The 274,581-nt window shown below is 39.3% G+C and overlaps 1 protein-coding gene and 1 pseudogene across 1 annotated transcript; one reads left to right on the top strand and one right to left on the bottom strand.

The window, feature by feature from the left end:
• Positions 1-2,764: 2,764 nt before the first annotated feature.
• LOC138386484 (ubiquitin carboxyl-terminal hydrolase 12 pseudogene) lies at positions 2,765-3,808 on the bottom strand (annotated as a pseudogene).
• Positions 3,809-32,920: 29,112 nt separating this feature from the next.
• On the top strand, positions 32,921-157,571 carry MBD5 (methyl-CpG binding domain protein 5). The gene is made up of 12 exons (XM_069472915.1): positions 32,921-33,036; positions 92,660-92,833; positions 103,657-104,329; positions 107,802-107,904; positions 108,957-109,137; positions 113,355-115,490; positions 128,475-129,500; positions 131,094-131,302; positions 135,132-136,340; positions 146,844-146,917; positions 154,607-154,682; positions 157,500-157,571. The coding sequence occupies exons 3-12, from the start codon at positions 104,217-104,219 to the stop codon at positions 157,569-157,571; spliced, it is 5,199 nt and encodes a 1,732-aa protein (XP_069329016.1). The 5' UTR covers positions 32,921-33,036; positions 92,660-92,833; positions 103,657-104,216.
• Positions 157,572-274,581: the final 117,010 nt, after the last annotated feature.

Raw genomic sequence — 274,581 nt, 5'->3', positions numbered from 1 at the left:
TGGTGCTGGCACAAAAATAGAGACATAGACCAACGGAACACAGAACAGGGGACCCAGATACAAAACCATCCACATATTGCCATCTGATCCTTGACAAAGCAGACAGCATTATACACTGGAGAAAGGAATCCCTATTCAATAAATGGTGCTGGGAAAGTTATATAGCCACGTGTAGAAGATTGAAACAGCATCCATATCTGTCACCACTCAAAAAATTAATTCCAGATGACTAAGAAACTTAAATCTAAGACATGAAGCCATAAGAATTCTAGAAGAAAATGTTGGAAAAACTCTTCTAGATATTGGCCTACACAAGGAATTTGTGAAGAAGACCCTAAGGGTAATCACAGCAACAACAAAAATAAATAAATAGGACTTGATTGAATTAAAATGCTTCTGCACAGCCACGGAAACAATCAACAGAGCAAATAGGCAAAGTACCGAATGGGAGAAAATATTCACGTGCTATACATCCAATAAAGAACTAATAACCAGTGTCTACAAAGAATCAAGCAAATCAGCAAGAAAAAAATCAAATAACCGCATTAAAAAGTGGATAAAAGACATGAACTGAAGCTTTTCAAAAGAAGATAGACTAATGACCAATAAACATATGAAAAAATGCTCAGCGTCTCTAATCATTAGGGAAATGCAAATCAAAACCACATTGAGATATCACCTAACCCCAGTAAGAATGGCTTTTATCAAAAAGCCCCAAAACAACAGATGCTGGCGTGGATGTAGAGAGAAAGGAACAGTTATACACACTTGGTGGGATGGCAAACTAGTGCAAATTCTATGGGAAATGGTATGGAGATTCCTCAAAGAACTAAAAGTAGTTCTTTGATCCAGCAGTCCCACTACTGGGTGTTTACCCAAAGGAAAAAAAGTCATTTTATCAAAAAGACACTTACACTAGAATGTTTATTACAGCACAGTTCACAATCGCAAAGATGTGAAATCAACCCAAGTGCCCATCATTTCATCAGTGGATTAATAAAATGTGATATATGTACACCATGTAGTACTACTCAGCCATTAACAAAAAATGAATTAATACATTTTGCAACAATCTGGATGGAACTGGAGACCATCCTTCTATGTGAAGTATCTCAAAAATGCAAAAACAAGCACCACATGTACTCACTATTAAATTAGAGCTAACCAATCAGAACTGATGTGCACAAATGGAAGTAAAACTCAACGGAAATCATGCAGGTGGGAGGGGGCAGGAGGAGGTGGGTGAAATCATACCTAGTGGGTACAGTGTACACCATATGGGTGATGGGCACACTTAGAACCTTGACTCAAGCAGTATAAAAGCAATCCATGTAACCAGAACATTTGTACCCCCATAGTATTCTGAAAGAAAATGAAAGGGTATTGGATTTTGTCACTTGCTTATTCTGTGTTCCTTCATGTTATCACTGTCAAATATGTTTCTGTATGTGATAAGCCTAACAGTTATTTATCCTATAATATTGTTTTGTACACTTTTTTAAAAATCAATTAAAAGAAGAAAGGAGAAGAAATATACATTTATACTGTCTTGTATAATTACCTTTACTGGTTCTCTTTAATTTGATTAAGGTCAAATCAGCTGGGTTCCTGAAGAACTTTCTTTAGTATTTCTTATAATGTAAGTGTGTTAACAATAAATTCTCTCCTTTTTTGTTTATTTGGGAACGTATTTATTTCACCTTGATTTTTGAAAGATAGTTTTGCAGGATGTAAGATTCTTGGTTGATAAGTTTGGGGGAGTCTTTTCTGTCAGCCTTTTGTTTATATCATCCAACTACCTTCTGGTCTTCATTGTTTTTGGTGAGAAGTTAGCTGCTGATCTTAGTGGTGTTGCCTTGTATGTGATGAATCCTTTTCTCTTATTACAGTGAAGATTTTCTTTCTCAGCCAGGCATGGTGGCTCATGCCTGTAATTCTGGCATCTTGGGAGACCGAGATGGGAGGATAGCTTGAGGCCAGGAGTTCAAGACCAGCCTAAGCAACAGCGAGACCCTCTCTCTGCAACAAATTTTTTTAAAAAATTAGCCGGCCGTGGTGGCATGTGCCTGTGGTCCCAGCTACTTAGGAGGCTCAGTCAGAAGGAGTAGTAAAGCCCAAGAGTTTGAGGTTGCAGTGATCCATGACCATGCTACTGCACTCTAGCCCAGGAAACAAAGTAAGAACCTGTCTCAAAAGAAAAAAAAAAAGATTTTCTCTCTCTTGAACATTTTCACTTTGATGTGTGTGGGTGTAAATCTCTGGTTTATCCTACTTGGATTCAGTGAACTTCTTCAATATGTCAATTAATGATTTTCTTCAAATTTGGGAGGTTCCAGCCTTAATATTATTTCTGTTTCTTTTTCTCTTCCGTTTCTGGTACTCCAATTATGTGTATGCTGGTGTGCTTTGGGGTATCCCACATTTCTCTGAGGCTCTATTCAGCTTTGTTTTTTCTTTTTTCTGTATTTTTCCATCACATCATTTCTATCAATCTATCTTCATGTCACTGATTCTTTCTTCTGCCAGCTGAAATCTATAATTGAGCCCCTGTAGTGAATTCTTTATTTCATTGTATTTTTCAGTACGAAATTTCTGTTTGTTTTTTTAAGCCATAGTCTTTGCTTTATTGTTTGCAAAGTGCACTACTGCCCCTTGAACTTCCTGCGTTTCTCTTTTCTTGAAAAATTAGTATTTGATTTTTTTCGAAATAACCAGAGAATACATAAGGCAGAAAGTGTCTCTTCATCAGGGTTCCTCTTCAGTCTCAAGACTGGTAGAAAAAGATGTAACCAGACTCAGTTCTTTGAAATGTCTGATGTCAATATGTAGAATTCTTCAATAGCTTCCACATTTATTTTTTTCTACAATGTCGTTAGGAAACAAGCAAAAGTCATTATTCTTAATTATTGCCTCAACTGGGACCACTTCCACGTGAAAAACACTACAAAAGATTAATACATTCTGTCTGGATTGTTTGCATCACCTAAAGTGTTACATAGGTGAAATTCTAAAGGAAAAACTACCTGGTAAGAAAGTTTTGTATATTGATGAAGTTGATTTCTATATTTAAATCTATACAGGAGTAGAGCTACAATCATGGGCAGTTTTTTAACTTTCAGCCATTTGTGTGCTGCTTGTTTGCTGCAACACTCTTCACAGTAATATTTGTATAAACTGCATAGAGTTTTCTGTATTGCTGAAACCCATTAAGCAGTGAGTAATTGATGTATTTTGTTCCACATCAACAGAAAGGTCTGAAAAATCATCATCTTTACTTACAGTTTCACAAGTAAAACATCTGGTTTCATTAGTTAATGTTTCCTGAAAAATTTCAAGAACCCCACATTGGGGATGCTGTACTGTTGTTATTTTATCAATAACAATAATGGTTATTGTGATTACCATTAGGTAGGTGACCATTTTGTTTTCCCTGCTTTCTCTCATCTTGTAAAATAACAGCAAATTTATTTAGTACATGAATAACTTGTTGTGTGTAGTTGTCAAAAACCTCTTTTCTTTCTGCAGTCTTGTTACGAACTTCTTAGGACTTACTCCAACCTATTTATTCTGAGTGGCTATACTGTGGAAGAGATCGGCTGAGCACACAGGAAGATTTTTCTTCTTCCTAAGTTGAATCTTGTATGAAAGAACTTTTTCCCAATATGGACAACAAAAATAAAGTGCTTGAAGAACTGAATTGCAGTACCAGGTATTCCCAAAATTGACTAATCCAAAATAGCTCATTGACTGGAAACTGTTCTGCACCAATCTCTTTCTCTAATGCTGAAGTATTCATGTCCATGGTACAGATGGAGGTGGGCCAGGAGGGGAGCCAGGCTGCCCACTTGTACTGCAGCCCACAGGCACACAGGGAGACCTGCTGGGCCACTACTCTCCTGGTTGTTTTTATTATAATTTGTATCTCTATTAATATTCTATTTTTTTATTTTAGTGTAGTACGGGGGTACAAATGTTTAGGTTATATATATTGCCTTTGCCCTACCCAAGTCAGAGCTTCAAGCATGTCCATCCCCCAGACAGTGCACACCGCACCCATTACGTGTGAATACACACATCCCCTCATCCCCCCTACCCCCTGCCCAACACCTGAAGGATATTACTACTATATGTGCACAAAAGTATTGATCAGTTAATACAAATGTGATTATGAGTACATGTGGTGCTTGTTTTCTATTCTTGTGATACTTCACTTAGTAGAATGGGCTCCAGCTCATAATAATGCAACAGATGGTTGCAGGATCTTCCAGCCAGGATAATGCAACAGATGCTAGATCACCATTGTTTTTGGTAGCTGAGTAGAACTCCTTGGTATATATATACCACATTTTATTAATCCACTCATGTATTGATGGGCACTTGGGTTGTTTCTACATCTTTGCAATTGTGAAATGTGCTGCAATAAACATTCTACTACAGATGTCTTTTTTATAAAATGTCTTTATTTCCTTTGGCTAGATGCACAGTAATGGGATTGCTGGATCAACTGGTAGTTCTGCTTGTAGCTCTTTGAGGTATCTCCACATTACTTGCCACAGAGGTTGTACTAGTTTGCAGTCCCACCAGCAGTGTATGAGTGTTTCTATCTCTCTGCATCCACGCCAACATTTATTGTTTTGGGAATTTTTGATTAAGGCCATCCTCACTGGAGATAAGTGATATCTCATTGTGGTTTTGAATTGCATTTCCCTGATGATTAGAGACGTTGAGCATTTTTTCATATGTTTGTTGGCCATTAGGCTATCTTTTTTTGAAAAATTTCTGTTCATGTCTTTGCCTACATTTTGATAGGGTTGTATGATTTTTTTCTTGCTAATTTGCCTGAGTTCTGTATAGATTCTAGTTCTTAGCCCTTTAGCAGATGTGTAGCATGTGAATATTTCTCCCATTCTGTAGGTTGTTTGCTCTTGTGATAGTTTCTTTGGCTGTGCAGAACCTTTTTAATTTGATCAGGTCCCATTTATTTATTTTTGTTGTTGCTGTGATTGCCCTTAGAGTCTTCTTCATAAATTCTTTGCCTAGGCCACTGTCTGTAAGAGTTCTTCCAACATTTTCTTCTAGAATTCTTAATAGCTTCGTGCCTTAGGTTTAAGTCTGTTATCCACTATGAGTTTATTTTTGTGAGATGTAAAAGATGCAGATCCTGTTTCAGTCTTCTACGTGGGGCTATCCAATTTTCCCAACACCATTTATTAAATAAGGATTCTTTTCCCCAGTGTATGTTTTTGTCTGCTTTGTCAAAGATCAGATGGTTATATGAGGATGGCTTTATATCTGGGTTCTGTTCCATTGGTCTATGTCTCTGTTCTTGTGCTAATACCATGCTGTTTTAGTTACTATAGCCTTGTAGTATAGCTTGAAGTCTGGTAAATTGATGCCTCCCAGTTTGTTCTTTTTGCTTAAGATTGCTTTTGCTATACGGTGTTTCTCTGGTTCCATACCAAGCGTAGAATTATTTATTCTAGATCTACAAAAAACAATGTTGGTATTTTAATAGTGATTGCATTGAATCTATAGATCACTTTGGGTAGTACAGACGTTTTAACAATCTTGATTCTGCCAACCCATGAGCATGGTATGGATTTCCACTTGTTTACATCCTTTGATATTTCCTTTCTCAGTGTTTCGTAGTTCTCCCTGTAGAATTCTTTTACCTCCTTAGTTAAATATATTCCTAGGTATTTTATTTTCTTTGTTGTTATTGTGAAGGGTATTGAGTCTTTGATTTGGTTCTCAGTTTGACTGTTGTTGACGTATAGGAATGCTACTGATTTCTGTACATTGATTTTGTAACTTGAGACTTTGCTGAATTAAAGAGACATATGCTGGCCAAATGGATAAATATATACAAGCCAAGTATCTACTGTCTTCAGGAAACACATCTAATCCACAGGAATGCATTCAGACTCAAGGTGAAGGGATGGAAAACAATATTTCATGCAAACAGAAGCCAAAAGAAAGCTGATGGAGCAGTTCTGATTTCAAATAGCTTAGTCTTCAAATCAAAAGTAATGAAAGACAAAGATGGTGACCATATATTGGTGAAAGGCACAATTCAACAAGAAGACATAATAATTCTAAATATTTATGCACCTAACTAAGGTGGACCCTGATTCGTAAAGCAGATCCTACTTGATCTAAATAAAAGGATAAACAGCAGCACCATAATAGCCAGGGACTTGAACACCCCTCTGACAGAACAGGACAGATCCTCAAAACAGAAAAGAAACAATGGACTTAAACAGAACTCTAGAACAAATGGGCCTGACTGATATTTACAGAACATTTCCCAAAAACCATTGAATATATATTTTTCTCACCAGCTCATGGGACATCCTCTAAGATTGACCATATCCTAGGCCACAAAGCATGTGTCAGCAAATTTAATAAAATAAAAATTATACTATGCATCTTCTCAGACCACAGTGGAATAAAATTAGAAATCAATTCCAACAGTAACTCTCATCTCTACACAAAGTCATGGAAACTAAACAACCTTCTACTGAATGATTATTGAGTTAAGGAGGAAATTAAGATGGAAATCAAAAGATTCTTTGAACTAAATGATAAAGGAGACACAAGTTATCAAAATCTGTTGGACACAGCTAAAACAGTCCTGAAAGAAAAATGTATATCCATAAACGCCTACATCCAAAAGGCAGAAAGATCACAAATAAACAATCTCATGAATTGTCTCCAAGAACTGGAAAAACATGAGCAAACTGACCCCAAACCCAGCAGAAGAAAAGAAATAACAAAGATCAGAGCAGAACTAAATGAAATTGATGATAAAAAAAAAAACAACTACATGGAAGATTAATAAAACAAAAAGTTGGTTCTTTGAAAAAATAAACAAAATTGACACACCTCTTGCTAGATTAATGAGAAGCAGAATAGATGGAAGTACAAAATATCATCTATCAATACTGTAAAAACCTCTATGCATATAAACTTGAAAATGTGGAGGCAATGGACAAATTCTTAGACATACACAGCCTCCCCAGGCTCAATCAGGAAGAAATAGAATTCCTGAACAGACCAATATCAAGTACCGAAATTGAAGCAGCAATAAAAAACCTTCCTCAAAATAAAAGTCCCTGACCAGATGGTTTCACACCTGAATTTTACCAGACCTACAAAGAAGAACTGGTGCCTATCCTGCGAAATTATTCCATAACATCGAGAACAAAGGAATCCTCCCCAACACATTTTATGAAGCCAACATCACCCTGATACCAAAACCAGGAAAGAAAGCAACAACAACAACAACAAAAAAAAAAAAAAACTACAGACCAATATCCCTTATGAGTATAGATGCAAAAATTCTCGACAAAATCCTACCAAACTGAATTCAGGTGCTTATCAAAATAATAATCCTTCATGACTAAGTGGCTTCATCCCAGAGATGCAGTGATGGTTCAGCATATGAAAATCTATAAATGCAATTCACCACATAAATAGAAGTAGAAACAAAAATCCTCTCAATAGATGCAGAAAAAGCATTCGACAGAAATCATTACCACTTTATGATAAGAACGCTTAACAAAATAGGCATAGATGAGACTTACCAAAAAATGATAAAGGCATATATGACAAACCCACAGCCAACATCACACTGAATGGGGAAAAATTGAACATATTCCCACTTAGAACTGGAACCAGACAAGGTTGCCCTCTATCGCCGCATCTACTCAATGTAATGCTGGAAGTCCTACCCCAAGCAATCAGACAAGAAAAGAAAATCAAGGACATCCAAATGGGGGCAGACAAACTATCACTCTTTGCTGATGATATGATATTATATCTAGAAAACCCCAAAGATTCTTTCTCTATTAATATTCTATATCTGTTGAAAAATTATAATCATACTTTCCTTTAGCTCTTTAAGCATGATTTCCTTTAGTTCTTTGAATATAATATATTTATAGTGGCTTCTTTAAATTCTTTGTCTGTTAAGTCTGACATCTGGGCCCTCTCACAGGCAGTTTGTGTTTACTTCTTTCTTCCTCTGTAGGGTCATACTTTCTTGTTTCTTTGCATGTCTTAAAATGTTTTGTTGAAAACTGGACTTTCTAGATAGCATATTATGGCAATTCTGGATACTGGTCCTCTCCCTCAGCACTTGTTTTTTGCTTGTTTATTTGTTTAGTGACTTGGCTGGACTGTTTTAATGAAGTCTATTTTATCAACTATGTGAAGCTTCCAGTGTTACTCTTCCTGGGGCACAGCCTTTCCCATGCATATAGTCAACCTGGGATGACAATAGTTATGACAGAGCTCTCTTTGACTATTTCTTTCCCTGATATCTGTTATGCTGTTTGCCCCTATCAGTATCATACCCATCTGTTAAGCTCCACTAATTGCTGGTGGAATGTTATATTGTTTTGGATAATGCTCCAAGGCACACATGCTCTATAGTCTGCTCCAATTAAATTCTTGCTCCTTTGTGGAAGTAATTTTTGAGCCCTTCTCTGAAGTTTATTCTGACCCCAAGAGGACTCATCTTAGCTGTCTCTTTTCTTGATCCTCTCTGGTGAATACCTCCATGTTTATGGTAGTTTTTTTCTATTTCATTTAATAGCTATTATCCAGTCATTTCATATTGTTCACTGAAGTGGCATACCACCTAGCTTACTTCTCTCATAGAGATGTTAGCCTCTTCTTCCTTGCTTACCAACAAAATCTCCATTGTTTTAGGAGTACCATTAGATTTGAACTTTCTTACATTCTGTTCTAAATAAAGTCATTTCTTTTGGGGAGAGCTTTGGAGCTCTCTATTTTTAAGGCCTTCTTCGTTCTCTGGGCAAAATCTTTAATCCACTGCCCTGAAGCTAAGGTCAGGAATAGTGGCTCACTTTTCTGGTATTGCCACCCCTGTTTTATGAATAGGGCAATGTGCAAGGCAGTAGCCTCTAATCTTCTTGACTTGCTTCTCCCAGCATGGAACCTCTGCCTCTACGAGTGAGCTGTGGCAAAGATGATTTCAGCTCATGTTCTAAGTCTGCCTTGCCTGGAGTAGAACTTTTGCTCTACAGGTAAGGGCTTGCTGTACGAAGGGAGCCCCTACCCTCTCACCTATACTTGTTTGGAATTTAACTTCAGCAACGTAGGTGGGGTCATGAGAAGTATTGATGGCTTACCTTTCTCTGGAAGATATCATTGCCATTGGCTGGTAACTGGGGAGAGAGGGAGCCGTGTATTCTTCTTGGCCACACCTACCTGGAGTGCAGCCTCTGTCTTGCTGAGCTGGTGAGTGGGGATAAGGGAGGGAGGGAATTTTGACTCAAGTGCCACTGACTCTCACTGTTCTTTCCAAGAGTTAGTAAATTGTCTTACATAAATGTTTCCTCACTTACTATGTGCCTTTAAGGCAACTTCCAGAAATTTTAAATGATTATGTTTTTATAATTTTTTGCCAGTTATGGTTGTTGATTCACTAGGGAGGTCCTCATTCCTCATCCATTGCAGAAGTGGATCTGGGCTATTAACTTTTGAACAGTATCCCATCAACCTCTCTATTCTTCTCAAAAGGAATTTTATTACTGTAAGATTTACAATTTATCAATATATTGGTTATGGCTCTAGAAATCAGCATCATCCTGCCATAAACCACTTTGTATACTACATGATAATGAATTACAGCATCCTCGTATATCAGTAATAAATGTGTAGACTTAGAGCCAGCATTTATGAATAGGCATAACCTAACTGAAGTCCACCTGTTTATATATGTGACATTTTATAGGTCATATGCAAGGAAAAGGAATAAGCAATTCTGGGCCACGGCCAATCTTGGTTGTAGTCATGCTACTGCCTCCAAACCCAATGTGACAAAGCAAGGATGAGGAAACTTTCCCCTTTTCTGAGAGAAGATGTTCCCTGTTAAGCCAGGCTATACCAAGCCAAGCCAGGCCCACATTTCTTCTCTAGCAGACAGTTTCTTCCTAGAACTTCCCTGGCAAAAGGTGATCTTTGCTCTGTCCTCTATTTAAAGAATGTTCTTTAAAGAGCTTGGTCGAAAGTTCTTTAGAACTTTAAAAGTTCTACATTGCTCCTGCAATCCTCACGTCTCCCCACCCAATATCCACTGACTACTAATCCTCCATTCTAATTTACCTAAGAAAAAAGGAGACACAGACCTTACGAATCTATTGCTTGATTAAGCCTTCAGGCACCTGTGTACAAGATATATAAAAGACTCATTTTATTCCATTTACTTGGGGATATTTCCTTTTTGTTTAAAAACTGATATCCAGTCATTTCCTGTTGTGTTTACTGAAGTGTTATATTTTACATTACCTACATGCAGGATTAATAGGCTTCTATGCTATATTATTTCCATTTTCAAAAATGGGGGGGCTGCAGAATAAACTTCAAACTCTTCAAGAAGTCATTCATAACCTTTCCTAGTTACCCACAGTTTGCTCTCTTGCTTCATCTCTGATTTTCTCCCTGTGTTCCACTTACACTGAGCCAACAACTTACTGCTTTCTCCAAACATACCATTTATTTCACATGTCCATGCTTTTGCTTTCACAGATGCTTGACCATGTGATTGTCACAGAATAGCCCCGGGGATGTCAGGGACCCAGTCTATACCTATCGAATCAGTCACCTTACATTTGAGGATATTTTTTAAAAAGCTCTTCAGTTGATTCTAAAGCTACTTAAGAACGATTGCTGTTCTCTTTTCTCTCCCTGCAGTGTCCTTGCTAGCACTTGTTTTCAGTCTGCCTGACAAAATCTTGCTTAACAAAACTGAAAGAAAGAAAGAAAGAAACAAACAAAATTAGACTCAACTAAAGTATTACCCTCTTTGAAAAGTTTTTCTGAAGTCTATTATTCCTAATCTGATGAATAGTTATTGTTATCCTTGGCTAATTAGTAGTAGAGCCCTCTTTCTGTGCTTAGGGAGTAGCCTACCTTCTGAGTCAGAGATATTTCCTACTTTAGAGGCTTAAAATGACAATTACTTACTTTCCCAGCCTCCCTTACACATTGAGCATGAGTCCATAAACAAGATTCTGACAATCAGGCATACCCACTATGCACTTTAAAGCAAAAATTAGAGACATGAAAAAACAGAAAGCATAGACTCCATTTCTGGAGTCTTCATTTCTGAAGTAGCAGCAGCAGCTACCCCCAGTTTCCAAATATAACAGAAAATTATTCTGAGTGGCAGCATCCATCCTGCAGCTTCCAGACAGTAGCATTGCACGCTGGAGGCTCCATCCTGGTCGAGTAGCCCCCAACGCTCATTCTGTAGCCTCCTGGAAAATTCTGTGAGGTGCTTCCTATCCTTTAATAAATTCATTTTCTGCTGAAATTATGAATTGGTTTCTATTGCTGGTAACATAGCCTTTCATTCATAGGCCTATATAGCAATAAATCATACTCTTTCATAGCTCATTGCCAGTATGGGTTAACTGAGTCAAGAGGGAAGGAAAGAGCATTCTAGGCAGAAAGTATAGCAGAAGTTTGTGTAGCTGGAAGGAACATAGAGTACCAGGAACTGAAGGATGACTGTCTCGAAGATAAAGTGAACTGGTGAAGTATGTCAATCGATCTGAAGTTGTTAGAGGAATTAAATAACTGGATAGTACTAGCTCTATAAGACCATGTGAAGACATTTCTATTTTTATTTTAAGTTCAAGTACAATGTAAAGTTTTGAGGCTTTATAACCAGCAGATGTTATGCTCAGATTTGTATTTTGAAAAAAAAAATTCAATAGCGTGAAGAATAAATTGGAGGTGGGGAAATACTAGTGATTTTACTTGGACTTGAGATTTGCTGATAGTGTTAAGAAGTACTGTATTGTTCCAAGTTGATCACTGCATCCAGGCCATACCTTCTACTAATACTAAATTTTGTCTTTTGGCACAGTCCAGAATTAAGACTTTCCCTCCCATATCAGATAGCCTTTTAACCTTTGAAGCTAAGGTACAGTACAGGCCAGGGCAATATTTTCTCTATGTTTCTTGTTTGTAATATCTGTCGCTAATAAAAAGGCTTAAATTTTTATCAAGTCCACTTAATTTCATATTAGATGTATAACTTAGATTGGATTATTTTGCTATCCAGATATTAAATCAATTCTGTTTTATTTTCAAAGCAGGGTTGTTTTCATCTTGTTCTTTTAAAACTAAAAATGAAAAGTAAAAAGGATATACCACACTGAAACATACATGTGTCATTATATCATAGTATCTCATTATATACCTTATATATACTATACATTATTGTATATAATATCTTTACTTGTAGAACTATTCAAAAAATAAAATTTTGAAGATGTTTTCTGTATTCTTAGTTGGTCTTGGAAAGTGCAATAATGATTGCAGGTAGTCAGCAAAATAATTGGAGTTGCTAATGGTTTTTAATAAATGTAACCTTCTAATTTTTAGCAAATCCACCAAATCATTGCAAAAAGCATTCATTCGTAAATCAAACAAGCAATTTGATTTATTCCATCCATTGTTGTAGTCAAAGGTCTTTCAGTTTCTGAAGAATAAGATTACCCTCCCAGAAAATCTTTCCAAGCATACTTTAAAAAGCAATATCCTAAACAAAGGCACAGCTTTTGGTGGCTAATATATGCAGAGTTGGCAGGGAGAAGTCTGTATGACCACCTATCAGCCAACCTGCTCATCACAACAGCACAGCAGGGACAAAGGGAAGAATCAGAGGTTAAAAGCAAAGACAGAGGAATTTTCCAAGTTCCAGGGTTTTATATAAGAGTGATTTTGGGCCGGGCATGGTGGCTCACACCTGTAATCCTAGCACTCTGGGAGGCCAAGGCGGGCAGATCGTTTGAGCTCAGGAGTTCGAGACCAGCCTGAGCAAGAGCCACACCCCATCTCCATTAAAAATAGAAAGAAATTAGCTGGACAACTAAAAATATATAGAAAAAATTAGCCGGGCATGGTGGCACATGCCTGTAGCCCCAGCTACTCGGGAGGCTGAGGCAGTAGGATTGCTTGAGCCCAGGAGTTTGAGGTTGCTGTGAGCTAGGCTGACGCCAGGGCACTCTAGCCTGGGCAACAGAGTGAGACTCTGTCTCAAGAAAAAAAAAAAAAAAATTATTTTGTTTGCTATTGTTGACCTTATTTGTCCACATCATTTCTTGGTCATTTTAACTGATAATAAAATAAAAGTATAGAATTTGATTAAGAAAAATAAAAGTATATATTCTTTATCTAAAGTATATTTCAGGAAATTAAACAATTTGAAACTGTCATTTCTGCAAGTCAATTTCATGTGGTTCAACTTAATAAAAGCTATCAATGCATTGTAATATACCATAATGTACAGCATCTCTTGAACAGAGAGTTTGCTCATTCTAAGTAGATTTGAATACATTTTTCTCCCTATTTTTTGTTATCAACAATTATTTGTAACAGAAAATATTTACTTTTATCAAATAAATTTAAGTTTATTAGGTGCCAGAAATACCTGGTGTAGACAATTTTAAAGAGATTACCAAAAGAAATGTTAGGGGCAACAGAGTATGAATAAACTCAAACCCCGAGATTGATGAATTCACCCAACCTATGTTTTTAATGCCCTCCCTCATCAATCTCTCAGCTGATATTCTAGGATTCAGGGATTTTCCACAGCCTTACACTCGCACTGCAGATCTCCCTGACTCCTAAGAGCATGAAATCTTAGAAAAGGTGAGAGTCAATATAAGTAGTCGTAGTAATAATAATAATGACAGCTAACACTTAAATAGTATTTACTGTACCGGGCACTGTTTTAAGGGCTTTACATATACTAATTTATTTAATCCTCACAACAGTCCAATGAAGTTGGTAAGTATTATCATCATCTCTGTTATATAGATGAGGAAATAGAGGCACTGAACAATTAAGTAATTTACACAAACGTCACACAGTAAGTAAATGCCTGAGCCAAAATCTAAACCCAAGCATTCTGGCAAAAAAGTCAGTACTTACCCAACAGTAAATTGCTTCTCAATATAAAGAAGGCCTAGCATCACTGAATCAAGTCTAATAATGAATTGTGGGATTGCAAAATTATTTGAAATACTAACTTCCTTAATGGAGCTTGTGAAGCTTCTTTAAGTATTTACTTTTATCTAATGTTCTAATAGCTACCATTCTGGATTGCATTAAAGAAAAAATTATTCACAACACTTGTTAAAGACAGTAAGGAAGACTTTATTCAAGGGACAATTGCAATGGGCACTTGCGGCGGTAAAGAGAGTTTGGGCTGAATTCCAACTCTAACAACGACAAGTGGGGATTTACAACCAAGCAATAGGGTGGGGGGTCAGTGGATGGAGAATTACTAAGAAGAAATATCAGGGGTAAGAGGGGTTCTCGCTAATCCAACTTGACAGGATTATTGAAAAAGGCAGACCGGGATGGTAAGATCTTGAGTGTGGGACATAAGGAATTTGGTCATCTATCAAGGATGGGGGATTTTCTCTAACCTGATCCAGCAGGGTACTTGCTGAAACTGAATTAAACAGGCAATCACTAGACTAAGGACAGAGTACAAGGTTGGGGCCTAGTTAGAAAGAAGACTCAGAGGAGTCTGATGAAAAAGAAATGTTTGGTCCAAGGAGAGAGTTTTTGTCAATTCTCCCTCTTGTTCAAAGGAAAGAATCTTCCTTTGAACAATTAACAGTCCGTTTCTCTTTTGGTAGAGGATACTTGCTGGATGATGTGAGCAGTTAGGCATTTAATGAGAGGGATTTCAATGAAAAAAAAAAGAGAGAAACAAAGATTAATGGCTAGAAATGCAGTTTCTGAGGCCAGAGGGCAATCAGTCAAGAAGATTTCTAGATGTTGGGCTCAAAGCATCTTTGGATGGTAGACTGAGGAAAGCAGGGCCAATCCCATGAATTTCCTGGTTTGCAGTTTCAATGTATTTAATAATGGCATCAGGTGAACTTTCTGAGTGGCCCACACAGCAGCAGGCCTCAAGGTTGCTTGTACACCATCCTCTATGGTAATTTCTTTGAGGTTTATATCAAGTTTTCCAGCTTCAGCTTGCAGGGCTTTGGGAAAATGGTAGTTTTAGTTCCTAATGATGCCAAGTCAGGAGGATGGGAAGAAAATTCAAAGTGTTAGTTTGGAGAGTTATAGCCAGATATCAGAGAAAACTAGAATAATTCAGGATCCAATCCATTTTACAGGTATATAACCAAACCTCAGAGACAGTGAACAAGGCTAGAATCTAGTAACAGGTGGACTGTAGTTTTCCTGTAGTAAAATCGTTCTATATTTTTATATGTTTATAGTAAATATATATTTACTATATTTCCTATAGTAAAATCGTTTTCTTATAGTATAGTTTTCCTGTAGTAAAATTGTTTTTTACAGTCACATCCTCCCTTTTTAATTTTTGATTACAAAATAAGTCTGGTCTCGTTAGCTTTGGCTTGATTATTTACATAGGTATAACAAGAATGGTAACTGATCACATAGGCCTTTTTAAATTTGCTTTGTTGGAACTTTTCATAAGGAATCTCAGATTATACTTTTAAAAGCCACTTGAGGCTAGGAAGCCAAACCAAGAGCTCACCACCAGATTTTTCTGGCCGCTCACCACCTGTAATACTTAGAGATTCAAGTGATTTCCTCTGTTCTCTATGTCCTAAAAGAATCCTGAGGTTCCTGGGTCTGCCAGGAGGAGACCTTCTTTAATCAATTCTAAGACTGGGAACCCTGTAAGCCAGGTACCAGCCTGATATCTCAAGAGGGCTTTGTAAGCATTGGCTCATAAAGTTGCCCCTAGTTCCTTAACTCTGGTCATATCTGATTCTGTGCACATCATTCTCAAATATGCCTTTCCAGTCAAAGACTTGGAATATAATCAATGCTTCTAATTTTGTCCTGCCATGAGGAAAACAAATTCTTATTTAATTTATGCAGACAACTATATTGCCATGAAATTAAGAATACTCAGGGTTTAGGTAAAAATGTCAAACTGTTTTTTTTAATCTGTTCTCACACCACAATCATCAACACAGAAGATGACTTCTGTTACCAAATGTGAGTTTTTCCTCCCACATACGAAGCAGCAGATGACAGCTAGGTGTCCTGTAATTCAATTCTGACACTTACCTACCTGCAGATAATGTCAGATCCCACTGAGTGAGGGTTCAGTGCGCAAAACTGTCCCCCACTTCAGACACCAGTTGCAAATCTGGTCCTCCAGAACTTCTGACCAACTGACTTCAAGTTGGGGTTCCCACAACCTCCCTTTGGGTTCAATCAATTTGCTGGAGCAGCTCACAGAACTCAGGGAAACACTTATGTTTACTGGTTTATTATAAAGGATATTGCAAATGATATAGATGAAGAGATGCACAGGGAGAGATATGGGGGAAGGGACCTGGAGCTTCCTTGACTCTTCAGGTGTACCACCCTCCAGGAATTCCACGTTCAGCTATCCAGATACTCCTCAACCCTGGCCTCTCGGGTTTTTATGGAGGTTTCATTATGTGGGCATGATTGATTAAACCATTGGCCATTGGTGATCAGCTAGACCTTCAGCCCCTTTCCCCTCCCTAGAGGTTGAGAGGTAGGGCTGAAAGTCCCAACCCTCTAATCATGCCTTGGTCTTTCCATTGACCAGCCCCAACCTGAAGCAGTCAACACTAACATACAAAAGGACAGCACTCTGGTAGCTCATGCATGTAATCTCTGCACTCTGGAAGGCTGAGACAGGAAGATCCCTTGAGGCCAGGAGTTCCAGACCAGCCTGGGCAACATAGTGAGACCCTGTCTCTACAAAAAAAACAAGAAACTAGCGGGCGTGATAGCATGTGCTACTCAGGAGCCTGACACAGGAGCATCACTTGAGCACGGGAATTGGAGGTTGCAGTGAGCTATGATCTCGCCACTGCACTCCAGCCCTGTCAAAAGAGGGAAATCCTGTCTCAAAAAAAGACAGCACTTTGGAGATTCCAAGAATTTTAGGAGTTGTGTGCAGAGAAGGCAGTGGGGGTGGAGGGGAGCTGTGAAGACTAACTATATATTTCCCAACATCACATTCAGTAATATCCATATATTGGAGGGATTAGGCAGGGAGAAAAAATAAATGTTTCATGTTTTTTACAAATGTATAATCTACCAAATTGCTATAAGTTATAAATAGCTTAAGAGAAAAGAGAAAAAAGGTTTCCTTAAATGTGGAAGATGAAAGAATAAAGAACCAGCAATGTTTCAAACAAAAACTCATAAAAATTAGTTTATTCAATCTCATGTAATTAATTCTTATTCTGCTTGATTTTTGATTAACAGTTTTATGAATCCATCAGCTTCTAAAGATCTCGTAAGAGTTCATTTGACAAGAAAATGTGATTCTTTCTGTGAAACACAACAGTAATAATAACCAGACAATGAGGGTATTGAAAAATTTTTATGAACTTCATATAGTTTCTGGAATACTTATATTAATAACATGTACCCATGCAAATATAAAGTTAAACATCACTTTTCATGTGATAATGCTTCCTATGTTATTTAACATTTCAAATAAGCCTAATTAATGTAACATCTCTCTCTTTTTACAAGGTGAGAACATACAGGGTTTGATTTGGGGAAGTTTGTCAAAAATGTCAAAAGTTTGAACACTTGATTAAATGGGATCACAGGTCATTGTGAAACAATACTTAGCCATTTAACCAGTGACAATAAAAATTTTTAAAGACAAATATAGTTATAAAAAAAAACAAACTTAGATCTCTTAATATTGAGAGCACAAGGGTTTTAAGTAATTAAAAACATGATAAAAGCTGTGCGCTGTGGCTCACGCCTATAATCCTAGCATTCTGGGAGGCCAAGGCGGGCAGATCATTTGAGCTCAGGAGTTTGAGACCAGCCTGAGCAAGAGTGAGACCCCATCTCTACTAAAAATAAAAAGAAATTAGCTGGACAACTAAAAATATATAGAAAAAATTAGCCGGGCATGGTGGCGCATGCCTGTAGTCCCAGCTACTCGGAAGACTGAGGCAAAAGGATTGCTTGACCCCAGGGGTTTGAGGTTGCTGTGAGCTAGGCTGACACCAGGGCACTCTAGCCTGGGCAACAGAGTGAGACTATCTCAATAAATAAATAAATAAATAAAAATAAAAACATGATAAAGCCAATAAAACATCCTTTTAACAAAGAGAAACCGAATTCTAGGTTTGCATCAGTACATTGTTGAGCTCTTTTTTTTTTAACCTTATAAATAAATTCATCCAATCTTAGCAGCTTAAATACTCAAAATTTCTCTTCCACAAACCTTTTACAATTGTTTTACATCGATTCAGTTTTTGTCCTACTCCTTTATCTTCCTCATTCTGGAACAATCAGTCCTCTTACTTTCATATAAAATTACTCCTTTTTTCCCTTAATGAAAACACATTCTTTATGCTTTTGCTTATTAAAAACACATCTTACTTTTTTTGCATACAAAGTTGCTTCCCTTTACTCTTATTATATTTAATAGTTTTAATTACATATAATGGTTATAATTTTTAAACATCAATAACCTTTCTCTTACAGAGAAAACTAGGAAGTAGAAAATTATTAATTGTCTGTCATATACCAGCGTTCTATGAATATACCATCTCACAATTCCTAAAGGAATTGTGGCAAAAGAACATGTTTCTTAACAGACCCAAATTATCTTTAGCCTCTCTATTCTGTATGAAAACAAGGTGCCAAAAGTTTATAAACGTAAACTCATGTTGAGTAATTAATGTTTCAGTAGTTCATCTTACTTAGAAATTACTTAATCAATGAGTCTGGGCATGGTGGCTCATACCTGTAATCAAAGCACTTTGAGAGGCTCAAGTGGAAGGATCACTTGAGGCCAGGACTTTGAGAGTTTGAGACCAGCCTGAGTAATATAGTGAGATGCTGTCTCTGCAAAAAAAAAAAAAGATACTCAATGAATATCTCTTAGTTTATAGCTGTAAGGTTTCACATTACCAAAAAGATTTCGGAACCTGGTTTTAGGCAGACTTATATAAAACATGATCAATATAAAAATTAGCCAGGCATGGTGGCACATGCCTGTAGTCCTAGCTACTCACTCCTGTGAGCACACCATTGCACTCCAGCCAGCCTAGGCAACAGAATGAGACCCTGTCTCTAATTAATAAATAAATAAATAAATAAATAGAATGTTTTAAATTAGGTATCACTTAAATTATTTGACTTAATTCTTCAAATAAAATTGATGAGTCAGGAAGATGCTGCATATTTATTCTGGGCCTTCCAGTGCCCCATAAGGTATACATAATCCTATTTGAAGAGCCCAGTTGTATAGAATAGCTTTTAGGAAACTTTACTTTTTTTTTAAGACCCTCAGTTATATGGCCCCAATTCAACCTTCCCACCTTATAACTTGCTGTTTCGCTGCATTAATCCTCTTATAAATCCATTCATCTACCTATCCACAATTACTTACTACATGCACAACTCTGTACCAGGCGCTGCCTTCTAAAGATGTCTTGCACTATATGCCACCCATGTATCTTTGCTATTATCCTTTCTCTCTACTTAGAGTATCTTCTTTCCTGACTTCTATCTATTAAAGTGCTAATGCTACAAGACTAATTCTAATACTAGCTCTTCCTTACTGCCCCACTCAGGACTCTGAATTCCTATAACACTTACTTGATGCTTATCATATAATAGATTATACTTTTTATATTTGTAGCACTAGGTCTTACACATAAATTTTTTAAGTAAGCGTTCAAGATGCAGGAAAGCGTGTAGAGTACACTTGGGTGTTTAAGATGAAAGTGAAAGTGTGTTGGTAATTTCTTATTCATTATGATGCTATCTCATATCCTCAGTTTGCTACCAAATTAGTGGACATTTAGTAATTGTTGCTAGCAGTGATAAAACATTATAATGCTTGAAATAAACCCACTCAATGACTCAAATTTTAAGTTAAAGCATAGTGATACCTTACATTTTAAGTGTAGAGAAACTATTATTATTTTTCTAAACTGAAATGTTTATAAATTTCATAACAAAAGGATTCCATGGTCAACATAATTTGGGAAAATATACCAGATTGAACTGGATTCTGCAAGCATGCATTGCATTTCTCTAAGGATATATTGTTCCATGAAACAACATTTGGTAAACAGTGTTCTACATTATTCTGAATTATTATAAACATTTGAATTGTGTTCGGTCATGTGGATAGGGCCATGATTGTGGTGCCTGTATTGGTCCCATAGTTGTACAGGTCTGAGAAAGCAGACCCACTCAGATCTCTACTGACTTGTCTAGGAGAAACACCTAGACTACTTCTCATTCTTCTAATACATCTATCAATCAATCACAAAAACTTGGAATTCCAAGGGTATAAATTATGAATATTTTTAAAGCATCCTCATTACTTTTTTTACCTTTATGTTTTTGCAAACCTTTCCTGTTTGATCTGTCCATTCTTCTCTCTTCCTTCTTATATTTCTATATATTAAGATCTCAATTTTATTTCAATGCCACTTTCTTTTTGAAACTTTCCTTAAGCTCTCCAGTGGGAATTAAACTATTCCTTCTTGGGTTTTCTCATCCCAGTTTGCATTTATTTCAATGATAGCACATTTAACATCGTGCCTCATTGATTCATACAGTTGTGAATGAACTCTGCATTATGACCTCTAATCCTTCCTTGCTGTGGAGGAGCTCATAGGCTAGATGGGGCAGCAGATTTATTAATATAAACAAATTTATACAATTTAATGTAATATGTATTTGTAAAGGTACACAATACTGGTGATAATAGGATCAACATGAGAAAATACAGGCTAAAATATTGTAATGTTAACTGGCTAATACAACTGAGCTTTTAGCTTCATTTAGAATGTTCAAATCTCAAGTAGAATGTTATAGTTGTTCTTGTACATACTTAGTCTTCCATTAGCTTGTAAGTGCCTTGAGGACTTGGCCTGTGTATTATTTATTTTTCTATTTTCTATTGTACCTAACTCTACTTTAGGTACCTAGAACAAACTCAGTAAATGTTTGTTAAATTGAATTAATTCCTAGGAGTTGCTCTTGTTATGAAATTTGATCTGATATGCAGTTAATATATTATATCTTCATATTCAAAATCCTATTTTTTTCCTAGTTCAAGATGTAATTGTAAGGAAGGAAACAAGACTCAAAACTTACATATCTGGATTATTATTTGATTCTTTCTCCCCAGCACTTTGAAAACTGTAGACTTATTCCATGAGTACTACCTTTGCACAAAATATGAAATGGTATTTTGAATACACGTTAGTTTCATCAGAATTCTGCAGCCAACTAAATGTTATCTAAAACTAAGTTTAGTGGGTCGAAAGTTATGTATGCCTTTTTGGGTCAAAACCAACAAAACATATTATATGGTACAAAAACTAAGTATAAAGGCAGTTACAAAAGAGAAATTCCAAAAATATTTTTGAACAATTCCAGCATTTCTGGGATTGGTTTATGGCCTCCAAAAATAACCATTTTGAAAGACAAACTGATTAAAAGTATATTTCTTAAAACACAGTCTCTTCATAGTTCTAGTTTGTAACTCTGGTTTATTAAGAAAAGTTGTTGGTTTTATTGGATGCAAATTTAAATATATCATTATGTTTCTTTACTAATTAGTCTAATACTGTTTTGAATTGGCATTAAACTTTTACCAGAGCCCCTGATTTTATAACTTGTTTTTTGTTAAAGAATATAATCTTTGTTTCACTATTTTCTCTCTTAAAAAAATGCCATTATAGCTCAGTTTTTATTAGATTTTTTTATTATTAGAAAATGTATACATTCATGTTCATGATGATTTTCATTCACATTATTATATGCATGTTGTCATCGGGTCATGATAATGGAAGGTGAGACCAAAAATCAGCCTCACTAACTGATTATCTGATCCTTTACCTAAAGGAGCCTAATCTGGAGATAAAACCAAAGACATATCCATGGAGTAAATACTGTAAAACAACATTTATTTCAGCTGCACTTATTTAAGTTCTGAGAAATGAAACAGGAGTTGAGCTGAAGTTTACCTCTGCTTTACCAGAAAGAGACGAATTGCCAGTCAAATTAATTCTGTAGACATGATGAGAAACCTATTTAAGAAAAAAAATGCCTCCTTAAGGCCTGTGAGCTCATTTGGAATATCCATTTGCTTCCAATTTTTATTCTGACTTCAAAGTATTTTATTTTACAAGCTTATAAAATCAGCTTTTATATAGACTAGGTACCTTTTTTCAATTTCCCTTTAATTGGTGTTTTATTTATAAATAATAAAATAATTGTACTACTCCAGACTTTACTTATTAAGCCTGATAAAATTCACTTGTAAGTAATTAGTACAGAATACATATTTTCATACAGGTTCAGGCAGGTTTATGGAGCATAAATATCAAAGGGTAAAACAGATTTGGGAGGTACTAGCTTAACCTTTTATGTTTGATGGATAAGGAAACCAGATGAACTACTGTCAGGTGCATAAACTGGAATGATCTGAGCAGAAATTGCACATTCTTATATTTTATACAAAATTTATATTCACAAATAATGTCCGACATGTCCAGAGTTTTAATAGGGTACTGTGATTTCTGTAAAATTAGTTATAATTGTTACAAAACATTCCTTGTTTTGTGAGGAAGTTGGGCTTATGTTATTAAAAAATATAATAATAACAGTTACTATTTGCATACTGCTTTAAGTGTACCAAATGTTTTTAAATTTATGATCTCAGTTGATCCCAGAAACATTGGAGATAATACCTATAATGTAAAGGGTTAAGTCTCCTTTAGTTGTAGGGAAGAACGCTACCCCCACCCCAACCCCTGCCTTGCCTCTTGCTTTTCTCACAGACACATACATACACACACACACACACACATACACAGGCTTAGGTTCTTAGGATGGAATGGTGTTCAGATAGGCTAATTTGGGTGCCCAGCTCTTTCCCTTTGGATTAGATCCATTGTTGGCTCCACCCTTGATGGCCCTGACAGTTTTGACTGTGACTGGCCCTGATAGGATTAACTATCCATCCCTGGACCCCTCACTGTGGAGAGAGGATGAGGAGGATATGCTGATTGGCTTTGGCATTTAGGCCCACCTCTAGAGCTGGGGTGTGTTGTTCAGAGGAAAATCAATATACGGTTACCAGAAGTAGCAGAAAAGAATGGGGAGAAGACAAACAACAAACATCCACTCCAGCAGGTAATACCATCTCCACTTTACAGATGAGAAAATGGATACTCAGAGACACTAAATGAGCTACTCAAACCTAGGTCTTCTGATTACAAATCCTGCTCTAGGCTGCCTTAAAGGAAAAGGAATGGATAGGAAAAGAGTATGACATTTATTTCTGATCTATGTTTTGAAGTGAATTAAACATGATTGTCTTCAGGGTGATAGTTGAGCCTGATCTCTGTGAGTGGTTGAACAAGACATTTATGGGAAACAAAGTGTCCCAAGGTCTGTGGCGGTGGTGGTTTGCGAAAGACACAGTGTTCATGATCCTTACAATCCAAAGTGGGTATGATCCTTACAATCCAGAGTTAGGAATTTGGGAATACTAAATAAAAACAGCTAACTAAATAAAATAGTTTTACCTCTTACTCTCTCAGGCATTGTGTTGAATAAGCACTGTCCATATATGATTTAACACTCACAACATGCCTATGAAATGAGGAGTTTATAGATAAGGAAGCTTAAGCAAAAAGAGGTCTAATATCTTGTCCAAGATTATATACATAGAAAGTGGTAGAGCCAGGTGAACCTAGGAAGTCTAGAACTCGTGCTTTTACCCACTGTAGTGCCTATTTCTGTTTATCACTGTTACTGATTAAAGTAGTAATGCTTAGATACCTGCCATGTGCTGGCTTCTATGGCAGTTATTTGTCAGGTGCAACACCTGTTTTCTAGAAACTTACCCCATAAAGTTGTATAATACAACAATTCATATGTAGCACACTTAAAAGTGTATAAATGTCTACTAAATTTCCACAGATCATTAAGGTTAATTTTATGATTTTTGTTTTGTTTTGTTTTTATTTATCAAAGTTACACATGCAAATTACTTAAAAAATCAAGTAGTCCTATAAGACTTATAAAAAAACCAGCACCCTCTGCTCTGTACCTCCTTCCACCATTTTCCAACCCCCAGAGGCAATTACTTTCAATTCTTTTTCAGCAATTTCTTTTAGTATTTGTGAAAAAGAATATGTCTAAATCACATGATTATATTTCTATTTCTTGATTTTTTTCAGTTTCACAGATAATCTATTAATTTCTTACTATGGAAACTATAGATTTAAATCTCCTATATCTCCTACCTTATGATCACAAACACACCATCTTTTCTATATAGTTTATAGTTTCTATATAGTTTTCTATATAGTCTATATATAATGATTTTGGTAAGTTTAATATTCAATTACACACATTATATTAACTATTAAACTAGGTTTGTGGCTGGACCATGTCCTGTATCTAACTCTGTGCTTTTCCTAAAATTAATAATTATTTATTTTTCATTTGCTTCATTCCCTATGTGCCTGTTTTTAATTCAGCTACAAACTATGTCCATCAGATCCCTTTTTGCTATCAACTTGAGGCTTCTTTTTTCCCTGTTTTGAGTTGGATCTCCTGTTTTTCATATCTTTTCCTTCTTGATTTGATCTTGCCTATCTGAAAATGTCTTTATTCTTTTTTTTTTTTTTTTTTTTTGAGACAGAGTGTTGCCTTGTTGCCCTGGCTAGAATGAGTGCCATGGCGTCAGCCTAGCTCACAGCAACCTCAAACTCCTGGGCTTAAGCAATCCTACTGCCTCAGCCTCCCGAGTAGCTGGGACTACAGGCATGCACCACCATGCCCGGCTAACTTTTTCTATATATATATATATATATATATACATACATACACATTTTTTTTAGCTGTCCATATAATTTCTTTCTATTTTTAGTAGAGATGGGGTCTCGTTCTTGCTCAGGCTGGTCTCGAACTCCTGAGCTCAAACGATCCGTCCACCTCGGCCTCCCAGAGTGCTAGGATTACAGGCGTGAGCCACCGCGCCCGGCCGAAAATGTCTTTATTCTTTATTGAGATTTGAGTGCTGCTATGGCTGAGTATAGAATTCTGGTTTGGAATTCATTTTTTGTCTCTGAATTTTTATGGCCTCCCTCCATTGTCTTTTAGCTTCCTGTGTTGAAAAGTTGAAAGATGTTCTATTTCTGTTTTATCTATTCTTCTTTTCTGGAAGCTTACAGGGTTTTCTATATATATTAGAGTTCTTAAATTTTATTAGGATATGCCTTGTTGGAAACCTGTTTTCATTCATTTAGCTAGGCACTCAGTGAGGCCTTTTAATCTAAAAATTCATGTTCTTTAGCCCAGGGAAATTTTCATGAATTATTTCTCTGATTATTTTTTTCTCATCATTTCTTCTGTTCTCTATTTCTGTTATTTGGATGATAAACGTCCTGGACTGGTCTTCTAAATTTGTTGTCCTTTCTTTCCTGTATTTGTTCTCATGGTCTCTTTACTTGCTAGGAGATCTTCCAATCTTTCTATTGAGTCTTCATTTCTATCATAATTTTGTTTCCCAACAGCATTTTCTTCTTCCCTGAATATTTTCTTTTTCTTTTCTTTTTAGGCAATCTGTTTTTGTTTCACAGATGCAGTTCTTCTATGTCTTTGAGGATAATTTTTTTTTTTTTGAAATCTTATGTCCCTGAATAGTTTTGTTCCCTGTTTGTTTGTTTTAGCTGCCGTCTTTCCTGTTAGGGGCTTTCCTAAGAAGTCTAGTGGTCCTTGGCTGTCAGCTTATATTTAAGGTAGTAAGGAAAGGGGATGCCTAGATAATGCATAATTAGGGCTTAATGACTCTGAATTTCCTAGATCTGACTATGCTGTTTTGCTCAGGAACCCTCAACACTGTTTTATTGAACATCTTTCTTTCTTAGATAGTTAGATTTACTAAAGAAGAATCCTCCACTTTCCTACCTAGAGGCTATAAGATGGGATGCTACCATTCTGCAAACCAAGTGAAAGAGGCCTTGGGGTTTCAATGTTCGGTGTATAGAATTTCATTCAGTTCTCATGTTTTCAGTGGAGTAACCTGTACTCCAAAATTCTCCAAAATTTCCCAATTCAATAACCTTCTATTTTACTCACTCCAAAGAATAAACATTTAGTCTTCCGCTAGAATGAGAGAGGGAAGAGTACTTGGCCAGCTGTGAATGTTGGCAACTAATTAAAAAGTAACTTATCCTTAAATAAACTTCCACCCCAGCTTGCCCTTATTCCTATCTTTACCTCATTTGCATAAATACTGGGTGCCACAAATTCCTAAATCTTTTGGAAACTATGTAATACAAATAAAATTGCTTCCTGGATTTACCCACTGCCGGTTTAGGATCCAACTTGCTTGGGTGTGCTAAGTCAATTAGCAATAGTCCTTCTGCTTTCAAGCTTCCAAATTTCGGTTACTGTTAGTCCTCTCATTCTCCTTTTCCTGATTGGTTTATGCCTTTATATATAATATTTTTTTAAAAAATTGTATTTCAGTGTGGTCTTGGAAGGGGATAGATTTAAATACATATGTTCAATCTACCATCTTTAATCAGAAATTGATACTGTTGATTTTTATCATCTACTGGGAAGTCTCTTTTTAGCGTTTGTTAGATTTTTTTTAAAAAAGGACAATATCTATTTGAAGAAAATGGGAAATTACCATATCCAACCCCTATACTCAGTCTGAGAATAAGACCTGAGAAATTTCTGTTCATGTATTATTTATTAGGTCATTAAATATGAAACATCCAATTTCGAATCAAAAGTGTAGTTTATTATATCTCAAACAAGAAGCAATACAATTAATCAAAGTATGGGCCCAAACTATCAACACAGTTTGCCATCTTAACAGTAGCTTATTTATGCCAGCAGGGAAGAAGCCTGGAGAGTGAGTGGTGATGAAATCACGAAAGATGTTTTCCACAGCTTGTTGAGAATTGAATATTTTTCCTTGTAAGAAGTGGTCCAAAGCCTGGAAAAAGTGGTAGTCTGGAAAAAGTGGTAGTTAGCTGGTGCAAGGTCTGGTGAATATGGTGGATGACAGAGTTTCCAAGTCCAGCTTCTGTAGTTTGAACAGTGTTGTTTGTGCAACACGTGGTCGAGCATTTTCTTGCAAGAGGATTGGCCTGTCTCTGTTGACCAATCTTGGCTGCTTAATCACAAGTATCCTCATCATTTCATCCAATTGGTTATACTAGACATTTGCTATAATCAATTGACCAGGTTTCTTGAAGCTGTAGTGAATAATATCAGCACTGGACCACCAAACTGACACCATTAGCTATTTTTGATGAATATTCGATTTTGGACTGTGTTTCAGCACTTCATCTTTATCCAACCATTGTGTCAAATGCTTGTGATTGTCAAAAAGATTCCATTTTTCATCACATGTAACAATGCAGTGTAGAAATGGTTCACCTTTATGTCATGAGAGTAAAGAAAGGCTAGCTTTGAGACAATTTCTCTTCTGATGTTCATTTAATTCATGCAGAACCCATCTATCCTTGCTGATTTGTTTCAAATAGTCCAATATTATTGGAATAGTAACATCAAACCTTGCTGCTAATTCATGCGTAGGTTGAGATGGATTTGCTTCCACTATAGCTTTTAGCTCATCATTATCCACCTTGGTCTCAGGTCGCCCACATGGCTCATTTTCAAGATTAAAATCACCAGAATGCAACTTCTCAAACATTCACCTTGTTGTGCGTTCATTAGCCACATCCTTCCCAAACATTTCATTGATATTTTGAGCTGTCTGCACTACATTGGTTCCACAATGGAACTCATATTCAAAAATGACAAGAATTTTTGACTTATCCATGGTTTCACAAAAATTGCTCTAAAAAAATTTGAAAGATAATCACAAGCCAAAATATGCATTTAAAAGAATGAGGGTGTCCCTTCACAATTAACATAAAATAAGAAGTGTCAAAGTGAAATGTCAGAGAGAGTAACTGTCAAGCTTAGCACTTAAGGAAATCGGACATTTCATACTTAATAAACTAATTTTTTTTAATAGTTAAATGCTTACATTATGACCCAGACCGTCTTTCTTCACAGCATGTGGAGAGGTTTATTACTCAGTAGGCCCAGGAACAATATCTAGGACCCATATATTACAGAGGTCAATCTCTTATAGTCATGACATATGATAAGATGATCAAATTTTCCAAATCAAAATCTAGCTAACATAGTTTAAATTCTAGAGAAAGAAAGCAGGTCTACCAACCATGGGCAGACAATGTGCTATGTATATTTTATTGTCTTATATAATACATGTATGAAATAACTTTTGATTTCTATGTTTTATGAATGAAGACCTAGAGACTCAGAGAAATTAAGGTACTTCCCAGATTCATACAGCTAGTGGATGACAAAGGTAGAATTTGAACCCAGGTTTCACTTACTTCAAAGCTAATACTCTTTGGAAGTGAGTCTGTATAAGAAAAGCTAGAAAGTGTGGTTTCTAGATGTAGGACTTCATTAAACGTCCCCAAAACTTGTAGAGAAGTCAAAGAAAGTTTACTACCAGAAATTGTAATCAGAAAAGCACACCATTCTATTGTTTGTACATTTTCACACACCCATGTCATTAGATCCTTGTAACACCCATAAGAGCTGGCTATGTAGACTTAAGTTTTATAGTTATTGTTCTCAAATGTGTAAAACACTGTTGGCCTATATCTAAAATTGATTTACCTCACAAGTCTCTTTTCCTGGCACCCCCACCACCACCATTTCCACAGATTAATTTGAATTTACTAGGCCGGGCGTGGTGGCTCACGCCTGTAATCCTAGCACTCTGGGAGGCTGAGACGGGTGGATCACTCGAGGTCAGGAGTTCGAGACCAGCCTGAGCAAAAGCGAGACCCCGTCTTTACTAAAAATAGAAAGAAATTTTCTGACCAACTAAAAATATATATAGAAAACATTAGTCGGGCATGGTGGTGCATGCCTGTAGTCCCAGCTACTTGGGAGGCTGAGGCAGTAGGATCGCTTAAGCCCAGGAGTTTCAGGTTGCTGTGAGCTAGACTGATGCCATGGCACTCACTCTAGCCAGGGCAACAAAGCGAGACTCTGTCTCAAAATACATAAATAAATAAATAAATAATAAATAAAATAAAATAAAATTTGAATTTACTTGGTCATTTCTGAATTAAAATTGAGTCAATTTAGGCTTTAAACTAAGATTCTACCCCATCCATTCTTTTCTTCCCTTCTACTCTTCCTCAAGTTCCTGGAGGAGACTCACATATCATCAGGTATCATCAGTCTATATAGGTTTGCATACTTTTGTCTGTCCTTGCTGTCCTCTGCTGAGTTACTGCTTGGCCTTCGGCCTTTGACGCCCCATGCCAGCATTCACCTACGTCTAGGTCCCCTTGCCTGGTCTCTGGACTTCATGCACTGGATCCCCTGCCATGGTCCTTGCTATGGTGTCCAGTTGTGAGAATGATGTACTCCTTACCCTTTTTTTTGAAACCCTTGTCTCCTTTATGTTTTCTACCTCAGGCTTAGCCACTTTTGCACCTCTCTTATGCTGGAGACTTCAGTAACTTTTCAGATTTTCTACCACAATACACTGGGATGTTTAGGATCCAAAAGTTATCTTCAGGCAAATCCTCCCATGTACCTTTCTCAGCCATTGTCTTTGGTACTGTATACACGGATACCTCAAACAGAACCCCTCCAAGCTCTTTCCTGCCTGGTAGCCAGTATCTTATTTCCTTTGCATGGGAAACCATCTATTATATTCTCTTGCATGACTGTGTACTCTGTGTTTTTATGGTACAAGCTTGATATAAAAGAATGTAGTTATATCTCCTTGCATTCTTGTCTACTCTATGTTTTTATCATGCAAGCTTTATACAGTGAAGCTCTGAAAATAATAAGGCAGTTCTGTATGTACTGATATGATCACTTGAAAAAAACATTTATTACATGAAGAAATCTAGGTATAAAAGAGCATGTATAGCCTGTTCCATTTGTGTAAATATATGTGTAGACATGGGAATGCGTTGAACATCTCTAGAAGGACACCTGAAACTGGTAACAGGAGTTGCCTCTGGGAAAAGAGGTGGCTGGGAGACAAGACTGGAAGAGAGATTATTCTCTGCCTTTTTATATCTTTCAAATTCTATGTCATGTGAATAACCTATTCAAAAAATAAACACAAGATAATTATAAAGCATTTATAATTTGGCTTCTTCAATCTTGCTAGGCTCCAGATCACTTGGTTCTAGGTGATAGACAGAAAGTTGCTTTTTTGGCAAAGCCATCTTTTTTTCCTTCATTCCTTCCGATTGCTTGCTGACCTTCCACTCTTTCTTGTAGGACTTTACTGAAGGCTGCATAAAGCTGCCAACCTGCTCCAACATTCTGAATTTTTCCCTTCCATTAGAGGGGAAAATACTTCAGTAGGCAGATGGTCCGAGTCCCAAAATGTAACAGATGATAGTTTAGATATTTTGTTAACTTGCCAGACTGAGATAAAGGGGTCCTCACTACCCTTCACCTGATCCCCTTGGCCAAGCCAAGTCTATATTTTAGGGTCTGTTACTTGTAAGAATTTTTATCTATGGCTTATCACATTGACTAGGCATTTAATAAATTATGACTATAAATGCATGAATGAATAATTTTATCTATAGGACTAACCCACCTAAGGGAGTTTTAAATAGGTTACTGATAGAGATTCTTTGTCAATATTTAAAATTTCCCACTAGTCCATTAATTATAATCTTTTTTTACCCTGATCTAAGATCCAGAGTTCATACATTGTATTTAGTTGTCATATCCATTTAATCACCTTTAATCTAAGAAAAAAAAATACCCAGCCTTTTTGTGTCATGTCACTGACATTTTTAATGAGTCTGGACCAATTGTTTGCAAGATGTCCTTTAATTTAGATTTTTCTGAATTTTTTTATTTTTATTTTTTTTCAATTGAATACTGAAGCTGATGATATTGTTAAATTTAGGTTAAACATTCTTGGCAAGAATACTACATTGGTGTCGCTGTGCCTTCTCAAGGTATCCTATCACATAAGAGGAAATTCTTACCACAGTAGACAAGCATACTGCTATGTTGATGGAAGGTCTAATTTGAGTTTTCAATTCTCCTTGTTTTAATTTTATACTAGTGAAGCAATTTCTAATTGCGTTGGTACTTAAGATAGACTTAATATCAGTAAATAGTGTTTTATCCAATCTCTCAGCTATCATTTTGGAACAACAAAAAATTTCCATTTTAAATTAATCAGTTTCTAGCAATTTGGGTACCTGATAAAATCAAGTTTCTGGCTTTCGAAGCCAGGTAATAGTAATATCGACTTCAACCAGGGTTGAGGTGAGGATTACTTGTGATGTTAACAGGTATGAGATATGACTGATAGTAATATGCTCTGTGAAGGGGCTCTATTAATATAATTAACCTTACACAGGTTAAACACACACACATACAGCATTTACTATTGTGCCTGGTACTTACAGTGCTTTATGAATGTTAATCTTTATAACAACCTACCGATTAGGTACTATTGTTATCCTCATTTACAGATAAGGAAACTGTGGCCCAGAGAGGATAAGTATTAATAACTTTCCTCACATCACACAGCAAGTAAATGAGCAAGTATTTCCTCGTGTTTATCTATGAAACCCCACTTGAAAGCAAGCAGCCTGAATAACTGTGATCTGTATTTGAGGATGATTTTCATTCAGCTTCTCCTTCCTAGATAGTTGCCTCCCCCCATCAACCCCCAGACTATTTTACCATACAATGGTGGGTGCATGATTATTTATGACAATACTACAAGCCGTGCAGGTGTGTGACTGTCTGTGTGGGTTGTGTGTCTGTGTGTGTGTGCACATATATCAGACTGCTTAAATGAGTTGTTATTCTTACTACTTTGTTGCATTCTCCATTTTAATATGTAAGATTTTTTTTCTTATTTTCCTTTTGAGATTTTTAAGTCTTAGTATTAGGCAGAACCAGATTTAAGCTGACTATGCCACTAATCTCTCTAAGCCGTAGTGTTCTTGTCTACAAAATGGGAATACTAACACCTATATCATGGGACTGTGTGAGGATTAAATTAGGTGATGTTGCAGATTATAAAGGCTACATATAGATATTTTATGTGCAAGTCATACTACATTTAAATGAGTTACTGTTCTTTGATATTTTCTGCATTTTAACTTAAAACGTTTGGAGTTTTGGAGTTTTGATGGGGGGCAGGGCAGTGGTGATAAGACTTGGAGCTAGGCAAACTCTTTTTAATTGGGCTATAATAGAATAGCTTTGAAGTTAGGCTATGTAGGATCATATCCCAGACCCTCAACTGCCACATTTGAAAGTGGGATGTAAATGGCTACCTTGTATCATGGTTGTGATCACCTTTGTATTTCCAGTGCTTCCCACAGTGCCTGGCACAGGGTAAGCACCTAATAAAAAATGTTGAATAATTTTTGAATGAAAAAGATGTTGGGAGGATTAAATGAGATGTAAAGGATCTAGCACACTGTCTAGCAGATAGTACATAAACAAAAAATTGCATTTCTATTTATATTGATACATTTTAAATTATTAAATATATTTCTTTGGGTTTTATTAATACACCTGATAATAAAATGTATAAAATTTGCTTTAGTTATTCCTGATAGGTAGTTATAGTGTTCTGAAATACGAAGATACTGGTACCATAATCCTCTCTGGTTCTTTGCCAGAGACTTACTGACGTTTAGAATTGGGAAAATACCAAATAATATTATTAAATAATTTTGAAACTCAACCTTTAAATAAACATGGGTACCGATGTTATTTCTGTTACAGAGAGCAGAGATAGTCCCTTACAGGGACTCATAAAGGCATAGCGCATCTGGAGATTTACTGCCTCCGTTACACTGCTGGGTCTCACACAACGTTGGTTATGTTTTCATCACTTCTCTCCAGAAGGTAGGAATTGTGTTTTCTCACCATAGCTTCTTCATACAATTATAGTTTTCTTGTCGGTGGACTTAATTTTTATTAAATATGAAACATATCTGACATCTATAGATTAAAATGCCAGATGTCCCCAACAGTTAAGAGGCTTAAACACATTGCCTCTAAAAAATATCTCTAGTATAAAATTGATACTTGTTCACTGTTAAAAAAGATAATACAAAAAAATATAGTAGTACTACCAACTTGAGGTAACTATGTATTTTGTTGTATGTCTTTCTGAATTTGATATATATATGTGTATTATATATGATATGTACATTTATATAATTATAATTATGACTAGAAGCCATAGGATATGAATGCCCTATGGCTACCCTGCTTTTATTATTTAGCAATTTATTGCAGCATTTTTTATGTCAGTAAATATCATCCACATCACCATTTTTAATGGTTGTATGATATTCTAGTATAAAGACATAGCATAAGTCATGTAACCATTTTACTATTATGAAATATTTAGGATATTTCCAATTTTTCCTTGTGGTAAACATGACTTCAGTGAACATCCTTGTATGTACATGTGTGTACTCATGTCTGATGATTTTTTAAAGGCAATTTCTAAAGTAAACGTTGCAGAACCTTAGTTCCTAAACATGCTCTCTGATGAAAGGGTTCCATGACATAAGGAAAGACTGTTATTCACTATCTTAGAGATGTATGTACCAGTGTATAGTAGTACCATATACCAAGGTCTTAGGAATTAAACTTATTTGGCCATAGATTCCTTTCTTAAAATAACATCTGTCTTCAGGTTGTTGATAATGGTGGAGGCAATGTGGAAACAAGGGGTATATGGGAATCTCTCTACTTTCTACTCAATTTTTCCATGAACCTAACACTACTCTGCAAAATAAACTTTATTTTTTTAAAAAGCAATGGAAAAAATTTAAAAAGAGGAAAAAATTTTTAAATGCCATTGTGTGAACTTACATTTAAAACTACATTTAGATTTACACATACACATGCACAAATAACATCTGGCAGCATCCCACTGAACACTTTTGAAAACGCTAACTTATAGTGTGTGTGTGTGTGTGTGTGTGTGTGTGTATGTGTATGTATATATGTATATATATTTCCCCCTTGTTTCTTTTTTTAAAATTTTTATTTCAGAGCATTGCAGGGGTACAAACACTTTGGTTACATAAATTGACTTTGCACTGCCCAACAAGCATGCCCATCCCCCAAACAGCATGCACCATATCCATTAGGTATGGATTTACCCATCCCCTCCTTCCCCTACCACCTGCCTGACACCGTATGAATGTTACTTTTCATATGTGCATAATAGTGTTGATCAATTAGCAAACTAGTATTTCTTTAATTTTTTAATTTTTAATTATTATGAGTACTTAATAGTTATATATATTTATAGGGTACATGTGATGCTTTGATACAGGCATACAATGTGAATCAAATCAGGGTAATTGGGGTATCCATCACCTCAGGTATTTATCATTTCTTTGTATTAGGAATATTCCAATTTCACTCTTTTAGTTATTTTATGATTATGGTCACATTGTTGTACTATCAAATATTGTTCATTCTATCTAACTACATTTTTGCGCTCATTAACCATCCCCACTTTTTCCCCTCCTCCTTGCTACCCTTCCCAGCCCTTAGTAACCATCATTGTACCCTCTGTTATGGTATATTCTTAAAGATGGAATTGGTAGATCAAAGGATAAATAAATTGAAAGGCTCTACCAATTTACATGCGCACTGACAGTATATGCAAGTTTGAGATTGCCACTTTCTCTATAGTTTTGTCAATATTTGGTATTAACTGTTTTATTTTTAAATAAATCTGATATGAGTATATGGCATTTTAATTTTCATTTACATTAATAGTGAGATGAATTTTTTATATTTTTATTTGAATTTTAAGTTCTTTTATGAATATCCCATTCATGAGCCATGCCAAATTTTTCCTGGGGTCTTTGATTTTTTTTTCTTGACTGATAGGAATCAGGAATCATATTAATAATATTAAATCCGTAAGTCATATACATCAATTATGTTTATTTTTTGTATTTTGTTTTGATGTTTTGTGTGCGTTATTTTTGCCATATAAAGTTAGCATTTTTATGAGATTAAATCTATCATTTTTTTTCATGGCTTCTGGTTTTGGTGTCTCTCTGTGCCTTGGCTTTATTTTTAACTGTTTATTATGGAAAATTTCAAACATAGAGGAGTTGGCAGAATAGTAAAATGAACCCGCAAGTACCTCAGTCTGGCTTTAATAATTAAGAACTCCTGGCTATTCTTGTTTCATGTATACCGCCTGTATTATTCTGAAGCAAATCCCAGATGTTATATCATTTCATCTGTTAATATTTCAGCATGTACGCTGACTTTAGATGTAATTTTACCTAACCCATAGTTTATATCTGCCATAGTTTGTCTGGCTGAATCACTGACTTCCTCTACAACATACTTACAGCATTACATCAAACATTAGCATTAGCTAAGGTTAGTGTTACTTAATTTACAATTTTTAAATGGTCTCTATAAGAATTTAATTATACTAAATACTTGTGACCAAGAAAGAATTGCATATCTCTCATGGATCAAAAGCAGAATGTTTAACATACACAAAAAGCCTCAGTTTGCTTTTTTACTAAAGTTATGTCTTATTAGAAACTATAATTCTTCTTTACACCATTATATACATTTTATCTCTCTATCTTCAGAAGGTACTGCCCTAAATTTTCAATTGTGTTACTATACTACCATAAAACTTTGTATATGCTTTCTCTAGAAACATAATGGTTTTGGTTTTTAAAAAAAAATCCTTGTATTAGATAGAATATAAAATTTCATGTTTTATTATATTTGACTAATATCTGATTGATTTTTAAGGTATCAGTTCAAAAGAAGACAATACCTTTTCAAGGCCTTCCACGGGGTGATAGCGAATCTATTAATAATAGCTCGTCATAGGAAATTAGGAAAATATTTTGTGATAACTAATGCCAGAAAGAGTTCAAAATAGCATGAGTTGTTGTTTTGACACTAAGAGGAAAGATACAAAAACAAAGTTAGTCTCAACTACAGAAAGAATTGGCATTACATATGAAAAATAAGGGGGAAAAATAAGTCTGAACCTTATTCATAGCTATATAAAATCATGTAAGTTTTTATAGTTAAGAGAAACCTTTGGGGTAATATAGTCAAACCATTTCATTTTATGATTGAGAAAACAAAAGAGCAAAGAGTTTAACTCAAGTCTGTCCAAAATCACACAAATGTTTTTTTTCCAATATTCTCAGAAGACATTTGAGAAGTAAAAAAAGTTTGTGCTTACTATGTATGAGACAATCTACTAAATACAGGTATTTTAAATCATTTGTCTCATTTAATCCTCACAATATCTCTTTTAGGTAACAACTATTAATATTCCTGTTAGTATCCCTTTTATACAAGAAAGAAATCTGACTCTAACCCAGGCAGTCTGAGACACATTACCCTCACTTTTAATCACTGTTCTTGAGAGAGGAGACTCTCTTCCCCTCCAGCTTTATTAATGTATAATTGACAAATAAAAATTATATGTATTTATAGTATACAACATGATGTTTTGATATAAGTATACATTGTGAAATGATTAAATCAAGCAAATTACCATATCTATCACCTCACATATACTTTTTTTGTGGTGAGAAATTTAGCAATGTTCAAGTATATAATGCATTGTTTTTAACTGTAGTCACTATGCTGTACAACAGATCTACAGGACTTATTCATATTGTCTAACTGAAACTTTGTACTTTTTAATCAACATCTCCCCATCCACAATCATACCCTCAGCCCCTGACAACTACCACTCTATTTTCTGCTTCTATGATTTAGCTTTTTCATATTCCATGTATAAGTGAGATCGTGCAATATTTGGGGTTTTATTGTGCCGATTATTTCACTTAGCATAATGTCCTCCAGGTTCATCCGTATTGTCACAAATCTTTTTTTAAGCTGAATGATATTCCATTGTATATATACACCACATTTTCTTTTCCATTCATCCTTTGATGGATACTTAGCTTGATTCTATATCTTGCTCTTATGAATAGTGCTGCAATTAACACTAAGGCTTTTTTTGACATGCTTATTTCATCTCCTTTGGATATATACCCAGAAGTGGGATTACTGGATCATATGGTAGTTTTATTTTTAATTTTTTGAGGAACCTCCATACTGTTTTCCATAATAGCTATGCTAATTTACACTCCCACTAACAGTGTACAAGTGTTGTTTTTTTTCCACATCCTTTCCAACACTTTTTATCTTTTGTCTTTCTGATAGTAGCCATCCTAACAAGTATGAGGTGATAGTTCATTGTGGTTTGAGAAAGGAGATTCTTAAATGTGAAAATCAGTAAGAAATTGCATTTCACTGTTAACTGAAGCAGAGAGTTGGTAGAAGAACAGGGAGAAGACTGTAACGGTCAATCCTAGAAATAAACCAAGAATGGAAAATGTCATCAGGACAGAACAAGAAATAATATATTATATAATAACAAGCAATATTATTATATTATAATAATAAGCAAGAAATAATATATTTTACATCATATGTAAGAAAAGTTAAAGGTCTAATTAAAGAAATTTGTGGTATAATTTGACTCGAACTTACCCCCTGGTTTTCAAAGACCATTGCATCTCTAAATTCATTTTAGCATTTATAAAAATTATTTTGGTTTTTCAAATAAAAGCTGGCTTATGAAAACTGTTACAAAATTCTTTTACCGAACTCTTCTCCATTATCATTGCTTCTCATATCCTCATTAAGGACTTTATATATCCAGTTGCATATATTATACAATGTAGTCCTTAGGCATTTTTGTTATTAGAGTATCTTTTTATAAATGGGTAAAGAAAGCCAACTCTTAAAACAGGTTGACTATTGCTCTGGGCTTTAATGCTTACTGCAGCTGGTATGTAAAGGTGCACGTGAATTAAACAAAAAATGAAGCCATGAAAACAGAAGAAAGGAAATTCAAAAATGAATTTGCAAGTTTAGTTCTAAATAGCAATCACAATTTTAGCTTGAGGCTTTTCTGGGGGATTGTGAATAATGATTAGGTGAGATTATAGGCCCCAGGCAAAGCCTCGGGACATTAGTGTGCCTAGCTAGTCATTTATCCTCAAAAAATGATCCTTAGGTTATGGGAAATTGTTTGAAATGCCAGGGGGAATTAAACCTAAGTCTGTCACTTTATCCCAAGGGTCATCTCAGGAGTCTGAAGCTTTAGTGGTAAGAAAAATGTTTACCTAAACAAAAAGCCTTAGTAGACTTTTATTTACTACTACTTTTTGTTATTTTTATTGTTTGGGTATATATTTTTATTTACCTGCAGAAGGAATTATGTATGAAAATGGTAACCCCAAGAAAGTAATCACTATTGAAAATTGTGTTCCACTGTGTTGAGCATCTATTCAAGGGAGGTAAGGTAAGATTTTTTTTAAAAGAGAATAAATTTCATCTCTCATTAGATTTTCATGGGAAATTTCTATTTGAGAGAATTCTGATTTACTATCTCTTGACAAAAACATTCTTCTAGCCATATCTTATCATATAAAATTATGAACTGGTTAGCGGGGATATTTTAAAAGCCCTAAAGTCTGGAAATCATGGTTAATCATGTATTTTTATTTATCAAAACCTGTTTCCTTCTGTCTTTATAGCTATTTCCTTCTGTAAGTCTTTCATGAAAACTTTTTGACTTGAGTTGTATGAATGATCCCCTCCCTTTTTAAAAACATAGTTACATAATAAATAGTGAAAAGGAGGGAATTAACAAACCAAAGCGCTATTTAACCCACCCAATTTATGGAATAATAATGATGATAATAGTAATAAAAATAGCAATGTAGTAGTAATCATCTGATAATATGAAAAAGAATAACTAGGCTTTAAATAGTGTTTGTGTCAGTACTATTCTGATTCATATTCTAGCTCACAACTCCATTATTATCCCCATTTTACAGAGAGGAACCAAGTCCATAGGAGACCATATAAGAGATTAAATAGTAATTGGTAAATCCAGGATCTGAAAACTGTACTCAAAATGTACCCTACTTATAAAAACTTAAAATTTAGGGTAATGCTTTTTATCTGCTAAGACCATTTTTCTTAACCCTTTGAAATCTATTCTCCTATTTTCCTTGACAAAACATAAAATCTCATGATTTCTATTTCTATTCAATTTTTAGAATAAATCAAATATAATGACTAAAACTAAATCAAAGCAATAGTAGAGAGCATTGATGTCTTCTAAACTACCCCTCTTTCCTTCTGTTCCTAGTTGAGGCTCACTAGTTTGAAATGATTTAAGTTCAGTTCATTCAGCAAATAATTACTGAGGGCCTACTGTGTGTCAAACATTATTCTAGGAGCTGTTATTTAAATTGAAAACAAATTAGTTCTGAACTAGGAGCAAGACAGGAAAACTGGACAACTTTCTAGTGACTTATAAAGTCTTCCCAAAACTTGAAATGCAAGTTCAAATGCATGAACAAAGAATCCATTACAGAACTAGGTGGATATTGCTCACAATGTGGGAATGCCTGTACCACTATCCTCTTCTGCTAGCACAAATTAAAATAGTTGAATCTATTCAGATTTAAATTATTAGGATTATTTCTCACCGTCATGTTAACTATTACTTAGTATGGTTAGATTTGCAAGACTGCTCTAAAAAATTTCTTAATTCTTCCAAGGCACCAAGCCTATAATTAAAGTAGCAGCCATTCATTCTATGTAACTTCATTGAATGCCCACCGTGGAAGAAAATTGACCAGAGAATATAAGCATTTATTTGAAAATACTGGGCATGAGAAGCCTTCAAAGGTGTATTCTAATTTGGAGGAGGATCAGAATGTATAGGGCTTTAATAGGAGGGTTCAGCCAAAGTTCAGTTAGTTTTGGAAAGAGTTGACCAGGGACGGTTCTTGCAAGAGAGAGGAACTGTTCTTGCAGATTTGTAGCCACTGTTTGGGCAATCTGGATTTTATCAAGAGAGGAGGAATAGAACAAATAGGGGCTAAAGTTGTGTGCAAGAAGAGATGTGGAGGAACAACCACTGGAGACAGGATATGAGAGAGTCAAAGTGGAAAATTCACAGTCCTTCAGGGTCTCATATCACTCCATACAAAGCACTATGCTTCATGCTAAGGATGTAGCCATGAAGAAGGTAGCCACAGTTCCTGATTTTATTAAACACAAAATTACACAATTACTTATTTCACTTGCATAGTACAAGGTGATGGGAGAAGGACCTACATGATCTGGGAGAATCAGGCAAAGCATCCCCCGAAGAAGGGGCATTTTAACTGAAACCTGAGGGATGAGTAGGGTTTCATTAGGTAAAGTAGCAGTAGAGAGTAGTATAGGCAACGTCTGCATTATGATTTTTATGGGCCCTAGATACTTCTGCCTTCATGGGCCCCTTCCAACATAAAAAAATTAAAAATTATATTTTGTAACTTCTGTGGCATAAAGATGAACATATTAATATTGTATACTAAAAATTTTTCCTTTGACCCAAAAGTTCTTTTTTCCTTCTTATTTTAAAAGAAATTAAAACATTTTCATGGGCCTCTTAAAATATTGTGAACCCTAGGCACTGTGCCTACTGTGCTTAATGGATAAGTTGGCACTGGAGGTGGGAAACACTGGGCCAAGAACATTTTGGATAGAGGGAATAGCATATAGGGAAGCTTCCAGGGCCTAGCTTGCTCGGGGAATTAAAAAGAAACCAACATGGTTAGAGGAGAGAGTGCAGGGGAAGGTGGTATGAGGGAGACTGGTGAGGTAGGCAGGGCCCTGTAGGCCATGCTTAGGATTCTGACCTTTATCCTAAGAGTGATGGAGGGTGTATGTGTGAGTAGGTGTGTGTTTAAATCAAATTAATATATGCACCTGGTTAAAAATCAATGCTTCTTTGACCCAGCTTTTCCCACTTAAGGTTCACTTCTCTTCCCACTTTTTCTTTGCTATTTATCTTCATTTATCCAGGCAAAAGTAATTTGCTTCTACCTCAAAATTTTTATTTATCACTTTTAGACATCATATATTAACACACACACGTTAAGGGAAGTATTATACACTCACCCTACCCCACCTCCACCTTTCTGTCCCTATCAATCTCCCTTTAGTTTTATCTCTGTTTTTAATTTCTCTGTTGTAAATATGAATTATAAACTAATAATTATTTTATTATTTGTCCCATTAACTATCAATGCTGCTTTGTGACTATCCTCTGTCCGATGAGGATATTAGTAAACCCACCTTCTTCTTCAGCTGCTCTCCCTTCATGGCATTGTTATCAGTTCTTTCATTTCTGCATTTCTAAAATTATGCCATTTATATCTACTTTATAGCCATAATTAAGCATTTACATATGAAAAGGGCTTTTCCGTTTGTTATTCCTTCTACCTGAAACATAAATTCACCCAGATGACCACATCACTTGATTCCTCTTTTTCTTAAGTTCTTAACCCAAATGGTAGCTGCTCAGTAGGGCCTTCCCTGGCCATCCTATTCTAAATAGCAACTCCCTTACCTGAGATTCTTGCTCTGCTTTCCATGTTATATTTTTCTTCATGGTCCTTGTTGTTAATATAAATTATATATTTTTATTTTACTTAATTTTTGAAATGATTGTCACTCTCCCTCACTGGACTGTAAGTTTCAAGAAGGTAGGATTATTATCTATTCTAATTAATTTGTTTGATTTTCTTTATTATTTTTCCCATCATTACTATAATCTTAGTAGCTAAAACAGTGCCATATACCCAGCTGACAAGAACTAAGTATTATTTTAATTAATGATTAATTACAATGCCAAGTAGTCTTTTTTGGTTATATTTATTACCTAAGTAATTTTTCAATTTCTTAAAATTTCTAATTGAAATTTTAGCACACATTTAGAAGGTGCTATTTTTGACTACCTGCTCTACATCAGAGACTGTCTAAAAACTGATACATTATAGTAACTTCTTGTTTATGGTATAGTCTTAACAATCATTCTGTTAAAAGTTGTAGTAGAAAAGGCAACACCTGTAAAGATTATGATTTTACTACCATCTAAGTATTTGTCATCTTAAATTCTAGTTTGTCTGGGATTCCAGGTTAAAAATCATCTTCCCTCTGAAATGGGAAGTTAATGCTTCACTGTCTTCTAAAATTCATTGATAGCAGCTTTAGTATTTTGTAGATCACCTGCTTTTTTCAAAAACTCTGGCTTTTAAGGTCTACTCTTGTTTGTTTTTCTTGGTGTTTTGCAATCCCTAATATGTGTCTAGGTGTAGGCTTTTTTCCATTCATGTTTTATTCAGTGGGTATTTTCTTCTGAGGAGTTGTGTCCTTCATCCCTAGAAAATTATCTTTTATTATTTTATTAGTAATTTCCTCCCACCTCTCACCTTTTTCTTGTTCTTTCCTTCTGTAACTTGCATTATTCTATGATGGAGCACATGGACTGACCATCTAAAGTCTCATCTTTTCAATGATACTTTCTGTTCCTTTTTTTTTTTTTGGAAATGTTCTCAACTCCCAAAACAAAAGAAAAAAAGCTTCATAGGGTTGAAATATGAAATTATGTTTTTATTTTTTAAAAGTCTTTGATATTCTCTGTGGTTCCTGTTTGTCACATGTTTGTTTGTTTGTTTGTTTGTTTGTTTGTTTTAAGCAGAAGAGGGTAGTGGTTAAAGTACAGTTCCTGGAGCCAGACTGACTGAGTTTGAATCCCCATCTCCCACGTCTTTGTGATCTTGAGCAGTTTAAAATTCTCTGTTTCTGTCCTCCTCTGAAATGAAGATAATAGTAGTATACCTATCTCAGAATTCTGAGGATTGAGTTAATAAATGTAAAACACTAAGGACGATAACTGGAATGTAGTAGGCCTTGTATGTTTTTGCAATTATCATTACTATCATAATCACCATTGTGGTTTTTTGGTGTTTTGTTTGTTTGGTTGGTTTTTTTGTTTGTTTGTTTGTTTTTTTTGAGACAGAATCTTGCTCTCTTGCCTTGGGTAGAGTGCAGTGACATCATCATAGCTCACTGCAACCTCAAACTCCTGGGCTCAGGGGATCCTGCCTCAGCCACATGAATAGCTGGGACTACAGGTGTGCGCCACCACGCCTGGATAATTTTTTCTATTTTTAGTAGAGATGGGGCCTCACTCTTGCTCAGGATGGTGTCAAACTCCTGGCCTCAAGCAGTCCTCCTGCCTTGGCCTCCCAGAATATTAAGATTATAGGCGTGAGCCATTGCTCCTGGCCCCATCATCATTATTATTTTATGCATATGATATCTTCTCACTGTTCCTGAAGATACTAGCTAGAGTTCTTCTTCTTCTGTTTTTCTATTATGGGTACATAATAGTAGAGTTCTTTTTATTTACTTTTCTTTATTTATTTTTTTACTTTCTATTCCTCTGTCTTTTTACCCAAATCCATGCACACTCAAGTCCCATAGAGTTCTTTTTAAAGTTCACTTTTTTCCCCTAAATAAAACTTTTCTTACGGTTTATCTTCTTTTTCTGTTTATTTATCATTATTTCTCTTTCTTTTATGCAGGAGGCTTTCTTGAACTATCTGGCAACCCTTGGTTACAGGTTCATATTTAACAGTGAGACAGTAAGTGGCTGATTGGAAACTTTGTATACAAAATCAGCTTTTCCTGGTTTCAGGTGCTTTAGGGTGCTTGGGCCAGGGAACTAGCCATTGTAGACATTATAGAGTCCTTTCCAGGCTAGACACCAAGTTATTCTTTACTTTAGAATTGATTTCTTCCAAAAGGAACCCTTTAATTTTTGCTTGGGAAATAAATGCCTTACTCCAATGGATGGAGATGCTGTTCCTTATATTAATACAAATATTCACTTAATCTCCCCATTTTTGGCCCCACTTCTCATTGCTGCCCTCTAACCAAGCATCTGTAAGTCCCTGAACCTCTCTGAGGTTCTACAGATCCACAGGTTCTGTCTACTATAGACCTAGGCTTCCTGTGCCCATTTCAGCAGTTATTCTCTATTTTCCTGCTCACATTAATGTATTGAAATGTCTCATCTGTTGATGGCCTATCCTCCCTCTCTTGTGTTATAATTTGTTTTTTTATTCCTGTACTATCATTTTAATGGGTCTTTAAAAAAGTAAAAACATGTGCAGTCTACCTGTCATCTTTAACTAGAAAGCATTGAAAGTTTGTAAGCAGAAAAATGACCAGATCAAATGGCATTTCACAAAAATCACTCTAAATAGCTTTTAATTATAGCAGCATACACTAACAAACTTGGTTTTCCTGCATGTAATTATGTGATGCTTACAACACCACACAAGACATAGGTAATTAAGCTATTTATTAAAATAATGACATAATTAATATATTCTTAGATATAAACAAGTAAGTGCATTAATATTTAAATAATGCAGTCACCTAGGAACAAGTTAAATACAGTACTTTCTCCTATTGAAAGCAAAATATAATTATTCCCCAGGCCAAAACCAAAGTGACTTTCTTCAGAAATAATCTAATCCCTACCTACTTTACCAGTGCTTTCCATCTATCACTTGATTCCAGCCCATCTATTATCCTTGAATATAAATGTTATGTTGCACTGAATAGCAAAAAATTAGCGTTAAGCCAGCCTTGGGCTTCTAGAAATTTATAGTCTTTTATTTACAGTTAGTTAACAGCAATGAAGATCAAAATTCTATCTCATAGGGTGACAGTGATGACTAAAATGAGATAAAATATATAATGTTCATTTTTGCCCTTTTCTATGTACAATATACCTGTTTTTGTTTTTTGTTGTTGTTGTTTTTCTTTTTTTTTTTTTTTTTTTGAGACAGAGTCTCGCTCTGTTGCCCGGGCTAGAGTGCCGTGGTGTCAGCCTAGCTCACAGCAACCTCAAACTCCTGGGCTCAAGCAATCCTTCTGCCTCAGCCTCCCAAGTAGCTGGGGCTACAGGCATGCGCCACCATGCCCGGTTAATTTTTTTCTATATATTTTTATTTGTCCAGCTAATTTCTTTCTATTTTTACTAGAGACGGGGTTTTGCTCTTGCTCAGGCTGGTCTTGAACTCCTGACATCAGCGATCCTCCCACCTCGGCCTCCCAGAGTGCTAGGATTACAGGCATGAGCCACTGTGCCCGGCCCAATGTACCTGTTTTTAAGCCACCTCTAAAATATCTCCATAACTAGAGTGAATTCTCTAATCAAAATCCCCTAACTTGTATTTATATGAAAATTTTGGTGCTTTAAAAGGGAACCATTGCCAATTAATGGATTTTACATGAAAAAAGTATTTTTCCTGCTTTCTTAAGTCTTAAGACTTTGCAGTCTTAAGGAACTACTTTGTGTACTTGATTAAAAGATACTTGAAAGTTTTCATGCCATTAAAGAAGCAGCCATTGATTATAGCCAGTTGTATAGATCTTTTTGATAATATAGATAATCTCTTTATCAAAGTACTATCTCTGTAAATCCTACTCATTTAAATGTGACTTTTCAGTATTACCCATCATAATTGTTATAGTGACATATGATTGATTGCCCTTTGTTTATTGCCTTTCAAATAGATTAAGAAAAGTGCACTTGGACAAGTTATTTTAACTTCTATCTCCCTTAAAGAGAACTACATGTCCCTAAAAATTATATGTGGTAGCAGTTTTATTATAGATTATTAGGGACTCTCATTTTGCTGAAAAGCATATTTGCTTCCTGTCCTTCACATGAAAATTTAGAGAAAGAGCAAGGAGAAACTTTAAATCTGTAACCTAATAAATTCAGTAAATTTCAAGGAAAATAACAAAATTAGACTAAAGACCAGTCCAGTCTCCAAATATCTGTAACTATGTGATTATGGCTAAAAGAAATTATAAAAGCAATGTGCATTTTTCATAATTAAAATATATTATAAACCTTCTATGTCTCTTTCATATCAATAAAAAAGATTATAATTTCAAATATTATCATATTTATTTGCCTTTAAGTGCAAGCTATAGTTTCTGTTTACTGCTAACTATTGCAGGATTTTCCCCTAAATTGCATATGCTTTTTGATTAACAATACTTTTATTTTTAGGATATGTACTTCTTATCTGCTCCTGACCATTTATTCAGTATACACATACACATCTGAGAGAGCAGTAAAAATAAAAGACATTTCAGTAAGTAAATAACACTCCTCAAATGTTTTATTCAGTTTACATAATAGATGAGAGGTTCATTTTTTTAGGCTACTATCTTCATTTATATGTAAAAATTATTATTTTAAAAATCATGGTATGCTAGTTTTTTTCATAATTTGAATACTATTATGATTTTTGGTGGCTATACAGAAATATTCCTGCTTTTTTTTTCCTATTCACAGTATTCAAAGTAGTTCATGTGACCTAGATATTGAAAATCTAGGTGGAGTGTGCTGCATTGCTGATATTTACTGTGAAACTGCAGAAACATTCTGGTTCCACATGCTAGAATTACAGGGTGCACACTGTTTAATATTGCTGGTATTTTAAAAGGTCTCTGATAGTCTATATAATCTTTTTTAAGCTGGCATTAAAATATTGTTGAAAATATTCAAAAAATAACCAAATAAAAAATGTAATGCTTTCATATTTCAGTTAAAATGCATATGCAATCAATGTTCATTTTTAAGTTTTAAATCATAGATAAGACTTATGGGTTTTCCCCTCATTATTTACTTTGTATTTGAATTATGTTAATCTGCTAAATTTAGAAATTTGACCACAATAGGGCACAATTGATCTGTTGCCATTTCTTAATTTGAGGTGAATTCTGTATTCTGTTAAATTTTTAAAAAATAAAATATTATCCAGAGTCTGCATTGTAAAATTATATTCATCAAGAAAAGCTAATTTTATCATCTCTCAGATTGGTATAGAGCATCTCTTTCACTGTTGTTGTTGTTGAGATAGAGTCTCTCTCTCTCTCTGTCGCCCTAGCTAGAATGCAGTGGTGTCATCATAGCTCACTGCAACCTCAAACTCCTAGGCTCAAGCGATCCTCCTGCCTCAGTTTCCCTACTAGCTGGGACTACAGTCACACACTATCACACCTGACTAATTTTTATATTTTTTTTGTAGAGGTGGGGTCTTGTTCTTGCTCAGGCTGGTCTTGAACTCCTGACCTCAAGTGTCTTTCTTTTTTTTTAATTTTTTTTATTTTTAATTCCTATGGGTACCTAATAGTTGTATATCCTTATAGGGTACATGTGATATTTTGATACAGGCATACAATGTGAATTAATCAAATCAGGGTAATTGAGGTGTACGTCACCTGAGGCATTTATTTATTATTTCTTTGTGTTAGGAACATTCCAATTCCACCCTTTTAGTTATTTTAAAGTATACCCTTATTTATTCTTGATTATAGTCACCTTGTTGTGCTATCAAATATTGTTCATTCTATCTAACTATCTAACTATATTTTTGCACCCATTAACAATCCCCACTTTATCCCCCACTCTCCACTACCCTTCCCAGCCTATGGTAACCATCACTCTACTCTGTCTCCATGAGATCAATTGTTTTTAATATTTAGCTCCCACACATGAGTGACAACATGCGAGATTTGTCTTTCTGCACTTGGCTTATTTCACTTAACATAATGTTCTCTAGTTCCATCTATGTTGTTGCAAATGGCAGGATTTCATTGTTTTGTGGCTTTATAATATTCCATTGTATAGATGTACCACTTTGATGGAAATGTGGAAACATTGATGGAAACATAGGTTGGAAATTCATTGATGGAAACATAGGTTAATTCCAAATACTGGCTATTGTGAATAGTGCTGCAATAAACATGAGAGTGCATTCGATATAGTTATTTCCTCTCCTTTGGATATATACCCAGCAATTGCTGGATCATATAGTAGTTCTATCTTCAGTTTTTTGAGGAACCTCTATACTGTCTTCCACAGTGGTTGCACTGACTTACATTCTCGCCAACAGTGTAGGAGGGTTTTCTTTTTCCACATCCTCACCAGCATTCGTTATTATCTGTCTTTTTTTTTCTTTCTTTTTTTTTTATTTCAGCATATTATGGGGGTATAAATTTTAGGTTATGTATATTGCCCTTGCCCCTGCCCTCCCCGAATCAGAGCTTCAAGTGTTACCTGTCTTTTTGATAAAAGCCGTTTTAACTGGGGTGAGGGGATATCTCATTGTAGTTTTGATTTGCATTTCTCTGACGACTAGTGATGTTGAGCATTTTTTTATATTCCTGTGGCAATTTGTATGTCTTCTTTTAAGAAATGTCTTTGCATTTCTGTACCCATTTTTAATTGGATTATTTTATTTTTTCCTATGGAGTTGTTGGAGTATGTCTCTTTCTAAAAATCAGCTTTTACATCAAGAAGTCATACTCTTCTAGTATGGAAAGCTATTTCATCCTTTAATACTTCTGTATGAAAAATAAAACCCTGAAAGGAAAGCATTGAGTGAGTTAAGGGATATGCACAGGTAATTGACTTTGAGGTAGAGAATCATATATACTGAAAGAATCTATTTTTTTCTCTTTATTCATTGCAAAAAATTATAAAATAGAAATGATAGATTATGTCACAATTCTTAGATGAGAAAATTAAAGCACAGCTGTGCTAAGGATCAACTCTGTAGTTTTGTCTGTACTCTTGATGACAGAAAGAAGATTAGCTTGCCAAATAAATTCATGGGTTTCTTTGTTTAGCCAGGGAGAATTGCAAAGTGAAAAGGCGGATGACCAAAATCAGTATTGAGATGTTTAAGGCCATAGGCTGGAAACTCAGAGCCCAGAATCAAATCTGAATTCAAGGAGAGACAGAAATAAGTAAGGAATGCATCAGTGTGAGGCAGAAGCCGAACTGAATCAGATGCAATCAGCAGATAAACAATAAACAAATGCAAGAGAGTAACCCAAAGTGAAGTCAAAGTATGGGACAGAGCATAGTAATACCTTGTTGGGGAGTGGGCATGGAAGAGTTATTGGGAGTAGAAACTTCCTAGAATTGAATAGTAAATCTAGGTTTGATTTGTCTCCAGCTGCTGATTGAATTTGCTCTTCATTTCTTCCAAATCAGTGTTTCCCGAATCTATTTCAATGTACTGGGTCATATTGTTCCAGATATGTGAGAAAAGAACATTCATATTAGAAGGCCAAACCTTAGAAATTTATCCCTTACCCTTTGTCCAAATCAATAAAATTATAAAGCAAATTATTATGGTGACTAATCTCCCTCCCTCAAGAAAAGGTAATTTATAGTATATTTGTGAGCCATATTAAATTCTTTATGTTCAATATACCGTATGAATTCAGAATATTAATATTTTAAGTGAATGCACTTAGAGGTTACACAATAAATAGCTATTTCAAAAGATACGTAAAACTGCTATATACATTCTCTCCCCAACTCCCATACCTCCTACTACACATTTACTCATTCTTCATCCCCCACTTTACCTGGCTAATTCAAATGTAACAAAAGCTTCATCCAGGAACATTTTTTTTCTTCTACATTTTATACTAAATCATTGTCACCACTTATAAAGTTATAGAGTTATATAATAAAGGTGATAAGTGTATTAAATGTATTAAAAGTGATGGTATGTATTAAATTGAGAAACATGTTTTTTAAGACTTTCTGTGTACCAGAGGTTGCCTAGTTGTTGATACTTGCTTTGTGTCATAAATTGCCATAGTATGTTTTTATTTTTAAAATGGGATAATTATTAATATATCCTCAATTTTAAATATTTTAAGTACATCACAATTTTTAAAAGCCTGGCACAATATATGTATTTACATTATGTTTTACTTCCCTTACCTTTCTCAAAATATAAATTCTGCCTTCTTTGTACTTATGAGCTATCTGGCCTTTATTCCCAGATATGTGGTATTATACTTTGCTGTTTAGAAGTCAAATAGTACTTTTTGGTTATTTTGACAATGAGAGTTGATAAGTCAAAGTAAATTCCAAATGACTAAATTGTACTATAACCTAATTTTAAAAAGACATTTACCATTTAATAGACAATCTGGAGAAAAAATATTATAGATTCATATATCACCTGCTATTATTTTTGAATGAGCCTCTAAAACAAAGCAAAAGTGTATGTAAGAGGGATAAACTAGGAACCAAGTCATTGTGAATATGAGTATATTTGAAGCAGGAGTTTAAAATTGTTTTGGTGGTTCTTTGTAATAAGGAATATTATTATTAACATTGTAAATGTTAAAAGAGATAAAGGATTGTTTCCTCATGGAAAATTTAATAGCTTTCCAACAAAAAGTAAATGTATAAGCATTTCAACAAATATTTTAATATTTTTTATTTTACAATCACAAATGAATATTTTTATTTTCTACTATACCTTTTTTAAATTCCACCAAGAATTTTAAAGTCTGCATTCAAAATATACTGGACAAAACATTTTAATATTCTTTCCCTTTTAATGACCATGTAATTTTTATGAGAAAATGGTCATGTGCCATTATGTAAACTTATTATATAGAGTTAAATCTTGGAGCTCTTATTTACAATAGAAAGAATTCAGCATCAATGTTGACCTACTTTTTTTTTTTCTCAATTAGATTTTTTTTTTTTTTTTTTTTTAGCAAGAGAATGACTCACAGGAGGAGATGAAGCTGGAATTTTTATTATAACATGTTAAGAGGGAGAAACTCTTGCACTTTCTCTGTAATCTAACTATACAGTTACACCATATCAACAACCAGCATATGGAGAAAAAGAACACTCTAGGAAGCTAGGGTATAAATACTAAGGTTAATTCCAGAACTTCCAAAATTTTCAAGATTTTGTTAAAGTTTCCCTAAACTGTATGATCTTTTAGTAAGAAATGTATAACTTAGAGTGGGAAGGAAGGGCACAGAATTTCAAGTTGAGGCCTGTTTATTGTATCAGATGGTTTCATCATCTTCTTTCACTTAATGAGAGAGCTATTTTTGGTTCTCTGGAATCCTGATTTGTGTAAGTCCAAAGAAATAACTCCATCAGGAATAGAAAAATGATTTTTTTTCCCTCTACCCATGGTATGATTCTCTTATACATCTAGTGGCCTTCCTATAAAAACATGAACATATTAAATTTACCCTTGGTGTTGGTGATTGAATGCCCTGTTGAGAAAGCTGCTTTGGCCTGTATTCTTTTATTCATTCAGCTTAAATCATATACATATGTGCCTCCTACTGTGGTTAAAGTTATAGACATGGAAGATACAGTTCCCATTCTCAAGTTGTTTAAGACAAGCAAACTGAACCATGACAATGCGATATAATAAATGTGATAAAAGTAAGCAAAATACACTATGGAGATAGGTAGTAAGAACTCCTAACCCATACTGGGTAGTTGTGGAAGTCAGTGATTTAGATTACCAAAGATAGGATTAGAAAAATATGAAGTGAATTTTGTGATCCAAATCAGCTTATGTCAAAATAAACATTAGTCTTATTAACCTTACCAGTTCATTGAATGTCCAGGATGTCGTAAAATGTTAACAACAAATATAATCTTATCATTTATATTAGATACCTAAAATAATAACAAAGGTTTTTTTCCTAAGAAAATATTTTTTCTATTTCTTCTGATTGTTGGGCTCTTTGTGGGTTAACTGGTATACACCAGTTCAGGCCACACAAACATAGCATTGGCTTTCAGAAGGATGCATGGGAAAAAATATGGGTTTATTAATGAAAATCCATCTTTTACTACTAGAAACACAACTCAGATTCATGGCCTACTAAATGGTTGTTAGATCATTAGCTTCATCCTTGTGTGGCAAGAACAGTACATTCATGCTTATACCATGAGCCTTCACCAGTAGGAAAAGCGTTATGATGCATTGTTTCTGAAAGGTAATAGTGGTGACCTTGGAGAAAAGGCCTTGAACAGAAAGGGAGATTGCCAAATATAAGAAAAAGTGGGAATATAGAATTAAGATGAAATATAAGAGGTTGAGAAAGGTGAGCAGAGAGAATGTGAATTCAAGTAAAATGAGGTAAGTGGAAGATAATATAGTGGGCTCAGGAAGCTTGAATAGTTTCATAGTTAAAGATTATGAAAAAAAGACTTCAGGGAAAGTCACTTGTTCTTGAAGTTGGGATGTTGGACATTGTTATTTTCTATAATTCTTCCTCTGATTTTTCCACTAACTCTGCTAGCAAGGCAACTGAGGAACAGTATTTAGCCTCTGAGCAGTTGTTCTAATTAGCTCTCTGTAATGTAACAAAGACCTGCATCTTTTCTTTTGGTTACATGTTGTAATAAACACATAGTTAGCTGTATATACTCCTTATTTACATTTTTAAAGAATTATATTTTGAATCACTCTTATAACCATAGCACTTTTTTGTACTTCTATCATAACACTTCCATTAATTATAAATTGTTTATGCATTGGTTTTTTATAAATCCTTTGGCAGCAGAGACAGTCTTATGAATCTTTGCAACCTGCTTTGTGGTAGACAGTAAGTGCTTAGTAAATGTTAATTGCATGTATGAATGAATGATTAGTTCAGAGGAAAGGATACAGCCAGGTAGCAAGGAGCTGGCATGGAATTCAAAGGTAAAATAAATAATAGGAAAAACATGTTAAAGTGAAAAGATTCAGTGTGATTAATGATCATATATTTTATTTTAGTGTACAAGACATGTATAGATTTACTATACTGCCAAAATACTGTATCAACTTGCTCTTAATAAAGTTAATTATTTTGTAACATTGATAATTAAAAACCATTTTGCAATATTGAAAAAAAAAAAAAGAATTATATTTTGACATGGCTACAAAATTGAATTTTAACTTTGGTGAAAAAACAGACTTTAGTAAAAAAATGAAAAATCAGTTCTATAATACCACAGGAAACCAAGAAGGACTATTTTTGAATAGGCATCAATATTCAAAGCTTTCAGAGAGCTAACAGAATCAATATCTTTGATAAGATTTTATTGATTTATATTTTATTTCCATTCATGATTTTGGTAGATTTCAGTCAATTTAGGGTATAATAGCTCTTGTTCAGTGATAGCTTTGCATTACAATGAGAAGTATATATTTGATAACGAGATAATGGTATAACACAGTAATAATCTTTGCTGATTTGGATCAGCCGTAGGGAACAATACAAACATATTCTTCTATATTTGTTATTGAAAGGACAAGTTTTACAAATACCATTTTAACTTTCATTTATCATACATTATATATATTATCCTTTCGGTAACAGATAAACCATAAGACTATCTGGACCATAGCATGTTAGAGTCTTAAGATTGTCAAAATTTCAAACTAATAGTACAGATGTGGCATAAATATTGATGATGGTTTAAACCAAAAAAATGGACAGCCTTCTGTCTATATGCACATCTTTTTTAGAGACTCTTAAGATGAGTGACATTTATTAAAAGATCATTAATGAAACCACAAACCAAATAAGCTACTCTCATTAGTGATCAGATGACTATAATCCTTTTTTTATGTTTATAAATTAGAATTATTCATAATACTTCAGTTGACTTTGTGGCCGTCTACCCTCTCTCCTTGTTCAGTGTGTTGCTTTTAAGTAATGAATCTGGGCTTACCTGATTTTAGTAGTAACATAATACAGGTTGAGTGTCCCTAGTCCAAAAATCCAAAATGCTTCAAAATCTGAAACTTTAGAGCACCAGTGTGAGGTTCAAAGGAAATGCTCATTGAAATATTTCAGACTTTGGATTTTCGGATTAGGGATGCGCAACTAGTATGTATAATGCAAATATTCCAAAGTCTGAAATCCAAAACACTTCTGGTCTCATTCATTTCAGATAAGGGATACTCAACCTATATACTGAAATGTTTAATTGGGTTAGAGTGACTTACTCAATAGATGCCAATTTGCCAAACTCAAAATGTTGCACATTGCACACAAGTACAAGTACTAAGTACAGAACTCAATATGTTGCACACAAGGCCCATTTACTTGTTCCAAAGTAAATATGTTTATGTCTGTCTATATGCATACACATGAAAATACATATGCCCATATATCTTTTAATACAAAGTCAGATAGAGGGTAGAACAATTCTGAATGTATAGGTAGATGTTTAACAATCCTCAATCATCTAATTATTTCTTATGATGTGAAAGACCCTTGAGCAATATGAGATTAGGTTCTATTTTTCTTGTTAGGATTCTAAGATGTCCAGTAGTTTTTTTTTTAACTGCCATAAATTATAGTTAGTTAGTAAGTGCTTATTGAACACTTTCTAAGTATAATCTAAAATTTAAAGTGATACTAAAAAGAAGAAAATTAAGGCCTAGCCCCTGCTGACCTTCCATTTCAGTGTTCTCCCACAGTAGGAGAGCATGAAGGTGACCAGTCTGCTCCCTCACCCTGAAGTTAAGGTGGGGAGGACAGAGTACCTCTTCTCAGGACTCTGGGACATTGAGGACAATGATCTTTCAGGCAGATATGCAAATCGATACAATCAATACAAAATAATAATAGTCCAAATTATACTGTCCTCTTGAATTGTCATATCTAGCTTCCTTTCTGCCATGCATATGACTATACTTACATTTTAGATTATTTCTTTTTTTTTTACTTCTATGTGTGCTTCTTTCTTAACATTAGAAAATAATATTATTTTAAATAATTGATCATTCATCCAACTTAGTGATATTATTTTGAATTCATTTAACTTCTTAGCTAACATTATCTAATGCCTGCTATGTATAAATATTATGTTCGATATTGATCCTGAATGCCACAACCCTGGACTTTTCATATTTTAGCATCCTCTTCAGAGTATAATACATGTCATTAGTAAAAATACTGTACTCACCAGCTCTAAAACACCCTCGTTTAATAGCATGTCATAGGCCTACTAGTGAATCTTTAGTAATATACAAAAGAATTTAGGGAAGAAATATTTTTTACATTTTATATTTTTCTACTGATCAACATTCTTTATTATAAACATATTTCTCTCTGTCTAGTTTAACAATAAAAGGGACATATTAAAAGCTATCAGTTAAGTAGCTAACAGACATCAACAGGACCGGAGAGCTGGCCTGAAGTTGCCCAGTCAGTAACATTGTACAAGTGCATTCCAGGAGCTGCTCTAGCAAAAACACTATTTCCACTATACCCAGCACTTACAATGCACGTGTCTGAATACCAGTCATCCCCAAAGAACTCGACAACCCCTGCAACAAATCAAGTCTCCCAAGAAGAGTTGCATCCTCAGGTTGTTTGCTTCTGATTTCAAACCATACTCTTTGGGGTTGATTGCTGGGACCTAGGGTACTTGCCTTGCTGTAAAATAGCGTGGGAATGCTAGTTTTCTGATTTCTACCTTAAGAACATTGGAGTCATTTTGTAAAACATTACCAAAATATAAGAAAAATGATCAAAACTTTAGGGCAGCCACAGGGAACAGATGTCCACAAATACCAATGAACTAGATTAATTTTTTTCATCTTAAATCTTCATTGCAGTATTTAAAATTTCTAGGGGTCATATACAGGTCACTGTGTTTCTCTAGGAACTTTACCCCTATTTTTGCCTTCAGTAATCATTCAAATTATTTTCTCAGTGAATCACTTCCACCAAAGGTTAGCTCCTCTAACTATTATCATTCATGGTTGAACTGAAAGAGAGAAGCACATCTGGGGTTGTATGATACAGGTTCTTACTCTTGGCACTATTGACATCGTGAAACGAATAATTCTTTGTTATTAGGGGCTTTCTTGAGCACTGTAGGATGTTTAGCAACATCCCTGACCTCTACCCACTGGATGCCAGTAGTGTACACGCACACTCATGTAATGATAAAATTATCTTCCTAGGAGGGATTCTAAGGGAAGTTTCCAGGGTACTGGTCCTATTCTGTTATTTGATCTTATACTGGTTACATGGGTATATTTACTTCATAAAAATTCATCATGTTCTACATGTATGATTTGTACACTTTATTTTGTTAATTCAATTAATTTTTTTTTTTTTTTTTTTTTTTGAGATAGGGTCTCGCTAGGTTGCTTGGGGCTAGAGTGCAGTGGTATCAGCAAAACTCACTGCAACCTCAGAGTCCTGGGCTCAAGTGATCCTCCTGCCTCAGCCTCCCAGAGTAGCTGGGACTACAGGTGCGAGTCACCACACCCAGCCAATTTTTCTGTTTTTAGTAGAGACAGTGTCTCACTCTTGCTCAGGCTGGTCTCAAGCTCCTGGCTTGAAGCAATCCTTTCACCTCAACCTCTCAAAGTGCTGGGATTACAGGTGTGAGCCAACGTACCTGGCCTGATTTGTACACTTTTTAAATGTTCATGTTATATCTCAATAAAATATATTTATGAAGAAAAAATTATCTATAGACAAATGTCCCCTAGGGTACCAAATTACTGCTGGTTGAGAACAACCGTGTCCTTGCCTACTGGGCAACTAAGCAAATAAACAGATGCCTCCTTTGACTACTTTCCCTGTGTTTCTTAGTTTGACCACTGATGTTATGATTGTGTTTCTCTCACTGCTTCCCCTAAATTCTTATTATCAAAACGTAAGAAATCATATAAATCTAAAAAGGAGGCTAAAAAATTATCTCTTCTGTGGATGCCTCCAGTAATTCACTCTGCTTCCTCCAACACTTCCCTTCTATTTGTTCTCTACCCCTTATGTACAGTATAAATATTCCACATCCTCTTCCTTCTTCAAGGGTAGTCTTGATGGTAGGGACCCACAGGAAGGAAGGGAGGAGAAGGAAAGTTAGTTCATACTTTGAATGTGAACTTTGTATTTCAGAAATTTGGTGAATTGAGTGAGTACATATTTCTTAAGGTTATCATGGGAACAAATGAAATATAAGTATTCATTTTGTCATTACATTAATTTTTACATGAAAAGGTGTTCCCCTTATAGAGAAACTAGCTATTATGTAGTCAAGACTTTGGATTGAGCCTAGAAACCAATAACCTTCTTGTGTTTCCTTTTGTAATTCAGAGTATACCCACGAAACTGTAGATAAGCTATATGAATCTCCTTCTTTTAATGCATTTTGCAGTATTCATTAATTTATACATATTTTTGCTCCTTAAAAATGATATTGTATGTGAGTAAAATTATTTTATATTTTAATCCTTAACTATTATAAGCAAAGATAAAATAGTAAAAAGTCAGTTTAATGACACTTGGTTTCCTGATAAATTTCAAAGTTGACCTGAATCTTATTGCTACTTTTTTACATTAACCTCCAAAATTGCTAACTTGTTTTAAAAGTTTAGGAGCATGCCTTTCCAAAACTGAAGAGTAACATTTCGTTTCCTTATTTTAGACATTTCTTTTACTGCTAATAAGTTATAGCTTTGCAAGTATGAGGGCATGATTAAGTTTTTTTCCTCTTGCTTTTAAGTAGTATAAATAATTCAGTTTTTTATCAGAGTGGTTTCAGTTTTTATACTGTGTCATAAATAGCTCATCAGCTGTGTTAAAAAGAACTTTTTTTCCCTTACCAGAAATACTCAAGATTTTTACATTATTTAAAAAAAAGATAGAGAAACAAAATGTTTATCTTATTCTGTCTTGAAATAAGTTATTAATTATAATCAGTAATTTTTTTTAAATTCTTCATTTGGCTACCTTTATTTTAATATCTCTACATAGTGCCCATTATTCTAATTCAAATTCACTTAGATTTTGGTACATCTTAGGTATATTTTAATTATGTATATATAGTAAAAATACTTATTTACAAATGTGTGATTAGGTAATTACAAACACAGTTACTGGCTTTCCATTGACCCATTTGGAATGTAACAAAATATTTTATGCCTTCGATCTTACTATTTTTTTAATCTTTATTTTGTTATTATTATTTTTTAGAGATAGGGTCTCACTGCGTTACCCAGGCTGCCTCAAATTCCTGGGCTCAAAGGATCCTCCCATCTCAGCCTCCCGTGTAGCTGGGACTACAGGCACACACTAACGTGCCCAGCTTTACTATTTTTAATTTAGGTGTGATTTAAATTTTGCATTATAGCACCAAATGGAAAGAATGTAGAGAGATTGAGTTACATCATCTGAAAATATTACATTTAAACAAAAGAAATTGGTATTTATACTTTGTTAAAGTTAAAGGAAATATTTAACTGGAAGGAAGATGGCATAATATAATGTTGCTAAAGTTTGTATTATTATATTTTTTAAAAATTAGAAATTTTATTATAAAAATAATACTCACTTTGAAAATATTTGAATAGCACAGAAATAGAATAAGTGGAAAATCACTATCAGGACATTTATCTCCAGCAGTATAACACATTAGTTATTCTGAAGGGCTGTCCTAATTCAAAACTACCAAATCCTGCATAGAACTAATCAAAGACCCCCAAAGACAAAATAGAGGAAATGAAGGACAGATAATATTTAAAGATCTAATGGCTAATAATTTTGCAGAAATGGTAAAGAACAGGGGTCTACTGACAGTGGAAACACAATACGTAACAAACAAGAGAAATAAAATGAAATCCATACCTTGAGATAATGTGATAAAAGTGCAGGTTATAAAAGCAGCTGGGGGTGGGGAGGGGGTGTGGGGGGCGGGGGGGAAGAACAGACAATCTGAAAAGAAACAATGAAATAAGTCACAGACTTCTCAATAGCAACAATGGAAGCTAGAAATTAATGGAATAATATTTTGAAAGTGCTGATAGAAAATACTTGATCAACTAAAATTGGATGCCTAGCAAAACTTGCCTTCAAGCCACGGGTAAAAAAAAGATAGATAAAAGCAGAGAGTTTACCACCAACAGACACAAATTAAAGGAACTTCTAAAAGGTAATGATTAAGAAAACAATTCAGTAAAATGACAGAAAAAAAGGAAGTAATTCCAAAGGAAAGTCTGAGGTGCTAGAAGGAATGGTAAGTGAAAAAATTGGCAACCTCGACTAAATCCAATAAAATCTATATAAAATAACATTATTGTTATTACTACTAATAATAAGTGTTATTATTTTATCTAGTTCAGAGGTTGATAAGAGGGACAAAAATAAAATGTTAGACAACAATAGCAAGAAAGCCAGGGGCAGGGGTCATAAGGATGCCAAGTAAAATTTCCAAGGTAACCTACTAAAAGATTATAAAAGGAATGTATGATGTCCAATCCAAAAGAGAGAGAAAATGAAATGTTTCAAATAAATAAAAATTATATTAGTCAATTTTTAAGACAATAAGGGAAATATTTTTAAGCATAAAAGTGGCACAAATAGAAATCAAAAGGTAAGATACTTGAAACAAATCTAAATACATTAGCATTTGCAGTCAGTAACACTCTGAAAACATAAAGACATGAGAAATTTGAAAATAAAAGGATAGTAAAAAGTTATACCAGGCAAACACCAACCAAACCAAAGGTGGGCATCAATTTTAATGTAACAGGCATGACTAGAGACAAGAAGGATCACTGCATAAGTTCTAGTCACTAAAAAAATACACCAGTAGTAAAACTCTATACCCCCTAATATCATAGCCTCAAAATATATGCAATTCAATCAAATTAAAGGAAGAAAATGACACATTCAATATCATAATAAATTTTAACATACCTTTGTACAGAACTGTGCATCCAACAATTAGAGAATATGCATTCTTCTCAAGTGATTAGCCATTTACAAAAATTGGCCATAGTCTTACCAGAAAAATCAGTTTATTTCAAAGAATTGTCTTACAGACCACATTCCCTAACAAGTAAATGAGAGTCAGTAGCAAAAAGATAAGTTTTTAAATGATTATACATTTGGAAATTTTTTAAAAAGACCTTTGAATAACTCTTGAACCAAAAAAGAAATACTTTCAGCTGAACAAAAACTGAGCATATAAAACTTATAGGATATATAGCCTTAAATTATTTTATTTATTTATTTATTTTTAACTTTTTTTTTATTTCAGAATATTACAGGGGTCCAAACGTTTAGGTTACATGCATTGCCTTTGCACCGCTGGAGTCAGAGCCACAAGCGTGCCCATCCCCCAGACAGTGCACACCGCAACCGTTAGGTGTGAATATATCCATCCCCTCCTCCCCCAACGCACCTGCCCAACACCAGGTGAATGTTACTTCCATATGTGCACATCTGTTGATCAATTAGTACCAATTTGATCGTGACTATATGTGGTGCTTGTTTTTCCATTCTTGTGATACTTTTCACTTAGGAGAATGGGCTCCAGCACTATCCAAGATAATACAAGAGGTGTTAGTTCATCATTGTTTTGTGTGATAGCCTTAAATTCTTACATTAGAAAAAGAGAAAGGCTGAAAATTAATGACTTAAGCTTTCAATTTAATGAGTTATAAAATGAACAACAGGTTTTTTTCCTAAAAAAAATTAAGAATCAGATAATAAAGAGTTGAAATTAATGAAATGAAAACACATTCATCCAATGGGATCAACAAAACCTGAAATTAGTTCTTTTAGAAGACCGATAAAAAAGACAAATCTCTCAAGTTTAATCAGTTAAAAATTAAAGAGAAAAAGCAAAAATAAATGATATTGTAAAGAATAAAAGGGGTACATTTCTACAGGTTAAGTAGAGAATTCAAAGATAAAAGGATACTATGAACAACTCTATGCCAAAAAATTGTGAAATCTTAGATGAAATGTACCCACTTTTAAGAATTGTACCTTACCAGAAGCAACTCAAGAAATATGGAAAGCCAAAATAGTCCTGTAACCATTAGAGAATCAAATATTTACTTAAAATCTTCTCATAAAAAAGCACTAGACCTACATGCTTACAACTGACCTCTGACCTTCCAAATAAAAGTCGTTTCAAACTTACACGCTCTTCCAGAGAATAGAAAAAGAAAGAATACCTCCAAAATCAGCAGTGTACATACGTCTACATCAAACCGTTAATAGTCAAACCCAAATAGTCAAAGACAGCAAGAGAAAATAAAAGTACAATTTGATCTCATTCATGAACATTAATACAAAATCCTAAGTAAAACCTTAGCAAACTGAATACAACAATGTATATTTAAAAAAAAAAGAAAGAAAGAAAATACATCATGATCAAGGAAGACATCTGAAGAAGGCAAGTACCGTTTAACGTTGGGGGGAAATCTGTAAGTGTTATTTAGCATGTTAGCATAAAGGAGAAAAAAACATGATCATCTCAACAGATTTGTTAAAAATTCACTGGACTCATTCAATGGTGCAATAAAAAGAAAAAAAACCTCTTAGCAAAGTTGGAATAGAAGGGAAGTCCTTACCATGATAAAGAGTGTCTATCAACAACGTGCAGCAAATACCATTCTTCCCAGTGATATACTAGAAGCATTTTCTTTAAAATCAGAACAATACAATTTAATATTTTAGTGGATAGAGATCAGAGTATCTACAACAAGAACAAAAAAGAAATACAAAGTATAAGCATTGGAAAGGAAGAAATAAAATTACCTTCACTTGTCTTAATGACATGATTGTCTACACAGAAAATTCAAAATAATTTACAGGTAAATTATTAGAAAAACTAGAGTTTGGGAAAGTGACTATAAAATCAATATACAAAAATAAAGCTGCATTTCTAATACAAAAAAAGTTGGAAAAGGTATTATTTAGCAACGAAGATATAAAGTACATAGAAATAAAAATAATAAAAGTATACAAGATCTCTACGAAAAAACTATTGAGCAACGTTAAAGATTTGAATGGAGTTTATATTAATATATTAGATTCAATATAGTCAAGATATCAGTTCTGTCTAAATTGATTCATAAGTTAATGTGATTCCAGTGAAAAATCCTAGGAATTTTACTAAGGTCTAAATTTTATATGGAGAAGCAAAGAACCTACAATAGCCAAGAGACTCCTAAAGAAGAATAAGGTGGATGAATTTGCTTTGTCAGAAAACAAGATTTGTTACAAAGCTTTAGGGTTTAAGAAAGTGTGACATTGGCAGAGGAATAGTCAGCTTGACCAAAGAATAAAATGTATTGTTTTAAAATACCTAAATATGTGATAAAACTTTTTTTCCAAAGCAAAGGAATGATGAATATAAAATTTAGGATAATGATTCCCTCTGGGGCAGGGAGTTTGAGATTATAGTTAGTATAGGTTCATGAAGCATTTATATTATTATGCTTCATAAGTCACATATGTATTTATACATATTTTATACATAATATATTAGTTCGATGCTAGGGCTGCTATATAGAAAACCACAGACTGGGTGGCTTAAAGAACAGATATTTTCTGTTCTCACAGTTCTGAAGACTGGAGGTCCAGGATGAAGGTGCTGGCAGGTTTGGTTTCTCCTGAGGCCTGTTTCCTTGGCTTGTAGACAGCCACCTTCTCAGTGTGTCCTCACATGGCCTTTTCCCTGTGTGCGGGCACCCACGCTGTCTGCTCCTATTTTATAAGGACACTACTCCTATTGGATTAGGATCAAGCCATCATGACTTCATTTAACCTTAATTACCTCCTTAAAGGCCATGTCTCCAAATATAGTCACTTTGTGGGTAAGGACTTCAACATATGAATTTTGAGGTTACTCAGTTTAGTCTGTAACAATAATTTTTTTTTTTTTTTTTTTTTAGACAGAGTCTCACTCTGTTGCCCGGGCTAGAGTGAGTGCCGTGGCGTCAGCCTAGCTCACAGCAACCTCAAACTCCTGGGCTCAAGCGATCCCACTGCCTCAGCCTCCCGAGTAGCTGGGACTACAGGCATGCGCCACCATGCCCGGCTAATTTTTTGTATATATATATTTTAGTTGTCCATATAATTTCTTTCTATTTTTTAGTAGAGACGGGGTCTCACTCTTGCTCAGGCTGGTCTTGAACTCCTGACCTCGAGCGATCCACCCGCCTCAGCCTCCCAGAGTGCTAGGATTACAGGCGTGAGCCACCGCGCCCGGCCTATAATTTTTAATTAAAATTTTAAATAGAACATGCATTCCCCACACTTATCCTTTTTGGTGTCCTGAATTTGTTAATATTAACTTCTTATAGAATTTCTTTTTTTAAGAAAAGCAATTAAAAGGGCCTTTACAGGATAGGAATGGTAACATCATTTAACAGGCATATTCACAAATCACTCTGCATAAGTCTGAAGTCTACATTTCAAGCCAGTGAATTGAAACACCCAGGACTTTTAAATAAACCTTGTAATGGAAGAGACAAGGAAATGTTCTGAGGTTTCTCAATATTTTATTTAATCTTAGATAGTCTCAAATTATATTTCAAGGTGTTTTTTTTTCTTCTATAAAGGGCTTAGAAAGATGTTGATTATTTTTTAGATGTTTTAGAAAACAATGTTAAAGAACAGTACTTACTAGGGAAAAAATACATACCTAAAAATAGTTTTATCACATGAGTTTATATTTTAGCACACAAACAAAAAAATTTACAGGTTTAATTTACAGCTATATTTTTAACATTTTCTTGCTTTACTCACACTGAATGACTCAATGACTTAATATTTGTCTGCACCAATATTAGGGATTTTAGCAAATACCAGGGTGCTTTCATGTAATTCATACTATTTAAACCTTTTTCTTGCCTGAATGTAATGTTTGACTTTAGAATACTTTTCTTTTGACATCATGTATTTCACAAGTAATGTACTTTGGGAATTACCTAAAACAAGGAACGGGTTTCTTATCAGCAGACAGCATTCCCATCTAATATGTTCATCTTCCTGATTTTAAAAAGCATGTAAGAATTAATGGAAGCTTCCAGATGTTTTTACAATACGCATATTTCAATTCTGTATCTTGTCAGAGCTTAAGAGCCTGAAAGCTAATAGATATGTTGATAAAGTTGTCAGATAAAAGCAAATATTTACAAATTATTGTTCTGGAAACAGATAAGTTAATATTCAGTTGTCTTAGGTTTTACATTTTTGTTCAAGGGATAAAGATATACAACATGTATTCTATAAAAGGACATTTCTGTTGACCTTTATATGTATCCACTTATTTTTCTGTTCTCTCTGACTTGTATTGAATTATTAGAAAACAAATGGAACACTTAATAATTTTTTGTTGTAGCTTACCTCATAGCATGGTATAGTACATTATGTAAATTTCTGTTTTACTCTTTTCTCACAAAATAGAAATTAGTTAATTGTTTTTCTGAATATCAGTAGTGTTATTTATTGCAAATGTCTATTTTTTTAAGTAATATAAACAAAGCTCATATTAGAATAGGGTTTTTGGAAGATATGCTATCACATTTCATTATTTCCATAGTTATTTCTAGAATAACAATGTAGACAATATACAGTGACATAGCATGAATCCAAATTCTAAATCTTTGTTATAGGGTTTTATTGGTTTTTATAACAAAATCAACTGAGGAACTGCCAAATACTTTTTGGTATTATACAGTACATCAGTGTATTTCAATATGTTGTATCTAGTCTTCCACTTCTATCAAAATTACCTAGAAATGCTTGTTAAAATTACAGAAACCTAAATGCTACCGTTGACCTAGTCAATCAGAATATTTTCAGTTTATCCTGGAGGTCTGCATTTTCACAAGCAATGCCGGTGATTTCTTAAGCACTCTACAGTTCAGGAACCACTAATATACACTGTAGCCTGAGTACTGTACAAGCTTTGTTCCTTGCCTCCTTTGGTGTGTTTCCTTTTCCAAATTACTTCTTAAAAATATTACATCTGACAGTTCTTTTATGCCTTGGTTTAAATCAAATAACAACTTAAACCAAGGAGAACCAGCCTCAGCTGTAGCTCTGTGCTAAATGGCCTTCTCTGCTCTAGTTTACCTGAGGAGCTTCTCTCCATGCTTTACAACCTGCTACTACCCTGTGTTTGTCTTCATCAGGCCTAAAGTATAAGCAGCATTCATAAAATCCAACCCATGTTTATTTGTTGCAATGAGCTTTATTATTCTCTGTTGAGAATATTTTATTTTAAGAACTATTTCAGTCCGTTAGTAACTTAGGGGATAATAGTTACAATGAAAGATTCACTTTCATTCCTTTATTCAATGTAATTGCAAATTGGAGATGTTTAAAAAAATTCACTGTGCTTCAGTCTCTTCAATATAGCCTGTAATTCTCTGCTAGGAGTTACAGTTTATTTCTGTTCTGAATTTCTGGAATTTAGTTAGTTCCAGAAACATTATAGGCTACAGGCCTTTTGATATTCCCTTTGTTATGTGGAGCCCAAAGGAGCTAAAGAAAAAGGCCTTCTAACAAATTATTCAGCTCTCATTCTTGTGAGAGTTTCTGGATAAAGGAAAAAAGGAAACTACCAGCATATTTTAGAGAAATTGAAAAGTAGTTTGGCAATCCTATGGGAAAGTATTTCTATGTAATCTTTTAAATTTATGTCCACTTGATCTGTTTTCCATAGATTGCAGAATCTCCTCTGCAACCTCCTATGATATTAATGTGAAGAAATAAATCACTTCCAGTAGTCAACAGTCTGAAACTGAGGAAATTAAATAGTATATTGCTTAGACTTCTCTGTTCCCCTAACTAGTTAGAATAACAAAATATTAAAGTAACATAGTCTGTAATTGACACTTTTTCCAAAGACATTTCTCACTTTATATCTTAACAGATCATCAGGGAATTGATGTTGAAACCACATAGAGAAACAGATTGTGCACCCCCAAAATCAAAAAGAACAAACTACTGATTATATTGGTTCCTATGCACCAATGCTAGAAACCAGTGCTTCTAAATTATCCTAACTCAAATTAACAAGACATACCAGATTTGAGAGGCCAACAGCAGACATCTCCTTGACCATGGCTTTGGTCTCTTCTCACTTTTATCCTGGTTCGGGAAGTCTCATCTTAGCCTCAAGTTCACCAACTCTAATAAAGTACAGACTTTAACCAGATGAACTTCAGATAGAGCAGATGTGTTTGATGTTCATGTTCAACTCTAACACACCTGAGGGGTTAGTAGCAGTGACACAAGGAGACTGGCAAATTGAGAGGAAGAAGAAGACTAGTTGACAATCACTGAGGATACGTTGTAATTTTGAATTGGAAGGAAGAGGTCATGCTTTTAACTAAGGTAGACATTTAGGCAATGTTAACATATTGCTGTCTCATATGTTATTTACACTTTTTATTAGTTTATGTTACATATTTTCTGACTTAAGATTTACAAATAGCCGGTGTGGTGGCTCAAGTCTGTAATCCTAGCGCTGTGGGAGGCCGAGGCAAGAGGATGGCTTGAGGCCAGAAGTTCAAGGCCAGCCTGGGCAACATAGCAAAGACCCTATGTTTACCAAAAAAAAAAGGGAGGGGAGGTTTAAAAATAGCAACTGCATTTTTGCAATCAGTAAGCATACGAGGTCTTCTTCTTGTTTTCTGACATCCTAATTTCACTGTGTGGCTGAATTGTGGTAATATTTTGTGATATTATTTTAATCTTGTGTTGAAATCAAAATTATATTCACCTCATAAATAACTTGGGTAGCTTTTGCTCTTTTTATATTTTCTGGAATAACTTGAAATAGGAATTAACTATACTTGGAAAATTTGGTAGAACCTACTATCAAAGTCATCCTGGGGTTTCTTGAGAGAGGCAGTCTTTGACTATTACTTCAATTTTTTATTATTTATTTAAGTTCTTTATTTCTTCTTATAACAATTTTGATATTTTATACTTTTCTGGGAATTTATCCATTTCATCTCTGTTTTCAAATATTTTAGTATGTAGTTGTTCATAATAACCTTTCTTATGTTCTTTAATCTCTGTAATGTCTACAGTTATTTCCCCTTTTGCATTCCATACTGTATTTGTACATTCTCTCTTTTGTCTTTTTTCAGTCTCAACAGAAATCTGTTTAATTTACTCATCCTTTCAAATAATTAGCTTTTGGGCTGCTGTTGTTTCTTGTTTGTTGTGATTGTCACTGTTAATATTGTTCTCTGTGTCATTCTGTCATTATTATTTGTTTCCTTCTTGAGCTTGCTCTGTGACTTTTTTCCAACTTCTTTATTTGTATGCTTAACTCATAAAATTTTAACTTTTTTTGTTTCTTGATAAGTATATTTGAGCTTTTAACTTTCTTCCAACTCCTACATCAATATTTGTCCTTTCTTTCCTAAGATTACTGGAGATTAGATTTTCTATTCCTGTTTAAGGCCAACTTTTTCCACTCTGACTTTTCCTTTCCTGTCTCCTCTGTGGCCTTGCTTTTAGTCCTAGTCTTAGTGTTGGAGTTGAGGATGTGAAGAGCAGAAAACCCATTCATGCTAAAAGAAAAGAGGAGTTACTGTAAGAAGACCAGTGAACCATAACTGAAAAGCTATCAGATACCGAAGCAGTTCTTTTCCGTCTGTCTCTCCTTAGGGACCCACCTCTCTCTCATGGAGCCTCTGCCTCTCTCCACACATACTTGCCCTGTTCTGCTTTCTCTAAAAGCTAGTTTCCTCATGTTCTGCCTTACTAATGCCTTTTTTAGCCACTCAAAGTTTTTGTTTTGTCTGACTTCATCTTTAACATGGCTCATTACTGCTACACTATCCTTTTTTTCATACCCCACCCTTACATCTCAGTTTCTACCACTAACCAGCTAATTATTTCCATATTTCTTAGTTCATATTCCTGACAAAGAGAATCTAATTGGCTCAACTCATCTTTTCATAATAGATAACAAATCATTAACCAACCTATATACCTACCGTTTGTCACTTACCTGTATTGAGGGGTGAGGAATCACACCTTGTGTGCCATGCTAGCATGGGCCAGGGCTGTGAGCCAGGCATTTCCCCTAGAGACATACTGGTAGAAAAGGCTCCAGCACTCTATAATGGGCCTGTCATTCTTATACAGTTTCACTCTATTAGTTCCTTCACCTCATACTTTAATTTTGTCTTATCACTCTAAACAAAAATCCTCTTTTGATCCTGTTTTTGGCTAGCTATTTAATATTTCAACTCATTCTTCTTTTTACCTCATCCGTTGTTCTCAAAAGAGTAATATTTGCTGTGTTCACATCCTCATCTCTCATTAACTTTTCATCCCATTAAAATTGGGCTTCCTTTTCTATTCCTGGAACTGCTCTTAACCAAGGACATCAGTGATATTCTAATTGTCATATCTGGTGGACATTTTTCAGTCCTTATTTCACTGCCTTTTCTTTTTTAAAAAATAGTTTAATGTATTTTAATAGCAAACTTACAAGAACAGCACAGAAGACTGACAACATTTAAAACATATACTTGTATGTAGGACAACGGAGGTAGGAAAGTACTGTATGATAAAAATGGTACAAATATTATTCAGTTGCTATGAATAAGAAATTTACTTATTTTTTAAAAGTCCCAATGCTGGCATTTTCCAGAAAAACTTAACAGGTTTATTTATGATTGTTACAAAGTTCAACAGCTGAAGCTTGTTCACTGAAACATTTTGACTTGTATTAATGCTTTACGTCCTTGCATTTATATTAAAAATTAGCATACAAATGAAAATGGAAAAACTGACAAAATCTGATTTCTGTCCTCTATGTTTCAATCATATATGTAGGTACCTTTTGACCCCATGGCAAAAAAAAAATATATCTAACGTTCAGAACTACCAATAACAGGAAGAAGAGAAAAAAAACTTTTTTTAGATGAGATGTTTCCCATCACAGCGGATTCTTAAGCGTTTACAGTGTGCTTGTGCAATGTGCTAGCTGGATGTCTTCTAGCATATTGTTACATGTTTGGCATGGATAGCACACACATTGGTGCCTTCAAAAAGGCCAGCCAGATAGGCCGCACTTGCCTCCTGCAAAGTACCAACAGCTGCACTCAGGAAGTGCGGATCTGTTTTGAAGTCCTGAGCAATTTTTCATAGCAGATGCTGAAAAAGAAGTTTGCAAATCAGAAGTTCAAGGGACTTCTGATAACTTCTGATTTAACCAGTACCATAATACCAAGGCCTGTGACTATGAGATTTCTTAACATCTCCAGTAGAGGACCCACTCTTGGGAGCGGCTTTTGTAGCCAGTTGCTTCCTGGGTGCTTTACTTCCAGTGTATTTGTGGGCAGTCGGCTTTCTAGGAACCATGGTCTAGGAACCGTGTTATAGACACCTCTTTATATACGCGGCTTCAGCTGGAGTTCAGCCAGCTATAGGTGGCGCCGGCAACCACGGCACCAATGTGGCTATGAACACAATTGCATTGCCCTTTTCTCAACATCTAACATTCATGAAAACTATTTTCTAGAAATGTTCTACCCCTTAGGTTTCTATGAATCCACAATTCTGCTTATAACCTCTGGCTATTCTTGCTTTTTTTTCCTTTTGTAGGTTTGTTCTATGCTGCTCAAGTAAATGTTGATATTCCTCAGATTACATAATTACCTACTACTCTTTTTACTCGGTGTACTCTCCACTTCTGTAGTTTGAACTATCACAATTATAAGCTGTTGATTACAAAATTTGCATTTCCAGCCTAGACTTCCCCACTGAACTTAAGATTCATATAGCCATGGATGGTCTTTGAGCATCTCAAAGTCAACATGAGTTGACTAAACTGAGTTTATTATTCCCAATTCCAAATTTGTACCTCCTGTATTTTTTGTTTCATTTGTTGGGTTAGGCAAACTAGAAGTATGGGAATCTTCATAGTCCAGGGTTGGAAAACATATGACACACGTGCTACCATTTCTCCATCCTGTGCTCAGAACAGATATAGGACTTCTGAACACCCATGCTGTGGCTACCTCATTCCATTCTCAGAATAGGCACAATGTCGTTCATTACCAGTCCTAAAGAGGTTGGATGATATCATAGAATTTTGTTTTATGTGGTGTTTCAGGCAACCACGGCCAATCAATTAGGTTTGGTGCCCCACTTATTCTCCATTTTCCTCTTTGTGTAGTCACCTTTAGAACTACATCAAAGAGCCTTCTTGCCTACTGGATTCCAGTTGGCTTTGGCCTATTGAGAGGCATTTGGAGAAGATCAGAAAGTGGGAGGAGAGTAAGATTGGGGTAATCTTACAGGATTGCCACTGATTGGCTACATCCCTTTACTTAAGGGCACAACTCCTGTCAACACCCAGAAAGTGTTCTTTTCTGGCTTAGGTCTAATAATAGCAATAACCCCAATATTGCTAGCCCTGGGATCACGCAATATCCTATGTCAGTTTCCCGAAATATTGCCCATATCTTTGTAGATAAACTTTTATGCAAATTGCCCAGTTTAAGTGTACTGTCTTATTTTCTGCCAGGATCCTGGCTCATAGCATATAAGTTAAAACTTATTGGCTATCCCTTTCCTACACTCCTTACATTGTCTTCAAGCCCAACATAGCCATGTAATTACTCAGACTTGCTGATTTCAGATTCCAAATATTACTCAAGTGTATGCCTTCTCTCTAGTCTCACTCTCAAAATCCTAGAGGCTCTCATTATATCTTTATGAAATGAAAAAATGTGTGAAATAGAAAAGGATTGACATTGAGGTAAACTATTTAGCAAAGGTCATCAACCCCTAGCAAACTGATTACATGGTCTACTTGATTATATTTGGCTTTATTATTCTCTGGTAAATCCATGAATGTGCATTTTGTAGCCCCTGTGCTTCTGTCTTATAATCCTTACATTTTAAAAGATCATTTTTTTAGTTTTGTTTTATTTATAAATATAGAATGCTTTTATCTTGTGGAATCTCAGATGAAACCCTAACATATAAAATAAATGAAAGTGGAGCTAGTTCAAGTTAAAGCAGTCTTAGAACCTAAGACACAATAGAAAATTGCTTCTCAGCATCTATTACCAGTGCTTAATAAAAACAAGTATTGGTGTTCTCCCATTTATTTTCTCCAACTCAACTTTATTGCTATCCTGGCCCTGGACCAAATTGGCTTGTATGAAATATTCTCACTCAACCTTAGCCATAATACACTAATAAATAGTCTGCTCCATTTTCCTAACAGAGAGTTTGTCCTACCCATATTCACCAACATAATCAGAAACTGGTTATCGTGAGATCCTGGCTCCTATTCCATCTGGTCAGGTTGATTTTTCAAGAAATGTTCTTATTTCAAAGGCATTTTGAATTTCCATCCAGTATGAAGATTGATTTATTCTCATTTTTCTGTATGAATTAAAGAAATGTAATGAAAGCAATGTGGGCAAACTTCCAGTTTATCAAAAGAATTTCCCGTTCTAATGTAAGCTGAATATCATTCTCTGATAAGTATAATCCTGTTAGCCCTTTTACCAACTATATTGTATGACTAGACTTACTGACCTTGCAGTTAGCCAAAAAAGTCTTTCTTACATCATATACTATAAATGATACCTCTTCTGTCTTCCATTTGCCCTTATTTTTAAGGTGATTCCTTTTTTACTCCTTTAAAGATATTTGGATTCTAATGCTATTCTGCATCCATTCTTCTAACTCAATGTATCTGTGTAGCTGATATTGTCTTCATCCTAGTTAATGGAAAATAATGTTTATTTGAATAACACTGCAGAGAAAGTCTTTTGATCTGCCAGTAGAGGACCCCATCTATTAGGAGGCTGACCATGGACATTGAGTTATAAATCTGTGAATGGTCATTCAGATGTGCTTGAAGCTCTGATTCGGGGGGGGGGCAGGGGGGGAGGGGGCAGAGGGCACAGGGGCAATGTGTGTGGCCTAGACTTTTGTACCACCATGATATGCTGAAATAAAATAATAATAATAATAAATATGTCTGACTTTGGAGATACCATCTAGCTCTTATTTTGACATCTGGCCACAAGGAGATTTTGAATGACTTTGCCAAATGCCTTCTTAAAATCAAATTAACTATTACTAGCACATTTTTCAGATATGCCAACCAAGTAATACTTTCAGAAAATGATTGAAGTCAGTCTGACATGTCTTGTTCTTGGTGAAGCCAAGCTAGCACATAGTTATCACTGCCTTCCTTTCTAAACACAGATAAAACTATTAATGCCCTCTAGAAATCTTGCAAAGTTTAGCAGCACAGTTTAAAGCATAGTTGGTTTATAATTTAAGGTCTCCACATTCTTTTCCTTTTTGAAAATAATAGAAATAGTTTTATTCTCTAGTCTTCCAGCATCACTTCTGTCTCTCTCGTTCTTCAATGATACCATCATCAATCCAGTCATTTATTTCATCTCTACATTCTCTCATTCATTTCTTTCAGGAAATCATATGGGTCAAGATGCTTGGCCTAATTTAAAGCAGGTAAAAGATTTGCTACTGTTTCTTCACCTGAGCTTGTGATTTATTCTTTTTAAAAAAAATTATATTTAAATTGTAACAATTTTAGACTTCAAGAAAAGTTACAAAAATAGTGCAGGACATTTCTGTATATCCTTTCCCTAACCTCCCCTAATGCTAATGCCTTGCATACCCGTAATCTAATTATCAAAACTAAGAAAATAGCATTGGTACAAGATTATTAACTACAGACTCTCTTCTGATTTCACTGGTTTTTCCATAAATGTACTTTTTCTCTTTCAGGATCCAATCTAGAATCCTGTATTACATTTAATTTCCATGTCTCCTTACTCTCCTCCAATCTATTAGAATTCCTTAGTTTTTCCTTATCTTTCATGACCTTGACACTGTCAGTACTATCCAGGAATTTTGTAGACTGTCCCTCAATTTGAGGTCATCTGATGTTTTTTCCTGATTGGATTGAGATTATGCATTCTGGGAACAAATACTGGAAGTGATGTGCCCTTTCAGTGCATTATACCGGGGGCAGATGATGTCCGTGTGTCTTATTACTGGTGATACTAACCTTGAACAATTTGTTTCGGGGGTGTCTGTCAGATTTCTGTACTGTAAAGTTGCTATTTTCCCTTTTGTAATTATTTAGTATTTGGAAGGAGATACTTTATGCAAATATCCCCTTCTTAAACTTTCACCAACTATTTTTAGCATTCATTAACAGATCATGCCTGCTATAATTATTGCTGTGGGGTTCTAATAGTGATTTTCTATTTCCCTCATTCCTTCTCCATTTATTACTTGGAATTCTTCTGTAAGGAAGACTTGTTTCTTCATTTATTTCTCTATCTTTAGCAGCTTTATTAAGATGTAATATGTACATATTTAAAAGTATTTTTTGATCTTTTAACATATGTGAAACCATCACCACGATCAAGATAATGAAAATACAACCACCAAAAGTTTTTTTTATATTTCTTTCTAATCCCTTCCTCTAACTTCTTCCCATCTTCCTTCCTGTCACTAAGTACTGTACTGCTTTCTGTCACTGTAGATTAGTTTGCATTTTCTAGAATTTTATATATATGAAACAATGCAGCCTGTATTCTTTTTTTCAATTGGCCTCTTTAACTCTGGATAATTATTGTGAGATTTATTCTTGCTGTTTCATGGATCAATAGTTATTTTGCTGTCTGAGTTATATTCCATTCTAGGGATATACCACAACTAGTTTATCTATCTATTGACCTGTTGATGGATATTTGGGTGCTTTCTTTTGATTGGAGTTAACAAAATTTACCTTTGTCTATAATTTTACTTTGGGCCTATGGCATCATTATATTTGAAGTGCGATTTTTGTAGGCAGCATATTACTGAGTCTTGCTTTTTAAATATAATCTGACAACCTATACCTTTTATTTGGACTGTTTGGACCATTTATATTTAATATGGTCATTGATATGGTTCAGTTTAGTCTATCATTTTGCTGTTTGTCCCATGTTTCCCATTTTATATTTGTCCCATCTGTTTTGTTCTATTTTTCCTCTCTTTCTACCTTCTTTTGAATTGAGTACTTTATATGATTCAATTTTTATTCCCTTTTTTGGCTATTTACCTATAACTGTTTTGTTATCTTATTGGTTGTTTGGGGTTTATATTATACATCTTTAACTTCTCACCATCTATATTGAAGTGATATGATGTCACTTCACTTGTAGTGGTAGAACCTTATTTGGTGTATTTCCATGTCTCCCCCTCTGACTTTTGTGCTATGAATATGATATAGTTTACTTTTTTATATGTTATATACCCTACACTACATTATTATTTTTTAATTAAGATAGTCAATTCTCTTTGTAAAAATTTTACATATAAGAAAAAGATCATATATGTTTACCCATATGATTACCATCTCTGGTGTTTTATTCCTTTGTCTTAGATCCAGATTTCAATCTGGTGTCATCTTACTTCTGCCTGAAGGACTTTTTTTTACCATTACTTGTAGAGCAGGTCTGCTAGTGATAAAATCTTTCAGTTTTTGTATGTCCAAAAAAGGCTTTATCTCCCCTTCATTTTTGAAAGATATTTTTACTGTATATAGAATTGTAGGTTGACAAAGTTTGGTTTTGTTTTTCAGTCCTTTAAAGATGGGAGGCCACTATCTCCTCATATGCATTGCTTTCATGAGAAATCTGCTATCATTCTTAACTTTGTTCCTCTGTGCATAGTATGTTTTTTTCTCTGGCTGCTTTTTGAGACTTTTACTTTATCACTGGTTTTGAGCAATTTGATTATGATGTGCCTTGGGGTATTTTTTTTTTTTTCATGCTTTTTGTGTCTCTTGGAATATGGATTAATAGTTTTCATCAAGTTCTGAAAAATTTCAGCCATTATTTCTTCAAAACTTGTTTTGTTCCCTGCTCTCTTTGCTCCTTTGGGAATTCCAGTTATATATAGAGTAGGGCACTTGAATTGTTCCATGGATTACTAATGCTCTGTTCATTTTATTTTCCATCTCTTTTCTTTCCCTGTTTTAATTTGGGTTTTTTCTATTGTTATGTCTTCAGGGTCACCAATCTTTTCTTCTGTACTGTCTAATCTGCTGTTAATCCCATCTATTATATAAGTGTTCTTGTCTGCTCATTCTAAAATCTGTGTTAGTTCTAGATCAGTTTTAATTGATTGATTTTTTATGACTGAAATTTTCATTGAGTTAATTGTAGATTCACATGCAATTATAAGAAGTAATGCAATAATACAGAGAAATCCTGTGTACCCTTTATTAAATTTCCTCCAATGATAGCATCTTGTAAAACTTTAGTAAAAGATCACAACCAGTATATATTGATACAATACAATGATCTTGCTCAGATTTCCCCAGTTTTATTTACTTATACTCATTTGTGTGCATGTGTGTGTATTTAGTTCAATACAGTTCTGTCCCATGGTAGATTCATGTATCTACCTTCACAGTCAAGGTATAGATTAGTTCTACTGCCAGAAGAATCTCGCATGTTACCCTTTTATAAGCACACCCACCTCTCCCTTGCCCCCACTACACCCCCATCCCTAATCCCTGCAACAACTAATCCGTTCCCCATTTCTAAAAGTTAATCATTTCAAAAATGTTATATAAATGAAATTGTAGAGTATATAACATTTGGAGAATGGCTTTTTCACTCAACATAATTCCCTGGAGGTTCATCCAAGATTTGGTTGATTTTTCTCCTCACTATGTGTTATATTTTCCTGCTTCTTTGCATGCCTGATTATTTTTATTGGATGCTAGATATTGTGGGGTTTTTTTTTTTCTTTTTGGGTCCTGGGAATTTGTTTATGCCTTTAAATATTCTTCAGCTTTGTTCTAGGATGCAGTTAAATTGCTTAGAAAAAACAATTTGATCCTTTCAAGTTCTGCTTCTAAGACTTATTAGGTGGTATTAGAACAGTGTTTAGTGTAAGTCCACTTACTCCCCACTACCAAGCAAGACATTTCTGAGTATTCTACCCTATACCCATGAGTTATGCAGTATTTTAGTTCCCAGCCCTGTGTGAATACCAAGCACTGTTCCCTCTGTCCTTTCAGGTGATTCTTTCCTCAGATTCAGTTAATCTCCTCGCATGTATGCACTGATTAGTAGCCTGCTGCATACTCAAAGGGAACCTTCTACAGACGCCTACATTTCTCTCTGTGTGGATCTTTCTTCTCCAGTGTCCTGTCCTGCAAGCTCACACTGCCTTGGTCTCCCCGACTCCTCAGATACATTTCCTCTACTTAGAGTGTCTGCTGAACTCCTACTAGGCTCACCCTCTCTGCATGCAGCCTGGGAAATCTCTCAAGACAATAAGCTATGGAAGTTCTAGGGCTCATTTCACTTGTTTCCTGTTTCTGAGGGATTTCTGTTCTTCATTGACTGCTGTCCAGTGTCTTAAAAACCATTGTTTCACGTATTTTGCCTGTTTTGGGGAGTTATCTCAGGCAAGAGGGCAAATCTGACCTGTATTTCTCTATCTTGACTAGAAGCCGAAGTCCTCATTATTTATTTTGAATCAAATTTATTTGATCATTTTGACATGAGGTTTATTCTCTTTCATAAAGAATATGGAACCAAAATTGAAATTTAATTGCCTTTTATTTTCATGTTGCTATTACAGTGTTCATCCAAGTAAAAGTCTTTCCTTTACTTTTCTAATTGTTCCAATCATAATTTTAAAGCCTTCTTTTATATCATTCATTCTGGACTTGATAAACTTTTTAATATTGTCCTCATATACCTTTTCATTTCTCCTCCCTTTTCTTTCTACCTTTCTTCCTTCTTTCTATTCAATAAATATTTTTTGAGGGCATATAATGTTCCACATATTATGCTAAGCACTGAAAATAATGCCAAGAAAAGGACAGACAAAAATCCTTGATCTCTTGCTTATGTCCTAATCATGAGAGAAAGATAAACACATAAACAAAATTATGTTAGTTAAAAATATGTGGTATGAGGAAAATAACATGCATTGTGGGATGATATTTGAGCTGAAATATTAGTAATGAGTCCCAGAACAATGTTTAGTATAAGTCTGCTTTTTCCCCACCACTGAATAAGGCACTTCTGAATATTCTATCCTATACCTCATGAGTTATGAAGTAATAAACAAGAGCAGCCATGAGAAGAGCTGGAGAGCATTCCAGGAAAAGCAAACAGCAACTGCAAAAGCCCAAAGTCAGTAATAAGTTTGACATGTTCAAGGAACAGAAAGAAGGACAGCATGACTAGAAAGTCATCCATGAAGAGAAGAGTGGTAGAAAAATCACATAAGGCCTAAATGGCAGAATCTTAGGTTATGTGCCTTGCCTTTTACTTTTGAAACATGGCTTCTTTATACCTGAGACACTTAGAAATCTCCCTGTGCAACCATTTGAGGCTGTACACATATTCCTCTGGTGTCTTCATCTTTAGGCTTAGACTTGTTGTATATTCAGAGTGTCCTTTTTAAAAAAAATAGCTTCAAAACCTAATTTATCTTCCATATGATAGGTGCTGGCCATGTACTTTTATCTGACTTTGAATACTTTGAAATATGGTTTTCCAATGTGTAAGATAATTGTGTGACCACTCCAGCATGCATTTCCTAGGCTGTTACAAACTCCAAGAAAACATGTCCCATTATTCCAATTATGTATATTATTATTGGTCAGAGTTATACACAAAGAAGCAGTTTGAAGAGACAGCTGTGAACAAGGCATCCAAAGTTTTGTCAGGTTGCCAGCTTTTATCACAAGGACTCCTAGCAGACGGCTTCTCCCAGTCTGTTCTCAACAAAGCAACAAGAGATACCTTTCTAAAGTGCAAATAAAGTTTGTCACTCCTCTGCTTATATTCTTTCGATGGCTTCTCATTGCAATGAAAATAAATATCAAAACATGACTGTGGCTAATAAGGCTCTACATGATTCTCTCCCTGCCTGTTCCTCCCACCTTGTCTCATACCACTCCTGCTTCCCCCTGTTACACTCCGTTACACTGAACTCTTCCTTCAGTTTCTATAACGCACCCAACTTTTGTCCAGCTCTGGGGTTTTTCACGTACTGTTTCCTTTACCTGGAATGCTCTTCCACTGATCTCTTCTCATGGCCAGCTTCTTAATCATCCTTCAGGTCTTGCTCAAATGTCACCTCCTCAGAAAGGACTTCCCATCCACCTAACTAACGGAGGTCTTTCCTATTCCTCACCCGTAGTCTTTCTTAGGCCCTTATTTATTTCTTTCATAACATTTAACATGACCTGCAGTTATTTTACTTATGTATTTGTTTATTGGTTTTGATCTATATCCGTCCCTGCAATGCAGGCTTCGGGAGAGCAGGATCCAGATCTCCGTTGTTCCTGACAGTAGCCCCAGTGCCTAGCACTGTGTCTGATATATATATATATATATATATATATATAGTAGGCCCTAATGAAAGATTTACATAATTTTATTTGAGTTTATACCTGGTTTATATGTTTTTGAATGGATGAATGAATAAGCATATTAGAAATAAAATCATAAAACTTAGAATAAAATTGACTTTTCAGTGAAGATTTTCTTTAATACCGAAGTATTTAAAAGTCCAGTACGGGAAAAAGGACGTATCGGTGCTTTAAAATCCTCATTATCCAAGTTACTGATTCAGTGTGACCCAGTTACTCTTGTGATTCTATTGCTGAACAAGATGGAAAAGATTAACATGAATGTTATTGTCTCGTTTCATGCATTTTACTAAATATAATTTCATTTTTAATTGTTTATAACAAATCTTCCTTTTGTATTTTGTAAGATTAGTGAAGACTTGATAATGTGAAATTTCCCAGGGGCTCTCTGATCCCTGAAGTAGATTGAAGCTGCAAGGAATTTTCTTAGAAAAATAAAATTTATATGATAGTAAGATGTTTGATATTGCCTGATGTATAATAAAACCATGGTTGAAAATATGAAATAGCATGGGATTATTTTCTGTTCATTATTAAGCATTAGTCACATTATACTTGTAAATCACAGCACTTATATTACAATATCCTGGGGTTTTTTTCCAAAAATAATATTGTCTATTGCAGTGTTCATGCTTAAAAGATACAAATTTCCACTGCAGTTGTCTGTTGAAGTGTACGTACTTCAAACGTTAGAATTATCATTGCAGACATATCTTTGGATTTATTTAATTATTTATTGCTAGTAAGAAATAATCCGATAGTCTAAATTTAGTTTATTGAGGGTTTCAGGATTATATTCTTAGAAATTTACTAAATCCCTTTCATTTTCCCTCGTTTTTAGTATAAAAATGTGTAGTTATGTTTTGCAGTTGCCCACTGTGTTTAATAGATGGCTTATACATCAACATCTGTTTTCTGATTCTATTTTGTATATTTTTCTGACAAAAATAATGAATCAATAGCTAGTAATACTGCTTAGCCACGAGCTATATGTATGCTCCCAAACCTTAATGTAACCTATTTCAGAGACTGTGTAGATTATTAGAGACTGGTTTATCAGCTGATTGGTCAGTCTCATTCATCAGTATTCATCTTGAGAACTATAATAATAAAAATTTTAAAACATATCCCCATTGATGTTTAAAAACAAAAAGCTTCAGTAAAGAGCAAACTTTTAAAATGGTACCTATAGTTAGAAATAAAGAAATCTTTATCTTTTCATTCTGCACCTTTCCTTCTGTGTCAGGTTGCCATGGAAATTTCTTCATTAACTTTAGATTGATTTGCCCAGAGATAAAATTGCTTGCATCATTTTATCTTTTAATGTTCCTAAAGCCTCCTAAAGCCAACTTTAGTGTTTTAACCTGTAAGTCATTCCAGATCCCCAGAGTTTCTACCATGCTAAGTATTTTTGAAACTCAAATAAGACACACTGATATGTTCTATGTTAGTATCAAGGTTGCTGTCATGTTTTCATTCTGTACTGGTGCAAAAAATTTTTTTGAGCATTTTTAGTAATCGAAGAAAAACTTTGAATTATAAACTGAAGAATTCTAAGGACATTTACATAATAAAAATAAAGAAACAAAGTCAAATGCTTTTTTAAAAGCCTTTATTTAGTGTTCTAGCCTTTTTTTTGCTATGAAATATCAAAATTTATGCAATGAACATGAAAAAACAGTATTTAATTTGAGTAATTTGACTTCATACACTTCTATGTTACATGTTAAAACTTGTGCTTAAAAAAGTAAATATAGGCCAGGCACAGTAGCTCACGCCTGTAATCCGAGCACTTTGGGAGGCCAAGGCAGGAGGATCGTTTGAGGCCAGGAGTTTGAGACCAGCCTGAGCAACATAGCGATACCTCATCTCTACAAAAAAATTTAAAAATTAGCCAAGCATCATGGCATACACCTGTAGTCCCAGGTACTTTGGGAGGTTAAGGCAGGAGAATAGCTTGAGCCCAGGAGTTCAGGTTACAGTGAGCTATGATAGAGCCACTGCACTCCAGCCTGGCAACAGAGCAAGACCCTGTCTCTAAAAAAATAATAATAAAAAAATTTAAAAATAAAAAAGTAAATATAGTTGACCCTCTGTATCCATGGGTTTCACATCCACAGATTTAAGAAGCTTGGATCAAAAATACTAGGGAAAAAAAATTGCATCTGTACTAAACATATACAGACCTTTTTCTTTATTAACAATGCAGTATAATAACTATTCACATAGCATTTACATTGTATTAGGTATTATAAGTAATCTAGAAGTGATTTAAAGTATACAGGAGGACATACAAATGCCACACCAGTTTATATCAGGGACTTGAGTAGCCACAGATTTTGGTATCCTTGGGAGATCCTGGAACCAAGCCCCCATGGATACCAAGAGATGAGTGTATTCAACTTCTGTATATTGTCTAGAATAAACATAATTTTGTTCTTTCTAAGTACTGTGATTGCTTTGTGCCACCTACATGTAGCCCTGAAGTGGTTTCCAAAAGTTATTACACAGGTTTTGAGGGAACATACCATGTATTATTTCTTTTAGAGCACCTAGACATACAGTAGATGCACGGTATAACTTTTTTGAACTACATGTAATTGTAGTGTCTGAAGATTAAAATACAAAAAAACTTTAAGGCCACCCAAGGAAGAAAAGGTTGGAAATTGATAGTATTTTATGTGAAGAAGAACCCAATTTTACCATATATAGATACTAAAATACTACAGTCTTATGTGTGATATTTAAATGTCACTTAAATGTTTTTACACTCAACATGTTCTTCAACTCACTTTTTTTCCACTTGCCAGTATGTCTTGGAAATTTTTCCATATTACTATAGAACTGTCTCGTATAAGTGTTGTTTTCTCTCTGTAGTATGAATGTTTTATAGTTTATGTATTCATTCCCTAATTAATAGGAATTTAGGTTCTTTTGTATTTTTCTCTCTAATGATCAATGCTACCATGAATATCATTTCACAAAACTCTTTGTACATATATTTGATTATTTCTTCAGACATGGTGAAGAGAGGAATTGTTGTTTCAAAGGATATGCATACTTTAAATTCATATAGTGATAAATTACCTTCCCAAAAGAATATATTTATGACACTAGCTGTTTTCCCACACCTTTGACAAAACTTGATATTAGAAATCTTTTAAAAATGTTTACAAATCTTATGAGTAAAAAGCAATACTTATTACTTTATTTTGCATTTAGGATTGCTACTAAGGATTGAGCGTCATTTCTTATGCTTACTGGTCTTTTTGCATTTTCTATTCTCAGTCTGTCCATATTTACTGTTGATTTTTCTTTGGGGCTTTTGAATCTTTTCCTAATGGTTTGTAGGTATTCTTTATACATTTCAAATATTAATATTTTGACTTTTATAAATTTTGCAAATATCTTCCCCAAGCTATAAATTGAATTTTAAGTGTTTTTTGTGGTTCTTTGGCCAAACAGAAGTTTTACATTTTCATGTTAAATTCACTAAGATTTTCTATTATGGCATTTGCTTTTTGTCTCTTTCAGAAGATCTTCATAAATATGCTACAAATAAACATATTCTTTTATATTTTCTCAATACATTTATATTTTAGTGTGTTTTTTGTTTGTTTTTCAAGTTGTGAATCATCTGGAATGCATTTTTGTGAATTTCATAAGTTATGGAAGTAACTCATTTTTTTTTCAAGTGGATATCCAGTTGCGCCAATATCATTTATTGAATTGGCTATCCATCTTCCACTGATTTAAAATGTCACCTCTATACTGTGGTTTTTCTTCAGATCTTATAAATCTTTCGCCTTTTAAAATGTCGCCTCTATCATGAACTAAATTTGCGTACATATGAGTTTGTGGCCACTCTGTTACACTATTTTCTTATTCCTGAAGCAATACTACAATTTTTAAAATATATTTTACTATTGCATAGGGCAATTTCCCGTTGTTTTTCTATGTTAGTATTATATCCAGCCACCCTCTAGTTACTGTTCTCATTGTTTCTAATAATTTTCCAGTTTGGGTTTTCTAGGTAAATGATCATATTAACTTTAAGTACTGATAATTTTTATCTTTTTATTTCTATTAATTATAACTCATATGAGTTATTTATCTTGCTAAACCTTCAAGACTAATCGAATTCCATATAAACACCTGTGAAGGGACCCATTCCTATCAACTTATTCAAAAAGGTTTATCCTTCCCTATCCATCCCCAACCCAGATTCAGTCCTTCTCCATTTATCCAAGGTGGACTTCATTTTTCCCAATTTCTATAGACACACACACACACACACACACACACATACATATATATAAAGCTTGAGTTATTCCAACCCCCATGTAAGGCTGGAGGAGGTAGGGAAGCCATGGAAAAATAGAACAGCCCATTATGATATTAAACCTTTTAGGACCTAATATAGTATTATTTTTCTTTCCTCTTTATTTATGTGACCATTTAATCAGTTTTTCATTGTGCTTTTCATGGGTCTGTGTTTGTTTCCCCAATATTTTATCTCGTTTATATCAGACTACTTCTCCTGCCTCTTATATACCCAGAGTTCCTTTCCTTCTTCCCCTTGCACTCCTACTGCACATTCTTTAACTTCATGTTTACCTTTATTATAGCTTAGACTGATTCTGTTTTCCATTCTTTAATAACACAGTTGCCATATCTCAAATGTCATTGCCCCTGTCTTTTGCCCACTTAACTCCAAAACTCTGATGTTTTTCTTGTATTTTACAAACTTTATTTACAGAGAAGCTGCAGTAGTGCAAAGAACTGAACACAAACTCGGCAATTGTTGACACTTTGCCACAGTTTCTTTATTATTCTTCCTCTCTGCCCCCTCGGCGTATTGCAAACATTACATGATGTTTTTTTTTTTTTTTTGAGACAGAGTCTCACTCTGTTGCCCAGGCTAGAGTGAGTGCCGTGGCGTCAGCCTAGCTCACAGCAACCTCAAACTCCTGAGCTCAAGCGATCCTCCTGTCTCAGCCTCCCAAGTAGCTGGGACTACAGGCATGCACCACCATGCCCGGCTAATTTTTTTTCTATATATATTTTTTAGCTGTCCATATAATTTCTTTCTATTTTTAGTAGAGATGGGGTCTCGCTCTTGCTCAGGCTGGTCTCGAACTCCTGAGCTCAAATGATCCGCCCACCTCGGCCTCCCAGAGTGCTAGGATTACAGGCGTGAGCCACCGCGCCCGGCCTACATGATGTTTTGTTTTTGCTTTTTCCTTGCCTATACTCAGTAAGCCAGAGGTCCAACTATACCCATATTGCTCTCATGTCTGATAAATTATGTTCCGCTAGATAAGGTCGCACTTTGGATTCTGCCATAAATTCATGATCCCTGACTTCACATTGGCTCTCAATAATGCCTGTATATGAATAACTATTTTTTAAATTTGCAAACATCTTGTTATTTGGAGATTTCATTTTCTTATGGCATTCTATTTTTATGAGAATTTGATCAGATGATATATTCTGTGTGACTTCAGTTATTTAGAATCATTGAGATTTCTTTTATGGCCAACTATTTGTATTTATTTACCAATAATGTATTTAGTGCTTACTATTTGGTGAGCTTACTTGGTACTAGGCACTAAGCACTTCACAAATCTTCATTTATTCAGTTTCTGAACGACACTTTCTGGTAGGTACTATTATTACCTTCATTTTGCAGATAAGGAAACTGAGGGACAGAGAAGTAGCTGGCTCTAAATTCACTCATCAAGTAGGAGCTGGGATTTTAATCCCAGCGGTTTGGATCCACAATTCATGTTCTTAACCAACATACTGCACTAATTCTTCCAGTCTTATATGTTGCTCTTTAAAAATGTGTGTTTATAATTCTTATAGATTTATGTAGTTCCCTGTGTCTTTCTAGTAGATTGAGCATGTTAGTTGTATAGTTCAGATCTTGTATATCTTTATTAATTTATGGCCTATTTGATTTATCAGTTTCTGAGAAATGTTTCTTAACTGTGGGTTGGTCAATTTCTCATTGTAATTCTGTCATTTTAAAATTTTAATTATTTTTAGGATATTGTTATATCTATTTTCATAGTTTTTATGTCTCACTAGTATATTTTCCATTTAATAATTAATAATTTTTATCAATGTTTTTTAAAATAATAAGAGGATAAAATAAAAAATAAGCCCTAGATCCTAAACAGCTTCATCATTTCAACATGGAATTCAGATTCTCAGTCACAAACAGATACAACTTTTGTAACAGCAAGAAGAGTCCGCTTATCCAACACAATCTGAACCTATAGTAGGTTTATTGATTGAAAAGATTTGTTAAAGCAGAGAATCATAAAAATACTTACAAATAAACATTTTCTTTAAACTTATATAAATGTATATTCAATCAATGGTCTTTTTAGATCAAAGCCTTTTATGAGTTTACTGGTTAGTTTGTCTTTACACCAATAATATAACATCAAATATTTTCTTTTTTCTTCTTTTTTTTTTTCTACTTTGGAGATGAACAAGAACTCAAAGACACTTGCACAGTTATCTGAATACAGAATTATTCAAGATTTTTAGGGTTCTTCCCCCCAGGATTCTCTTCTCTGTCATCTCATTCAATCTTATTTTTTAAGAGGTTGGTGTTAAAATTTTGCTTTCAACTTAATTTTCATGGAAATAATCATTCACTTTTTATAATCATATTTCATCAGTTTACAAAATATTTTATTAAATTTCTAAGTTGGACCAACACATATTATTGGCTCAGCTTTGGAAACAACACAACTAATATAGAAAATCATGCAACTGTAAGAGCAGAGGTAAACATTTCATCTTTTCTGAAAAGGAAATGTAGCTTTTATTATTAATTCAGTGATTTATTTAAATGGAGATCCATTAAGAGAATTTTCTCTATTGCTCAAATTAGAGTATGTTCTTCGAGTAAATAAAGGCAAAATCACTGAAAAGTTATTCCACATTTGACAGATGTCATTGTCAGAAAATAACTACATAGGAATGAAATTATGTTTATAAGTTAAGCTATCTGTAGACCAGCCATGCTTATGTTAGAGGTGTCATGGATCTGTGATACTAAAGCTATTTTTAGCTTATGTGCATAGGGAGTTACCCTATACTAGGAAGATTGACATGTTTTTTAAATGCTGTATTTCCTGATATTCCGTAACACAAGTTCTCCACTTCTGTCTGATCAGGCTCTTCCCTGTCTCACGAGTGTCTAATCTCAGTAAACACGTACAAGATTGATTTGAAAAAATTGAAGTCATCTTTATAAATTCTTTCTTGCTTTTCTGGCTTATGTAGAAATGATAGAACTGGAAGGACTGGAAAGAACATCCAGTTCACAGGAGGTTCTTGAAGGTTTTCTGAATGTTGGACGCAACATTTAAACTTTTTAAATATATTAAGTATTTTAAAACTGTAATAAAAATAACGTGCACACTCAACCAAATGTGTTTATACCAAATTGTGACACATTAGAGATCATAAAACAAAAATTCAACTCTGCTAGTTGATATTTTTATGGACTGCTGACTAAAGCTTTCCTGCTAAATTTTATGTAGATATTCAAATTACTTGTGAGTATGTATTTTTATTTTTAAGTTTATAGTTGGCCTTTGTAAAATTTGGGTCTGATGTTATATATATAAATCAAATTGTGCAAACAGAAACTCTGCTGCAGCATACGTATGCCACAGATTTGGGCCATAATCCCAAAAAACAGAATACTGAATATCATAATCCCAAATATGGAAATCCTGAAAGATCAAAACCCCTAAAGTCTAAAATCCTGAAAATCGCAATCCTAAAATATCAAAATCATGAAAATATAATTCTGGAAAAAATATTTTTTTTAATTTTTAAAATTTAGTATTATTTTTTTAGAGACAGGGTCTCACTCTGTTACCCAAACTAGAGTGCAGTGACATGATCATAGCTCACTGCAACCTCGAACTCTTGGGCTCAAGCTATCCTCCCATCTCACCCTCCCAAATAGCTGGGACTACAGTATATAAAACCATGCTCAGTTAATTTTTTTTGTATTTTGTAGAGTGGCATCTCACTATATTGCCCAGGTTGGTCTTGAACTCCTGGCCTCAAGCAATCCTCCTGCCTTGGCCTCCAAAAGTGCTAGGATTACAGGCATGAGCCACTGCACCCAGCCAATTCTGAAAAAAATAATTTTTAAAATTCTTTAAAAAGCATTTATTTACATTTTTAAAGGGGGATTTGTTTGAGAAACACATAAAAACACATCAGAACACTTCATAGGCCACTTTACACAATAAACTAGGCAATAATAATGTACATATTTTTGCAAGTATAACCAACTCAAGTATACTAATGACAGTCGCAAGGGTATAGCAGTTATGAGCAGACAAACTGTATTCCTAAGGAAATAAGTCAAAAAGTTAAATGTATAAACACATATCACTATGGTTGGTAATTGTGTGCACCCTGCTTTATAACTGTGGTCATCTGAAATATCATAACAGACAACCTAAGTCTTTTGATGAGATCAACCAAAAACCTTGATGAGTCACCACTGCATATGCAGTCACCCAATGAGCCAAGATTTCAAGAAATTTTATCTTTCACAAATACAGGTGTACAAAAAGGGCCTCTCTTCATTTATTGAGAAATTTTCAATGTTTTTATGTGCATAAACAAGAATGGAAAAACAAACACCACATGTACTCACCATTAAATTGGTACTAATCAATCAACACCTATGTGCACATATGGAAGTAACATTCATCAGGGATCAGGCAGGTGGGAGGAGGGAAGAGGACACAGGTAAATTCACACCTGATGGGTGCGGTGCACACTGTCTTGGGGATAGATAGGTGTGCTTGTACCTTTGACTCAGGCAGTGCAAAGGCAATTTATGTGACCAAAGCATTTGTACCCCCATAATATTCTGAAATTAAAAAAAAAAAAGAAGAGGGCAAAAAAAAAATTACCTACACACAAAATCAACTTGTGATAATATACTTCCATTGAGTCAAAACTTGCAAAAAATACATAAACAAATCAGAACTATCTAAAAGTCTATACACACTTTATCCCTCCAGTATTGGAAATAATGCAAAAATTAAACACATAACATAGCAAATTAGCGCTATATGTGAAGGGGCAGAAGTCATACATGATTGAATAATTTAGCAGGGAAAATTCTTTGCCTACATTTTCACTTCTGTGATCTTCGAACCACTCGTTGCCCTTGTATTTGGAGAGTGGTTGTAGTCTACAAATTTTGTAAGTGCATGCTATCCATTTGAAAGTCTGGTTATTGCTCGGCCATTGCACTTAAGCAATTTTCTGCTTTTGCAGCACCAATAATAATTAGCTTTTAAACTTTTCTCTTTCACCATTAAGTAGCCTTGTATATTTAACTTACCACAGCCTTTTTGCAAGGGAACAATTTTGCAGATCTCTTCCACTGTGTGATAAGCAACACAGTAAGAAAGAATGATGTTCAGCTTCCCCAGTACCAAATCTGTATTAATCAGGGTTCTTGAGAGACAAAACTAATAGGATATGGATATAGATATGTGAGAGGGGACTTATTAGGGGAATTGGCTCACACAGTTATGGTGGCTGAGAAGTCCTACAGTAGGCCGTCTGCAAGCTGGAGACCCTGGGGTGTAGTGTGGCTCAGTCCAAGTCTGAAGGCTTCGGAAGCAGGAACTCTCATTCTGAAGCCAAAAGCCTCAGAACCCTGAGAGCCATTGGTGTAAATCCTCAAGTCCAAAGGCTACCAAGCCTGGAGTTCTGATATCCAAGGCAACAGAATCAAAGTCTGTCCCAACCCTCAGAGAGAGACCAATTCACATTTGTTCTCTCTGGGCCCCCACCAACATTGAAGGAAGATCTTCCTCAGTTAGTCCACTCAGACTCACACACTAAACTCCTTTGGAAATATCCTCACAGATATACCCAAAATAATGCTTTACCAGGTTTCTAAGTATGCTTTAATCCAGTCAAGGTGACACCTAAAATTAAGTTCACCAGTCCACCCCTTATTAACTCGGCACCTATATGCGTCCCCTTAGACCATACTTAATTTCCAAATAAAGACAAGAACGAGGTAATAGTTCTGCCTAACATGATGCAACTAACATGATGCAACTATTCTGTGTACAACCGAAAATGCACTAAAGCAGAATTCAGTTTTCAAGATTTCAACATTCAGAATTTTAACATTTATGTTTGTAATTTTTGAGATTTTAGACTCTAGAGATTTTGATCTTTCAGGATTTCAGCATTCAGGATTGTAGCATTCAGGATTGTGCCTTTGGGAATTATGAGTGGCACCTGTGTGCCACATTGAGCAAGTACAATCAAGATGTAGGGCCTCTTCCTGCCGTGTATCCTTACCATTCTTCAACAGTTTTGCAGTGGCAAGTTAATGTGATAACATGTATTAAAGAAAATTTCTTGCTTAACTTAGGTTTTGAGTAGTTCTTGCTCATTTTTTGTATTCATGACAAGAAACATTAATAATTATTTAATATAGACATTCAGTTTTGGAAACAAGATTTTCTTTACTCCTTCAAACTTCTAGACTGTTTTAATTGCAGAAATCTTAATATTGCCAAAGTAGCTATTAAAAACACTGTTGCCGTTTTTAATAGCATATCTGTGGTAATCAGAATTGTGTCAAAAATACAGAAATTACTTTATTGATAAAGATGATTTAAAATTGTGATTGTCACGTATTGATTTCATACTTTTTATTAATCAAAATAGCTCATTCTTATTGATGAATTTTAATAAGTAATATTATAATTTGGTCTTATGAAATGAATTTGTACTAACAAATCTTTTTTTGTTTTATATAATGGAGGTTCCATTTAAATTTTATTTGGCAATAAAGACTACTGATAAAATAATTTGAAAACTACTGATCTAGTCCAATCTATTAATTTTAAAAATTAAGAGATTAACACTCAGTTTAAGTGTCTTGGAGATATCAAATTTTCTAATTCTTAGTTCACTGCTTGTCTATGATTTGTTAACTTCATCTCTGAGTTCCTACGATACATCTAGTTCATGCCATGCCATTTAGTATATAATGACATGGTTTGTATGTAGGCATTTGCTTACTTATTCAGCAAGTCATTTCCTGTGTGCCAAGCACTTTTCTAGGCACTGGGGACATCCCCTGAATATGGAACTTGTGCTGAAAATAAAGTAAGAAAAGTAGATTCTATTCAGCCTCCATTCAATTTTGGTTCAATGCACACCTGCAATTAGCCATCGTGTGTGTGTTTGTGTACTACTGGATGATTTTAACTTATTTTTAACAAGAACTGTTCTATCTATGGTTATATTTTAGGCGAGTAAAAAAAATAAATTTTCATAGTATTTGGAAAGGTAAAAAAATGAGTAATTCAACATAAAGCACATGATTTGCATAGCATGTGTCTGATAATATGTTTGTAACCCACAAACACAAAGGTAATAGAACAAGGAGTGTGTGTATGAGCATGGGTAGTGCTGTCACATACATGTAGGATGAGAGGGGAATGAACAAGTAACTCTAGGCAGGAGGAAAAAGGGTTGCTTTAGGAAAGTGGGAGAATCTGTCTATGCCGAGGAAACAGCACACGAATAGGCATAGAGTTGTGAACACATTGTTCAGGCATTTCTAAGAAAGTTTAGTGCAGCAGAATACTCTGGTGTCCTGGGAGGAGTGATAAGGAGGCGTTTTTAGGAATCATTAGATGATTGAGAATGGAAATAATAGAATGTAAGGACTTCTTATTTTACGCCCTAGGTATTCCTCATGTTCTACCTTATTTCTATTCCTAAGTGTTAAGTTCTTTCAGAACAGGGACTATATTTTGTATTTCTCTATCTTATGGTGACTAGCTCAGTGCTAAACATGGCAAAGGGCTCAGTATATGCTTAATGATTGTGTCCATCATTCACTCAACAAACATTGGTGGCTCCAACATATGCAAGGTTCTGTTCTTCGTGCTGTGGGAAATTAAAATACAATGTGATACAAAGCCAGCCTTCGAATAGCTATTGAACCCAAAGCAAAAAATAGCCGGGATTTTTGTCTGTTATGGTAACTACTATATACCATGTGTTCGCAGAGTTTACATTTTTGTAAGAGGAGACAGACCAGACAATAATAGAAAAAATAGTAAAACATATGGTAAATAGTGATAAATACTAAGGAGGAAAAAAGTAGGAAAAGTGGATATAAATTATCAGAGAGAGAAAGAGAATGTAAAATTACTTAATTTCTCTTGTCTCAGTTTCCTCAACTCTAGAACAGAAAAAATAAGGGTACCTGCCTTATAGGGTTGCAAAGAGGATGAAATGAGTTAATATATGTATATAGTAATATAAAGCGTCCAGTGCAGTTCCTAGAAGATGGTAAGATAATGTTAGTTATTATTTATACATTTGGCTAAAATAACGTTAGCACCATCGTCATCTTATTCTCGTCACTTAGGAACTTCTTTTATTAGGAGATACACTTTTCAGTAGTTTTAAACTACTTTATCTAAGGCAAATACTCCCTCACCCATGTCTTGCTCCTTTTGGCTTCTGCTTCTAATGCACTCACATCTAATATTCCTCTCTTATTGAAGTGAATCATTATTATTTGATAATACTTTTTCTAGAAAATGTTTGCTTATCTAGATGTCCAGTCATCATTTCTATTTCAGGCATCAGGCAGGCATCCACATCTTCCTGCAGAAAATATTCATTAATACTTTATCACTTATCACATCTCAAGGTTAAAAGGTCTGACAAAATGAGACCTTTATGTTTGCTTACCAGCTAAAAACGAGTCCAGTATCGGAAATGTTATTAACAGACAGAAATGTAAAATCTTCAATATTAATCTTTTGGAACTGAGATCATTTGCAGGGATTAGGTGAAGTTTCAGGTCTCCTACTAACCTTTCTTTGCCTATCTAGCACTTCTGTGCATCCCTAGATGAATCCTGCCCACCCTAGCCACCAGTCCTTGAAAACTAGAGGAACTCTAACTTTATGTTTACTTAGCACTGCATTCTTGGCCCTATCATAACTGCTATCATTCAACATCATAATCACCTATTTACCTGACTTCCCAACTCTCCAGCCCTCCACTCCCCAGGCAGTCAGCTCCTTGAGATGGGGACTGTGTTCTCGCCATGTTTGGATCCCGGTATTTATCACAGTGCCTCACACATAGTTGGTGCCCAATAAGCACTTAAAACCTTAAGTATAGTGCCTGGAGTACTTTTCGTATATCAGGACTATAGAAATGTCATTTAACCTTGGTTCAGTCCCTAGTTGCTTCTTTGTCTCTCCTGGCTGCTTTCTGAGGACCAGCGCTGCTCAAGTGTGCTGCCACTGTCCTATACATTCCCTCGTCCTCTGGCGCAAAATCATTTTCTAGTTTGTGTAGTAACAATGTAGTCAGGGGAAGGTGGCACCCAAAAAGCAAACAAACAAACAAGGGAACAAACAGCAGCCTGGCTTCAGGAATACCCCGCGCAGTGACTGTGGTCCAGTTTGTGGTCCGTAGCACTGCCATGTCAAAAACTTGATTTTGCTATTTCTTTCAAGAGTGATGGGCTTCTGGGGTCTAACACAGACCATCTGTATTTACAAGAACTTAATTTATATACCAGGTGAGCTATTTATTTATTTGTGTGTGTGTGTGTGTTTATTGATTTTCAGTAACTGAGATACTTGTACCTGTTATCCAAGTCATTAACTTAAGGATATCAGAGCACCTGTGAAATCCGTCAAGTAATCAGAAGGTTGTCCAGTGGCCATGGAAACAGAAAAAAATAAGTTAGACTGTACCAAGGATTATTTTACCCAGGCTGAGGAAGAACCTTGTCACACAACAGAGTACAGCAGTATCTCCCTGATGACTAGGAGAAAATAGAGTAAGGGGTCATAGGTCTCAAGAATACCTTTGAATGACCTTATAAAATGTTTTCCTAATTTGCTAAAAGAAAAAAAGTTTTCAAATCAGTGGCATTTTGTATGTTCTTAATTATGAATAATTGTACAATTTGGTTCCACAATTCTTTGATCCCAGGATGAGCTCCTGAGATAATGACAATGCAATATTGCCAATGATGGTACTAAGAAACAAAGACAGACAGAGGATTGAAATCGGATAGGGGTTCTCTGTACACTTTACCTCCTCTAATTTAGGAATCATCACAATCTCAGGGTCAATTCAATTTCATTAAGAAAGTTACCTGTGTGTTTATGGTTTTAGCCAACTTACTGGTACTTCTACACGTGCCAATAATGCACGATGATCTACTGAAAGTTCATCCTCCACTCTTTTGAAGAAACTATGAAATGTAGAATAAATTGTCATTAAAAAAGTAAGTTGTACCTCTTGTCAATGGCTACAGTGAGTCCTTCGACCTTTATCTCAAGATCCTTTCTGTTCCAGATTTTGGGAACCCAAATGCCTACAGAGGCCAGGCTGGTGGGAAAGAAGCCGGAAGCCACTGCAGTGAGCCGGAGAGCCGAACCCTTTCTGGAGGAGCAGCCACTGCTCCGTTCCAGATAATTGTTGCAAGGCAGGAATGTTGACCTAGTGTTACCACATTGTCCAGTTTCTCAGGTAAAGCAGGAAATCAACATTTTTATGTGCAATCTTTTGATTTAAATATTGTCAGTTAATCTGCTTGTATCATTATTCTTATACCATGTATACGCCAAACACATATGCAGATAAGATTGGGCCCAAAGTCCTGCTGTTTATAATTGGTCTTATATTTTGTTTATCTGTATATTAGAGACTTTATGTTCTACAGTTTTTGCTTTTCTTCAGTACATCTCTAACATACTCTATACCTCATTGTGTGATATTGAAACTCCCTTCCTCTCCAACCTGAGTACGTTGTGTGTGTATTTTCTTTGGCTGCTACATTTTCTCTGCCAACCTCAGCATTCCAGTGAGTAGTTATCGAATGGTAAATGGAGTGTCCTTGAGATACTTTTCCTGTGATGCCACTAAATATCTGTGTGGGTATCATTACTTGTTTCATTCCTAATGTGTGAGCTGGATAAATACAGTACAAGTGCTTTTTGGGCTCCCCTTTCTAAAACCTACACAATCTTCTTCCTCTTGTTTCTTGAGAGACCTTATTAGATACTTTATTAGACTATAGTTACTCTTTTACATTTAATTATGTTTGTTGGAGAAATTGATTGGACTTAAGTGTTCCTAGATATTTATCCATATTCAGAGACAGTGTCTGTGGGTGGGTTTCTTCAATGGCTGAGGAGCTATTCTATTTTTACTTTAAGAGTAACCTTGATTTTCAAGGTAACTGGGGGAACATTATATTATATTATCTCTGTTTGGTACTGATGACTCCAAGTAGGAACTTGCCGTCCACTTCCAAATGAATTGAAGAGTGCTAAACATTCTTATAGTAAAAGAGTATATAAATATTAGCTATTTTGATATATTACATAGCCCCAAATAGATGTAATTTACAATTAATTTAATCTCACAGTATAATTTTTGGAAAAAATTTTGTCTGCTGTGTCCTGAGTAGCCAAAATGCTAGCAATGCAAGGATAAGATGTGAAAATTACCCCCTAAACTTACTTAGCATACTCTAAAATAGATTATGTAGGTGCAGACAAGTATTTCTTAAATCTATAGTCCCTGTGAGAAACTTCATCATCATACTACAGAACAGTAAAAAAATAACAAACTATGCTGAGGGCTAGTATACAGAAATAAATCATAAATAATTTTTCTTTCAGAATTATAGTGAGTTTATCAATTAGTTCATAGATGTTCTGGTGTTACCTATTTCTATTTGTTAAAACAATTCTCTAAATTTTTTTAGGATATGTATTTGAGAGCTGGTGATTTTTCACTTTTTGGCTTTTAAGAAAGGAGATGTTTTATAGTAAGCATTTTCTACATATGCATACAGACCCTCACTTACCACTTCCTTATATTTTTAAAGGCACAAAGGGAGGTTTTAACTTGAAGTTTTCTGTCTCAATTGCTTTTTCTTTGTAATCATGTCGGATGGCAAGGGCAAAAAGAAATCTCAGTTGTGTGTAATAATTTGTATGAAGGAAAAGAACTGGATATTATAAGGTAGAATTACAAAAGAGACCTAATTTAGACTTGAAAAGTCAAATAAAGGTTGGGGAAACTAGGGAAGGCCCCTCTGAGAAAGTGGCATTTAAACTGAGAGAAGTAGGAGCTAGTGTAGTGAAGAACAAGAGATGGGGATGGGAGATGGTATTTCAAGCAGAAAAGTAGGAATGACAGCTGGAGCCATTTTAAAACCAGTCTAAGGGACAGCCTCAATTTTTCTGTCTAGTATTTAGATCATCCAGGTTAATGCAGTGTTCTTTCTGACTCTCCATATCTTTTTCTTCACTTGACTAAAACAGAAAGAAATAATAGCATATTACTGGGCACAATGGTTGTGATTATTTCCAATAAAAAGTTTCCCTAATGCTTTTAAGGATCAGGGAAACATTTATTAGCCTTTCTTTAGGTATAACACTTAATTTTTTGGAAGTAATATTTTTCCTGATTACAGAGCCAATACATGTTTATTTTAGAAAATTTGAAAATACAGAAAAACAATGAAGAAAATGTGTTCCTACTACAAGAGAATATATAGTAGTTACTGGGAGGATGGTGGTGTTCTAGTCCTATGTCTACATAAATAGTAGCATTTTTATAAGTTAAGGGCCAAGTGCAGTGACTTAAGCCTGTGATCCTAGCACTTTGGGAGGCCAAGGCAGGAGGATCACTTGAAACCAAGACAAGAGTTCAAGACCAGCCTGGGCAAGACCCCATCTTTACAAAAAATAAAAAATTAGCAGGTGACAGGAGGCTGAGGTGGGAGAATCGCTTAAGCCCAGGAATTCAAGGCTGCAGGAGCTATGATTACACCACTGCACTCCAGCCTGGGTGACAGAGTGAGATCCTGTCCCTAAAAAAATTTTTTTTAAAGTTTTAAAAAGTTCATAATTGCATATGAATTTTATAGTATGTTTTCCACTTAACAATATCTGAATCCTTTCTCAGTGCTATTAAAATTTCTATAACATAATTTTAATACCTGTGTATAACTAACCACAATTGGATACTTACTATGTGCTAAGCACAGACGCATTAACTTATTTTTTCCCAATCATACAAGGTTATAATCTTCATTTTATAAGAAATTTTAAAACTTTCCCAAGGTCACAAGCTAATAAAGGGTAAAGCCAAGGTTCAGGCCCGGACAGTCTGCCTTTAGAGCTCTCAGTCTTAACCAACAGTGCTATATAGCCTCCAAATACTATAATTAAAGTTAACACCTATTTTAGACTTTCAAATGTTTTTAGTATAGTTTCTGGCTATTTGAAATAATGTTTATGATCCTGTGTGTTGGCAGTTTAGACTGAGCTCAGCTGGGCCAGCTCCTTCCTGTTCCACATGGTGTTGCCGAGGCTTGCTTACATGTTTGGACTGGCTGAACAGCTGGACTTCTGTCTCCACGTGATCTCTCATCCTTCAGAGTGCTAGCTCAGGTTGTTCACTTGTTAATGGCATTAGAAAAAAGAAGACTAGAAGATGCAAGGTCTCTTGAGGTTTAGGCTCAAAACTTGTACAGTTATCATATGCCTTTAATTCCATTTGTCAAAGCAAATTACAAGGCTAGCCAAGATGCAAGGTGTGGAGTAATAAATTCCATCTCTGGATGAAAGGAACCGCCAAGTATTTGTGGCCTTTTTGCAATCTACCACATTTAGCATTTAGTTCTCTGAAGACTTTTATGTGACTAGAATGTATAAGTTGCTAGTCATTTTTTGCTACAAAAGTAGCAAAAAATGGCCTGGTACAAATAATCTTCATGACCATACATAAGCACAGGCCAGGATGCTTGCTACCTTGACTCTGAGCACTGGCCTCACCCTCGGGAGCCTGTCTCTACACCCTCAGAGTGCGTGAAAAATATAACCTTCCTACATGAATGTGATGATCCCTCATTCGCAGACTGTGAACTTTTTCGGTCTTCTGCACTGAAAGGGCAAGGACATCTGGAACTAGATAACTTCAGTTATCAGAGCAGGAAAGATATGCTTAATTAGGGTCTCCAGATATAACTGTATAAAACAAATGTAAATGAGCTGGAGTAGTTTGGGTGAATAAGTGGAGCCTGGCAGAGTGATTGGGTCTCTTACAAAGGTATCTGAGAGGTATGTTTTGGAGGAAGTGACTGCACAGTGAAGATAAGCAAATGGAAATGATAGCAAAAATGAGGCTAGTCTATTGCATGGTTAAAAAAAATGAAAGAAGATATAACTGTAAAATAAATATGCTCATAAATGAAAATACATGGCTTGAATAAATAGGTGAAAGGTGAAACAGATGGGGGAAGGTTGGATGGGCGACTCACTAGGTGCTGTGAAGGAGCTGTTTGAATAGTTAATATGTGGGTGAAGGATAATTGGGAAGGGGAAATGTCATTTAGGGTTACTCTAACAAGCATAATTTAACCAATAATGATGGAAAGATTATGAGCATGTTCATTTATTATCCAATCAAATGATAATTATGTTGTAGCCACTCAGACTTTACTCTCCAAAATGCTAATGCTAATGTTATTTTTAATCCAATCATATCTGTTGTTCTGTGTATGTATTGTTTTGGAATTTAACGATAGAGGCAAGTCTTATGTGGGTCTTGTTCTCAATTGGAGAACATGAGGTATTTACTCTTGCAAATGGAGGAATGGAGTGGACTTCTTTTTTATCTTTGAATAATTTATGAACTAAGTTTATAATCATAATAATAGAAAAAGTATAAATGATGATTTAGACTTATATAACATCAAATATCCATGTTTTACTTAAATTTGCATAGTCTTATCTTGATAAATCAATAATTCATAGTGTGTTAATTTTGTCGCACTGTGTATCCAAGTATCTCCACTGAGCACAAGATCAATGTGTGATGTCTTTATCAACATTTTAATAGCATTAACTCACAATATCACATGACTCAAAGACCAATTCAAGTTTGTTTAACATTATTCAGAAGAATTTAAGACATGTGACATTACTTAGAAAGATTTATGAAGATTGGGTATTATTTTCATGAAGTTGTAGTCTCTGGTATTTAGTCTTCATGGTTGTTTTGAGTGTAACTTTTAAAATACACAATTAACACTGCATAATGTAATGAATTTGTCCTTAGGTTGCTGGGAATGTCAGTAAAGCATATCGAGAAAAATTATCTATTACTTTAATTAGCATTCTGTTGAAGCATAAGTTTAATTTTTATATTGTTGCATTTATTTATGTTAGGGGCTCCTTTATTAATCCAATTAAAATGTGTACATAAACCACTTAATAAATAAAACTCTGATACACTTTACAAATAAAGTTTAAAGTTAGCATACTAGTTTTCTTAGAAAGCCTGTCACACATTTTCTGCACAGAAATTATCACGAAGAGATTGTGAAATCATTAGGGAAAAATCTAGAGCAAAAGGTCCTTTTTCTATTTTATCATCGTGCATACTCAGTAGCTTCTTTTAAAACCCTCTCTTTCATTTTAGATATATGTATTTGTAAAATTTTATAAGCATACATGGTAAAAACTAGAAGGTAAAATTATGTTGACTAACTAGAATATGCACAATCTTTGGGAAATATTTAAGCACCTACTCTATGCCAGGGCCTATCCCAGGAACTGGGAATATTGGAGGGACCTAGAGAGACAAGGTCCCTGCTCTGAGAGTGCACCTTCATGTGGGGTGAGATACTCAGTGAACACACAAATAAATGATAGCAATAGTGATAATAGTCAGATAATGAGAAGTGTCAGTGAATTAACAAAGTATGAGAGAGTACCTAGGTTTTACTTTATAGTCTCTTTGAGGAAGTGATACCCAATTTGAATTCTGAAGAAGCCAATGCAAACAAGAACATCAAGTCACTAAAATTCAATTCACCAAAAGCCAATGTTCAGAGACTAATTTGTGTAGAAAGGAAGCAGGAAAAATGAAAACATTGGTGGAATCGAGGCAGATATCTCCCTCAGAACACACGCACGTGCATGTGCACGCACACACACATTTTTTGGATTTCATTATTATTGCTGCAGAACTGTTTGTGAAATAAATATAAATTAAGTCCTCAGTATAAGATCTGTCCAGATCCTGAGTGTTAGTGAGAGGGAGGGTGCCTTTTATATCACAGTATCTTTTATGTTTTTAACTTATGTTTATTGGGCATAAAAGAAGCCGTATGGACAGAGTGGGTCATTAGGGGAAGTGAGAGGAAGATGTTGTGAAATGTGTATTAATAGATTTTTAAAAGCATAGTAATAGTAAAGTGTTAAATTTCAAAAACAAGAGAAACTGTTCAGTTTTTATAATACAAACTATAAAAAATAATACTTAACTACATCTTGGGTGATGAGTTTATATAGAAGATAAAGTTATCAGAATCATGGAGGCAAGTAGAATAGATTTTAATATTATTTAGCAGAAGAAGGTATGCATGGGTTTCAAAAGTTTGAGAAACATGGTCTGAGATGCTTTCCTAAAACTAGCCTGCTTTAGCACTTTAAGAAATGTATCAAAGGCCCTAAAGTTATGCAATTCTATTTTAGCAAGTCATTCTAAGTGAGTTATCAAGACAGGCATAATTTATGTACAGGACTATTTCTTTCAGATTTATCTGTAATTGTGAAAGTTTGGGAGAAAATTTTATGTCTACCAAAGGAAATAAGCAAATAAATTATATACATCTATCCCAAAAAACTCTATCCATCAATTAAAGGTCATGTTTGGAAAAATATTTAATGTCAGAGTCCAGGAAGGAAAAAAATACAAAGTAGTAATAATTCAGTATGTAAAAGAAAAAAGACACACATTTATACAGAGAAAATATTTGGAATCAGTATACAACTACTTTGAAGGGCAATTTGGTAGTACCTTTAAAGTTGAAAATGTGCAGACTCTACAACCCAAACCCAGCATTAGTAAGACTGATATACCAATAGGTGAATAGTTTCTAATGTGATACAGTACTGTTCAGATGTTAAAAATCACTGAATTGCAATCTCACTATTAGGTTCAATGTACAGTATTCTGGTAACAGGTACACTAAAAGCCCTGACTTCAACATTATACAATTCGTCCATGTAACAAAAAACACTTGTACCCCCTGAATCTATTGAAATATAATAAATAAATAAATATTAATTTTATCTAAAAAATAAATAAAAATTACTGAATTAGACCTATATTTCTGCAACAGAGATAGATCTATATATCTCAACAGAGGTAGCTCCCAAAACATGTTGAATTTTAAAAAGCAAGTTGCAGAATTATATATACTATTTAATAGTATTTATGTAAAATTTCAGAACTCATATAACAGTGCCAAAATTGTTTATGTATACACATACGGGAAATAAACATATAAAAGCATGGCCTGGGTGGATACAGACAGAATCGTGATGGTGAAAGGAAGTGGAGTGGGGCTGAAAGGGAAAATGTGGTGGGGGTGGGGGATAGTATTTATCTTCATCTGTGATATTTTCTAAGTCTTGTATTTTAAAAAATAAGCAAAAACAGCAAAATGTTTACATTGTAAATTTAGAGTGGTGGTACACTGTTTATTATATTAAACTTGTTTTTTATGCGAGCTCTTGAAACTTTCTGAAAACAAATGATTGAAAAATATATCAATGTTTGCAATAGTTATTATTCAGCAGTGAGATTACAGTTCAGTTTTTGTCTTCAAACTTCTCTGTATTTTCCAAATTCACAAAATGAATGTTGAGAAAAACAATGCCACTTACAGATAAATGATAATTATATAGTTATTAGATCTCTGCTATAAGGGGGCCCTAAGGCCCTTACAATTGCACTACCTCTGGAAGACTGAAGTAGCAGCAAGAAAAGGGATGACCCCCTCCCTTGATCCCAGACAAAAGGAAGTAGAGGGCTGGCTGCCTGCAAGATGTAGAAATGTAAAACCAGCCTTGTCCTGGGAAGGAAGGCACCAGCACTAGAGTGTCAGACTTGAGCAGGCATCAAACTTGGTGGGCATCTGAATCACCTAGCAGGCTTATTGAAAAATAAATAGATTGTCCCTGGAGTTTTTGATTCAGTAAGTCTGAGGTTGGGCCTGTGAATTTGCGTTTCTGACAAGTTACTGGCAATAATAATGCTTATCTCAGGACCATGTTTGAGAACTGCTGATTTAAGTGAAACCCAGATATTAGTATTTTTGATTACTGAAATGTGAGGGAGACATTTGGCAGGAATCACTCCAGTGTCATTATCTGGCAGATCCACAAATTACTTGATGGAGCGAGCCAGCCAGTCTCGAGAAAGTTGGAACCACATGCAAGAGCAGGCAGACCAAAAACAAAAACAAAAAAAGGCATCAAATAGTAAGAAAGCTCAAAAGTAGGGAAAATGGGAGTGGATGCAGTCTAATGATTGGAGAATACTGAAGAGATTTCTTTGGAAAAGCAAGATAATAAAACAGGCATGAAAGATTCTGTAAAAAAAAAAAAAAAAAAAAAAAAAAAAAAACAAGGTCAGTCAGCAGGGTCTGTAGCTATTTGACAAAACTCGGAGTCCAGGAAGGCACAAAGTCTATGCCTTTTTCATAAGCACTGGGACTTTCATTAGACCAGGAACTCCTTGAGAACATGGACTGACATCTTCCTCTTTCCCTTCTGTCCTTCCACATCAAGCCGCTCATTAAACATTACACTGGGCTTTGGATAAAGTGGTGTCTTACTGTCTCCGGTCAGTTCGGGCTGCTATAACAAAATACCATAAACTAGTTAGCTTATGAACAAATTTATTTCTCACAATTCTAGAGTCTGGGAAGTCCAAGATCAAGGTACCAGCAGATCTAGTGTTTGTCAAGGGCCCACTTTCTGGTTCATAGATGGTCATCTTTTCACTACAACCTCATGTGGTGGAAGAGGTTTCTCTTGGGCCTCTTTGACAAGTGCCCTAATCCCATTCTTGAGGGTTCTGCCCCCATGACCTAATCACCCCACAAAGACCCTATCTCCTGATACCATCACCTTGGGGGTTAGGATTTCAACCTGTGAATTTGGGGGGGATACAAACATTCAAATCATACTTCTTACCATCTTTGTACTTTCAGTACCAAGCACAGTACCTAGTACATAGTAGTTACTCACTAACTGTTGAGCGAAATGTGAATAAACATATACCTGGCCAGCAGTAGTCATGGTCAGAAGTGCAGTGAGTGAAAGACAGAAATAGGAACTTATGCCTGCAAGTGGGCCATTTCTGAGAGAAGCATAACATGGTGGAGTGGGCCCAGCGATGCAAATTACCAGCTTGATTGGGAGTGTTACCACTTGTCACTTTTCTTTGTACCCTGAATTTTTCCCAATAAATGTTTGCTATTTTTCCTGTTGCCTGCCAGCATTTGCCACACCCATACCCACAGTTTCTGGTTTTCAGTTAAATAAGAATATGCTTCACTATAGCACCCTTAACCTGTCTCAGAGCCAAGGCTGCAAATAAGACATATGCTTGAATACATGATGGCCTTTACTATAAGGTAATCTCCTGTTTCCCTAATGAGAAGATCCAAAAAAAGGTTTTGGGCCAACTTAAATATGTAGTCGTTTAGGAATGCAGATTAAGTAGTTATGTGTCTGTTTACATTATTTAATTTGTTAATTGATTAAGTTCTACATGCATACTTAAAACATATTGTTTAAAATAATACATCAATTTTTTCATCTAAATTTTATGTAAAACCATTTTAATTTAATACTTCCAAATGAATCTTAAGTCATTTAATAGTTTTCCATGGCATATCATCTTCACTTCCATTTTAGTTGTTTGAGATATATTTTTTGAATCTGTGGATAATGCTGTCACTGGAAATATTTATCACAGAACCACAAGTCCCACTCTTTTAACACTAGGGTAATTTTTTTTCATTAATCGTTTAGTGTATTTTCATGAGTCCCACAATGTAACTACATACTAGATATTAAATTGATCATAGGAAGGCTTCTTAACAGCAACAAATAATTCTAGCAACTGTGGCATCACATTCCCCACAGAATTAAGGACTAAATCTTAAAATTTACTTGCCATCTTTTTTTATTTAACAGCTTTATCGGCTGGGCATGGTGGCTCAGGCCTGTAATCCTAGCACTCTGGGAGGCCGAGGCGGGCGGATTGTTTGAGCTCAGGAGTTCCAGATCAGCCTGAGCAAGAGCGAGACCCTGTCTCTACTAAAAATAGAAAGAAATTATATGGACAGCTGAAAATATATATAGAAAAATTAGCCGGGCATGGTGGCGCATGCCTGTAGTCCCAGCTACTCGGGAGGCTGAGGCAGGAGGATCACTTGAGCCCAGGAGTTTGAGGTTGCTGTGAGCTAGGCTGATGCCACGGCACTCTAGCCCAGGCAACAGAGCGAGACTCTGTCTCAAAAAAAAAAAAAAAAAAAACAGCTCTATCAAGGTAGCCTCTATAAGCATTCCACACTGTCATTGATTACTGCCGTTTCAAGCTAGTATGTCTTCCCCAAACAGCACCTTGTGATTTAACAAGAGAATTAAGAGAGCACCCTATAATATAAGAGATTTTGTAAAATCTTTACTATAAAGCAACTCTCATTATTATATTTAGTAATACTGGGGTAAACCTTCTCTTATATTTGGAAATGTACTAGAGGTTTATTTCCTTTTCATTTTTTCCCTTTTTTAAAAAAAAAGAAAACTTTTCTTCTTTAGACCAATGCTACATATGATTATATTCATCAGGTGCTGGGCAGGTGGGGGGGGGCGTGGAGGAGATGGGTAAACTCCTAACTAATGGGTGCTGAGAGCACTGTATGGGGAATGGGCATGCTTGTAGCTCTGGCTTGGGCATTGCAAAGGCATTATATGTAACCAAAATGTTTCAACTCCCATAATATTCTGAAATTTAAAAAAAAAAAGAAAAGAAATAAATGAATTGGAAAAAAAAGAAAACAGAATCAAACGGTCATGTAGTATTAAGGAGTGATCAAAAGGTGACTGGATTAACACACAACTTTCCAGTTTACAAGTCATAAGAGATGATGGATATATTTTTATTTCAGATTAGAAGGAGGCTGTGTGTGTGTGAGTTTGCATGCTTGTGTGTGTGTGTAATGCCATAATTATGGGTCTATCTCTAGTAATTAGAAAGTTGCATGTGGTAAAGAGCAAGTAAATTGGTTTAACTGGCGTAAGTAGATTAAGTTGGAAGAAGAAAACAAGTTGAATTTGATGTGATTTTGATGGCAGACGACATCAGAGTGGTTGGGTACACTTAATAGTTTATTCTGTTTTAAAATTTTTCAGCTTCTTAGTTTTTCAGCATTAAATATACAGTTTACATATTTACATATGTTTCAGGCTACATTATTGGAATTTTGAAGTCATGAAAACATCAGATGAACCAACCTGCAACACTTTGGATTCAGATTGGAAGATAAAGAGAAAGTTTAAAGAATGTGGCCTATAAAGGCGGGTAGTACCTGGAAATATTAACCGACTCACACTGTAAAAATGAGAGGTTTCTAAATAATAGAAGTTGTTTTAGTCCAACATCGAAGTTCAAGACAAAATGTTGAACTAAAAACTTTACACTCCTCCCTCCCCCACTTCAGACAGGTACCAGCATTGGTGAATTATGATTTTCCTTAGTTGGAAGCACTCATTTTTACCCATGTAGACCATCCTTAGGAATTAAATATTGGTTATTTAATGTAGATTATAATGGGAAACTGATTTTTTCCACAATGGCAGATTTCAAGGACTTGGTTCCAAACTGAGCCGAAGCTTCCCCATGCATTTTGTACAGTCTGGGAAAAACTGTGCTGCACTGGCCCATTTTTGAAGGCCATCATGCTCTGTAATATAAGGATATCATCTTATTGCTGATATCTTTGGAGAGTCCCAAGCAGACACAGAAAATGAATGGAGGCAAGGAGTGTGACGGAGGGGACAAGGAAGGAGGCCTTCCAGCTATACAAGTTCCTGTGGGTTGGCAGCGTCGTGTGGATCAAAATGGAGTGCTTTATGTCAGGTGAGCCCTTATTATTACATTTGGTACCTCCGAAGTTGCAGTCCCAAGATTAAGGAGGTAGAGACTGTTCCTCTTTAAGGAAACAAAATATTGTGACTCACAGCATCTCAAATAAATTGGAATAAATGACTTTTGTGCTAGAAAAATATGCATTTTTATTCCGCACTGTTTTGCAATGTAAATTGCCTTAGATTACCAGAGAGAATTTGTATGCATTATTTGTGTTTACATAAGGTGTCATTCTGCTTATCTCTGTAACAAGGATAAAGAAAAATATGAAGATTTCTAAAAGAAACATACAACCATCATTACCACATTCACAATAGAATGTAAAATACTAGAAATAGACCCAATGTCACTTGACAGTATCACTCTGTCCTTCAGGGTACTTCTCCTGGCTTGTTTGATAATAACATTGAGTGTTTCTATCTATAAGAAGTTTCGATTATTAGACTTCTTAATGCCTGATGGTAACTAAAAGTAAATTTCTCATTTTTTTCTGCACAGTTTTTAATCTATTTCCTTGCAGGTAATAGTAAAAATGAAAAAGGCATGATGGAGATGGCTCTTCATCTTAAAAGTAAAAATCACACAAATGAAATGCCTGCTCTTGTAAATTTTGATTGAATATATCTGTTGTACAATAAGTTGAACAGAGTATCAGAATTGTTGACAAGGATTTTTAGTCTTATTTGTTAAATAATTGGCATCTAAGTTCCTTACTTTATAGTTTCTCAATAAGTATCTGAAAGGTTGGGATATCATAAATTTTCCTTGTGATGTAATAAAAAACTATTAGAAATAGACTCAAACTTTTAAAAAAAAATCACATTGCATCATTAAATTGATGTTATTACTTTCAGTGTGACTATTTGTATCCCAGCTTCAACAGAATTCTCCAGTTCTGCAAAGATGTTATTTATAGAAATGAGGTATTTTCGGTTATATAAACACAAACGATTTCATGCCACAACAACTCAGAGAGTGAATTCAGAGTCTATTCTGAGTTTGTTGAGTTTGTTTGTTTTGTGTAAGGCATTTCTTAAGGCAAACTTAATTACCAGTTGAAATTCTTTTGTCACATACATTTCATTTCCGTAATATTAAAGATGTGCTCTATATTAATTGGGGTGAAGGGATAAGAAAGCAGGGAATGTAGACCTCATCCCATGGTAGGTAAGATGGGCAAGGACACATGGGATCACTTTTTCAATGTGTTCCCATTGCCAGTGCCATTAACAAAGTGCCAGAAATACCTTGCTATAAATGTAATATAGTAAAGTATCAGTGGTACATGTTTATATTTATGGTTGTTCTAGTTTGTAAAGAGTGAATATATATTCAGCTTAGAGCTAATGACTCTAAAATCTGAATAATTTTTTTTATTTCATCTCTGTGAAAGATAAATCAGTTTTTCAGATTTCTGAGAACAAAAACCAAATTAATTCTAGGAATCAAAAACAAAGTTAAGGTCATGATTTTCCAAGTCTGACTAGACTTTACTATCTTATAACCCTGTTAGTATGAGTTCTCCAAATCCAAATCTGTACACTGAAAATTATTTTAGAAACTAACTTTCCCAGAGTAGGTAAAATACTTTCAAATTAAATTAAGCCAGCATAGATTTTATTTGTTTGTATATAACTGGTTAAATTACTACTTGAACATTTATAGGACTCTAGCCCTCCTTTTTAGCTCCCTTCTCAATGTGCAGTTTGCTAGTAATTTTTAGGTTAGTCTCTGGCTGCTTCTGCCTCGGGGTGGCATTGAGGCTGCATATTAAATTTTCCACCTACTTCCAGTCTTCTAAGCTTTGTGCCATAAGACTTGTAACTATTTTTTACATTAATTATTACTCCAAAAAGTTAATTAAAGAGTTACAACCGAAGGAAAGAACCCAACTGACTGATTGAGAGGAAGTGTTTTTAAAGTGTCTGGAGTACTATAATAGAATTTAGGAATTCTTACCTTCATATTTAATTTTATAATTAAATTCCTCTAAGATTCAATCCGTACACTTTCTTTAAAGTGAAAATGTTGGGTATTTCCTTTTCCTCAATTTCATGAATTCTTCACATGAAAAATCAGTAAGAAATTTTTTGGTGACTTTGTTTTATTAAAATTATAAGACCTCCAAAAACATCTTGTTGCCGCTCAGTGCTGTGGAATTCCAGTGCGTAATGTGGAAATTATTATTCTTTGCATATCATATGAAAAACGTAGCCAAATAAATGAGTAATTTGACAAAGTTGAGAATTTTCATGTAGATATTCTACATGCATACGTCGCTCATATGATTGTCCATAAACAAAATATGAATTACATTTTAAAGCTGGTTCATTTATAGATAAAAATGATAAAATAGAATACCTGTGTTTTTGTAGAGACAGAATATTCTATGTCCAGTAGTATATTGCTTTGTGTATGAAATGGAGAGTATTATTTCTGGATGAATTTGATCAAAGGGCTTAAGTGAAGGTTTTGCTGACTAGTCATAAATAAAAGATATTCTCAAATGAAAAGTATATAATTTCAAAGCAATAATATGCATTTAAGTTATAAAATTGACATGTTAATAATAAAAGTCCTAAAATGCAAATTGCCCATTTTAAACTAACCCCCATTTTAAATAAAAATCAAAGACTTCACCTGTCATCTGAATTGGCACTTAATCTGTGGACTTCAACTTTATCAGTATTCACGTATCTTACTGACTTTTGTGGTCTGAAGGGTGGTAACAATGACACACCTACGCAGTTACCATACTGAAGACCTGCAAGGCACCTTTCTGCCACCTAAAACCCCATATCCTCAAAATTTCCTATCTTTTGTCAGCTCTGCTTGATTCCTCTGTCCTCTGTGCAGTTTGGCTCTTCAGAATAATTTGAGCTGGGCTGCACTGATCTATCTTCAAAGAAACACACGGGTGAGGGGGAGAAAAGAGAAACCTATTTTTACGTAGGGACAACTTGGTTCTAGATTCCAAGGTAAACCAGGAAGAACTTCTTAGCTCCAACTTTTGTTGACTTGCCAAATGTCTGGTTTGAACCCCAATATGTTCCTAAATTTCAGTTTTTCCTCAAAGAGCTTTAAAAGTAGATCTTCTAGTTTAAAATGATAGTGATTACTTTTATGTAGTTTTCTTGTACCTTGTTCCTTTCTACCTGATTCTATCCTTTCTTAAGAATAGCATTTTTACCCTCTTTAATCTACTCTTGGCTTTCAAAATACTTTTATTTAATTTTCTATGAAGATCTGTATTTTTCTGAGAAATATTTTGGTTCAAAAGAAAGAGCAATATTGTTAAAGGCTATAATTTAGTAGCTAACATAATATTGACAAAGAAAATGCTTTTCCCGAGTAAGAAAATATTATCCTATGAAGGACAGTAAGAATATAAATTATGCCTTTTCTTCATATAATATGTGCAGTCAAAATTATTTCCTGATGTTTTTTAAAACTATTTTTACAGTCCCAGTGGGTCTTTGTTATCTTGCTTGGAGCAGGTTAAAACATACCTGCTTACTGATGGAACATGCAAGTGTGGCTTGGAATGTCCTCTTATTCTTCCCAAGGTAACAATTTCACAATAGATCTACAGCAGTTTTTTATTTTTTAGGTACTTTGTATATTTGCTTTTCTCATTTGGCATTTTATTTTTTATTACTTCTCAGATCATACATTTTAATTCTTTATCTAATTAGACATCTTTTGCATGCATTTTGGAATGCTTAACGATTATGAAAAATAGTGCACATCCAAGAGTCATTTTCAAAGGTGTCAAACCCTATATTCATATTAAATATTTCATTAAAACCACCTTTGCACCATTTTATTAGAGCTATACCAATGCTTAGCATTTAATAGTGCAATATTTTCTTTCACTTCTGTAACTGCTCAAATCTGCAATGTTATTTTTAGCACTGGTGTTAATAAATCTGTCACAAATATTCCTAAAATCACAAAGCTGAACCCTCATAGCCAAAATATGGAGCTGTTTTACTCCTCTGCAAGATAAAAAGTAATATCATTTAAAATGGCAAAATATCATTTGCTGTAGAAACACATCATTATTCTCCAAATGTCTATTATAATGCTAATTTTAAAACAAAAAGGTTAATAGACAACTTTTTCCTTTTTATTTGTATGTCACCACATTCCCAAAAAAGGATTTACATAATAAATAAGATTTTTTTAAAAAGTAAATTAATAGATTTTTTAAATCAGTAAAAAGGTAATGTTAATATAGTAATAAAATGATGCCAAAGAAAAAGCATGTAGAAATGTCATAGCTTTTTATTTTTTTAACTGTACCTCATCTGTTTTTATACTGTTATAACATCAGGAAGTCTCTGAGAACTTTATCAGATACTATATCTTTTCATATATTAATCTTGGCTATCTTAGAGTTAGGATAATAGTCATTATTTACTTTGCCACTAAAAACCGTGAGTTCAGCAGAAGTATTTATTAGTTATATAAAGTTGCTTTCTTAAATTTAAAAACTTGAGAAAGTTTTATTCAGATTTATGGCTTAATCTGTGCACAACTTTTTTTTTAAATAAAGGGATCTTTTTATTAAATGTTTTTACAGACATATTCTAAACAAAGGCTGTGCTTTTTCCAGGTGTTTAATTTTGATCCTGGAGCTGCTGTGAAACAGAGAACTGCAGAAGATGTTAAGGCAGATGAAGATGTCACAAAGCTATGCATACATAAAAGAAAAATCATTGCAGTGGCCACACTTCATAAAAGCATGGAAGCCCCACATCCTTCTCTGGTGCTCACCAGTCCCGGAGGAGGAACAAGTATGTAATATGGTGAAGGGTTTAGGAATTCTCCTCCCTCTAGAGAAGGAGTTGCTAGAAATCACTTTGCCAAGCATTTTCTCATTCTGCTTTTCAAGCATGCAAATGCTTTTAAAATTCTGTATGTCCTATCATGTTATTACAAATAGCAAATTAGTTCTGAAAAATTGCCATGAGATTATTTCCCTCATTTCTTACCCAAATCATCTAACTAAATAATCAGAATAAACACTGATTGGTACATACAAATGCTCTGCAGGTGTGTAGAGCTGAACTAAGGAAAGAAAAAGTGCCCTTGGTTTTTAGGCAACGAATGTAACAGCCTTTTTCCCAGGGCTGGATTGGAATGTGTGGTATCAAGTCCCCAAAAGCAACCTAACAATATTGTTGTATGCTAGCGATATTATTCTTTCAGTTACTTAATATCTGTTAATTGGACATGTCCTAAACAGAAGTCATTTTGCTGAAAAGTTTTTTATATTGCCCCCTCAACACACACACACACACAAACACACACTTTTTAAAAATATTTCAAAGCTGCAGAAAAATTACAAGACTAGTTAATTGAGTACCCTTCACCTAGATTCACGAATTAACATTGTATTGTAGAAGTTGCAAATATTGTGACAATTAACCCCCTAAATATTTCAGCACACAAGGACATTCTCCTACATAACAACAACCTAATTATCACATTCAGGAAATTTAACACTGATACAATGTTATTGTCTAATATCAGTTTATATTGAAATTTGTCCAATTGTCTCAATAATTTCTCATAGCTTTTTTAAAAAAAAAATCAGTCTATTCTTCAAATCCAGAATGCAATCAAATATTGTGCACTGCATTTAGTTGTTAAATTTCTTTAATCTACATCAATTCCCCAGGCTTTTTAAGTCTTTCATGAAATTTTTGAAGAGTCCAGGCCATCTTTGCAAGGTGTTCCTCAATTTGGATATGCCTGATTGTTTCCTCATATTTATGCTCAGGCTAAACACATTTTGGTAGGAATACTGCATGGATGATGATAGGTCCTCACCAGGAGGCACATAATGGCAGGTTATCCCATATTGATGACATTAAGTTTGATTGCTTGGTTAAGATTGTATCCATCAATTTTTCCATTGTTAAGGTACCATTTTCCCTTTATGATTAATGTGTACTCTGTGGAATTATACTTTAAGACTGAGGAACTTCTTTTGTGAGAGCTAGAACATGAATTTCGTCCAAAATATTATAATCTACTTAACATTTAAATAATACCTCAGAAAAAACTATGACTAAATAACAAAGCATCTCTTTATGAAGGATAAGTGATACTGTTCTGCAGAATTCTGAATAGTGATGATGAGTGTAGCCTATAGTGATCAGAGAGGCTTCATGGCAGAACTCAGATTTGGACCAGCCTTGGAAAATATAGGATTTAGACATACGAAGGGAATAGAAAAAATCTCCTGAATAACAGTATAATTAAGGAATGATGTGGAAAGTGACTTGAGTGGAAGATTAGAAATGTATAGGCATATTGGGGCCAAATTATTGAACACCTTGGATGCAAAAAACAGTTGAGCAGTTGCCACATCATACAGGTAATTAAAAGATTTGCACTTAGAACTCATGTGAAGAAGCAGGGAGAGACAAATCTGGTGATTATTAGCATAGAGCTCCTTTCCAATAACCATCTAACCTTTAAACTTTAACAGGAATAATCAGAAAAAATTTCGTCCACTAAGGTATGTAAGAAAAAAAATCTTTTAGGGAACTTTTCTTTTTCTTTTAATAAGCTACATTTTTTAAATTGAAAGGTATTGCAATAATTTAAAGACATATTTAATAGTCACAAATTACTTAAAATTTACCTTTATCCTGCCAGCTTGATGTAACTGTTTTCATTTTTGCATATTACCTTGCACATGTGTTTTTACATACTCTTATTTGTGGCTGTTTTCACATCACATTATTCAAATGGTTTTATCTATTTCTACAGAGTCTACCTTATTGCCTTTCCAAAGACCCCAGCAAAATCTAGATCTAGGTACTTTGTCATACCTATACATACAAGTTTAATTATTGAAATTAAAGGTAAATATTTAACTAGTACATCTCCACCCTCTTTTAAAATGGTACACTTTATTTGATTAATTACTTTTACTAGCTTCAGAAATAGCATTTATTTTAATTTCTTAATTTTAAACTATGTTATCGTAAAATTGAGAGTTAAATAATTAAAAGTTCAGAAGACTCACATAGTAGTTTTCACCTCTCTTTACTTAAATACATGAACATTTATTTTGTCTATGTTTATTCTTTTGAAAGGTCTACTTGAATATACATTAAAGCACTTTTTTTTTTTTTGTAGAGGCAGGGTCTTGCTTTGTTCCCCAGGCTGGCATTGAACTCCTAGCCTCAAGCAATCCTCCTGCCTGGGCCTCCAAAAGCACTGGGATTACAGGCATGAGCCACCATGCCATGCCCATGAAAGCACTTTGATGGGTGCCTAGCATTTACACTTGCCAACTCTTGTATACTTCAGTTCCTATCGAAACTATCTAAACTCCGTTAGTTGAATACAAAAATATCAATGCCTATATTTTTAATCACTGAAATATCTCCTTAACAAGAAAATAAACTTCAGCTGAGTTTATCTGCTGCAATTCTCTTATATCATTGGTCCACAACTTTTGATATATTATATCCAGAAATCACTCTATCAAAGAACCCCCACCATGATAGAATCAAAAAGTCCAAAAAAACATATATTCGCTTTATTCTCTAACTACTTGAATGCACCCTATGTAGACTTCTGTGTACTCCAAGTTGAGAACTATCTTCAAAATTATTATGATATTATTTGACCTGTATACTCTGTAGCAAATAAGAGAAATATATTTATCTTAAATGTGTAATTATCCATTTAAGTAAGTATACCTCTGATTGCAAATGAATATATCTAAACTTGCTTACATTGTAAGTCTCAAAATAGGTATGGCAAATATATAATACAAAAGATGCCACTGTCATCTCCTGTGCATGTGATAGACTCATTGGTAATTTCTCATGGAGCCCAGCTAGAGTTCAGCATCCTTTTCAACACAACCCTCTAAGCAGCCACCACCAATTGATAGGAATTGGCATACGAAATAAATTTTATTTGCCATCTCCGTTTTAGAGGGCACAACTTTATAAAATAGTTAAACACCCTTTGGGGCTAGAAAACTTAAACTAGAATTCTGACATGATAGAATGAAAATTCTGTATGATGAGCCAGCTTTCTTTTGTTGCCTGTATTCTATCTGATCTCCAAAGAAACTGAAGGGATTCCAAAAAGCCAGAGAGAGAGAAATGCACTCATGTAAAAAGAGAATACTCAATTGGAATGCAGTACCAAAGGTTTTAGCACTCCAACAAAATTTTACATGAGAATTCTATTCTAATAAAAGAATTGCAATCTTTTACCTAAGTTGACTAAGGCTTTTTTTTTTTTTTTAACAATAATGACTAACTAAGGGCAAAGAAATGACAGTGTTACAGACATGATGTGAAGCTAAGCATGATTGTAATATCACTGCATTTATTCTTGTTATTATTCCAATTATGAAAGATTTGGAATCTCCTTCATTTAATTCACAGATATTAAGATTCTGACTCTTACAGTGAAAATGTTGAGATACGGAAATATTACTATAACTGTTCTAAGAAGGTTTCAGTAAGGTTACAGAAACATTTATCATGTACAAATTTTCTGGTGGAAATAACAGTTCATTTAAATTACCCAAGATAATACTATGCCACACAGATTACAATTTTCTATTGTAACTGTGTTCCTAAAATTTTCAAATACAACAAGATAGTAACATCACCATTTCTATCTGGGCTGCCAATCTTGATTTTGCATATTCTAAATATTATTAGAATGGCTGATGTCGTTACGTACTGATTTAGATGCCCGTGCTTTCTCAACAGAAGTAAGCAAGCATAACGAGTAGTTACTGAGGACCACTGATCAACTAAAGGAGAATAATGTCCATTTTTTAAATCAAAGTTTAATATAGCATGTAGAACATTTTTTTAATTACATAGAATCACAGCTTTTATTTTCTAATTTGTTTCCAGATGCCCTTCCTCTCTGTCTCTTCCTGATTTCCTCCTTTCCTTTCCTCCCTCCCAACACAAAAGAATTGAAACTAACAGAATTCTCTTTTTCTCTTTCACATCAGATGCAACTCCAGTAGTACCTTCAAGGGCAGCAACTCCAAGATCCATAAGAAATAAGTCTCATGAAGGAATTACAAATTCTGTAATGCCTGAATGTAAGAATCCTTTCAAGTTAATGATTGGATCATCAAATGCCATGGGAAGGCTATGTGTACAAGAACTGCCTGGAAGCCAACAGCAAGAACTCCACCCTGTCTACCCCCGACAGAGATTGGGCAGCAGTGAACACGGACAGAAGTCTCCATTCCGTGGCAGCCATGGAGGCCTGCCCAGCCCGGCGTCATCAGGTTCCCAGATTTATGGAGATGGCTCAATCTCTCCAAGGACTGACCCACTTGGAAGTCCTGATGTTTTCACAAGAAATAATCCTGGTTTTCATGGAGCTCCCAATTCTAGTCCTATTCACCTGAATAGGACTCCTCTTTCGCCACCTTCAGTAATGCTACATGGTTCTCCTGTACAGTCATCCTGTGCAATGGCTGGAAGGACTAATATACCTCTTTCCCCAACCTTGACTACAAAGAGTCCAGTAATGAAAAAACCAATGTGTAATTTTTCAGCTAACATGGAAATACCACGAGCAATGTTCCACCACAAACCACCCCAAGGCCCACCTCCCCCTCCTCCACCTTCTTGTGCTCTTCAGAAAAAGCCATTAACATCTGAGAAAGATCCACTTGGCATTCTTGACCCTATTCCTAGTAAACCAGTGAATCAGAACCCTGTTATCATTAATCCAACCAGTTTCCATTCAAATGTCCACTCTCAGGTACCTGTGATGAATGTAAGCATGCCTCCTGCTGTTGTTCCTTTGCCAAGTAATCTCCCTTTGCCAACTGTAAAACCTGGTCACATGAATCATGGGAGTCATGTACAAAGAGTACAGCATTCAGCTTCAACCTCCCTGTCCCCTTCTCCAGTGACATCCCCAGTGCACATGATGGGGACTGGAATTGGAAGGATTGAGGCATCGCCCCAAAGATCACGCTCATCTTCCACATCATCAGACCATGGAAACTTTATGATGCCACCTGTAGGACCCCAGGCCACTTGTAGTGGTATTAAGGTTCCACCCAGGTCACCAAGGTCAACAATAGGGTCCCCAAGGCCATCAGTGCCATCAAGCCCTTCTACCAAGTCCGATGGACATCATCAATACAAGGATATCCCTAACCCATTAATTGCTGGAATGAGTAATGTACTAAATACCCCAAGCAGTGCAGCTTTTCCTACTGCATCTGCTGGAAGTGGTTCTGTAAAGAGTCAGCCTGGTTTGCTGGGAATGCCTTTAAATCAGATCTTGAACCAGCACAATGCTGCCTCCTTTCCAGCAAGTAGTTTACTCTCAGCAGCAGCCAAAGCACAGCTAGCAAATCAAAACAAACTTGCTGGTAACAACAGTAGCAGCAGTAGCAATTCTGGAGCTGTTGCCGGCAGTGGCAACACTGAAGGACATAGCACTTTAAACACCATGTTCCCTCCTACTGCCAACATGCTTCTCCCATCAGGTGAAGGGCAAAGTGGTCGAGCAGCACTAAGAGATAAGCTGATGTCTCAGCAAAAAGACTCATTGCGGAAAAGAAAACAGCCACCTACCACAGTGCTGAGTTTGCTCAGACAGTCTCAAATGGATAGTTCTGCAGTTCCTAAACCTGGACCCGACTTGCTAAGGAAGCAGGGTCAGGGTTCATTTCCCATCAGTTCAATGTCTCAGTTACTACAATCTATGAGTTGTCAAAGCTCTCACTTGAGTAGCAATAGTACCCCGGGTTGCGGGGGCTCAAATACTGCTTTGCCTTGCTCTGCTAACCAGCTGCATTTTACAGATCCCAATATGAACTCCAGTGTTCTTCAGAATTCACTGACACAGAACATACCTTTAAGAGGGGAAGCCGTGCACTGCCATAATGCAAACACTAACTTTGTTCACAGTAACAGTCCAGTCCCCAACCACCATCTTGCAGGTTTAATAAATCAGATTCAGGCTAGCGGGAACTGTGGGATGCTCAGTCAGTCGGGCATGGCTTTAGGAAATTCATTACATCCCAATCCACCTCAGTCAAGAATTTCAACGTCCTCCACTCCAGTGATACCAAACAGCATTGTTAGCAGCTATAATCAAACAAGTTCTGAAGCAGGTATGGTTTTATTAGAAAAAAGTACCCAAAGGTACTAAACTTTTCTACTTTTTTAAAAATTTGTACCAAAATATTTATTATGATAAGAAATGATCCTTTCCCCATTGTGAAATTCTCTTCATTTCTTTAGTATTTATAATTTTATTTACAGAATGCTAGGGATTTGTCTGTTGGAAAGAATAACAGCTAAGAGGATTCCATGTGTTTCCGTTATTTGTTGTCAATCTGTGTCATTTTGGATATTGTTGATATTCAGTTGGTTGTATAACCATTGGACGCTAAACTGCAAAAGAAGCCATAGAAGGCAGGGTTTCCTGGTTCATGAGACATGTCCTTGGCCTATGCCAATATAAAAGCCGTTTCCCTAGCTTTTGTTTGTATTCAGGTAAATGAAGTTCATCTTGGAAAACCCAAAAAGGCAAAAATAAATGGATATTTTTTTCTTGCTGCTGAACAGAAATAGATGAATGAATAGGAAAAGGTAACTAGAAGTTGTACAAAGTAGAAAGCTGTCTTCTAATGTGTTTTCTTATCCTAGTTTTCTATCCTTTATTATTATTTGTTTGAGAAAATTCAAAAATGGATATTGGCTACTCCCTTTTTAAAAAAAAAGTAATAATTTAAGTTTTCTAATAAAAAAAGGCTTGAAAATCTGATATCCAGAATTTTTAATCTTGAAATTATTATACAATTTTCTTGTAGAACTAAACCCTTTTTACCATTGACAGTAGGTTTTGAACCCAAATTTATTGTATGTCTTCATCCACTATTAATGAAGGAAACAGATTTATTTAAAAGTAAACATATTGGAAAAAGACCTATGTTTTGTGCAATAGAGTCCTCAGAAATTGTTATAAAAACTGTACAGAAGCACTTAAGACATATATACATTAAGACATCCAAAAATTTGACCATGAAAACTTTAGAAAAAATACTCAAAACCCAACACTAATGATTTGTGGGAAATGACAGGGAGGAAATAAAAGACAATTGTAAAGATATTATTCAGATATGAAAACGACGTGCTTTAAAAACCAGATTGCTACTGGAAATGAGAAAACTGCTGAGACTTTTAATAATAAGCTAGTGTGTAGATATGTATAGACTGTGTAATACCACCGTGCTGGAAAAGCATCATAACCTACATATCTTTGTTGCTGATGGTAAAAATCAAGTATTTTCCTTCCTGGTGTTCCCACTTAACACCTGCCATCCTTCATATCTTGTGTTATGTGTTATATTTTGATGTCAGTATTTAATGAAGAACTGTTCAATGACCTCTTGTGTTAAAAGAATATAAGGTTTAGAAGATATTTGAAATGACTAGTGCCTTCTTAATATTCTTAGTTTAAAGAATCTCATGAAACTTTATTTTTTATGTGTTTGCCAGGATACTTTTCCCATAAAGGTCTTCCAACTTTTCACTGACTCATATTCCTTTTTTAGATAATTCCACACAAATGAAAATTTAATCTTATGCATTTAGCGGATTAAATGTATACAAAGTCTATAACTATTTAAAAATATACCGTATTTATTGAGCTTACCTTCAATCATTTTGATGAGACATTGTTAGTCTCATTGTGTTATATAATTTTGATACCCCTTACCTCAATTTACTTCATTTCAGGTCTAAGTTCATATGTGCAAAATGTATGTATTTTATTGATGTATTTCAATTCATCTATAATGGAAAAGACCAACATTTATTTATATTTTTGTTTCTTCTGATGATCAAGTTTAGACTTATTTCATATAGTCTTGGTCATTTATTTTCTTGTTTCATGTATCTCTGTAAAACATCTGACCTGTATTGCTACTGTTGGGGGTGTCAAAGCACACAGGTTAAGAATTTGTTAACATAAGAAAAGTATAAGCATATAAATAGCTAAAAGGGACAAGAATAAATGTCCAGTAATAATATGGATGTGACCAATCAGTGTAAGCTAACGGGAAGCATATGCTTAATGAAAATCTAAGTAAGAATTTTAAAAATATTAAACCTAATAAAATTAAATACTAATTAATGTGCATAGGTCTGATGTGCAGCTGGTTATGAAAACGGGTTGATTTACTAATTAATGTAACTTTTTTGATGAGCTAAATATTGAAGCAGTTTCTAATACCATGTTTCTTTTTGCTATATACTGAACTGTGTCAGCTGAATGTACTGTCATTGTAATTGCCTAGCCTACATACCTATTTACACTGACATTTATTCATTCATCAAATAATCGTTGACTGCCAAGGCTGGGCGTTCATAATGATACAGCAGATAACAGTCACAGGTATCCCTGTAAGAATATTGCCAGTTATTCCTATCATACCAGTAAGATATTAGAAGAAAAACACATTTTGTTCTTAAAATGTTTATAGCTATCATCGAGTACCTATTACGTGCCAGGTGATTTACCTATATTATTTCTAATATGTGCAGTTTTCCAAAGTATGAAATATTATTGTCCCATTTTACAATTGAGGAAACTGAGCCTCAGTCAGAGAACTTAAATAACTGTCCAGGATCCTACATAACTAAATCAGGATTTGAACTCAGGTTCCTCTAATTCTAAAATCCATTTTCTTCCCAGCTGCATAAGTTCTTCATCTGAAACATTTAGTGGTCAAAAATATTGTTTTCTCTTTCAAAATCTTTTAGAATGTTCAAAAGGTAATGAATTAAAGCACATTAATGCATGTTAGAAGCCACATTTGTAAACGTTTGGTATATTTTTAGACAAAAGTCAGTTTTGCCTTCTCTCTTTGGACTCTGCTATCACAGCATACAATAATTAGAATGTTTGTGTCAATGCAGATGAAATGTCAAAAATATGCAGAGAACTGCCCCTTATTTATGAGTCACATTTGGTAGCCTTTTAATGAATTATCACCTCAGTTACTCAGATAAGAAAGGGTTTCCTAGTGGATGACGTGTCAATAGACCCTTGAAAGAGAACTGTGCGGATGCTAGTCCTGCCATTCCAAGCATGGTAGCATGGTGAGGGCAAAAGAGACCAACAGGTAACATGGTCCAGCTGTACTCTGTGGTAACAGAGCCTAGACACAACTCAGGTGACTGCCTACTCAATCCAGTGCCTTCTTCCACTCTCCTAAGCAGAAGTTTTAAAATACTACCTTAAGACATCCATTAAGACAAGAAATAACTTGCTCTAAACATGCTTAATTCAATTGATAATTTTTCAAAAGTTTTTTTAAGAGAGTTTTTCTATTTAAAACAATCTAAATATTGATTTTTTAGGCTATTTGTGAAGTCTGTGAAACACATTTAAAACACACTACAACTCAAGTATGGGAACTGGAGGCAAAGATAGTAACAAAATCAGGTAAAAGATGTGAAATGCTTAGAAACCATTTCTAAAACTTAAGAATATAATAGGCTTTATTGATTCTATTTGGTGTTTTCAAATTGTCTTTCCCCTAAATCGTCTGAATACTTTGCTTTGTAAAGTTTACAGGTTTCTATTGGCTTTTTGAATATGAAATTACAAGTAAAGTTTAATATTCACATGTAACAGATTTACATGACTTAGAAACTGACCCGTAGGATACTTGACGGCATTCCTCAAGTTGTAAAGCAAATCTCTGGCAGACCTGGCAATCAAACCCCAAAGTTCCTGATTCTCAAACCAAACACTCAAACTGCTAAACGCAGGTATGTTCTGGAAATCCATCAGCAGTATACATTTAAAGCAACTTTCAGGGGTGGTTTTTTTTTGTGGGGGGGGGGGGAGTTGTTTGTTTTTGTTAGAGACAGGGTCTCACTCTTTTGCCCAGGCGAGAGTGCAGGGGCATCATCATAGCTCACGCAACCTGAAACTCCTGGGTTCAAGCAGTCTTCCCACCTCAGCCTTGTGAGTAGCTGGAACTACAGCCACATGCCATTGTGCCGAGCTAATTTTTAAATTTTTTGTAGATACAGGGTGTCACTATGTTGCCCGGGTTGGTCTTAAACTCCTGGGCTCAAGCAATCCTCCTGTCTCGGCCTCCCAAAGTGCAGTGTTTAAAGAGAGATAAATTTCAACATGTAAATGGTTCCAGCACATGTCTTGTAGTGTTCTGGTTTAGGGAGGAATCCAAAATTAAGTGCCCTTGACTAGCATACTTCAAAGACCTACACTTCCTCTGGCCTCTGACGACTGCATACCTGCTTACAGATGTCAGAAACCCATATGCCAGTAACCTGGGCCTCTGCAGAGGACTTAGTCCTATCAATATCCACACAACAATCCAGCCTTTCCATAGCCCTGTGGTTTTTCACAATTTTCAAAGAAGAAAAATGATTTAGATTATTCTGTTAACATACTTATTACAACACTACTTTCTTCCAATATGATAAAGTCATTAAATACAACATAACTTTTTCAGTTTAAAATCATTTTTATATTCTCTTATTTTTTTAAATAAAAAACATTTAATCTACTCTTCTAAGCACATCAAAATATTATCATTTGAGGGACAGAGTATGGGTTTGTGCCAGAAGAAAATAATTCAAACATTTATTTGCCTTAACTCTTAAAGATATACATAACAAGAATATAAATAAACCTACAAATAAATGTTCATGGGTATTTTTATATACATATATTTTTTTAAACTCTGCAAAAGAAAGTTTTCTTTCAGCACAAAATACACTTGCTTGAAACTCAGGACAGCCATTGATATGGTAGGTGTAAGACAATGACATAATGAAACCACAAAAGAACACTTTGGGTAAAAGACTAAAAGTTATGAGTTTGGGTTTTTGTTCTGTGTGTTCATTTATTCTCAGAACATGCCAGTAAAGAAAATAAAGGGAGTTGTCATCTCTACATTTGTCTAGAAAAGACTACAGGGGTAGAAAGATTGGAGGATGAAAATACTCAAGGGTGGATTGTACTATGTATGTTAGTCCTCTCAGGACATGGGAGGGTTGTGTGGAAATAGAGTTATATAGACTAATGTAGACTGCAGTAAGAGGCAGAGGTTTGTTGAAGGTTGTGACTGAATAAATAAGAGTTGCTATTGAAAGTATTCCACCCAAGTTTTTAAATCCTGGTTTTTATTCCCCATCTGATGTGCAAAGCTTATAGGTTAAAAATTACCCTCTGCTCTTGTTTTTAACCAAACTATATTAAATTCTGGATTGTGTGATAAAAATCTATGTCTATTCTTTTAGTTAAATTTTTGCAAAATGAGCCATTTCTTCTTTGCTGTAAGATACTTTTACTGCAGACAATGTCTTGCTGTTTAAGAAGGTCTCCTAATATCAGGGTTACACCACTTGTTTTGTTTACATACTTCAGGTTTAACGTTTTCTTGTGTACAGAAAAAGGAGTTAAAAATGTTTGACTTTAGACATTGAGTTTGTGTAATCAAAGGTGATAACAGAACTCAAGAGTGGTGTGATATGTTTGCTGATTCAATGATCTATTTTGTACTTTTCAAGAAATAAATTGTCCCAGTGTACAAATGGGAGAATTTTATTCCATTGCAATACATTAAATTCACTTATAAAGCCACTAGAAATCCTTCAGTTCTCTAGGAGATGCCTAAATTATTATTTACTAAAATCAAGTGGTCCCAAATCATTTAAGCAGTTTCAAAAAGTACCCCGATTCTAGGGAGTAATGTTAATGCCACAAAAAATTGACTGATAAAAATAATGCTAAAAAATATTCCTATGGTGTCATCAAAATGGATTTCATTTTCACATCCATGTAATACTAAATAAGTCATAAATAAAGTTTGTATCTTCTAGGAACTTATATCAAACAACATAAACACCAGCCAAGCAAAGAGTAGAATAAAAATTATTTTCTAAGTATCACACTTCTTGAAAATTCAAAGTAACAACTCACCTTTTTACAGATTAAAAGTGGATCTAGACAACAGAAATCTGAGGGAGTTGCTGAGGTATTCCTGGGGTTGGAACTAGTCTAGAGAACTCCAGAATATCTATACCAGATTGTGGGTACAGGTATAAGAGAGAGTGTATTCATCAGATATTCTAGAGCAAGGCTCTAGAATGACAACTCCACAGCGACCCCTCTCACACTATAGTCTGATAAATATGCTCCCTGAAGCACAACTCCATAGACCATCTCCCACAGAGTTGAAAAACACAGAGGCCTGATCCTAAAGCAATGTTTTTCAACTTTTTTTACTTCCCACAATAAGAAATTAACTTGCATTACAATTCACTAGATATATATTTTTAATGTATAACAAGTAAGAGTTTCATGGAAAAAATACTTATTACATGTGATGTCGTCTGATATTTTTTATCCCATTCTATTACATCCTATCTTATTCTATTTCTGCTTTTGTTTTAATGACAGTCATCACTCACTGAAATAACTTTATCGTCCACTAGCAAATCATGACCTAGCATTCATGTGTGTAAGCTAACAGAGTTTCCACGAAATAATGTTCTCTACATTTTGTTTTCTATTCTATTTCATTTATCAAAAAATACTGATTGGGGCATACTAAATTGATTTTGCAGCCCACTAATAGGTCTAAGTACTGTTTTAGAACATTCATGAGGTAATTAGTTCAGCAGATATTTATTGAGCACGTAGAATGTTCTATGCACTGTTTTAGCATTGCCAATAAAATAGGGTACAATGGAAGGATACAAAGTTAACAATATTAATAATCTAGAAACTCAGTTTGCTCTGCTCATTAAACAAAATGAGATAAGACTTCTGATTGGAATATTGATGGAGCATTTTAACTATTATGCATGCTAGTGCATATTCAAAGAACAGAAATCCTAACAAACAAGAGATTTATACTTTTTTCTTAACATTGGTTTCCTCACAGTACATATTAAGAAAAATTATAAAAGAGGCCTTTTTTGTGGGGGGGCGGTGGCAGGAAACCCTGTTACTTGAATAAACTGAAAAAAATCTCGAGCATTTTAAATGAATTCCAGCAGTTTTCAGAGTAATTCCATGTATTAAGAAAGGAAACAAAACATGATAATTACAATTTAAAAAAAAAAAAAAAGCCTCTTTTTCTGACCCGATTACCACCACAAGACTGAAATACTGGCCTCCTGGATATAGTCCTAACTGTGCAGACATCACATTCCAAGATTCAGGCTGCCTCCCTGCCACAGTTCTTTCTCCTCCCAAGCAGCTTGGCCCCTTGAGTGTGCAGAGCATTTCCTCGGGTACTGCCATTTCTCCCTTCCCCATCTTCTCCACCTTCTCCTAAATGCTTTGGTTTTGGGACTCTCCCTCCCTTTCCTATGGAGAACAAAATAGCCACTAGTCCCTAGAGCTTCCTTTCTATTGCCGATAAAGGACCATTAGCAATTTATATCAGAATCCAAAGCACAAAGATAAGAGATTTGCTATATTTTTGTGCCCTGTTACTAAGGCTTGAGAAAATAAAGTCTTTTTGGAAGATGTAGTCTTAAAAAAGTTATTTTTCCAATATATTATTATTGTTATTAAAAATCAGTCCTTTAAATACAGAGGAGAAAATTTCACTATTTCAATGGGATTGAAAAGTGAATTATATTTATTAGAGTCACTAAGCCATGATATTTTTTCTTATCTCAAAAAGCATTCATTTTTATTAAGGGTTACCATTGACCCTGTTTGCAATGAAAGTACACTTACCAGAGCAAATGATAAAGGTCAAATGGTGAAAGAATACCTTCTATATGACTCATTTCTTAGGTTTTTGAATTTTATGGATAAAAATGAGTATTGGAGCATATCAATTTAGAAAAAGCTTCTAACATAAAGTAGTGTTTATTCATAACTGGAGATGTAGATCAAACTGGTATAATGACATTTTAAAAACACTTCATTGGTCTCCTTGGTATGAACGTTATGCCCTATCTTGGACATATACAAAGACGTGTATAACAATATTATCAATATTCAAGAGCCAGCCGTATAAGAGTTTATAACAGCCATGTAAGAGTTTAGCATAATATAAACAATGACTTGGTGACCAAGAAGAAGAGAAATAAATATGAAAAGGTAAACATTACCTTTGTTTTGAAAAGCAGTTTAAAAAATGAGACAGATAAAACATCTCAAGAATTGAATTAATAATATTAGGAAAATATGCTTTAAAAATTTACTGATGCTATTTTATATACACACATACTGTATACACATATATATTATAAATTGTAAGTGTGTGCAGACTACTGTTTATATCCAGAAATCTACCCCACTGGGCAAGCTGCCGCTGTTGCTTCCTCATTGGACTGGACAGTCTCAATCTCTGGGTGACTAGGCATGTGATCTTACGCCAGCTAAGTTTATTTGGGTGGCTTTCCAATCTTCTCTCCTACTCTTTAAAAGCAACAGAGACAATGAGAAAAAAATTATGCCAGTTCATGGTCCTGCTGGCTAGTGTGAAATAATCATTTTTTCCAATTACAGTACTTCTTCAGCTTACTAACTTGTTCCAAGCTCCTAGCTGCATTTTGGTTATTTACTGCTAAACATCTAGTGAATAATTTGCTTTTTAAAAAAACTCAGCAACGGCCCCTTTTATTAGATTACGCATAAAACATCTTGGCCACAAAAACAAAACAAAACAAACAAACAAAAAAAAACAGCTTTAACAAAACACTTTTCCCCCCATGCTTCAACGGACCATAAGGTTTTTATGCAGACCTATGAAATAGGTTCACCAGATAGTGCCTTTTCAAGATTAGTTGATTCAGAAATAAGCAATCTCCAAATTTCCCTCCAACTATTCAAATTCATACAAATTCAGGTCTGCTTTAAATGACTGCAAGCATTAATGGTGATTTTAAGAACTCAGAGTACTTTGGGGTGGATCTTTCCCTCTATAAGGTGATTTTAACTTCTTAAAATATCTAGAAGCCTTCTGAGGTAACTTGTCATCTTCCAGCCATCTCCTTTCCAGTGTCCCCTACCTCCTGGCATCGGACCAATACACTAGAGATTTAGTTTTCCTGTTCTCCACATAGGCACCCACACACAGCATCAAATTATCTGACCCCTAAAAGTTGAGTGCAAGTTTTATGATCTTTTTAATAGATTCGTTCAACCAACAAACATTTTTTGAATACCAACCACGTGTCAGAGACTGTGTTAGGTCTTGGAAATACAAAGGGAAGTAAGAAATGATTCTTGCCTTTAGTGGTTTAGAAAGATGATTTCAAATTTCTTCACTGCTTATCTAAGGCAGCAGGTTTGACCATGGCTAGGGGGAGCTGGGAGCTTGGGAAAACAGCTCACAATATTTTTCAGTCATATTTTCTTTGTTTTGGGAAAACACAGGACTCTTCATTACCTTTCATTCACCTTATTATCTCCTTGTCTTTTTTGAAAATGACTTTGCTTCTACTTAGAAGCCCTTTTTATCTCCTATTTATCTCTCAAATCCCAGATCAAATGTTACCGCTTGTGTAGTTTTCCTTGACACCTTCAGTTTTATAATTGTGTCCTTGTTGTATACCTGTTACAGGTCTTAACATATTGCATTATAGTTATACTAGCTAGTATGTGAAAAGAGATTTAAAATTCCCTACTTCATAATAAGCTCTACATAAGTATATATTTGAGAGAGGAAAAAGAAAGACAGGAAGATTTCTATGTTTATCACTTTGCCTAAACTCCAAGTTCCTGCAGGAAAAAGCCGGGTTTGGGAGTTTTTTATTTTAAATTTATAGCACCATTTCTATCTTACGGTCCAGCAGAGTATACCTGTTTGTTGCATTGGTTTGTTGAAAATTAGAGAAAATAAAAAATACGTCTTGATTCACATATTACCCTTAAGAAGCTTATGGTATTCACCACTTCCTTGTTTGTAAGCTAAAAATACACCCAGAGTAACTATACTTTCTCTAATATAATTCTTCAAGAATATTTAGATGGAGAGCTTTTGAAAATAACGTTATCCCCAAATGGCTACTTCCTTGAGTCATAAATATGTATACTTCTCTGTTGTAAATTAAAGATAAAAAAATAGTAATAACCTCTAAGGAAAACCTTCTTCTACAAAGCCTTGCTGTGTACATGGTAGAGTATTTTGAAAATGTGCTTTGCCTATGGTTAGAGAAATGGAGATCTCTACATTTAAATATGCCATTATTATTTAACAGATAGCAAAAATTGCCAGATAGTGATTGCTCGTAAATAAGACTCTTTATTAGCTCATTTAAAAAGATGGTTTCCAAATGCATATAATTCACAGTACCTATTTATGGAAATAGCAGTAAGACTTCAGAAGCAATGAGATGTGTAAAGTGTTGATTATTTTTGTGTAACAAATCTGAATTAATATTTAAAGAATTGTATACCATAGAGCTACTTCAGCATTTGGTATGTCTTCTTACCCTACTCTTTGTGAACACAGTCATTATTTCATGATAATGTTTCATAAATATTTATCTATTTTCAGAGAGAGGTTTTTTTTAATCTCATTCTTTAAATGAAACACAGAAAACTTAAAAAAAAAAAAAAAAAGCAGACCATGACAGCTGGCAAAAATTACAAATCCTTGCTATAAAGATATTCTCTAAGGTATGTTGGATGTGCTGATTTATACTTACCATTACCACAGCACCACCACTGTGACCACTAATGTCAATGATAATGATAATTCCTCTTATTTGTGTAAACTTGCACACATTACAAACCTTTCACTTACCTATTTTTGATCCCCACAACAATCATGGAATTTTTTTCTAAGGAAAAAATTCAAAGGTAGCAAAGTATATGCAGAAACATGTTCATCACTATGTTATATATAATGAGAAAAATCAAAATATAAATGCCAAACTTTATCAGAATGGTTCAATAAATATGGTCAATACATATTGTACACCATTAAAAACACAAATACAAAGTCTATATATCAAAACAGAAAATTCTTGTGTTTTTCTATTAAGTGAAGTCAAAAAGAATATAAAGTTATACTGGTACTCCTGGAAACATTTCTGGGTATTTATTTGAACAAAGCCCCAATGGTAACATGGTCAAATGTAAAGTTGGTTATGATGGCATAGCATAGCAGTAAAGCATTTGAATTATTTTAGATTTTCAGTGACATTGGTATTGTTCATCATACCATATACATGTTTAATATTTTAAAATAAAATTAAATCCACATACTTTTTTTTTTTTTTTTTTTTGAGTCAGGGTCTCTCTCTGTTGCCTCAGCTAGAGTGCAATGTCATCAGCAAAGCTCACAGCAACCTCAAACTCCTGGGCTGAATTGATCTTCCTGCCTCAGCTTCCTGAGTAGCTGGGACTACAAGCGCGCACCACCACTCCCAGCTAATTTTTCTATTTTTAGTAGAGACAGCGTCTTGCTGTGTTGCTCAGGCTGATCTGGAACTCCTGGCTTCAAGTGATCCTCCTGCCTTGGCCTCCCAAAGTGCTAGGATTACAGGCGTGAGCTACCACCGCACCCGGCTAAATACATATATTTATAATAATGATAAAATATCTGTCAAATGCATGTATTACATGAAACAATGCATCTCTTCAGGGAAAGACCTTTTACAAAAAAGTGGTTGTATGTTCCTTTTCAATAGAATATGATTCTCACCCTTCCTGCCCCACCCCTGGTGTGTGTGAATCAACGGGATGATTTCAAAGAACACTGTTGCCCAGGCTGTATCCCAAGAGATGAGTTTTCAACTGGTCTGGGTTAGGGGCCAGGTATTGGTTTGTTTTTGTTTTTAATTTCTCCAGATAATTCTATTGTACAGCTTGGGTTTAGAACCACTAATACAATTATAAATAAGTAAAGTTTTGTATTTTCAAATATTAAATTCCCCAAATTTTCATCTCTAGTATGAGACTTTCAAGAATAAGAATACAATTTGGGTAAAAACTGGTTTAATTTAAGGAACCATAAGTATAAAATATATACAATCAGAATGGCAAAGATTATTAACTATTATTTTTATTCATTGTTAAAAATCATGATCAAATGGAGTATTGGTGAGAGAAATGAGCACTGTAATACACTGTTTATAGGAATGTAAATTGAATATGTGTTGATCATCTTCGCTGAAGGGTAGTTTGACAATATGTATTTAAAGCTTTTAAAATATGTAAACTCTTTTGTCCCTGTAATTCCACTTTCAAGAATTTATCCTTAGCAAACAATTAGGCAAACTGGCAAAGATATGCTAATAAGTCTGTTTATTATAGTGTTGCTTACAATAGTAAGTGTTGCTTACAATATATTGTAAACAAGCAAAATATCCATGACTGTGGGTTGATTAAATTATGATATATCCCTACATAATACTATAAAATGGTTCTATAGCTATATATAAGTTAGCATGGAAAGAATCACAATATATTGATAAATGGAGAAATTTACAATATAGCATTATATCAAGATTGTATTTTTGTTTAAAAATATATGTAAGATGTGTGTGTAGATATATGTAAATATATGTGTCTGCTTTTGTACATACGTGCGGGTGAGGAAAACCCTGAAAACTCTACACTTAAATATTGATAATTATCTCCATAGGTACTTTTTATTTTCTGCTTTATACTTTCATGTGCATTCTAATATTGTGGGGCTTTTTTTCCACTAAAAGCAAGTACTATTTTTATAAATAAAGACCAAAAACTTTTTTAAAAATGAAAAAAATATTTATTTTGAAAAATGAAACTTTACTTTTATCTTCCCAAATGAATGAACTACAACACAGATTCTCCCATCTTCACCCTCTCTAGCTGTGAAAAACAAGCTCTTTGGTAGTTATCAACAGCTATTTCTTAATATGCTGAACTTCTTCAATACATTTGTTTTTGAAGTAGGCTAGGAAGTATAAATTTAAACTTAAATCCCATTAACTTAGATGTCAAATCATCTCTTATTGCAATTAATTTAGTTACAGTCAATGAAGGTACCGTGTACCAAATAAACTGAAATGTATCTTAATGAATTTTAATGGCTAGCTTGCTTAATTTCCATAATTAATAACTAGGGTTTTTTTTTGTTTTTTCATTTTAGGAGGTTCAGGACCGTCATCTTCCATAGCCATAGCAGGCACCAACCACCCTGCCATCACAAAGACAACGTCTGTTCTTCAAGATGGCGTCATAGTCACCACCGCAGCTGGAAACCCACTGCAGACTCAGCTGCCCATTGGGAGTGATTTTCCTTTTGTTGGCCAGGAGCACGCACTTCATTTTCCATCCAACAGCACTTCAAACAACCATCTTCCACACCCCTTGAACCCCAGCCTCCTCAGTTCTCTACCTATCTCTTTGCCAGTGAATCAACAGCATCTCCTAAACCAGAATCTATTAAATATCCTCCAGCCTTCAGCAGGAGAAGGCAAGTCTGAGATCAACTTCCACCCTTTAGGTTTTCTCAACCCGAATGTAAACGCTGCTTTAGCTTTTCTCTCCAGTGACATGGATGGGCAGGTATTACAGCCTGTTCACTTTCAGCTCTTAGCAGCCCTGCTTCAGAACCAAGCCCCGGCAGCTGCCATGCTTCCCCTGCCATCTTTCAATCTGACCATCTCAGATCTTTTGCAACAGCAAAATACCCCTTTACCCTCATTAACACAGATGACAGCCCCACCAGACCATTTGCCAAGCAATCAGTCAGACAACAGCCGAGCTGAGACCCTTTTAACCAGCCCCCTGGGGAACCCTTTACCAAGCTTTGCAGGCAGTGACACTACTTTTAACCCCCTGTTCCTCCCAGCTGTCACTGGGGCCTCAGGATTAATGGCCTTGAATCCCCAGCTGTTGGGAGGTGTCCTGAACTCGGCATCGGCCAACTCTGCTAATCATCCAGAGGTTTCCATAGCAACCTCCTCCCAGGCAACCACTACCACAACCACTACATCATCAGCAGTGGCAGCACTGACTGTCTCAACACTTGGTGGGACAGCAGTGGTGTCAATGGCAGAAACATTGCTGAATATATCTAATAATGCTGGGAATACACCTGGTCCAGCTAAACTCAACAGTAATTCTGTGGTGCCACAGCTACTTAACCCTCTACTGGGGACAGGTCTGCTTGGTAAGTTACATTTTTTCACAAATTTTTACGAAAGAAACGTTTTTCTAATTCTATTTTCTCCTTTTTAAAAACTCCATTTTGTCACACTATTTTTAAAAATGTTTTTGTTATGTCACAGCTTGCTTAAGGAACTAAATATAACAACACCCACATACAACCATAGTTATACAAACATGAAAATGACTTTCTCCTTTTCCCCTGTGCTAGCAATACTAAATACCATTTTAATCTGCTTTCTCTTCTAATTCTGATGCCACCTAAACCTAACCTACTCATCATTTCTTAACCCAAGTAGAGTCTTATTTTTCAAATAATGAAGCACAGGTACCTCTTAAAAATAACTTTTATTTGAATTTTAGTTGGTGTGGCATCACAGGGTTAGTATGAGCAGCTGCACCGTGGATGGAAACAGTTTGAGAAAGTGTTTTCCAGGTGAACCCTAAATAAATAAAACTAAATGCTTGTCCAGCAAAATAAGAAACAAGGTGTAAAAACACTGAAAGCTAAAGTTTGCCCAAGCTCAAGGAAACAGACAGCCCCTCTAGCTGCTGCTAGATTTCCTTAGAAAATACTGCTTCTTTAGACCTTTGTGGCTTAAAAACAAAGTCCTTCATGTAGATTATCCTGTCACAAAAAGTTGGCAAATAATGCCAAGTTTGTTTAACTGATAGATGCAGGTAACTATAATATAGTTATAGTTTAGGAATGGTGTTCATAAAGTCTGGAAACATAGGAGAATATACATGATGTTGTCAAAGGCATCTTTAATATGTAAAAAATAATTTTTAATTTATGTATTTAGATTTTATGGACAACTTTACAATATAGCATAATTAGTTTTATTTGTCATTGAAATCACTGTAAATAACCTAAAAATCATTACAGATTTATGTGCTTCAAGTTATAGGACAATTTTTATGACATTGTTCTCAAGATAATGTCAGAGTAATTTCAAGACAATTTTGAATTTTGAGTATAAATTTAGTTATTAATTAATCGTACTGACTATATAATACTTATTTTTAATGATTATTACAATGAATTCTTTTGTGTTGTTAGCTTTTTTTACAATTTTAATTTTAGGTGACCAACCTTTAGCTCCAAAACAAAATGCATATTTCTAAACCAAATCTCTGATTTTATTTGGTGGTATTTATTGATGATCATGGCTTGAGGACTAAATTTTTAAACAAGGCCTGATCAGGCCCACTCATTTTAATCATTCAGTCAAATATAATTGCTAAAACATTTTAGGACTAATTTCAACCATTAATTTTAGGTACTCTAACAAAAATAGATTCAAGGAATCATATAACACTGAAGCTCAGTATATAAAGATTTGTTAAGGGATAGAGCAAGGACTAAGTAGTCTTTCCATGCTATAAAACCAAAAAACTAATTATGCAAGATAAAACTAAATAATAAAGATATTATTTCCTTACCACTTAGTAAGACTTTGAGGAGAAAAAAAAGAAAAGAATACTCAATCAGGTCTAGCTATTAGTTTTTGTTTCAGGAATTGTCAGGTACAAAGAGAGGCATAGAATCTCCGAAGAATCATATTGACTTATATTTTATGTTTTCAAACTGTAGGTGATATGTCATCAATAAACAATACTTTGAATAACCATCAACTGACTCATCTACAGTCGCTGTTAAACAACAATCAGATGTTTCCTCCAAATCAGCAACAGCAGCAACTTCTCCAGGGGTACCAGAACCTCCAGGCATTCCAAGGGCAGTCCACAATTCCTTGCCCAGCTAACAATAACCCCATGGCTTGTCTGTTTCAGAACTTTCAGGTACTCTCCTTCCCCGGGTCATGTTAGAAGAAAACAATGTCTGGGTTTGTTTGAGCACTTAATTTGGGGAATGGGTGAAAAAAGTAGGTTATGTGCCATTTCACCTCTATTATACTGTTATTTCTCTATCATGAATATTGTTAAACATTCCAGTCTTTTGTGTGAAGTTTATTTTATTTTGTCTGAAGCATCTCAGTAGTTCTTCTGGAGCTGTTAGTAAAAACGGATAATGTGACCCTCTAAACCTTTTGTCATTTCTCATTGCTCTCGTGATTGAGACCCACAGCCTTAACATACCTGCCTGACCTTCCTCTCCAGCCCCAGCTCCCACCACTCTCCCCCTGGCTTCAGCCATATTTCTTTAGTTCTTCAAAGTGACTAAGTTCCTGGTAGATTAAGGAGCTAGATGGAAAGAGTAACACTAAATAAATATAAGAAGAAAAGATGGAAGGTATTTGAAAATAACCTTGGGGTAAAGAAAGCTCTTTGAGCACAGCACAAAACCAAGGATGTCAAAAGGAAAAGAAGTAACAGAGTTGAATACCTAAAACTTTTAAATCTCTTTGACAAGGATATTCTAAACAAAGTTAAAGACAAATGGCATCCTGGTAGAAAATACTTGCATAATACATATCAAATAATTACTTCCTATAAATATAAAAAGAACTCCTACAAAGCTGGAAGAAAATGGCAAATTGATTAGAATAATGAGCAATAGATGTGAACAGACAATTCACAGAAAGGGAAAGATTATTAATAAACATAGGAAAAGAATAATCAGAGTTACACAAATTATAAAACGAATGTGTCCATCAGATTGATGATATACATGGCTGACAAGGGTGCAGGAAATGGGATCTCTCAGCTTATTGTTGGTCTGATTGTATGCTGACGCAATCCTTTGGGAGGATAATTTGATAGTATATCAGATTTTTAAGTATACATACCTTTTGACCCAGAAGTTCAACTTCTGTATATCTACTTTAGAAAAATCTTCAAATGTGACCAAAAGAACATATATCAAAACATTCATTACAACATGATTTGTAGTGTCAAAAATTATGAACCACTTATAAGTCTTGGTAAGGAAGCTCATGAAAAAAAAATTTGAACCATTTAAGTATCCATCAATAGGGAAATAGTAAAATGTGTTATGGTACACTATATCCATCTACCTAGCAGTTTAAAAGATTAGGTCGATATATATAATCTAATACGGAAAAATTTGTAAGACTTTAAGACTCCACTGCTAAAGTATTGCAGCACAGTTCTACAGTACAATCTCATTCATGCTGAAAGAAAGAAAGGAGGAGACAGGAAGGAAGGGAGGGAGGGAGGAAGGAAGGGAAACTAGCTATACACCTACACACTTTAATATATTATAAAGTGTATACAAGGATGCACTCCAGCACTGGTTACTTCTGAGAAAGGAAATGGGATTAGAGTAGGGTGTGTAAGTGTGGGTTTTGGGTGGAGAGTAGTGATGAAGAAAACCTTTATCTTTTTGGACAATGATATAATATTTATGTATCTCTCATGTAAAAAAAATAATTTAAAAAGGAAGAAGTGCCCCAAGAAGTGCCCATGTCACCGAGAAAGCAAGGTAAAGCGTGAAGAGAATCCATTAGATTTAGCAATTGAGATGTCACCAGTGACTTGGCAGAATGCAGTTTTGGTGGAGTGCTGGGAGCAGGAGCCAGGCTGCAAGGGATGGAACAATGAATGGGAGGTTAGGAATTAAGGAGTGTAGATTAAATAAATGGATTTTAGCTGCTTTTGTCACACATACAAAAAAAAGCAACTATGTGAGATGATAGATATGTTAATTTGATTCACTGTAGTAACCATTTTACTATCTATGTGAATCTTATAACACCATGTTGTTAATGTCAAATACACACAATGAAATTTATTTTTTAAAAAACTTAACTATGAAGACATAAGAGAAATAAGGCAGTGCCCAGAGGTGGGTGTTAGGTTGAATGTGAACTTTTAAAATATGGAAGCCATGCACATATTATATGCTAAAAGAAAGAGTGAAAAAAGTGGAAGAGATTGACCATAAAGAAGAGAAGGAGTAATAGATGAGACAAGATCCCTGAGGAGGGAGTTGAGATCCAGAGCATAAATGGGGGGCTTACGCTCAGGAAGCAGAAGGGGCCCTCTTACACTGGGAAGCAGGCCAGGATTTAGGGCAGGTATAGTTGTGGAGAAGTATGTACTGCCAGGAGCAGGGAGTATCAGAGTATAAGAAATTATGAGAATTCTTGCCTGATGTGCTCCATTCTCTGTTAAGTAAAGTCATCTACTAAGAATAGTGCAGGAGATGGCTTGAGGAAATAAATGAAGATTTGAATAGTTACGGAGAATGACAGTGATTATCTAACTAGAAGACCACAGGATTGTGGGCAGTAGTACGCCCCCAGCTGAGGGTGGAAGCCATAAATTCCTCTAGACAAATATTTAGCATCCTCACTGTCAATACAGATGAGGCAGGAAGTTGACTTGACCCAAGATTGGGATTTTACCTGGTAGGTGTAAACAAGAGAATAATAGCAAGAGAGAGGTTGATGTGTGCTGAGGGAAGGATGTAAAGACAGAAAGGGAGTGATCACCAGGTGGAATATCCAAAGTATCAAAGGTCAGGAGTAGTAATTCTTAGATGGGGTTGGTGAAATCAGAATAAACTTGGGCACTTTTTCAAACTGCCTTCATCCTTCCTGTACTGAAATTTTGATATGTTCCCCTGGTAGGCATTCCTGCTTTTACCACTTCCCAGTGGAGAATCACTTCTACAGAGAGCCATTGTCACTGTTGACAGCATGGGGATGTCCCCTAGCCTGTAGCCTGATAAGGTTGAGGAGCAGGTGTTACTACCCCATGTGAAGACTTCAAAATTATGGTGTCATATTATTGTTAAAAAGGAATATATATATTTTATTTTTTATATTGTATTTCGCTTAGTTAAGTAGAAACATCAGTGAGTTAGAAATCATTTTCAAAATCTGGTTTTCTTTGTAATTTGAACAGTGCTGATTTGGTTATCTATGACTTGATTTTCTCTTTGAATCCTAAGTTGCAAAGACCTGTAATGACACTAAATAAATGGAGTCATCACCTGAGAACATTTTGTGTCCAACCACCTCAAGTTTAATTTTTGTAGAGAATGTTTAGTAATGATAATTATTTTTAAAAGTCTTCTGAATGATTTTAACCAAAGAAACGGTGCCCGAATACAATCAAGAAGTAAGCTTTTCGGCCGGGCGCGGTGGCTCACGCCTGTAATCCTAGCACTCTGGGAGGCCGAGGTGGGCGGATCGTTTGAGCTCAGGAGTTCGAGACCAGCCTGAGCAAGAGCGAGACCCCACCTCTACTAAAAATAGAAAGAAATTATATGGACAGCTAAAAATATATATAGAAAAAATTAGCCGGGCATGGTGGCGCATGCCTGTAGTCCCAGCTACTCGGGAGGCTGAGACAGGAGGATCGCTTGAGCTCAGGAGTTTGAGGTTGCTGTGAGCTAGGCTGACGCCACGGCACTCACTCTAGCCTGGGCAACAGGGTGAGACTCTGTCTCAAAAAAAAAAAAAAAAAAAAAAAAAAAAGAAGTAAGCTTTTCTATACAGTGACTTTTTATTTCAGTTTTGAGTCTCATTCTTTATATTTCCTTCCTTGTTATGGCTGTTTGTCTTTTGCCTTGATCTTAGCCAAAAGGCCAAGAAGCGATTATCTGTCTGTCTTTTGGTAAATCTTAAAATTATGGTCTTTCTCTTTGAGGCCTTTAAAATTATTTCGCTTTCTCTCACTGCTTCCTGTCTATTTCTTTAAGGTGAGAATGCAGGAAGATGCAGCTCTCCTAAACAAAAGAATAAGCACTCAGCCGGGGCTCACAGCACTTCCTGAGAATCCGAACGCTACACTTCCACCTTTCCAAGATACACCTTGTGAGTTGCAACCAAGGATTGACCCATCTCTTGGTCAGCAGGTGAAGGATGGCCTCGTTGTGGGTGGCCACGGTGATGCTTCCGTGGATGCCATTTACAAAGCAGTTGTGGATGCAGCCAGCAAAGGAATGCAGGTTGTCATCACCACTGCAGTCAACAGTACAACTCAGATCAGCCCCATTCCAGCTCTGAGTGCCATGAGTGCCTTCACTGCCTCAATTGGTGACCCATTAAATCTCTCCAGTGCAGTCAGTGCGGTCATTCATGGACGAAACATGGGAGGTGTGGATCATGATGGTAGGCTGAGGAATGCAAGAGGGGCTCGGTTGCCCAAGAATCTAGACCATGGGAAAACCTCAAACGAAGGAGATGGGTTTGAGTATTTCAAGTCAGCAAGTTGCCACACGTCCAAAAAACAGTGGGACGGGGAACAAAGCCCCCGAGGGGAGCGAAACAGGTGGAAGTATGAGGAATTTTTAGATCATCCAGGCCATATCCACAGTAGTCCTTGTCATGAAAGGTCCAACAATGTCTCTACACTGCCATTTCTGCCTGGGGAACAGCACCCAATACTGTTACCACCAAGAAACTGTCAAGGGGATAAGATTCTGGAGGAAAATTTCAGGTATAATAACTACAAAAGAACTATGATGAGTTTTAAGGAGAGACTAGAGAACACTGTGGAAAGATGTGCACACATTAATGGGAATAGACCTCGACAGAGTCGGGGATTTGGAGAGCTGCTAAGCACTGCAAAGCAAGACCTGGTCCTAGAGGAGCAGTCTCCAAGTTCCTCAAATAGTTTGGAAAGTTCTCTGGTCAAAGACTACATCCATTACAATGGAGACTTTAATGCCAAAAGCATTAATGGGTGTGTGCCTAGCCCTTCAGACGCTAAAAGCATTAGTAGTGAAGATGACCTAAGGAATCCAGACTCCCCCTCTTCAAATGAGTTGATACATTATAGACCAAGGACGTTCAATGTTGGCGACTTGGTCTGGGGCCAAATCAAAGGACTGACTTCCTGGCCTGGAAAATTAGTAAGAGAAGACGACGTTCACAATTCATGTCAACAAAGCCCCGAGGAAGGGAAGGTATACCAATCTTTATCCATTGTCAAATACTAACCTTTGTTCAGATATCAATTATTGTTTTTTGTTATCATCACTTTGGATTCTTTGGATTTGAAATTAGGATTCTCCATGACTGATTGAGGTCTCACAAGCTTCTGGAGCATAAAGTGAAGAGGGGATGGTTATAGTCACCAAAATGTCATATCGACAAGGGGTGAGTTATGAAGCATTTATAGATCACACTAGGGCTCAGGGTGGCTCTGAGCCAGGAACCAGATTTCCAGAATTTTGTCAACTCTGCCTTCCTTCTCTGCATTTACCTAATTCTTCATTCCATACACAGAGGAGGAAAGCAAGTGCCAATGACTAGGGGAAAAAATCTGGTAGCCATTGGAGGTCCAGGAGCGTGGCAGAGTAGGGTCCTCCCAGGCAACTGGAAGTACCAGGGGACAGTGTCTCCTCCATGTGCTTGCATGTGACACATAGAGCTGGGGAGGGGGCAAAATCTGGGTGGAGTTGCAGCCTTTTCTGGAAGCAGCAGGTAATGTCTGAGTTAACAATGGTGTCTCCTTTCAGGAAAAGTTCTAGGCTTTTATAACATATGGAAATGTTTAACCCCATAGTCTGGTTCTACTTAACACAATCTGATCATATAAATTAAATGAAAACTTCTCCATGAAACTACCATTCAATTTAAAAGAAATTAGTAGGGGTCTTCTGAGCTTCCCCTGCCCCCTCTTATAAATGGTAAAAATGGCTCACTAAGCAAGAAATATGCAGACTGTTTAAAGTAAAAATTTATATCTGACCAGGAAGAGATAATTATGCACATTCCCCTCATATGGTGAAGAAGCATATGATTTTTCATCTTCTTAGGTAATAAAAGTTACTCTTACAGGTATATATTATTCTCTTAAAGAGTATATTGTATAAAGCTATTTCAACTCTGTTCAAACTTTCACTGGCACTTAGGTTTAATGGCAGGAAACCAAAAGCATTTTTGCCAGCACAATAAAAGGTTTGTCTTTCTCCAAACGACCAGGAGGTCCTTAAACCTTGCTTATATTGCCTAATATATACTTGTCAGAGTATACTCTGGGCGTAATGTTTCTATGTTTGATAAGAAAATGATTCCATACTCCAGTCACAAAACATTTTATTCTCTATATTCTCTGAGACCAGACAAACATTCTTTAGGTTGATAAACCTAAATATTCTAGACAGTTTATTCAAGCAATAATTAGAAACAGCAAAAGTGGGCTTTTATGATATAAATGGAACTGCTACAAATACAAGATGTAGACATTGAACTGTTTTACAATCTCTGTGCAAACGAACCAAGTCTTTTTTATGTGCCATTTTATAAAAAGCTTAACTAAAGAAAAGATTATGGCCTCCCTTCTCTGGAAACATTCTTCCTGTCCTAAATGCTGTGTCTAAGTATCTCTTTATGTCCTCAGGAGAATAAAGGCATGTATTTTTAACACATTTCGCATTAAACAATGGTCTGAATTTTCTGATTAATCTGTGTTCGAAATCTCCTGAGATTGAGTTATTCACTGATGTTAGGGGAGATACACTTTTTTAAAAAATCATCTAAGAGTCCAAAAAACATTTATTTTGCTTCATTTAAATAAGCAAAGTGGTATTTATTCACTACAAAATCATAGTGTTTTTAAAATCCAGATTCTTCTTCCTTATTTTAGGCAATAGATGAATTCCTAATAGGGAGCAAAAAATTGTTTCCATAAATTCAAATATTCCTTCTCCCATTGGTTGACATTATAATTTTGCATTCTCAAGAAAAACCTTTATATCAAGATACACTAAAAGTATTTTTAGTAATTCAGAAAACATAATTTAAAGCACACATTTAGAAATGAAAAACTGAAAACATGTAATGAAGTATTAATGATAATACATGAGACATTTATCGATCATTAAAAAGCAAGTTATAACAGCATTAAGAGCTCTAAGACCCTTAACATTTTTAAAAACCTCTGGTCTTTTCAGGACCCACCTCACTTTTGCACATAAAAACACAAAGCACTGCTTCATAAACACCCTTTTTTCTCTGATAGTTCATGAAACAAAGAACTTCCTCATACTTTATTTAATGATGCCCAGTGAGCCAGAGTGCTCATTTCATAACACCAGAAAAGGTGAAGTTTCAAACACAGGTCTGTCTGACTCCAAGCCTGATATACTGGTGACCTTGGTTCATCAAGAAAAAAATTGAACTATGTTTAATTTTTGTATAAGACAATGAGCACGATCTTTTCCAGAAAGATCTCTAGTAAAACATTTTTAAAAATTTGTACTCTTATTCAGGTGAATCAATTATGACGTAATTTTTATTTACATAGAACCCCTAATGCTCAGCAATGTTGGATAAATAAAGCCTTGTACATTAATAACCAGACCTCTGCTTTTAAAAAGATAAGCAGTGACGTAGGTTCCCTTTTATATAGTGTGGCAATGCCTGACATTACTTAATAAAGTCTAGAGAGAAAGACAAAGACTAACTCCATAAACAATTTGTTTATTGTAGTAAAACCTTATTAATTCTACCTTGTTGATGTGGACTGTGGGATCATTTCCCACACTGTTTATCTTTGTAGTGTCTCAGAAGAAAAGATTTACCAAATAATTTTTGTACATGTCATCAAACCTTCTTAGCCTTTCAGCTTTTATCCTATTTCTGTGTCCACCAAAGTAAATTAATCCAAGATTCTGTCAGATCCCACCAGATAAAATCCATGTTAACTCAAATTTTAGAATAGATTTATTATGCCCCTCCATCCCACAACCTATCATTTATTACTTTCAGTTACAATCTTTGTTCTCAGAAAGCCACTTCAAATTCTTTTTGGAAACAGGGCAAAGTAGAAAATATAAATAATTAATTAACAGGATCGCAGATTACTATTTCAAAGCAAGCTGGGCGCCTCTCCTGTTTTCAGGTTGCATGAGTCATCTCTGATACAAGAGGCCAGTGCTGGGACCGGAGCACTGATATTTGCGAAGGGCTGAGATCTCCACGTTGTCCATAAGTTAATGTTTTAGCAGACCCTGTTGGTCATGACAGTAAATGACTAGGTCAGTTATGATTTTAGAAAGGCATTTTGGATCTTTGGTGGGATATTAAATGTAATAGAATTCCTGATATGTATTAGAAATGTTCAGTAGTTTCTGAGATGATTTCCTGAAAAGTATGATTGCTTGACATCAAATACTATGTGAACACGGTCTACAGAGAAATAGAGAGAAAGCAGGGTGTGGCATGGGCTTTGGGCATTTGGATGTGAGTCTAATCCTAGCTCTGCCAGTTACCTAAGTGGTCCTGGGTAGGTATATTAAGCTCCCAGAAGCTGCAGTCTCCTCACTTCTCAAGTGAGAATATTAATTTCTACTCAGAAAGATGTTTTAAGAATTAAATGAGATACCACAGCTCGATTATCTAGCATACCAAAGAGGCTCAGTAAATATTCGCCTCCTAGTCTCTGTTCTCTATGTTAGACAATTTTATTAATTTGGATTCCACCATTACGGAGTTGTGGTAATTTGACCTTCGTTATTGTTACCTATGCATCATCCATGTGTAAAGGATTTACTAACCAGGGTTGAAGGTAAAAGGATTATGAGGAATATATTCAATGAATAAAGTAGGTCATAACTATTTTTTATAATCTTCAGCATATAATGTACAAATTGGCATATCTGATTATAAGTTAATATTAAAGCACTGAGTTTGTTGAGTGAGCTTGAAAGTCCGTCTTCCCCCAATGTTTCCAAAAATATCAACTCAAACTTTCTTCCTCTACTTTCCTACCTAACCCCCCTCCACACACATACAACAGTATTTATTAGTAGAGATGTTTTTAACAGTCCGTGAAAAGTTGGGCGGAATTGCCTATAAGTATTACTGTCCTAATATTGAAGTTCTGTGATAGCACTGGAGATTATTATGTGCCTTGTATTATACCATTCAGGAAGTGCTAACTAGTATGTTTTTCTCTTGGTTAACAGTTTGTAATGAAGTGCATTCTGGGAGATAGCTCTTGTTCTAAATAAATGGTGCAAGTTTCTCTCCAAACCGTGAACCCTTTATCCTCCGTGGTTCAAGTGGCAAGGATAAGACCTCTGTGCTATGCTCTAGAACATAGTCATGGCCAGAGAGATGCACTTCTAGCTCTTGGCATAGTGTTAGGGAATTCTTGGAAAGGGAAATGGCTACCCCTGGCTTTATATCTATATGCCTTAATGTGCAGACATTTTTAAGCCTATGCAACTATGGGAGAAAATGGTTATTTTTATGTACTTATTTTAATAATTATTTTAAAATAGGGAAAATGCTGGTGTTCTCTAAAATTTATTTCATAATTGTCATCTGTCATCTTTGATTTTACATTAACTAGCCTAAAAGTGTTGCCTCTCAAGCAATAATAATCAAAAATAATTTTTTTCCTTGCATAGATTATTTTTCCTCTTGTTGAACATTGTCCCATTGGTCTTCATATTTCATTACTCTTACATTTGATATGTATTCCAACCCAAGCCAAATTTAAGAAAGGACTTTTTACTAGACTGGCACCAAAATATTTCTTTTCAATGAAACACCTGTTGCTGGGCAGGTACAGAGACACCTCCTCATTACCGAGAAAAGTTCTACCTCTCCATACAACACCACCTGAGTAAATGAAGACATGTTTTTAAAATCCTTAGTGGCTAGAGTGCTCCCTCTTTGGAATCACACTTCTATTTTTTTCCACATAGTTATATTTATTTGTCAGGCAGAGATAAAAATAGCTCTCTGAGTAGTCATTCAAAGCTGACAAAACTCATCATTATTAAGACTCATCACCAAATTTATTTGGGGGCAACACACTTTCTGTATGTCAGTTCAGCATCACACGCACACCTTTTGACAGGGTGGAGCATGAGCAGAGACAGCTTGCCTTGCATTCTGCGGGCATGTAACTTAAGAAGTTGAGCCTGGTGACTGACTTTAGGAGGTGCGCCCTCCAGTAATGTTTAAACTTTTACACTGAAGAACATTCTTTCTGTGCTTGATTATCAGTGTTAGCTGTCTGCATTCTTTGGTACTATAATTCTCTGTCGACAGTGTTCTTTGTGTATTCACTTTGCCTCTTCTATTTTCGTAACTACTGTTGAAAATGAATTCTTTTCTCTGTACCACAATATTCACAATATTTGAGCTACATTTTGGCTGGCGGTGTGACAGGGGTAATCAGTACCCCGTCAGCACCATCATCTCCTGGAAAATGGAGCAAAATAGTTTTTGAAAAGTAATAAGAAAGATAAAATCCAGGCTAACACAGTCAGTTCTTGATCAGAATTTGAAAGATAATAAAGAGGAAGAACTGGATAAGACCAAAAATGTGAATATTAAGAAAAAGACTAAGCTAAGTGAAAAGCCTAGTGAGTTGTGGAACATTATGAACTTTGTTTCCCTGAGTAAGATTCAAGAGGGATGGGAAGCCTGTCTCCATTCATGCAGGTAGCTGAGCCCCAACTCAGAGTTCGTGTGCTTGTCGGTAGGATTTTCACACAGAAAGTGGCAAATGGAATCTCACGTCTGTGGCAAATACATGCTTCTGTGGTATGAGCTTTTAAACAGTTTCCTTAGAAATACAAGTTTATCCAAAATATTTAGTTCTATTTACGTGCTGTGGATTGATATGCAATTTGTTGTCACATTTAAAATAGATTTACCCCCGTCCTGTAATATCATTCTCTAGCATTTAAAAACACTGCTATACAAAGTTAAGAGGAAAGAAAGCACCAAAAAAAAAAAAAAAAAAGTCTCAGATGGTGCCACTGACTAAAATTGTAATAATGAGAATTGGTTAGTTCATTTGCAAAAATTATGGTTCATTTAAAGGAATGATTAGTACTTTTCCATGAGTACTATTGTACTGTAGTTGGAAAATTAAGTTCATTCTTTCTGTCACAGGTGACTCAACTTTTTACCCTAAATTATTTATTGTCATTAATTCCCATTCTTTACAAAGTATTAAAATATTGCACTTAAGTTAGCAGGATTTTTTCAGTTTAAAGATGTTATTTTTTTTAAGAAACTTACTATCATTTTTAGCGTTTACTATTTAATAAATGTTTGATAATTATGAACCTAATAAATGCCTCATATTTGCTTATTGCTTCAGAGCTATATTTCCCAGACTTCAGCTAAAGCTGCATATTACTTATGTTATTATTCACTTAAAATTTTTATTTACATTCATTTATTAGTTAATTTAGTCAACAAACAAATATTTATTGGGCACGTATGTACTAGATGCTATTCAAGCCACTTTTTAAGTTTAAATAACTTCTTTAGTCTTATCCTAAGATCTTATGTGTGAAATCATAGATATGTTATTTGTATTTTTCTAATATAAATTTAGATGTCTGTATAACTATTAAAAATGTTTAAAGGTTTGTCCATATTCCACCTAAAATAACTCCACATTCCCCCAGTGGCACTTTGGGAAAGACTGCTTCGGTGTTTCATAAAGCATCTTCACGTTCATGGTTTTTTTAGATCCTCTCAATGACCCATAAAGATGTTCAGAATTATCCCTATTTCATAAATGACAGACTAGAAGCTTGGAGAAATGGTATTCCTAAGGACACAGATCACAGGCAGTTAAGCCAGGCCCCAGTCCTGGTCTTCTAACTCTAGGCTTGACACTCCGTGCAATATACCGTTCCCCCACAACAGGACATTGTAGAAAAGGAATGGGGAAGTGAAGAATGAAAAGAGGAGCCTGAGGTCAACTTCTTATCTCTGTTATGAAATCTGTGATGTAGTTTGTGCTCCATCATTTGACCTTTTTGTGACAGCTTTACCTCAACACTAAGTAGCAGCAAAGGATTCACAAAGATTAAAGAATTAAAGCCTGCAGGAAATTTTAGCATCATCTCTAGTGAACTGGCTCTATCATTGATGCAGGTTTTTCTAGTATGTCCTGTACCTCACTGTAGAAGGCTGGTTTGGCTCTTGAAAGATTTGTGTCTCCTTTTGTCACAGACTTTAAGTTATTTCTGAGATTCACAAGGTGCCATGGTGCTGACCCCACATCAAACTTAATTAAATTTTCAAATGTTTAATATGTGCTTTGTGAACAAAATAAGCAAATAAGCAATGAGAGACTCAGCCGTATTCAGAAAAACTCTTAATCCTCCCCCATATAACAGTGTCTGGCCTTATGAGTATGTTTCTAACCCCACTGAACCAACTGTGAGACTATTTGTGTTGAAGAATTATTATATATAAAGAATTTGAATTCAACAAGAGTTTAAGGAATCAAAAAATATTAACATATGTGTGTATTGAGACATGAGGTAATATGTGAACTATAAGTACATATAATTCCAGGTATCTTTTTATAGTTCTTAAAAGACATATGTGTAAAGAGTTATACCATGGTGGCCATTACTATTAGCATTATCAGTATCAGGAAGAAACTATAATACTGAGATTATTCTGAGTAAAGATAAATTATAAAGTTCTCTCCCAAATTCTCACGAAGATAGGAATTAAATAATTTATGGAACTCTTGGCTTGTGAACGTACGAGAATGCAAGATTATAATTATAGATAAAAGTATTACGTATCTTAAATTCCTCTTTCGGTGTAAATTTTATAAAAATATTTGTTTGTGTTTGACCTTTTTAATGTTACATTTATGTATTTGATTTCTCAGTACTTTTTTGATTTACAAGTTAGCTAAGTAATTTACAAAGGAATGTTCATTAGATTATTAAACATGATTTCTATTGGACTAGAAACTGAATTTATTTTGTTCTTCTCTGATACCATTTTTGGGGTATCTTTAAAGAATTTCTTACATATTGGTCAAGTGTATTTCCCCCAAAACAACACACTGTTCATATATATTTATATTTCACAATACAGTAAAGTATTAAAATTCTAAAACAAAATAAACTAAACATTTTCTTCCAGATATATATGATTTTGTCATACAAGAAATTCACAGTGTTGTATATCTTATATTTAGTTTCAGAAAGCAACATCATTGATTTCTGTTTTGAGGTCATTGAATCCTTTATAAATAATATAGCTCATTGTGAGAATACCTTAGAACCTTAGAGACAGATTTAAATGAAGAAAAAATGGTAGAGAATTTGTTCAGAAAAATATAACTGGAAAATTATCCAAGCCTAAAAAAATTTTGAAGATGAATTTGGTCAAGTTGTCATCTAAATTTCTGTAAAAATATAATTTAATTTTAAATAGTTTGACCTCATTTTTTGAGTGTGCCTGTGTGTGTGTATATTTTATATATATGTGTGTGTAATTTTATATATATAAGCTTTATATATATAAAATGACTGTGTATTTCAATGTATGTTGGAGCTGGTATAGTGGAGAGAGGTTGAGTACTTTGGAGTCAGACCTGAGTTTCAATTCTGGCCATGTCACTTAAACTCACTGAGTCCCATCTGTAATACACAAATAATACCAGTCTGCAGTATTATCGTATTAAATGATATAAAACAGTGCCTTTTACATAATAAATGCACAAGAAATGTTTTTACTGTCCCTTATTCCTTAATTAAAAATAAAAATTGAAGACTTAAAAAAATAGTTTCACCTAACTTTGTTTTTTAAATTAAGACCAATGGGGTAAGTTTTCATTGCTGTCTTGCTTTGTTTCCATGTGAAATCTTCATTGTGTGGCCTGATCAACACCTTCTGAGATCTCTCACTACACCAGTTTGTGTCTGATAGAACTTTATGTTATAGGACAGCTTCCTTCCTACCGCCAAGAAGGTCATTTAAATATAAGTGGAATTAGTTATTGATTACATAAATATAGCGTGCAAAGCATCTTTCATACTCCCTTCGTGTTAGTGAATACACGATGTGAATACACATTTCTAACATGAAATGTGAACATGTATCCAGGCACTACTTTTTTAACAACACATGGATACATTCAGCTTACTTAAGCTTTTCTAGTCATCCCTGTAGCCTAATAGGACACTTTTTTGTCATGTGAAGTGTTACTGGAACAAAGTTGTCTCTTGTTCTAGCACACAGTGAATCAGGGATCCCCAAGGAACATGTGTAAGGTATTTGAATTCTTTAGGACAAAAATATGAGAAGGTCGAACCAGTAAAGGTAATAAATTTTAAAAATATATATGAAAAGGAAAACATTTCCATTATTTGACTATTTTTTCTTATTGAAGAATTAGAAATGCTTGTTTTCAGACTTGATAATGGAAACCCTTTTTTAATCATTACTGTATTCTAGATTTGAAGGGGTCATAGAGAAATTATGTATAAATAATGTTCATGTGTCAGTCATGAAGCTATATAAAGACAAAAGTTAATAATAATTTCTTTGCTCTTACCTATGAGGCATTTTGGTGAACACTGAAATTTTATATAAAAGTGGCTGGCGGAGGAGAAACTGGGGTGAGGAATGGCCGGGGTCCTTCCCTTGAAGCTGTGTTTACACAGCAAGACACACTGTTTTTTCGTAAAAAATTTTTTACAGATCAATCAAAATAGTAATATTTTTCCTAAAGGTGTTTTTAGTCTCAAGTCTTATACAAGTTTTCCTAATTATTTAATTGATTTTCTTGAGGGGAGTGGCTTCAAGAACCATGACAGAGATTATTGGAGGGTGGGGGTGGCAAAAGCTCCAGCCCCGCCTCCAAAACACACACGCACAAATTCCCCAGCCACACTTGGTGGCCAAACTCTGTTGGGATGGTGGACTTCACACAGACTGACAGTGTTAAAGCAGGACAGGACAGAGGACACGCTCATAGGCCTAGCAACACCCTCTTCCCGCATCGGGACGGGCTGTGCACGGCCGTGCCCCTCTTGCTCTGTGTCCTCTGCAGAGCCAAATGCACACTGGATCCTGACAGTTGCTCTACGCTAGGCTGAGTGTTCAGCGCGACTTGTCACATTTTAATTCTCACAGCAATCCTAGCAGGAAGGTGGGTATTGTTGTCCTCATTTTAAAGAGGGGAAACTGAGCTCAGAAAATTTTAGGTGTTTTACTCAAGCTAGGAAGTGCAGAGGTAGGATTCCAACTCCGATCTGTTGGCTCCAAAGCCCACCCCTTCACTGACCACCGCTGTCTGCCCTCCTTTGACAGGATGCTACACATTTGCAGTTGCTGAGCAGCAGGCAGGGAAGAAAGTGAGCCAGGATCTCTGATCTATATGATTTTGTGAATTGAAGGTGGTTTAAATTCCAGGTTCTGTTCCCAAAACGTTATTTTCAAAACGTTGACTATTTCAAAGCCAAACAGTCTTTCCTTTGCACTGATGTCACAGGCTGGAGCCACAGAATCAGCCTCTGATGACTGAGTGAGGACAGAACCTTTGACAGGGCAGTGAAGGTTAAAGCTCCCCTCCCCCAGTGCATCGCCCGCTTGTACAGCAGCAAAGTAAAAAGCGTGTTTAACAATTGCAGGTCTGGGTAATGTGGTTTGGTCTTCATACCTTCACTCAGGTGGAGCCCGAGAAGCTGAAGACACTAACAGAAGGTTTGGAAGCCTACAGCCGAGTCCGGAAAAGAAACAGAAAGTAAGCACTTTTTTTTTTTTCCCATTTTATTTTTCGAGTATCTAATTTACTGGTTTTCCTTCAAAGGGACAATGAAATCTCACTGATTCTGCTGATTCTGTCCATGTTGTGGGCTGCCTGAGTACCGTGTAATAGTTAGCACCAAAGAGGACCATTATAGATAAGACAAATTAGCTATTACAGAAAATATTGTCTTAGCAATTTATGTTTACACTGTGTGTTGGATTTGTCTCTTCATCATCTTTTTCTTCACTCCTTCCATCTCTGTTCCTCTCATTTAGTGGGAGAGAAAATAGGATTAATATTCTCAACATGCGGCTATTAAATAGGATCTGGAAGTGTAATGGGTCTATCCATTTGCACTTAAATACTTTGGTGGGGAAATAATTTTTGCAGATTAACTGTTAGTCAAAGTGATGCTAAGTCATGATTTTTGTTGTTGCATCAGGGGCGTGGACTTGAAAATAGGTCTTTTTTTTTTTTAGAATTATATCAAAAAGTTGAACTTTGGGCCATTTTTATTCAAGTGTTTCTGGATCTTTATTTTCTGAGTAAATGTAGTGTGGAGAAGCTGATAATATTAGAAACATAATTTTTGCTGTTATAAATGTAGTTTTATATATCATGACTATTATTTAATGATAAGGCAGAGAATTACAAATGTGCTTCTGTATATCTACATAGAAAGTTACTTTAAAGTATAAAATTGGCATACCTATTCAATTACTACAATGTCCACTTTAGCAAACAACCAAGAATTAAATACTAATTAATTTTTATTCATTTGGAAAATGGTTCTCATATTTCCCCTTAAATATTGATATATAGGCTTAATGTTTTATACATTATCATCTTTTTAAAAATGTCATTTTAACTTGTGTTTATACATCAAGATTTGTAAAGTGGAGATCAGAATGATTAGTAGTGTATCTTGCATAAAAGGCTTATATGATATTAGTAATATCTATCAAAGGCATTCTCCTTCCCTTTGTGCTATTTCCAATAATTCTTTCCAGAGGCCAAATTTTAGAAGTCAACAAACCTTGGGGAGACTCTTCACTCCAGTAAAGAGATGACAACCACAGAGGGCAAACTCTTGTGCCCCTTTGTCCAGGACTCCTTTGGGAGGTAGCAAATTGGCACTGGTGTTGTGGGAAGGGCCAGTGAATTGCCAGACAACTTCCCCCTAGATCTGATAAGTAACACAGTGAGCAAGTCCGTTCTACTCTTACTGAAGTGACATTTGCTCTGCAGACCTAAGTAACAGGATAAAACCAGTAAAATTAATACAAGGTCGGAATGAAAGGAAGAAGTTGCAAATTACCTGCATCACAAATTTGTAGAGGGTCAGTTGCTGTAGAATATTCAGCAGTTCCCATTTTTTTGGTGTAAAAGATCCCTAAAATGTTTCTTTCACTGAAGTATGCCAGTTACTTGGTTTACATGCAAAACAGAGCTCATAACACAGAAATAAAATGACTCCTTCGAATATTTAGGTACCCTGCTTTGAAATGAGCTATTTTTCCTGTACGCTTGCTATTAAGCAATTTCTGAAAGATAATGAGTAGCAAACCACAGTTTTAAAAATTTTTTCTTCAAAGCCAATTTATTATTTGTGGTGAATTAATGTGGGCACCATCTAAAGAAATTCTCCTCATGATAACCATAAACTTAGAGTATGGATTGGAGAAGTAAAAGAGGAAAAGATGAAGCAAACATTAGTAAAGACAGCTTTATTTACCATACTGTAGGCCAACCGGACTGACTTGCCGTGTGGATGCCCAGCAGAATGCTTTACATTTTGCACATGTGATTTCAAATTCCTTATTTTATTCTCCCTATCACAAGATGGGCCAGAATTACTTAGCCCATTTACAGATGAGGACACTCAGACCCAAATAGCTTAAATAATTAGTTGAAAGTCACATAACAGATAAATGATATGTTGAACCAAATCATTTTTTAGTTTATTCATTTATTCCCAATTTAAGGAGACTAATTTAGCAAAAAAAAAAAAATCTGTGCCAGGCACAGTGCCATAGTCCCTGGAGTTCACTATTTAGTGAAAGAGACAGATCCAGAAACAAATAATTAAAATGTGAAAATTGCAGTGACAGCTCTGCATGTGTGTGTGTGTGTGTGTGTGTGTGTGCGCGCAGTGTATTTGGGGATCATAGAGAAGTGAAATGGCATTCCCAGGCAAAGCAGGGGTTCCCAGAGGAAATGGTATCTGAGCCAAGCCTTACAAACTACATAGGTACTAGCCACACAAAGGACACAAAGCCCCAGATGAGGTGGGCTGGCGTAGTGTTTAGATGAGATCAGCAGTTGGGTTGTGTGAACTGTAAAGTATCAGGTAGGAAGTTGTAAGAGATATGGCCAGAGGTGTAAGCAGGAAGCAGATTGTGACAGGCCTAGTAAGGGCCAACAGGATCCTTTATTTTACTGGAAGTGCCTAAAGAGGCTGGGGGTTGGGTTTTCACCTTAGGTATGGCTGTGTAGGAGCACACATTTTAAGGAAATAATATTGGAGACAGGGAGATCATTTAGGGGCCATGGCAGAAGACAAGGGAGGATGAGGACCCAAACCAAGAGGGGGCAATGAAGATGGAAGAGAAGGAATGGGATCAAGAAATACACAGGGGGTAAAATTGACAGAGCATGGTAATTGATCAGAATGTAAAGGAAAGGGAGCAATCAAGGACAACTCTGGGTTTTTAGCTCAGGTGACTTCGTGGGTGTTAGAAGCACTGACTGAAAAGAGAATATGGGGGGACTGTTGAGTGCAGCTGGGGGTGCCTGTGGGATAGGTTGGACACACGAGTCTGCATCTGGGAAGAAGTGGTTCAACAGTGTACAAATGGCTGCAGTCACACAGAGATACTTTGTCCAATTTGAAGAACAGCAGGCTAAGGGTTGAATCCCTGGATAATTGAACATTTAAGAGAGAGAACGAAGAAGATGGGAAGAAAGGTTTTTGATGTCAAGACTGAAAATTTCCAGGGTGGTAAAATGATCAACAGAGATCCAGTAAGACACGAACTGAAAAATCTCCATTGGATTGGGCAATTTGCAGGCCACCGGTGACCTTAGTGAGAACAGTTTCCAGTAGAGTGGAGGACAGACGTGGCCATGGGTTGAGGAGTGAATAAGAATAAGGAAGTAGAGTGAGCTGGTGTAGATTATTTACTCTTCTTTCTACCCTCAATGTGAAAAGTTCCTAAAAAATAACAATGGAAGAATTTTAAGATGACAAAGATTTGACCGCTTTTACTGAGGGTAAGAACAAAAGAGGAAAAGGCTGAAACAGGTAGTGGCATTTGGAACAAGATGATTAAGAGGTTGGTTTTTGGTCAAGTGTCATGGCACCTAGCACTTTGGCAGGCCAAGGTTGGAGGATCTCTTGAGGGAGGGAGTTCAAGACCAGCCTGAGCAACATAGCAAGACCCCATTTCTTCAGAAAAGAAAAATTAGCAAGAGCGGTGGTGCATTCCTGTAGTTCTAGCTACTCTAGAGGTGAGCCAGGAAGATCGCTTGAGCCCAGGAGTTTGAAGTTACAATGAGCTATGATCATGCCACTGCACTCTAGCCTGGGCTATAGAGAAAAATCCTGTCTCAAAAATAAAAAAAAAAGAAAGAAAGAATGAGATTGGTTTTTGACCTGGGTTCAAATCCTGTTTCTACCACCTCATAGCTATGTGTCTTTGGGTATGTTGCTTAATCTTTCTAAGCATAAATTCTTTATTTCTAAAATGTGTATAATAATTCCTACTTTAGGATCATTATAGATAACAGAGAGAACGCCTTAACACAGTACTTGGCACACGGTATTTAGTAAATAGCCATTTTTACTATGAAGATACAGGTGGAAGAAACAAAGTTATCTGATATTTTTGCCATTTGAAACATTCTACCACCATATTAGATGTTTAGAACTTTAGTCATTTTAATCCTCAATATCCTCAATCAAATTGTACAGTAAATAAATATCTTTAAATTGATGTTCTAATTACATCCTAATCACATAAGAAATATTAACATATTTAACACATTACTTAGGGTAATTTTGTACTTAAAAGCAAAATAGCTTTACTAAAAGAAAAAATCCATAGCTTTTAGATATGTTATGATTTCCATGTAAGTGAGGATCAAATCTTCTGTCTATATGTACATATAAATTTCTTTGGAAACTTGATTTTTTATGAATCTGGAAAATGATAAAGAGATTAATTAAGTCATACTTTCACTTTAAAACAAAGAAATGATACTTAGCATGTTAAATTTTCTTATATCTGCATACTTTCTCTATATTAGGTTTTCAGAGTGTAGGGTTCTTGACTTTTAGGTCTCATTCAAATTTGTTCTGTTCTACATGAAGTGAGTCACTTAAATTCTAAATTGACAGTGTGAACAAAATGCAGTTTCTCATTTCTCTCTTATTCCTTGTACCATTCACAGATGCGTACCTGGCTTTTTTTTTTAATCAGTGACGATAAAGACGATGTGTGACAATATAGGCAATGAAGATGAGAAGTGGCAATTATCTCCATTAATAATTAGACATGTGATTATATGAACATCTATTGCTTAATCAAGTAGGGTTTAGAGTGTCCATTAGCAAAAATGTTTATCATTAAATGTCAGCAGGGAGTAGAAAATAGTAGAAGAAACTCCACAGGGAGGCCCTCTGGACTGGAAGACTGAATTTTGACTTACTGTTCATTTCTTGAACTCATGGAGCTTTTTCTTCCTCTTATAAGTTCATTCTTCCCTGACCTAACTAGTTACTGTAAAAATTGATCTACAGATTTGAAACCAGGGAGAGTCTCTCTTTACCTCTTGATCTCATGATGTATACAAATAATTTCATGCCTCACATCTATTTATTTATCTTCTCTTCGAGAAGTAGTCATTCTTCCTCTTATTAACTATTTAAATTTTTTAAAAGTTAAACAATCTATTAATTTAGCTTAAATTAATGTAAGATGTTTATAAATATTTTAAATATCTTGTTGAAGAATGAGTTGACAAAACTCCTACAATTCTATCTTTTCCTTCAACAAATAATGTTGTTGAATCTTTTTTTTTTTTTTTTTTTTTTTGAGACAGAGTCTCGCTCCGTCACCCTGGCTACAGTGCAGTGGCGACATCTTAGCTCACTGCAGCCTCAAACTCCTGAGCTCAAGTGATCCTCCTGCCTCAGCCTCCTGAGTAGCTGGGACACCACGCCTGGCTAATTTTTTCTATTTTTAGGAGAGACAGGGTCTCGCTCTTGCTCAGGCTGGTCTCAAACTCCAGACCTCGAGCAATCTTTCCTCCTTGGCCTCCCAGAGTGCTAGGATGACAGGCGAGAACCACTGCACCCGACCATCATTTTTGTACTTTGATGGTAATGTTACTGCCCTTTTGTATAGTTAGGTAAAAATTTTGAAACATTGTGAGTTCTTTTTAGATATTTAGAACTTTAGTCAATTTTAAACTCAAAAGGTCTTACTATCAAAATACATAACAATTATCTTTTAAAACTTATGTTCATACATCTCAATACAAAAGAAATAGTAGTGATAAATCTATTTAACACATTACACAAAGTGTCATATTCTTGGGCAACTCAGCAGTGATGATACCGTCAGTACCCTCGCCAAACAGCCCACGAAAGGAGCCCCAGCCCAACATCATTGACACTTAGATGGCCCTGCAGAGTCCTGGGATTGGATTCCTACCCAGTCACCCAGGGTCTTGCTTAGCAGACTCCTCACTAGAAAACAACTCAGACTCCCGAAGATGACCAGGGCCCCTTAAAACTGGAATGGATAAATAAGTTAAAGACAGCATATATATGATGAAATACTTACTATATACCATTTAGAAGGAATGAATACAGTATATCAACTAGGACACTGTTCAAAAACAGTGGTAAGGGAAAAAAGGCAAGTATGTATATCATGACGCCTTTTGTGTGTATATATATGTATATATATATAAACATATAAAACAATACTTGGTACTGTTCATGAAGATATCATATAAAATGTAAAAACAGACTAGAAGTTGGGGAGGAGGGTAGGAGAGAATGAGACACAGGATTGATAACAAATGGGAACTACAGCTTGCTGGTTTTTAAATAAAAAAGACTTAAAGGAAATATGTAATTTATTAACATTTCATGCTGGGAAGTCGGATGTTAGGTTTTATTTTCTTCTATGTACTTCTTGGTATTTTTAAACTTCTAAGTACAAATGGGATAAATATGAAAGCTAGAGGCTAGATTAGAAGGCCCGAAAAAGGTGAGGGGAAGGGGGTTGGTGCCATATTACCCTTACAATTTGTTTAAAACCAATACACTAATCTCTCCTTTCAATTAAACTAACTGATGTACCTGTATGTTTTTCAAAACATAGGACCATCCATGCCAGCTTTGGACAAATATTTTTATTTAGCAAATATACAGAGCATCTATGGTATGTCTAGCAGTGTAAGTACTCCAGGGTGGGGAACTCAAGAGTTCTCTAAGGTGTAGACAGAAACTAAATGTAGGAATTGTCCTATTCTGATGTCTGAGAATAAGAATAAGTGAAGGCTCTGAGGAACCGAAAGGCCCTGTCTAAAGGCATTCCGCTAAAGTTCAAAAATGTTTTTAAACACTGTGCTAGCCAAACTAATTGAAACTATGAGCCAAGTTCTCCCACAACTGCAAATTTCCAAGCTCCGTGTAGATGCGGCAGAGATAGGACTTAATTCTTCGAAAGCCATGCTCATAGCCTGTTTTGCAAACGTTTGCTCCCAGGCTCCCGCAGCTTTTCTAGTAATTGTCCTGACAGTGTAAGTGAAAGGAATTGCCTTCGTACTCAGAATAATTGGGTAATTATTTATATGCGCAAAGGAGGAAAAACAAGTTAACAGTCGGGATGGGCACAAGGTACATAACCACAGATGTGGATCGGGTAGATTTGTCTGATTTTAGTTCAACAGCTTCATAGATGCTAAGTTTCAAAAATGGCAGATGTACCGTGTGTGTTATTTAGGCCAAAGAAGTGTCATGCAATGCTAAGTGGTGAGAAATGGTCAGAGGAGCGATAGGCACCCTGAGACCCTGAGACCGGCATTCTTTCTCTGCTCAAATAGTAACGTCATTTTGGTGTTTGGGGAAATGTAGTAGGGGAGGGCTCGGAGGCTCAGGTGCCGTGAATTAAGCTGTTTCCCACCTGGAACTTGCACCAGGATTTCAGCCTTCACTTGCTCCACTCCAGAGCCGAGACGCTCCAGCGAGGGCAGAGAGAGCTCCCTAGTGGCCGGAGCCTGCAGTTCAGCCCTCCGCCCCTGCCCTGCCTCGCAGCCCGGCGGAGACAAGAGGCAATGCAATGCAGGCTGCACCGGTGGGAAGGTGGACCCGAGGCTCAGCTTTCTTCCCAAATCACCGGGTTATGGAAGAAACATGTGGAAGGGGAAAGAATCCATCTCTCCGCCCCGCAATCTGTTCATTTTTTTTTCAGTAGTTCTGTGACTTTAATCATTAGTATTCAGTGGTGAGAATCCTAGAGTGGTGTTTTGTCATCTGAATTTTCCAAATGTGAATATAAATTGGCTGTCTCTGGTGGAATTGGCACTTTTGTTTTCCGATTAGGGAATTAAATTGAGATTTTGTTTCTTTAATTTATTAATCGAGTGTGTTGTTTTCATTAATTCCAGAAGTGGAAAGCTAAATAACCATTTAGAAGCTGCTATTCATGAGGCCATGAGTGAACTGGACAAAATGTCTGGGACTGTAAGTTAATTTATTTTTCCATTATACTGTGTTTCTTTGAAAATTATTGTGTTACACTTTTTGGTAATAAAGTCTCTTGAATATTGTCAAGCAACTCACGTAGCGATACTAAATTACTAGGCTGGAAAAAAAAAGATTAATATCAGAAAAGATTCAAAGCCATTTAAGAAAAAATAACCTAGCAGTATTAACTATGCCTTTTTTCAGAGATAAGTAACTTTTGTTTTCCCACATAACATTCTTTTAAAATGTGAGCAGCAAAATATTAAAGTTCAAACCACAGCTTTCTGCATTTGACTCTGGGAATAGCAGTGGCCATTACTGTTGCCTAAATATACAGTAATGCAAATTTCACTCTGTCCATTGAACAAAAAAGTGAAATTAAACAGTAGGGTCAAGATCAAGAGTATATAGAGCTCTCATTTCCCATTTTTATTGAGCTTGCATATATTAATAATAGCATTGAATGTGAGAAGTTTAATCATTATCCTCTAATTCACACATTGGCTGATGCAGACACTCAAAATAATTTTGGTAATCTCTTAATGTGAATTATCTAAAGCTATTTAACAATGAAAAATAATTTTTTTCACTTGACACTTTGTGTTACAAGGTTATCTGAATCCCAACAATCCATCTAATGGCAATTGAATAATATGGATAAGTCATAGATTCACCGAATGTTGGGATTGGTATGGGCTTTAGAGATTTTGTAATCCAACCTTACCATTTCACAGATGGGTGAAATGAAGCCCAGAGGCATTAGATTTCCTGATAAAATTTTTAAGAAAAGTCTAGATTGGGGATGGATTATAAACTCAAATGTCTTCTAGGGCCAGGCAAATAATGTCAATAAGTAAAGTGGATCAGGTATGAGAAAAACAGCAATTTGAATGGACTGAGAGATGCCAATGAAAATGCACGGGTGAGGGTAGGCTGCCAGTCTCACAGGCTCAGCGCAGTGAAGGCCATTGCTCACTTGAGTCTGGTGCTGGTTGGGGAAGGAGTTGCTTCCTTCGCCAGGAAGAATCGGGAGCCCAGATTCTTTCTATATCTAGTGTCCACCCTTCCTTAGGACCTCAGAGTGCTCCATCATACCCTTTGCATTCAGCCCAGCAGGTGAAAGAAAAGAGTGTGTGCAGAAGACTGGCAGCAGAGGTTTTATGCACGAGGCCTGGAAGCTTTTTACTTCTGCTGGCCTGACCCCATCACATGGCCTCCTTAACTCTAGTGGACTAGGAAATGTAGTATAGGATGTGCCTGCTCAGGAAAAAGAGAAAAAGGGGTTGGCAATCATCTCACTAGCCTCAGGACATTTGGCCAGCAGGCCATCAAGAGTGATAAAGATCTCAGCAACCTGGGGGCAGGGGTGCATGTGTTCTCTCCAGGAGTTTCTTCTTCCATGCTCCAGCAGATCTTAGACATGTGGGAAATTGCGCTGGTGTTGCAAGATCTTCCCATTTTTCATGAGAAGATAAAAGTCCGAAGGTAAAATTTCTCATTTTTAGGTGTTGACAACTATTCTTTAAAATATGATAATGCCATATGGCTAAACGAAGTGCCTTTTCAGGCCATATTTGGTCTACAAATTACTAGTTTGCAGTCTTGGATAAAGACTTCTTTCCTTAATTATAACAAGTTTTAAGTTATGGCTCTTTACCAGAGACTGGTGGTTTTAAAAAATGTATATAGAGAGGATTAGGAGTAATAGACAGATTGAGAAATTCATAAACATTATTTTAAATTTTTAAATATGATTTTTTAAAAGAGTTCTACATTTGACTCTGAATATCATTGGCTATTGTCTAAAACATTATTTTTAAAACATATAACTGAGCAAACTTGTAGTGGGTCTTGAGAGCTGATTGTGTACATCTCTTCCTAACTCTAAGTTCTGTGACTTCAGGTCGGTAGCTTGAAATTGGCTGTGGTTAAAGTATTTACACCACAGAAATTGGCAAATGGGCGTGTGTCCAAATGCTGAGGAAGCATTTGCTATACCACTGCCTTGTGTCCATCTTGCCTTTCCTGGGTCTTGGGCCTTCTTGCCCGCTCCCATCAGTAGCCGCAATACAATGTGGGGCTCCTGATCACACCTTCCTGCCACCCTTCAAAACCAAACTGTGAGCTAATGCTCTGATACTGCTCAATCCCTGTTCAATCTGATGAACAGCACTTAATGCTACTAGTTCCTGATAGTATATAAGGATGAGTTGTATTAATTGCCCTTCCCAGACTACAAGCACAGATCTGCCAACAGATGATAGTGGTATGCTGTTAATATTTTCTTTTCTGATTCGTCTCATAAACAAACATCCTTGGGCTGAGCTATGTGTGCATGTTCTCATAATCTTTGACCCATCTTAGTAGTTGTAAAGTAAGTAGGGTGGTAAAGTAAAAAAAAAAAAAAGCATGTTTGGTATGTATTTATCCACTTTTCCAGGCTACAGTGAAATTGGTGATCTAGGGATCTCTGACAGGGAAGGCTTTACTTGTGTTTCAAATGCACAGTGGGGGTAGCAACTGCACATTGCGTTTCCCACACTTGATTGTTTCCAGTTCATCCTTTGTGTTACACTGTTTATTGGAGAACCCAGAAGATTGCTTTGCTTATCATTTTCTAGTATTCCTCATTCTTTGTAGTGACACTGAGATCTGGGGTCTTGGTAAAAATGTTAACTGCCTCAGGATATCAATAATTGAAAGCAAAAGCCAGAATCTCTTCCATACCCTGTTCTTTGTCAGAAATCATATGGTGTTTGCAATTTCAACCTCTGTTGTTGTTGTTTTTTTTTTTTTTCACCTTTTTATTTCCAGGTACACCAAATCCCACAAGGAGACAGACAAATGAGACCCCCCAAACCCAAGAGGAGGAAGATCTCCAGATAACAGAGACTACTCCAGTAATGCGCAGTGTTTATCAAAGGAACGTGCACAGATGTATCTGTATATAGGTATTGATATAGCCACTGTTATATCAATATTTACACTATGGCAGATAGCTACCACCACCACAGGGTGCTAAAAGAACAGTGATAGAAAATTTTTGATCAGGAAGGATAATGAATGCTGGAAAAACCAATCAAAATCGATGTCTGATGAGAGTGATAAATGGTCCAGAGATTACTGAGAAACTTTTTTTCTATAATACTAAAATCGTGATTATAAGAAATAGTCCAAATGTTTCTGAAGACTTTTCAATGTTGTAGATAGAAAATACAGAATTTCATGGTGATATCAGAAATGTAAATATTGTACAATATTGTCATGTACAAGCGTACCTAATGCACACTTTATCTTTTATTGTACAAAGAAATAGTGTACAAAATTCTTTGGTTTCTATGGAGTACACCTACCAGAGACTACCAGTGTAAAGTGATAAATAAAAATACAATCTAAATGCTTTTCTATGATAATGTAAAAGATGCTGTTTTTGTATTTAACAGCAGAGAAAAGGCATGAAGATATAATATCTGAATTATGACATACACCGCGCACCCCTGAGTATCCATTTATATTGTTTGTTTGGAACGAACCTTGCCTGGAAGCACTGGAGTCAATTTTGGGTGTGTAGGAAATTGCAACCTTGAAGATTTCTAAAGGGATGAGGGCTCACAGGTCTAAATTAAGAATTCAGAAATTGCAACCATTTGTTGCATATTTTTTTTACCTAAGTTTTAAAATAGAATAGGTTTTATAAAAAAAAATCGTAGATGGAATATTTTACTCAGCCATTTCTGTAGTTAACATTTGATAGCCACCTGTTGAACCAGATAGCTTCTATTGCACCAACACTGGTGTTCAGACAAAAGCCTCACTACGAAACCATTATCGGAGGTAAGGTTGATTATAATTCAGTTTTTTTGTGGTAACAAAACTAAATACAAATCATGAAAGCAAGTTTCATATCCATTCTTCAGTATTACTTAACCCAGAAGTTAAGGTGGCTTACGAAATTATTAGCAATGGTAATTTTTTATCAGTATTGTGTAACATATCAGATTTATTTTATTTAAAGAATTATTTATACCATTAACAGATTCTTATATATATTAATGTGGCTGAAATGTGCAGGTTAAATCTATTAACCAAATTATTTATATTATATTAAGTAAGAAAAAAATGTGAAACAAATGCAGAGAGAAAAATACTACATTACAAGTATACAAACCTAAAACTGTGAGCCATTGTAAAGTACAAGGTAATTAATAAGAAATGTAGCACAATGTAATTTTCCGTCTTTTTTTCACAATTTTGGTGGTGGTGGTATAACCTGATCTTCCAGGCAGTTAAGCGAAGTCTCAGGCCTCCAGCCTGGCTTCATTTGATGGATTGTCAAAAGAAGGGATCCATTATCCCTTTATTTTTGGAACCACCAGTTCCCTAGCCTCCACCCCAAACCCGTAAACCTCTGGAGAGCACTGCCTTGTCCTCTTGCCTGGGGTTCATGACAGCCTAATGCCCAGGCTGCTGGGAGGTTCTCCAGTAGCAGGCCCTGGACCCCCAAATGCCCACCACCTCCCGCACTCCCCCTCTCCCACCTACCCCCCAAGCTCCTCAGTCCTGTCATGTAGCAGAGTTCCAGTAACTCAGGAAAAAGGAGACCAAGGTCATTCCTCGAGTTGGTTTCTTGGGGCCACAGCACAGAGCATGCCACCTGGGCTCACTTTTGATAGCAACAGCTCTTAGTTATCCCCCTAGGTCTCCTGTGTCTCTCTGTCCCTTCCGTTCCCACCCTCACCCCTACCCCCCACCCTGATGGAATACAACTGGCCACCCTGGGCTTCATGGCCTGGAAGTGGGAACCTTTCCTTCAGGGGGTAGGTTCGTTTGTCTTTCTTGTAATGGGGATTGCCTGCCCAGTTCTTCATGTAGTTACACGAAGTAATCTTTTGTGTAGTTTAGTTGACGTATTTTTGTTACAAGTTGATGTGTTTGGTATATTTAAACCATTAATGTCCATTTTTTTTGCACCAAACTGCTTTTCTACTGTTTTTTTCAACACAGTTGTGTTTATTCACACAGACGTATATATGTATGTTGGATGTGTCTGCATGTGTGTGTGTGTACGTGTGTATGTATGTTGATAGGCAGATTTTTTTTTTAGCCTTTGCTTTTCTGTCTTCAGACTAAGTGTGTGTTGACCAAGCCTTCTTTTTGATATTTTGAGCTGATTCGGTTTGTGCTTCCCCTACACTGTATACTTTACATCAGTAGATCGTGTAAAGTATGTTTGTGCCCATGATTTCACTGGTTGCTTATGGCTTTGATGTGGGTGCTAGGTGTAGTTGTTTCAGTCCACATGGGTTTTTTCTTTTTCTCTCTTAGAGCTATATGGTTTCATGTAAGCAGTTAATGTAAATATTGTTAGCATTACAGGTCATGCAGTGCTGTAACATTTTTTAAAATGTTGCACCTACATTACAATTAAAAAATTGGTCACTCACGCTTCTATTTTGCCCATAGAGCCATTTCTTTCTCTTTGCATTGAAGCCAATTCATTTTTTCAAAATGAAGGCTAGCCCTTCTATGTTAGTAAATTTTTTATTCCCTAGAATACACCTTTTTAAAAAAAACAAATCCAAGAATGGAAACAGAATGAAAAATTTTTGCTTCTTTAAAGAATAGTCTCTCTGCTGGAAAAGTAAATCTGATTTTATTTTGTGTCCCTTAACAATCCTAGGAAGCACAAGGAGAATAAACTACACCACCAAGTAGTTTTTAAAGATTATTTCCAATGATTGAAAATTAGCTAAGCAGCTCTTGTGTGATTTGTCATGTTTGTGGCATTAAAAGCAATCCAGGTTTTTTACTTATTTAAAAGAACATTTTTGGTTTGTACTTTTCCATACCATTATGTACGACAATGCTTTAAGAAGAACATTCATCCCTTGTGATATCATGGGCCACTTTTAGTCTTTTATTTGGACCCTAACTTTGAGTTTTTGCTATGTCTACTTTTTGAGTAAATACAGCCTTCTTATTTGAACCTAACACAGTAGAATAGTGGGAGGAGCAGAAGGCAGTTATTTCACTTCCTGTAAGTTTTATGAAGATTCTCATATCCAATGAGGTGATTCCTTTTTCATTTCAGACCATGATAGCACATTGTTGTTAACTCTGGTGATCTTCCATGCAGCTTGCAGTGTTCCCTTGCAAGTCACAAGCATATTTGCATTAAGCTTTGAAAATCTAAGATGCTTAGGATGTTTGTGGCATTGATCTTTCTGATAAGAAAGAGATACTAGAGACCTTATCCAAAATCTGATATCTCGTTTACTTTTCCCATTTATGCCTAAATGGTGTAATGTAAGACTCAAGACTTTTCAGTATATGAAATGAGTAGTGCATTACTTGATCCATTTGGGAGACATGAACAAAAAATATCAACCAGCCAGAACTGTAATATTGAAATAGTTTATCTTCTTCTTTCATTCACTCTATCACATTTGCATTAGCCAAAGAGATAAGAACATTAGTAATTCATATGTGTAAACAACCCAGAAATGAATATTAAATCAGCGAGCCAAAAAGCAATAAACAACTCAAGCATGGGAAATCCTGCTAACAGTGGGGAGTCTGATATAGAAAAAATATATAAAAAGCATTATCTTCAAATATGAAAGATTAATTTGTATCTACTGTAAATATGTATTATCAGCCTTATCTGCATTTATACACACTGTGTGTGTACCTCAGTGACCTTTTATAAACCGGAAAAATGGTTGATTTAATAATTTGTTATGTAAATACAAAGTTGTCTATAAATTGGAAAATTTGATGCCAGATGGCTTCATAATATACAAATGTGTTTTGTAACATCATGCCTTTATGGATTAAGTATAAATACACTTGATTGTCTATGTAGAAGAGTAGCAGTTTACATTTCACCTGCATTTCAAATGGATGTTTTTGTCTAACTGGTTATACTATTAGGAAAAGAAAATAACTTGAACATTTTCAATGTGAAAAACAAATATGGTTTTGATTTCACCAAAACTCCTCTTCGCACCCAAGAATCTGTTCAATTCCATGCTAAATGCTTTGCATTGTGATATTTCCCTAGGAGATTCATTGATCCACAACAGGGATCTACCTGGGAAAACTCCCCAAACTTAATTATTCTTCTTGAGAGACAGGCCACACCTCTTTCTTTCTAATAGTAGGCGAGGGAAGAGCCCTAGCCTTCTTATTTGCTTTTTTACTTGTTGTTTTCTTTGTTTCCACGTGTCCTGGAAAGTATCACACTGATAAATAGGGCCTAGTTTTTGTCAGCCAAGGTGGCTAGAGAGTTTTACCTCAACCTTGGGCTATTGACTTGGGTATCCAGGTCTTCTCAACCTCGGCAATATTGACATTTTGGGCCAAATCACTTTTTGTCATGGAGGCTGTCCTGTGCGTCATTGGATGTTTGGCAGCATCCCGGGCCTCTACCCACTAGGTGCCAGTAGCACCCCTTCCCAAATCATGACAATCAAAAATGACTCCAGGCCGGGCGCGGTGGCTCACGCCTGTAATCCTAGCACTCTGGGAGGCCGAGGCGGGTGGATTGCTCAAGGTCAGGAGTTCGAGACCAGCCTGAGCGAGACCCCGTCTCTACTAAAAATAGAAAGACATTATATGGACACCTAAAAATCTATATAGAAAAAATTAGCCGGGCATAGTGGCGCATGCCTGTAGTCCCAGCTACTTGGGAGGCTGAGGCAGTAGGATCGCTTGAGCCCAGGAGTTTGAGGTTGCTGTGAGCTAAGCTGACGCCACGGCACTCACTCTAGCCTGGGCAACAAAGTGAGACTCTGTCTCAACCAAAAAAAAAAAAAAAAAAAAATGACTCCAGACCTTACCCCTGGGGTGAGTGGTGATGGAGGGGACAAAGTGGGATTTGGAAACTACTGCCTTAATGGAATCAGGTAGGGAATCAGGTATGCCTGTGTGAAATATGGGCATATTTGCCTGCTGTCATCAACAGGAAACCGATTCCTATAAGTGGCCAAAATCTCTGCCAAAGGAGTGCTTCTCAGTCCGTGGCTGAGGAAGTAAATACATTAGTGTCAGCTTCACTTTGAACACATTTGACACTTTTGATCATAAGACCAGGGCAGTCATGTTTTGAGAACTCCCAGGTAGTGGCTAAGTAGAGTTACCAGAATTCTTCTGGCTCAGAATTTGCAAGTGATCCACTCACTTTGCAAGGTGGTGACACAAGGAGCGCTAGGCAGTGGAAGGCTTCCAGATGGTAGTGTAGCTGCCTCCATTGGGTCATGATGAGGAATTTGACTACGGGGACCACGTTATGTATCTATTTCCACAGCTTTCTACAGCAGCCTGGTCCAGGCATCAGACGTTTCCGTGTGATCCTCTTACAAGTTCTGACAGACGCAGCTCAGTCAATCTTGGAGATATCATTGATGTATTTATTCATAGGGTAAATATTGACTGAGTGCCACTGTGTGCCACAAGCTGTGTGCAGCAATGGGGACACCTGGGTGACTAAGACAGGCCCATCTCTGCCCTCACAGAGCTGACAAAGAGACAGCCACACAGACTCCAAAGTGCAATAAAGGATCATTCAGGGTGGGGGGCACATTGCAGGGCTGCTGGCTCGGTTTAGGGGCGGGGGCGGCTCGAGCAAGGATCACAGAAAGGCAAAGAGGCATCAGTCAGGCAAGGGCGAAGTGTGTGGCATTGGGGCGTGCGAGGAGGAATGTGTCAGAGGCAGAGAGAAGAGCGTGATCCGAGTGAAGGTCCGAGGAGGCACCAGAGAGGGACGGCTGGAGAGCTGCGGGCCGGGGCACACGCTTCGCGTGATGCTAATGGGGAATTACCACAGGGTTTTGAGGAGGGGGTGATACGATCAGGTGTGCATTTTAGAAATATTATTCTGGCTGCAGCATTAAGGGTGGGCAATTGGAGGGGGATAAGACTGAAAAGGATACAGTACGTCTATCTTATTTAAAGTACAGCATCTTTAAAAAACATGTACTTCCTCAAAAATTAAAAAAAAAAAAAATTCAGGTCCACCATAATTCTTCATATTATATTTGTTGAGCAAGTTCTATCCCAGTCTTGAGGTATATATACATGGGTAAATTCATTTTAGTAGTCGTGAAGAAACGCTGTTTGGTACACTTAGAGTCACTGCCGAGAACATCATTCCCTATTTCTTCTACACAAACGGGAAAGCAACCATGTTCCTGCTTTGATGATTAAAGGTCTGGAAGGTTGAAAACCCCGGAGCGTCTTGCTGAAGTGGTAGGAAGCAAGGCCTGCTAACCAGAACGCACAGGTAAGTGCGGGTCAGGTATGGGCCTTTGATGTGATCACCTCATCCTCACACCTCCCCGGGAAGCAGGAAGCTGCCGTGGAGCACTGGAGATGCCAGAGGTACCAGGTGAGCACAGGATTATGAAAGCACAGGAAAGCAGGACCACAGGGGTCAGGCCCAGAGCAAGGCCAGCTGGCTCCCGGGATCTCTGCCCCACAGCAGGGGAGACCAGAGTGGCCTTTCATCATCCACTCCAGCCTGTGATTATGTGCATGTTCTCCAAAGCATCCCAATCAGCCACCTCCTACACTCAATGAACAGTGAACTTGAGGGCTTTTTAAAGCTAATTATCGGTTTTAAAAAACAAACAAACAAACAAACAGAGGCAATGCAATAACAGGCCTCCTATCCTGTGATCCTGAGCCCAGCAAGTAGCCCTTCCCTCTAGCACAGGGTCCTGCCCACAGGAAATGGGCCCTCACCCGAGAGGCAGCCCATTGTAGTGGGTACAGTCTGGGCCCTGCGGGTCCCAGGCCAGATACAGTCACATCTAGATTGTGCCAGCCTGACTTTGGGCAAGTTACTCAGCCTGTCTGTACTGAGCTTCCTCATCCACCAAAGGGGAATAATGGACAGCACTTCTCTCGTGGGGTTGATTAAGGATTGAATGAAATAATGCAGATAAAGCTCTTTGCGCCTGGCACGTGGCAGGCACTCAGGAATGTTTATCATCAAACTGCGTAGGAAAGATTTAGCTCAGCAAAGGGAACCTGCTGTCAGCGGAAGGTCATCAAACCTAAGGACGGTCATGTCTGGAGTCGCAGAATCTTTCTGAGTAGCTTTTAAAGGTAGGAGAGTAGTTTTCCTGTTCAGGGCAGTGCTGCCAAAAGGGAACAGCATTGTAGAGAGGCCTATGCTGGGTCTTTCCTTCCAGCCCAAGTTTCTGGATCTACTACTGAGAGTGTTTCCTAGGGGATTTCTACTGTCCGTGATGGATCAGCAAAATTATTTCCCAATAAGCTAGTCTAGAAAATTATTTCTCCAAGAAGTTAAGTCAGTGAGTTGGCTGTTGGTAACCAGGGCAGAATCAGAATTGGGTAGAATTGGAGAATCTCTAAACTTCAGCCTCAGAGTGAAGTTAGAACCAGCTCTACAAATAAGTAGCTCAAGACTTGAAAGGCGTAAACAACCTAAAATCAGTCAAAGCAGAATGCAGAGTTTAGTAAGGGAAAAGTGTATTTGACTTAAGACGTTGAAATTCGAGGTCTTAGTTAGGGCTGGCTCTGTGATCTGGGATTTAGGACAAATCACTAAAAAGATGCTGGAGCCAGACTCCGGCTGTGAATGCAGTGCCCGTGTGGCCTCAGGCAGTTACCTTCTCAGTGCCTTAGCTTTCTCCCCTGAAAAGTGGGGGATGATAATAGAAACTATCTCATAAAATTGTTTGCTGATTAGATAAGTGAATATAGATGAACCACTTAGAAGGGTGCCAGGCATATATTTAACAGTAAGTGCTATGTACGTTTAGCTATTGTTATTATTATTACTGTTAATAATAGAGGCTGAGTCTCATTTTTTGTTCCTTCCTGCATAGGTGGGAATGACACAGCCCTCCTGTCTCTTAAAGAGACAGCCAGTCTTCTGTGGGATGGACACTTAGGAGGGGCCTGCTGTTCACGTTTAACCATGTATTATTAGTTCCCTTCTCTGGTTTAAAAACAAGTACTCTTGAGAGGAGTAAGATTTTGAACCAAGCAAAACTCAGGAAGTTCCCAGAAGACTCGAGAGTGAGAGGGGTTAGGAGGGGTGTTTGTAACTGTCCTAGGATTAGCTGTACTCCAAAGACTAGCATGAAGATGAAAAGAGATATTACACTGAGGAATGCTTTTAAAGACGGAGAAGAAAGGAATATTCTCAAGTGGTGGTATTTTTAAGTGCTATTAAGGATTGCTATTTATTTCTTAAATAAATAATTGGAAGTTTGTGTCCCAATACTGTACCTAGACTTTTTCAAACTGAAGACTTAGGCACATCCTGCTAAAAGAGAGGGCAGAAAGTGTTAACCACGGATGGGGGGGTAGGTTTAGCTGAATGCCTGGCTCCCAGGGGCAGGGCCTCTGAGGGGTTTCCTGTCCTTCCAGCCCCCTGGGCGGCTGGCAGAACCCTGCAAATGCGGAACATTTGCCAGGAGGACTGGTGGCCCAAGGCTTTGGTCTCTGAACTGTGACTGAGTCCCTCAGAACATAGCTTTCCCTGCCAAGTTAAATCGCTTTCCTGGTTAAGAAGGTATCCTTAGGAAATCTCCTGTGACCTTTTACAGGCTGTGTCCCCCTTTTCCAATCAAATGGGGATTATTTAGAATCGGTCGGTTTCTTCAAATTCCAAAATAAGCATGGAAGTCAGGAGCTGGTGATTTCACTGTTCTGATTTATTTGGCAAAGAATGGGAAGAAAAAATTCACAGGAGCTGGGGGGAAAAAAAGCATGCAAGAATTGGAATGAAGAAATGCACCAGGCTCTCTGTGGACAAGCCATCTGTCTGGGCAGGAGTGGGCAAGGCAAGGAGGGACTGCTTCCTCCCCTTTCTCTGGGCTTGCTGGCTCTTCCCAAATGTCCAAGGGGACCATGCAGGGGGTGAGGCATGCTGGGAGGGGCACGTGTGTGCACTGTGCCTTTTAAGGCACCCGTGTTGGCCAAAAGAAATCAAGCCTTAGCACTTGCCACCATGAGGTGCCCATCGCTTTCTGAGTGGAGAACAAAATGAAAAAGATGTGCAGTTCCTGCCTCAGACATAGCTTTCCTTTCTCTAAGGCAATGGTTTCCAGCCTTTTTATCGGAAATTCCTATCAGTAAAATAAAAATAAAATTGAGGACGTACTATATACATATACATATGTGCATGTGTACTTTATGTGTCCTACTGAATTAATATATCATGTGTTATAAAACACACAAAATAGAAATTGAGAAGTACTGAGATGTGCTCATAGAAGTTTTTTATATCTCCCTCCCTCCCCTCAGTGGATTATCTTGCATCATGCCTGGGGAGCGTGCATGCAACTTTGGAGATGCCCAGTCTGAGCGACAAGATACTGAAAGTTCATAATACTAACATGTTGCTCCAGTCAGCAGAGGCAGTGGTGGAACCAAACCATCAAAGAGAGCTCCTTGAAGAGGGACCCAGTTTTTCCTATTTAACTTTGTATGCTCAATTCCAATTAAATGCTAAAGGAAAGAACTGAAAATCTGATAGATTACATGGAATCTGTGCTTTATGTTAGGTTATGTGAATGATCTTGGTCTTTCTATAAGCTCAAAGTTTCTATCCAAATATATCTCTCTGGATCGGAGACAAGCTCAGTGCCATGTTCTGTCACCTGCTCAGGAGTGTCACCTACCTGTATGCAAGGGAATGAACATAGACCCAGCACTTCTACTTGGCAGGGCACACCAAAGCCATTGCCAAACTTCCAGTCCACAGACCTGGGGCAAGCACCCTAACTGTGCATGTGCATGTGTTCTCCATTCACTCCCAGCCTCAGGATAGTTCTGGAGCTTTCTTGACAAGCACCCAAGGAGTGTGGTTCTAGGCAGCTCATTCCTAAGGTCATGGAACAGGGGCTAAACTTTGTTCCTGTGGCCAGGATCAAGTCAGCAATAGAGTTATATTTAGAACCCAGAGCTGTAAGACTGAAGTCCGAAGGCTTATACTGTGGTTTCAGTTCTGTTCCTGATTGTCCATGTGACTTTGGGTAAGTCGCACCACTCACTGGGCTAAAGATTTTAAGGAGACAATAGAGTTCCTTCCAGACTTGTATTCTAAAGTTGTTTTGATGAGGACTAGTAATCAGCATGCTCTCTAGCCAATCCGTGTTTACTAAGGACACTTCTGCTGGGGTTTTCTCTGTTGATCTTTGTAAGATCTACCTACTCGTGGGCTGACAATGAAGAGACCACCTCCTGAAGCACTTTCTCCATGGAACTCTATTCTCCCCTGCCCTGAGCCCTGCACGAAACACTGTCCTATTTGTGGGACTGAATTAAATCAAATAGATGAGGTAACAAGGAACAACCCAATTAATGTGTACACTTTGTTCTTATACCTCATGGACTTTGCCTTTTTCTTTTTTTACTGCAAAAGATTACCTGAGGCAAAACTCCTGAGGCAAGAAGATAATGCTGCGTAGGATGAGCTCTGAGGGGAACCAGAAACTCTCCACGGCCCATCACAAAGTCTGTAATTTCCTTGGCCAAGATTTACAAATTCCTGTAAGGCCAAAGAAATTACCTGAAGGCCCAACAGTGGCAGCAAAGATGGCAGGGAAGATGGGGGTGGTGATATCCCAGGGCCACACCTTGTCATTCCAGGAGTCAAACAGGTGGTGGACCTGTCAACACGCCTCCCACTCAGTAAGGCCACTTAGATGGTGACACATAACTCATACCTTGTTCTGCAATGGTGACATTTACCCATTTTTGAGATAGGAAATAAAAACAAAGAACATAATGGCAACTCCTGTTATAATTCACCACCTCTGTGTCCACACAACCTGTGTGCACCTACCCCAGGCTCAGCTAGGGGGCCATCATTTAGGGTCTCAGGTGCAGTCAGATGGTGACAGAGGAGTCAAGATGAAGGCTTCCTCCCTCACATGTCCAGTGACTGGTTGATGCTGGTCCACTGGGATCTCAACTGGCACCTTTGGCACATGGCCTCTCATGTGGCCTGGGCTTCCTCACAGCATGGTGTCTGGGTTCTAAGAGCAAGTGTCCCAAGAGAAAGGCCAAGTGGATGCTGTATTGCCTTTTCTAGCCTAGCCTCAGAAGTCATATGTTATTGCTTCTGGCAAATTCTATTGATTAGAAGCATGGCCCTACAGCCAGCCTATATTCTAGAAGAGGGGGAATTCATCTCTTGATGGAGTAGCAAAAAAATTTGCAGAGATATTTAAAACCACCATGCAAGCGCTCAACAAAATATGTGATTGGATCATATTTTCTTTGCTCGTATAAGTATTATTAAGATAAAAATAATTGCTAATATTTTTATAGTATTTATCATGTGCCAGGAACAATGCTAAACACTCTACATGTTGAGTTAAATGACACATTGCTCCCCCATTCTGTGGGATAGGTACAGTTATTCCCACATTTTATACCAGGAATCTAAAGCTTGAAGATTTTAGGTAACTTGCCCACATTACCCAGGTAGAAAGTGGCAGCCCCAGAATAGGAGCCCAGGCAGGTTCAGGGTCCAGGCACCTATACACTAAGCCATAATTGTCACATTTCCTCAGGCTCTTTTATGTAGGATGAAGTTCAGGTGCATGAAATAGATTTCTCAAAGTTAATAAGTGGGTGTATAATGATATTTCCAACCTCACAATAAAAACCCAAACACTCATAATGATATGGAGAAAATATCTTCTTCTTGGTAGTTATTATGTGAAGGTTTCTGGAGAGAGGTGGTTGGATTTGAGGGAAAGATGCTGGGATAAGTCCTTTGTCGGTGAAAGGGAGCCTCCCTAGCCAGGTTTCATGGAAGGAGGGAACTTCTTGGAGGAAAAGGGAATTACTGGGTGTTGTAGGGGAAGAGAGAAGGGGGCGGTTCCTCCACCCTCCACCCCGCCCTGTCATCTCCAGGAGGGTTAGGAGGAGATTTGGGGAGAAGAGACTGACCTAAAAGAGATTTCTTTCTTGAAAAGACATTTATAAGAAAGCTGCTATGTGCTGTGCAACATAAACTCTCCCTTTGCCCCTGAAAATCTTCACTTAAATTGCAAAAAATCATAATAGTTTACTGTGATTGGGTTTATTGTTGTAGCTAGTTTAGGGGCTGAGTTTTATTTATATCAAGGATGACTCAGAACCAGCCCGTGCTGATAAAGGGGGAGCTGACCTCTGGGCTCTCAAATCACAGCCTGTAACAAGAAGTTCATGTTCCTGACAAAGTGATCAAGTTCATTACCTAGTTTCAGTCTCGGTAGGAGCCATTGGTCTTTCCCAGGAACCGGCGTCAGGCCCAGTCTGTTCCAGGAAGAATGAATCTGCTCCATCATGCACCGGCTCACTGAGTGCCCATAACACCCGTCATTCGCAAGTGTAAACACACCTCAGTGAGCCTAAGTTCTGCACAGAGGGATTGTTTGCTTTGTTTTGCCCGCTCTGGATACCAGGCATCTAAGAGTCCAGATTTATAACAATTCCTCGATGAGTCTATGAAACCAAATCCAAGTATTTGTTGAGACTAAGCCAACACTCCATGGTTAGAACCAGATAAATTTTATTCTCTGTGCTTAACAACAAAGAACCTCAAGACCTGTCTCTGGCTGTCCTTCATAAGGAAAGTGGCTGGCAATACAGCTGAAGGCATAGCTCCCGTTGGATCTAGGCCAACTTTGGGTTCCCTATGCTGTTCTCTTCTAGTGTCATCTGCTGGTATTGTGGGTTTTGTATCTTCCTGTCTCTGCCAGCTACACATTGTGATGATTGTTGTGCTTTCTCTTTGGAGACGGATTAACATTCACAGCACCAAAAAGAACAAGGGCTTTATACCCTCTTTCGTGGAAAGAGTTAGGTACGTACTGATTGGAGTCACAACTTAAAATGAATCCCTCATTGTGTAGAAATATGGGTGCCATGACACTGCAACACAATATATTTAAGCCTCTCCCTGCCCTCGGTCACTTAAACCGCACCGTTTCATCACTTTGTGGAATATTGTCTCTGTCTTCTAGAGGCTTACAGTCTAAGACAGAAGATTAGACACCCAAGTGTGTGTTGAAGGAGCAGAAGTAGATAGCTGAAGAGAGAGGCAGGAGGAGGATGAGGGTGGTTAGCAGCCTGGACACAGAGGGGAGATGCATAGAGGAAGAGCACAGTGATGCAGGGAGTTCAAGCAGAAAAGGGGCCGCGGAGTTGAGTGTGAACTTGTTTCAGGGAAATAAATACGCAAGACAAGCAAATACTTCCAGGCGCGTGGGCAGGGGGAGCAGTCTGACGCAGGGGGGTAGAGAGGTAGAGAGAGAGCAAAGCCATCCGAGGATACTACCCCTGCAACATGCTGTGCAGTGAAAGAAACCGTAATGATGGGAAAGGCAAGGGACTGAGGTTGCTTCACGGACAATACAGCGGCGTATTTAGGGGTTTCTGCCCTCCCTGCTCGCCCCTCCCACAGAGTCTACCCTACCCAAGGCCTGCTGAGTGGAGAGGGTGAGGGTTATCCCCACTCTCCAGCCTCAGATGACTAGACCGAGGCGGGCACTTGATTTGAGGAGGGCCAACCTCAGTTTCCAGTGACATATCACTTGGCTGATCAGACTCAAAAAGATGAATACGGAACAATCAGATTCCTTCCCATAGGAACCCTGAACCAAGAGGCACAGGTAAGAGATGCCCTAAAAGGAATGGACCCTTGAGCTGAAAATCAAATTGATGAGAATAAAGTGACTTTTGTTGGGTTGTGTGGGTGCATGTGTCACAGGAAGGGTCTGGGAAAGAGAGAATAAGAGAACGACAGACAGGGAGAAAAGTGGAGGAAACAGGAGTAAGAGATAACAAAAACTAAGCTATAGTGCTTCATACATACCAAGTGCTATATCAAGTCCTTTAGATTCCTATGACTCCATAGCAATCCTATGAGATGGGTACTATGATTATCCTCACTTTACAGATGAGGAAACTGAGGTGCAAAGAAGTCGTGCCCAAGATGATACATGGTAAAGCTATGATGTGAACGACATAGGCTGACTCCTGAGTCTTTCTTTTAGCCACCATGCATCACCGCCTCTCAAAAGGGAGACGAGAGGGAGGTGATCCCCGAAGCCACCTGGGATCCAGCCTTCCTAAGCTCAGGTGCTTTGGATTTATTGGATTTTCCTACAATCACCTGAGCTTATCTGAGCTCCTTATCCTAAATGGGTTTCATTCTCTGGCAACCAAAGGAACCCTAACCAAACCAGATGAGGACATTGAGGTTTCTGGGTGGGAAAGACTGAAGACGTTAGAGTAAGGATTGTTATGAAGCAGACCTGCCCATGAGGAAGCACAAGGGATGGGATTCATGGACAGGGAGAGATTTGTCTTCTCTCATAGCCAGCGCTATTTGGCTTAGCTTTACCATCAGGCACTCACAGTGCCACGTGGTAAGTCAACGAATGAACCAACTCACAGGGAGTGACACATAATCCGGAGCCTGTGCCTGTCCTGCTGGCTCAGCCACTAGTGGAATGAGTGAGGTTGGGTCTGTCATGCCTCCTCCTTCCAAGCCTTAGTTTCTCTCTCAATAAAACGGATATGATGACAAAAGATGGAGAGAACTGGACTTACCAGGACTCTAGGAAGGCTGAGGAAACATAGATCACCATGATGGGTGGGGCTGCCCCCAGAAGCAGCCAGACCTAGAGAATTGAGGCAGGTTTTCCCCAACATCTCTGAGAGGGAGATTGGTGCGGGAAGTTTATCAGGGAATGTTCTCAGGGTCAGCACCTGTGAGGAGTGAGGCTGCAGGACACTGAGGAGAGGGAGAAGTTGCAGCAAAGTCATCGACCAATTCCACAGGGAACTCGAGCTGGGATGGCCCTTCAGAGTGTCCTAAACTGAGGCATAAGGGCCATGTCTTTGTACCCCACACCCCACGGAGAAACCACTGGGTCTAGGATGCCCTGTTGGGTGAGGCAGCTCCCTTCAGTCCAGGGAGGTTCCTGGTGAAGAACTCAACTGTGTGAGCTTCAGGAGGCACTAATACCCCACGCAGACAGGGGACGAGTTCCTGGGTTCCGAAAGGAGGGATTGGGCAGCACGTCACAGCATCAGCTACACCCGAGAGCTGGACCACACTTTTCAGAAGCCAAATAAGGTGGGGAGCCTGGGCCTTGGAGAAGATGGGGGGCTGATAGGAGCCAGGAAGAGATCACTGATGTGATCCTGCTCTGTCTCCACCTGAAACCATCAGGAAGCTCAGTGCCCTGTGAAAATGCCGAATGTGTCTGTCTGTGAGCCTGTCGAAACTGTAAACTGTGGTCCCCAACTCCCGGGTTGCAAACCGATACCAGTCTGTGGCCTGTTAGGAACCGGGCCGCACAGCAGGAGGTGAGAGGCTGGCAAGCAAGCAGCTTCATCTGGTCTAGTCGCCGGAAAACAAGCTCAGGGCTCCCACTGATTCTGCAGTATGGTGAGTCGGATAATTATTTCATTATATATTACAATGTAATAATAATAGAAATAAAGTGCACAGTAAATGAAATGCACTTGAATCTTCCCGAAACCATCCCCTGCCCTGGTCCGGGGAAAAACTGTCTTCCATGAAACTGGTCCCTGGTGCCAAAAAGGTTGGGGACTGCTGCCGTAAAGAGATGGACTTCTGAGCCTGAGGCCGGGAAGCCCGAGGAACTTAGCAAGGAGTCAGAGAGAAGCTTGTGATAACGAGGCAGGGAGCTGCAGGAAGGCCATACAATCGGTTTAACCTAAATCTCCGCAGGGCAGGGAGGCCAAAGTGTCATACGAGACAAGCATTTAGCTTTCTCATCCGGCTGGTTTTGAGGATTTCTGACCCCAAAGAGCAAAACAGGAGGAAAGTGCTGTCCGAGGCGCGTGTGTTCCCAGCCCATGCCTGGAGCCGTGGAGTCACAGAGAACTGTGCCAGCCCGATTCAGGTGGCACAGGAAGAGATGTGTGACAGAATAGGCCTCTGCCCAAAGCGTCCTCACCTCGGGGAGTTCAGGGAACACAATGCACCAAATCGTGTCCACCCCAAAGTCACACGCTGATGCCCTAATTCTCGGTGGCACCATCTGGAAGCCAAGAAGAGAGGCCTTGAGAGAAGCCAACCCTGCTGACACTGTTGTCTGAGCCCCCGAGTCTGCGGGATTTTGTTCTGGCAGCCTGAGCTGACTAAGACTGGGAGACAGGCCCCGGCAGGCCAAGAAGGTTGGTGCTGGAAGCAAAACCAACCTGTGCGTCCTCACTCTTGTCTCTCTTCTCTTTCCTGACTCACAGTCTGACCCTGGAGGGGCTTAGCTGGCCAGCAGGCAGGGACGCCTGGCAGATGCATGTTTCCAAGGCTAAATATGAACTCTGGACACACAAGTAAATGTTAAACACCAGAAATCAGGACCTCCTGGGTTGCTTTGCACATCAGCAAACACCGGCGGCTGGCCTGGCGCTGGCTGCTCGAACTCGAAGTGGAGGGAGGAAGAGCAGCTTCACACAAGTGCCTCCTCGTGCCCGCTGCTGGCTTGCTTCGCCATTGCCACTGTCACTGACCTGAATTTGGCTTTCAAAGGAAATTTGTTTCACTGTGATTCTTTTGGTTCCAGTTCAGAATTTAGATTAAAAAGTAAGGGGCCAGGCTCGGTGGCCTGTAATCCAAGCACTCTGGGAGGCCAAGGCAGGAGGCTCGCTTGAGGTCAGGAGTTCGAGACCAGCCTGAGCACGAATGAGACCCCAATAGAAAGAATGAACTGGGCGTGGTGGCATGTACCTGTAGTCCTAGCTACTCAAGAAGCTCAGATAGGAGGATTGCTTGAGCCCAGGAGTTTGAAGTTGCTGGGAGCTATGACGACACCATGGCATTCTACCCAGGGCGACAAAGTGAGCCTGTTTCAAAAAAACAAAAAAAGCCAACCCTCCCCCAAAAAGAAAACCCAAAAATATGATCCAGGCCAGGCACAGTGGCTCATACCTGTACTCCCAGCACTCTGGGAAGCCAAGGCAGGAGGATCACTTGAGCTCAGGAGTTTGAGCAAGAGTAAGACCTCCGTCTCTACTAAAAATAGAAAAATTAGCCCATTGCTAGTGTGCACCTGCAGTCCCTGCTACTCAGGAGGCTGAGGCTAGAGGATTGTTTGAGCCCAGGAGTTTGAGGTTGCTATGAGCTAGGTTGATGCCACAGCACTCTAGCCTGGGCAACAGAGTGAGACTCTGTCTCAAAAAAAAAAAAAAAAAAAAAAAAGTGTGATCCAATTTAAGAAAATTCCCAGTGCCTAAATCAAAACTGAAAACTAGGCTGGGCGTGGTGGCTCACGCCTCTAATCCTAGCACACTGGGAGACAGGTGGATTGTTTGACCTCAGGAGTTCGAGACCAGCCTGAGCAAAATCGAGACCCCATCTCTACTAAAAATAGAAAAAAATTATATGGACAGCTAAAAATATATGTAGAAAAATTAGCCAGGCATGGTGGCACATGCCTGTAGTCCCAAATCCTCGGGAGGCTGAGGCAGGAGGATTGCTTGAGCCCAGGAATTTGAGGTTGCTGTGAGCTAGGCTGACACCATGGCACTCTAGCCTGGGCAACAGAGTGAGACTCTGTCTCAAAAAATTAAAAAAAAAAAAAATTGAAAACTAGGAAGGTGAAAGAGTTGACCCTCTGAGACTCCTTTTCTGAAAAATAAGGCAGTTGCACTAGATTTTTGGGTTTCTAATAGTTGTTTTTGTTTCTTTTTTAGAGACAGCGTATCACTTCAGCCAGGCTAGAGGACAGTGACTATTCACAAAAAATGTTTTGTTTTATCTCGTTTTTAACTACAAGAAATCTTTCTTCAAAAAAAGTATCTTACCAGGAAGCAGAAACAAGGGAGGTATGTAAGGATTGAGCTTCCTGGATCAAAAAGGGAGAGAAGGTTGAGTTCCAGAATCCTGGGCTCTGAGGTGGGGCTTTGCAGAGCCAAGTCTAAAAGGCATTTTACTATCATCTCCTAAATGCTCCTCCAGCCTCCTGTCTATGGCTCTATGAAAATTTATATTCTCACATGCCCAGATGTAACCTGGTCAGTCACCTCAGGGCCAGTGGCCAGGACCATGGGGACCTCTGCCCCCAGGCAGGGAGCAGGTGCAGGGCCTCAGCAGGGAGGTTGGAGAGCCTGGGCCCAGGCAGGCTTCCTCAGCTCCTTCTCCAAGCTCCTCTGTCTGCTGACACTGAGCCCGGCAGGGGGCAGGGCTGGGTGAGAAGAGAGGCCAGGGGAGGTGGGCTCCCTGCAGTTCCTCCACAGAAAAACAAGAGAGTTGGGTCAAAACACGGCACATCCTGTCACAGAGAAGGTGGAAGCAGCAGATGAAAATCCACTCACCTGCCAAGACCAAAGCTATTTGGAGACGCTCCCCAGGTCACCTCTCCCAGGCACCTTTAGCCTCTCCTTCTCTACCAGCCTTTTCCAATCAGCAGGCAAATGTGTCTCTCTCCTCATGAGAGATCAAACAGAACTCTGAACAAAAAGACCTTCAGGTCCAGAAGGAACCACACACTAGTGCCTTGGTGAAAAAGCTCGTCTGCCCACTGACATCAGTCTCTCCTGAACCTGAAAGTTGCTCTGTGGTACTGCTCCAGCCTTCCTCACCTGAGGTCCCAGCTGACAGCTGCTCAGACCCAGAGAGAGACTCACCCTAGGCCTCCCGACAGGCTCACTAACCTCTACCTCACAGCAGAGTCTGAAGGGGCCCAATCTCAGCTCTGGCTCCTCTTGCCTTAGTTGGGGAACTGTCCTGTCCGTGTTGAAATCTGCTGCAAGACACATATCTGTTTGGGCCAATGAGATGGGCTCTCCATCCTCCATCCCACAGCAGATCCCTAGGGGGCCCAGTCTCATCTCTGGCTTCTTCTGTTATAGTCAAGAAACTACCTTACTTGTACAGGGACCAGTTGGGTGAAACACATCCATCTGAGCCAATGAGGTGGGCTTTCCATCCTCCATACCACAGTAGATCCCTAGGAGGTCCAGTCTCAGCTCTGGCCCTTCCTGCTGTAATTGGGGAACTATTCTATCTACTAAGGAGTTTGCTAGGCAACACACACCCATCTGAGCCAATGTACAGGCATACCAGCCTCCATCAACAGCAGATGTTGAGGGGGCCCAGTCTCATCTCTGGCTGCTTCTGTTGTAGTCAAGAAACTACCTTACTTGTGCAGGGACCAGCTGGGTGAAACACATCCATCTGAGCCAACAAGATAGGGCCACCAGTCTCCTCCTCACAGAAGATTCCTAAGGGGACCATGCTCAACTCTAGCTCCTCTCACTGAAGTCAGGGACCCATCCTGCCTATGCAGAGACCTGCTGGAAGACATGCCTGTCGGGAGCAGTGGAATGTTTTTCTAGACTCAGAGTCCTGGCCAGCATTCCTACACAGCCCCAGTACCCTCCTTGGGCCTTCCCCAGGTCCACCTGGGCCTGAAAGCCACATCAGCCTCAGAGCCCTTGTGAGACTCACGGCAAGCCTGGGCTTAGCGCATCCTCTAGTGCTGAGATGGTTGCAGTGTTTAGAAGCTCAGGGAATAAAACAGTCAGTCTACTTAGAATCCCTGGAAGGCCGTCTGAAGAAGGACAGGCACAAACAAAGCCAGACTGTGAAGACTAAAGTAAACACCTAATCCATAGACATCACAGCACTTCCACAAGCGTCAAGAACATTCAAGGAAATATGACCTCAGCAAATGGATAAAATAAGGCACCAAAGACCAACCCTAAAATAATGGAAATGTACAATCCATCAAACAAAGAATTCAAAATAGCTGTTAAAAGGAAGCTCAACAAACTTCAAGAAAATAGAATCAATTCAGAAATTTATCAGAGAAATTTAACAGAGAGGTTGAAGTAATAAGAATAATAATAAAAAACTCCAGAAATCCTGAAACTGAAAAACTCAGGTTTTGGGGTGGAGGATTTCCCTCTGGCCGCGCTGGTCAAAATGCTTCCTCCATGGGTATCAGCAGAATTCTGCTCTGTGCTGTGGTCCCCTGTGCCAAGGTGGCCCTGAGTTTCAATGTGAATCCCACAATCACTTCCCGCTCCCTCCCCCGGGCACCCAGCTTCTCCACTCAGCGTGCTGGCGCGGCCTGCCAGCTGGTGGGCAGGGGTGGCGCAGGAAATGCAAGACTGTCTTTCTGCCCTCTCCAGTGCCTCTTTCCTTGATATAATGTAAAACCAGGTAGTATGATTGCTCACCTGATTTTTGGTTCCTTTGAAGGTTCTTGTTTGCATGGATAGTTGTTGCATTAGGTGTTTGTGCAGAGGGACGATCGCTAAACTTTCTATCCAGCCATCTTTTTCTGCCCCCTGTATCTCCTCCACTTTTTATACTGCTAGGGTGGAAAGCCTGGTAGGTGCTCACGGCACAGGTGGAGAAAGATTTCTCATGCAAAAATTAAGATATAATAGTAAGAAAGTTTATTTTATTCTTTAGAAGGACGGGGGCACAGGTGGCGAGAAGGAGAGCAGGGAGACCGCCTGGCATCCCAAAGAAAGATAAGGGGGTGCCAGCAGCGAGGCCAAGTGGCTTGCTGATTTTAAAGGGCACGAAGAGAAAAAAAAAAATAGTGATGACTGTCAGTTGATAACAAAAGCAGTAGCAAGATGTCACAGTCCAAGAGCTGGCTTCCTGCCTTTCCTTGGAGGAGGGATTATCACAGGAGACGTGACTCTGTCCTGGAGATATGGCTGAGGCTGTAGCTGGTTCTTCCGCTGTTTACTCAGGAACTCCGTAAAAGCAGATTCTCAAAAACAATTTTGAGGGAGAGAGATTTACGTCTCTTCTCCATCCATTCAGCTCCTTTCAGAAGTTGTGCAAAACAGAACTCCTGCAGGGAGCTGACAGTGAGAGAACTCAGAGGACTGAACTGTAACTGCTACTGGGGAAATGGTAGGGTTAGGTATTTTCCTGTTATTTTTGCAAGGCCGCCCCTCTCATATACCACTCTCTTTCTTTCTTTCTTTCTTTTTGATTAAACCAAACCATTTCTAAAGACACGTAAGAAACCCTGCCATTAACCAGCTATGTGTGGAGCCCGGGCTGGGGTTGCCATGTCTGGCCACGGTTTGCCAGCGGCACCTCTGATGGGGCAGCCTGACCTGGGATCCTCGGGGTCGCTCACACCAGCCTGTGACTGACGCCTCTGGGGGCAGACCAAGCCAGTCCTTTGGCTGTCTGTCTGAACTTCCAGGGCCAAATGGACATTCTTGACATGCACTCACCGCAGGGAAAGGCTCTGTGGAGACACTTCCCGTGGCTCAGGCTGGTGCTGCCCGGACCCCAGACCCCCGGGCTCCACTGTCTAACTGTGGGTCCACTTCCTATATGTCTGGCTTTGTCTTCCTCTTGCTGCTTTCAGAGATGCAGGCCTGACTTTTCCCGCAGCTCCAAGGCTTACTTTGGAAAGCTCTAAATTTAGAGAAAGAAGCCAGAAAGGGCCAAGTTGATAGATTTGTGTTTATTTTGAGCCTAGTCCTGGTTAACAGGGGGAAGCTTGGGGGACAGACAGGCGGATTTCCATGCTGCTCATTTACCTGAGAGATTGCTCCTGCTGGCCTTGCACCCCTCTCAGGAGAGGACAGAAGATGAGGAAGGTGGCCTGGAGGAAGGACGTTGATTCTTCCTTTAGATGAAGGGCCCCTTTTCACGTCTGGCCTCGCTGCCTCGCCCCATGGCCACCCCATTAAGGAGGAAAACCAGCCCGCACTGGTTCAGACGGGTGAGGAAGACACCAGCCCCTGACGTCCCCCCACAGTGAGCTGATTCCTGCCTGCCCCTCTGAAATCTCTGCCAATAGAACTGTTTGACCGAAGACACAGTGTCTCTAGAATCTAACAGTTAAAAATGCAAATGTAGGTGTAACTCTCAGACCACAAACCTAGGAGTAGTAGCAATGGAGCATTCCTTTATTTTCATTAAATTTACTCAATTTTGAATGCACCCCATCCCCTAAATTCTGCAGGACTGGTAGGAAATTCAATCCAGTGTTTTCTGGGGGCTTGCAAAAGTTCCCTGAGAGGCCTCATGTGGTCCCCTGTCTGCCAGTCTCTTTAAGCCAGCTTGGGGCTGGGAGCCTCTGTGGGGTCATGTCCGCCCCAGGGGTGCTGCCAGGAGAAGGCAGAGATCAGGGGCTCACAGAACCCACAGACATCCTCTCCTCCCCTCAGGTCAAAAGGAGCCAGTTGCTTTTGCACGTGGGCCTCTCTGTTTCCTAGAGAGGCACTTCTCTCTCCTCTTTCTCTCCCTCCTGCCCCCAAAGGGGGTTCAAAAACAAAAGCACAGAGCTTGGCCTCCTGCTTGAAAAACAGAAGAAAGAAAAGAGAAACGAGACTCTATAGAACAGGAAGAAAAATGAAATATTTTCTCCCCCAATTTTTCATACCACAGGCATCTAACGTGGAAAATGTTACCAGAAGCTGTTTGAAATGCTCCTGCACCCACTGCCCTTTAGCAAACCTCCTTCCTCTATGTGACGCCCCACAGCACCACTCTGGGCTAAGCCAGCTGTCCCATGGTCAGCCCAAGGCCACCAGCTGGTAAAGATGGAGCCCGTGACCCACCGCTCTCTCCCAACCCGCCTTTGTCCCCAGGAGAGCAAGGCCAGGAAGTATCCACTGGGGGCCTCTCTGGGGGAGGAAGATGGGAGGTGGGTCAGGCATGGTAGATGGAGTGGAAAAATTCAGGAAAGGACCAGAACCAGGGGTGTGGTGGGGGAGCTGGAGGGGCCTGGTGAGTTTGGGGGAGGGAGGGAGGAGGTGCCCAGTGGGGGCCGGGCCTGGCCTCTCTCTCTCAGAGCCATTCACGGGATGGCTGGTCCCGGCCCTGCTTCCCCCACAGCAATCCCAGAGATGGGGGAGGGACAGGGAGAAGGGCAGGGCACACTGAAGGACTCGGAGAAGCCATCTTTTCATCCCCAGTCTCCCAAACTGGGATCCTCTTGTTTAGTTCTCCTGGCACCCCATCTCCTTAACCACACCCCACCCCGCACCCCCTCCCAGTGTTCCAGAGCAACTAGGAAGGGACAGACCTTCCTCCCCCAGAAGTGACCCAGGCTCCAAAATTACCTAGTTCCCTTGCTTCTCAATCCTAACTCTCCTCACCACAATTCTGGGCATTAAAAACGTGTTTCTCCAAGTACGGCCCACAGATCACCCCCTCAGCACCACCTGAGGAGCTCAAGTAAAATTCAGATTTCCTGGGACCACCCCAGACCCACCAGGTCACGGTCCCTGGGCTGGGGCTGGGAAACCTGTGTCTGTAGCAAGCTGCCCAGCCCAGGGGATTCTGATGCACACTGACGCCGGAGAGCTGCACAGAGCTGCCGGGACCCCCCGACTTTGTTCTTCCTGTGTGTGTCGGGGGGGGGGGGGTGTCTGCATGTGCATGTATGTGTGTCTGTGTACATGTGTGCATGTATGCATGTATGTGTTGGTATGCACATGCATGTGTCTGTGTGTGTGTGTACATATGTCTGTATGCGTGTGTGTGTCCTGTCGGCGCCCTCTCTCCCACAGCCCAGCTGGCCTTGTCTGCGCCCTGGGAACACACCCACAGGGAACGTTGTGCCTCCAGAATCTTGATATGGAGCTAAGAAGGCAACTGGATGCACCCAATTTAAGATTAAATTCTTTCCATCCTCATGCACACCCCTGCCAGTCAGCTGCCTCCTTTGGTGACCTCTGGGTTTCACAAACAAGGACTGGGTCCCACTGCCCAGGCTTAAGGCAGGGCAGTGCCACCATCTGCAGTCCCATGGGGATACCCAAGTCAGAAATCCAGCAGAGGGTGGAGAATGGAGAAGAATCTCCCCGACCTTCTATGAGGTCAAGACCTTCGTTCCCCATCGCTTCTCAGCCGCTAAAAGGAGCCTCAGAAAGCGCAAATCAGGCCCATTACCTTGCTCTCCATGCTGGTCTCATAGCCAAGCGCTAGTGACGCTGATGCATGCCAGGGAAGACCAGGGCAGGGACTCGGGCACCAGAGCAGCTCACACACTTTCTTAACCAGCACTTGTTTGATGCCGACTGTGCCAGGCCCTCCTCAGGCGCTTCAGCAGCAACAGTGATGACAGGTAAGGGTTATGATGGCCAGAAACGTCATCTCATTTGAGTCCACCACCCGAGGCGTCAGGGGCTGTGATTACCCTGAGGGGCTCTGTGGCCTCCCAAGGCCAGGACACAAAGAGAGTGGCGGAGCTGGCACTGAGCCCAGTGGCTGGTCCAGGCCCTGTCTCACACCAGCTTCATGGGGAAGGAGACAAGGCTGATGGTGGCTCACTGCCAGCAACTCACTGAAGATTAAAGAGTTCTCAAGTGCATGGGAGGCAGGATTTGAACCCAGAACTGTCTGACATCAAAGCTCAGTCACTTCATGCTGTACCCCAAACTGTGCCCTGCCTAGAGGTGAGTGCCCTGCTTGGAACTTTAGAGGGACAAAGACAGCAGTGAGTCATGCTGGCCTCAGAGGGACAGAGGCCTGTGCTCTGGCCTATAGGGAGTGGGGTGTGGGGGTGTCAGGACAGGAGGGTGGGAGAGGCCTGGGCCCAGCTCTCCAGGAAGCAGCAGCTGCATAGTGCAGGCTGGGCAGAGGTGCAGGCCTGAACCCAGCCCCGAGACGCTCAGCTCACCGGCTGCTGTGGGGCAGGCCTGAGACGCCCTGCTCACTCACCCGCGGGCAGGCACAAGGGGCCTTCTGGCCACTCTCCTGGTGATCCGCATTGCAGAGGGGAATGGTGATGAGGAGGCTTTAGCTCAGGCTTGCTCTGGGGGCCATGAGGGCACAAAGCCTTAGGGGACTTTTCTTTACAAGGGCCCAAGTGTGAGGGCTTCCTCTGCAGGGAAGGAGCAGCCCTTCTAGATTTCTGGACAGGCAGAGCAAGTCAGACAGAGAGCTGCCCACGGCGTTCCCTGTACCACCCTTGCCTTTTCTCACCCAGCTCTCGCTACCACTGAGAGACAAGAAAGAGAGCAAGTGAGGCAAGGAGGAGGGGAAGGAAGGAAGGAGGAAGGGAAAGGGGGAAGGAGGAGCTCCCCGCCTGAATGGGGGGCAGCCCAAACCCAGCTATGGCTGCCAGAACTGGGCCGGGCAGGAACAGCTGATTCTTAGTCTAGGCTAATGGTCTCCAAACACTCCAGATGGTGCCAAACCCTCCATCTAGTGAAAACTTCTTGAACAAGTACCCACATTATGTGTATATTTATTTATTTAGTGATATATAAATACATGTACAATATTATATAATATAACATATATCGTATTAATAATATAAAACATACACTAAAATGGTAACATTAACAATACATACAAGAGGAATTCTACTGTTTTCTTCCTGCACTCAGTGGACTGGCTTATGCACCCTGCCTACACTTTTGCACAGACACCTGGAAGGCCACGGCCACGGGCGGGAGCCACAACAGCCATGACATGTTCTCATGGAGCATCAGCTGTACTCAGAGACGGGTAATTCAGAACAGTTCAGTGGAGACACGAACACAGCTATGTTGCGGAGTAAGATGCACAATCCATATAAATTTTTAGCGTCAAACAGGAGGCCTTAGAGAGAGTTTCGTTGCTGTGGGACACTCTAGGCTCTGGCCCTGATCACCAAGATTATGGCTTCTTCTGAGGATGGGGCACTTGGTAAGAACATTTCCAAAGCAATGTTCTAAGTGAAACTTTGAGTTATTGGGTGGCCAAGTGTTAAATAAGAACATTTGTTCTTTTTTTTTTTTTTTTTTTTTTTTTTGAGACAGAGTCTCACTCTGTTGCCCAGGCTAGAGTGAGTGCCGTGGCGTCAGCCTAGCTCACAGCAACCTCAAACTCCTGGGCTCAAGGGATCCTCCTGTCTCAGCCTCCCGAGTAGTTGGGACTACAGGCATGCACCACCACGCCCGGCTAATTTTTTCTATATATATTTTTAGCTGTCCATATAATTTCTTTCTATTTTTAGTAGAGATGGGGTCTCGCTCTTGCTCAGGCTGGTCTCGAACTCCTGAGCTCAAACAATCCGCCCACCTCGGCCTCCCAGAGTGCTAGGATTACAGGCGTGAGCCACCACGCCCGGCCAGAACATCTGTTCTTTACTCTGAATGAGAGTTTGCTCACTCAGTTGCTCATTCATTCATTCATTCAACAGATGCTTACTGAATGCCTACTCCAGGCCAGGGGCCATGGAAGATGTGCCAATTATCTGGAAAGAGACTCACTCATCTTAAGAGTGTCAGACCCAGAGAGAACGAAGGAACAATTACATCTGGAAAACCAGAGTAGAAGTTCCTCTAAATGTCCTCTACTTTCATGTGTCTCTGTTGCCTTAACTGGAATGATGGTTACAGTTAGGATGGAAAAGGAGAAATACTTCAAAATTAAAATTGCTATTTATGAGTAAATTGATCTAAATTATGAGCATAATTTATTCCTCCAGGAATTTTTTTTTTTTTTTTTTTTTTTGAGACAGAGTCTCGCTTTGTTGTCCGGACTAGAGTGAGTGCCATGGCGTCAGCCTAGCTCACAGCAACCTCAAACTCCTGGACTTAAGCGATCCTTCTGCCTCAGCCTCCCGAGTAGCTGGGACTACAGGCATGCACCACCATGCCCGGTTAATTTTTTGTATATATATATTTTAGTTGGCCAGATAATTTCTTTCTATTTTTAGTAGAGATGGGGTCTCACTCTTGCTCAGGCTGGTCTCGAACTCCTGACCTCGAGCAATCCACCCGCCTCGGCCTCCCAGAGTGCTAGGATTACGGGCGTGAGCCACCGCGCCCGGCCCCTCCAGGAAATATTGAGCCCCAAAGCATGCCAGGATGTGTGCTGGGTATGATGGGAGGGCAAAGATGGTCTCAACAAGAGCCCTGCCCAGGAAGAGGAGATCGGAAAGGAGACAGGAGATATATAAATATGGTTGTCTTGGGGCGAGGACAGAAATACTAGGATGGCTCAAACAGTAGGTGCTGCAAGACTTCCTAGGTAGGAAGAGGTGATCTGCACTGCACACCGTTGGTGGTGTGGTTACTCCTTATTCTCCTTAGATCTCACGTGCTTGTGAATAAACACTATAGCCAGAACAATGCCTGGACCATGAAGGGTTGTGAGCAAGTAGATGGTGCATAAACTGTCATCATCAATAATGTCTGATCAGCTCAGATTTAGCACCCAGATCAGCCCGATCATGCCTGCATGAGACAAGGCACAGACCCTGTCCAGGCAGCACGAGGCAACCCAGGCATACATGTGTCCCGTGTGCTGTGCTGAGGTAGTTGGACATAAACTGGGGAAGGCAATGCCCGCTGGATTAAATCACGGATGCAGAGGAGAAATGGAGCTGTTCTCTTTAGTGAGTCAATTGTCTAGAGTGGAGGGGACCAAGGGGTGGCTCGTGCACAGAGGCTCTCTCCTCCTCTCAGCTCCCCTCCACAGAATGTTCCACAGCCAGTAGCACCTGGTAAACCTTTGCATATCCTTAGCCCTAGAAAGGGGAGAGAGTGCTTGTGAGGATGACTCCATGGTCATTGAGAAAGGACGCCAAGCACACACCTACCGGTGATGGCCTCCTTGCCATCTCTGACTCCAGAGGGCAAATTATCAGCAGTCCTATTAAGAAGGGCTGGAGAGCAGAGGTGGCAGGAAATCACCCTTGCAGTTGCTCTTGAGGGACGATGTACTCCTTTGCTAGGGCTGTTATACACATTACTCTAGACTGGGTGGCTTAAATGACAGAAATTTACTGTCTCACAATTCTGGAGGATAGAAGCCAAGATCAAGGTGTCAGCAGGGTTGCTTTCTCCTGTGGCCTCTCGCCTTGGCTTGCAGATGGCCGTCTTCTTCCTGCGTCTTCACATGGTCTTCCCTCTGTGTGTGCCTGTGTCCTAATCTCTTCTTCTTATGAGGACACCAGCCATACCGGATTAGGGCCCACCTCAATGGCCTCATTTAACCTTCGTTATTTCTTTCAAAGTCCTATCTTCAAATACAGCTGCATGAAGGTACTGGGGGTTAGGTTTTCAACATACGAATTTTGGAGGAGACACAATTCAGCCCGTAAGAGAAGTGTTTCCTTAACTTTGATAAAATGAAGCAATGAGAGAAAAGAGAGGCAACCAGCTCACTCTGCAGAAGATTATAAAGGCCTTGTGGGGGCCTGGTGAGGATGGCGGGAAGACTGGCCAAATGTGGCCATTCTTGGCCAGGACCTCAGGAGTGACTGGCTCCTCACAAAGGCCTTCTCTACAGCAGGACGGTGAGAATCCCTGCAGTGTGTTGACCCAATCATATGCCTGAACAGCAAGAACCTCCTTGATGCCAAACACAGCTCAGCCCCACTGGCCAGCAGGGTGGAGCCATCAGCACACAGCAGCTGCGCAGGGCCCCGCAGGGGCTGACCTGGAGCTGAACTTCCAGGGGCAGGCTCTCATGCTTCCTCTTCTTTCCCAAGGGGGTGCCCCCAAATTCACATTGCCCCACTGGCCAGGGGAAAATCCTCTTGTTTGAGATGTGGTCCAGTTTTGAGATCTGTGCCACTGCAGTGGCCTGTGTCTTCAAGGGTGCGATGGAGAGAGAGCTCTTGCTTCCTGTTCAGGAGAGGGAAGGCTTTCCCGGGCGCTGACACCAGGAGGCATTTGTGATGCTGCTAACAGTTCTATGTAGCTCTAATCTGGTTTATGCAAAACCAGTCATTTCACAACCCACAAGGAAGGCTAGGAGGAGGGATGTGCTTTGATCTATTATCAAAGAAGATTTTATGCATTTGCGTGAGAATGGCTAATGCTAAAAATATCATTGTTTGGGAGAAATGGCCCATCTATGTCCTAAATTCAGATATTCACAATAATACTGTAGCATCTTGGAAGACTCATTATTAAGCAGACAAACAAATGTGAGAATCCCTGTTTCATTTTTCAAATAAAGACCAAATGAAGGGGGGAGGCAAAGCGTCTACACACTGTGCGTGTTTCCCCACCTACTTTCCCTCTGGGACCCCCGTGCTCCAGGCTGGCCACAGCTTCCAGAAAGCAGGAAAATGTGTTCCCCTGGCACAGGGCTCTGCACAGGAGGGCTGGGGCCTGGCACCTTTGTTTCAGGAAGAAGTTTCTTCTCCATTCTGATCCACCCAGGGAAAAGGGTTGGAGTCTGGAGACTGGATCTAAATCTAAGCTGTGCCACTTAGCAGCTGTGAGGGACAAACCTGGGTGAGCTCTTAACCTCTGAGTCTGTACTTCCTCGTCTGTAGGATGGGAATAATCTTATTTGACCTTCCTCCTTCGTGGAGTTTTTGTGAGAATCACATGGAATAGTGTAGGTGATGGTACTTGTAAACGCTAAAGCATCATATACCTTGCAGGGGACATTTATTTGGTTTTGTCATCCAGCATCTTTTGCCTCTCCTTCCTGTAATGGTATAATGACTGACCATACTAGAACCTAAATTTCCCTTGGAGGACCAATCTCATCCCACTATTTGTCCCTGGGCTACAGGTGGACTTGACCTTCCCCCAGTCTCAGGAGCTGGGAGTGTGGCTCAAGGCCTGGCCAAGGAAAGCCTTGGACACTTCCAGCCTCCTCGCTTGTGGGCTGGTTCTCAGACTTCCTTCCAACCTCTCTCCTGCATGCTGCCCTGTATTGCAGTACTTGCAAGAGCTGGACAGCTAAAAACTATCTTTTCCTGACTCTTCTGTGGGCAATGATCTGAATGTAAATCATTATCCAAAATGTTCCACTCAAACAAGCTTTGGAAAGCAGACATGCAACAATTATGTCTTAAGTGTGAGAAGCAGTTTGGTGGCAATGGCAGTGGGGCCATGAGCTTCCTGGCCTCCTGATCCCTGAAGCACAAACATGGCATGTGAACTTGAACTCAGTTGTTTCTGTTGTGGCCTCCAGACCCTCCACCTTGCTAGTGTTTCAAAGGTCATAGCTCCTGCAGCAGGTCAGTTCTGCTATCTTCTGGGAGTCATTTCTGAAGATTCAACCTAGAACTCACTCCTTCAGACCATCCAACAATTTTGCAAACATCCAATACTGGTATTAAATCCTCCTCCGCTTTAAATATCTAGAGTGGCTTCTGCATTCTACAACTGAAACCCACCTGGAACAGATGAATTGGGCACTTGGAACTGAACTTGACCAAGGAGAATCAGATCACAGAATGTCATTCAAACAGAAGTGGAGGCTGACTTTCCGATGGACTTGGAGGTGATGAGGCCAGAGCAGCTGGCAGCCATCTGGCCCTCACAAGAGAGTGTGTCTTAGAAAAAGTCAACGGGAGAAGGGACAAGCCAAGAGACGAGAGAAGCCTGATCTTGACACCATTTGAGTAGCTGAACCAAACAACATCTCATGCCAAACCTGTCCCTGGACTCTCCAGTTCCATGAGCCAACAAATTTCTCCTTCTGTCTAAGACAGTTGGAGTTGGGCTATTCCAACATTCGACCAAAACACAACAGAGGCGGCATATGGGTAGGAACAGGAGAGAAAGCACATGGCAGTGAGGGTCAGACGGTGATAGATCACATGTTCTCAACCAGAGGACGGGAACCTCCTGGGAGTGTTTTACAGGATGCAGGTGAACAGTCCTGGGCCTTCTGGATCACCTGAGGGACACAGGTGAGCAATTGGAAAACTCCCACAGGTGAGGGGGCGTCCCACGTGCACCCCTAACCAGAGTGGCTGCTGTGGACCAACCCAAGGACGGGGAGACATGCAGTGGGCATTCCTTGGAAACACTTGAGTGTTTGATTCCCAGTTTCAGGCACTAACATCATTTGTTTCTTAATTCTGATTTTCTTCTTTTAGAGTTAAAAAAGCCTTGCATTAATTCACTCTGTATTGTAACCACCAGATGAGAATACTACGGAGTGAAATATTTCAGCCCAGCTTGTGTAAGTCGAAGCAGCTGGGCCATTTTTTAAAATTTGTAATAAATAAATGAATATATAATTAGTCCCTCGAGTGCCAGCTCTCTGTTCTGTGTGCTCCCAGAGCTGTGCTTTTTCGTCTTTATCCTATGCCCCTGAAAAGAAAAGCTACACAGAGAAAAATGTTGACAGACTGTTCTCTGTGACCTTAACCAACAGAAAAAGCTAAATCGTTGATGCTTATTCCACGAGGCATTTCTACTGTGGGTTTTGGTGGGTGCAGATTTAGAATAACCCTTCCTTTCCTGGGATAAATATTAACTATTTAATACCAAAAAGCAACCCGAGAGAAGAAGGCAAACATTTTGGTGTTTGGGGTCTGCAGTATGTGTAAGACGTAACAGTGATTGAATCAGCTCCATGGAGTAGAATGAATGACCACAGAAATACGTATTGATCAAGCATTTCTGAAGTGCCTAGTCAGGGATTGGGTGGCCAAAGTTGAACCAGACGTGCTCCATAGAATTTACAGTCTACAGAGAAGCAGGCTTGGAGGAAGAGCACAATTATTTAACAGAGAATTTTATTTTTGGAATCAAACAAAAATTATTCGAAGACAAAGCTGAAGAGTAAGTTGGGTGATCAAACCAGCTGATTCTAAAGTATGATTCATAGAGTGTGTCTGAAGTCAATTCCCAAAGATGATTGCTGAAAGCATCTTGGAATGCATGCAGAACTTCCAGAGATATCTTTTTTTTTTTTTTTGAAAGAAAATTATGTTCGGGAATAGGCACTGCAATGGGAATATGTGTGCCACAGTAAACTATGTGGGTATTTAGGGAGGTAAAGGAAGACAAACATTTTAAAAGGAAAAATGAGGAAGATTACATAATTGCTTTGAGATAATTATCCTTGGCTGCAAGGATCAATAACAAGGGTGGCGCCAGTGGGAGTTTGGACAGGCAGTTGCAGGGCAGATGTCCTCACAAAAGGATTTTTGTTGTTGTTAGGTTGTGATGGCTTTTGGCAACATTGTGGCTTTTGCAGAGTCTTTGGTGATAGTTCTTGTTATCAGGCATTTATGCATTAGAACCCTCCCTTCATGGCCTTCCCTGGCTCTATTTCTCAGGGTTTTTAGCACAAGTGACTCCATTTTGATTCTGGCAACTTTCTCTGGCTGTTTTTAAGATATTTTCTTTGCTTTTAGTTTTCACCAGTTTGATTATGATGCATCTGGCAGTGGATTTATTTTTATTTTGTTATCGATACATAATATCTGTACCTATTTATGGGGTACATGTGATATTTTGTTACATGCACAGAATGTGTAATGATCAAGTCAGGGCCTTTAGGATACTGAGATATCATTTTGAAGGGGCAGATTAGGTTCAATGTGTAAGTTCCAATATGTTTGTTTTTTAATTTTGGTTTTTAGAACCATATATGGGAAGCCAGGTGCAGTGACGCACATCTGTAATCCTAGCACTTTGGGAGGCCAAGGTAGGACAATTGCTTGAGGCCAGGAGTTCGAAACTAGCCTGAGCAGCATAGCAAGATGCCATCTCTACAAAAAATTTAAAAATTAGCCAAGCATGGCATGTGCCTGTAGTCCCAGCTACTCGGGAGGCTGAGACGGGGGGATCACTTGAACCCAGAAGTTGATGGCTGCAGCGAGCTATGATGATGCCACTGCACTCTAGCCTGGGGTGACAGAACGAGACCCTGTCTCAAATATATATATATATATATATATATATATATATGGGCAAAAAAGATCATGTGATTAAATGCTTGGGAGATGAAATTTTTCTCTAAACTGAATTTCCCTTAGGATTTCCTGTATGTGGGAATTTGTCAAGCCACATGAATATTAATGTTAAATTATACTAGTTCATTGCCTCCACCCTCGTGTCACCTTTGGGGGCTGCCCCCGTGTATTGCTGGGGTCTCTTCTGTATAAAAGAACAGGACCTTCTGCCTGGACCCCTCACTGCTGACTGCTGCCCGTTAAGCCACTCCTGAGCATTTTGGCCAGAATGTCTGTGAGCACAGCCTTCCCCTTGAGCTTCTATTTACTCCCAGACATGGGAGAAGAAACTTCACCCCAACTTTGTGCTGTATTTCAGCCTCTGCGCCTGAGTCTCCAAAGTCCGCACTGCAGGGAGCTCATGGATCTTCCATCCGCAGCTTCTTTTTAATCCCACCCTCTCATCCACGGGAAGGGGACGACAGACACCACGCTGTCCCACTCCCTCCCTCCTCCCCACCAGGCTCCAAACTGAAGTCTGCATGGCCTCCTGTCTTTACGCAAACAGAGCCCTGCGCACCTGGCTACCAGCTCATGACACCTCTAGACGATGAATCCTATGTCAGGTTCAGCCAGGACCTCGGCTACTTGTGAAATAAAGATCAGGCAGGGGCCTTAAGGAGTTAGATTCCCTCCTGGCACTTCTCTTGGTTTCTGACAGAGCTGACTTCAGGCCGAAGCCTCCATGTAATGAACAGAACGGGACAGGGGACAGGAGGCCGCTGCTGTGCCTGCACAGGGCAGGGACTGTGCCTGCCAGTGACCACACAGCTGAGACACACCTTCCAGACTCCAGGGGGCAGAGATGTCCAACACTCGGCGAGGCTGGTGGAAATAAAGATGCCACAGATACTGTTTAGGAGCATGTTTTTTAGGGAGTTAGATTGTAGGGAATGTTGAGATTCTGCTTTATAAAACCTGTAATGCTTTAACACTTGTGCAATAAAGATGTTTTCACTTTAAAAACAAGTCTCTACCTCATGGAGTTATGGAGAGAATTAAACCAGGTTTAATGTGCGGCCGAGCTCTCCCTCCTCCTCCTGACCGCCCAGCCCCCTTCTCCCAGCAACTTCCTCCAACCGTTCATTTTATTTGAATATTTGAGGAAAAGGATATATTTATCTTAAAACAAGCATGAATAGATTATGGCGTAAAATGCAAAATTCACATGAATTTTTAAGATAGTACAAGGGACTTGAAAGAAACTTCATCTCTGCTGCTCCGGGGCACGCGCGCGCTCGCTCTTGTTAGGGACACTTCAGCAGAAAAGTTTGGGAAGTTCTGACGGGGCCCTGGGGAGCCACCGTGCTTCCTCCCCGAGGACTGACGGTGCTGGAGAAACCGCTCGCAGGCAGCTCGTGGAGCAGAAGGAACGAGGTCGGGTTCCTGGGCTCGCCCCTGCGGGAGTTGTCCACGTGCTCGGGAACCTCCTCGCATTCTCTCTAGGTCCACACAGCAGCCCACTGTCACCCTATGACACGGCCTCAGGGAGGGGAAGAGCCTTAAGTCACACGGCTGAAGAGTCCCGCCACCCTGCACCTTCTGACATCTCCCCCTGCCACTGTGCTCTCTTGACCCCAGACTGCCCCACCCCGGCCCTTACTGTCAGCCAGCCGTTCCCTGACAGACCAGTCCCAACCATTCCACATCACACTCCAGCATCAAGTGGCCCCATGTTTCTTCCAGAGAGCCCCACGGAAGTGAGTTTCAGGCCGTGTGGCTGACTCTGAAGGGAAGGGAGTGCGCTCATGCCCGGAGTGGAGATGAGGCTGGCAGAACCCTGGAAAGGGAGGTAGGACAGCCTCAGGTGGAGGGGAAGGGCCACATCTCCTTTCAGGAAGGTGAACTACTCCAAATGTCCCTGTCCCTCCAGGGGAAGGGACCAAAGGTTCCCACCCTGGGGCCTCATGTGGTCCCCACCTCTCCCTGGGCATCATAGCTGTGACCTTGTCCTGCAGCCCAAGAGGGAGCACGGACTCAGGGACTTCAAAGCCTTCCACTTATCACCGAGGAGGTAGGAAGAGGACAAGGACACCTTCTCCCCTGATGGGTACTGCAGGTGAACAGGAAATGGCTCCAGCCTTTCTCCCTCTTTGCTTTCTGTTTCAAGTCTCTAGTCTGTACCTTTGAATATCACAAACATTTTAGAACAAACAGTAAGAAACAAGTCTGCTTGCGAGGAATGTCCTGAATTGTAATAAAGCCATTTTCTCTCTGGAAGGTGACAGCCTTGCTTCCAGCTTCCAAGTCGGACTCTGACTTTGCCTGCATCGGTGTCCTTCCCTGTTCTGTCCCCTCCAGCAGAATCTTGGTGGGTGTGAAGCTACGTAGAGGCTTAAGAGGCCAAAGAGGGTCTCGAGGGGGTAGTTGGGGCCACACTTTTGGGAGGACTCAGCTGTAGCTACACCTGACAGGCAGCCAACAAATACTTATTCACTAATCATCGATCATGCGCCAGGCACCGTCATAGGTGCTTGTGATGAAGTGTGGAAAATGTGAACAAAATCTCTACTCTCTTAATCTTATAATCTAATGAAGAAGAAAGCTAGCAGGCACACATTTCCAATTATGCTGAATATTTGAAGGAGACAGGCAAGACGCTGTGGACGCATGTAAAGAGGATGTACCTTCTCCCCCAGGAAGTGACATTTAAGGTAAGACCTAAAGGAGTGAGCAACAGGGCATGAAGGGAGGGGTCAGAGCAGACAGCTCCAACCTGAGGACCAGCTTGCGTGGGAAGCCTGGGCTGAGAGCGAGTGGTGTGTTCAGGAGCTCGAGATGTCCTGGATGTCTAGGGGGGACAGCAGGGGAGGTGGCTCAGGTGTGGACAGCATCATGGGCCATGGGAAGCAACTGGCAGGTTACAGGAAAGGGAAAGACACTACTGGATTTGCATTTTTAAGGATCACTCAGTTGTTGTGGGAAGAATGGAGTTGGAAAATGGCAGGAATGATTCACAGAGATGGTTAGGGGCCATTGCAATTGTCCAGGTGAGAAGTAATGATGACTTGCACTGGCTGCAGGTGGTGGGCATGGGAAAGAGGAGAGTCCAGGGTGTCCCCTACTCTTAGGTTTCCCAAAGTTACATATTAGTTGCTTCCTGAAATGTTCAACAGCAGCTCCCAACGGAAATGTAAGGAGAAGCTCTCTGCTTTGTGAATGACCCTAACTCAGCCTTGTTGAGGCCCAATTTCAAGGGCACTATCCACTGGATTTCAAGTCCACTTAAGAAGCTGAGAAAAGTGGGAGACTTAGACGACGAGCTGAAAGACCAGCAATTCCATCTCTAGCATGGGGGACAGCCTCCCCTGCCACTAGAACTCTTGATCCAGTGGCAAAGCTGCAGTCCAGCCTCCTGCTCCTGCAAATGGCCTTTCCCAGTGTCTCATAATAATACAAATGGATTGGCATCATTTATGTTATCACTGTCCTGCCAAGGAAAGGGTGACATAGGAATTCCCAAGGCGACCCACAGCCGCAAGGGCTGGGCACAACTTTCCTAATGACCCCATGGAATGTGACTCTTAAAAGTCAGATTGTCTGACATTAGGAAGAACTGTCTGCCTGTCTGAAAATGGAGCCAGAGTGTGCCACTGTCTCCACCTTCTGCAGACCCCTCCTGCCACTGCCTGCTTCCTGCCTTCCAAACGATGGTGGTAACCGTGGGACAGGGGCTCCCTCCCTTTCTACTGGAGTCAGGGAAAGTGGTCACTGAGTCTTGTATCTGTTAGGATCATCTTCATTACAAATCTCTTTGTTGTAAAAATAAAGTGGCTCAAATAGTAAGAAAATTTATTATATCGTGTAATGGGAAATTGAGCGACAGGGTAGACTTGAGGGCTGTTTGATCCAGCCATTCAGCATTCGTGGCAAGGACTCATGTTTCTCCCACCTCTCTGTGTGCTGGTCAGTATGTTGGCTTCACCCTGAGTCTGGTTTACCTCCAGGTTGCGGCAGGGCTGCTGGTGGTGTTTGAGGCTACCCTCTCCCTCCCTCCTGTCCAGCTGGATATGAAAGTAGAGAGGAAATTTCTCAGAAGACCCAGCAAACCTCTCCTGGTATCCCGTGTCCTTCCAGAACCAATCGCTGGCAATGGGGCTCCCTCAGATGGGCTGAGACCAATCAGGGCTGGAGGTGGAGATGAGGTCACCTTCCCTGGAGTCACAGAGGCTGTGTGGGGTGAAATTGGGGGGCTCTTTTGGGAAAAAGCAAGGGAGCAAGAGATGTTGGGTGAGCAACTCGCAGGGCCCACCACAAGCTCTGACTGAGATGGGTGCCACAGGGGCTGTAGGAAAAGATTGTTTTATTTGTTTGTTAGACATTATGGAAAATTTCAAACATACAAAAAATAGAAAAAATAGTGTAACGAATCCCCATGTACACATTCCCCCATCTCAATAATTACATCAACTCAAAGCTCATCTCCTTCGTTTATTTTCCTACCCACTTTCCAATTGGTTATGATGCAAATCCTGGACATGATATTGCATCTAAAATTATTTCAGCATGTGTCTTTAAAAGACAAAGACTCTTTATAAGACCAAATCATATTATCATCTAATCTAAAAAATAATTAATTAAAAGTAATTCCTTAACACCATCAAATTATCCAGTCAGTGTTCAAATCTCCAATTGCCTTATATGTGACAAAATTTCTTTCTGCAGTTGAATCACAGGTAAGTTCTTAGACCTCACCTTCATCCAAACTTCTCTTTCAAGATATGGAAATGGAGATCCAATAAGGTTAAATAGCTCACCCCAGGGCCTCAGATATTATTTTATTGATTGGTAATTTCAACCGATGCATTGGAGGCCGAGGATTACACGGTGGAAGACCCGACAATTCATTCGTCCATTCAGCCAGCATTGGTTGGGCAGCATGTGCCGGGCACTTAATTAGGCCAGTGTGGTCAGTGGCACTGGGCTCTGTGATCAGAGGAACTGAGCCTCAACTCGCAGGGCTTCCGCCTGTGACATTGGGCGAGTCACCCCCCTCCATCTGCCATGGTGCCTGCAACCCCCGTGAGAGCCACTCTTTCAGATTAAGGAGTTGTCTCAGGAGGCCCCTTATGAACATACTGCACACCACTCTAGTGGACACTTGTCCCGTTGGGCTGCCCACGTTGAACACTCTTCCTGATTTGGAGGAGTCCTAAAGCAGATGGCAGTAGGGGGACAGGGGAAAGGGCCCATTCTCTATTACAGAAACGAAATTTGTGAATGGGCTTTTCCCACCCCCAGACAGCTAGAGAGAGACGCTGGATCGGCAGCCCGGAATTGAACACAGACGCCTGGGGCTGCCTGGCTCGGAGGAGGGACACAAGGCCCAGGGCCAGGTGGAGATTATCCACAGTGCCTGGGCCAAATCCAGGCCAGCAGCATCGAGTGTCCAGAGCCCCCAGGGCAGTGCCAAGGCAGGGGTCCCCAGGAGCCACCTCTGGCCACACTTGCTTCCCGCAGCAACGTGATTTCTTTCCCTCTGTCCGTGCCCTGAGCTGCCGCCTGTCCTTTCAGTGAGTGACGTTTCTGTGTAAATTGCCTAGAGTCACTTCCTGACTAAAAGAGTCGATTGAGAATAAGCTATTAACACGTTAGGTCTTTTCCAACCTTGTTCTGATTGCCTTATCGAGTTAAATAATTGCCATCTATTAGGAAGCAAAATGGAACACAGAGACATGTAGACAGACACTGCCGGGGACGAGGGAGGTTCAGAGCTGTAGAGACCCATGGCCAGGGCCTGGAAGTCTAGCGTGTTACCCCAGGATGCTGGGGGACCAGGCGTTGTCGGGGAGCCTTCACCTCCTTTCCACACTTGCTGAGGGAGGACCTGAAGAATGGACCGGTGTTTCTCAAAGGTTTCTGCTCATGCACAGCCTCGCGGCTGCAAGGGAAAACACATGGTTCCCCAGACAGAGCAACCCACTCCTCCCACCCCAGCCCATTCGTCCTCTGATGGAGCCATGGCTGAGTCCCTTCAGAGAAGAGGTCATTGGGATGGCCTCAGGGACTGTAGTTGCCGGGAAAGGTGTCTCCTTCTGGGTCTGAGAGGGCTGAGAGACCACCCGCTGCCTGTGGGGCTTGGGGTGGGCAGCATGCAGCCAGGTCCTGGGCTCAGCTCCACAGAAGCAGCTCTGCCCCCTTGCTGGGGTGTCTGTTGGCCTGGTCTTGGGTCCACAGCTCAGGGGATGTGAATTCCAAAATAGTTACCTGCAATGACCAGATTTCCTACACTGAGGTTGACTCCCTGCCCTCCTCTCCTCTGCCCCACACTGCCCGGTGTCTCCCTGGGCTCAAGAGCCGCCTCCTTCCCCCTCTTCCTGGCCCTACTTTGTCTCCCCCTCACTCTTTGCTCTTATTTTCTTCCTAACCACACCCTTGTGTTCTGTACTATTTGTCTACTTTCCGAAAGTATTTCCACTTTCAAAGGATTTCGTGGCCATCCCTGGTTCTCTCTCTTGCTGGGCTGACAGCTTCAAGGGCACACCCATCTCTGGCCCTCACCCCATTTCTCCCAGATCCAGTGATGTTATGCTTGAATTGTGTCCCCCTAAAAAGGATATGTTGAAGGCATAACCCTTAGTAACTCCAGGTGTGATGCTATTTGGAAACAGGATTCTTGCAAATGTAATTAGTTAGGATGAAGTCGTACTGGAGTAGGGTGAGCCCCTAATCCAACACAACCAGTGTCCTTATGAGAAGACAGCCGTGTGAAGACACAGGGATACACGGAGAACGCCATGTGACAAAGAAGGCAGTTCAACAAATGAATAAGTAAACTAAGACCTTTCCTTATAGAAAGGAGGAGCTAAAAGTCCTCTGCTCTGGCAGGGGCAGGAGAAGGGCGCCAGGGCTGGACACAGTGAATTCAAGCATCGAGTGATAGGTAATGAAAAAGGTTCATTTGTCCTAAGAATCCAGGTGGGAGCTTATTGTAGGCAGGCCCCACCTGGGCTTTTTCCATCTTGTGATCTCCAGTTCTTTGCTGCTTGAGGGCCTCACAACCTCAGGTCTCAGTGTGATCCCACCCGGAGTGACAGAGCCCACCTGGGGTCTGCTGTCCAGCACTCCAGCAAGGGGTTCCCAAGGGCCATCTTGGCCAGCACAGCCTAAGGGTATGATTGCTCCAAGCTGGAACAAGGAGGCTGAGCAAGAGCCCTGGAGAAGCCCTCACGAGGTGCATGTTTGGAGACCAGAGTGTTCTCCTTCATGCTCTGGGCCTGAGTGCAGCACACACCATGATGCTTTACCATGTATGGAGGCTCTAGTATTGCAAGTCACGACCAAGACTTGTCCATAGAAACACATTAACAACTTCAAGGCAGAAACAGGTGCCATGGAACTGGGCAGCTTGGGAGAGCTGTTGGAGTTCAGAGACAGAGGATGTCAGTGTGGGTGAGGAGAGACGATGGTGGATGGACACCAAGGGACCTAGAACTAGCCCTCAAAGGAGGAGTGGGAGGAATTGCACGGGTGACAGTGTGCGCAAAATTGTGAGCAAAGGCATGGCGTGGGAATATCTTCAGAAGACAGGCAGCCCCTGACTGTGCATGAGCCAATGAATAATTCTAGGACAGACCAAGGTGGATGGTATCTGGATATTCTTTCCTGGAAACAAATGTGTCCTGGTGCCCAGAGATGCAGAATGACTGTGTTCTGAGTCAAAGAGGGAAACACCAGCCTTTTTTCTACTTGGATAAATAACATCCTGATAGTTTGGTAATGGGCACTTCAAATAAAATACAGTGACAGAGGTAATATAACATCAGTCAAGTTATCAATAAAAATAACGGGAGGTGGTCGTTGGCGGTGTTGGACTAGAAATACAATTCCCCCGAGGAGCTGACATCATCTGTGGAGTAGAGGGGCCTCTCACCTGCTCCCTGGCGGGTCTGTGCTTGTTTTTTCCCTGGCATCAGCTGGGTCATGAGCTGTTCGGGTGGCTAACCCTGGGGGACTCCACTAAGCATGCTTCAGCGCACCCTCCCACATGGCCTTTTGGGAAATGGACAGTGAAAGTTTAACGAAGGAGATGTGATGGGGTAAGAAAATAAGCAGCGTGTGAATTATCTTGTGACGGTGTTAATATGGAATCATTTCAAGGAAGAGATGAGCATTAGCCACCAAGGTTAACACAGTGGATGCAATAAGTGGATGTAAGTCTTAAGACTATTAAACCAACTATGTTCACAGTAGGCAACTGCTTTGCTTACAAGGACAATTGTAGGCGAATTGATAACATGCTGTAGATGTTATTAATTGAGGCCGAGTGCGGTGGCTCATGCCTGTAATCCTAGCACTCTGGGAGGCTAAGGCAGGTGGATTGTTTGAGCTCAGGAGTTCGAGACCAGCCTGAGCAAGAGCGAGACCCCCGTCTCTACTATAAATAGAAATAAATTAGCCAAACAACTAAAAATAGAAAAAATTAGCCAGGCATGGTGGCGCGTGCCTGTAGTCCCAGCTACCCAGGAGGCTGAGGCAGGAGGATCGCTTCAGCCTGGGAGTTTGAGGTTGCTGTGAGCTAGGCTGACACCATGGCACTCTAGCCCAGGCAAGAGAGTGAGACTCTGTCTCAAGAAAAAAAAAAAAAGTTATTAATTGATGTTTTAGGTGTCTTCTGAAGATTATCAAGATCTTGTCCAATGAAGTGCTTTCGTTTTTCCAGGTAAGTCATCCTTTTTCCTTTCCAACTCAACTCATTCAGCAGCTGTGTACCTCTGGGTCCCTTCTGCCTTTCCCAGGATAAGCACCTCATTTGATCATTAGATGTTTAATTGCTATTACTTTTGCCACTTCCTGGTAGTTTCAGGGCCCTTGTGTGTGAGGAAGTGGGCCAAATGTGTCTATCTTCTTGGTTATTTTACAACTCTCTGCAAGTAGACAGAGGTGATGTTTTTAAATGGGGAGCAGGGGCCGGGTGTGGTGGCTGTCACTGATAATCTCAGCACTTTGGGAGGTGGAGGCAGGAGGATCGCTTGAGGCCAGGAGTTCAAGACCAGCCTGGGCAACATCATGAGATCCCTGTCTCTACAAAAAAAAAAAATTTAAATACTAGCTGGGTGCATGCCTGTAGTCCCAGCTTCTCAGGAGGCTGAGGCAGGAGGAGTTCAAAGTTACAGTGAGCTCTGATTGTACAACTGCACTCAGCCTGGATAACAAAGTGAGGCCCTGCCTCTAAATAAATAAATAAATAGGAGTGCGGTGAGGCAAAAGGGCTTTTGTGCTAACTCCTGTCTGAAAGATATGCGTAGAATGCTTACCTTGGTGCCCGGCATGGAGCAGCAATCAGGCCATACACAGATGCAAACTGATGAAATTCAACTACGAATTGCTGGGCCAAGAAAGAGAGCAGGGGAAGGTTTTTAAACAGGAATGGGAATGCTCTGGCCGCTTCTGCCTCCATAAGTCCGTTGGTGACCTTCCGCCCCGGCGAGGGAGTCACGGAGCTGGGGCTCTGCTCCACCCTCAGGGCTCAGGTGCCTCCAGCTCCTCAGGGTTAGCACCCCACACACTAAGATGATTTTGGGGTTTAAAGAAATACATTTTTGTACAACATGGCTCTTAGATGCAAGCAATCTACACATCCAGTACTTCACCAAAGAAACAGTGATTTGTCCTCACTAGCTAGACAGGAAAAAGTGGACTCTGTATTGGATATTTTGACAGATGGTGTATCAGTCTCCAACGTGGTACATAAATACCAACTCTGTGGGCCATATTCAGTGGCTGATTACAGGGAGTTTTTATTATAAGGGTAATTGGACCACATGCAATTTTCGTCTCATGAGCAGCCCCCCGGTTAGACGAGATGGCCCGGGCGGAGGACAGGCTAATCGGCCCTTGGTCACTCAGACTACTAAACACTGAGTCGGCCCCTCTCAGCCCGACCCCCAACGCTAGTGAGCTGTGATTCTCCAAACCCACCGCTATTCTGTACTCAGTCTGAAGGAGTTGGAGGAAGAGGGGAGGAGAAGGAGATGGTGTGGAGAGTAATGATGGAGCGGAAGGTACTGGTAAAGGAATTAAGTCTCATCTAGCTGATTCTTAGGTCCTGGAATAAGGCAGCCCAGCCCTGTGCTTGCCCCCTTTCCACTTGGGACAGGCTTAAAAATTCCAGGCAAGACGTGAGGCTCACAGAGCAGGCCAGTGACACTGACTAGGCCCCCTGCCTTTGCTTAAGGGGCACCAGGACACTGTCCCTCATCTGTCCTCCCTTGACAGGTTTCAGCTGAAGCAGCAGCAGCAGCAGCAGGCAACTGGGTACCAAGCCCAGCTTCTGTCTTCCTGTGGCAGCTGTCTTCAATCTGGGATTCAAGTACACCTGACGGTGTACAGACCTTTCAAGGGGTAAATGTCCGTGAGTGATTTAAAGGGAATCCACTTCCAAAGTCAACTTCCAAAGTACTGATTTCTAAAATCATCTCATGAAAGGTCCCATGCCTCCCTCACCGATTACAATGTCACCGTGGAGTCTTGCTCTAGGGTGTAAAAACTTCCTCTTGCCAAAGGAGGGGAGATTGATCTATTGGTTTCGGAGGCTTCTTTAATGATTCGTCAAGGCATCTTCCCCCTTAAGGCTTGCTGCCTCTCCCTGTCTTATGTGTATTTCTGTCGAGGGTGAAGTGTGGCCCACATTGAGGTGCTCTAAATTTAGAACGGCTAAAGCAGTGGATGTTAAAGCATTTTAACATGATTTCTTTCAGATCCAGTCTGCATTATTCAGTAATTAAAACTTATTTTATCAAACCAGCTCATGGAATATTTATTCCAATTATAGTTAGTCCTCATCTTATTTCATCTTATGAAATGTTTAATCTTTTATAACTCCTAACAAAAATAAACTTTTAAACTAAGGATGAAGCATTTCCACGTCAACTTTAATTTGTTCAAGGAGTACAGAGTTGTTTAAGATTGTTTTAGGATATATATGAGCAAAAATGTTTGGAGACCATGGCCCGAGGAGCCTCCTAGTCCCACCCAGTAGCCTATTCGTGCAAGCACCTCCCACCTCATACGGCCATGCAGTATGTCCGATATGTAGCCACTAGTCACAGACGGCTATTAAAATTTAAATTTAGTTGAAATTTTAATTTCTTAGTTGTACTAGCACATTTAAGTGCTAAATAGCCAGCAGGGACTAGTGGCTACTGTATTGGACAGGTCAGATACAGAATATTTCCATCATCACAGAAAGTTCTACTGGACAGCCCTGGTCTAGAGTATCCTGGGAACTGACGTGGCCAGGAAAAGCTGTGACATGGTCAAAGATATTTAATCATTTAATATTTTTAGAAACGCAGTTCAGGCACATGATGCAAAATTCATAAGGTGCAAATTGGTCACCAGGACAAAGTCTCCTGCCTCTGCCTCCAGCTACCAGTTTTCTCCCCTCCCCAGATTCCTGTGATTCTCTCCACGGACATTCTACTCAAGTGCAAGTACGAATGTGTGTGCGTCTCTGTGGCAGTTTTAAAACATGGCTACAAATCTTCTCTGATATTTCTCCCATGGAAAGGTGAGGTTTGTGCCCCCTCCCCTTGAATCTGGGTGGGCTTTTGACCACTTCAACCATTACAACAGGATGGAAGTGACAGTATGTGACTTCCAGGGAAGGTCCTAAAAGGCCACAAGGCTTCCATCTTGTCTGCTGGAACACTCACTCTTGGGGCCCTGGGCTGCAATGTGGGAAGTCTGACGACCCTACCCTTGCCTCACTGGGGAGACCACACATAAGCACGCAGTTGACACGCCCCGCCGAGCCATCCCCCAGCCGTCCCAGCCCCAGCGCCAGGCTTGAGAGTGAAGACGCTGTCTTAATCGGCTACCTGTGACTCATGAGAGGGGTTTTGCCCTTTAATTGGAAAGTTTAGTGAAAACTTAGTAATAGACACTTAGAAGACTAAGCAATGGAAAAACAAGGTAATTAATAGCCCCAAGAAAATCAAAGTTGGCCCATAAAAGAATACCAGCCACTGTGGTTCAGCTGTGAGTACTTACGGTTGTAGAATGCGAGCACAGAACATCGACTTAGCCAAAAACGGAGCTATAATGACATTGGAAGATGGAGTGGGGGTGCAGGAAGGCAATAGAAAGTGTCTAAAGTTGAAGAAGCTAAAAATAGCTGTATTATTTGGAAGTACAGATGTGAACTACAGAAGAAACAGATGGAGATACTGGTGTGTGTGCCAGTGGGAACGATCCACTAGCGAGGGAGACGCTGGCGGGAGTGGTGAAGGGATGAGGGGAGGCCACTCGGAGCACCCGGGGACCAGGGGCACGAGCCTTCGATGGGCATGGACACATCGGAGCAGAGGGGAGGAGGGGGGAGGCGGCAAGTGCAGATGTGCTGGCAGATGTCAAAGTAGGAGAATGAGAGAGCTCACACCCCATAGCATCTCGTCCCTCAATGACGTGTGAGGAGAGTTCATCAGCTGAGTGAGAGTAAGAAGCAGAGAAGGGGTGTGGGAGTTGTAAGGACAAAAAAGGAATGAGAAAGTCACCTAGAAGAATATGGATGCTGGTCTTAGCAGAGAAACACAGCAACGTCGCCCAGCAGTTTTGAGTACCCCTTTGCGGTCTGCGATCGTGAACTGAAAGCGAAGGCAGTCCGCTTGCTTGACTTCCCCATGTCACATGGAGTTGCTTGCGTGCAGGTGTGGAAAACCCGGCGGGGACGTTTCTGGTTTTGTAGGAGACTGCGTTGGAAGGCGAGGGCATTCTGAAGATGGGAGCTTTGAAGGGAGTGTTTACAGTGATGAGCCATAAGCCCTAAGCTGGACAAGAACAGTGAACAGAGAAGAGGCTGACGGATTGTAAGAGGTGGCGGAGACAACAGGAAGGAGATCTCCACAGAGAGGGAGAATTGTTGCAAGGGCCGCTGGCGCCTGTGTCAGGGAGAGGAAGCTATGGAAGAGAGTGGGCCTTTGGGCTTGCAGCAGTGGGACAATTTCTGGTGGTGACAAGGTTCAGGCTGTGGCCACGAAGTGGTAGGATGGAGGAAGAAAAGGTCATCAGAGATGAGAAGGTCAAGGAAACTGAGGAGCCGGGTGCTGGATGGGGCATTGTGTCATTAACTTCCACGAGACTGACAAGAGGGGCTATGCAGAGAGGAAGGTGGGGGCTAGGAGGCGTGGCCCCCCGTGAATGAGGACATGTAATCCAGTGGTAGAGCCTGGCAGCCTGGCCCTCTTGTGGGCAGGGTATTTTATAACCATTAATAGGGCTTAAGTTCTGGGAGCAACAAAAGGAACAAGCAGGCACCAACACTACCCCCAGGCCCTGCAGTTCACAGACCGTCAACTGTCAAACAGGACCTGCCAGAGAGAGCTGTGTGAATGCTGTGTTCTTGTGACTAGCCGGGCTCCAATTAAGGCAAGAAAGGAGTAGGGAAGTCCTGATAAAGGCTGAGGATATGCAAGAATTGCTGCACAGGGAGTGGGGGTTCCAGAAGGCACAATGGAAATGTTTGGGAGGAAATGGAGAGAAAGGTTGGGAAATTGGGTCAAATCAAATGATGAGCAAAGCTGGAAGGGAATGCGGGTCCAGGGGATAGTGAATGGCTGGAAAGGTCTCCTTTTCTGGGCAGACAGAGGAAAATGGAAATCAGATCTTGTCCTCCGCTATGTAGAGTCATCTGATGACTTTCCATCACGCTTAGGCTACAACTGAACTCCTTACGAGGACCCACACGTTCTACATCCGTGGTTCTCCAAGCGTGGTTCCTGGACCAGCATCAGCACCATCACCTGGGACTTGTTAGAAATGCAAAGTCTTGGGCCTCATCCCTGAGCTACTGAGTCAGAGCTTTGGTGGTAGGACCCAAGACCCCCTCTGGGGATTCTGCTGCACATTAAGTTTGAGAATCTTCCTCATAATCTGGCCCTTCTCTATCTCTCTGACCTCTGAGTCTCCTAACCTGCTAAGCATGAGCCACACTGGCCTCCCTTCTCTCTGTCCCCAAGCTCAAACTCTCCTCGGGGCTTTGCTCTCACGGTACCATCTGCCTGGAATGTTCCCGTGGCTGCCCCCCCTCCCCATGCAGGTGTCTGTTCAGACCGACCCCACCTGACCATTGCATCTCACCCTCAGCTCCCATCGTTTTCTAATCCTTCACCCTCCTGTTTCCTCAAGCGCTTACCACTTCCTGAAATCCTTTGTTTTAAATGTGTTATGTCTGTCTACCCCACTAGACTGTAAACTGTGTAAGAACTGAGAACGTACCTGCTTTTCCACCAGTGCCCCCAACATCTAGAACAGAGCCTGGTGTCTAGTGGGGTGCTTAATAACTTGTTAATAAATGAAGAAAAAAATGAGGCATGACAGGATGAATTCTGGCATTTCTTAGACTTTGATGTGCATACAGGTCAGATAGGGATTGTTCAAATGCAGATTCTGCTTTGGTAGGTCTGGGGCGACCCAGACTGCAGAGTCTACATTTCTAACAAGATCTCAGAGTTACTGTGTTCCCAGTTCTCAGAGCTCACTCTCAGTAGCAAAGTCTTACAGTGAGTCCTTGAGTCTGTCTCTTGTGGTCTCAAATACTTGGTAGTTTGGTGGCTTCCAGACAACATCCTGAAATCCAGTTACATCTGTGATGACTCTATTTTGACATATTTCCTGACCAGGAACAATAGCAATTTTCCTAAACCAGCTCTCCTTGGGGAGGAGCGATGTTTGGGCTTTGTCCAAAGATTACAGAATAATGAAGAGGAGCTTGCTAAGGAGGCTACTGCTTTAAAGGGGGCCAAGTTTTGCTGAAAACAACTCAGCAGAAGCCAACTTCCAAGTTTCCAGATTAACAAAGAAAAGAGAGCCTGGATAATTGCAATCTGCGGCTAATCTGCTAACTGTAAAGTAAGGAAGAGTTTAAATCTGTTCCCATCAAGATCATTTGCTAGGGACGCCAACAAGAAACAGCTGAGCGTCCAGGATGTGTTTTTGCTTCTTCTCTTCCCTGCTCGGACTCCATGGACAGACAATGAGCTGGAGGGATGGCAAAAAAAAAAAAAAAAAAAAAAGAGAGAGGGAGAGAAAGAGATTGTGGTCGCATTATCTAAAACTCGATAACAAATACTCTAACTGAAAACTATGAGCATCAGATAAGCATTTTCAGAATGTGTTAAGAGGTGATGATTCACATGCACTAAAGAGTTCTTTGAACAAAAACACCTGAAAAATCCTGGCTTACATGAACACAAATTAGGATTCTGACTGTAGGACTTCTCAGAGGCATTAATAAACTAACCTACTTGGGACTCTTTCAGGGTTTTCAGTGCAGAGCATTTCCTAGACTTATTAGACCACAGAATTTTCTGAGAGTATCACGTAGAACCAGTGTTCCATGGAGCAAACCTTAAGAAGCTTGTTGGATGACACTGGCCTCTACTGAGGCATTACTTAAAAGAGGAAGGCTAGGGAGGGAGGTAAAAGTAGGTGATTTGTGTCCAAGCCCCTCTCAGCCTTGTGCCTGCCAGAGATTTGCCCACTTGCATGTCTCACCTGTGCCAGCCTTCCCAGGCAACATCCTCTTAAACCCTCTCTGTTTCATTCCTGTGTCCCCTTCTCTCAGAGCCCTGATGAAAAACTAAAGCAATCACCCTTTGTGGTGAATTAATTGGATACCTCTGCCACGGGTGTTAGTATTTGTTGTTGTTTTTTTTTTTTTTTTTTTTTTTGAGACAGAGTCTCACTCTGTTGCCCAGGCTAGAGTGCCGTGGTGTCAGCCTAGCTCACAGCAACCTCAAACTCCTGGGCTCAAGCAATCCTCCTGCCTCAGGCTCCCGAGTAGCTGGGACTACAGGCTTGTGCCACCATGCCTAATTTTTTTTAGTTGTCCGGCTAATTTCTTTCTATTTTTTTTAGTAGAGACGGGGGTCTCACTCTTGCTCAGGCTGGTCTCGAACTCCTGAGTTCAAATGATCCACCCGCCTCGGCCTCCCAGAGTGCTAGGATTACAGGCGTGAGCCACCGCGCCCGGCCAAGGGTGTCAGTATTTTAAAGAGGATTTACAGAGGGGACCTACTTGATCCAAAAGGAATGGTTCTCTAATGGAGGATCTGGCTGGTGAAGAGGTGCTTCCCCGTCTTGGAGTTAAGCGGCAGGGGTCTTGGCTCGTGAAGAAATGGCTCCTATTTCCATCTGTTTTGTTCTGTGAAGTGTGACAGGAAGGCCCAGGGTACTACTGTTGCTCCCCTGAGCCTTCAACCAGTTTTCTTTAAACTGGGTCCCTGGGAAATAAATACCTGCTACAGTTCCAAGTAATACTTTACCAGTAGAACTTAATTTTTAGCATTTTGGGGTAAAGATCAGTTTTGTCCCCCATACTTTGTTTATGTGATATTTCTGAACCAAATTCCTTTCTACTTTTCTTCCTCTGAACTGCACTCACTTTGACCTTGTAGCTGTGCATTTCTCACCAAGTGTATAATCAACAGCAGCACAGAAAGTGACGAATACAAGTAGAGACAAATACTAGATGAACAATTTTGCATTTATTTTTTCATGACTTGAATAAAATATAACTTGGAAAACTTTTTTGTTTTTTGAGGTTTTTGTGGGTTTTCTTGTTTGTTTTTTTAAATAATCTATAAGCTCCTCAAGGAAAATGACCAACATCTTTTTCCCATTTGATCCCTCAGTGCCAAGTGCCTGGCATAAAACAGCTTTAATAGTTGTTTGCTGATTTGAGTATCCCAGGTGTGTTACACGGAATTATTTTTGTTTTATCTTATTTCTGTTATTTTTTTTACCTTATTGCTATTATTTCAGAACCTCTCCCCATTTAAGATGGTAGTTGACTACAAATCTCTACATATTAATATTTTGTTTTGGTACTATTTTCCAACCAGGTGTGAGAACATATATATCATGAAGTGTTTTTTAATCAAGGGTTTTCAAGTTTTGAAAGTTTTCCTACAGGTACTAGGATATTTAAGTCTGTCTGACCATCTTTGCCTTTAAGGCAACACATAACCAATCTAATTCTCCATTATTTAGTCGGCTTCCAGCCACCAATAACACCCCAACTCAAACTGAAATAAGTGACATAGGAATGTATTATGTTATCTCACGTGACTGGAAGGCCAGGGTAGGACCACCTTCAGGCCTGGTGAGTTCATTTGTTCACCACTTGGCTCAAATTGACCGCAAGAGGGCTGTAGCACTTGCAGCATCCCGCCTGGACATGCCGACGTCCCGAGGAAGAAGAGGATAGAAGAATCGTCTCTTCTGTGGCTCTGTTGCAGGAGCACAGAATCGTCCTAGAAGCTGCCCAGGTTTCTCTCTGGCTTGGGAACATTGAGGACATGTCTGTTCTTGGACCAGTCACTTGCAAGCAGAATAGGATTACTACGATTGCTTGGACAAATTGGGACCCATCCCTGGATATGGGTTAGTTTGCCCTGGGATATGTGTAGACGTGGATGAGGCAGACACCCACATCAGACAGGCCCCTGGCAGGACACAGGGGGGTCACGAAAACTGGGTAACCTGCTATTTACAAAGGTCTGAGCAAGGTGTAGGGAAAACAAAAAAACACCAGGCACCCTCCAGGGCTAGTAATAACAGGGCACACTGTTACCATCTGGATTAATTTCCTGTGGCTGTGGTAACAAAATAACACAAATTCGGTGGCTCACAACAACAGTTTAGTGTCTCACAGTTCTGGAGGCCAGGAAGTCCAGAACCCCCTCCAAGGCCCCAGGGGCCACACCCCCTCTGGAGACCCTGGGGAGAATCCGTCCTGTGCCTCTTCCGGCTTCTGGCAGCTGCTGGCACCCCTGCCCTGTGGCCATAGCACCCCAATCTCCACCTCCATGGGTACAGTTTGTCCTCTTTCCTATGTCAAATCGTCCTCTGCTTCTCTCTTTTTAGGACACTTGCTATTGGATTTAGGGCCCACCCAGAATCATCCCCTTATCATAAAATCCTTCATTACATCTGCAGAGACCCTTCTCCCAAATAAAGTCACATTCACAGGTTCCACAGATTGGGACATGGACATGTTTTAGGGGGGTTGCCACCATTCAGCCCACTATGTCACCCCACAGCCGGCAAGGGGAGGGAGGAACCAGAGACACAGAGAGCTGTGTGACGAGGGCTGTGTGATGGGACGGTGGCCTGCAGAGGAGAAACAGGGCCAGCCCACCCGGGACAGCTGGAGGGACAGACACCCTGGCTGTGCTCCGGCTCTCTTTGCTTCCCTGCTGGTGTCCCCAACCAACTAAACCCAACTGGAGCTTTCGACGTGGTCCATAAAGGTCAGCCGGCCCCGGGCACAAGGTGGGGAAGAGAGAAATGGAGGGTGGGTCTGGAGGGGCAGTGGAAGACATGATCCCCACCCTGGAACAAAATGGAAGCTCTGCAGGAAGGAAGAAGGGGGAATGGATGCTCGTGGGCAAGTGTCAGATCCCAGCAGGACCCCTTCTCCTTTGCCCACAGCTCCCTGACCCCTTGACCTTCAGATAAAACTACCAGTTTAAATAGAACTAGTGCTGCCATCTAAATAAACAATTATCATCCTGTTTACAAAAGCAAGGCATGTTGATTCCAGGAAATTTGGAACATATAGAAAGAATATGAAAAAAATAAATGTCACCCACAATGCTACTCCACAGAGATAGCCACTGTTGGTAATCTTCCATTACACTAAGCTTCCAGGGGTAGAAGTATGTGTATTCAGTGAAGTAACTGGATTCTGTATCTAGTGTTTATAATGCTAGCTTTTGGGGGGGGGGTACAAATTTATCATGAAAATTTCCCCATATACTTGAATATTCTTAAAGAAAAACGTAATTTTTAATGGCTGTGTAGTATTCTATTATATAGGCCCATACCTGTCCGGGGCATCAGGTTTGAAATCACCTGGAGAGGTCAAGCTGTCAGTGTCCCCATAGGCCCTGTTGGCTTTCCAGCTTGGCCGCTTGGAGTCCAGTCCAGCCCACCAGGGTTGGCATCCTCTCCAGAGGAACCTGGAGCCTGTGCCCGGGCTGGGCTCACCGTCAGCTTTCAGCTCCCTTGTCTTCCTTTCTCTATTCTGTCCCCTCCTCCCCCTGAGGTGCTTCCCCAGGACTCTGGTGCACTCACACTACCTCCTGAGCAAGGAGCACCCCCGCCTGTGGCACCCCTTGAGTGGGCGTGTAACAATGAACTTGGGGCCTCCCTGTTTATCTCCGCACCTCTACCCACCATCACCACTTCCTCTGTCCCCGCCTTGCTAGCTGTACCTTGCAGGAAGTCCCAAATGTGCTTCCTATATTAGGGTATTCTCAGCCCTCCCTGGGTTTTTGCAGCTGTCAGGAACGGTTTCTTAATATCCCAGAAGAGTAAGTTTCAGGAATTTGGGGGAGATGCAAAAAGACCTATGTCCCTCTGCTCTGGTGAAATGCTAGGCTCCTTACACTGGGACCTGTCCCAAAGATCACTCCTTACATTTAGGGGCAGATCTCTGCCTGGGCCTGGCTGAAAGGTGGGGGTGACTTCCCAGGTCTCCCCCGGGCAGTCTTAGCCTTTTCCTCCCACTCTCTGTGGAGATGCCGAGGCCATGGGGCAGCCCTGACAGGGACAGCAGCACTTGCTCTGTCCCCAAGGGTGTCCACAGCCACCTAGTAAAGGGCTCAAGTTTCAGAGCCTTTTCTTCCCAGAAAATCTGAGCAAACTCAGGCCCCTGCCCAGCTGGGAGTGATTAACCAGGAATCAAAGGGCAGCATCGGGGAGGCAGGGCCTCAGGCCGGCCTGAAACCTCACACGTGGCCTCCAGGAGTTGGGGGCTCAGCCTCAGGGCAGAAGTAAGGGGCCTCAGCTGGACGTCGACGTGTGTTCTGAGCAGTGCTGGCCAGGGCAGGGTGGGCAGCCTGTAGGCGCATCTTGAGGATGGGTGGATGAGGGGGTCCCTAAAGGGATGGAGCAACTGGCCCTGACAGTCCCCTGGTCCCTTGGACACTAGCGTCAAGTCCATTGCCTTGGCTTAGAAACCTCACAGGACCTCTCAAGAGGCCAAGAGAAAGCAGCCCCTGTGCCAGAGCCCTGGCAAGAGCAGGCTGGTGAGCAAGGCCCAGGCGGGGCTGCAAAGCCTGTTTCCCAGGGCTTTATGTGGCCTGTGACGAACTCAGCAGACGCCTAAGGCTGCGGTGAGGCCTATTTGTATTCTCAGGAAAGCTAGGTGGTTTCTGGACTCTGGTGAAGTTTCCTCGCTGCTTGACTGGATGGCTGAGAGTTCCAGCTTCTCGCTAGGGCTCTCCTCGGGCAGCCCCTCACCCCCCTGTGCCAGCGTCCCTCCAGCAAACCCTCTCAGCACCAGGTCACCGGTCATTGCCTTGTTCTCCACACCCCCCACCCAAGCCTGGCCTGAGTGGAGGTGGCCAGAGCCCCTTTCCTCCCTGCTAGGGGTCCCTGAAGCCCCGTAAGCTGTGCAAGGATCCCCGCCGCCGAGAGCAGCTCCTCCCCCCATTCCCCTCAGGAGGCAGAACCTGGGAGGGCCAGGAATGTGCCGTTACAGACCAGACTTCCTGCCCCAGGTGCCCTCTGACCTGCCGTAATTACAGCTTCGGAAGTGGCCGGGCTCCCCATCTAGAAATTGGAGATAATGAGCCCCAACTTCTTGGGGCTATTGAAGCTTTAATTGATTCATGGTGGCTAAGCGGTTGGCAATCCCGGCCTGGAATTCGGGCGGAGGCTGCTCTGTCAACAAGGAGGCGGCCTGGCCTGCGGGAAGCAGCCCCAGAAAGTGGGGCGCTGGCCTCTCTCAGCCCCGAGTCCCCTCTACGCCCACATTCTTCAAGCTGTTCCTAAGTGTTCTGTCTGGCCGGGGTGGTCTATTCCCAGCCCTGTCGTGTGGCCCCTTTCCTCACCTAGAATGCACCCACCCACGTTCTTGTCTGTTTAATCGGAATCATGCCCTGCGGAAACCCTGCTTTGCCCTCAGTCCTTGCTGTCTATACTGGCCCTACCTGGTTTTTCTTCTGCGATGTCCTGTAGACCAGCACTTCCCAAACTCTAATGTGCGTGTGATCTTGTTGAAATGCAGACCCTGAATCAGAAAGTCCGTGCTGGAGCCTGGGATTCTGCATTTGTACCAAGCTCTCGATGCTGGCCTGAGCAACACGCTTTGAGGGGCAGACTGTGGATCCCACATCGCATTCCAGTGCCCGGGCCTCTTTGTCCTCCCAGATGAAATCAGTATCTCATTAATTCAAATGTATAAGTTCAAACTTAACATTCACTGGTAAAATCAGTTAGGCTGTTTGATGAATATAAAAATATGAAATTGAGTGTTGTAGATGACTGTAGTCTTACATCAGCTTCAGCTTCTAAATTTATTTCTGTATTTTATCTCTCACCTCTGCTACATACAGAAATATAATTGGAAATGGTTAATTTTTTAAGAAAAACAACGACTCACCTGGAAATGTTAGGATATTCTTCATAGCGAGTGATCTGGTTAGAAACTGCTCTCCTTTACAATCGCTATGCCAGGAAGATTTAACCCAAATTCTCCACAAAACCATTTAATTTGGCAGCACCATTTAATCCTTTGATGAATACAATGTGTTAAAATTTAGTTTGTGATCATTTTCAATATATCTGTTCTTTTATTATTTGTAAATAAAGCATGACTTTTAATTGAAATTCAAATCAAGTACTTATATTACTCTACAGCAGATTTCTCAACCCCAACACCGTTGCCATTTGGGGCTGGATAGTTCTCTGCAGTGGGTTCTGTCCTGTGCCTTGCAGGATGTTTAGCAGCACCCTGCCCTCTACCCACTAGATGCCAGCAGTGCACACATCCTCCAAAGTTGCAAGAATTAAAAATGTCTCCAGACATTGCCAAATGTCCCCCGGGGGAAAAATCATTCCTTCTTTTGAGAACCATTGCCCCACAGGCACTAGGATCTGGGGTTTCCAGGGAATGCAGTGTGAAAACTAATGGTTTCTGGCCTTCATTTAGCACTTGGCACATGTGCCTTCTGCTGTTCCATAGCCCCTATTGCAACTCTTTACTAGACTGTAAACTTCTTGCAAGCAGGACTGTGAAGCAAACTTCACTTGTGAACGAACAGTGACTTGCTCAGTGTGTGCCAACAAATGTTTGTTGATTGACTGATAGAGATACTAGCATCTGCCCTGGCTGCCTTATGTAGATATTTTGAGAGAAATCTGACATGAGGAATGTGACCGTGTTTTGAAAGCATAAACATAAAATAAATGTAAGGTGCTAACGAAGCTGCCAAAGTGCATGTGTTCATCCAGATTTCTTATCAGCCTATTTTCCCCCAACCAGAAATAGGAACAATGTAAAATTCCTTCTTCTTTCCTGAAATTTTTTTTGTTCCTGTAGAGTAGTGTCAACTCTGTCATTTATTAATTGTGAAGCTTTTAGCAGATTACTTAATCCCTTTAAATCTGAATTTGTTCATCTGTAAATTAGAAATAATATTCATTTCACAAGACTGTTTTGAGGGTCAAATGAGGTAATATAGGTAAAAGTCTTTAACCACCCCAGGAAGTCATAAAGGAAGCACTTAGGAGATGTTAGGTGTTTGGTCTGTTTTTGGAGTATCTTTAAATATTCCTACTCTAAATAAGAGGAGAGGTGGCAAAGATAATATAAAATAGCAGAGAAGCTAAATGTCTCTTCCATTTAGCTTTGGAAGGCGGCTTTCACTGACTGTGCTCCTTCCACTCATATATACGCACATCCCACACTCCCCCAAGCACCCAGCCCCCGGTCTCCATCCTGCATCCAAAAAGGAACGTGCTTTCCCCACTGGCACGTCCTCTGTCTCTTGAATCACCATGATCCACTCCAATCGCCCAAACAAGACATCAGAGAGTCGTCCCTTTTATCAAGAAGTTCTCCAAGGTCTACTGATTTGGCTGCCGCACCCTGCACACCTTCCCCTTCAGTTCAGGCCTTCATCCGTCCTACTTGAACCATTGCAGTTGGTCCTGGATATTTTTCCCACTGTCTAATCGTCGTCCCTTCAAAACCATTCTCTCAGCAGGCATTCCTCTGCTCAGCACCATTCACTCATCTCTTACAGTTCAGAAAGGTCAAGTTCAAGTGCCCAGGTAAGACACAACGTGCTGACGCAGCCCTGGCTCTCCAGCCGTATCTCCCTCTCCCTGCACGTTAGGCTCACGTCACGCCCTGCCACCTGTGCCTCGTGCACTAACCATGGCGCTCCTCAGGTTTGGACCTTTAGGCGCATTCTCCCCCCTGCAGGATATATCCGTCCCCTCCCTGCTTGTCTACCCAGAAACTCCTCTTCATCCCTGGGTGGCACCGACATCAAGGCATGCCGGGTGATCAGTGGCATGGAATATAACCGAATGACACAGTACTTCTCACTCTTTCCCCCAGCATTCCCAGGGGTATATGAATTTCTGGATAAATTATCTTCATGTTTACATGAAGAAATGCAATAAACAGAAAGTTCTATATAACACAGCAACACGTACAGACCTATAACAACTGTGGTGTGCGTGGACTGACTTCCTGGGTGCCCATTCACGTCTCTCTCCCAACCATGGCACTGCAGTCGTTCTCTGGGTTGACACGTGAAGCTTTGGGGTGCGTGTCCTCCACAGTTGGGGCCTTTCTCAGAAAGCTTGCAGACGTTCTTATTTTGGTTCCCGAGACACCCTAGGCAATGCATCTTCTGAGACTATATAACTCATTTCTTCTCCAGGGAGACTCCCCGTCCACCCTCCAGCCTCCCCCTTCTTCTTCACTCTCCCCGGCCCGTCTTTCCTCCGTCCTTATCTCTCCCCTTCTCTCGGGTTTTCTTTTTCCCTCCGCTTTTATACCTGCTGGGCAAAATGAAAAGATTCCCATTATGGAAGGGTAAAAGCAGATGTTCTAAAATTGTCGACTAGCTCAGTCACCAAGCACTTACTGATACATCCCAGGAACTGTGCTAAGAGCTTCATGTGTGTTATCTCATCCAATCCTCACAACGAGTCTGCCAGACAGGAACTTGCATTTCCCCTGCTTTTATAGATGAGGAAACCACGACTCAGAGAGGTTAAGTCACCTACCCCAGGTCCCACAGCTGGCGAGGAGCAGAGGCAGAATCTGACCTTGATGTCTGACTCCAGGGTCCACACTGCCGCATTCCCACGGTGGGTCCTGCCCCAGCTCTGTGGGCTGCATTTCAAGATCCCACTCAGACGTCTACTCTATGGGGCTTCTTGACCACCTCTCTTTTGAAGGAAAGGAAATTTTTTTAAGGAATAGAGAAAAAAAGAAAAAATATTAATTTGTTTCCTCTTCTATGCTGTTTCCATACACGCTTTTATCATTGCACATGTTGCCCCTCAATGGTAGGACTTTAGAACGATGTCTTTTTGGCTGTCTTTCTAGCCTGAGAGCCTAGTGCAGAGAAGTTTGTCCAGGTGGAGATATTTTTCTAGAAACGGCCTAGTCACAGAGCAATAATGGCCCACTCATTCCACCGCAGCAGTGGTCTTGTTTCGTCTCTTCCGTGGGGCAGCTGGCCGGAGCCACAGCACCGAGAGAGATGGCCGGGCCTGCAGATGGTGACAGGCGTCTGATGGAAGGACATGGCAAAGGAGGTAAAGGCACCGTGAATGTTCAAAAAACAGTCTGTGCCCATGGTAGACCACAGTCGTCATTGTCCTTCTGCTAAGCCAGGCTTCTGAGCCTGAGTGTGGGCATGTTTGCCTGACCGCGGGCTGTTCTCATTAATTAAAACAGTTTCTGAAAATGAAATAAGAGGTCCCTGAACTGTAGGAGAAAATGTCTCCTGTGGGGCCAATGCTACCCTGACCTGAGAGTGAGCAGGTGACAGCAGGCGGGTGTGTGTAAGTGTGTCGCTGTGGCTGTGTGCCACCCTGCGCCCCTCCAGCATGTGCTGGGGCTACTCAGCATCCCCACGCCCTGGCTCGGTTGGTGCTCCTAGGTGCAATGTGGCGCTCCGTGGGGAATGGCTTGATTAGTGAAGGTTCCTGGGCCTTTTGAAAACATCCCCACCTCAGCTCTTGGAAAAGGAGTCAGGGAGTGACACCAGGGAGAGGAAAAGAGGGGGCTGTAACCCCCAGAGGGAGAGCAGATACTGGGGCAGGTGCAGGGCTGCGCTCTGCTTGTGCTTGTTCCTGTCGCTGTGTGCTCCAGGCTGGAGGTATAAAGTCACAGGCTGGCGGACAGGCATACTGGGTAGCTCGGTCTGTGCAGCCGGTGGGGAAGAGACAAGAGGAGAGTCTGTTTCTCAGGAAATCGGCTGTACGGCCAATGGGCCACTGCATCGATGCGTCTTGTGGGAAACTGGCTTTAGTGACCTGAAGATTCTCAGGTGGCACAGACAAGTCAGTCCTGCCGCTGTGTGCCAGGCAGCCAGGGAGAGGCTGAGGGAATGCCTCCAGCCACTCCATGCCCTGCTTGGCGCTCACAGTGCCCTACTTTCTGCCTGAGAGAGGCCGGGCTGAGGGTGGGGGGAGGAAAGGGGAGAGATTATAATCCGAGCCAAGTGGCCACATCTTGCCATTGCTTCCTCGGCCAGAGGGGCACTGGGTGGGGGGAAGGAGGTAGAGGATGCTGGCGTAGCGTCTTTGAACCTCCCCATTAGAGGGGCCTGTCCTGCCACTTCCCTTTGTAGAGCTCTGTGGCCGGAGAAGAGCAGCTGCAGTCCTTCACTTGCCTGTTTTCTTCTGTTCATTCTTCTTACCTTTTGTCCCCTTCTCCAATTCTGACACTGAAAGATGGAGACTTGTAAACTTGGGACTGTGGGAAACATGGTTAAAATGTACACAGCCCAGTTCTCCCTTTGCACCTGGCCCGAAGACCACCAGGGGACACCACCGGATCCATCTGTTGTCTCTGGCTTTGTCTCTGGTTTGCTCTCGATGTTTTTTTGGTGACTGACGAATAGGTTTTGGTTAGGACACATTAAAGAAGGTGAAGAGAATTGAAATATGAAGAAATGGTTTCAAGGTTGATAAAGCTACCTTTCCCTGTAGGCTGCAAAAAATATATTTTAAAAGAAAGATGTTAAGCCATGTCCCGCCTAGAGAATATCCCTTAGTTTCTCTTTGAGGAGATGTTTAAGAGCAGGTGGAAGGAGAACTTCTGTTTTCACTCCTGGCTCTCCTTAGCTCCTTCGCTGTTTGTTTAACAGGAGGCGTCTCAAAGATGCCACTAAAGGCAGCATCAAAACTGGTGCAAAAAAGCAATGTGGATAAGGGTCTGCTGGCTTCAGGCACTGTGAGGAGCCTCGAGAGAAAAGGAAAAGGTCTGAGCTTGTACAACTCCTGGCTTCACTCTGCTGCTGCTGTTGTCCCCAAGAGCAAACAGCCATCAGCCAAGGATGCACAGGGTTATTTCTGGGATTTCTCAGCCCACTTGCTGCACCTTCTGTCCTCAGTGTCCCTTTGGCCTCTCGAGGATGCAGCGGTTGGTTTCCACAAAGAAGCGGGGGGAGTCAGCTTCTCAAATGTCCCATCGCCACTAGTGTAATTTGGGCTTCCTGGAAAACAGACTCTGAGCTGGAGATGTGCACGCAGGCGGATTGTTGGGGCGTCCTCTCAGGGGCGACATCGCAAGAGAGTGACGGAAACAGGGTGGGCAGAGGAGCAATTGAGCCGGGATGCAGTCAGAGCAGAGGCCTCAGCTCTGAAGCTGGGAGGGCCCTTGGGAGACATCTCAAATTGAGGCTGGGGGCCAGGCCTGCGGACCCCCACACTGACTAGATCCTGGCTGACCTAGCAAAGGGCACAACCTCGGGTGAGGGAGCTCCCTTCAGCCAAGGGCAATCTGGGGGGAAGGCTCAACTGAGAGCCAAGCCGTCAGGGCAACACCCCTCTCTCTACCAGCGGGAGGCATGGGCGTCTCCGTCCTGGGGAGGGATTCTAGGCAGAGCACCACAGTGTTCACTACGGTCTGCCCCTGTGTCATTCAGACCTACTTTTTGGTATAACAAGTTTGTCTCTTTGGAAACAACACCTCCTGGATTCCTTAAGTTCTCTGGGGAAGTGTAAAATAAGAAGGCTAGTGACGTGAACCACTGCCCTGCCGCTGCAACTCGTCTTGATACAACTGGTGCTCGTCGCCTGTTACCTGTCTGTGACTCTCCTCAGCCTCAGCCAGCACCCCCCGGCGAGTGTAGCTGGCTGCCTGTCCTTTGGGGAGAATTAGGATCTTCACCCAGCAGGTTTCTGGGTCCCTCGCTGCCATGCCCTGCCCAGGCCAGAGTGCTGGATCGGATAACTCATCAGTTGGGAGTATCAAGAGACACCCAAGCTTACCTGGGTGCCAAACACAATCCACCCTGCTCCCTGTGTGACAACAGTTCACCCACTCCTGCCAACTGGGGCCAAGTACCCCTGCAGTTCCTCTTCTTGCCAGCTGGTCCCTTTGCTCAAGGAGCCCCGAGCGAACTTGCAGCAGTCACAGGTTAAGGTTGACAGGGACTTTTGCTGCAACTCTTGGTGGAAGAATTTCTCCTTCTGGGAACTAGGACCTCTAAACCTGTTGACAGAGATTCGCGGGAGCCATAAGCACAAATTTCCCAAATGGACCGCTGGGAAAGATGGGAAGACATCCCTCCTTTCCTGTGATTTCTACATACTAGAGACACAGCCATACAGAATAGTCATTGTTTCAGGGTGCAAATGGCATTCTAGAGATGGTATCTCTTCTAAGCTGGTACCTTAGCACTGAGACATTTCACTCTCATTCAGGCCGGCATCTTCTAGTAGAAATAGCGTGTAACAGGATCAGTGGATCCCATGGTTATGTGCCCACAGCTGTCAAGCGAATCCCTTGGTCCTTTGTGATCCTATGCAGGATTCTGTGTTGGTGGATGAATTATTCTGGAAGCCCTTGGATAGCAGTGCCAGCTGAGGCTTCATGGGCAGGAAAAGTAAATCAAAACATGTAATATGCTTTTCCACACATCCTCTGAGGGAGGAAGGCACTCAAGCCATCAGTCATGCCAGCAGGGCAGGGGCGGGGCCTACAGGCCTGTCACTGGGCTCTTCGAGGTGCAACAAAGTCTATGAGTTTTAAAGGTGTATGGAGGACATTGAGACAAATGCTTTCCAAAAATCGTCATAGACGATGGCTATGAAAAAACTACTAGAACTACCACTGCATGTTATGAGCATATAGGTAGCTGCAGATGAATGTCCTTTAGTTGTGGTGTTCAACAATATTTTGTTGCATCAAATGTGGCATGCAACATTTTGGAAGGAGAAATGAAGACTTGTTCAAGAAAACAGACCAACAGAAGCAAATTATGAAAATGAATATTTTATTTGCCGGTGATAACCTCACAATAAATTATGTAGAAATTAAAAAAAAAAAACACGTAATATGTGTCCATTTCAGTCAAGAGGAATCACTGACTTTTACAGGGTGGAAAGAGGCTGAAGTAATCCCCTTGCCAGCAACTGGGTGGTTGGTCTCCATGAAGAACGGTGCTTCATAGGGGAGTCAGTGTTGGTTTCTGTCACCAGTATGTTGGACATTCTGCAGTGGCCACCTTAGTAAATGGGAGTGTAGATTGTCTAGTGTATTATTTGTCATTAACTAAATCCAAATGGACAGGGGCAGCTCCAGGTTGTCCTAAGCACACTTCAGGTTTCTGCAGTTTGGCCGGGAAGGGCTTTGCTTCAACCTGCCTAGGCACCAGTTCCCTGCTCTGTAAGATGTCACTGCTGGGTCACTGTGCGGAATAAAGGAAATGCCTAGCACAGAGACTGGCACTTGGTACTTGCTCAATGAATATTTGTTGTTATGGGTAGTTCAGGTTGAATATTCCTTATCCCAAATGCTTGGGACTGGAAGTGTTTCAGATTTCAGGTTTTATTGGATTTTGGAATATTTGCACATACATCATCAGATATCTTGGGGATGGGACCCAAGTCTAAACACAAAATTCATTTATGTTTTGTGGACACTTTTAACACATAGTCTGAAGGCAATTTCATTTTTCCCTTGGAGGTGCTGAATAAAGTGTTTGTTGTGTGCCTGCATTTAGACTACGACCTGTCCCACAAGATCAGGTGTGGAATTTCCCACTTGTGGCCTTGGGTCAGCACTCAAAATGTTTTGGATTTTGGAGTATTTCAGATTTCGGATTTTCAGACTAGGCATGGTCAGCCTGTATTGGGCTCTCTGCTTTCCTCCCCAGCCCCCCTGAGGACAGGCAGCCCTCACTTCATCGTCCACCTGAACACTGAATATACTCAGTGAATACATGTGCAGGGTAACTGAATAGTTTCTGCTGGGGAATGTGGCATCCCTGTGAAAGTGCCCAGATCGGATTTTCCTAATGCAGCCAGTGCCTAGGTGTAGGTACCAGGTGCCTTGCTCAAGCATGGCCCCCATACCGCAGCACCTAGTGCTGCTGCTGTTAATTGGGGTTCCCCTCACAGTCTCATTTGGCCTGGCAGCCCAGGTAGGTTTGTTTACAATGCAAAAAGTCAGGTAGATGCAGCTTTGTTCCTCATTGCTCATACTTAGAAGCAACCCAGGTATCCCTCAGTAGGTGAAAGGATAAATAAATTGCAGTACGTTCAAACAAAGGAATATTACCCAGTGCTAAAAAGAAATGGGCTCTCAAGCCATGAAAAGACATGGAGGAATCTTAAATGCATATTACTAAGTGGGAGAAGCCAATATGAAAAGTCTATCCACGGTATTATTCCCACTATTTGACATTCTGGGGAAGGTAGAAGTATAGGGACAGTGAAAGGATTAGTGGCTTCCAGGGGTTGGGGGGAGAACGGGATGAATAGGCAGAGCACAGAGGATTTTTAGGGCAGTGAAACTACTCTGTATGATACTGCAATGGTGGACACATGTCAGTATACATTTGTCAAAACCCATAGACTGTACAACATCAAGAATGAACCCTAGGACTAAGCGTGGTGGCTCATGCCTGTAATCCTAGCACTCTGGGAGGCCAAGGCAGGAGGACTGCTTGAGCCCAAGAGTTTGAGGCTGCAGTGAGCTATGATGATGGCACTGCACTCTAATCTGGAAGAGTGAAACCCTGTTTAAAAAAAAAAAAAGAACGAACCCTAAACCATGGACATTGAGTGATAACGATGTGTTAATGCGAGTTTGTTAATTGTACTTAATGTACCCATCTGGTATGGGATGTTGATGGGAGCGGGGAGGTTGTTCATGTGAGGGAAAGGAATATATGGAAACTTTCTGTACTTTCCTCTTATTTTTGCTGTGAACCTAAAATTGCTCCGGAAAAAAAAAAATCCAGCCAGATGAATAGTGATGGAATTATGTGATGAGGAATCCGTGTGGTCTCTGTGATAAGCCGCGCATCCAGGGAGCTAGCAGGGAAAATGTACGTCTCTGTGACTGGCCTATCTTTCTTGATCTTTTCTTGCAAAGGACCAATTTAGGAAAAATAAAAATGGTTACATCCACATCTTTTTTTAATCAGTCACAATGAAAATAGCTCTTTTGACTCTGATAAGAAACATTTTCTTATAACCAATGTTTCTTAGAAGAAACATTACCTATCTTAGAAGAAAAGATTACCTATCTTATTGAAAAGAAAAATATCAATAAGAAAATTGGCACTCATTTTACTCTTTAAGTTTTATTATCTGGTCATGTTTAGAAAGTAGTAAACATATGAAAATATGCTCAAAGTCACTAATCATCAGATAAATGTAAATCAAAACCACAATGAGATGTTATTTAACCCCAGTGAGGATGGCTTTTATCAAAAAGTCCCAAAACAATAGATGCTGGTGCGGATACAGAGAGAAAGGAGCACTTATATACACTGTTGGTGGGACTGCAAACTGGTGTAAACTCTATGAAAAATAGTATGGAGATTCCTCAAAGAACTAAAGGTAGACCTACCATTTGATCCAGCAATTCCACTACTGGGTATGTACCTAGAGGAAAAAAAAGTCATTTTATCAAAAAGACACTTGCACTAGAATGTTTATAGCAGCACAATTCACAATTGCAAAGATGAGGAATCAACCCAAGTACCCATCAATTCATGAGTGAATTAATAAAATGTGGTATATGTATAATAAGGAGTACTACTCAGCCATAAAAAATGAATTCATACCTTTTGCAACAATCTGGATGAAACTGGAGACCATTCTCCTAAGTGAAATATTGCAAGAATGGAAAAACAAACACCACATCTACTCACTATGAAATTGGAACTAACCGATCAGCACTCAGGTGCACAGATGGAAGTAAAACTCAACGGGAATCATGCAGGGGGCAAAATCATACCTAACAGTTATGAGTGATGTTATCTTCCTCCAGGTTGGATTTACTTTTGCTTCTGGAGGGCAGTTAGAATAGGGCTATTTGCCTTAATCCAACTGAGGACTGATCTGATCTGAAGTCGGTTTCACTCTGCTGAGGACGGGACTATTTCTGGCTCTTCCTTACTCCTGCAGCGTAGCCTTCAGGGGTCCCCACAGACAGTCGGAGGTATCTTCGACCCAAGCCCCTTCTCCTTGGCTCCAACTTTTATTTCTTCAACCCTGTGGGACTCCTGGAAGCTCCACTCAGTCTCTCTGTCTCTTGGCCGTCCCTTTCTGATCATGTCCTCAGCCTCTCAGCCCCGTCCCCACTTTGAATCCGATGCCTGGTGTGGGACGGGAGAGGTGGCTCCAATCTGGTCTGCCTCTGTGCACTTCTTTCCTCTCGGGACCTTGCCCCTAATTTCTGCCTGCCTTGCTAACTCTCTGATGACTTCTAACAAATGGATCTTAAAAAAAAAAAAAAAAAAATCCAGCTATTCTAGTTGTTTTCAATGGAGAATTGGTGTAATACAAGGAAGACTATTAGAGCCCGAGTGGAAATCCAGTTAATAAAGCATTTCTTGAACAACTACTATCTGCTCAGCATTGTGGAGTGTCAGTGCCTATAAGGGAAATAAAACAGTTGTTCCTGCCCTTCGTTCATTTGGGGAGACAAGGCATTACCTGGAACAGTCACAGCATACTACTGAAAGAGTGCATAATTAGGAGAGAAGGAGGCACTAGAGTGAGCTGTTGGAATCAAAGGAAGTTTCCTTTTTTTCCCTCAACTCCTGTGTCAGAGCATCGTAAAGTCTCCACGTCAATCCATAAAGAGGTGTGTGCAGGTGGCTGTGTTTTCATGCACAGAAACACACACCTAGAGGTAGAGACTGGGTCTGGCGTGGGGAGTATGAAACCAGAGTGGCCTCGGGTGGAAACCTCGCATACGTCTCAGCCTGGCTGTGGCCAATCTGAGCATCCGGGTAAGGGGTGCTTTGCAGGGAAGTTCTCCATGTAGAGAGATGCTCCAGCATGAAGCAGCTAGCTTCCTTTTCTTGCTTTGGTTGTCTCTCATTTTCCCATCCACTCCTTTCCTACCTCAGAATCAGGACTGTATCGAGATACTTCTATGGACATGGGCAGGAAAATTTGCCAGCAAGTGACCTCGAGAGGCAAAAACATTGTAATTCTGCACATGTCACTTAATAGTCACTTTTGAGGCAGGAATTATTTTCCCCGTTTGACAAATTTAAAAAGCAAACGTCGAGGGGCAGAGAGGTGAGACCCCACAGTATGAGGTGTTTCTACTCCAGCATGGAAGCCCTTCCCACCACACCCGCCGGGTTACGGCCTCTGCGGGAGTCATCTCAAACACAATGTGCTTCCTGCATGGATGTCCTCTCAGTCTCTCCAATTCCCCTCGTCATCAGCCCTTTTGGAAGGTCTAGCAGCCAGAGGTACTGGGACATGATTTGGGGGTAAGCTCTTCCCGGTCTCTGTACTCATTCATTTAGCTTACAAAGATTTCCCTGAGACAAAATTGCCTTTTATTTTGGTTGATATCAGAGAATCAGGAGAACACAGTGACTGTAGATGGTTTAGCTGTGAAAAAAAACTAACTAAAAAATCAAAAGAACCGTCTGAAACACTCAGCTTCGCAGCTCCATCCCTTGTCTGAAAGGGCTGAAGGAGGAGCTCTCTGTGGCAAAGGAGCCAACGAGAAACATGGTGGGCGGGGCAGGAAAGTGAACCCAGACTTCAAGCCGAGTTTTCTGGACGGCTATGTTGATGCTGCCTTTATTTGCTGCTTCATTTCAACTCATTTTCCCCCCAGGTGTGGCATTTTCAGCTCATCCCACTGACCCCTTTGATTGTCTTCCTCGGTGGCAGTGAGTGCTGAGAGGGACAGAGTTCACAGCAGGAAGGCCTGGCTACTGGAGAAAGAGACCTAGACAGGCTGCCTCTCTGGCTTCCTGGAAAGCAGCAGGCAGTGACTTAAGCCAGAGTGACTTCTGAGAAGGGTCAGGAGAAAATGTCAGAAGGAGTGACAGCTTGGGAGAGGAGGTGGGGAGTGGGCGGCAGGGAAGGAAGAGGAGAGACAGGAACAAAGATAGGGAGAGTATGAGTGAGTTTTGTTCTCCTGTAGAGATGATGGGCAGGTTCTTTGAGACCAAGTCACTGTTTTCACTCTCTCCAGCAATGGCTATTTCCTTTGAAGGATGATGATACCAAGTGAGACTAAAGTCAGCTGGTCAAAAGGCAGAATGAAACTGGCAGAATGAAACTGGGAGAGACTGCCCTTGTCTAGACAAGCCAGCTGTTGAGGAAGCTCAGTCCAGCCGGACACGGCATAGGAAAAGTCATCCCCTCTGATGAGTTGAATCACGTCTCCCCAAAACTTGAAGTCCTAACCCACAGTATGCAGCATGTAATCTTATTTGGTGATGGGATCTTTACAGAGGTAATCAAGTTAAAATGAAGTTGTTAGGGTGGACTCTAATCCACCATACCTAGTGTCCTTATCAAAAGAAGAAATGTGAGGCCGGGCGCGGTGGCTCACGCCTGTAATCCTAGCACTCTGGGAGGCCGAGGTGGGCGGATCGTTTGAGCTCAGGAGTTCGAGACCAGCCTGAGCAAGAGCGAGACCCCATCTCTACTAAAAATAGAAAGAAATTATATGGACAGCTAAAAATATATATAGAAAAAATTAGCCGGGCATGGTGGTGCATGCCTATAGTCCCAGCTACTCGGGAGGCTGAGACAGGAGGATCCCTTGAGCTCAGGAGTTTGAGGTTGCTGTGAGCTAGGCTGATGCCACGGCACTCACTCTAGCCTGGACAACAGAGTGAGACTCTGTCTAAAAAAAAAAAAGAAGAAGAAATGTGGAGACGGGCACACATACAGGGAGAAGGCCATGTGAAGATAAAGGCAGAGATAAAGGATGCTGCTTCTACAGCCAAGGAACACCAAAGATTGCCAGCCAACCACCAGAAGCTAAGGGAGAGGCATAGAACAGATTATCTCTCACAGCCCTCAGACAGAACCAACTGCGCTGACACCTTGATCTTGGACTTCTAGCCTCCAGAACTGGCAACACTACGTTTCTGTTATTTAAGCCACTCAGTCTGTGGTAACTTGTTACAGCAGCTCTAGCAAACTGTTACATCCCACTGGTATCCAACTCTAATTAAACATATTTCTCTACCTGATTGCAATCATTTTCTTTCAGTAAAGAAAACTGAGAAGTTGAGGAATGTGAAAGGAAAAAATATATCAAACTGTAAACAATGCAGTGAATCTTTATAAACAAAACCCCGGGAATGTTTTGTGTCGTGAAAATGAAGGCAATAGGGTGGCAACTCATCTAATATTCTTCATCATATAATAATTATTCTCTGCCTGTTAAATATCAATACAGGGAAAGAGTTAGCTTGATAAATTAAGGGTTAAAAATTTTGGAGATCCTGAAACAATAAGAGAAAGGCTATTGCAAAATTACAAGAGGGGCCAGGTGCAGTGGCTCATGCCTGTAATCCCAGCACTTTGAGAGGCCAAGGCAGGAGGATCACTTGAGCCCAGGTGTTCGAGACCAGTCTGGGCAACATAGCAAGACCTCCCACCTCTACAAAAAAATTTTTTTTTAAAAAATTAGCCAGGAGCAGTGGCACACACCTATAGTCCTAGTTACTTGGGAGTCTGAGGCCAGAGGATTGTTTGAGCCCAGTTGTTCAAGGTTACAGTGAGCTGTGATCTCACCACTGCACTACAGCCTGGGTGACAAAGTGAGAGCCTGTCTTTAAAAAAAATTATAAGAGGAAGGGATAAAAAAAATGTGGAAAATAAGTTGATACAGAGGCAATTTGGTTGCAGAATAAAGTAGGGGAGGATCCTGCCACAAAGATGAGATCAGGGCTGTCTGGCCAATCTGTGGCAAAGAACACATGCTGGTCATTGGCTGCTGAGGAGATGGGTGGTGAATGGCTCACTGTAACCCATGGAGGCGGGACAGTGGAGCTAGTGAAGTTTCTATGCCTTTCTTGATTCAAGGAAGTAATGTGGTACCGTGGCACCTCATCGTTGTTCCTTCATTAATTAAAGCCTTTTCTCCATTCAGTAAATACGTATTAAGCATTTGAGATGGGCTAGGCAGTGTGGGTATGACTTCAAGAAGCCCCACTTCAACCAATTGAAACAAAATCTCTAGGAATGGAGTCCAGGCATCATTAGTTTGTGTGTGTGTGTGTGTGTGTGTGTGTGTGTGAATTTTTTTTTTTTTTTTTTTTTGAGACAGTGTCTCATGCTGTTGCCTAGGCTAAAGTGCAGAGGCGTCATAATAGCTCACTACAGCCTCCAACTATGGGGCTCAAGTAATCCTCCTGCCTCAGCCTCCTGAGTAGTTGGGACTACAGGCACCTGCCACTACATCTGGCTAATTTTTAAAATTTTTTGTAGAGACAGCGTTTCACCACATTGCTCAGCCTAGTCTTGAACTCCTGGCCTCAAGTGGTCCTCCAGCCTCTGCTTCCCAAAGTGCTGGGATTATAGGAGTAAACCACTGGACCTGGACTATTTTTAAAGATTACAAGTGATTCTACTATACAGCCAGGATTGAGAACCTCTACATTAGAATTTCTGCCTTAGACACTTGGAGTCCAAATCAATACCAGACTCGTCTATAATATATTTTAATTTACTATTTTACCCATCTTTATTTCTTAGCACACTCCCCACAGAGTGCCTGGCACAGAATAGGGGCACAGTAACTGGCCACTCCTTTCCATTCTTCTTTTTTGCTAGCAAGTATTAATACATGGAAAAAACTAAAACATCAATATCTAGGGTTTGCAATGTGCCTGTCAAAATGCACATGTTGAGGAACTTTTAAATTCAAGTAAATGATGTTACTCTTATTCATATGGATTTATCCAAGTCCTTTATGACATATAATTACATGAGGTAACGTTCTAACGATAGCATTTCATCACCCCCGTCAGCAAATGTCGAGAGGCTACTGGGGAATAATCTTGAATATGTTGATGAAACATGAGATAGAAATGAAACGATGACAACGTTGGAGCCTGGAATGTTTTGAGTTCAGCATGGAACTTAAAATTTCTGCAAATCAGGAATGACTAAGCTAAAAATAAAACAATTTTCTCATATCTGAATATTAGAGTATGGTTCATGTAAAAAGACAGACTCTCTATGGTTAGGAATAGCCACTGGCTTTTTGTTCGTTTGTTTTCTGACTGGCTCACTTCATTTGGCTTTCTTAATAACCAATTTCAGCATAGTCATTGAAGATTTTAAAAAATGGTTTTGATTTTATTCTGCTGTTAAAATGGCAGAAAATGTGATATCCAATGGCCTTTGGCGGGAATCCAGAGTTTCCACGGGGACCGAAAGGCAAAGGAGGCTTTCTGAGCTACTGCCCGTGAGGGGAAGTGATCTCATTCATTTATTCAATAAATATTTGTCAAATATCCACTAAATGAATGAGGGAAGGAAGGAACGGGGGTCCTGAGATCCAGAAAAACGTTTCCTCACAGCAATGCCTGTGTCTTCCATACGTCAAAGTGGACATTTTCTTTTTCATATGTTTACCCACACATCTTTTACTTTATTTGGATCTTTGCACTTCAGGCATTCATGAGGAGGCTTGCAATGTTACAAGGCGGAACAGGTGCGTTTCTGGACAGCGAGTGCAGGGGTGTGACATGGTATCGGTCTGGTGGGAAGGAGGAAGACCACACACGCTATTTTTATCATATTCTTAGCCTCCGTCTCTCAGTCAGGTGAAGGACCACAAGTTATGGTTTGGCGTTTTGATTTTAGTTTAAACTGGTGTTTATTTTCTCCCCTAAATAAAATAAACTTTCACTTCCTAAGTCTTTTGTGTAATGTGGTGTCCCTCACAGATGGTAGAGGAGGAGAAACACATGAGAATCTAATGTTTTTAATCTACCCGGGACCTCTGGTCTCCTTGCTACCTGCCTTCAGAAACGTCTGTGAAGGACTATTCTTAGATAAGCCATCCTTAAGGTAGGCTTGGGTGGCTCAGAGCAGTGCTTCTCAAACTTTAATATGCATACAAGCCACTCAGGGTTAGGAAAAATGCAGATTCCAGTTCAGCAGGGCTGTGTTAGGCCCTGAGAGCCTCCATGTCTAACTAGTTCCCAGGCCACGCCGACGTCCACCAATTCCACTTTGAGGAGAAATGACTTAGAGGACCTCTGTCTAGTGGTAGCAAAGGGAAGAGATTGTGTAGTTTCTAAAATCTTTCCCAGACTATTTAGAACAAATCTATTTTCCTTATTTCCCAAACAAAATTCCAAACTATTATTTTTGAAGCAAAGATTATATCTAAAATCCCTCACATGTGTTTTTCCAAGTATCAAGAGATCTGATGCTTTTTGCCAATGTAAAGCTAATTAAATTTCCAGCTCCAGTAACTCCAACACAATTATGCTTACTTAAAAGCCATATAAATAGTTTAGTTTATAGGATCTATTTTGTGTTTAGAAAAATGTATCATTGTGTGTACTTGTGTATTTTTCCATGTCAGCCTTAACCCTTAGATTTTAAACTTCAGGAGAAAGATTATATGTATTCAACTTAGAACCACAGAAATACCAAACACAGGAGCTGAGAAGATATCTAGGGATCAGCTAGTTCTTGTTGCCCAAGCATGGCATGGCTACCACTAGGGGTAAGTGAGATGATTTTAGGTGCAATGTGAACAAACATTTTATAAGTTTTTATAGTTATGTATGTATTTTTAATACAAAAAATATATGTAATATATTAGGGAAAGCTATAGATTTTTAGGAAAAGTGAGCATATCTTGTCCAGGATTTCATGGATATTATCATGAAGAAAAAACTTCATTACCTTACATTGTAAAAGCGAGTTGCTATAAAGAACAAATATGTGAATATCATTATTGTAGTCCATGCATATAGCAAAAACTGTGAGAGCTGTTTGCAAATAACCGAGGCTTGGGAAATAGTATTTAATCTACCACTAAAACTCAGAAGTATCACTGTGCTTCAGAGAATTTAAGATGCTGTGGATCATAGGATGTCTCTTAATTTCAGAGGTGCTACAATATGAGGAAATTTCAAGAATAAATGAAATAGGGAAGTGGGTTACTCAAAATCAGACATCTATGATTCAAAGTGTTTAAAGGGTAAATTCTTCTCTAAGAGCATTTCTACTTTAACAGGTGATAAACTGTTTACCCAAAGGAATAACGTTTTCATGATGGAATTTCAGGTACTACCTATGGCCAGCAGTTAGGCACAGTAGTTTCAGGCAAGAGCTCTTTCAAGCTCCCCTGAAATCATCCGTGTAGATGACCTATTCCCCTGTCAGTGTCCTCCAGCCAAGTACCACCAGGAACACATCTGTAGGTGAACAAGTTGGGTTTATCAGTAATTGCAAGAAGGGAGAACTGTGTAGCATCTCAGCAAGAGGTGTTAGGAAGGATTTATGGTAGGATTTGGGCTTGTATTATGTGATTTTGAAGAGGGTTTGAGGAGGCTGGGCCTTGGTCTGGATTAGATGCTGTCAGGAAGCAAAGGCAATTCTATGATCTGGCATCTTAACTCTTATCTGAGGGTGAGAGAAGTGATAGCTAAAGTTTAGATTGGTAAGGAAGCAACATTCACTCCTATTACCCAGGATAAGAGGATGGTTGGTCATTTTATGGTTCAGATAATGTTCGTGTTTTTGTCCATGTTCAGATATCCTAAGAGAGTGGTCTGGTCTTTGTCTTGGGCCATCAGGATCACAGAGTGGCCTTATCTGATGTCAGTGTTCCATGAAATTGTTTATGCTCAATAGGAGAACAAGACCTAGCTGTGGGTGCCAGGCCAGCTCCGGATGTCGGAGCTGCCTTTCTTCCTCACACCTTCTGGTGCAGCTTTCTCCTGAACCATCTTGCTCCAGACAAAATGCCAGATGCCAATTGTCAGCAAGTTAAGAGTTTTGTATAATGCTGATGAACATAAGAGCCAATCTTAGACTCTGTGATGGCAGATGCCTTTGTTTAAGTCAAAAGTAATTGCCTTGCAATTTTATCTCTTCGAGAGAATGTGATCTTCAGCCATCCATGACAATCAATACTCTACTTCAGCAAAGGCAATAATCCATGTGCTCATGAGTTAATCCTTTCCCAGCCATCTCACACTCGCACCCTTTTTCTAACATGACAAACAGTAATTGCCCTACTGGGACTTCTCTGGGATTTCTGTGCTTGGTCAATGGCATTTACTGCTAGTGGCAGAGAGAGAAAAGCATCTCAGAAACAGAACTCTCTCAAGGCCCGTGATGCGAATGGCCACCACCTTCCCAAGGCTAGAGACAATGTTAACTAGAGGTTAAGTAGGAGGAAATGAAGGTAGCTTAGGAGCTGGTGGTAGGAAGTTTCTTTTCGGGGTGATAAAAGTATTCTGGAATTAGATAGTGGTGACGGTTGCACAACCTTATGAATATACTAAAAACCACTGACTTGTACACTCAAAAAGGGTGAATTTTTTGGTATGTGAATTATATTTCAATTTTAAAAATTTTTTTAAGGAAGTAAATAGCAAGAGAGGTCAAATAAGACTCTAGAGAGACTTCTCTTGTTGGTCATTGTTGGATTTCCTTTTGAATTTTGTTCCCTAAATTGGGACATTTTCAAGTTCATCAGTAATACAGTGTTTGACGTGATTGATTCTCTTAGGCACAGAGTTGCTAATAGTGATCAAAGCTTTCCTCTCTGGATGAAGGTCAGTAGTAGAATTGGTAATGGTGATTGTGGCCAACACTCAGCACTATCAGAGGTGTAAACTTCCTCTTTGGAATGGTACTGAACAAGGGTAGGAGGTTATATTCTGTCCTTGCAATAGGGATCTTCATTTTTAAGAAGTCAGCCAGTTGTGTTTTCAGAGAGAATTTGTACTCCTCTTTTAAAATATTTTGCTACCCGTTCCAGAGAAAATCTAAATCAGAAGCACCTGTATCAGTAGTTTCAAAAAGGTTTTCTGTAAAGGCTATGACACAATTAAGAGTGAGAATTAGAAAGGTAGTAGAAAGTATGCCACCCTGCACAGATTTACATCATGTACAAGGATGTCCCCACTTAATTCATTTATCCGTGTGCTAGGATCCTGCCAGGCGCTGAGAATACAAGGGTGGATTGGACCCACAGCCTGCCACCAAAGAACTTCAAGTGCAGTGGCACAACTGAGCATGCTTTTTATGTCATCTAGGTAAATGGGCTGGCTGCATTTTGTTTGTTTTTTCTTAAGGTATTGTCTGCTTATACTGATTTCCACAATAGTGGAAATTAAGACCTCAGAACTTGGAAACAATAAAAAGATATTTTTATTCCTTATCTAAGAAGAAATTCCTCTCAGAGAGGGAATTGGTCTTTCCTTGGGACCTCTTTGAATCCCAGACGATATTTGTGTCAACACAGGGGGAATGGCGGCTGCCAGGGCAGTATAATATTAGGTAGTATTCTCATACGGAAAAGAGCTCTCAAGTAATTGCAGGCTTCCAAACATTTTTTAATATGAAAACCCCTTTTTTTGAAAGAAACAGAATCATAAACTTCTACATGATAGTAGTTTAAGTTGCTGTTGATTGAGAAAATGCTTGATGATAAGTAGATCAAATGAATGCAATAATATTTTGAAATGATTTTCTATTTCAACAATCACAGCAGCATCTATATACACTTGAAACCCAGAAAAGCATCTTCTCATTTTATACACAGTTCTTCTCAACCATCAGATTTCCAAAAATTTAAAAGTTCTGTGATACTCTGTATTGGTGAGAGTGTGGTAAAAATTCCTTGCCCTGGGTGGGATAGAAAATTGGGATAGCCTGTTTGGAAAGCAATCAGATAATATCTGTCAAAAATTTAAATGTGCATTCTCTTTGACTCAGCTATTCCACTTGTATGAAATTACCCTACACATTTTACAAAAGAAACACTGATATCCATCACAATATTCCTTATGAGTGTACAAAATCTGGAAACAACAAAAATATCTGGTATTGGAGACTGGCTAACCAGTCACATGACAAATACTTTAGAGTCATTAAAAAAAGGGGTCTGTGACATTAAGTAAAAATGCAAGTTGTAGAACAGTGTGAATGGGATGGTCCCATTGATATAAACAGAAGAACATATGCATATGAGTAGTTTAAAAGCCTATATGGAAATAAGAGACATTTTTTTTTAGCTTTACACGAGAGTTTCTTAAATTCAAGTAATGTATAGATCCTGTAAAGGGAAATATTTCTTCAGATATTCGCTATTGGCTTAAAATTTTTAATCCTAAATTTTACTTAAGTAGGTACAAGTATTAGAAATCAGTGTATTCTTTGTGCTTTTAGCATTAATAGAAATACAAATCCAAAGACAACTTATATAATTAAGTGCCCCCCAAATTTATGTATTAAAAACTCAAACTGACAGATGATATTGTGCTAAAATGAAATCGCTAATGAAGTTATAATTGTAGAACAATACGACCTCAAGTACAAGTCTATATTAAATTTTTTTGTATTTGGCTTTGATAATACTCTTTGTATTGCTATTATGCTAGAAAAATATGACAAACTTCAAGTCTGTGTTTGAAATTCAAGATAGTCAGACAATATTTAACCAAAACTGTGGACAGGTTTTAATGATATGACACTAGACAACTCTAAATTGGTTTTGGCCCTTTAAAAGTAAAGTTAATATTGTGATGGGTTTTTCTTAAGCATTAAATATTTTGGGGAACAGGAAATAATGTGTGAATCTGCTCTAATTTTTGCAGTTGTTGAAAAAATGCAGTTTTAACACAGAGTTCACAAAGTTTGGAAAGAAAATGGTAAAAACTGGAAAGGAGTCATTTATAACATTTAGCAAACAACCATAATTCAAATTTTCTTATCATTCTTTCTCTTTTGTCTGTAATTGAAGCGTTCAAACTGCTCTCAACATGATGTCCTGTGGCTTTCAGGTGGCCGAAATGCATCACCTTCATATTAGGTCTACTTCTGGTCTTATTACCCCTCATTAGTTAAAGTAGTGCATTACTCATTTTGATTATGTTAATTTTCAGAATGTCAAATTGAATTCTCAGTTTATGAAATAATTTTAAAAACTTAAGTCTTTGCATTTGAAAATGTCACTCCATTGTAAATTATCACAGCCAAAGGGAAGTTTTGTCTTGATAACCAGAAAAGAATTCAATGTAAGGGTGACAGTTATTTTGACATTGGGACCTGTCAACCTTATGGCAGTCAGACTTTCTGACTCATAAATGATTAAAAACCAGAGAAGGGTGGTCAAAGAATTCGTGGCAAGAGTTGTAGGACTTGGAGTGATTTTTACTTTTTCCTTGTCCTTTCATATACTGTTTGAACCTTTGTAAATGATCATGACTGTTTACCCAAACTTAAAAGTGAACAATAAAGCTAATTTCAATGTAGAAAAAATTAAAAGATAAAATGCTATCACTTTAAGTTATCACTTGACTCCTGAAGATTGTAAACACAAATAAAAACAAGTGGGGCTGGGTACAGTGGCTCACGCCTGTAATCCTAGCACTCTGGGAGGCCAGGGTGGGAGGATCGCACAGGGTCAGGAGTTCGAGACCAGCCTCAGCAAGAGCGAGACCCCATTCTCTACTAAAAATAGAAAGAAATTAACTGGACAACTAAAAATAAATAGAAAAAATTAGCCAGGCATGGTGGTGCATGCCTGTAGTCCCAGCTACTCGGGAGGCTGAGGCAGAAGGATCGCTTAAGGCCAGGAGTTTGAGGTTGCTGTGAGCTAGGCTGACGCCATGACACTCTAGCCCGGGCAACAGAGCAAGACTCTGTCTCAAAAAAAAAAAAAAAACAAAAACAAACAAAAAAACAAGTGGATAAAATTGAGGTCTGCCTTAAGGTGAATGTAGTCACCTTCTAGAATCTGAACGATGGACGTTTTCATATTTAATTGTTGAAATGGCTATCCAAATGAATAGGTAAATTAAAATAATTTTGTGTTAAGAACTCACAGGCATCAGACAATATATCCAGAATCCCTAGAGATCCTTAGACCTAGTTGAAAAAATACTTTATATCCTTAATTGTTATCCAAAGTCTTTACAATGAGCAAGTTAAAAATAAAATAGTGCCATCTTCCAGTCACCTACCTTCTCACCACCCCACCCTACCCCTCCCGTTTCCCTTATAGGGGTTTCCCTCCCTTTGTGTATCTACCTAGATGCTCTGTGGTCCCCTGAGTTGCTCTTGTCTCACAGGAAGGTGCTTTGATACACTGACAGGACTGGTGCAAACTGACCACAGCAGAAAAGAGTAACAGACCAAAGATGGGAAGCCCAGTAGAAAGACCAATAAGCACAGTCCCAGTTGGAATCGGGAGGTGGGAAAGAGCTCAGGGTTTTGAAGCCGAAAAGTTTATATGGGCTTGAGGTTGGGGTGCACTGGGTCCCCTGAAGGGGCTCTGCTGCACTGCGGTTGCCCACCCACAATGACAGGTCTGGCACCCCTGCGGAGTGGGTGATGTGCCCAGAGTTCGGAGCCCAGCCAGGTTTACAGGCTAGACGGCCTGTTCAGGCTTAGTCAGCATCTAGAAGATGATTTAAAACACTCATTTCACAAGGAAACTCTGAAAGTTAGAGGAAACCTTAAAAACTAGCTAGCCTAGTGTTTCAGGACATTTCAGATGGCTTCCTGTCTTTCTTGATGTGTGATGCATGAATTTGATTTGAACTGAGCAGAATTCAAAGCAAAGAAAAAATTTAAAGCGACTGCAAGCCCCAGCCTGAAACCTCAAGTCTGGCAGTTTCACAGAGACTTTGGACCATTTGCATTATAGCCATGTTTGTCACCAGCTGAGGTATTTGAAAAGTGTGACAATTTCAAATAGTAACCTCCTGGTATACTATGGGGGAGAAATGAGTTTCATTGTGATTATTACTTGCCTGGTGGATCAGTTGGAATTACAATCCAATTCTCTTGACTCATCCCAGGGCTCTTTGAAATTACAATACATTGCAAATTCATCGTAAATGAGATAACAAAGTTTCCCCTTTCTGAAAAACAGCAACATGCCAAGAGACCATAGTCAGCAAGACATGGTAGGCGGCACCCACTCAGCCAGAGTATTGTCAGAAAGAGTTGCCTTTTATGAACCTCCCCCTCTGCTTCCTCTCTCTTAGGCTCGGTTCCCCAGAAGACACCTTTGAGATGAGGATTCACGTGTTACACCCAACTGTTAAGAAAGTGCTTCAGGAAACCGGAAGAGAATGGAGGGCAGGACAGGGAAGGGAGAGAAATCAACAAGGGTGAAACTCAGGTGACGTCCAGAGGAGGGGGACTCCCACAGAGGACCTCTGGAGTGCAAGTTACACTTCAGAGTTCTGTCCCCATGACTTGAGGCAAGAGAATTAGCGTTTCATTCCCTGGCATCTGGCCTGTCTGCAGTAGCTTGAACCCCTGGGTACCTCCGGCTGCTGCGCCCGGAGCCCAAGGGCAGGCCTCTGCAGAGAGCCACAGGTGCAGGCCACAGAAGGCACAGAGGCCAGGGGAGTGGCACACAAAACAAGACAGGGATCCCAGGGATTGTGGGAAGCAGTGGCAATGCCCCAACACCCCCAGAATATCACAGTTCAATCCTCTGTCAGATTATTTCCGTATTTCTTCTACAAATCAAATTCAACAGATATCCAGACTTGAGAAAAATGCATCATAAAAAGGAGTCCTCTCGATCAAGGGTCAGTAAACTTTGTCCATAAATATAGCCAATAAATATTTTAGGCTTTGTGGGCTATAAAGTGACTGTTGCAACTATTCAACTCTGCCAAAAGCAGCTACAGACGATACATAAATAAATGGGTGTGGCTGCGTTCCAATAACACTTTATGGACACCGCGATTTGAATTTCACATAGTTTTCACACATCATGAAATATCCTTCTTTTGAATTTTTCTAAACATTTAGAAATGTAAAAGCCATTCTCAGCTTGCAGGCCATACAGACAACAGGCCGTGAGCTGGATTTGGCCTGCGGACCGTAGTTTGTCAGCCCTGGCTCTGAATCAATGGCTTGCAGACCCTTTTGACCGTGGCTGTGAGCAAGGCCTTTAATTCTATATTAAACCTCGGACACACATAAATACAGATACTCGTATGTAATTCCAACTTAGTTTCACAAAACAGTTCTTACATTTTCCAAAAACTATAAACTCTGATGTTCTCATTTTATCCTACTTGATTTTATTTTTAAATGCTGTCATGATCTACTGAATTGTTTTCCCAACCCCCAGAGGGTCATACCACCGCCAGGTAAAACACTCTGCTCTAGATCAAACGAAGTCTGTGTGCTGGGTGGTGGTGGTACCGTAGTCACAGTGGCTATTTTGTATTCATCAGCGTTGACGTTACTTGGAATTTGTCAGTAAATAACATAAAGACCAAAAAAAGATGCTATCACCAACCTGTCAAGGGCAGCATGACAGGATCGCCTGCCTCAACCTGCCTGGCACCAGGTGTTTCAGGAAATTTCAGATGGCTTCCTGTCTTTCTTGATGTGTGATGTGTGAATTTGATTTGAACTGAGCAGAATTCAGAGCAAAGAGAGAATTTAAAGCGACTGCAAGCCCCAGCCTGAAACCTCAAGTCTGGCAGTTTCACAGAGACTTTGGACCATTTGCATTATAGCCATGTTTGCCACCAGCTGAGGTATTTGAAAAGTGTGACAATTTCAAATAGTAACCTCCTGGTATAACTCAGCTAAATATTAAGATAGACCAGACCATGGTTGGCTTTAAAAAACAAAAAAACAGTTCACTGTGATTACAGGACAAAAGATTGAATACCTAGGACTTTTTTGTAAGAGAGAATAGGTTCCTACTCTTCACCTTGCAGTTCAGAGGTTGCAACTGGCCTCTGGAAAACAGGGAGTAGATGAAACTTGCCTTTGTCACTTCCCTCTTGTCACTTTCCTCTGGCCTCTCGTCTTGCCTTCCTGTCTAGATTGTAAAGGTGGGATGAGGGAGGTGGAGAAGGAGCGATTTGAAACCCTACTAAAAGACTTCCTGCTTGTATCTGTTTTCAACATCCTCCTCCCTGTCTCCCATTCCCCCCACTGCTTGAGGGGGATGGGGATCTTGTTGCCCCTTTCTCTCCCCAGCTGCAGTTCGGTTTAGAAAGCACCTGTTGTGCACATTGTCTGAGCTAGATCCCAGGGATACAGTGGTTAATGAAATAGGAACCTGGTCCTAAGGAGCATAGTAGAGCATTAATCCCCCAAGTTCAATGAGATGATATGTGCAGAAGTTCTCTGTCAACTGTGAAATTATTGATCACCAAAGTGATATTAGCAATCAATCCTTCCTTCCAGGCATAGCAGTTCTCTGTGTAACATGATTAAGGGTCCATCAGTGGAAACCTCTTCCTTCCAAAGTCCCAGCTCTTTTCTCTTTAGATAAAAAAAGATATAAACTCTTAGTAACTGCATGAGAGAAATTTTTTAAAATTAACCCTTGGTGAACACATATAGAGCAATACTCAGGAAAAAAAGATTCCAGAATTTCCTAGATGGTGAATCCCAAGAAATTTTATTTTCTTCTCTAAAGTATTCCCTTTAAAGTACCTTAAAATGTGCTGTAATGTGCACATATTATATTTTGAGCTTTCAAGATAGTCATTCATTTTTACTAGTAGTGATTACTTTTTCTGATTATAGAAGATTCAAATATGTCCATCTTGGCCGGGCGCGGTGGCTCACACCTGTAATCCCAGCACTCTGGGAGGCCAAGGCCAGTGGATAGCTGGAGGTCAGGAGTTCAAGACCAGTCTGAGCAAGAGTGAGACCCCATCTCTACCAAAAATAGAAAGAAATTATCTGGCCAACTAAAAATATATATAGAAAAAATTAGCCAGGCATGGTGGCATGTGCCTATAGTCCCAGCTACTTGGGAGGCTGAGGCAGTAGGATCATTTAAGCCCAGGAGTTTGAGGTTGCTGTGAGCTAGGCTGATGCCACGGCACTCACTCTGGCCCGGGCAACAGAGTGAGACTCTGTCTCAAAAAAAAAAATAAAAAACCCCAAATATGTCCATCTTTAAAATTGGAAGTTTTAACAGGAATTTCAAATAGGAAGTAAAATTTCCCCCAAATCTCATCTTCTCCCCATCTCCAACAACCATTATTAACATTTCAGTGTATATTTCCCTAGTTTTCATTTTTACAAATTGATATGCATACATGCATACATTTTGGACAAAAATGGGAACTATTTTATATAGAGTGTATGTGTGTATATGTATGTATTTATATTTAAGTATACATGTAATATAACATTTTAAAAAGGTTATAGCTATTTTATACATAGCTAACACATATGTAGTTGTGATCACTTTTTTTAACATTGCAATATATTGTGGGCAACTTTCTATGTAAACTTACTTTATTGCCTTAGCAGTAGCTTAACATTCTGTTGTTTGGCTCTATAGAGCCTCAAAATATCGTTAAGTCAAAACTGCATTTATTATAATACACCTAACCTATTTTTTTTTTTTTTTTGAGACAGAGTTTCACTCTGTCATCCCAGCTAGAGTACAGTGGCATCATGCTAGCTCAATGCAACTGCAAATGCCTGGGCTCAAGCAATCCTCATGCCTCAGCCTCCCAAGTAGCTGGGACTACAGGTATGTGCCAGGATGTCTGGCTAATTTTTCTATTGTTAGTAGAGATGGGGTCTCACTTGTTCAGGCTGGTCTGGAACTACTGAGCTCGAGTGATCCTCCTACCTTGGCCTTATAGAGTGCTAGGATTACAGCGTGAGCCACCGTACCTGGCCCACATAACCTATCTTAAACGTGCTCAGAACACTTACGTTAGCCTATAATTGGGCAAAACCATATACCAAAAAGCCTATTTTATAATAAAATGTTGAATATCTCATGTAATTTATGCACTATTGTACTGAAAGTGAAAAACAAAATGTTTATACTCAAATTAGTGTTTCTACTGTGATATTCACATCATTGTGAAGTTGAAAATCATGAATTGAACCGTCATAAGTCAGAGACTGTACAATTAAGTTGTTTTTCTTACTCTTGATAACAATGCTACAGCCAGCAGCTTTAAACATTCGTTTTTACACAGATGTGTATAGGAGAAATTCTTGGAAGTGAGGTTGCTTATTCAAAGGGTGGAACATGTTATGCCGGATTACTCTTCCCCTAACAAGATATGAGTTTCTTTATACCTTTGAAATATTGTGTTATAGATTATTAAATCTTTGCTAATCTAATGATGAAAAAATGAATCCTCATTTAATCTGAATGTTAAAGATTGCTAGTGAGTTCGATCATCTGTTCCCATGTTTATTGGCCACTTCCCTTTTTTCTGTTTTTTAATGAGATAAAACTTTTTATAATTCACAAATCATAAAATTCACCGAAGTGTAAATTCAGTAGTCTTAGCATATTCACAAGGTTGTACCACCACCACCACTATCTAATTCCAGAACATTTTCATCACCCCAAAAGGAACCCCATACCCATTAATAGTCACTCCCACCCCCTCAGTCTCTGACAACCACTAATCTATATTCTGTCTCCATGTTTTTGCTTATTGTGAACCCTTTCTATAACTGGAATCAAGTAATATGTGGCCTTCTGTGACTGTCTTCTTTCACTTAGCATAATGTTTTTAAGGTTCGCCCATGCCATAGTGTGTATCAGTAACTTCATTTCTTTTTATGGCTGAATAATACTCAATTATATGACTATACCACATTTTGTTTATCCATTCATCAATTGATGAACATCTGGGTTATTTCTACTTTTTACCTATTATGAATAATGTTGCTATAAACATTTGTGTACAAGTTTTTATATGAACATATATTTTCAATTTTCTTGAGTATACACCTGGGAATGGAATTGCTGGGTCATATGACAATTGACAATTCTGTGTTTAATTTTTTGAGGAACTGCCTACTGGTTTCCACAGTAGCTGAACCATTTGCATTCCCATCAATGGTTCCAATTCTACACATTCTCTCAATACTTGTTATTTCCCTTTTTATTTCCCTTTAACTATTTTTAAATTATAAAATTATGTGAAGTGGTATCTTACTATGATTTTTTTTTTTTTTTGAGACAGAATCTCACTCCATTGCCCTGAGTAGAGTGCCGTGGCATCAGCCTAGCTCACAGCAACCTCAGCCTCCTGGGCTTAAGTGATCCTCCTGCCTCAGCCTCCCAAGTAGCTGAGACTACAGGCATGTGCCACGAAGCCTGGCTAATTTTTCTATTTTTAGTAGAGATGGGGTTTCACTCTTGCTCAGGCTGGTCTCGAACTCCTGAGCTTATTTACCGTGGTTTTGATTTGCATTTCCCTGACAACTTGTGAGGTTGAGCAGCTTTTTATGGGCTTATTGGCCATTTGTACATCTTTTTTGGAGAAATATCTATTCAATTGCTATGCCCATTTTAAAATTGATTTGTCTTTTTATTGATGAGTAGTAAGCATTCTTTATATATTCTGGATACTAGATCCTTATCAGATATATGATTTGCAAATATTTTCTCCCATTCAGTGGATTGTCTCCTTACTATTAATAGTGTCGTTTGATGTATAAAAGTTTTTAATTTTTGTAAAATCCAGTTACTCTGTTCTCTAGTTGCTGTGCTTTTAGTGTTATATCTAAGAAATAATTGCCTATCCATGTCACAAAGATGTATGTTTATGTTTTCTTTTAAGAGTTTAATAATTTTAGCTCATACATTTAAATCTTTGATCTATTTTGAGATAACTTTTGTGTACGGTGTGAGATAGGGGTCCAAATTTATTCTTTTATGTGTCAATATCCAGTTGCTCCAGTACCCACTTGCCTTTTTAAAATTCCTATATAGCCTCTGTTCATATTTTTTCACATTTTTTTCTTATTGGATTGTTTAAGAGTATTTTTATGGACTTTAAGGGTCCTCCGTATAATAAAAAAATTAGTCCTTTGTCGTATGAGTTACAAATATTTTTTCTAAATTTATGATTAATCTGTTAACTTTGTTGGTAGGTTGGTTTCTTGTTTTTTTTTTTTTACTTTTTTTTTTTTTGCTTGTTTGTTTTTTAGCCATGTTTTAATTTTAGGCCATCAAATTTATCAGTACCTTTATGTTCCCATATCAAGCCTTCCTTTATGGCATCTTTTCTGAAGTGGTGACAAAGCATCGAAATGATGGAGATCAACACTATGAGATGTTGATAACATCATGACGTTGTTGCATTATGAGATGCAGGTGATAACTGAAGCCCTGAGAATGAATGAGTTCTCTGAAGGACATAGTGCAGTGAGCAGTTCTCTGGCCTGTGGGAAGTGACATTACCAGGAGTATGGCACATGTGTGCAGGGAAAAACAGAGACACCTCGTATAGGACATGTGGCAGTGAAAAGACAGAGAAAATAAAAGGAGGCAAAAGGGTCTAACAAAAGTTTACTTTCTTTCCACAAATAAAAACATTGAGAAATGTTGGCATGATTTAAGGTTAATAAACAGGAGAGATGTAGTTGATAAAAGTAAGGACTTAGGATGTTCAGTTTATTCTCATGCTGCTGGGATTTTAAATCCTAAGAAATTTTGAAAGATCTATGAGTAGAAGTTAGAGTGGGAAAAATGCCAAGCAGTTAAATGATTCAGTGTATGTACAGTGCTTATAACAGTCCTTGTGTTAGTTTTGGTCTCTGGGAAGCAGACACTGAGATGGAATTAAGAGTGCAATAGAATTAGATGTGGAATGTGAGAAAAAAGAGACATTCAGGATAAAGCTATGTGTATTAGTTCTGTATTGCTCTATAATAAATTAGCCTAACACTTAGTAGCTTAAAACAATAATATATATTACATGTATTGTCTCACCCATTTTCGGTGGGCCAAGAATTCAGAATTGGCTTAACTGAATGGTTCAGTCAAGAAGCTGCAGTCCAGATGTTGGCCAGGGCTGCAGTTGTCTGAAGGCTTGACTGGAACTGGAGGGTTTGCTACCAAGATGGCACACTCACCTGTGTGGTTAGTTGGTGTTGGCTGTTGGCAAGGGCCTCAGTTCCTTGCCATATGTACTTCTCCACAGGGCTGTTTGAGTGTCCTCATGACACGGCAGCTGTCTTCCCCCAGAGCATATATTCCAAAACAGAGCAAGGTGAGAGCAGCTATATCTTTTACGATCTAGTCTCAGAAGTCACATACTGTCATTTCTGCCGATCCTATTAGTTACACAGCTAGCCATATTCAGTATTGTAGGGACAAACAACAGTAGAAGTACTAAGATGCTGTGGCTCATGCCTATAGTCCCAGCCACTCAGGAGGCTGAGGCAGGAGAATTGAGCCCAGGAGTTCAAGACCATCCTGGGCAAGATAGTAAAACTCTGTATCAAAAGAAATAAAAATAAAAAGGTAGAAATATTAATACCAGAGGTCTGGGATCACTGCTGGACATCTTGAAGGCTGGCTACCAAGAGTGTCCCCTGACCCACATTGATTCATGTCCCTCCCATATGCAAAATATACTCCCTTCCTCCTAGACCCTTCTAGAAATCTCATACTTTTACATCATTGATTCAGAATCCAGGATGCTGTCATCTAAATCATCTAACCATGAATGGATGAAGTGTCATTTACTGAGATGAGGAGGAAGATTGGAGTAGAAACAAGGTTAGCAGGGGAGGTCAAGTGATGGTTTAGGTACGTTAAATTGGAGAGGGCTGTTGGACTACAAGTAGAAATTTCAAGTGTACAACTGAATACACAAAACTTGAGTTCAGAGAAAACTTCTGGACTAGATATATAAATTTGGGAGTTGGTGGAATAAATTGGGACAAATTCACCAGGGCGGTGAGTGTACATAAAAATGAAAAGAAGAGGTTCTCCAACATTTGGATGTCGAGAAGATGAGGAGGCATCAGAAAAGAAATATATGGTATGACTGAAAAGGAATAGGAATAGTTCCATCATGCACACATGCAAAATAACCTTCTTATATTATACCCCACAAGGCCTCCTGTAGTTTCTAATGTCACACTGCCATTACCCCTGCATTAGCTGGAACGTATATAGACTCAGTCTAACTTCTAAAAAGACCCAGTCTTACTCATAGCTGACCAGGAGTCAGAAGCCAGAGGAACATGCAATCTTCTTCTTATGTTGTCTTTTGGTCAGTGTCAAGTTCAACAGGGGTTCTCTCTCTCTGGGTCTCCCTCCTACTTCCATTTTCTCCCTCTGTCTTCCCAGGGTCTCTGGCTCATTTCACCTCTACTCTTTTTATTTGCACCAGTTATTCTTGTTTGCTCTTCACACTTTCCTCAGTGGAACATGCTGGGATATTCTTGCTAGAATGACACATTTTCACTGTTGTCACTGCAGTTGCCACCATCATGCCAGGGTCTACCTATAAGGACTTTCTCCATATAGCACCCTGTGACAAAGCATATCCTCCAATGTCCCTTTGGAACCAGACATGGGAGCCTTTAACTTTGGGAAAATCCCAACATGACAGATGACAGGCAAAGCAAGGTGCAGCTGTCAGCCTTCATATTCAGAGCCATCTCTGTGGTCCACCACTGGGGTCCACCTGCTACATGCCTATGTCACTGATTTGCCTTTCAGCCTTTCTGAAAAGCCAGACCCAGCAAGGGGGTCTACTTGGGCTTGGGTACCCTGACAGCTGCATTGCATTCCTTCTTTTCCCCTATCTTATCAAAAGAATGATGGTATGAATAAGGCATATGGGCATCTGGGCTTCTGCGAGGTTGTGCCATCAACATTCAGTGCTGATGGTTTGGGGCATATACTCAGAGATGTGTGCTGATCCATAAGTCTAGCCTAATGTTTCTCAATGGGGGCTCTATCAGCAATTTGGGCAAGACAGTATTCATCATGCAAAACTGTCCCAAACACTGCAGGGGACTTAATATCCCTCTTCCACTCCCACCAAAATACCAGTAGCACCCACCAATCATTGTGACAACTGAAAGCTGCCCTGTACCTCCCCACACAACCCTGCCCCAAGTGGAGCAGCTGCAGGGCTGACCTCTCTTTTGTTACTATTGTTCCCTTCTCCTCTGCATTATTTTTAATTTTCAGAATAAGGAACTCATGTTGTAGGCAGAATTCTAAAGATGTCCTCCAAGATTCCCATCTCCTGGTTATTAAATCAAACACTAACCTAGGTACTGCTCCGAAAGGACTTTGCAGATACATTTAAGGTGACTAGCCAGCTGAATTTAAAATAAGGAGATTATCTTGGATTATCTGGGTGAGCCTAATATAATCACATGAGCCCTTAAAAGCAGCAGCAGAAAGCAGAAGAGTCAGAGAGATGAGACAGAGGGAAGTCAGGGATATTCAGAGTATGAAAAGGACTCAGCCTGCCACAGCTGAAGGGGGAGGTTCCACGGAAGGCACGAGAAGGGACAGGGCAGCCTCTAGGAGAAAAGACCAGTCCCCGCTTGCAATCAGCAAGGAAGCAAGGACCTTAGCCCACAACCACAGGGAACTGAATTTGGCCAACAAGTTGAAAGAGCCAGAAAGCAGATTCATCGTCAGAGCCTCCAGAACGGAGCAGAGCCTGCCACACCTTGGTGTCAGCCTTGTGAGAACTGAGGCATAAGACCCATGAACCACACTGTCCCTGGACTTCTGACTTCAGAACTATGAGGCAATAAATGGCTGTTGTTTTAAGCTGCTAAATTTGTGATGATTTGTTATGGCAGCCATAGAAAACCAGTATGCCCTCCCACAAAGCTTACTCTATCCTTAAATGGCCTCACTGTAAGGAAATGTTTCCTTATTTGTTGCACTAAGCTCTATCACTCAGTTCCTTCCACCATCAGACCTAATTTTATTTCGTGTAGCCATGTAGACAGCCACTGCTATATAGTGAACCCATCAGAGCCTTCCCTCCTTGGGACCAAAGATGCCCTATGCATTCTCCATCCTGGTTACTTTTCTTTAAAGGAATTGTGTTGTGTTTGTGTCCAGGGATTTATAGTCTAGATAAATGGGAATTTAACAACAAAATAAGTTTTTGCTGATCTGGGGTATCTTGCTCTTGCATTGTAAAGAAGAAATTTTCCATCTTTATCAACAAAGAGAAATGGCATTTTTTGGACCATCAACCATTCTATAGTCCATAGTAGAAAAGCATCATTTAGAATGACCTGGAATTGAGCAAGTGGAAAATTTGTTAGGAAGTTTTCAAAAGTATGAACCTGTGTGAGCATTATAGGTTGTGATATTTAATTAGGATTAAAATTCAATGGTTAGGCAGTTAACAGAAATTTCTCTGAGTGAAATAAGCTCAATGAGAAGCAGCAGCATCTGGGGAGTAGAGTGTTGTATTCCATCTGGCCAGCTGGGCTTCTGATTACAGCAAGGTTTCTTCCTTGGCTCTTGGAAGCCGGGGCAGTACCAAGGGCTTTGCCAAAACATCAGGGAAGGCAGGTGGGGCTGATTATTGCCATGCTCCTCAACCGAGAGCTCCTGAAATTGTCCAGCAGTATGATTCATGGCCAACTTAAACAGAAATGGGTAAAATGAGGGGGGGAAAGTCTCTAAGATTGGAAGAAAACTAACAATGGGAACGTCTGAATGATCATTAAAATTATGAAGTATTCCATTAAAAAGTGACTTTAAAGATACGGGGACGTAAAGAAAAGGGGGCTATGGCAAATATTTTGGAAAGTGAGAAAGAGAAACTAGATTCAATAACTAGAGAATGAGTGATTATCCTGATGGCTCTGTTTTGCAATTGAAGGGTTTCCAGTTTCATACATATATGAGCAATTTTCCTCTATTAAATTTTTAGCACTTTTGGAAGAATATAATTATATTTTTATAATTTCTTTAAATAAGACAAATGGCAAGTACTCAGAAAATACTCAATTAGTTGGACTGAATGAAATTGCCTGTTGACTGTCCGAGTAATGAATGAAGACATTGTTGTTCTAATTAGAATACAAATCCCTTGAGAGAGAAACTAGACTGAGTCAGAAGAAACCATATGTTTCTGATTCCTCTATCCTTCCTGCTTAAATGACCTGCTGCTCTGGGGTGTTTTTCAAACTGCAGTCAAAAGACTTCTGCATTAGCATCATCTGGAGATGCTTGTTAAAAACGAAGACTCTTACACCCCACTGCCCTAGACTCACTGAATTACAATCTGGGAGAGGGGTACTTGCATTTTTTTAAAATTGAAGTGTAATTTACATACAATTAAATGCACAGATTTTAAGTGCACCATTCAGTGTGATTCAACAAATGTATACGCCTATTTAACATACCACCACCCCAACCAAGAGTTCTATCACCCCAGAAAGTTTCCCAAGGCCCTTTCCAGCCAATCACCCATCCTCCCAGAAACAACCACTGTTCTGATTTCAATCACTTGTATGTACTCCTATGAGCCAGGCCTCTTTCACTCAACGCAATGTTTTTGAGATTCATCCATGTTGTTACAGTTATCAATTGTTAGTTCCTTTCTATTGCTAAGTAATATTCCATTGTAGGAATATGCTACAATTGTACATTCACCTGCTGATGGACACTTAGTTTGTGTATTAGGTTACTATGCTGAGTAACAAATTACCACAAACTTAGGATCTTAATACAACACACATGTACACATCAAGTATCCCTTATCCTAAATGCTTGGGACCAGAAATGTTTCAGATTAGGAATTTTTTTTTCAGATTTTGAAATATTTGCATTATACTTACCAGTTGAGCATCTTTTTCTTTTTTTTTAGAAGCAATAGTGAGTTTAATGCCTCCCCCAACCCCTGAAAAGGCAATACAAAGATGCCCATGTCAAACACAGAACCTTACACATTTTAAAAATTGTAGAAGCAGCAGCTCATATTAAAATAAGGATTACTTTGCAATGTACCGATTCATCATACCCTTCCTCTGTTCAAACCCTTCCAATGGCCTCCTTTCCCATGCTAAGTGAAATCCGAATCTTCATAGTGTCTTTTTATACATACATATATATGTGTATATATATATATATATATATACTTCAGAATATTATGTGGGTACAAACATTTTGGTTACATAAATTGCTTTTGTATCATTTGAGTCAAAGTGTGCCCATCCCCCAGATAGTATATCTTGTACCTGTTAGTTGTGAATTTACCCCTTCCCTCCTTCCCCCTCCCACTTCCTTGATTTCCGTTGAGTTTTACTTCCATATGGGCACGTAGGTGTTGATTGATTAGCTTTGTGAGACCTGGTAGAAGACCTGACTAGGCCATACCCAGACTCTTGACCCATGGAAATTGTGAGCTAATTAATACAGGTTGAGCATACCAATCCTGAAAATCTGAAACTTTTTGAGTGCCGACATGACACTCAAAGGAAACGCGCATTGGAGCATTTTGGATTTCAAATCCAAGGTGCTCAACCAAATTAAAAGGTATCTTGTCAAGCATCTTGAGCCCTTGCTGGCCATGCCAGAAAGTCTCCTCAGTCTGCTCACATGGAGTCTTAGATAGCATAACGCAGTCATGCAAGTGACATCCCATCATCTTTGCCATATTGGTTGGAAGGAAGTCACAAGTTCCACCCACACTCGAGGAGATTATGCAAGGCTGTGGATTATGGGGGCACCTCCCACTGGAAGGTGTATCTAGTTTTCAGCGATTACAAATATTCGCGCACGAGTCTTTGTGTGAACATAGACTTTCACTTCCCTTAGGTAAATACCTAGGAGTGGAATTGCTTGATCATAGTGTGGGCATATGTTTAACTTTATAAGAAAATGCCAAACAGCTTTTCAAAAAGGTTGTATAGTTTTCTGTTCCCATCGGCAATGTAATGAGAGTTCCAGCTGCTCCATATCTTCACCAATATTTGCTGTTGTCTGTCTTTGTCATTTTAGCCACTTTCTACTGGGCATGAAACCTGCATTTTTAATGAGCTCTGTGGGTGACTCTTACGCATACTCAATTACTGCTTTATAGAAGTGAGACACAGAGAGACTGTCTAAGATGACTCGGCTTTTGTTATGGGTCCCTCAGAAGTAAGTCCCCAAACCTAACTGATCAACTGACTCACAGGGAATCTTTGTTAAAAACCTTGATTCTGGGACCCCCTCCAGACCTCCTGAATTCACATCTCCAGGAGTATAATTTGGGAATCTGTATTTTCCAAAAGCTTTCTAGGTGACTCTGTGAACTGCTGGGGCTGGGAACAACTGCTTTCACTGCTTCGAGATCCAAAAGTGTCTTTAGCATGCTACTGTCACAGAAAACATCTATAAAGTAGGGCTTGGGCCCTGAGATGGCACCAGGGCCATCCCTGCTTCATTAATAACATCCCCGAGCACATGAGTGCTTAATGCTCATTATATGTTCTTGTGTTATGATGCAACTTCACAGGAGAAAAGAATTTGGAGAATTATAGCTCAGATGTTTGGCTTTGCTAATAAGACTTATTTCTCATTCAGTAAACTTTTATCTCCAAATGTAACTCAGTAATCTCAGGTCAGTATCTCTCTCGATTTTCTGCTGCACACTTGAATGCTAGGAGTGAACAGTTGATGGAATGTAGACTAAGAATTTAGAGACCTCTAGCTGTGCTTCTGGCTGATCTCTTTGGGATTCACATACCTCTGCTCCTTCTACAGGAAAAAATAAAATACCAGTGTCTCAACAACTTCTATGTAGAGGGTGTCCAAAAAGTCTGGGAGCATAGGATAAACCTATTTTTAAATAATATGCTCAATATTTTTTTTCTTCAACCTCCAAACAGTTTTCCAGTAAAATTCTTCTAAATTTCAGTACACTGCAGAGAGTTCAAAAAAGTCTAGAAACAGAAAACAAGTACTTATTGTAGTTTTTCAGATGGATAATTGGATTCATTGCTTTAAAGTGAGAAGTTCTTGGCCGGGCATGGTGGCTCACACCTGTAATCCTAGCACTCTGGGAGGCCAAGGTGGGCAGATCATTTGAGCTCAGGAGTTCGAGACTAGCCTGAGCAAGAGCAAGACCCCATCTCTACTAAAAATAGAAAGAAATCATATGGACAGCTAAAAATATATATAGAAAAAATTAGCCAGGCATGATGGCACAAGCCTATAGTCCCAGCTACTCAGGAGGCTGAGGCAGGAGGATTGCTTGAGCCCAGGAGTTGGAGGTTGTTGTGAGCGAGGCTGATGCCACGGCACTCTAGCCAGGGCAACAAAGTGAGACTCTTTCTCAATAAATAAATAAATAAATAAAGTGAGAAGTTCTTCACCTGAAAAGGTGTCTGGATGTTGAAGAAAAATATATTGAGTGCAATACTGGAAAATATAACTGACATACTATTTAAAAATAAGTTTGTCCCGTGCTTCCCAACTTTTCAAACACTCTGTACATTGTCCATTTAACTCTCAAAGCAAGTAACACTACTGAGATCAGGGAGGTTATGCAACTTGCCCGAGGTCTCCCAACAACGCAGGGGCAGAGGCAGGATTTAAACTTCAGCTACCCGAGACCCAGGCTCACCTGCTTTCTCCCTCAGGGCATCACCTCTGTGCTCTGATCACCACACAGCCTTGTTGCAAGACAACAGCACCTTCCTGACACCCTGACCACAGCCTGATTCTACTAAGTAATGGGCCTACCTCTTAACAATGTGGGCTCCAGGAGCCTGTATGAGACACCTATCAAAGCTACGGACCCTCTCCCCAGACAACTGAAATTTTGCATTCAATGTTAAGGCATGGACTAGACCCCTGAAGTCTACCTCTTGCCCCCTTGGGGGTCATGGACCCAAGTAAAGAACCATTTCTTTTGGCTGTAAAGTTCTTCAAGACCAAGTTGAAGCATCATGTATGTGCAAGTGCTTTAGAAACTGCTGAGGGAGCGTAAGGAGTCAGTGAAACAGAGAAGAAAGAGAAACCCTTTCAATAGTAATGAAGCTACAGAGCATAATAAGACACAAGAAATGGTAGCTCCTTTCCCTTAAAGCAGAGACCATGTCTTTAAAGGCACTCTCACGAGGCGGTAGCGGTCCGTCCTCCACTTCCCGTCCGCCTTGTTACCGCAGCCAGTGAGCACATGAGTGCGCACACGCACGCCCACTCCTACCCCAACTCCTCCCTTGAGGGTACTGGCATGAGGGAGGACGGGAACATGTGCATTTGGGTCTCTTCCATGCGGTACCCAGGAGGCTTAAAAGTGTTATTTTCTACCTTCTGTGCAAGTAGAAACTGATCTCTTCTTGGAGGTGTTGGTTATTCTCGATGTCTGTTTTTTATTAAATGTATTGCTGAGAGTCAGAATGATCTATTATTATGCATAATTTCCCTGAAAAGGGGTACAATATTATACCAACCTTCAAAGCACTTTAGAGCATAGAATGTTCACTCCCGTCAAGCTCTGGAATGAATTAGGATCCCTCAAATTTGAATGCCCCTTGTCCCCATCTCCCTCCCGCCACTGCCTAGCATCCCCTGCCATGCCACACACACCCGAAAAGGGCTTTACTGCCCCTCTGGAGAGCATTTCTCACGGACAAATATAAGCAATGCACTCAGCTCACACAGACAGCTTCCATCTTGCATGAGGCTCTCACTCACTAATGAATGCCTCCCTGGGGCTTCGTGGGTAGTGAAGGCAAATGCAGGACGGGGAACCAAAAAGTGAATTATTGATCACTTCGGGCACAGGCATCTTAATGAAGTGAGGATGAGCAACTAGCCCAACCCTTGCAAAGTCATTTCCAAGCTGCGTTGTTTACATCTTTAGTAAATTTATTCTGTCTTGTACTGGGTAAAGTAGACAGCTGCCCACATGAAGAGATTTTATGAGACACAAGGAGTATGTTCATTTATTCATTCAATAAACATCAGTACTTACTGTGTACTAGGTACTGTGCAAAAAGTGGTGGATGCCATGAGCTTGTCACCTAATAGGAGACACCCATGAGAGTCTGTACTGGAGGGAAATGCAGGAGTCTTGGAAGCAGGTAGGAGCAGCACTGCTCCCAGGCAAGGTGCAGACAGCTGGGCCACGGGTCAAAGACCTGTAGGAATTAGACTGGAAGAGTTTGTGGGGAATTGGAGCAGCTAGAGAGGTCATTCTAGGCAGAAGGAGCAGAATGGGTGAAGACCCCAGAGGTGGCAGTGCGCTGGAGCCTGCTTGCACTGATTGGAAGAGCTAACTGTGGCCTCTCCTCCTGACCCCATGTTCATTGATGTGACATCAGTAGTTCAAAATCCATCATGATGAGCGTATTTACACAACAGAAATTGGCAAGCATTATCAGGACTTTTTTTGCCCCTGTAGAGCCAGCTGTTAAATATTTACCAACACACCTCTGCCCAGAGGTAAGTAAGAGCATGGTAGTCTGGGGACAACAGCCGGAAGGTCAGCATGTCTGCAGTTAAATACTGAAACTGGTTAGGAGCAACAGATGTGGCTGGGTGGGTCGGGGGGACCAGGTGATAAAAGTCCTCATAGGCCATGCAAAAGGATGTATATTGGGAGTGTTGCTACCTTGCCAAGATAGTCTGCAGTGGGAGCCTGTTGTTTAAGCTTGCCCAGCATCCCCCTCTCTTGGCTCTGTACAAGTAGGCCAGTTTTCCTCTTGGGAACCATCCCCTCCTACTCTCAGTTCTTATGGTTTCAGGAGTAGGTTCGTAGCCCAGCCTCGGCTAATCAAAAGTGTCTACTCTCCGCAGCCACAGAGGAGCAACGAGAGCCAGCCTTGTGATTTGTGCTGGGACCGGAAGGAAAGAGACACAATCTTTCCACCGGGATGGCTAAGTCTGGAACTGTTGGTGACCATCTTGCCACCCTGAGCTGAGAGCCTACCTGAGTCTGAAGCCAGTGGTAATGAAAGAACACTTGAGAGACCAAAAGAGACACATTCTTGGTGATGTTATTTGAACACCTTGATTCAGTTGTACTCCAATTGGATTTCTCAATCATATGGGACTAATACAATTCTTTTTCTGCTTCTGCCAGTTGAAATTGGATTACAGTCTTCCAAAACTGAAAGAGTCCTCATGTAGTATCTGAAACCTCAGTCTTACTCTTTCCAATTCCTGTACTTTCTTTTTAAACATTATCTCTTTAGGAAGAGCTTTTTAAAATGAAATTACATTAAAAAAGTGAAATAGTATGGCTGGGCATGGTGGTTTACTCCTGTAATCCCAGCACATTCAGAAGCTGAGGCTGGAGGACCACTTGAGGCCAGGGTGGGCAACATAGTGAGACCCTGTCTCAAAAATAAATAAATAAATAAATAAATTAGCTAGGCATAGTGGCCACACCTGTACTCCTAGCTACTTGGGAGGCCAAGGTAGTGGGCTCACTTAACCCTGGGAGTTCGAGATTGCAGTGAGCTGTGATCATGCCACTGCACTCCAGCCTGAGTGACAGTGTGAGATTCTGCCTTCAAAGAATAAAAAGTAACAATGTTATTTTAGCATGAATTGGTTAATCCACAGAAACACATGTGATAAACATATATAGACACACACACACACACACACACACATCCAAATCTGAATTATTAGACTCTAGCATGAACAACAGAATGAATGAGAATGGCAAGGAAATTACTGAATTATTTTATTAAGAATATTTGTTTGGTGTCTATGCACACCTAAGGTAATCACCTGCTCCAGCATTAAGTGAAGTATGCACAACTTCCTAATAGTCTCTTGGGCCTCAAGGATGACAAATGGCGAGTTTCTGCAACAGTGACTTTCAGAGAAGAGCAAGGGCTGAGAGGAGATGGCTGGCCTGGCCAAGAAGCTGTTCCTGCCATTCTCCAAAGAGAAGCTGCCGGTCCTTGTTAGAAACAGTCTGCTCAGCTTTGGAGCCAGGGTCACGCCACACAGGCACAGATACCACAGCACACATTTCTTGCAGAAAAAAGAAATGGGTCTCTGCTGATGCCCCAGTAGTCAGGGGTCTTGGGGGCTAAAAAGTCTACACCAAGGCACAAAGTGACTTAAGTTGTAAAATGTATTTGTGAGATTCTAGGTATGGGAAAGCTGTGGACAGGGTCTGTGTTCTAACGTGGGCCCTAGGAGCTGTGGGGCATTAGAGGAGTCACTGTACTAGTCAGGACCTCAGTTCTCTACCTATAGAATTCTGTTTGATTTTTACTCAGTTGAGCCTTCACTTTCCTCACCTGTAAACTAAAGGGGTGGCTCACTCTGGGATTTCTGAGGTTCTTTTCAGTTCTAATGTATATAATGCTGTCTTGTGACATTTCTCAGTGTGTCAGTCAGGTCCCACTGGGAACAGAAGGCATCCTCAGCTGGGGTTTGAAGAGATGTTGGTAGAGTTAAGGGAACTAGCAAGAAATGTTAAGTGTATCAGTTACCTAGAGCTACCCAAACAACCACACAAAAACTTAGTGGTATAAAACAACAATAATCATTTTCTTTTTGTTTCTCACAGTTCCAGAAGTTGAATGAGCTCAGCAAGGAGGTTCTCATCAGGGTGTCTCATGCAGTTGTAGTCAGACATTGGCTAAAAAAAAATTGTCTGGAGGTCACCCACTCATGTGCCTGCACCTGGGTCGAGGAGGCTCAAACATTTGGGGGCTGGCAGAGGTAGGGCTCCTTGGGCAGAGCTCTGTCTCTATGTGGCCTCTCTACATGGTCACTCTTCAGGGTAATCAGCCTTCTGACATGGTGGCTGAAGGCTCCAAATGTGCATGCCCCAGGAGAGCCAAGAGGAAGGTTTATCTCCTTTTATGACCTAGCCTTGGAAGTCACATTGGGTTGCTGTTATTGGCTTCCAAGTGGAGGTTTTTCCAAGTTCTTGGTGATTGTCAGGAAAAGAATTTCAGAATGCACCACGTGAGCTAAGCAAGGGACAGCTTTTTATTGAAAGTGAAAGTACACTTGAGGGGAGAGTGGGCAGGCCGGAAAGAGAACAGCTGCACTATGAGGAAGTAGTGTTAGATCTCATGTAGTTTTACTAATTGAGGGGAGAAATATTCAAAACCAAGAGATTGGCTTTTACTAAGAATTTAGGTAGTAATTCCTACAACTGGGTAGGAATTCCTTCCCATTTTCATACTGTATATGGTTGTCTCGGAACTGTCATGGTGATTTCAAGGGTGGAGAAATTTTACAACTGCAATGTAAATGATATTGTAATTAGCCAATGTTCATGAAAAGTGACAGAGATAGCGGACAAGCCAGTTGAAGCCGGTTTTTGCCTGTGGTTATTAGCCCCTCTAGTTAGCTTCTGCCTGAGGGTTGTTTACTTTAATACCTGCACCCAATCTGTAAGCCCCGGCAGCTAGTCTCAGCCCTGTCTCCTAGTCTTCTATTCTAACATCCCTATGTGACTTCTACTTGTCAAGGCCAACACAAAATCTAGCCCAAGTTCAAGATGAGGAGACAGATTCCAACCTTTGATGCAGAAGTGGCAAGATTCTGTAAGAACATGCAGGATGGGAAATTTTGTAGTGGTCATTTTGGAAAATATGCTGCATTGAGGCTCCGAGGGCCTAGCAAGAGTTACCGCACCTAGCTCGGCCTGAAGGCTGAGGAAACAGTCAGGGCTGGACCAGTGGAAGAGAGCAGACTGATAGGAGCCGTGGTCCTGAAGGAGAAAGCCACTGGCTAGGACAGGGAGAAGGTGGGGCATGAAACACCTGACTCGTCTATTCTCTGGCTCTCTCATGTCCTGTTGATGCCTTCCATCAAGAAACTACAGGACAAATGGGTGTCATGATGCAGTGCATAGGGCAGGGTGCCCACCTTGGGTGGTGCAGTGCACCACCCAAGGTGCAGAGCAGGGCAGGGAAGGACAGAGAATAGATGGGGGCAGGGCAGAGAATAACCAGCACATTTGCTGATGTCTTGAAATGATCATAAATATAAATGTTCACCTGAGAATTTTAAAATACAGCTCACCTATAAAAGCAGCAACTCTTATTCTGTGGCTAACAATTCAACTACAGTTTCAAAGTGCTGGAAGATTCAATCTAAGACTTGCTCCAGACCATGAAAGTAAATTGTTTCTCTAGAACTTTCTCAAGTAAGAAAGAAACATACCCCAAAGGAAAATCAGGGCATAAGCCACTAATTTGATGACTATGTGGAAGGAAAAGCAGTGGACTGGAACTGAGGAAGGGCTCAAACTTAAGACGAATACATTTATTTACCTGACATATTTACATAGTGCCAACTATATATTGGATGTTCTGAATATCTTTATTAAAAATGTCAACGTGACACAGAAATAACAATTCAAAGCCAAAAAGGAATCTGTATCTAAAAATGAAAAAAAAAGTAGTAGAAGTAGGTATTATATTCTTCTAACTGATATTAATTCTTTTCTGCCAAGGACAGAAAATAACCACCTAGCTTAAACAAAAAGAGTATCGTTGGCCCATGCATCTGGAAAGTTCTGGTTAGAGCTGGCTTTAAGTATTGCTCAAAGGATATCACTGACACCCAGATCTCTCTTTTGCTCTTGAGGGGATAACTGTGCAGCCTCTAGAATCTGAGCATGTGGGACCACAGCCCAGCTCCTGCATTCACTTGGCACCTGTATCATCTTGGGTAGGTCAGTTGACTCAGTTTCTCCTCCCATCAAGTGGGGGTAATAAGAATACCCTCCTCATAGGTTGTTGTGAGAAGTATCTACTGGACTTTTTTTTCCATTTTCAATAAGTTATTTTATAAAATAGTTCAAAAGAATTACATGAAGGCATCCCAGGTAAAGAAGGATTTCAATTATGGTGGAGGAAAAAATATACCCTAACATAAAATCTTAACCTGAGTTAGGTCTGTTGGTGAATATTAGACATTAAGAAACTCTTCCAGTTGCTCTGAGAGAGGATTCCAAGCAATACAGCTTGCTGGGACTTGAAGAGGATTTGCTACCTTTCTGATCTAATTTGGGGGCAACCGACTAGTTGGTGGCACATAGGTCATGTCAGTCCTTGGTGACAAATGGAGCAAGTGCTAGTCTTTCCGGTGTTAGCTTTCCCTGTAATCTCATGTTTGTCCTGGTATTGGCTGGGTGGGGGACTTATGCTCAGCTACAGCAGTGTTTATCAAAATGTTGTCCTTGGGCACCCACATCAGAATCATTCAGAGAGGTTGTTTACAAGGATGAATCCTGGGTTCTATCCCAGAAATGCTCGACCAGAATATTTGCAAGGAATCTGCATTAACAAGTACCAGGTGATTCTTAGGTGCACTAAAGCTCAGGATCTATAGACTACACAGTACTTTTTTTCTCTTATGCATTCATCATCAACTCTATTTATTAATTCATTTATTTAACAAATATTTATTTGTGTCAGTCACAGTCTGAGGTGCTGGGGAATAAAGTGGTGTATAAAATCATCCAAGTCCCTGCCCTCAAGGGGCTTATATCTGGAGAGGCAACAGATCATAAAACAAACCACGTAACTTCAGATGGTGATAGCTATGGAGGAAACAGCAATGGGGAAATAGTGATGGGGAGTCGGGGTGGGGGCAAGTGGCTCAGTGGTTTCTTTAGATTGGAGGGTCAAGAAAGGCTCAAGGTGGAGCTAACAGTTCAATTGAGATGCACATTCTATGGCATTTTCCCCCAGAATATTCAGGTTCAGGATAAAAAACGCACATATACATACACATGAACTTTAGTCCTGTTCGACAAATCAAATGAAAAAAATCCTGGATATTAGTTTAATTAAGAGAATGTTTTAATGACACACACACATATTTATGTCAGGCATATCACCATGGTGCCCACCATTGTTCACAGGAACTGCCCCATCCATTGCCCGTAAGTAAGAGACGGTCTGAGCCACCATGCTTTGAACCCTCTGACCCTATTCCTGGGCCACAGCTGGCTATACCTGACAATCCTCAGGATTGGAAAAGAAATAGGAAAAGATGAACAGAGCCATCAAATTCTCTTCCAGAAAAGGGAATGAAGAAATACTTGGTGCACGAGGCAGGGAGACGCAAGCTCAGGGGCCGAAAGGGAATATTGAGAGACATTGTGGGGTACCATTGGATCCACACAGGGCCAGAGAAATGAAGGGGAAACAGAAACTCTGAGTAGACGAGGAAACAAAAACTATGAAAACACAGAAATAGTGAGATGGAGGGCACAGACCCACCAAGAGTAGCCGGTTATCGCATGAATGGCAGGCCACCTGTGCGGAGCTGGACACATTCCTCCTCTCTCTTTCACCTGACTCTACTCCAATTCCTGTTCTTTGCACGTGTGCCAAGGATGTGTGGTTTTTCCTGAGTTCTCAAATTTTTTAAATCACCAGCAGCAAGAGCAGGAGAAGGAAGCACTGCTCCCAGCCCACATTTTTTGAAATAACTTGAATGTGTCTCTGTCACTGAAGCTATTTATAGTCTTACTTCGAATGATGTAATTGTAGCATGATTATAGCTTAAACAACGCACACACACACACTCGCTTTTTTTGTGCCTGTTTCCTGCATGTGAGGGAAGTCAGGTGGTGTCATACTTATTCATTTACACATTACTTCTGGAATTCCACTCATACCCTCTCCAAGTAAAGGCCATGGCTCTAAAGTGCCCCTGGCACATTCTTGCTTACTTTCTACCTGGCAAGTGAACAGGAGGATATGCTTCTTCGTGGGTCTGCAACAGCTTTTAGAGGTTTGGAGTTCATTGATCCCAAATAACAAGAATACTTTGCTGTAACTCCCCTTCTTCCTGAAGTTGATTTTTTTTCTGATGAAATCTTATCAGTGAGCGGTTGTTCCCTAAAAATAGTTTCTGAAAGGGCTTAAGCACTGGCTACCTCCCGAAAGAGAGAGAAACAGAATGTATAAATGGAAAATGCAACTAATATCAGACCCCATCCTTGGTCCTTTTGAGTAATATGAAAAAGAAATGTTTTGGAGCAGTGGAGATATTTAGCTTTAAAAAAATTAGCCAGTAAAGAGCTACTCAGATAATGTTGAGTATTTTTTTTTTTTTTTTTTTTTACAAATCCCCCTTTGAAACAAATCAGACAGAGGTTCCTTTCACTTCCATGGGAGTTTTCAGCAAAAGGAGAAAGGAGGACTTTATAAGCGCTAAACAGCCTCGGAGGCCATTCATAGACTTCCTAGCACTCTCTGCCATTTCCCAGTGCTGAGGGCCCTGAATGTGGCTTCTCACTATGGTCATTGTCCCTCTTGGGCACTAGCCTGGCAGCTGAGCTCTCTGAAGCTTATAGCCTTTGGGGTATGGGAAGAAGTTACCATCAGACACGATCACAGGCTGCACAGAGAAGAGATGAGCCAGGGAACTGTGGCAGTGGGGTGATAAAAAACATAGGGCTATTTTCACACCCTTCTGAATCCCATTTCCCATCTCCTGTGCTTCTACAGCAAGTCTGCAAAAACCCCTGCTGTGGAGACATCCAGAAATGCACAAATTTCTCTGCCTCTGCCTCCAGAAATAAGACCTATATTGCCTACTTCTTCAAAATGTCCTTGTCATGCTCTATTGCTGCAGGCATTCCACTCAGTTAGCTGCAAAAATGCCCAGTCTTTGGGGGGACAAGTGTCATAAGCACATTCTGACCTGGCCAGTGCTCCACGTGCTAGTTTGCTATTTCTTCTGCTACGAATTCTCATCCTCTTCAGGTTCTTATTTTCTCACACGTATGATGGCATGTTCTTTTCAAATTTTGTTTCTCTCTTTGAAAAGGTGATAGGTATAACTTTTAGAACACCCCACCACTATCTTTACCACTCCTCTAAAACATCTTTCATTGTTTTCCAGCTGCGGGTGAATTTCCCAGATATCCTTTTTGGTAAGCATTCAAAAACAACTCAGGATAAAATAATACTAAGAATAGTCCTAAAAACATCCTAATGATATTATACCTAGAGAAAGCACCCTAAGAGTGGGGTCTCAAGATGGCAATGCATGAGTCTCTTTAAGGATTTCAAAGTGATGTCCATCCATATTTGACTCAATTATAATAGCTGGACAAATCCATACACGTCCAGAGGGAAGACCCCATCCGTTACCTGTCTTTTCCTCCCATAATGTGGTCCCCTCTGTCTCTGAGCCCCGTGCTCTTTGAGATTAGAGCCAGAATGGGCTTTATAAGTAAGTATCAACTACAGTTTATAATCTAGTGAACTTTGAAAAGACAGCTGCACTTGCAATATGTTGCCCACCCTGTATTAGTTAGGAATGCTTTTGGCTACAAATAACAGAAAGATATTATTGTGGTTTCAACCATCTTTATTGGAGAGAGGCAGGCCCGGGGTTCAACCAGTGGTGGCTCAATGATGTCACAGAAATAGACGCTCTCTACTGTTCTGCTCGGATATCCTCAGTGATATTCAGGCTTGTTTTCTGCCTGCCTTTTGCCTAGAGATCACTTGGCATCATTTCCTCACACCAGAGTGGATGGACAAAAGAGGGCTCAAGGGCTTTCTTCAAAGAGGATCTGATTTTTCATCTAAGAATGGAAGCCAGAACTCAGTCAGAGGCCCCACTGTTAGACCAGTCACTGGTGGAGAAGAACCACACTCCTGCGACTGACTAGAGCAATCATGACCCATCCCTGGGGCTGTAAGTTAGGGTTGGGTCCTACCTTCCCTGGAATCAAGGAATCTAGTTCTTTGATGTGGGATAAGGGGCAGAGGCAGGGAGAATGGTTGTTGGGTAGGCAGCCAAAAAAGTCTTCTATAACCACTAAACTCACTGATGCTTGGAATCCAATCCCACAAATTTTTCACTGATGCTTGAACCCAACAGAGGCTCTGGCCCAGTGAAAGAAAATTCGTTACATTTTTAAGACATTTATGTCCAATACATATTTAATTCATCATATTTTTAGAACAATATCATATAGCAAATTGAAAACCAAGAGAAAAACATATATTTATTATGAGCAGTAGTGGTGTACTTTTAAATCTTTAGCCACTATCTGGGGAGGAAGCTTGATTTATTGTTGCTGATTTCTGCGGTGTGAATACTCCTACCATAGTCAGTTTCAACCCACCAATGGTTTAGGAACAAGCTAGCAAAATTGCTGAAAATATAACAATCAATTCTTACGAGCTCATATTAATCAACTCCAGCACAACACTGAATGAGTCTACTCTCTATTAGTGTGCCAGGCAATTGTGCTGTACACTTTGTTTTTCCTGTGTGCTATCTCCCTTAATCTAGCACTGTAACACTTTGTAAAGTAAATACTGTCATCACATTTTATAGATGGGGAAGCCTGGGCTCAAAGAAGTTGAGTCTTTTGCTAGTTGTAGATTACAACCCAGGTTTTCTGACTCTAGGTACAAACAGGAAGCCCGTGGCAGCTCAAGGCTAAGAGAGACCCAGGTGCTGCAAATTTTACCTGAGTGCCAAAAAATACTTCTTACTAGAAGCACGTGCACTGTCAACTCTTAATGCCCTTGAAGTAATAAAGACTAAGGCAAACTGCAAGTCACCAGAAGCCTTTATTCTTGCTTTGAAGACAAGAAAAAAGAAAAGAAAAATGTAAAGATCTCATCAGAAACATCCAAAACAGAATATCTTCTGTTCACATTGTGAATGTTCTACATTTGAAAAGAAAGGTTAGGTCCTTCTTGTTTTTTGTGACATCAAAAAGAAAATGTTCTAAAAGCGCTCACATTGGCATTCATTCCTACCTTTAGCTTTACACCAAGGAGCAGCTTTGCGGCTCGAATGCATGGGCAGCTGTTACAACTTGTATGTCTCCTTATCGTGGAAATAATACTCTGCAGCGGTGAGGCTCACTTTTTCCTGTGTCTACCTCATTCGGTTGTAGTGAGGTACAGTTACGGCCAAGTGAAATGTGAAAACGCTCCACAGCGGTAAAGAGCTTTTTAAAATGTAAGGCACCATGGTTTTTGTTCTAACGAGCAGACTTGGCTCCGGTTGAGCTTTCTTCAGTGAATACTTTGCTCAGGAGAAGAAAAACATTGTGGTGCCCTTTCCCTTTCTCCTGGTTTCGTTCATATTTCGTAATCTTTTCGCTCCTGGCCATTGACATAGCAGATTAAGAACATTCTCTTGGCCGGGCACGGTGGCTCACGCCTGTAATCCTAGCACTCTGGGAGGCCGAGGTGGGCGGATCGTTTGAGCTCAGGAGTTCGAGACCAGCCTGAGCAAGAGCGAGACCCCATCTCTACTAAAAATAGAAAGAAATTATATGGACAGCTAAAAATATATATAGAAAAAATTAGCCGGGCATGGTGGTGCATGCCTGTAGTCCCAGCTACTCGGGAGGCTGAGACAGGAGGATCGCTCGAGCTCAGGAGTTTGAGGTTGCTGTGAGCTAGGCTGATGCCACGGCACTCACTCTAGCCTGGGCAACAGAGTGAGACTCTGTCTCAAAAAAAAAAAAAAAAAAAGGGAACATTCTCTTGATTCCAACTCACCAATCAGGGTTTCCAGCAGGGTCTGTGTCATCTACCATAGGGTGGGGACATGAGGCAGCTGCTGACTCATTTCTGAAATGTCACCACCAAGCGCACCCCAATGCCCTACCTCCACAGTCTCGAGGTAAGGCCTGCTGGCCAGCAACATCTTTCCGTGCCTCAGACTCACTAGCCTGGTGCTCCTGAGAGGTTTTTGTGCAAGCCTAACATTCCCAGGGTGCAGTGGGTTCTGCCCAGGAGAACTCTGCTTGCACCGTTCAGAGCCAGGGAAGATGCCAAAAGGACACAAAATTTTGTTTTCCCCCGACAACAGTCAAGCTGCACTGATGTGATAAATATGGCCCATTTTCCTCCTCTCTCTCCCACTTCAGCCAGATTCTACCTCCTCGGCAAGGTCCCCCCTCTGGGGTCAGACATGCAAACACAGCAGCATCCCAGGTGGTTCAACATTACCGGTCAAAAGATGGGCTGGCTCCCCTGTTCACTGCTGCTCGACTGTGAGCACGACGCGTTTGCTCCACTCAGAGAACAACTCCATGGCTGCAACGTTCTTTAAAGGCAGGAGTATACTTTTCATTTTAATCATGAAGCCCTGCCTGCAAGATAAATAAATACTTGCCTTACTCTCAACGTTGTCCTCTCCAGGATGTCTTGAGGCATATACAATAGCCACAGAACACGTCTGTCACCTGGAGAGAGAGAAGACGCAGTGAGACTGGCCAGAAGTGAGAGCTCAGTTCAGACTGGTGGGAGCAACCACATTTCTGCCAAGAGGCAAATTCTGTTTACAAAGTAAGACATCTCCCCCCTGAGTTCCTGCTGCCTTTCCCTCCTCGGAAGCAAACTCGTATTTCTGTGTACTCTGAGAAGTCGGACTTAGTGGAAGCCAGCAAGACTTGGCGACCATCGAGACTGTTCCTGAAGCACCCTGTAGGCAAAGAAAGGCAGGTTCAGAATCAGCACCACGATGATGTGTTTCTATCCAAACATACGGCAACAAAAACTGCTTATCTTGTCTATATCGGAGTCTCTCCTCTTCCACATTCATTTTCCTCTCACGGTTCTTGAGCCGTTTTCCAGTTTGAGGCTTGCACAGTTTCACAGGTGCATTGTCTGCGCACATGACAGAAGTCCATAACTCGGTGAACAATATTCTCAAGTGACCAAATACGTGACTTTACAAAATTGTTCCTGGATCCATTCAAAGTGCAAGATAGGGGAATGAATTTTAATGTAATAGTACAAAAATTTCATTGATGTGGTTTCCTATTTCACATCGAACTAACCTTAAGAAACTACCAATTGTTGAGTTTTGGTATAGTATTAAAGAATATCCGTAATTATCTGAAAGGGCTATTAAAATATTTCTCATTTTTTCAGCCATATATACCAATACTATATGTTTATGCTATGTTTATGTATGAGTACATATATGCTATATGTGTTTATATACATATATACACATGTGTATATATGCACACATGAATGGTATGTGTATATATGTATATTCCATATACTTCAACCAAAACAGCATATTAAAAAGATGTTTTCAATTGATTTAATAAATATTTTTAAATTTCTCATTTTAAACTTTCAGAATGGTTAAATATCAATAGGTATCCTTATTATGAAAGCTCTTTCAGAGTCCTCAATAATTTTGAAAAATATAAAGAAATCCTAGGTCTAAAAAGTTGGAGGAATCTGGACTAAACAGGAACATTGGAAATTGAATTAGAAATAAAGCTATCTTGAACAGACGTGCCAGAACTTATTGAACACATTGAGTTGTTCCCTGTAGACTGTACGCTGCTTAGGGCTGCTGACCTCAGACAACCATTAGCACCCTTCTTCCGCAGCTTCTGGAGGGCACATACAGTCTTACTACTTTATAATCCACAAGGCATTTTAACCAAAGTTAGGTTATCTAATTGTGACAAGCTTGCTCCTTGCAAATTTGACCTCAAAAGACTTATCTATAAATAAAATCTACCCTCAAAGGAACAAATTTTGCTTTCTTAGTAGTGAGCAGTGACAAGCATTTGCCATAGACTCAACAATTTAAGTAGTGTATGGAACTTTGGAAGGTTCTAAGATGGGAAGAATGCCAGAAAGGAGTCTATTCATTTACTCCTTCATTGGAAAGATATTGACAGAGTGTCTACTATGGGTCACTTGTCGAGCTGAGCGCTGGGGGTGTGGTGCTGAGCAAAGCAGACCCAGTCCCATCTCTTGCAGAGCAAGACAAGAAGCTAGACAGGTACACATACAAAGAAGTACTTATTGGGATAAGTGCAACAAAGGAGAAGAACAGGATACATTTCAGAATACAAATAGGGGACACAGTCTTTGGACTGGTGAGCCGAGAGGCCCCTCTGAGGAGGAAGCATGTAAACTGAGACTTGAAGGGTGAGAAGGAGCCCACTGCGTACAGAATGAGGGCGGTGTTCCAGACTGGAAGGCACGGCCTTTGTCAAGGTCTTGGGTAATCCCCTTTCTGGAGGTCAGAAACATTCTGGACACCCAAAGCATGGTGCTTAAACACAGAAGTCTGGCTGCCTGGGTTCTGATCCCAGCTCTGCCACCAGCTGGCTGCCTGATCTTATGGAAATCACTCAACCCTTCTAGGTCTTGGTATTCTCATCTATAAAATAGGAAAAGTAGTATTCTTTTATATATGGATATTTCCTGTGGATTACATGAGATAATTCATGCAAAGTGCTAGGCTTATAGGAAATAAATAAATAAATATCAGCACTATAATATTAGTTTGCAAGACCTTGAGATAGTTGGCCTTGGCCACACTGAAGTGTTCTAAGGACAGTGTCCTGAACTTGGTTTAGCATCAGGCCCCAGCTGGTCCTGGTTATGATATAGGAATAGTGTATATCAAGAGCCAAGATAGTGTCAAGAATGCCAAACAAGATTGGAAGAGATATATTGTTGAGAAAAGCAGTTATCAAAACTCGTAATTCACATGTACACTAGGGCTAGAGTTTGCAGAAGGGACTCGTCAAAGGCACAGATGACAGGCGGAGGCTGAGGTTATGGACAGGAAAGAGTGCCAAGCAGCGAGCAGGACAGATGGGAGCATGGGCGACAAGCCCAGATCAGGACTCGAGAGATGATGGACAGGCAGGAGCCAAGGCTTGGTCTCAACAACTACAATCATCCCCGGTAGGCTTTGTTATCTTGAAAGGGAGTCTATTTGTAGGTGTGGCCACCAACCCATTTATTAATGGCACTATTAGTACGGGACTATTAGTATGGGACTAATGGGACTATTAGTATTTTGAACTGGGCTGCACTTCTTCATGAACTCTTCACATTGCCCTTCATGAAAGTATTCTCTCTTCCTGGAAAATGTGAGGTGAGGGTGAGGGAGTTCACCTAGGCATCACATTGAGGCTGGCACCTCTGATTTCCCAAGCTCTTTGTACTTTCCTCCTGGAAAAGGGTCCCTGTCCACATGGCCATCTGTTCTTTGTTTCTGTAGTCTACAAAAAAGCTGCAATGACTTGGGGTTTCCATCCAAACAGCTTCATATTCAAATACAAAATTGGGGAGCAATTTAAATATTTTCTTAGATGTTTCAGAAAATTCCAAAGGGGAGAGATATAATAGTGCCTGATGCACAGGCAGACACCCTAACAGTCCTTTTCACCCAGCTGTTGCCCTAAGGTCCCCTCATCCCAAGGGTTGCTGCTTCCCTCCCTCCCCCCACCAAAAAAAAAAAAAAAAAACTTCCTCGAACTCTTGCTCGTATCTCAGGCCATCATGGCTCTTCTCATTTCTGCCTCTTAGTTCCTGCATAGCAAAAGTGAAGGAGAATCAAGTGGACTGATGAGGGAAGGAAAAAAAAAGTGAAGGAGAAAGCTCATAGTGGTATTCACACCCCTAAAAGACAAGGGCAGAGGTACTGCTGTTTTATTCAGTCACTCTCTCTCATGCAGCCATGATTGAGAGTGTAACAGGGGGCTTGGAAGCTGGTGCTAGCCTAGCTTTTAGTCTGGATCATTACAATGACTATGAAAATTATCAAGTCTCTGAGACAGCTATGTAGGATTTGTCTGTTCTGTCTCCTTTCAAAGTACATACCATCTCCTAGCAAAAAACTATGTCACAAAATCAGTGTTGTTTTACAAAGTGTTGGTGTTAAGTCTGAAATAAGGTTATAGTCCCCCCTCTGGAAGTGGTGTGCAATGAAACTGTGCTGGGTATTTTCTGCCGCCTCTTCCCCTCCTGTTTGCACCTTTCCCCTGCCCTGGGCCCCAGGGCCTCGCCTTTGTGGAGGGACTCATCAGCCAACCTTGCTGACCCCGGGCCTTCATTGCTACCAATGAGGAGTAACCACAGATGTGGGGAGAGCGGAGTGAATAAATTGGTTATCCATTTATTTTTTTGTGCTCTCTCATCACCTGGTCCACTGCATCCCTCTTCTGAAGGCCACAGCTCACTGCAGGCAGCCCCCTCGGTCTATTAATCTCTCTCTCTCTCTGTCTCTTTCTCTCTCTCTCCAGGACTAGTGGTGACAAGAGTGCCTCACTGTTACTAGACCCCAGATGTGGCACTATCTCTGAGGTTTCCAAGCACTCCATAAACAATCCCGTATCAAGTCCATCTTTTTCCTGCCCAGGCCCCAACTCTAACACCCTCAAACAAACACATTCAAACAAAAGCAGTTTAGAGCAAGAAAAAATGAGAACAATTTAAGACCCCTTGTTTAGAAAAGGTGTTGACAGCGGAGAGATAAGAGGAAATACGTTAGTTCCTATTTTGTTTACATCTTCATGAAGGAGAATGATCTGTTACTCATTCATTAAAGGAAAGAAAAAAATATTTACTTTGTTTCCAATTTAGCCACAGAGAGAGAGCACATCAGCAGCCAGGAGCAGACTCCCCACCTGCTCTCCTAGCTCTCCCTGGGTTCCCTCGAGGGCACAGCTGCTGCCGACACCACCACTTTTCATTCCAGTGGAGCCTTGCCATCTCAACCCGGTATTGGAAAGTCCTTCCTGTAAGTCCAGGCGTTACATGAGCCTCAGTTCCTTCGGAGTGTTAGCCTCCATGGCACAATTCTTGCAGATGCAAACATCTATCTGTGTCCATCCCTTCTTCCCCCCAGTGTTTCATCAAAGATTTTCCTGCCACGTTAGTTTCACAGCTGCTCTCCACTGTCTTCCAATTACACAGAACGGGACTGTTAAAAGTTCTCATCCCTCTCAAACTACACTGCTTCTTAGATACCTCTGGCCAGTGGCTCACATCTATGTTTTCTCTGAATTTTTAAAAATGCTGCTATTGAGGGCAGAGATCATACTGTTTGTTTATAGGATATCTAATATGAGCCAGATACTGTGCTAAGTGCAAGGCATAGAACAGTGAGCAAAACAGACCCAGTTTCTACTTTCATGGCTCTTATAGCCTAGGAGAGAAACAATAAGCATGCTAATAAATGTATAATTGCAAAGCTTGATATATACCTTGAGGGAATGGTATGAAATGTAATAAGAACATGTAAAAGGCCATTTGATCTACTCTGAGGGGGTCAAGGAAGGCTTCCAGGAGCGGGTGACAGACTAGCTAAAATCTGAAGGATGAGCAGGAATCAGGTCAGCGATTCTCAACAAGGGGTGATTTTTTCCCCCAGGGGACATTTGGCAATGTCTGGAGACATTTTTTGGTTGTCACCACTTGAGGATGCTACTGGCTTCTAGTGGGTAGAGGCAAGGGATGCTGCTAAACATCCTAAGATGCACCAGAAAGCCCCTCATGATAAAGAATTATCTGGCCCCAAATGTCAATTGTACCATGGTTGAGAAAACATAACTAGATATTAATAAATGATTCCAGCCAGAGAGAAGAAGATACAAAGACATAGCCCCACACCTAGCCTGGCATAGAAAGGCATCCAATATCGAACTGTAATTTCTGGTTTAAAGTGGTTGGGATATCACCTCTAGTTTTCTTTTCTGCCATTACTTTTGTTGGATAAAATTCTGTTTACAAGGCAGAGGTGGGAATGAATATGACAAAACCATTTCTCTCCAAAATGCATATGTAACTGGAAGCTTGACTCAAGCAAGAAAGTGAAATATAGTTGATGGATGTGAGGATTTTTCTTTCACTCTAGGTGAATGTTGCTTGAAAATAGAAAATGGCCTTTTCATCTCAACTGGTAATATGACTCCCTAAAAGAGAACATTTGTGGTTGGGGTCCCCATATGGATAGTGACCCGGGTTAAGCTGAAATGGAAATTATGGCTTTTGGGAACTAAATAGAATATGGACCAGGAGAAAGGTGAAAGGGAACTAAGATTTGTATAGTCTTTTCTAAAGTCAAGGCCTGTAGCTACATCATTCCTTCATTTAACAAGTATTTATTGGGCTAGACTGTCCTAGATGCCAGGGCGTGGAAAAATAAAAGACTCAGGATCCAGTGAGGAGACAGATTAGCAAACAAACAATGATAACATAATATGAATAATGCTCCAGTAGAGTTAATTTTGCATGAAGTGCTGAGACTAGGCCTGAATCAATGATGGCCGAGGTCGGGGGAGGATGGGAGAGCATCACTGTCAGGGTGCCTTCATGGAAAAGGGGTTGATAAATATGAGATTCGAAGGTGGAATATGAGGATATTGAGCAGAAAGTCCAGGGAATAGCTATGAAAGGGGAAGGAAATAGTGAAATAGCATGGCCTGTTTGGAGCGTAGTGAGTGTTTGCTATGACATAAAGGGTGTGGATGTTGGGACTTTGGTAGTGAGGGATGGGGAGAAGTGGTGGGGGTGAGTTTGTGGAGAGCTGTATGCCATGCTAAGGGAGCAAACAAAAGCCACAAATAGAAATTTCCATGTTCAAAATGACCCCTCTGGCATCATTGTGGAGACTGGATGGGAGGAAGGAAAGACTGGGCAAGAATGTTAATTTAGGAGACTGCTGGAGTTAGGAAACTAGTAGGAGTCCAGACAAAAGTATCTGAACAGGGAGAAATGGTGCCCCAATAGAGAGCAGTGAGTGGGTGGGCCACAGGAATGAAAAGACCACCACATCACAAGGAATTCATTTTGTATTTATTTTGGATGGTTTTAGTTTTGCAAAAAAAAAAATCCGTTGTTAATGACAGCCCAAAAGTTAAGCATAAAAGAAAAACCAACAAATTTAGAGCTAATGACAGTTAAACCTCTACTGAAGATCTTTTCAGACACTGTCTGGTATAAGTATACTTACCTTGAATCAATTTAAATTGTTTTCACCTGTGTGAAGAGGGGATTAATTATAATCTGAAGTGAGGAGTGGATTCTGGGACCAAGACCAGGACTGAGTTTAATTCTTTAGGAATCAGTGGAGCTGGGAGGAATGACTTAGTATGGGCCTGAAAGCGGTAGTTGTGAGAACAAGTAATCTGAAATGGTGGCCCCAATGTTCAGGCCAGAGGACATACTTATCAGCCTGTATAAAGAGGAAAACAGGGAAAACTGAGAGGTCATGCTTAAAGCTGAATCTGTAGCAAGCTGATTTAATAAAGTGAGTTATGAGTGTGTAATTTACAAAATATTTATACAGCTGGTGTATCAGATTACATTACATTGTGTAAAAGAAGTAACTAGACTTTCCCTAGGAAGAACGGGGAAATCTTTTTTTTTCTTTTTTTTTTTTTATTACACCCTGCCCCGGAGAATGGGAAATCTTGATGAAGGACCTTGCTTGGTCTGATGCAGGTGACTCATGCAAACTCCTTAGCTTGATATTCAGGGTTTTCCATAATTGGACCCTAACCTAGCAATAAAAACTCCTTACACTTGTGTCTTAGTCTGTTTGTGCTGCTATAACAAAATACTTGGGACTGGGTAGTTTATAAAGAATGGAAATTTATTTGCCACAGTTCTGGAGGCTGTGAAATCCAAGACCAAGGTGCTGGCAGGTTCGGTGTCTGGTTGGGTGGGGCTCACTCTCTGCTTCCAAGATGGTGCCTTGTTTCTCTATACTCCGGAGGGAACAAACGCTGTGTCCTTGCAAGGCAGAAGAGACAGAAGAGAATGAATCCACTCTCTTAAGCCCTTTTATAAGTGCTATAGTTCCATCCATGAGAGCTCTGCTCTCCAGACTTAATCACCTCCTAAAGGCCCCACCTTTTACTATTAATACTATCACATTGGCAATTAAGATTTAACACATGAATTTTGAGGCATATTCAGACCATAACAACTTGTGTAGCTTTTTGTGGTTTATGTAGCATTTTTACACACTTTCCTATATTTTATATTCACAATAACCTTGTGAATTATGGGGTTGGCAGGCAGTTGTTCTGCCACCTGCAATAATAAAAACTGAGCATGAAAGAAACTAAGTACTTTGACCAAATAGCCATTAATAGGTGGAACAAGGACTGGGAGCTTGGTTGACTTGTGTCCTAGATCTTTGCACTCACCATAGTCCATCCTTCAGGTTCCTGATCCTGGAATGCATCCTATCCTTCCTCCCTTCATATGTTTGCTCACATATTTCTTTCTGTCAGGAATGAACTTCTTGCCCCATTTCCACCTGTTCACGTCTTTCTCAAGGCTCAGACAGTACTTCCTCCCTAGAGCTTTCTCTGACATACTCCCAAGCCCATGAGCCAGAAATAATCTCTCCATAGTTTCTCTCTCCATTGCATTTTTTGGTGTCTTTCTCTCAAGATTACTATCACATTCTATGTTGCACCATAGTTAACTGTATAAATGTTTTGTCTCTTTTACTAGGCAGTATACACTGAGGGCAGCTAGTTTCTCATCTCTGAATTCTCATAGCACTTAGTAGAAAGCCTTACTTAGTAGAAAGCAGAAAGTATAGTAGGCATTACTGAATGTTTGAATGAATGAATGAATAAAGCAAGGAAGGTGAAAGTCCCAGAGACATGATCTTTGGAAAAGAAACGTTTGTAACACTTTCCCTTATCAGTATTTCCTCTTTATTCCAAGACTGAGAGCAGAAAAATGCTCTAGAAAAGCTCAAAGATGCTCAGCCAGTGTACCTTCTGTTTAATATTTATGGAGGGGTCACTAAATTTCTTACATAAAGTCAACCAAGCTTAGAGCATCAAACTTGGGTCAAGATATCTGGTAAATCAGTGTTATGTTTAGGAGCCTTGGACCTTTCTCTTGTATCACCTCTGATTTAGAAACAATAACCCTAGGGTCATGATGGGGAAAGTCTCTGACTGGATTTCCTAGGGTCCCTTCCCACTGCTTCCTATTTTCACCTTCGTCAGCACACAGGTAGAAGTTCCACCGAGAAGGTTTACCCGTCAACAATGGCCTCCTGGGTTTGACAGATGGAAAAAGATGTGTATAGTGCAGTGGGGCATAGAAATTGCAATTAGCTCCATAAGACACCAGGAAATCGATCAAAAATTTATACCCTGGCTTTCTTCTCTGTAATTTTTAGTGGGTGGTCCCTAAATTTATTTCCTGCTCTTTCTATTGGCTATCTATTGGTTACATTAAATGTTAAAACAAAAACAATATAGAATTAAACTCAATAATCACAACAAAACCCAATTTAAAAATGGGAAAAGGACTGGAATAGACATTTTACCAAAGAAGATATACAAATGGCCAATAAGCATACAAAAAGATGTATGATGATGATTAGCGACAGCGGTTCCTCAAAAAGTTAAAAATAGAATTACCACATGACCCAGCAATTTCACTTCTTGGTATATATATCCTAAAGAATTGAAAGCAGGGTCTCAAAGAGATATTTGTATACCCATCTTAATAGCAGCATTATTCACAATAGTCAAGAGGTGAAAACCACCCAAATGTCTATGACAGATGAATGGATAAACAAAATGTGGTATATACATACAATGGAATATTATTTGGCCTTAAAAAAGGAAATTTTGACACATTCTACAACATGGATGAACATGGAGGATATTATGCTAAGTGAAATAATCCAGACACATAAAGACAAACACTGTACAATTCCACTTACATGAGGTACCTAAAGAAGTCAAATTCATAGAAAGTAGAATGGTGGTTGCTAGGGTGGTTGCTAGGGCCTGGGGGACGGGAAAATGGGGAGTTGCTGTGTGATGGGTATAGACTTTCAGCTTTGCAAGAAGAAAAATTTCTGGACATTGGTTGCACAACAATGTGGACATATTTAATGACACTGAACTCTAACACTTTAAAATGGTTAAGATGGTAAATTTTATGTTAAGTGTATTTTACCAAAATAAAAACAACAACAACAATAAAACTCAATATAGAACTCTATGAAATCCAAAAAAAATTCAGGCTGTTGTTAATTTTTCTGATTGACTTCTCTGTCTGGGTAGGTGGTAGAAGTAGAACGCTAATATTCTTACTAATTTAGTTAATTGAGTATAAGGAAGTAATACTTGCTTTATAGATCCTGAATGGGTCTCTTCTCAATAGCATTTAATTGACCACCAATACCAGGTTTAGGATAGAAAAGGAAAGGTATGTTTATGTCTTGTGACGGGTGAGAAGAAACATTTCAAACTTCATGAATTGCAATCAAATCCAAGGTGACCAGTGCAAAGAACATGGGTCAATAATACAGATTTTTAAAGACTGTTACTGGACTAAGTGAGGGCAAAGTTCCTGCCTTTCTTGCTCACCATTCCATGCTCAGCTCCTAGGTTAGACTATAGAAGGCATTAAATAATTACTTTTTAAATGAATTTAAAGTGCCTGGGATGGTACCTGGTAATGAGATTGTCCCCTAAGTGTCAGCTTCCTCCCTCCCCACTCCAAGCCTGCAGCTTCCCTCTTTTCTTCCTTCCTTCTGTGGAATATTACCCTAAAGGCTGATGCTTTGTGCATAAGAAAAAACATTTTCTGTCCTAAGAACCCTGTATGCCCTAATTCTATAGTATATTCTCATCTTTTTAAATAAGCATTCAGAAAAAAATTAAAAGTATTTTTCCTTATGTTATTCAAGGGGCACTAAATATGGATTGTGATAATAATAAACTCGTATTTTAACTCATTCAAAGTTTTAGTTTCTGAAAAGCTTTCTGATAGTTTCTTTAAAAGATAATTGTGATAAAAGATATATTCTTAATAATAAGGAAATTTAGGAAGCCAGTAGTTTAATTTAAAACATTGACCTCTTTTTGAGTTTACATTTTACCATGCAGATTACCTTTGATTATGGTCTAATAAAAACAGTAGGAAACGTGGCAGCCCTTTAATTCTGATTCGAGATAAGATATTACTAGTTTTAATATTTTTAAGGACAAAAATTACTTATTCTGGATGCTAAAAACTTTACCATTCACACCTAGTCCTGTTTATCTTGATGTATTATAAAAGAGTAATATGACTTCTTTTGAGTCTATGTAATTTTAGAACTAAAACGAGCGTTGCAGATAACCCCTCATGCTAACAGTTGAGGACAATGAGACTGGAGAGGTCACATGATTTGTCCAAGATCACAAGGTTAGCTAATGCCAGGCCATGTGTGGATACAGTGTTCTTCAAACTGTACTGCTGCACCCATGTTCAAAAAAACAGTCCATGGCAGAAATAAACAAAAGCAAATGGCCAGAAAGTAAATGAAGATTAGGGTAGAGGGCAAAGGGAAGAGATGAGAGCTAATACTGGAATTTCATTATTTACAAAGACCATTGTTGAGAAATTAAGATAATAATTTCCCAGGTTTGCTGTAAGTATTTTAAATACAGCATCTTTTAGTAGGTGGAACCAAACTTGGACAATTGCAGGCCTAATGCAAGATCTGTGGCTATCTTCTCTTGGCTCCAGTGACCTCCCCCCATTAAACATAACTAAGAAATTAGGTGGCACGATCTGTGTGTTACAATTCAAAGGGCACAAGGAATATAGTGAGACCACGTACAGTTTTGGAATATGGTTTGAGGATTGTGAAATTGACAGGATTTGCTTTTTTCTCATGACGCTCCAACCAACTTCCTCATCCCTATAACCACCGTTTCCCCCACCCCAACCTGGCATCTTCCTGCCTATACGTAGAGAACAAAAAGAAAGAAAAAAACAAGGGTGGGGGATAGAGCCAAAGAAAAGAGACAAGAGACACAGGGAAAACAAGAGGAAGATGAAAATTAAAGAAAAGATGAAGAAGAGAAAAGAAACCAATGGTTGAAGCTGTGTAAAATATTCTGATGCAGAATCACCTGGCATATCTGTTAAATGCATATTTCTGGGCCACATTCCAGAGCAACCAAATTGGAATCTATGGGAGTAGCATCAATTAAAAGTAAATAAAAGGCTTTTTGATAAAATAATTACTCCCCTTTCCGTTAATTTGATTTCAAATTTTGTTATTTTGATTTTAAATTTGCAAATCCATTTGCTTCTTTAAAGCTGACAAAAAAGAAATATTCCACTTATTTGCCTTAAAGGCTTTTCTTCTTCCTTATTGTACACAACGGTTGATAGTTACTTTACATGAAGAAGAAGTTGGCGTATTTTCACACACATCAAAGCAGCTCAGGGACATAGCACCTTCCATCAAAAGGATCTGCTTTAACGAGAGTAGCAAGATAACGTCAAATGTGTTTTCTTCTGCCACAGGCACTGATGGTGTGGATGCAGGAAAATCCACACCCCACGCAAGACAGGGTGCTCCTTGTCTTTACCCTCAGGTCCGTTTGTTATGATGTTTTCTAAATTACAGATCTTTCTTTTGTTTATCATTAGACTTTTTCTTATCAGCACTGGCTAAAGTTAGAAAACTGCCTGCCATGTTAGCGGTCCCACTAGGAGGTCCTGTCAGATTTTGTCTGCAGGGCCAAATCTGTTTTCACTGCGTCTGTGGTCAAATTTCTCTATGGTAGAGTCTGCTGTGCTAAATGACCTTCTGCAGGGTGTGTACACCTCACTGCACATGTGCAGTTAGGTATGATATCATGTGTCCCCGTCAAGCTGTTCCTGCAGGGATGATAGTTGCAGCTCAGATGCATGCGAGTTGCCTGGTGTATTAGTCATAGCCATGTTAGGAATCCATTCTGAAAAGGGCCTGCTGGGTAGCGATCGTGTTGTCTAACCATATTGAACAGTGCCTACTGGGCAAGTGATCACGTTGTGTATCCATGTCTAACTGGGCCTGCTGTGATAGTGATCATGTTGTCTACCATACTGAACGATGCCTACTGGGTAAGTGATCACATTGTGTATCTATTTAATATGTTTAGCTGGGCCTGCTGGGTAGCGATCATATTGTCTAACCATATTGAACGGTGCCTACTGGGCAAGTGATCATGTTGTGCATCCATGTCTAGCTGGGCCTGCTGTGATAGTGATCATGTTGTGTGTAATTGCATGGCTACCCTGGGAATTTATTGCTATGGATCAGGCTAGAGGGCAGAGGAGAAGCCAATAATTGTGCTTGCCCTGGGCTGTTAGCTGTACTATTTAGAGCAAGAATCAGCTTCTAGGGTGGGAAACAAATCTTTGATCTGGGGATGAAAACAAAGCTGACATTCTCAATTCTAAGCATTTTGGGGAAATCCCCTCTCTTTTGTTTCATGTAATGGCAAATTATTTGTAATTAGGATAAAGTGACTCTA

The sequence above is a fragment of the Eulemur rufifrons genome, chromosome 1 (assembly GCF_041146395.1).
Source record: "Eulemur rufifrons isolate Redbay chromosome 1, OSU_ERuf_1, whole genome shotgun sequence".
Taxonomy (NCBI): Eukaryota; Metazoa; Chordata; class Mammalia; order Primates; family Lemuridae; genus Eulemur; species Eulemur rufifrons.
This window is presented reverse-complemented; position numbering and strand designations above follow the sequence as displayed.

Bases quoted from the DNA above. Each gene is read 5' to 3' on its own strand.
- MBD5 (XM_069472915.1), top strand. From the start codon at position 104,217: ATGAATGGAGGCAAGGAGTGTGACGGAGGGGACAAGGAAGGAGGCCTT. The intron at 115,491-128,474 runs GTATGGTTTTAT...TTTTCATTTTAG, and splicing joins TCAAACAAGTTCTGAAGCAG to GAGGTTCAGGACCGTCATCT. The intron at 146,918-154,606 runs GTAAGCACTTTT...CATTAATTCCAG, and splicing joins GTCCGGAAAAGAAACAGAAA to AAGTGGAAAGCTAAATAACC.